Source organism: Neopsephotus bourkii, unplaced genomic scaffold (assembly GCF_033783945.1).
Source record: "Neopsephotus bourkii isolate Nb327-2 ecotype Australia unplaced genomic scaffold, CSIRO-AGI_Nbou_v1 NB_234, whole genome shotgun sequence".
Taxonomy (NCBI): Eukaryota; Metazoa; Chordata; class Aves; order Psittaciformes; family Psittacidae; genus Neopsephotus; species Neopsephotus bourkii.
The window spans coordinates 10427-283593 of record NW_026900744.1 but is presented as its reverse complement, the minus strand read 5'-3'; the positions used below and the strand labels follow the sequence as shown (position 1 = coordinate 283593).

General features: G+C 45.8%; 4 long non-coding RNA genes across 4 annotated transcripts; 3 read left to right on the top strand and 1 right to left on the bottom strand.

Moving 5' to 3' along the window:
- The first annotated feature begins 59820 nt into the window (after positions 1-59820).
- On the top strand, positions 59821-70723 carry LOC133207630 (uncharacterized). The gene is made up of 3 exons (XR_009724098.1): positions 59821-59910; positions 65808-65942; positions 70264-70723. It is a non-coding gene; the product is annotated as an uncharacterized LOC133207630 (long non-coding RNA).
- Positions 70724-122900: 52177 nt separating this feature from the next.
- LOC133207681 (uncharacterized) lies at positions 122901-222011 on the top strand. The gene is made up of 2 exons (XR_009724122.1): positions 122901-122992; positions 220534-222011. It is a non-coding gene; the product is annotated as an uncharacterized LOC133207681 (long non-coding RNA).
- LOC133207629 (uncharacterized) lies at positions 182638-185979 on the bottom strand. The gene is made up of 2 exons (XR_009724097.1): positions 185891-185979; positions 182638-184249 (listed from the first exon to the last, which is right to left on the bottom strand). It is a non-coding gene; the product is annotated as an uncharacterized LOC133207629 (long non-coding RNA).
- Positions 222012-232044: 10033 nt separating the features above from the next.
- On the top strand, positions 232045-245381 carry LOC133207628 (uncharacterized). The gene is made up of 2 exons (XR_009724096.1): positions 232045-232269; positions 244612-245381. It is a non-coding gene; the product is annotated as an uncharacterized LOC133207628 (long non-coding RNA).
- The last annotated feature ends 27786 nt before the right edge of the window (positions 245382-273167 follow it).

The following is a 273167-nucleotide window of genomic DNA, read 5'->3' as shown; positions in this document are numbered from 1 at the left end:
AGAACAAGCTGAAAGCACTAAGATGCAGAAATGTGGAGTGAAGCCATTCAATTGAATCAGTTTTGGAACAGAGCCCCGAAAAAACCTGCAGTTATGACTAATCCATTTTAAATGTGTGTGGTTGTAGGTAAAATCACTTCTTTTAAAGATCATTTCTCTTCCTATGTTGATTACAGTTCTTTACTGTCATTTTGGATGACTGATGTGTTGACATGTGAGTTCACTATCAGATGAACTGCACTGACAGAATTATTTCTGGTGCTGGAGTGGCTGAGCTGCTTGTGAAGGGGAGAAACAACACAAACAGGATATTCAGCACCCTGAGATCCACCCAGGGGCAAGCACGTGAATGCTTCCTTCAGCCAAGTTAGCTTAGGAAACTTGACTGCAAAGCTCAGTTTGTGTAGGGACATGCTCTTCCAGTGACATTTTTAGAAGTGAAACAACCTGAAATGGAAACTTCTGGTGTTCTTGTTGCACTTAACAAGTCTGTCAGGCACCACACAGTTTTACAGGGTAGTCTTTGGATGCTTTTATTTTGTCCTGAAATTGTCCCAGCCTCGCTTGCTGATCCCTTCTCAGGGAACCCTCTGATGCTGTGATACAGAGCCACCGATGTTAACACACTGCAGTAAGGAGGGGAGATGTTGTGTGTGACACGGTGTTTGAGTGTCAGAGCTGTGGGGATACCAATCCAACATTTACAGTCTTATCAGTAGAGCTGTCAATAGGTGCATGAGTTCAGTTCAAACAAGCAAGAGGCTATGGGGTGGGGAAACAACATGGAGACTGTTTGGCAGGTGGGAAACAGTACAGTGAATCCAGTGCTCTTTTAGTAACACGCAGCACTCTGAGGGTGAAGGCTGTTTTCTGTAGAGTGTGTGTATGTATCTGATATCCAGGAACAAAAGCAGTTGGTGTTTCCCTGGTGTGGGATGAAATGTGATGCAGTGTGATAGAGCAACAGGGAACTCCTGGCTGGCTTTTTGCACTGCGCAGATTTCTTTTGACTTGGGTTTTGACCTCTAAAGCAAGACCTGCTTCTTCGGTTTCTCATTGTCTAAATTATGTGTTAAAGCTTGAGAAACAAGTCTGTGAAGCTGGAGGATTTTTAAGCTCTAATTAGGAAAAAAAAAAAAGAAGAGCAGATAAGAGAGAGACTGCTGAGGGAGAGAACCAAATGGAAAACATTTTACAGATCAGGTGCCTTTTATTTCACTGTTCCACAGCGATGCAGTGGAAGCCTAGCCTGTGTGGTGCTGGGCTGAGATCAGCACAAACCCCTGGTTTCTATTAAAGACTAGTCTATAACTGTCCTGGTCTTAAGAGGCGCCTCTACCTCCTGATCAAAGCACCACCTTGTTTGCCCTCAGTGCTGTGCAAACCCAAGGTGGTGTTCTCGCTGCCAGGGTTTTGTACTAGGTACTGCAGAGTAGCTGGTTCGCACCAGCAGCCCCATGCAGAAGATTGGAGGTGGGAGAGGTGAAAACCACTATCCTGACTAAAAAAGTGAGTGTTTTTTACTACTGCTATTGCTTCAGGTGTATTTGCACAGGATTTCTTGATTTCTCAGTCAGTCAGATTCTTTTGTTTCATGCAGATTGTTAAGTGCAGGCTGAAACTGAAAGCCAGTGCTGGATGGGAGGGAGACAGCAGCTTTGGTGCACCTGAGGAAGGTCTTAGGACTGTGCCTAGGGATCTGCAGGTGGGACTACAGGGGAGGAGGAAGCACAGCATTATATTTGGTTCAAACACAAGGCTCAACTTTTCAGAAGTATCAAGAGGTCCTTCAAGGCTGTGAAAGCCCAAAGCCTCAGATTCCTCCTGCCTCATCTGCCTGCTGGCACAGCCCTGTTGTCCCTTTGTTGCATTTGATCTGCCAGTGACTCATTGGAAGGCTATCTTCACCAGCGAGGTGCTTCAGGGCTGAGTCGAACCCATGTAGCAGGCTCTGTTGCACTGTTATCAGCTACTCCTTTCACTCCTGTGGTGCTCCCAGCCTTTGATCTGTTACCATACTGCAGCAGCAACTTCCCTTGTTTCTTAATGCTGCATTACATTGTGCAAGGCCATCACCACTCCACAAATGCTGCAGTCTGCTGCCTCTGCACTGCTCTCACAAGTACATCCATGCTTTTTTCTAGAAAGCATGAAATAAACTCTTGTTCCCCTCAATCCTCAAATAATCACAGTGGAAACTACTATGAGATGGCAATTTTCATCAGACACTACCTGGAGGTATAATGATATAGTTAATTCTTCCCTTCCTTCTCCCTGTTGCATTTGTCTGACTGCTGCAGGGGCTATACTGCCATCCATCCAGCACCTGGTGCTGTGGGCTGACTGGTCTGTAAATCCTAATGGTACTGAGCAGTGATGAATCCTGACCTCCAGCAGGAAGTCCCCTTTTGCTAGCCAGGCTGGATTTTGTTTAAGTTCAGGTTGATTCTGTCAAAGCCAGAAAGACCTCAGTGGAAAGAAAGCTGCTCTGTGTGCAGCAGGAATGAAAACCTTGTGTTTTACAGGTTTTGTGTTTTTTTACAGTGATGTGGTCAAAAGCAGAGACAACACAGTAATTTAAATCCTATTTGCTTAAAATCAGCTAAATAGCAGTCTAAGTGACAGTCTTCCAATATCTAAAGGGGACCTTATCTGAAGAGGGATCTTTTGCAAGGGCATGTAGTGGTGGGACAAGGGGGAATGGTTTTAAACTGAAAGAGGGTAGATTGAGATGAGATTTTGGGAAGAAATTCTTCCCTGTGAGGGTGCTGAGGCGCTGGCACAGGGTGCCCAGAGAAGCTGTGGCTGCCCCATCCCTGGGCAGTGTTCAAGACCAGGTTGGATGGGGCTTGGAGCACCCTGCTCTAGTGGAAGGTGTCCCTGCCCATGGCAGGGGTTGGAATTGGATGAGCTTTAAGGTCCCTTCAACCCAAAACATTCTAGGATTCTGTGATAAATTCCTAGTAGTGTTGGAGGCAAGACCAGCATCAGCATCTGAGCAGGTTCTGCTGGAAATGGTGCTTATCAGATGACCCAGCAAAACCTTCCTGACTTGTAGGATTGGGGCAGAAACTCTGGTGTAACAAACACATACCATCTTGCAGCCTGCAGAGCAGTCAGCTCCTGCTGTGGTGCTGTAGGTCAGTGATCCAACTGGTTTCCTCTGGAGACTCCAGGGTGGGCCTTGGCTGGTGTGGAGGGGTGGAGGACATGTTTGCTGCACTAGATCATGCAGTACAGGGAAGGCTGGGCCTACCTGGGTGTTGGTCTCCTAATGGTGTCCAGCCTGTATCTCCCTAACACCGGGAGTCTTTGACCACAGGATGCTGATCCTAACGTGGTTTAATAGTGAGGAATCACGTTCCTTCTAGTGGCTGGGTTGGGCTTGTTTTATTTATGCCTTAAAACCTCTCTCACACTGTGATCTGTGTGAAACTGGTGAGTTAAAAGCTCAGGCTGCTGTGTGGGCAGAAGGCCACAACCTGGTGTGGAAAACCTTTGAGATGTGGTCCAGGCTTGTGGGAAGAATGAGGAACCAGAGGTGCCAGTTGTGTGCTCAGTTCTTGTGACTTGCTTAGCCTGTTTCACAGACTTGTAACTACTGAGCCTTGATTCTATTTCAGGCCTGGCCTATGGTCACTAATTGTCAGTGTCCTGGGGCTTCTTCCATGTTTTAATTATCCCTATTAGTATGATGAACGCTGGAAATAAAGACACACTGGAGAAAATGGTAATGTTTTTGCTGCTGCCATTGTCATGGCAGGGGCTGCCATTAAAGCTGCTTTCTGGCATTTGCCATCCTGTGAAATGTGTTGATGAGCTCTTCTCAGCTCAGGAGCTGAGAAACATCAGTTTCCCCATTAGCTCTGCCTCTTACAGTGTGACCTCCTATCTTCAGGATGCAGAGAGACACTTTTCCTGCTGCACAGCCCCCTCCCCTGTCTTTACCTCCCTGTACACAGCACATGCACTGGGCTGCATTCAGCCTCAGTGTTCACTTGCTTCTGCTCTTCCTGTCTGAAGTGGATTCAGCCTGATGTGCAGGGAAGGAATGGTTTTTTTCCTGGAGCAGTTCAGTCCCAGGGACACTGGAGTTAGTCTCTGTGCTTCTCAAATATTCTTCTAAAGTAGCTACAGCAACTTGCTTTCATTATTCCTCTCCTGTAAAGTGTAAATGACCTCACTTTTTAAAGCATGCAGTTTCTTGAACAGCAAGATTAATACAGCTGGATTTCTAGTGTACCTAATTGTCTTTTACCTTTCCACATGTGGATTTGCTGATGAACAGGCAACCTTCTCAGTCTGTCCTCAGTGAGAGCATGATTCTTCTGCCAGACTCCCAGTTTTTGTGAGCTCAGAGAAATTACTTGCCCTTGAGGCCTGTACCTCAGTTTCCAGCTTCGTTAAGGCTGAGTAACTACTGTAAGTAATGAAGCTACTGCAGTGTGGTTGCAATTAGACATGCTTCTTTCCCTCTACTCCTGGAGTGCTGGCTGTTATGTGCAGGACACACTGCCCTCTCATGGTCCTGCAAGCGGATTCTGCATCTGGGCTGAATGAGATGGATGCTCATCCATCAGACAGAAACCTGCCCTTCCTGCGGCTCTGAGTGGTTGAGGGGCTATTGCTGGTGTCTTGAGGGAGAATCTGATGTGTGCTGTGGACCTCATGAGAGGGTTTAGGTGGCACTGCATGAAATCAGCTGTGTGAAAAAGAGCTTCTGAGTGATTTTATCATTGCATGCAAGAAAGTGATGTTCAAACTGCAGAAGTCTGCTTGAGTGATTCTTGTATACACAGTGGAAGACTTTAATCTGATTTTTCTTGTAAATGAGAGTTTTATGTAAATGCTGAAAAATCATAATTATGACAGAAACATTTTAGAGAATTTATACTTCCAGATGTAACAGAGTTGTGGTAACAGTCTGGAAACAGACTTGTTTGAAAGAGGCATCTCTGACTTGATCCCATCAGTGTTACTGAGGCTCAGAGCCTGTCCCTGGCTGCTGCTGGAGTGATTTAGTGTGGAGCTGAGTACTGGACTGCTCAACACAGGAATTCTAGCAAGTGGAATATAATTGTTTCACATGGGCACATTTCTACTACATGTTGTGCTTGTCCCCCAGCCCTTATGTGTTCTGGCAGTGTCTGACATTGTGTTCAGCCTTTTATAAGGCCTGGAGAATCTCATTAATTTGCTCTATTTCCTTTTTGGATTACTGAAATTTTGTGTTACAGCAAGATGCTGGAGGAGGGGAGTTAGGAAAAGTTAACTGATTTTAAGAGCGATTTTCATAGGATCATAGAATCATAGAATAGCTAGGGCTGGAAAGGACCTTAAGATCATCAAGTTCCAACCCCCTGCCATTTGCAGGGACACCTCACACTAAACCATATCACCCAAGGCTTTGTCCAACCTGGCCTTGAACACTGCCAGGGATGGAGCATTCACAACCTCCCTGGACAACCCATTCCAGTGCCTCATCACCCTAACAGGAAAGAATTTCCTCCTTATATCCAATCTAAACTTCCCCTGTTTAAGTTTTAACCCATTACCCCTTGTCCTATCACTACAGTCCCTAATGAAGAGTCCATCCCCAGCATCCCTATAGGCCCCCTTCAGATACTGGAAGGCTGCTATGAGGTCTCCACGCAGCCTTCTCTTCTCCAGGCTGAACAGCCCCAACTTTCTCAGCCTGTCTTCATAGGGAAGGTACTCCAGTCCCCTGATCATCCTCGTGGCCTCCTCTGGACTTGTTCCAACAGATCCATGTCCTTTTTATGTTGAGGACACCAGATCTGCACACAGTACTCCAAGTGATTTTGTTCTTTTGTTTTGTCTTTTATCAAGATACTTCTTGTCAGCAAGAAAACCTGATGTGACTTGGAAGTGTGTGTACTCACTGCACCTACTTTTGAAGGAGCAGTACATGGAAATAGGCAGTACTTGTGTCAAAGCGTCCCAGAACAGTGAGTGTCTCAGGGCTGCACGAGTTGATGAGTATCTCCCCTTTCATCTAATTGCACATGGAGCCAAAGAGCTAGTTCTAAAAAAACCCCAATGAATTAGAAGATACTGTGGTCCCAAATATCTCACCTCTCTTACCTATGGAGACAGGCTGAGAGCTGGGCTTGTTCAGCCTGGAGAAAGGGAAGGCTCTGGGGGACCTTGCAGCAGCTCCCAGTGCCTGAAGAGGCTGGCAAGAAATCTGGAGAGGAACTTGAGACAAGGGCCTGTAGGGACAGGTCAAGGGATAATGGCGTTAAACTGAAAGAGAGGAGATTTAGATTGCTTATAAGGAAGAAGCTCTTCCCTGTGAGGGTGCTGAGGCGCTGGCACAGGGTGCCCAGAGAAGCTGTGGCTGCCCCATCCCTGGCACTGCTCAAGGCCAGGTTGGACACAGGGGCTTGGAGCAAGCTGCTCCAGTGGAAGGTGTCCCTGCCTGTGGCAGGGGTTGGAACTGGGTGAGCTTTAAGGTCCCTCCCAACCTCAACCAGTCTGGGATTCTATGATTCTTACTCAAGGAATCACCTCCTTTCACTGTGCACCTCCCATGTGGATTGCAAATTGCCCTGTGTGAGTATAGCTTTGGTCCTACACCAGTGCTGTCTGCTCTGCACAGCCACTCTCTGGCTCCCCACAGCTGGGAAGACCCTGGAGGCTGTGCCCACATTGTGAGTCAGGTCCAAGGCAAAGTCAAAGTTTAAACACCTACACAGGGAGTGGGAGTTTGGTTTCTGCACTGAAGGAGAGTTGGTACACACCTCCCAGGGGCTTCCTGAAACCACAGGCTGCCAGGGAAGGTCTGGGCTGGCTGATGGAGGGCTTGCAGCACTCTTGCTGGGAAGCAGATCGGAGAGTGGGGTAGAGTTACAGGAGGAAGCCTCAGGCTCTGGGCTCTGCTCTCAGGTTGGTTTTGCTAAGGTCCTGAGGAGACATTTCTGGTTTAGAAACCCACTGTCCTGGAGCACAGGGTGCCTGCTCTTTTAAAAGGGAAACCTGTACTTTTAAAAGGGAAAAAGTCCCTTCTGATCCATAGTTCCCCACAGCAGGGGGTGCTTGCCCTTGAAGAGCATTCATAGCTCCAGGTGTAAAGCCTGACAGCACTTAGTGTTCAGAGGAAGTGGCATCCAAATCATATCTCTGCTCTGTCTTGCCTTTGCCAGTTTCCACACCAACAAATATATCTTTTATTCCTAGTGTTTACCAGGCAGGGCCAAGGTGCCTGAATTGGGTTTCTGAATCCTGGGGGCCAGTAAGTGCAGAAGACATTGGGTTGACATGGAGCTGGTTACCTGACCAGCTTTTCTTCTCCTGTGATAGCTAAACCACAGCACTAGGTGGGAAAGCATGTGTTGGCTATCTGAGCTTGGCTGACATTTGCCCCCATAATGCTGGGGAGATGATCAGGTACATCCCAAAGAGGGTTTCTCTTCAGACTGATGACACATCTGCCATGGGTTTGGTGAGTAGGAGAGAAACCCCATCCACATTCTTGAGCTTGCCTTTTCCTTTGGCAGCCCATGGGTTTCCTCAAGCCTGTGGACCACCAGAAATCAGATGATGATGGGAGGAGCTGGGGTGCCAGGAAGGGGAACCTTACCATGAAATAAATTCAGCATGCATTTGCCCTCATGGGAAGAAATGGCTTCTCTCCCACTACATCTTCCCTGCCTCTGTTCCTGCATCCCTGCTTTCAGGGAGGTGTATGCGATGCTTCTGTGGCTTCTGAGTTTTGTGACATCTTCTTTTGGGAGTCTGCCTTGCAGTGAATGCTCACATGTATTGGTGGTCTTGCTGGCTGTGTTGTGATTTCCTTACTCCTGGTGAGAAACCAGCTATCTGGAAGTAGAAAGTTCCTGCCTCAGTTCCCAGCTCCCCATCTTCTTTCTGTGGCCTTGCAGGCTAATTGCTCCTGGAACCTGCTCAGTGATGGTACTGTCTGGCTGGGCTAGCTCAAGGAAAGGCATTCTCTGACCCCGAGTTCACTCCAAATCTCCACTTGGTGTTTTTATAGTGATTTACACCTTTCTGAGGTCGGGCCTTTGAGTCAGAATTTCCTTTCAAACCAAAACGCAAAGGGAAAGCTGGAAAAACAGCCAAAGGATTTTTTCCAATGCAGGAAGCCAGGTTTTGAAGACAGCCCCGGGTTCCTGCTGGCCAGGTGCACATGTGGCAGCCTCCTTGCTCAGTGATCAGCGTGTGCAGGTCGAGGTGTTGGTGACCAGCCTGGGCGAGCCCTTAGGTAGCCATGGGCAAGTCCAGAGCTGGAGCGTGTGCCTTCATGTACACAATTTGTTCTGCAGTTCTCACGCTTCAGCTTGACCAAAACCATACCCTGACCGTATAGCTACAGGCAAGATCAAAATGATTTAGCAACTGTTATTTATCCACTTACATTAGTCATGTAATTAGAGGATAGACGTGGCTGTTACTCGGCTGGCGGGCCTTTAGCTGCTGCCACCAGGGGACACTGTTGGATAGCCTATAGACCCGCTCCCGGCCTGGTGTGCCTGAGCTTGACCATCCCGCATTCCCAGGCTCAGCCTCCCTCTGCTGAGCTCGTTGTCCTTGGCACTCCTTGCTCTGTCACTGATTTTCTTTAGAGCTGCTCCCTCCAATCCCGACTCCTCATTTTCCTCGGGCAGTTTTATCACCCAAGGTCACCATGTTGCAGAATCTTGGGTTTTGTGCTGTGTCTCCTCCCCAGAGGCAGGTAGCCAATACATCAGTTTGCTGGGAGCGTGTCAAGGACCTCCATGGAGCTGCAGGGCTTGGCATACTCGCGACCAAGAGACATAAGCCAGACACAACCTGCCCTGAAGTTTGGAAGCACTTGGAATAGAGATTTGGGTTTGGGCCTGTTTAGAAGATGAAGTTCAGTCTGAGTTCAGACCACTCCAGTTCCCTGTGTTAAAAAAGGTCTTATAACTTGATTCCTTGTAATAAGCATGAAGTGTAAGGTTCATTGCTTTTGAAGCTGGTGCCTTGATGGTTTGTGCAATAAGAAAGACATGTCATTACTTGCTTGAAATAAATAAAGAGAAGTTGTCAGGTTGCTTTTTCAGATGGAAAGAGGCATTACGTAAGGAGCCTGAGCAGGTGGGCCTGTGAGTGATGTGGGTTCCTGCAGGTTTGCTCCCTAGGATAGCAAGCTGAGTAACCTGTGTGTGTGGAAAGGGCCTCTCCTTACGGCTGATCACCGTGCCTGGGCTCAAGGTAAGGCAGAGCCACAGTGCCCATTGCTGTGGGGAGAAGTTCCTTTTGGCACCTCACCCCAGGGAGAGCAGCTTGGCTGTGCTGGCTGTCACATAGACAGCCATGGGATGGGGGAATAGAGGAGCAACTCTGAGCTTTGTCTGGAGCTGTTCACTCATGGTTGCAAGAATGAATTTTGCTCACTGGGATTTAAACTGTCCTGCAGAGACCCAGGTTTCATGTGCATGTGGCAGCCTGGGAATTGATAGAAAGAAAAGGAAGGTGCTGAAACCTAAGAGAAAACTCCCTGCTCCCCTCCATCCCACATTGCTCCCTGAAGTGGCTGAGGAGTTTGCCAGGGCCACCTTGTTCTCATAGAGACACTGAAGGGTCTTTACGTCACCAAGGTTTAGGTGATGTGTTGGAAAGGTAGTTTCCTCAAATAGCTGAAGAAGAAAGAGATACCTTGACGTGAAGATGAGGGCTGACATTTCATTGCCATGTCATATCCAAGAGCAAATGGGATTTGTGGCAGCAGTGGATGTGCTTGCACTTGTGATGAGTTATCCAGAGCAGATGAGATGGCTTTCTCCTCTGACTTTTGCTTCAGGGAGACAGCAAAGTCCTGATCTAACATAGAGCCTGCAGCAGCAAAAGGTAAACAAGTGAATTTGTGTTGGGTCATCGCTTTTGCATCACATATAGCTCTGACTATTTTGACCCAGTATTAGGAATTCTCGAGTTGGGTTTAATGTTTCAGGGTACAATAGCTTGGACTGCTCCAGTTTTCAGGAGGATTCTTGTTTCCTGTTGGCAATTTGGCTGCATTACTGAGTATGAAAATTGGGGGTCAGAATTGGTCTGAATACACTCTCCTTACTCTGCCCCTGCAACCTATTTGGTATAACAGGGTAAACCAGGAACAAGGGTGGGCTTTTGCCACTGGAAGGCAAAATCCACTGATATCAGCAAATTTCCTTATGGATTGAAGCACTCCTTTATCCTGGTTAAATCATATAGCTGCTAAGAGGTCTGGTCTGGTGATAAACTTCTCTGGAGGCTCTGCTTGGAGTTAGCAGCTATGCTGTGGATGACACGCAGCCCTCACCCCTTTTACAAGTAATGCTTTTTGTCTGAATTTAGGTCTTGCAAATCTCTTTGTCAACATGCACTATATGTTTGCATGTGCAGGAGGAGAGACCAGGCCTCACAGCTAGGATCTGGTGCAGAAGTGCAGGAGGACACCAGTGACCTGCTTTCATGGAGCAAGCACATGGCAGTCACTGGCTCTTGTGCCTCAGTTTCTCCCTTTGCAAACAGGGGGACTCAGTGACAACTGCTTTGTGAGATGACTCCCACAGTGTGGCATCGGTGCCTCTCTGTAACGTGGGGAAAAAGAGCTCTTGCAGTGTATGACTTAAATTATTTAGGGTGTTGTCATGTGATCACAACTGATTGAGTTCCTGTGGCTTAACAAGTTGCCATCTGTTATCATCCCCATTATGAATTATGTATTAGCTTAAATCAAGGCTTAAACTAAAGGAGTTCAAGCAAAGTCCTCACCCCGATGATACTGTAAAACTGTCTTGAGGGCTGTTAGTAATGGATCCAAAACACTACAGCCATACGAGAGAGCATGCTGGTCCAGTACAAGCTCTCTCTGCTGATTTAAATCATGCTGGCAGCTTTCCTTGGTAGTGTCAGGCTTTATGCTTGTCCATGCCCTCCTCGTGTAGGCTTATGAGACCAGAGAACACTGCTGACTGAGTGGACAGAAATGAGACCATGGTCGCACAGCAGAGTCCCAAAGGTCTCAGGATGGTGTGGTCAGGGAGCTGCTGCTGCAGGAGGCACAGTGGCCACATACTGAAATCCTGGCTATCTTCACATAAGGCTTTGTGAATCTATCAGCTCTGGAAGTGCCATGAGCCCTGCTGTAAAACCTGACCACATGGATGTATGTGGTGGTCACTGGCAGTAAAACACTTCAAGCCCAACTGAGATGTTCATCTGAGTCCTCTGGCCATTTCTCAAGTTGATCTATGCAGTATGTCAGCTTGTCACTGCACTTTCCCTGTGAAAGAAGTGCCTTGAGCAGCTCCAGCTATGTGTACGGGCTACTTCCCTCTTAGGCCAAAGGGCTGTTGCTCCTTCATAGCTCAGGAACATCCCACTGTGAAGTGTCTCCTGTTTGGTTGTGTAGCTTATATTGGATCTGCAGTGGAAGCATTTAGGGCCTGCTGTCCTTTCAAGGGTGCAATTACATGATCATCATCACATTGTCAGGCCAGGCTTTCTCTGCCTGTGATACACCAGCCCAAGGCAGCTAGCTTGGCAGCCTGGGGTGACCGGGGCAGGCTTGGCTTTTACTGCAGTTCTGGAGTTGGCTGAGTTTATACACGTTTGCTGGGCAGCAGATTGGTCAGTGCCCATGTTCTGACGCAGTTTATTACCACCCATTTGAGATCAGAGCCTATAAAATAAACAGTTCTGTCTGTGGGAACGGGCAGCAGAGATTACTGTAGCTAAATCAAGACTTACTTGGCCAGTGTGTCTAGTAGGGAACGCAGAAAATTCATGGCATCCACAGAAGCCAAGTGCTTTAACATAGATGGGTGGCTGTCCTGAGGACGGCCGCTGGGATCTGGAAGCCAAACAGGATGGATAGGCAGGGAATGAATGTCTCTGGCATCAGCAGTGGTTGCAATGATAATTCCTGGTTGAATTTCGGGTCGTAAGTCTATTTGTGGCTGCAAGGGCACTTCCAGTGGCTCCAGCTTTATCCCAGTGTTCAGAGCTCTTTCCTTACAGCTGGAGGGTGCTTGTTCCATCAGCTGGCATAAAGGCTCACAGTTTCTGCCCTTGCATATCTGAGGGCAAAATTGTTTGGCTTCGGGAGTTACTCACACAATGTCCCTGCTAGAAATAGAACTATGTGTCTCCTCTTTAAAGCAGGGCCTGATTCTTTGTCTTCAGCTTGATGTGCAAAGCCTTTCACCTGGGAGAAAGCCAGCCTGATTTTTATCCCAGACTCACAAGTGTCCATACCCCTTGCAGTTTCCCAGAGGGCTGAGCAGTCTTTTCAACTGAGACAGCAGTTCAGAGTCTTTCTTAACCTCCTTTGGGAAGAGAGAGGTAGATAGGAAAGGAATAGTGTCACCATTAAGATTTATGTAAAGAGACTTGGTCAATACTGGAGATCTTCTTTCACATTTTGGCTTTGCAGTTTGAAGGTGAACCAAAAGAATGGTGAAACTGTGGATGCAGGATGCCAGGAAGGAAGGAATAAGAAAGCAGAGGAGAAAGAGCTGGAATTTAGTGCGGACCACCAAGATGGGAAAAAAGTGAGACAAATTCTTGAGCTAAGTTTTAAATTGCTCCAAACCACAGGGTATTGTGCTTGAGGGAAAGGCAGGGAGGGAAGAATTGGGCAATTTCATCCTCAATCATGCAAAGGCAAATTATTGGACAAAGGGACTGTGTTAGATATATTGCAGTTGGAGCCTAGTAGAGCATTTGATACAGGGTCTTACAAGATCCTGCCCTCCCTCCAAAGTTGTTTGGCTTGTTTTGGATAGGAACTCGAGTCATGTGGATCAGTAGAAATGACAAATGAGCCATGGCTCTGACCATGCAGATTTTCAGCTGATGGGACTAATGAAAGCTTTGGATTCATCCTTTTTACAGAGGGCTCCTCCTGTGCATCAGTATAAAGCAATAAAGAACATTTTCATGATGGTTTTAGGTGTGATATTTTGCAGATATTGCTGAGTACTTTCTCCATGAAGCAGAAACCAGGAAGTTTGTTAATTTTGGTGAGATAAAAATAATGAAAGCAATGAAACTTAAGAGGAAGAAAATAAATTTTTCTATCTGAGAACAACATCTGAAGCAAAATTCTTTAGGAAGGAGGAAGCCTGAAAGCTTTTATGTGAGAGTCAGCAAAGTGAGCAGCATGCTTGTGTGGTAGACCAACAAGGTAACTGAAGTCAGGTTACTGGGCCAGACTGCTAGCTGGGGAGAGCAGCATAGCTCCGTGGTAAGGGGGATAAGTTAAAAGAATCTACTTCTCCCAACATATTAAAGAGAATCTGCTTACCCCAGGTCAGAGGAGAAGGGGAAAGGTTGTACAGGAGCCTGCCAAGATTACAGAGGTGTGGGAGTGTTACTGAGCAGTATGGGAGGACTTGACATACTGGAAAGGAAATGGAATATGGCACTAAAGCCTGTTCTGTGGGAGCAGTTCCTACCTCTGTATAGTTGGACTCTGGATTATGGCTGAGATTTCACTACAGACAGGTCATGAGATTTCACCCAACAGTCCCACAGAAAGAATTACTCTGCTGTGGAGTAGAGGTGAATACTGTCTAAGGCAATCAGTTGTGGCTCAGTAGGAGATTTTCTTTCAGAAACCGGCCACTTGCAATCCAGGGAGTCCAGTTCTGCTGCCTTCACCATTAATGCATAGTACATACCCACATCCTATCCTTGGAGAGATGCGTGCATGCAGGTCATTTATGTACTGTGGCCAGTTCAGGAAGGAACCTGTGTGCCTCAACAGTGCATTTCTTCATCCAGCTTACAAGCTCTGACCACTTGGTTGGAGAATAGGAGTACTTGATTGTTTTCCCTCCTGCATCATCTGCAGCACTATCAAACCCAGTGAGCGTTGTGAGAATGGAAGGGCTAAACCTGAAACAATCCTGCATCAGTGTGCTTGGCTGTTTCTGAGACTGGAGAAGGATGCAGTGTTTCCTGGTCTGATTGCCACAGTTTGTATCCATTGCTGCCTGGGCCCTTTCAATAGGCACCAGTGAGGAAATTACAACTTGCTGCTACTCTTCAGTATGTTTGAGGTATGGCTTTTTATATCACTTTCCGTGACATTTGGGCAGTTTAGTCTTTTGGAGCATCTGCTGATAGCAGTGAGAAACAGTGACTTGGGCATTGCAGCATTTAAAATGTGGCTAGTCAAAGGTTGTACAAAGCTGGTCAACCTATAACCTTTGCATACAGTAATGCTAATAAGAAATGCTATCAGCGTGAAAGCCATTCAGCTGAAATCGTCTGATCCAAGCAATAGGTAGCTCATAGCGTGATCTTGTAGTGCAGCTTCAAACTTCTGTACTGATGGCATTGAATTTTAGCTACAGCCAGTTGTCTTCTGGCCTATCATGTGTTAACTGCAAGGGCTGAGTTCACATGGTGGAAAGCAGAGTTCCGTTCTTCCTCTCTTCGGTCTTTCTGCAGCTCCGTTACTTGTGGTGGCATTATTCCTGGGTCATGCCAAATCTGTGCTTGCTCTCTTTTGATCTGGTAAATCGGGGTGAAGAAGAGTGGCTGATGACTCTCCAATCCGCTTTGGGAGAGAACTGAGTGGTCAAAAGCTTCCTTTAAGACAAATTGCTTAGTTTTATATCTCCATTTCCACCTGTCTTTGTTATTCCATATCTTAAAAATAGCTCTGGGATTGTTAAAGGTTGTTCTTTAGACAGGGGCATACAGCAGAAAGGGCAGCATGTGGTCAGCACGGGGTAAGCAGTGAGTAAACACTCACTGAGCTTGGGCCTTCAGGCAATTCTTGAAGAGTTTTGCACCAGCAGAAAAGGAGAGAAAAAGGCGAAGGTGGAAGGGAGTGTTTATACTGAAATCTTTATTTAGTTCTAAAAGCCTAGAGCAAAGCATCAAACCCCAGAGTGCCTCATCCAAGCCAAGACAGGGAATAGAGTTTCCATTCTGTTCCAGATGAGAAGTAGGTCTCATTAGAAAGGCTTTGGGTGACAAAGCTAAATGTACTTTAAATTTCTCTTCCAATCCATCTCTAATTATTCATGTGTAGATTCTTTTGTAGGGTTAACAAGGAATTTGCCAGAAGCCAGCCCACAAAGGCTTGAGCTGCAGTTTGCCAGCAGACATCCTGAACCCCCCCTGTCACAGGCAATCATCCTCCTTGGGGAGGTGGCCTCTTAGCAGTGTGTTCACTAATTGGGATCATTCTGCAGTGGGTAATTGTTTGTGACACCCACACTGATTGGACCCACCAGATCTTCTCATCCTGCAAATGGTCCATGACACTTCTGATGAATTTGAAGTTTGGAATCTGAATAAATCTACAGAAAGACAAAAAAAAACCCCACTTCCATTGGAAATTATATGCAGAAGAGCAGAGCTGTGCCCTGGGTCAGCCTCCAAGAATGGAGCCACATGGGCATGCAGAAAGAGAGGCCACACTGTGGGGCTTGTCAGACTTCCTAGTTTTTCCTCTTATGTTTAATTAGGAGACCAGCCATGCCAAATTAAAAATGGGAGAGTTGGTTCAGCTTGCACAGGACGGAGATGGCCTAACCAAGGACTTGGGCTCACTGGGGAACTGCAGATGTACTGAAACATCCCTGGAATGAGTTCAGATGCAGGTCAGGCCTTCTTGCTGACAGACAACAGCCAAAGTGATACAGAGGTCTCCATCAAACTGTGCTCGGGAGCAGTATGTGAGGGTTGCAAGCATCATTTTGCAGAGGAGCTGGAGAGATTTTTTGGCTTCTAGGGACCGAACCAAACTGTATTTTATGCTTTATGGACAGAGTGAGGATCACATATCTCTAAGAGCATTTTTGTTCAGTTCCTTGCCCAAAGCTTGTCCTTGTGGACCAAGCATAAATTGTACAGTAGGATAAGCACCATGTTTGACCCACTTGACAGAAATTGTCATGCTTTATCTGGTTTGCATCTGTACTGCCCCTGGGTGAGCTGGAGATACAGCAGGTTTAGGCATTGCAGTTAAGAGATTGGAGCTTCAGTTGGGTGCTGTAAACTCCATGCAAGTGCTCAGCATCTGCCAGATTTCAGGCTGAGGAGGAAGCTGCAGGGCTGATCTTAGGCCATGGATCAATGAGATGATAATGTGGGCTTCCCTGCTCCTAAAAGGTCCTAAGCGGTCATATATTTCAGGAAGACTCCAGCAAAATTAGGACTGGACGTATATATCAGGTCTAAGAGTCACTGCTACAATTCCCATATCCACTGTCTGGATTTTTTGATTGGAAGTACAGATTTAAAAAAGCATTACTCTGTAGTAAGCTTGGCAAGACAGGGAAGTCATTAGTGCTTTTAGGATAAACCTATATTCATATCCTTATTCATAGGGCTAGTAATGACTAAAGCATAGGAGACAAGGATTCAAAGGTGTCCAAAGACAACAGAGTTCATCTTCCTGTCCGGAACAAAGGTCAGTCATCCTTCTGAGCCATAAACTATTTCTGGAGACAGAGGTCTCTCTGTGATAGCCATGCTCCATTCCACAAGCAAATGAAGTTCCAGATGCAAATTAACATGAAAAATTATGAGCAGTCATCTAGATTTGAGCTTTGGAAAAGGGGAACTCTTTATATCATCTCTCATTTCTTCCAGTTCATGCCTGCCTGGCCACAACAGGCCAGCTCAGTGGACTTTCAGTAGTGGTCCTTGTAGAATTCACTGTAGCAATCTGAGTGCTGGTATATGATATAAATGCAGATCTTTCCTCCCAGTGGACTTATGAAAATGCAAACAGCTCTCTGCAGGTCTGGCTGGATATTGAAGGATATTCTCAATAAACTCATCACCCTGGGGCCTGTGATTACACTGAATGTATTCAGTGCTAAGTGACTGAGTTAGATAGTGGGAGGGAAATCAGCATCTTGTCTTGGAGGCAAAGCTGAAGGTGCTTCTCAGGAGATCAATATTGTAACATAGAGTTCAGTGTCAGGGCACTGAGCTGTGTAGTTTCATCATTTATGCAGACATGTTCAGTTTATCCAGAATCACTAATGGAATGAGAACTCCACCTTGCACAGCGGAAGGCTGATGAATGAGTGAAAATGCACAGGACTTGCAGGAGGAGATCCATGGCTACAGAAAAGCAGGTAGTGCATATCACATACCAGCCATTCTAGAGGATCATAGAACCATAGAATGGCTTGGGTTGGAAGGGACCTTAAAGCTCATCCAGTTCCAACCTCCTGCCATGGGCAGGGACACCTTCCACTACAGCAGCTTGCTCCAAGCTCCTGCGTCCAGCCTTGAACACTGCCAGGGATGGGGCAGCCACAGCTTCTCTGGGCACCCTGTGCCAGGGCCTCAGCACCCTCACAGGGAAGAGCTTCTTATTATATACACATGTGTTATATAATATATATATTTTACACTCTTAAGATTTCTCCAGGGAAACCCTCTAATTACCCCCCCCATATTCCCTAAAATAAATTTCTCAAGTATTTCTCATCACCTTTGTTAGTCTTGTGTTATGTTGAGATGAAGTCAGAAGATGTGCCCAAAACCATACAGGGAATGAGGAAGTCCTGACTGGAGGTGTGCAGGTGCACTTTACAGTTGCCTCTTGTATGTAATGAGTGGGGTTAATTAACTGTTGAAGGTTTCTTCAGTAGTAAAAGCCAGGATATTCGTCTGGTCATGCTGAATTCACTGAAGCCAGCAGGATGCTACAGGAGTGGTGTGGTCCAGCTTTCTGGCTCCTATCAGAGGATTAGGACTTTACTGGGATCAAGGACTCAGTCTTTTGAGTCAGAGCGCTGGTTACAAGAGATGATAATTTTTATGACTCTTACCAGGAGCAACCCATCTCCTCAAAACCAGCATCCTGCACATTAGCTTAACTCTGATAAGCTTCTGGAGCTTTAGCAGATTCACAGGAAAGGGTGGATCTGGAAGGATTCCTGGAGGCTGTCAAACAAGTATCCCATGCTTCAATTGCAATGAGCTCCAGTGCATCTTCCCTAAATCTGTTTCAAGTTGGTCTTTTCAGGGTCAGTGGAATACAGTATAAATCCCGCCTTGCTCAGGTCCTTCAGGCAGAGAATTTGGGGAATACATATGGAAATACTTTTGCCTGGTGTTCTCTACTCTGCACCCCTCCCAAACAGAACATACATTTGTGTTGCTGTATAAAAGGGGAAAAACCTCCCAGCCTGGAGTAATGTATACAGTTCAATAATACACGAAATTCAAAGCCACACATTAATCACACTCATGTTTAACTTTCAGATTGAAACCCCTGCAGGTTGGCTGCCCTTTGTTCTGTTAAGTGGAAGGGGGCATTCCAGCCTCTCAGGAAGAGTTCAAATGCTGCCTCAGGTACCAAGTGCAATTGACTTTGTAGGCCTCATTGTATTCTCCCTTCCGGGCAAAGTGAGAAGCTACTGCACGGATTGGCCCCTTATCAGGCTGTTCAAAGGAAGACAAGTTTGGATAGCAAAGGTTTGGCAGGTCACTGCAAGGGGCTGCTGGCAGGTTCAGGAGGCCAAGACTGGAAAAGTGATGATGCTGCGAGTCAGAATCCAGCTGCATCGGCAGGTCTGGGCAGGAAGAACAAGATATACAACCTCTCCTTCCCTTCCACCACCATCAGGTTTCAACCCCCTTGTTTTCATTAGTCAGCTCGTTTGCATATTTTGTGAGCAGCATTTCATGTTGGAATGCTTGTCCCTGATGTGTGTTGGAGTATTAGCAACTGTTCTGGGTGGTTACTTTTGTCCAGGATTCATTCACTCATCTGAGTGCTGCAGCTTCCTTGCCTCTGGCTGTTCAGACCCCCATTCCCCTCTCCTCTTTCAAAATGCCATGACAGTACGCCTTTATCCTAGCTTTTCCCAGCCAGCCTGGCTTTCCAGGGCTCCACACAGGCAAATTAGGCCACAGACTTCTGCTGCCCTTCATCAGCTGGCTGCCATAGGAAACTGCCTACTTGCTAATATCTACAGTGGCCTTAGTTATAAATACCAGTAGGGTGCTGTGGCTAGCCAGAGAATGAATTTTATTTGCAGTAGCTGATTTGCATCAGGGTTATAGTCTTGAGTAATCCAATCATAGCAAGATGTGGCAGCAGTGACGGTTGTGCTGTGGCTGCAGATGGATTGGAAGTGACTTCAGGTAGACCAACTTGGTTATTCTGTTATGTATTACATGTAGAAAGAGGAAAGTTTCCAGCTGTGGTATGGTGGAGGTTAAGAAGGCAGCAAAATCCTTACCAGAACTGGGTAAATGGCAATTAGTCTGCAATATTTTGGGCATCAGGTAGTTTAAAGTGCATCTGCAGATCTGTTGTGACGTGGCTTCCAGCTCCCAAATCCCAGTGTGTCACCCGAGGTAAGACTTCAACTTAAGATGTTTTGTCTTAGTCGTGGAGATGCAATGAGCATCCCAAGAGTGTTTATAAACATCCCATAAAACAGGACATGGGACATACTCTCTATAAGTAAACACATGGGTGACTCAGTGAGACTTGCATCACCAGCAAGTGAGCCTGAACTTTGAAGTTAAATGGTCAGTTCCAGAGAATCCAAAGGTTTGTACACAATGGAGAGAAATGCCGAGTTCTACGTAGCAGAGATAGAGTGTTGGGGTAAGAGCTGTATATATAGTGATGAGCTCTTCCTGGTGGGTCATCCAAGGACACTGTGTGTGTTAAACTCAGCTTCTGATGGTGCAAATCATTAATAGCCATCAAAGTGGTGGAAGAATTTGATCAGGTCAGGTTGGACAGAGCCTTGGGTGACATGGCATTTCTGCCCATGGCAGGGGGGTTGGAACTGGATGATCTTGAGATCCTTTCCAACCCAAACCATTCTATGATGCTATGATCCTGTGAGATGCTCTCCAAAATTTAAGCAGGAGAATAAAGAGGTCTTTTTAACAAGAGGTGGAATTCAAATGCCTGTTGAGATCAAGTGGTAAATTCATCACTTCCACTTGCTGACAAACAGCCCACCACCCAGCCAGAAAGGCAGCATGGCCTGAAGGACTTCCATATAGAATACAAATAGAGAGGTGCAGCAGAGGGCATGATTTGCCTGTGCTGACAGTTGGAGAGAGGATCTTGTATGCAACAACACTGAACTTGCAGTTATAAAGTGTATTCTGTTCTTGTAAGGCCACACTGGGGTTTTACTGAAACAAATGGCAAAGCTCCCACTGACAGGGTTTGGCTTTCAGCAACTTCAGCTCCGGAAGTTGTTCTGTTATGTATTATGTGTAGAAAGAGGAAAGTTTCCAACCTATCCAGCTTTGATGCAAACAACTTTTCCTATTTATAGCAAAAGGATAAAATGTGTCCTGTAGGCAGCATGCAAACATTTCCAAAAGGCTGGATTATTGAATAGTGCCTTGGAATCTTCGTGAGACATCACACAAGTGACTTTCCAAACTTACTCCCTATGCTTCTGCACTTCTGCACTATGGCAAAGTGTGGAACAGGCTTCTCGAAGGCCTGTGTTATCTTGAAATCAGTATGAAGCCATGAGTCTTAACTTGGGCAAGTGCTGGTGTTTCATAGTTAAAGGTTGCCATAAGGAGCAGTGTTAGCTGGGACATAGTGAAAGATCTCAGAGTTCTGTTGACTTAAAAAGGAGCAGGCCTCAGGTCAGCTTCTGATCTACAGGGTTTGACACACAAGCAAGCATCTGTCAGCTGCCCAGTAATAACTTGCTGTTGGTATATCCTGACCCTGTCGCAATCCACAATAAATAAATTAGATTTAGTGTTGTGATTTGTGAGAAAAGCTTCCCCATATTAGATACAAGAAAAAGCCCCAGGGACCTGAGTGTGCATGTGGTCTGAGAAAAGCTGGTGTGTGGTAGTCTGTTACACTGCAGTCACGCATTTCTGTGTCAGAGCTTTGTGATACAGCAATTCCCATTTTTTTCTAACGTCTCTTTGCTGCTTCTTTTCAATTGTCATTTTCCCTAACAGAGAGGAGAGATTCCTGCCATGGCATTCATAGGCCAATACTGAATTCCTGAGTTGGATGCCCATATGCCATTTCTTCTTTCTGTTTTCCTGACTGATGGAGATAAGCTATATCCCATTGTCCTAAGGGAACAAGACTCATGGTCGTTCGCTGCTGATTCTCTCAGCTTAGAGTAACTAAATGCAAGCTTCAGCTTTTCTTTACATCTGTAAGGGTTAGGTGGGTGCTTACTCAGCCACTGGTGGCTCTGGTCCTTTAAGGTGAGTTGTAGTTGGAAGATGTCTTTATGATCAGCCAAACTGGTCCAACTTCTGAGAACCTGGCAGGCACCCTCTGGTTCAGCCTGTGGAAAACATTCATATACGAATGATGGAAACATCCATTTCTTTCCTAGAATCACAGAATGGTTTGTGTTGGAATGGACCTGAAAGCTCATCTAGTTCCAACCCCGCTTTGACCAGAGCAGGTTGCTCCAAGCCCTATCCAACCTGGTCTTTCATATCTGTTTGTATCGTTTATTCATATAAGGAAGGTACTAAGTCTGAAGTGACACCTGAGCAAATGAAATCACGTTTATGATGTTGCAGAAGCTGTGGTGGCTTCTGAGCAAGCCCTGGTGTTTCCAGAAGCCCGAGATCAGAGGTGTCTGGAATTCCTATGTGGAGAAAGGACTGGGTCTCAATGCCTCCAGTGCTGGACGTTGGAGTGCCTACTAAGTCTTCCAGTAGGTGGAATGCTACCTGCACATGTCCTTATGTCACACAAAGCCTAGTTAGGTGAGATCCTGGTAAGATCCATGGCAAGCTCTCCCAGCAGAGTGTCCTGAATGGAGGTATATCCAGGGTAGCTGAAGGCACCGGTCCCTGTGAGCATTAGCTCTCTGTCCTGGCAGTAACTAGCTCTGGGATGAAAAGGCATCAGGAGCTGGCAGATTCAGTTCAAAGTTTATAAGCAGTGGGCTATGAAGAGGTGCACAGTTCCCATCACACAAATGGAAAACTCATGAAAAGAACAGTCCACGTATGGGATGAAGAAACTCCTATGACATTCTAGAGAGGAGAAACCAGTGGCTCTTTGCTTTACAGCATGACAGAGGTGATTAAACCTTCTAGAAGGCTGTGTAGGCCTCGCTTGGGCTGGGCTCAGCTCCCTGAGCTTAATGACAGTGCTCTGGCAGAGTAGATTAGTTCCACTATCCCAAATTGTTAAAAACATAGCTAGGAATACTCTTTGGGAGAGCCTGAAGTTAATGTGAGGTACCAGGTCATATCTGAAAGGACTGTTTCTTAGAAAGCAGTGTCTGATGAAAGACCTACAGTCTCTCTTCAGTTCACATGGTGGTAAAAGAATACTTTAGCCACACTGCAGGCAGCCAGATCGTTCATAAATAGAGTCAGTAACTGAACGTGATCTTACGTGTACAGAACTTGCTGTTCTTTGACCCAACTAACTCGTTCCAGGAGGGCTTGAAAAGGAGAGAAATCAGTGTTTCTAATTAAAACTGAAAAAAGGTTTCAAGAACATCAGTTGTAGAATTACTTAATTCACAGAGTTTCCTAATTCTCCCCATGATTTGACATGAAAGGTGGGTCTGTGGCCAGCTTGTCAAGTGGAATCGCTTGGCTACTGGCCCGCACACATGGATTGCAAGCCAATATCTGCCCTACCTCCTCACCGTGCCGCTGATGTGCTGCAGCGTGGCAGGAGGAGGCAGATGGACGTGAGCAGGAGCACTGCAAAACTGGCAGAGTCAGCACTTGATTTGGATGCCATTTTTACAGCTGTTGGATGTTTGCATTTGGGAAAAGAAAGCCAACTCCTGATTTTAAGACAAGAATAATTCCAGTCCTTTAGTGCCTCAATGAGGGGAGTAACCGGGAGTGACAAAGTCTGAGATTTGGCAACTTCTGCACACGCTTCTCCTTATCAGCTTCTTAAGGTGACAGATTAGAAAGGCTTTGTTGTTGGTGTTGCTAAATCTTTGGGGGGGAACAGCATGTATGAGATTTCTGAAGTTGGTTTAGGTCAGGGCAAAACTCATTTGATCTCGAGTTTCACTGCAATTCTGATCATTCTCTCTGGCATCTGGTGCCTATTTATAAGGTATAAAATAAGGAATCACTTAAAAGCATGCTCAAACAAATGTGAAATTTGTGCTAAAACAATGCACTTGGGGATTTTAATACAGTAATTGACCCCTTCCTTGTTTGTCTGTCTAATGCTCACTTTGTTCTCTCTCGATCTCACAAGATATTGAATTCACTGGCTAGAGAAGGGCTGCAGACTAGAGAAAACAGAAAAATTTGCTGAGAAAGCAGAAGAAGAGGTTAGTGGAAAAATCTTATTTTCTCTGGGCAAACAGTACTTATTCTCCTTGTGATCAACACCAGATACTCCCCAACAATGATTTCTTGTTGTTCTCTCCACCCTGAAAGAGTTTTTCTAACCATAACTGTTGTGTGTTACTGGTTTTAACAGATCTGATCAAACACCTCAGAGCACCATCCAATCCATTCCAGATAACAGCAGCTCAGGGCTGAAAACCTTCCACCTCACAAATTCCCAGCTCCCAAAGAGGTTTGTACAGGCAGTGGTGACAGCCCTAAGTTATCTTGCTCTTGTTCTGCATGTTTGTCATGGAAAAGAAAGCTGAGGAGTGTTTGTGGCTGGCAGGCTGGGAGGGAGAAGCCATGTGCATCTGAGTGAATCACGCTCAGTACAAAGCCAATGGTTAGCACTGCACACCCCACTGTGCTTCTGTGTGACATGGACACTGTGAACCTGCATACTGTCACCATGGTTTGAAGTGCTTGTTCTGCCGGCCAGAATATGCAACTTTTTCTGGTAACTAAGAATTTAGAGTGCTGCCTGTCTGGTCCCATGCCTCAGTGCTGGGAGAGAGCTGCTGGTGGACTGTTCTGCAAGTGGAAATAGGGATAAGAGCCACGGTTTTAGTGGTATCTCCTCATCTGCATCCTTTGCTTGTGTCTAGTCATGCCAAACTCTTCTCTTTCAGCTGTATCTCTGTTCTCAGTGAGACTACTTCAGTCAATGAGTGCAATGATTTCAGTATTTCCTGTTCTTAACTCTTGGACTAATGCTTAGGTCTCCAGCCTCTGACTTAGTTTCTTGCTTCTCAGATGCCAAGCAGCTATTTGGATCCTTTAACCAGGCTTTTCTTCCACTGGCAGAACTTGTTACCAGCATGGCCCCGTTCCTATCAGTAGGCATGCTTCATGAAGCCTTGTTTCTCAGCCTGTTAGCTCTACCTGTCCCCTTGAGCAAGTGTTTGGCAGAGGAAGGATTACACATCCAGGCCCTGATGCAGGGCATCCATTTGTCTTGCTTGGAAATCCTGAGTTTTGAGGTCTGATAATTAAGTGTTTCATTAAGCCTGATGCTGCGGTGAAGCCTGGAAAAGTGTGTGCTGTGTGTTAGAGCACGGGCCTCTCTGCTCGAAACGGCCACTGGGGGAGAGCTGAGGCTGCTGTGTTGGATAAATCCTTGTCTGAAAGGATCCAGTGGGTCTCTGAGCCAGGCAGAGGCGCAGCTGACAGCAGCACGTCCTACTGACAGGGTGAGCCACGCACCACCACCAGTGGCCTCCACCAGGAGCCTCCCAGTGGAAGCAGGATGGGATGAGTGTCCTTGGAGGAGGAGGAGACAGAGGAAGATCCTGACAAGGGCCAGAAAGTCCCAGGGAGCTGGGAGACTGTCAGAAGGGAAAGACATGACTGGAAGGGTCCCAAAGACATTAAGTGTGGGGAGGAGATTTAGATGAACTGGAGATATTTGAGCATGGCTGGTTCCCTGGTCACCTCCTTATCACCATATTCAGGGCCTACTGGGAAAAAGAGATTTCTTGATGAATTATTTGCACTGAGTAGTTGTGCTGCACACACATAGATGCAAGGCACCCTTTGGTCCTGTGCTTAGATGCAGCTACATCACATCTCCACTCAAAATCTTTGTCCTGAGGCACTGCTCATCACGATCAGAACAGTCTTAGTTCTGAAAGCACAAAATGAGAATTAAATGGCAAATAGTTCCAGGAAAGGGAGTTAAATCCCAGAAAATACTTATGCTCCCAGAGTATCTCCCTGCTGTCAGGTTGTGCTGTATGTCAGTCACGTCAGCATTGCTTTGGCCAGTCTGATTTTCCCAAGTGCCAGCTGAGTTATACCTGCACAAGAAAGAAAAACCTTGTATGGTGCTGAGAACTCCCTGTGTAGGTGCCTGTGCACGGACAGATGATGTATGCAGTCGCAGTCAGCTAAAGGGTATTCTGTGGTTGGAAGAAAACACTGTATAGCATTTCTTCTCCACCAGTGGGAATGACCCGTGGTCTCTGCTTTTCTCTTCAGCCCGCTGTTTAGTGCTCCCAAACAATGGAAAGAGCTCACATTTAAAGCGTTTGCTCATCTTAAACCGAAGACCCAATCAAAAAGGACCTCTTTGAAAGAAGTTTTCAGCAATAATTTACTTCACTCTAATACGAACAAGCTTGAACTGAAACTTTTGTGACCTCTGACTCGTCAGATTTTTCTTCCCAGACCTTCCCCTTTAACACATTTTTCAGGATAACACAAACCAATCTGTTTATTATTTCCAATTTTAAAAAGTAAGGAAAAAAAAGATCGCATCCTCGTGAAAATTGCTTCATTGTTGGGCTGTTTGAGTGGTCAGTGTAATATATCATTGTTTGATCTGGCAGAACCATCTATTTATAAGCTAGTATGTGTCAAACTCTCTTTTTGGCAAAAGGGGGAAGACACCTGGTTTAGTTTAGATTCCTCGCTATGTAATTCCAAACATCGCTCCGTCCTCTTGGATTGAAAACACAGGCTGGGATCCAGGCTTAAGAGTGCTGCTGTCATTCACAGGATGCTCAAGGGCCTCTGCTCTCAAGGTTCATGAGATCATAAATTCTTTGTTAATTTTCCTTTTTTCACAGTTCAAGTCTAGGCACAAGCCCAAAGTAGGGTACATATTATATAGAAGTGAGGTGAGGGGCAGTCCGTCCCTGTTCAGAGAGAGTCGCCTGTATTGACCAGCAGCAGCAGCAGCAATAAATGCTGATAAGATCAAGAGGAGTGGGTCACTTCTGCAGAGCTCTCATAAAACTGGGCCATGTTTGGGCATAGGAATTAGGAACATTGTGTTTCTGCATTTAAGTAAGTGGAAGGGAACTGATGATGGACTTGCTGTTGAAAGGCACTATTCAATAACAGTGCAATAATGCCTTTACAGAGGTGTCTTTGTAGTTTACTAGTTCCCTCTTTTTAGGGTTTACATACAACATACTGTAGCAGGAGTCTTTTAATATAGTTCCCCTTCTGAGTCAGCTAGGTCATGCTATTAGATAAGATTCAGGGTGTGCATGTCAATGTTGCTTGGTTGTAAAGTTCAAGAGCTTATATTGATGGATTCATATTGATTTCAACTATAATAGTTTACAGATCTCATAAAGGGCACTGGGATTATAACTGCCAAATGGTTGGTATGGTGGGAGTAGTAATCAATGCTGGGTGCATGTTCAGCACTTCACAGAATCCTGGAATGGTTTGTGCTGGAAGGGGTCTTAAAGCTCATCCACCTCCAACCCCTGCCATGGGCAGGGACACCTTCCACTAGAGCAGCTTGCTCCAAGCCCCTGTGTCCAACCTGGCCTTGAACACTGCCAGGGATGGGGCAGCCACAGCTTCTCTGGGCACCCTGTGCCAGCACCTCAGCACCCTCACAGGGAAGAAATTACATAAATTACACTTAGATAAATGTAGTAATGACGAAAGAGAAGGCAAGGTGAGAGAAAAAGAGGATGAGATAGGAAAATGACTGGTGTCGATCCTGACTACACGCTGTGTCCCTGCTTAAACCAGTGAACCCAGTCCTTTGTGTCCATAACATCATAGCATTGCATCATTGCCACGTTCAGCCTTCAGCAGGCTTTGTTTTGTCTCTGTGGTGGATCTTCTCTCTTCTAACTGAGAAAGAGCCCTTTGCAAGGAGCTGGCCAGTTGTCTAAATAGGCTCAAGACCCCATGATTATTTTCTCTTCATCCTCCTGGTGAGGGAGATAGGTGGTCTGGAAAACAGAGTCCAAATGAAATGGTTCATGCCCGGAGCAGCACAACTATGCTTTGAGGCTAACTTACTTTTCATAATTTATCTTGTAATGTAAGCCAATGCAGTAGTTTAAGACAAATTTATTTTAAGCCTTAAAGGGCAAAGGACTTGTATATTTAACCACAGGTTAAGTTTGACTTAAGTACACTGAAGTCAGCAATGGCTGTTACCTCAGTGACCTTCCATCTCCTACTAGGCAAAGTCCTTCTGTTCCTGCAGCCCATGTTTAGCACTCTAGTAATACAGCTGTGACAGTGCTCTGGGAAGTAGAAATTGAGCTTGGTTGTGAGTGGATGAGTGGTTATTGGTGGCAACTGAACACTTACCAATGTAGTGAGAAACACTGTCACCGTTTCTGAGGTCCTGAGTTGGGCAGTGAATGGAGTTAGGCACCCAAAGCCAGCACTGCCATCAGATGTGTTGCTGAGGGGGCTGTGGGAGGCTGCAAGGAAGTATGTTTGTGTTTCCATCCATCCAGGTGTGGTCACAGCAGTGACAGCCTTCTTGATAACAGGCCTTGAGTTACAACACTTGGTGAGGTGGAAAAACTAAGGAACACTTTAGAGCTTATTTAGCCCAGAGGGCTTCCATTCCACCTCTTTCCATTTCATACTGGAAGATAACTTGCAGTGAGAGACAGGGATTCTCCAGCATTTCCACTGAATCCAGAGGGAGTATTATTCTAGCCACAGAATATGTTTTCTTGTTTTCCAGTGGTCCCAGTTCTTAAATCTCTGCGCATATTTCACTGGGTGGGACTTTAATGCAAAATTCAGAAGCTGTCTACTTACTTAAACATGGGGTTTGTGTCTTCTTTGATTCTGAAACCTGAAATCCCTCCAGCTTGCACTGTGGAGGTACCGAAGTAGTTCGCTGGATCTGGCCCTAAATACTTCTTCTACTCAAAATATAAAGTGTCATCTTCCTATTAATGGAGCATCTTCTCTGATAAAGCCATTCGTGTCTGTAGTTGTCTGTTACCAATTCCAGGCTACTTAAATGAGTGGAAGTTACATGGATGTGCATGACAAATACCTTCATTTAGCTCAGTCTCTGATGGCTTCTGGGTCTGAGAAGGTAGGTAAGCTAAGAACCAGGAGAAGTTAAAAGAAAACATTGTTAGGAGTCAGTTAAGGGGCCACATTCTCTGCTTTTGCATTCAGAGGTTCTTTCCTGTAACTCCTGCAGAAGCAGTGGGACAGACTACCCCCCACTATATCATTTCTTTGAGCACATATAGGGTTTGGGTTGTTATCCAGTGACAGAAAGACAGGATGTTGTGGATTGGAAGCATTCATACTGTGTGGACTGAGGATTTAGACCTGGCCATAGTGAGACATTCCACGTTTTTCCTGTGCTAGTAGATCACAGCAGAAGCAGCACTTGCCAGCTTCTTAAACGTAACAAAAAATGTGAACGTGGAAAAAGGATAACCGTGTCCTTCAGTTTCCTGTAAGGGATGTAACTTTATTTCTTGTTTTGCCAGTGTTCAGGCTCTTCTATTATCTGAACCTTGGGGTTGTGAAACAGTGTGTCACCTTTACACTGTTGGGCTTTGTTGAAAACAGTGTTTCTTGGACACAATGTGACTGCGTCTACCAAGCAGAGAGCAGGGGAGTGTGATGGCACCAGAGAGCAGAGGTAGTAATAGGAATATGAGTGAAAGAACTTACCTCAGGCTTAAGAAAATCTTTTTACCCTGAGTCAATTATACATCTTTGTTCTGCTTCCTTCATACTTCAGAGTTTTCTGCTTCCTATGGTACCTACTTATTACATGTGATGGGCTCAGTCCTTTACAATCATACACTCATAGAATGGTTTGGGCTGGAAGGGACTTAAAAGCTCATCCAGCTTCAACCCCCTGCCATGGGCAGGGACACCTTCCACTAGAGCAGGTTGCTCCAAGCCCTGTCCATCCTGGCCTTGAACACTGCCAGGAATGGGATTGTCCTGAAATCATAAGAGGGAAGAGCATGTAGGGCATTAGAACAACGATATTATTTTGTCTTCCTTATGCAGTATGGAGTTCAAATACAGGATCCTTGCTGCTCTGGGATGCTGAGCCCTGGCAATGAACACTACTTCCAGTTCTGTCCATATCATAGCAAAAAGCATGACCTGTTCCAGTGGTGGAGGCACAGATTTGTTTTACGAGTGTGTTACACCAAACACCACAAGCTAGTAGACTCTGAATTTTATTTGGTGGTAATCTTGATCAATAGCAGCTAAATCATTTACAGAACTAAGGTAAATGGGAAGAAAATTTCTCGTTTATATTCCAGCTGTGCAAAGGGATCTTGAGTTTTCCCCATCCTCTCCTCCCCAAGCTTGTCAGCAGTGGGAATTCCTAGTAATAGAAGCCAGACAATGCAGGTGTTTCTAGAGTGATTGTGATCTTTCTGATGAACTGCATCTGCAAGAGATCTCATCATCACAAGCAAAGCAGAGTTATGAAGGTGCCCCTCAAGCAGTAAACTGGCAATTAAAATAGTATTAGAGGCTCTGAGACATGGAATTGCATTGGAAGTTTGGAAATACAGTAAAGATAGATCTGAAGATGTCATTATACCACCAAAATCTTGGAAGCATAACGGACTGGCAGAAGAGCCCAGTGTGATTAGATAGTGCTGAAATCCAGCTTTTGGAGCTTTAGATGTATTACTAGATCAGGGGCCTTTATCAAACTCAGTCCCAACAGGCTGTCCTAAGTCATCTGCCCTAAGTCATCACGGAAACGGCTGCAGAAAAGTGCTGATCTTGGGAAAATAGCATTTTGCTGCTGTGAAAGGCCTTAGGATGACAGCCTTGGAGCCCGAGGTCTGGTTTCCTCACGCAGAGCAGCAACATAAGGTTTGGTACATTACAAACTGAGCAGTCTCACACTGTATTTGGAACAAGAAGATTTAATTGAGAGGGAAATGGATTAACAGTGGCTAATCAAGGCCACATTTTCTTCTAGCCTCTCAGCTGGGGCATGTGAAACATTTGCAAGTGGTTGTCATTCCAAGCTGAAGCTTTAGTGAGAGCAGGATACATTTACACATGGAAAATGCATATGCTGTAACCTGCCGTGAGCGTTTCATAGTGCTTGTGGCCACAGTCTGGTTTCCACTGGGAAAAGCAGAGTGGATCTCAGCTTCCTGATGGCAGCTCTGTTCCCTTCTGCTCACCCCTGCTGCTGGAAGATCTTATTTCTTATTATGCTTGGTTGCCTGGGATTGAGGTTTCTTTCCCCTAATACTCATCCCTACTCTGAGCTCTACAGTCCTAACAGGATACAGTATTGAGGTGAGGAGTTACTTCCATACAATCAGATGCAGAAATAGGCGATTATGCAGGACATGTATTAGGGCTTTAACCCTTGAGTGCCAGTCCAAAACCCTGTTCTTGAGATAATCCACCCTGATTTGTGAGGTAAAACCAGCTGACACATGGATGCGTCACACAAACAATTACACTGCCCCTTCTCAAACCAGAGGCATGGCAGTCCTTTGGTATTGCCATCATTACTTGGAAAGAGACAAATGAAAGGCATTCTTCAGTGTCATACAGCCATGATCTAAAGTCAAAAGGATGTCTAAGTTGTTACTGGAGGAGATCCAGTTGTAGAGACAAAAATTCATGCCAAATCAGCTAGAGAAAGTTGACTGAAATATGTTTGAACAGACAGATTGTTCAGCCATCTACACAGCTGGCTCAATAGAGGAAACAGCTATTCCTGGTAATTGGAAGCAACTATGTGTATATATGCATAAGAAAACATTGGACAATCTTTCTAGTTGTCACTGTTTCTCTCAGTGAGAAGTCTGAAACCCCATGGTAGCAGGGGGAGAACTCAAACCAAGACATTCAGTGTCAGTACCCTCCCATCGCACGGCCCCCAGTAATTCTCTGTTTTGTTATAGGAATATATGGCTCTGAATATCGCTGAGCACTTGTGTGCAGCAGGAGATGCTGTTTCACATCCACTAACCAGCTGTCCCCATTCATTCCTGCCTTCACAAACCATACCAGATTTCCTTTGCTTCATCATATGCCCTGAAACAGGGAAAAGCATGTGGTTTAGTCGCTAGATCCAGAGATGGGGTTTTGTAATATCAATGCAGAACCGTGGCATATACTTGTTAGCAAAACATTTAAAATGCCCCAATCTGCATTAATTTGCATTCTGGGACTTGGCAGCAGCACCAAAATTTATATTTGTTTTGGGATACCACTAGAAGAAAACCTGTTCCCTTCAAAGCATGTGGCTGCCTCATCCGTGGCAGTGTTCAAGGCCAGGTTGGACACAGGGGCTTGGAGCAAGCTGCTCTAGTGGAAGGTGTCCCTGCCCATGGCAGGGGTTGGAACTGGATGAGCTTCAAGGTCCCTTCCAACCCAAACCCATCTGTGATTCTATGATTCATTTACCCTTCCTTGCCAACCTGTCTCTGTTGGGCTAGCAGCAGGACACGGCTGCTCAGGACCTGGCCTTTCTAGTGGTAACTGAAGGGTTAAACTGAGCCCCAAGCACTTGTTCTTCCAACGTACCCTGCACTGCTCACTGTCTCCAGGATTTATGGTCACCTAGTCACATGTTAAAAAGATTATTGGAAAAATATGTAAATGAAAGTTAATAAGTGTAGCAGAGTGGTGTAAAAGCAGACTTACTAGCAACAGGATGCGAGGTCCCGCACATGCTACGTTGCTGTTGCTGGAAACATCATCAAAGAGCTTTCCAAGGCTGCAAGGCCCAGATGGATTTTCCATCTTTATGCACCAGCCCTGAGCCAAAGCTGAATTCACAGGTGAAGTTGACACCCCAGGACATGGGGAGGTGCCTGGGCTGGGTATCTGTCCCCCACGCAGGCTGCTTTGGTCTTTAGGCTGAAAATACACATCACAGCTATTCCCTTTCCAGGCCCATTGGAGCTTTTCTCCCTCTAGAGACTACACATCCATTCGCCAGCAGCCCACAGGGCAGTGCTTTAACCCTGTGCTTTCCTCCCATTGCTGGCAGGGAGGTTTTAGACTTAAGCAGCAAAACACCAGTGCCACAAAACACATCTGCTTTCAGCACCCACATGGCTTCTGGCTAGGATTTCTATGGCAGCTTGTGGCAGCCAGGCTGGGAAGCAGGACGCTGAGTAGAAAGAGCAGAACCCCATTTTCCCCAGGGTATCTGCCTTCTCTGATGCAGGCTCTGGTTTTCAGAGTGAGAAATTCTCCTACTGTGTAACTTATAGAGAGTTTTGACACAGCCAGTACCCCAAGGGGAGAACCAGATCCAGGTCTGTGGTATCCTCAAGTTGTCAGGAAAAGGTCTAGATTGCAAAACTTGGGAATTAATAATATTTAAGTATCAAACAGGTATACTTGAACTATACTCTGCAGAGCCCCTCTTGAATTCCATACCAGAGCTGTCAGCATACCAGGCTGGATCCCATTCTGTAGCCGGAATTCCCAGTAAATTCCCTGTCTGAAGTGGTGGTTGCTCTCTGATTGCCCAAACACCACAGATCCCTTTTGCATCAGGAGCAGAGCATTTGTGGCTGCAGCAGCTGTCAGCTCTGCACTGCTCCGGGTGCTGGGATGGTGATGCAGGAGCCAGCAGGCCCCATGCCCGGCCCCATGCTCTGCATGAGCAGACCAGGGATTCTGCTGTGCACATTCAACCACTAGATCAGGAACCAGATGGGTATATTCAAGTCACCTTCAATCTGGTCTTTGGAAACCTCAAACTGAGACAAAAATATAAGCCCTCAAACAATAACAACAAAACCAGCATGTGACTAAAAGCTGGAATGAGGCACTGCCAGGATTTCTCTTGGCAACCCATCATCCTAAGAATCTGCTTCTTGCCACACTTGTGCAAGGCACATTATTGAACATTTCCTGACTATTTGCCCAGGATGCTATAAATGCTGTCCAAATAGCAGGGTCTCGCTTGCCTCTTTGATACATCTGGCTAAATTGCATTAAGCAGCACGCCAGAGGCTGATGGAGTCCCCACAGGACGTGCTCTGGCTGTCAGGCTCTCCAAAGAGCCCGGGTGATGAATGACAGTGCTAACATTAAACAGCCTGCCTGTGATGTTGTTCAAGTGTCCCTCCCCAACAGCTCGCCTGCTGCCCCGTCTTCTAGGAGATAACCCAGCACAACAGAACATTACCTCATTAAGAAAGCTACCTCTAATTAAAACCAGACGGGGCATCACCTCCCTTACATTAGCTTGAAGGGTCCACCCTGCCATTTAAATTCCATTTGGGGAGATTAATATCCATACACACATTGTGAAGAGTGACGTTCTTAGGAGTAGGCAGTTTGGAGCAAATTTGAACGTGGTGAAACAATCACAATTGGAATCACAGGGCTTTCAGATGTTCGTGCAATACTCTGGAGGGGCTGTGTGGATGTGGGGGTTAGCATGTGAGAGATCTCTCCATCCCTGGCTTAGAAGAAATGGAGAGACATGATTTTGTCCAAACCTCCTGTTAATACCGTCCAGACGTATTGTTTAGGCCCAGGTCCTGTATCAGTACAATATACCTGTCTATACCCAAAGAAACAGCATACCAGCTGAGGGATGTCAGGGACAATTCACAGGATACCCACAGCAGAGCCATCTACAAACATCCCATCACATCAACAACTCTGTTCCTCCCATTACTTTGAGCTTCAGGGTAAAGAAAGGCCAGGTAAGAGATGGATTTGGCTGGCCCCTGAACGGATGGAAAGGAAAGGGGAAAATGAATCATATCCATGAACTCACAGCTCAGTTTTCATGGCACTCAGGTTTTTCTTCCCTGATGACTTTCTGGTTTATTTTAAACCGAAGGTTTTAAGTTCAAAAATGACTTAATTTGGAATAATTTAAAGCAAGCCAGTAGCATCACTTAAGTCACTTATTTTGCCTTTTATTCCTACAGAACGTTTGGCGCAGAGCACTGCCATGGTTTGTGCAGAATTCCCACTGCAGGAGCAGCCTGACACAATGGAAGCACTTTTTATCTCAGGATTTTACTGCCACCCCTGACTGATGAATCTAAGGCCCCTAGGCAAAGAGCACTGTCCATGGCAGCAGCACAGGTTGCCGCTCAGGTATGCCAATGCAAGCAGGTCTGTTATCTGCTGGCAAAACAGAATGTTTCTCATGTGGAACAGGTTCCTGGGATGGTTTGTCACCCCACCACCCCCACCAGCAGTTCTGGCCTAAATCTGGGAGGTGGGAAAGTGAGAAACTCCAGCCCAACCACCCCAGAAGTAGCAGTAAGCATAGCCTGCATCCAACCTGTGAGGCACTGTTTTCAGCAGGGCAGTAGAATCATGGAATAGAATGGTTTGGGTTGGAAGGGACCTTAAAGATCATCTAGTTCCAACCCCCTGCCATGGGTCTTGGCTGTTTACCTCGGGGCTTGCTGGTTTCCCTTCCAGAGGCCCCAAGTTCAACCTCTATTATTGGTGGCCAGCCTAGGAGCCCATATTCAGTTCATATTGAACTGGTCAGTAGCCAAGATACAAGAGTTCTTTCAGGGAGCTCAGAGGTCCAGAATATGGTTATATCTAATACACGTACAGCTGATAGTAGTCTATTTTAACAGTGTGTGCTAACCTTATCAGGTGCTGTCTGACTGAATGAGAGGTTCCCAGTTACTCAAGTGACAATTGTCTCAACTTATGATGATTTGTGTACAAAACACCCTTTTTTATAGGTGAAATGATTCTTGAAGCCATTAAAAGCCTGCACAGCAGCCTGCTATACTGGAAAACCTTTACAACACAAAAGATGCATTTTAAGTTGTAAAGCATCCTGTAAGCAGTCAAATGTAGTTGTCTCTGGGTGGAAAAGCTGAAGAGGTTTGTTTAGAGAAGGAAGGCATGACAGGAAAAAGAGTGTGTTTAGATCTCTATAGATACAGCCTAGACTTACAGCCTGCAGTGCATCATTTCAGTACAGACTTCTCCTGAGCTGCCTTCAGTATCCCTCTCGCATTTCAGACATCCTTTGAAGAAACTCCTCCAAAACACTTAACTAGACTTAGTCTGTGTGCTGAAAAAAATAGCTATCTGAAATGCAGGTGGCATGGGCAGTGATTTTAGTTTAAGAGTGCTAAACAAAAACCATCTACTTGGTCAAATTGGGGCTGCATTTTTGCTTAGTTAGCTGGTGTCTTGGATAAACCACTCAGTATAAATCTCTAATTTCACCACACATTCAGTAGAAACAGGTATCCTGGAAGAAGGCAACTCATCTGCTCTTCATATCTCTCCCCTAGCAAACGTTTGGCTCAGAAACCCAAGCAAGGGAATTGAGATTTAAGACTGAAACACTAGACTTAATGCTCACCTTAATGTGCATGTAGGGACAGGAGAATGGATTTCATGGGGAAGAGCCAATCTGGATCCTTGCCTGAATCTTAGTCCCCAGTATCAAGGCTCGAGAATGATCAGGTGCAGTAATAATAGGGGAAAAAAAGTGTTTCTTATTGCTGCATTCTCCAGTTTCTGGTTCCTGTCAGTGTTCAAAGTGAGATTATCAAGTGCTCCAGGAACATCTGCTTTCTGGTAAGACCCAAAGTATCAGGAAGATGTGGAAGTTCACCAAGAAAACCTGCTATCAGGAGATCTAGTTGGTCATCTGGAGAGGGCAGGAAGCCTTAGCAAAGCTGGCAGACCTTTGAGGTGTGTGTCAGTTACAGCACAGTTTCACTGGGTTCTCAGAACCATAACTGACCTTACAGTTCCACATAGACTCCTACCTCTCCATTTATGGCTGTGTTCAGCCTTGCAGGCTAATTCTTCTAACTCATTAATCATTCTCCTCGGTTTGAATGTGATCCAGAACTCCTCATGATGCTTTAAAGTGTTACAGGTTTAAAAACCCAAACAAACCCAGGCAATAAATGACTTTCTCAGTTTGCTGTCGAATAATCTGCAATAGTCATAAAATCAGAGGAAATAATAAAATCCAATATTCACACATGTTAATAACAAAGTGGAAATGGCTTTTAAAAACTCTCAACCTCAAGTCTATGCTGCATCCTTGGTAGTTCCTTAAGGGATCCCTTAAGGATATAAGTAGCACAAGTTCTGGTAGAGCAGAGTAGACTTCTCTACCTCAGTGGAAAGACCCACACCTTTGTGCTAAAACTGGCTAGTTCCGTATTCTCCCTTGCACACAAGGAGATAACTAAAAATGAAACTACTTGCAGCTGTGGGAGTTGCTAAATTAGAGGGTAAAACTTGCTGATCTGAGGGTGTTCAAGCACATCAACGTATTTGGCATTACAAATCCTACAGCATCACGTTACATGTCTGTTCCTCAGAAATATGCACGTTTACTTTCCAAATTCACCTTGGGTTACTTTTAAGCTGTTGCTCTTCTCTTCCTTTCTGCCCATCACAACCTTTGTAGACATAATGTGGCAATTCTTAAGATCCTACTTTCTCCCTTCATGGAACCAGATCACCTTCCATCATTCTGCTGTTTTACATGCCCCAAGTTGGATGAAAGCTTTACATCAAGATATTGTTTTTTCCTTGCTTCATCAATTCCTCCAGTAGATAAATTCCCTCAGTAATTTAATACAGTACCGCAGGACATTCCTTCAGTGTACCATTTTCCAAGCTGGTTGCTTGCAACTGGGTTTACTTACTGCTATACTTGCCCCAGAGCACTTGTAGCATAAGAAGTCTATAACCCCTGAATTCTGCCTCTGTTTAGACCTAGTGTAATGCATTGGATCATTCAACTGTTCTCCCCTCAAGGAAGACTGGCATGTGGTTCTGCACATACAGCATGCTAAAAGGTTGTGGAGTCTTTTGCAGTTAACCCAGACCCTGCTTTTATTTGCAGATAACTGCAGTAGTAGCCCCCATAACATCTCGCAAGAGCATATGATGGATTTGTAGTTTCAAAACAGCTTTCAGAAGGGCCAGGGCAGTCATAGCTCAGGGGTACATTACATGCAGATTACCTTCCTGCTGAAGATCACTTTACAGCCTCATCTTATCCCAGCGGTCTTCAAGAAGCTAGCACAGTATCTCAGCACATCCTTGCTGTGCACAAGGGGGTGTGCTGAGAACAGAAGAATGAAGTAAAGCAAATGTTTCCTGACAGCAGGATGAGGAGGATGTGCTATTCCTCAAAGAAGACTCTACCACATCAGAGCAGCTGGTAGGTCATCTCCTTTACATCTGCCCTGACAAATACAGATGTTGGGCATATCTAACTTTCCAGTGCACCAGGAGACAGTGTTTTTAAAGCTCTGGTTACTTCACTCATCAAGGTAATTACTTCCAGCTGAAAACAGCTCCACTCCCTCATGCCTGCCTCTTGGCACACCAAGCAGACACCTGCACTAACTAACCAGAGCTTCTGTTATAACATTGTGCTGCTAAGCAAAATCCAAAGTTTTAGGAATTCCATATTACCAAGACCTCCAGAAGTTCTGTTTTTCTGTAGATGTGTAAATTCTCACCTGAGCCTCTGGCACGTTGGGGCAGTGTGGGGTTGCATTGATGGGAGCATACAAACACCCATGCCTTGGCGTGCAGTGCTGCGTGGAGATGTGTCAGTAACAGCAGGCCTGCATATGACAGGAAAACTCCTGTACTTCCACATTACACTAACGCAGAAACTGCTCCACCCTGCTTGTTGAATGCAGTCAAGATATTTGTGTTCACTTCTTTTACTGCAAACTGAGGCCTTTAAATAAGACTTGCAAACAGAGCTGAGCAGGGAACGTTTCTCTTCTTCTTTAGAAACACTGAATCTCCTGCTGAGAGTCATTACAAAGCCAGAAGCAGCTCACAATAGACTAAACTTACTCCCTTGGGCAATGGTGAAGTCCATCTTCCATCCTGACCAGGTTGGGACATTCTGAGGTGTCTTGGCATTAAGTAGCAGAAGTATTTCTGAAGTGTTTTAACTAAGACATTTTCCAGCAGAAGATGTCAAAATGGTCCTAACCAGACCTTATAATAGAGTCAATCAGTTATATGCTTTGGGAGGTTCAATGGTTAATTCCAGCTTCTAGTTCTGTTGCAGGCAGGATTTGACACAGCTGGGACTGGTTAAATAAGAAACTTGAGATGACACTATTGCAGGCTTAAACGTTAGCCTGGGCTAATGACAACAGATCTCTCTCCTCTCAACACCAAAGATAACAACCCAAATAACCTTAGATATGTCTGGCTCATTTGCAGATCCAAGTTGTTTAGGGCTGTATTGCACAAATTCCATAGCACAGACTTAGTTGTGATCTTTACTTGCAGCAAGTAAACAGGCCGCCTCTTGACCTGTGTCTCACTGATGCTTAGACTCCTTATTTTAACAGTAACTCTTCAATTCCTACAATCCCCATCCAGAGAGGAAAGGACTCTAATTCCTCACAAGCCCTCCAGAACATAAACACAACACTGAACTTCAGATAGAAGAATTTATTTGCCTAAGAAAGTTTTTCCAGAGAATGAACTAGTTCCTGACTGTAGAATTAGAGTTTAGCCATATAAACTCGCTTTGGGGTCTGTAGTACAGGATATGAACATGAATGAAACATTAAAAATACGAGTTGAGAAGAAAAGCTCTCCCTAAATCTCCGTTATTGTATAAGCTGCTATGAATTAAAGCCCTTTCAGGCTGATTTTTAGTCATCAACATAATTATTTAGGAACATTTTCCAGACCAATGTTTTTTACAAGTATTTTAACAACCTGCGAATCAGGAAACTGTAAATCAGAGAAATGGACTGAAATCAGCAATCACAAGGCAGGGGGCCCCTGGCTTAGACTGTGACAGCATGTAGGGAATAGCAGCAGCTCTGTTCCCTTGCTTGCAAACACTGGGAGTGATTGCTAGAGGTAGGCCTGAGCTAAAAGCTGCTGCAGCCCTGGGACTTGAGAAGGAGAGTGTTTGACTCCAGTGCTGTGATCCAAAGGACATTCAGATTCTGTTCTCGCTGTGAAAGATGAGGTAGAGCAACACCCTGGGTTTGGATTCTCTCTTCCTCCTCTCCAAACAGGACAAACCTAGAACCAAAAGCCCATCTTCTTCCTTTCCCCAGAATCAATCAGTTCTGTTTCACTTTTTTACACTTCAGGTAATAGGTTTATAAGGCTTAGGAAGACCAAACCTTAAGTTTGGTGCCAAAAGTATATAGCTGCCTGCTTTCTAGAGGTGCACTCCATTATCAGCCTGGGTCAGCCTTATCTCAGAGCAGAATGCAGAGCCCTATTCCATGGTGTAAGTACGGCCTTAGTTTTTCTGGAAAGGATTTTTGTAGCCAAGAAAGTATTGAATCCAGTTCAGCCTTTGTCAATATGGCTGTGCAGCAGCCCTTAGATTCAGTGGTCAGCAACCTGTAAGGCAAATATATAGTCTTTGATAACGGATTCATGTGCCAGAAACCAAAATCATGCCTGTCCCATGCTTGTCCCGTGGCATGGCAGAGAAGTGAACCAGTGGAGTCCCTGCTCTGTTCTGGCTGGGAGTCAAGTGTCAGGACTAATGGCTTTCCTAGGAGCAAGTGACAGCACATGGAAGTTTAAAGGTGAAATGTCACATCTTGCTACAAGAGGCTGAGAGACCACATTGCGGACCTCTAAAATCTTCTGCCATTGAGAACATGACAATTACTGATGACTAGAAGATGTCACAGCTCTGAGATCTCTCCTTCAAGACATTCAATATTTCTTCCAACAAAAGCATGGATTTTCAGAGGTGTTTGTGCAGCTACCTGGAAGTTTGGGCCTTTTACTTTTACTGTCACCTCCTGAGATCCTGTATCCAGCTTCCTGGGTTTAGTTGCATCATCTGCAGAGAAGCTGGAGACTGCTTTGACCAAGCTTGAGAGGTGGCTAAAGAGCCACCTTAGATCATCTCTAACTTAGTGGAGCTTCTTTAGGGTAAGGCAACAATCACCACGTTAGCTGAGCCTGCAGGAACACAGTGAGGTTTAGTACAGGTGTTTAATGAAGAAAGAAGCAGTCTGCCTTCATACATCCAAGGGGTTTCAGAAAGTGAGACAAGAGAGGAACCCACACCCCTCCCCAATGGTACAACATGCACAGAACTAACAGTCCTCTAGGAAGAAAAAGCTCTCTGCAGTTGCAGTATCTCCCCTGGGCTAACCTCTTTCCTATGTGACAGAAACTTGTTTGTTCACAGGGTGGCCCATCTGAATGTAGACATCTAGTAGCTCTTCGGGCACCATTCAGGACACTCTTCCCAGAACAATCTACAGCAAAGCTTCAGTTTGAAGTCTTCATAGAGACGTACAACTGAAAGGCTTGATCAAAAATGAACAGTAGCAAAATAAAATCACTGCATTTTACTTCTTTACTAGCTACTACTTACCAAAAACATAAAAACAGGACAAAATAACATGAATTAAGCCCTGCAGGGCCAGATACTTGAGGCTGCATTAGTGATTACTCGTGCTTGGCTGTAACCACACCCAGGGAATGTATAAAAGGTGGATTTCAGGAGCTTCTCTCTTACAAAAGGACTGAGGAAGGGGAAAAGATGAGAGGAAGAGCAATAGGTTGTATGAGTTTCATTCTTTTCTGAGTACCAATGTTTCTTCTATGAGTCTGAGAAGAGGCTTTCTATTATTTCTGTTGGGTTTTTCTTTTCCTTATTCTATCTGCAGAGTTTTCCTTTTTCTATCTCCAGAGTTTTCCTTCAGGTTTCCAAGTTTCTGCTTAAGCGCAGAATAGGTTCTCTAGAGCCAAGTGGTGGCTCTGCTTTCTGAACTTCCTTCCATAAGGAAAAACGCTTTGGGGTTACCAGGAGGGCTGGCAGCAATTCCTGAAACAGTCTTTTGACAGTTTTGCTTTACAAATAAACCCCATAGCAGATAACACGCAGGAGGATGTTCAGTCCTCCCATCCATGCACAGGCTGTCAGAAACACTGGCAGCCGCTGCGAGGAGCTGAGAAACTCAGCCTTGTACTCCGGGCAGCTCGAAATCCAATCATATGTGCACACAAAAGGTTTTCATTTTGGAGCTATTGTGCCTGGCCTGGTTTGGAGGAGGGGGAGAAAGAGACCTATTGTCTCTTAGAAAGTAAAATAGTGGCCTGGTTTTAGTTGTGCAGCAATGGAGTGATCTGTGTGCTATTAGCTGACAGTAAAGACATCCTCTTTGCAGAGCTTGCTCGCTGCTCCACTTAGTTTGCAACTGGTAACTGCCAAATCCCCATAGGGTAAGAGGCCTTGCACTCCAGCTGTTGGAGAAGTAATATCCCCCACTACTCAGCATGATAGGAGAGTAATAAAAACATCATTTCTAATAGGAAAATGATGCTTGCAGAAGCAAATGGAGACTGGCTGGCTTAACAGAGAGGAGGCTTTGGGAAGGACAAAGCCATCCTCAGCAAGTCTGTGGATGAAACCTTGAAGAGAGTAAGAAGTGTCTTGGGATCCCTCACATCTAGGCAGACAGTGAAACTTTATAAGCATTTGTAATTGCTGTCTAAACTCCCGTTAAACCTTTAACAGACCCTACAATTCTTATGAAAAAGATGCTTAGGAGCTTTCTAGAAGAAAAAGACTCCTATTTTCAAGAAATTACTGCAACGTGTCTGAGAGCCTCTTTTGTTCCTCATTCTTCTCTCCCAAATAAAAACCATTACTAAACTACTGGCTGTGTGCACAAGGTATCACAGCACTTGCGTTCTGTCTTTGTCAAGGGCTTGACACTGATCACTACTGCAGATACAGAGCAGCTGAATGACACTTTTATAAGTCGATGTTTCATTATACAGTCTTGCTCAGGCACTCTTAAAAATATATGGGAAAGATTGTACCAACACTGTAAACTTAATCATTAGTTCATCATGGCCTGTCTTGCTCAAGCCTCTTCATAAAAGCTCTCCTCAGATTCCAAAGAAATGGATTTTAAAGGAAAAAGAACCTGAGTTTCTTGCTTACAAAGCTCGAGGTGCTGATTCTGAAGCAATGCACTCATGCACGGAGCTGGTCTCCAGGAGTTGCTCAACATCCATGTGTTTCACCCGTTAGGCTTTGGAATAACAACATACGCAGTAGGCTTCTTTACCCTTATCTATCCAGGAAGTCCCTTTGCAGAGAATTGCTTTTGGCAGGGAAAGTGTCAGCAGAGTTCATGTGGATGAGATCACTGCGAAGTAACCCTTGGCTTTGGTGGTATCCCATGCTGCCTTTTGGGGAGAGGGAGAGGAATTGCACCCACTGCCATTCCTGATGTTCTTATATGAGGAGGTGGGATAATACTGTGTTGATATCTTGATGAAAAGAAAGGAAGTATTCAAGGGGCTTTGCCAAGTCTCCTTTAGGTAGAGCACATAACTGAAAATCCTTCCTCTTGGGCTTTTCCAACGAATCTCAGAGAACTTCAGGTTTAAAGGAGTCTGGAGATTCTGAATGCGTTTTCCTCTTGCAGTGAGTACTGCCTTAAACCTCGTGAACTAGGAGGTGCCACCAGCTCTAAACAGAAGGGATTCAAACCAGTTTGTGAGTGTCTCTCTGTGTAGATGCATTTAGTGCTAAAAGCATTTTGTACATCTTAGACTGCCTTTTCCCTGCTTAAGTAATCGCATCTGTACATAGCTGTTGATCTAATCATAGAATGGTTAGGGTTGGAAAGGACCTTAAGATCTTCTAGTTACAACTCTAGGGAACAAAGATATGAATACCTTATATTTGTGTTTTTGTTGAAGAATATTAAGCACAGTATCAGTATCTGGACTCCCTAAACATATAACTCTTTCCAAACAAGGTTCACAGAAGCTGTCTCATTTGAAGCACCAGAACAGTAAAAAGCCCAATAATCCTATAAAGAAAAGGAATTCAACTGTAGGATTTTATATGGTTTTTATTGGTCAAAACATGGTCATACTAAGAAACTCAACAGGTTGAAAACTGATGTTTTGAACTTCTCAATGCCAAGATAGAACTTTTTTTCTCTGATTCTGTAGGGATTTATCCTCTGAAACAGAAACAACTACTTCAGCAATGAGCATTAAAGGATCTATTATGATACTGAAATGAACTGGTCTGCTTCCATTCAGCTGAGCACAATGGTATAGGCAAGCACTAGTTGTTCATTGTAATGTTGTTTCTAAACCCGGATTCATGTGTAAAGTGGTCTGAAACATCCCCCTCCTTTCCTTCTGGGATACTGACACAGAGCTGTGCCTTTTTCATTTGGGCAGAACAAAGGAATCTTAGTGTATCTCTGACATCTAAGGAGAATGATTTGCAAACACCATCATATCAAGCTTGTCACTTACTTGCTTCAGACTGTTTTGTATTCCGAAGTGTTGTGAATCTTGGATCAAATGTGTTGCATTTCAGACTGTATCTATGTTGGCTTTTGTAAACCCTCCACATCAAAATCCTTCAAGATGCATTACAGATCTCATATCCAGGTACTTTCTTGGTGATCCTGTGACTGCAAGAACAAGTGTGGTAGGAGAGATAGGGCAGGATTGTTTCATAAGTCATATATTCTGAAGGGTAAAGGACAAATAAAGCTTAGTTAAATTCTGAACCCCCCCCTCTCAAACAAACCACCCCCCAAACAGTCGGTTCTATGGAGGGAGGACTGGAATTTGGAAGTGTGGAACTTCTGAGTTGATGTGTCCAGAAAGCCTCCAAATGATATGAAATGAGTAAATTTCATGCATAGCCTTGATTGTCTGAAAAATGAATATCTCCAATTTATTTGTCTAATACAGGAAAGGAGCATTAAGTCAAAGGACTGGACCCCCATAGTATCATAGAATCATAGTATCCTAGCATTGCACAAACCCATAGTGCAGAGTTCTCTCCAGAAACATACTGAGTTGTGAATACTAAAGAGCATGAAGTAGGTGAAGTTTTGCAGTGAGTGACAGTGTTCAGAAGTTCTCTTTTTGAGGCTGTCAGTGAACAGCTCCTTTTTTCAGAATAGAAGGATAACACAGAGGTTGTTTTGATCACAGTGATGAGCTTGGGAGGATGCAGATGGTGCTCCTTCCTTAACCTGTAGCAAGGAAATGGCAGGGCTGAGCTCTCTGAGCTCTAAACTGGGAGTTACAATAAAGCTGAAGGACGAATTAAGTGATGCACCAGATAGTAGAACATGGTAGAGATGACAGAAGAGAAGTATTAATAATGTGAATCCATTTTACAAGAATATCCATGTGTGGAGGAGTGAGTGAGCACGATTAAGGACAAAAGTGGAAATTATAATGCAACTATAAAAAGACAGAGAAAAATACTGTGATCTCTTTAATAGCTGATGTGGAGAAAAAAGAGATCCTGGCTATAATCCAGACAGCTCAGCTGTTTTGGAGAAATACCACATTTTGAGGAGCTTTGAGAGACAATTACAATGCTCAGGAGCAATAAAGCACCAGGGGCTGATAGTGTTCCTGCAGCATTATTGAAAACAGGAGGGCCTACACGAAGTCAAACACTTTATAAACTGATGGGGTTTGGAAGCTGGAATGAATTCCAAGTGAATATGCCCAGTTCTGAAGAAGGGAGAAACCAGAATGGAAGAAATGTTGCAGCATTTTCCCTTCTCTGTACAGCCTGTGTCCAATCTGCTTTATGAAGAAAGGAATACTTTTCACAGAGGGGAGAGACTTGATCCATTGGCTGCTCAAGGGAGGGCAGGAATCAGAGGATCACAGGATGGTTTGGGTTAGAAGGGACCTTAAAGCTCATCCAGTCCCAACCCCTGCCATGGGCAGGGACCCCTTCCACTAGAGCAGCTTGCTCCAAGCCCCTGTGTCCAACCTGGCCTTGAACACTGCCAGGGATGGGGCAGCCACAGCTTCTCTGGGCACTCTGTGCCAGCGCCTCAGCACCCTCACAGGGAAGAGCTTCTGCCTAATGCATGATCTGTGACCAGGATATATGTATCGGTGTGTGTAGGTCCATCTGTTTGCTCTGTAGCTTCTAGGGAAGTTTAAGAAAGCTTCCGTGTTTGTCACAGATTAACTTGCAGCAAAAAAAAGCATCTAGATAGCTTGAAAAAATGCATTAGAAAGGTGTAAATGTGAACTGGTTGAAATGGCAAAGGTTACGCATTCTGCTCAGCTTGACCTCAGTGAAGGATTAAGCTAGAGAGATGCTTAAGTACCATTCCTGATGCTTTTAATGCGACTATGTAGAGATTAATACACTGACTGTGAAATTCTCAGAATGGTGTGAATTTAAGTGGTTTACATTTCCTTTCTAACCATGCCGGTGAGTTAACTATGATGAGAGAGAAGAAATATGGCTCAAAAGAGAGTTGGAGAGCAGAAGGTGCTGCAAATAAAGAAACAAACTCCAAACAGTGCTTGAATTTGAAGGAAATAAACCTCAGCTGTTAGCTTAAGATCATCTGGGGAAAGCTTTTGTGGGAGTTAATAAATACACTGGATTCTGTTGATGTTAAATGTTTTGAACACCTCAGAGGAAACTAAGGCTTTTTAAAAGCAAGAATGACATTACTTTCTCTTGCAGGTAACTCTTAGGTCCAAATTAGTGAGAGAAACCAAGCTGCAGAGATCCAAGTTGTTGGACCTCTCCTTAGCTGGAAAAATGATCACTAAATAACTTGAACAAAGCCCTGAAATAGATATTTTTTTTGGAGAATGTAAAGGAAAATGTGTGGAGAAGAGTTAATAAAGATGAGCTTGAAGTCTATAAAGAACCTCATATAGTAAAGGTAATGAAATCCCTAGCCATTTTGTTGGCAGAGCCTACCTTTAGGATGATGGAAGACAGAACAGCCAAGCATTTCTTGGAAGGCTGTTCTCCTGGTATTTGACCTGGGTGCTGATCAAAGATACAGCTATTATGAGCATGACCAAGGGCCCTTCATGTGAATTAGTAGCAATGGAGAAAAAATGCCCTTGACACTTCTTAGCAAATGATGAAAAGAGCCAGGGATTTTTTGGGTCTGTAGAGCTAGTAAATAAGGAGCTAGCACTGCATTAAAAGCTGGATGTCATAACAGTGTTTCTGTACTAGCAGATATGATGCAGTAAAAGTGCACTGAGCATTTTGCATGGAGCAAGTTGGAGGGAAGATCTGACCCAATTATTATCCATCAGTGGAGATTTGCAAATCAGGGCCAATATACTTGGATACTTGGGAGGATTTTAAAGAGTTAGAGCTGTTGGTCTCACAGCTGTGAGAGAAAGAAGTTTGGCTGGAGGTCTGGACAGTGATTACTGGAAGGGTTCTGATGGCTGCAGTTTTGGTTTTCATGTGAGTTCTTAGATAAAGTGTCCCTGCACATACATGAGACTTGGATAATTCTGATCTGTTTGGCCTTAATCTGTTTCTTCACTTACGTTTGTATTCTGCCCTTCTCAACTGCTAGCACAATATTTTTATGACTTGGACTTACTCTTTATGCTGTTCACTTGTAGGAGTACTCCTGTCCTTAGCTAGCCTGCATAGCTGTTCTGGGATAGGGGCCAAAGTCCTTTGAAGCTCATGGAAAGACTTGTGGATGGGGCTCTGTCACAGAGCCCATTCTCAGGACCAAAGGTTTTCATGATTCTCTGCCAGGCTCAAACTCTAGATGTTGACCTAGTTCAATAGAGCCAACCCCTTTATGTTTTCAATGTCTTAAAACTTTTTATTCCACACTGACACGTAGCTAAGTCAACATTAAGTGAGGAGCTGATGTTCTGAAAACATGTGTGATGACATCTTTTGGGAGCTGCTATGTAGATGTTTCCCAACTCCATAAATACTTTGGTTTCAATTCCGTGAGGTTTTGTGTTTATAGATCACTCTTCCTTCCTAGTATCCTTGCTTGGGAGAAAAAGTTATTATCATTTGTATGTATGTATGTATAGAATCATAGAATCATAGAATAGTTAGGGTTGGAAAGGACCTTAAGATCATCCAGTTCCAACCCCCCTGGACATATATGCACATATATGTACATGCACATACATATACGCACATAAGAGGCAGTCCATTACATTGCTCTCTTGCTCTCAGCTCACCCTGTCCCTTTATTCTCTGTCACAGTCCCTCTTGCAATGGGTTTTCAGCTCAGAGCTTTTCTCTGCATCCCACTTCCTCTTTACACATTTAAAGGACAAGTTGTTCTTCCTCCAATGCCTTTTGTTCCCATGACTCTTTCTCAGACTTTTGCATTAGCCATTAGTATCCTGTTGGCCCTGATAGCTCATTGAACTTGGTCTTGAGTCAATGGGCTTGTTTTGAACCGATTAGAAAAGATTTCCTTTCCTTTATCAAAGCTAAACAAAACCAAGGAAATTAAATTAAATACAAAACTGTGTTTAAATAACAGTAGGGTTGTGACATAAGGCAGGAAGCTCAAAGATAAGGCTGATGATCTGTCCAGAACCTTAGCGTGGAGGGGCAGTGTTGCAGGAATGAAGGCCAGAATGTCAGCTATGATATAGCATTTTTGTGGGGTTTAATCACTTGTCTATCAGAGTAGTGATTGTCTGCAGTAAGTCAGAAAATAGCGTCAATCAACTGGGCAGGGAGGAAGGGGACAAGTAGTCTTCCGTTGTGCTTAGCACCATCACTCTCTGCAGGCTGAGACCTGAATACCTTAATGTGGTGAGGATAGCAAAGGTACAGGAACCATAGTAATGAGGCTTTAAAAGGGCCTCTAAAGGACTGTCCTCACAGTGTTTCTCATTCATGAATGGATGAGATAATGTCTGTTGTGCATTTCAGACTGTTTCTAGGGTAAGAAACTTTGCTAACCCAGGCATCTTTTGCTGACCTTCCTCCACAGTTTTGTTGCTAATCCTTTTCACACATTTTTAAAGCCTTGTACGGGGAGAGAGGGAGATCATCAAAATATCAGTTTATTCTATCCTTCCCTGAGGTTCCTTGATGAGAATTAAAGATTGTGTCTGCACTTCATGGTAAAGAACTTGGAGTATCTGAAGGGGGCCTATAAGGATGCTGGGAAAGGGACTCTTCATTAGGGACTGTAGTGATAGGACAAGGGGTAACAGGTTAAAACTTAAACAGGGAAAGTTTAGATTGAGGAAGAAATTCTTTCCTGTTAGGGTGGTGAGGCACTGGAATGGGTTGCCCAAGGAAGCTGTGAATGCTCCATCCTTGGCGGTATTCAAGGCCAGGTTGGACAGAGCCTTGGGTGATGTGGTTTAGAGCGAGGTGTCCCTGCCCATGGCAGGGGGGTTGGAACTGAATGATCTTAAGTTCCTTTCCAACCCTAACTATTCTGTGATTCTATTGGTTATTGCTATGGCTGAAAACATCTTATGTTACTAACTCCAGTATATGGATTGTACATTAGATTAGAAATTAGAGTTATGAAGTGCCCATTCACCCTGGACCTCACAGACATGGCTCACACTTCCCCTCCATGCTGGTGTCTGCTAATTTGTGTCTGACTGCTTGCTAGAGAACTAGTTAAGTGTGCTGACTTTAGGTATACTGAACTGTCCTGTGGTTTCACTTGGCTACAACCTCTGGCCTAAGCAGAAGTTGTGATGCTCACATATTCACCAGTAGACTGAGAGCCAAGTTCAGAGTCAGAGAAGGCCAAAAGGAGACTGTTCTCTCTGCTAGCAAATCCTTGGGCATGGCAACAATGGGATGTGTTGCGGGTAGTAGTGCACAGTAAGAACTGCAGGTCTTTTGCCTTCCATCTACTTTTCTAAGGCAGATGGTAAATCTTCCTTTTTAAAACCCAAGTCCATTATCCTTACTTTATGTGAGTGCATTTGAATTGCACTGACTCTAAATATGTCCTTATTTTTAGAGTAATATGTTTAAAGTTCTCTCAAGAAGCATTAAAATTCATGGGATGGCCCTCAGTACTGCTGACAGACAGCTGTAAGGGCAAAAAAGCCATAGCTTTGGTATTAAAGATAGAAGGAACTCAAAACATGGACTAATTTCCTCACTTACTATAAATTCAGTGGGGTTATTTCTCTTAAGATTAGCTGGGCATTGGCAACTTGTAGTTGTTTCTCTTGGAGGTATTGCAGATATTGTGCCATCTAAAAGGTACGGACCTGAGGGAACTATGGAGAAATTCAAACCTCATATAGGAGATATATAATGGTTTAAGTATGTGAAATGTTGCTGGAATGCTGGCCAGTCAGGATGCACTGGGGCAGGTTTGGTGAAGAGATGTGCCTGGCACAGTGCAATGGCCTCTCATGTCCCCATCCAGCATAGCTGAAGACGGTGGGAGTGGGCATAGGAAGAAAACCTCCTGACAATGCCCAAAGGCAATCCTACTTGGAGCTCTAACTCCATCCTGTGCAAAGCAGGTGTTGTCAGGATCTAAAGGTTCTTTGCCCTTGTTATCTGTAGCTGTTATCAGGTGAGGCCACAGCCGGAAGGATGGGTAGTATAAAAGAATACATACCAGTGACCCTTAAATTATAACATGCCTAAAACTTGGGACCACCTGGAAGATGCTGTTAGGAGAGGAACAGCAATGATGGATGACTTTCTCCTTCTTTTTGTTCTCGCTGCTGTTGTCATTCCCAATGCCAATCCTTCCCAGCCTTATCCTGCTCCATCTTAGCATTAGTTTAACTGCATGGATGGTTTCCTTTGCCTGTGGCAATTTAGGGCTCATCCATCTGGAAAGGCCTGCCACAGTGTGTGTGAGAATTCATCTCGGCAGGAAGGAATGCCAGTTACTTTGCCTTAATGATTGACAGAGTCCCTGTAATTATAGTTACACAAGCTGATATCCTGTGTGCAGGATACATCCTGTGTGTTTGTATTTGCAGGTTTCCCCCTCACTGGAACAGAGAAGAGAGTTGTTAAAACCCTGTTTTGATTCACCCTTCTTCCTAGGCAAACAAGTGTCTTCTCCTTTATGGTATTTGTTCACAGAAGATCTTTTGAAGCTGAAGGATGGATGTGTTTTGTCGAAGATAAGGACACCTTGTTTTTCTTTGCTTAGCTGTTTCCCTCAACTCCAGTGCTGGAATAGGCATCCCTGAGCTCTCTCCCTGATCCTTCTGCTGGTATCAGGTTTTCTTTACCTGACTCGAAGTTCCCTCCTGCTATGCTTCTTTGAGTTTTTATTTCACTTAGGGCATACAACGCAAAGAAGGGACCAACCATGCAAAGAGGGGTCTGACAGCAGAACTAGCCAATGGAGGAGTGAAGGTGACACCAGTAGCAAGCCTGCTCCTTCCTCTGTCACAGGCAAAGCCAAAAAAAGGGATGAATGTGGGAAGTATCCCAAAGCAGAAAGCAGTGAATATTTATGATTTAGGTTCTCAGAACACTCTTGCTGTAGGGTGATGACCAAAAAAGCTCTTTAAAGAGCAGTGTCATGTGACAGGCCCAGAGTCTAAGATTGTTCCCCATTTGGTTTTGGTTACTTAATGGAAGTTAGATTGACAGCAAGCTCTTTAATGGAAGGCCTTAAGAAAGAACATACTGTTGATCTGGAAAAGCTGATAAACAACTGGCAGCCATGCATGGTATTTCATGCTAAACCAAGATAAAAAGATTCCCTCCCCTTTCTCCCCCATTCCCCCTTGTTTCTTTTTGGGATAAAATGAACATATGTTTTGTCCCCATGAACGGGACGTGATTTTGATCAAGGCTTTGGCTTGTCCAGTGAGCCTAAAGCAATTTTTGTGTTTGCAAATAACAAAAATGATCGTTTTAAGATTGGCAGCCTCCCACCCTCACATGGAACAAACCACCTCACAGCTCTGACTGTGACACACGGGCTGGCAGCCGGCTGCCCAGTGAGCTGGAGGGAGTCTGCATAGCACTGCTGAAACATGAGCGTCTCCTCAGAGTGGGGTCTGTAACCAAAGCATGGCTTGTTTCCTCAGCCAGTGTCTACACTCAGACACGGGGAGCTCTAATAGCATCACAGAATCATGGAATGGTTTGGGATGGAAGGGACCTTAAAGCTCATCCAGTTCCAACCCCTGCCACAGGCAAGGACACCTTCCACTAGAGCAGCTTGCTCCAAGCCCCTGTGTCCAACCTGGCCTTGAACACTGCCAGGGATGGGGCAGCCACAGCTTCTCTGGGCACCCTGTGCCAGCGCCTCAGCACCCTCACAGGGAAGAGCTTCTTCCTTGTATGCAACCTAAACCTCCCCTCTTTAAGTTGAACCCAAACTTGGTGTAATGCTTTACACCAAGTAATAATTAGCCTGCCGTGTCTCGTGACACTTAAAAATGTCTGTACCAGCTCCTAAAGACTCATCACTGAGTTTCTTTATTTCCAGTTAAAATAAATATACAGTAAGCAAATATTCATCAAGTTCCATCAAGCTCTAAATGCCTATTTTCATTGCACCATGCTGTTTGTCAGGCCTTGTTCTGGTGCATGTTGCTTATGATCTTCCCATGATTACACTTCCCTCTGTAAGAGTGTTTAGGATATTTCATCAATCATGCATGAAGTTCCTTTGTCATGAAAGAGTGATGTGGTTTAATTTATAAGAACCATGTTGAGAACATGTTTCCTTTTAAAAAGTGAAACCTCTTCTTACCAGTACTTCATTTGGAACTGACAGGGCCAGAAAACAACTTCAGCTGGTCTTAAGGACTTTGCTGTGCTCCAGAAGGCTCAGTTCCTCTTGTAGCCTGCAAAGGCAGCCTTCATGAAGGGCTTAGTATAGCAATCCACTGTATGTGGATGCCACATATTGTAACTCTGATAAAGTCCAGGTCTAAACATATGGTTGGAAGTTTTTCGCTATGCAGAGGTGGAAAGAAGCATTTTGGTGACCTAGAACATGCCCAAAGATACTTAAGGTGATTTAAAGGGAGACGTGAAGGAATTCCAGCATTAATGGGTCATCCCCACACAGTCTCAGGGTGCCTGCTTCTATTGTGGGTGCATTTTGTTCTGCTTTAAGCCTCAGACAGCTTATTCTAGTCTGTTACTTTGCAACACTGGGAGGTCAAACCCTGGAATCTTCTCAATCAAAGCTGTGCCATCATCTCACTGCATGTACTACACTCTCACAAGGAAGCTGCTTAACCAGTTGGTAATATTCCCTCATGCCCTTTCCATGCCCAGCATCAAGGGCCATGAACTGCTCATAAGACTGGGAATCTCCACACCTCAGTTGTAAGTCTGTATCAGTGTCTAACCCAATGGCAAACAGCTGGTCTGTGAAACCTCAAACAAATCTTCCTGACACTAGTTTTGCAGTTCCAGACCTGCATGCATGTTACCTGTTTGCTGAGTGGATTGTAAAGAATGGCTTATAGGGAAATTATTGATTAAGAAATGAACTAAGCAGATGCCTTCCCAAGCAACGACTGTGAAGCTTCTGCAATTGTCCCTCTACTTTGACTGATATTTCCATCCAGAATTGATGGAAATCTGGGCAGAACAGAGATGGAAAAGAAAAGGTCCTGTGAGATGCCATGTTTCTTGGCACGTGGCTTTTGATGTTGGCATCAAGACTGAGAGGCTGTGGCTCACATCAGTGGAGCTACATGAGCTCATGTCTGTGTTGCTCACATGCTCCCACTTCCCAGTAAAACAGGAGAGGGTGCATTGGCATCACATGAAGAAGCTTTTTTGTCTCTTTCAAATGTCAGTTTTTCCCTCTGGAGACTTGTTAAGCACAAAATGACAGTGTCCCCAGGTCATGCATTACTCAGCAGCAACATGAGGCCCCCAGATGTGCTGTGGTTCCAGTTCACAGGATGTTCTTTGTCCGGGGGACATTGTTCCCCTTTTTTCTGTTCTATTATTTTTGGTTTGTTTTAATCCATCTGGCTAGGAAAGGCAGGAGCCAATGTACTGATTTGGCTTGAACTTGAGGCATCAAAGATCCTCCCATTTCCCGTTGCGTCTTCAGCTCCTGAGAAGAACAGGGATTTTCCCTTCAAATGAGCATCATAGAATCACAGAATAGTTAGGGTTGGAAAAGACCTTAAGATCATGCATTTCCAACCCCCCTGCCATGGGCAGGGACACCTCACACTAAACCACCTCACCCAAGGCCTCATCCAACCAGGCCTTGAACACTGCCAGGGATGGAGCATTCACAACCTCCTTGGGCAACCCATTCCAGTGCCTCACCACCCTAACAGGAAAGAATTTCCTCCTTATATCCAATCTAAACTTGCCCCGTTTCAGTTTTAACCCATTACCCCTTGTCCTATCACTACAGTCCCTAATGAAGAGTCCATCCCCAGCATCCCTATAGGCCCCCTTCAGATACTGGAAGGCTGCTCTGAGGTCTCCACGCAGCCTTCTCTTCTCCAGGCTGAACAGTCCCAACTTTCTGAGCCTATCTTCATACAGGAGGTGCCATAGACATGGTCCTGCACTGCTGTCCTTCATGTCTGGAGTGTGCATAGGAGTCAGGATGTAGTCCATATCCGAAGTAGTCACTGGTGTCTTCTCAGGCTATAGCTGATCTTTTGAGCTATAACAGACCCAATATGTAAAAGCTAGAGTCACACTCCCTTCTGACAATACCATAGCAGTGTCCCATGTTGAGATGGCTTTAAGTTGTCCCGGTTTGGAAACAGAGTAAGTGAGGTTGAGAGGTGGCAGTTGCACAAAGATCTTCTTTCACTTCAGTTTGAAATGGGTGTAGCATATGGACATGCTTGGGGATTGCAAGAAGGATCACCGTGTTTTGTAACAACTGTAGATTTAAAAACTGAGTTTTCTTTCAGTTATACATGTGTGAAAGACTGCCTCACTCCCTAAAGATTTATCAGGCCTGAGAGCACACAAAGGGAGGTTTGTACTCCATCCAAACTCCTCATAAAGCAGTTTAGTTGCCCGGGTCTGACTCTTCACTGTGAGTCCCTATGCCCAGGGTGCTCTGCAGCTTCATTCACAGTCATGTATGCCAGTTGAACTCCACTGGTTTCAATAGAGCTTGGTTGCTGTTCCCCAAACCAGCAGAGCCATATGGCATACACATTTTTTTTTGCTGTTACATAGATATAAAATAGAGCAGTTAAAACTTAGGTGTATGGCAGAGAAAGCACAGTGCGCCTCACATGAACTCAAGACGTCAGCTGCCTTTATGGAAAAAAGGAAGATGGATTTTGACCCAGTTAAAAGTACTTTGTTAAGACACAAATGAGGGATGGTGCAGAATGACTCTGGGATACCATTGGCAGTAAGAAGAGAAATTTATGTCTTTACTAATGGAACTTTCCTATGAGAGAATGAGGCCTGAATTCCTAAAGACCTATGGATTGCTTAAGGCTCATAGGGAAGTGTTCCCATCAGCTAGTGGGATTCACTGGCTTCATGTGTGACACGTTTGCAGCATGGTCTATACATCTGTTGACACATGAATACTCTAGAAGGTGAGTAGTTGTTACTGTGTGAGCACCCTTGCAGAGCACGTCTGTCTGCAGAGGTCCTCAGACCCTTCTTCTGAGGTAGGTGCTATTGAATTGCCTGATTTGGGGCTCTCTATAGTCAGCTCCCATCACTCGTTTGAGAACCTCAAGCATTTGTATGTGCTGCTGCTGTCACAGAGTCTCAATAACTGTGCATGGGCAAGAAGAGAGGTGAAGGTTCCTGGTTTGTGGAAAAGACCGGGAAGGAGATCTAAAAGGAAGAGGAAAAGACTCAAAAATGGAGTTAAGTTTTCCAGGAATTTGGATAGCTTTAAAAAATTATTATTTTTAAAGATACAAGGATAGAGTATTTTTAGGAAACACTTTTAGGAGTTCAATAAAACTAGGACAGGATGGCACTAAAACTGAAAAAAAGTGCCATTTGAGCCCCCAAAACATTAAAATGGAGTGTGTTTCTATAGCAGCTAATAGAGCCAACAGGATTTGTATTAAATTCATGAAGAAATATGTTCCCAGTTCAGGTGAGCATTTTTTATCCTTTGGTAGAGAGAGATGTGGTGAGATCTTAATTAATGAAGATCCCTGATTTGGATGAAATGAACCATTAGGAGGGCTGCAGGCAGTAGAACCACTCTGCATATGAAACCTCATTGCAGTGTTGCCACAATGATCTTTGCAACAGATGCAGTTTTCAGGTACCCCATCATCAACAGGCTTCAATGTCCCAGGGTTTGAAGGTGTCCAGCTACCTCTTGACTGGGTGCCAGGCTTGACTCGTGTAAGTAGAAATCTGGAACACTTTTGAGAACCCTATGAGAAAATCCATACTTTTTTCTGGACATGGGTTTATAAGTAACATGGGCCGGGGATCATGTCTTTGTCTGCTATACTGTTGTTTTTATCTCTACAGAATGGTATTGTGAGACAGCTTTTCCTTCTCTTTACACATCCCAAATTTGGGGCTTAATGCCCAGATCACAGAATCATAGAATGATATGATAAATAAACCCTTCCAGTATCTGAAGGGGGCCTATAGGGATGCTGGGGAGGGACTCTTCATTAGGGACTGTAGTGATAGGACAAGGGGTAATGGGTTAAAACTGAAACAGGGGAAGTTTAGATTGGATATAAGGAGGAAATTCTTTCCTGTTAGGGTGGTGAGGCACTGGAATGGGTTGCCCAGGGAGGTTGTGAGTGCTCCATCCCTGGCAGTGTTCAAGGCCAGGTTGGACAAAGCCTTGGGTGGCATGGTTTAGTGTGAGGTGTCCCTGTCCATGGCAGGGGGATTGGAACTGGGTGATCTTAAGGTCCTTTCCAACACAAACCATTCTGTGAGTCTATGATTTTCTGTTGGAGAAACTGGCAGCAAGAACTCAGCACAAACTGATCATATAAATCCCAGAAGGTCGTGGTGCAGCCTCTAGGAACATTCAAATAGATGTCCTCCATGTGAAGGGTGGGTGAAAGAGAAGGGGCTGGCTCCCCTTCTTTAGCCTGGAGAAGAGAAGGCTGCGTGGAGACCTCATAGCAGCCTTCCAGTATCTGAAGGGGGCCTATAGGGATGCTGGGGAGGGACTCTTCATTAGGGACTGTAGTGATAGGACAAGGGGTAATGGGTTAAAACTTAAACAGGGGAAGTTTAGATTAGATATAAGGAGGAAATTCTTTCCTGTTAGGGTGGTGAGGCACTGGAATGGGTTGCCCAGGGAGGTTGTGAATGCTCCATCCCTGGCAGTGTTCAAGGCCAGGCTGGACAGAACCGTGGGTGGGATGTTTTAGATGTGAGGTGCTGCCCATGGCAGGGGGGTTGGAACTTGATGATCTTAAGGTCCTTTCCAACCCTAACTATTCTATGATTCTATGATTCTATAATGGGTGTAATTCTGTATTAAGCCTCACTTTGAATTTAACTAGTGTTGGGATATGCTTGTTTTTAAGGAAGTCCCATCCTTTCTCTAGATTTTGTTTCAAACTTTCTCATTAAATTCTATTTTCATCCTGGTAGGAGCTAGATTGGTATCATGGGAGCCTGCTGTAGATCCACGATTTCAGTGGTCCTAGAGAACGGTATTAGGGCTGGAAACTGAGAGTCAAGGATGAAGAGCAGTGGAATTCAGTATCCTTCTGATGCTGAGCTCTGGTCCTGGTAAAGTCATACACAGCAGTTGCTGTGAAGTAACTCCTCTCTGAGTGCTGCATGTGCAAGGAAACTGGCAGTATGTGCAAGGAGAGGCAGATTTGAGCCTCCTCAGGCCTGTGTAGACGCTGAAGTTTAGTCTGAAATCTCAACTGGTATTTTTTTTAAGCCCTCTCCAAAACCTACAGGAAAGTTATGTATTTTAACAAATATTTTAAAACATTTTAAAGGGAAGGAAAGAGCTTATAATTAACATCTCTCTCAATCTCCTGTTTTTTCTCTTAATTTAAAAACATCTGGCCTCTGGCGTTGACAGATAAACTCCTTAATCTCTTTACTTATGTTAAATGTGCTCTCCAAGTTGTATTTTTCACTTCTAATTTAGTGGCATCTGAGGGGTGTGCATGTGGGAAGGGAGCCAGAGGCTGAAGTATTTGCAAGAGAATTGCTGCAGTGACTTTATTGTTGGAAACACACCTGAACAACGGATGCCCACAGTCTCTTTTGGCTACCTCTGTCTGTCTTGGCAGCTGGTGCAGGATGAAGTCTCCACTCATAGAAGTCAGGCTGAGCGTGCAAGGACCTGCTGGGGCTGACATTGTTAAAGCACTGAATCCCCGACTGATGTGGTTTGCTGATGATTTCCTCCTGCGCCTATCCAGGGCTGGGTTAAGAGCTTTGTAACTGATAGTATGTTCAATTCATGGTCATAGAATCATAGAACCCCAGACTGGTTTGTGTTGGAAGGGACCTTAAAGCTCAATCCAGCTCCAGCCTCCTGCCACGGGCAGGGACACCTTCCACTGGAGCAGCTTGCTCCAAGCCCCTGTGTCCAACCTGGCCTTGAACACTGCCAGGGATGGGGCAGCCACAGCTTCTCTGGGCACCCTGTGCCAGTGCCTCATCACCTTTATAGTGAAGAGTTTCCTCCTATTCCTGGTCCTTCTGTAGACTCCTGTGCAAAACTAGTACTGTATGGACGATTCCTCAGGGGCCTTCAGGGAGCTTGAGCTGCAGTAGATGAACCCAAAGCAGCTCCATTCTCATGGGAATCACTTGTAATGTTGCCAGGAAAGGCAAACGGTTTAGTGGCACTCGCTTCCCAAGGGTGTGTGAAAGGCTATTTGGCATATGATGCTGTTAGTATCTGGGGGTTAATGGGGGTTTGGCTGAAAAAAATCTGGCATATAATTGTATTTAGAGCTGTGAAATCAAAGATTACTTGCTAAATATAAGCCTGTTCCCTGAAACGTTTCTCCCATGACAAGTGTGCCCTGTTAGGAACCTCCTGTATCTCTTCAGATGGATTGTATTTAATTGTGTTTGCTCTGTGGCAATCTGCTGTCAGAGGTGACTTTGTCCATATAAATCTGCTTTCTCACTTCAATGGAGAAAGGCACACAAAGTCCTGATGCTATGAAATGTGATGGACACACCTCAGTAAGGGTTGGGTCTCCTTACTGCTTCTGGAGGGTTTTTTTTTGTCCTGGAATCTGGTAATTCTGTGGTGCTTTTGGAATTAAAAGTTTGTTGTTCTCAAAGCTGCAGGAAAATGCTTAAAAATAGAAGCCCTCTGAGCCATATAAAATAAAAGGCAAGGATTAAGAATATGGTGATTATTGGGTTTGGTTGGTCTATAAACTGAATGATTTCCTTGGGACTTGTAGAAGTATAACGTGTCCTGACTCTTGAGTGCTTGGAGTTTCCAAGGCTGAGGAAGCAATTCTTCATGGAGGGGGGGTTAGCAAAAGCCTGTGCCTGGAATACGTGGTAGAGAATGAAGATTGTCAAGACACCTGCAGTGACATTTTTAAGGCAATCATCTCAGTTTTCCCTGTTCTGTCCCACACTTCATAAATGAGTAATTGCAAGACGTTTTAAAGAGTCCTCCTGTCTACTTCCAGTCAGATGGCATGTCAGTGAGAGCTGAGCAAGCAGGAAAACATCCTCATGGATATTGTTTCCAATTCCACAATGAATTCAGTTGGCCTGTGTTCAAGCGCCTTGCATGTTAGCTTTGTGGAAACATGGGTGCCAGTGTTTTCCTAGCAAATAAGGGTTTTAAAGCTCAAAGGTTTCAGTGGGTTTTTGGAAGTGAATTTGGGGATCTGGACTATCTAATTCAAGGTTTGCACCATGCTGAGCACCGCATTCATTCAGTGGCAGCATCATGAACCTGAGTTCTTTGCATTTCCTTTAGAGAATGGTTTAATGTTAGTAAACAGTCTCAGAGGAAAAAGACTTGGAACTCTACATTGAAACAGTGGGAGTTTCCAATAGTGAAGCTACTTCAGGTAGTAGTGAGCCACTGTGTTTGTAATACTGGAATTTAAAAGGATTAACAAGTGTCCTCTGGTGTATCTGAAGCTGTTACCAAGGAGCTGACAGTGACAGTGTCAGAGAAGCTGCAGGCAGTTCTCATTTTTCATAGCAATTTTATGTGTGCAAACATATATCCCTTGCTGGTATCCGCACAGCTAAGATGTGAAGAGCAAAGCCCTGCTCAGCCAAAGGCACCCTTCTCAAGTGTTTAGCTTTGGATAGCCCGAGATGCAATAAGGAAGTTGATGGTTCTGACAACTCCAGGTTTATCAAGCAGCTAACACTTAATCCATGCAGGCTGCCTGTGGTTTCCTTCCTACCACTGCCAAACCAGTGCTAAATATGGGTTTCATATGAGAAATAAATCTCTTAGTTTATTACACCATGGTTGTGTTTCTTGAAGTATGCAAATGGATGAGGGATCAGAGTAAACTTTGAGCATTGCGGGCAGTTTGCTTTCAGAGTAAAATGCTTGTTCTTCTGAATTTGGGCCTTTCTTATAGTTATTTGTCACCACTCACTACTTAATGGTATATAAACTAAGGATGAAGAAGACTGGAGTAGGATCTGTTATAGTGATAAGGATGTGTGTAGAAGGGAGGGATAAACCATAAGCAGCAGATATGTAATGATTAGATAGCTAGAAGTTTGCTGATAGAGTGGATGAACAAAGGTGGTTGTTGAGAGCTGAGACCACTCAAGAAGTATCCTCCTTCTCATTGCATTCACTTCCTTCCAGCCTGTGTGCTGGGTGGCCTAAGGAGTCCTTTTGTCTCTGCTTTACATGTAAAGTTTTCTCCCTTGCTGACATGGGCTGAGTAGAGCTAACTCTAGAGAGTCTGAAGCCAAGCACTCTTCCTAAAAGCTGCTACTCCATGCTGACCAGGAGGGCCATGTCGACATGAGATGAGGAGTTGGTAAAGGATGAGAACTGAGAGTGTGTGATCAGGAGAGCTGTTTCACTCTGGACTTGTTGGTTGGCTGAACTGTTGCACTGCCCTTTGTGCAAGGAATCAGAGTCTTCCTTTGTAATTTCAGGAACAACGCCACCTGCATTCAGGAGGGATGGAGCTCTGTGATGGCACACGTGGGGAGTGGGAGAGCCATGGAGACCACTGCCTTTTGTAAGTGTTTCTATGAAGCAGCATTAAGTGCAGGTTACATAATTGTTGTGAGCAATCCTGGTGTTTACACGATCCATTACAAAGTTCTTTGGCAAGTGCCCGCAGCTCAGCCAATGTAACCAGCCAAATCCTGACTTCACATCCTCACAGCCCCACCGAAACGGCTGTGGATTTATATAGATCTGGATGAGGTCAGGACCTGGCTCAGGATCCACAGGAATGGTCAAAGTTGGTGTGTGGAGCTGCACACAAATCCCTGCCTCTGTGCTGGTCATTGCAGGCTGTGAATCTTTTTGAGGTTGAATTGCCATAATTTTTTTAGGTTGATTTAGCAATTGAGAAATATTATTTCTAGCTGTCAAAACAGCAAAAAGGACAAGAAATATGGATTTCACATCCTTGTACAGAGCTTCTGGCAGCTAGTATTCTTTCTGCACTTGTAATGACAAATAGCATTAACCTTAGCCATTTTGCTTGGCACTTGGGGTTGTGTTTTCTTTTGCAGTCGTTATTCCTCCAAGAACAGGGAACAGTTTGTAATCACTGCTTCAGTTTTTCACCAGCCTCATGTCCAAAAACAAGGCTAAAGCCAAGGATTAAAGTGCTGTTTTGTGTGGGAACAAAAGCTGCATCAGCCACAGGACTGATCATGACACCTTGCTTTGGAAGACAGTAGGAATAGCTCTGCTGTCTCACTAGAATGCCCTGTACTGTGAGCCCAGGGCTTTTGGTCAGCCAAGCACAACCTTTGGTTTTCCCCAAAACTGACTTCTCTTATGTTGCTTCTTTTCTTCACGTTTGATGCCCCAAATATTGCCCCCCCCCCCCCCCGGAATTTGTTTAGCTAAGGGCTTGCAGCCTAATGAGAAGAGGGAATCAGAACAGAAAAGAGAAGTTCCTGAGTTCAGGATCTGCCTTGGTGTGATATCAGTGAGCCTACAAAGGTTTTAAACATAGGCCAGAGGGATGGTCATATTATGACAGGGGTATAAGACAGACTGTATTGTCTGCTGCTGTGTCATTTGTCACCTTCCCAAGAGGCCTGAAGAGGCCCTTCTATTTCAAAGCTCTTTTAGTGAGTCCTTTTCCACAGATGCAAACCAGACACAACAGTATTGGTTCCTGTTTTAGATGTGATCCTGTATGAACTCAGCATCCAGGTAATCACACAGCACTCGGGGGAACCTCCTTGGTCATTGTGTCCCTTCTCTGCATACTGCAGGATGAATGGTCATGTCCTACAGTTCCATTCATAAACTCATCAAGCCAGAGTCAGTGTGCACAGTATGATATCCTGTGTTTGCAGCACAGGGTGGTCTTTTTGGAAGGCTGTTCCAGAGAGCTTTTTACCAAAATGGATGTGATATAAGCAATATTTCATTGCTAGACTTGTAAATATGGAAACCCATCTGGTTGGATCATATTTTAAGAGAGTATGGATGCTGGTGTATGTTATTGCAAGGAATGAGAACATTTATGGCATGCTGTAAAGAGTGAAATCCTGCACGAAGGACTCCTCTTCCCCACCATGTTGTAGGTGATCTCTAGGAATAATTCTTCATACACCAAGGAGAAAATAATACCTAAACCTAGAAAGCCTTCACTTAAACTGACCTAGCTATCATCCCCAGCTCTCCCATTCTGCAATAAAGCAGAAGCTAATCTAATGCCATGGAGTTGTTCAGGGTGCAGGGAAGTCTCCCACGTACCCCAGCTATTTACTGAACAACCTTAGTATCTTGAACCAAAACAAATGGGGCAGCTTTATCAGTAGACTCTCTCTGCTTCTCTAATCCTGTTTCTCATGCAAGATCATTGTAATAATCCAGGCTGGATGTTATCCAGGCAGCTGGTGGATGTTGTCATTCTTCCATTGAGTTGACAATGGAGGTGTGGGCCAAGAGTGAGAACCTGGAAGAATAATTGCCTTGACCACAGAGGGGTGGGAAAAGGCATCGCTGGCAGTTTTGGAAGCAATAATTACTGAGAGTCATGCAAAATCCTCTCCATCTCTTGCTGGATGATTGGAAGGATTCAGCTCTGCATGCCATCACTGGGGTTTTTTGGCTTGGAGAAGTATTTAGAGGTTCATTCATTACTTGTTATAATCCCTCCCAGTTCAGCTGTGCTGAAAGTGAAATATTTACATTAGAAATAACATCATTGCTGCCAATAACTGAACTGCCCATTGTAGAACCTGTGAGGGAAACGAAGCCTTTATAGTGCACTTTGCTATGGCATCCTCTTGATCACTCAGATTTTGCTCCCTGGGTACCATAATGGATGTGTGACCTTCAAAAGAAACTGTGAGTGCAGCCAGCTTTTTACTATATAGAATTAGGTTTTCAAATACTTCCCTTTTGAACTACCTACCACTTGAATCTGTGGCCAGTTTCTGGGCCTTCTTGGCTTAGCTCTGCTCTCTTTAGACTTTGTCTTACTCTCTGCAGATTTATATTGCCCTGTTAACACGATTTGAGTCCAAACACTACATCACAACTGTGGGCTTTTGGGCAGCTCTCCAGCAGTGTGCTGAATCTTTCTCTTTTTGCCTTGCTTTTAATAATTCTATTATATGTGGACAGAGCTGCTGCTGCTTTTAATGCATGTCTTGTTGAAGCTTTGCAGGCTCCTTTAGATTTACACAGGACTCTCTTATAAAACAAGAAACCAAATTTCTCATCCATTCCAATCCCAAATCTGTGTGTTTCTCTTATTTCCAAACACTTCATTTAGAGAGCTGGCCAGAGAAGCCTGAGCTAATGCCACGTGCCTTATGCAGTTCAGTTGTTTAGTCCAGGCAAGCTTTGCTTTTGTAAACTTTTTGAGAGATCTAGAATTAAATGTGAAACATGAGTCAAACAGGTTTTGGATGTGTTTAACTTGGAACACTTGGTAGTTGTGATGTCCTGATTCAGTACAGGAGAATGTACTGCTTTGCCCTCCTACAGCTTTGGAAGATGGCTGCTGACCGGATAGATATGTACTTACTCATCTTGCTCCTGATTCATTTGCTGTGGTTACTCCATCTCCAGCAGGGCAAGCAGAGAAACTTCGCCAAAGAAACTCACGTTTCTGCTTCTGAGATTTCAAAATGAGAAGAAAGGCCAGACCTGCAGGAAATATTCCCATCCATCCTTGAAAGAATGTAGAGCAGGCAGGCACGGAATCTGCTTTGGGCTACCACTGTAGCAGAAATGCTTTATGCAGACCAGGTATGAGCGAATGGTTAGGTAATCCCTGAGCATATCCATGAAATGGATGTGCATGTGAAATGATGCATGTGAAATGGATGCATGTGAAACTCTTATCTAATCCATAAACCTGTAGGCAAATCCCATCCCTGTTTAATGTCTGAAGGGCCACCTGGGGATCTGAACAACCCTTTGGTCCAGGTTTGAGTCATTCTTTGCCTTGATTCTTTCACCTCAAGTGTCTCTTTGTACCAGACTACTCACAGTGTCTGCAGTAACTTTTTGCAGCCCTGTTGATAAATGCTGCTGTTTTCTCCCTCTGGCTTCCTTCATCTGAATGACCTTAGATTTACTCTTTCACTGCCAGGCCTGGCTTGCAGACCTAAATACGTGCAGCAGGTGAACACCAATAGAGTTTGCATATTGCTTCTGGTCAACCCTGCTTGGTATTTAGGGCAAGGGGACATCCTGACTGCTGGGGAGGTTGGTGTAGGCAAAACTGATTGGTACCCAGTTTGAGGAAAAGAGGCTGTCAATGAAGTTCAGACCATGGCATGCAAAGCAATCCCTGGCTTCATTTGGTTTCCAGAGATACTCCACATCTGTTTCCTGGGAGGGAAACAGACCTTCCCTTCTCGCCCTCTGTGTGTGCACCTCACTTGTTTCCAAGCTGAGTTCTCCACCTGCACCTTCACGCCACAGCCTCTTCCACCTTCTGTCTGGTGGGTTGAGGGCACTCTCTGTGGTTGATCACTTTGCCCCACCTGTGTGCTAGGGCAGGTATCCACAGGGAGCCTGCATTGCTGGGGTTTCTGCTGTGTCAAAGAGCACATTACACCCTTCCTGCCAAATGATCTTGGAATGGTTTAGCCCAGCATCTCTGGAGCTTGTCCCTGCTGGATCAGACAATGGTGCCAATCACTGGCTGTGCCCTCACACTGAAGGGCTTTGCACTGCATGTAAACACTGCTTATCAGTGACTTTCTCTCTTGAGAGCATGCATGAAGAAGGAGTTCTGGCATGGAAAAATAATCATGGTAATCTACAGCTGCTGTATCTGTCCTATATCAAGGTCAGAGCATTCCCAACTCAAGTTCTGGCTTGAATGGCTTGGAGCAATGTGTGTGCTACAGGGTGTAAAGGTTTTCTGCAGAAAAAAGCTATTCAAAACTGAATGAAAACACAGAAAAAGCAGTGCATGGGCTGTTATCTTAAGTCAGCTCGTGGAAACTTATTGCCAATTGAGCCAATATTTTCCACTCATCTCAGATAGTAATGGAGGTCAATGTGCAATTATTACCTCAGCTGGCCTAAAATGTCACCAGTGGTTGTTTATCTCAGCTATGTACCTCATCCAACTACAAGCTGTAGCCTTGGCTGCTTGACAGTGCAAAATCAAGAGGGACTCTGGCTGAAGTCATGTTTTATTCAGTTACCTCTGGCCAGATTCAGTACGGTCGTGTTCTTTATAACAGTTGGCCGAAGATGCACCCATGTACATCAGGAATGACTCAGAAAGGCACAGTGGAAGCGGGAGGATTAGCAGAGACCCAGTGTCTCTACCAGGAGAAGTTGTGTCCATAAGCATGGCTCTGTGTTACTTACAGGTGCTGGGTCTCTTCACAAACATTTGAGGTCTTACCATGAGTCTGCATTGTCTGTGTGATAGAACAGTGCTAATGTGATGAGCTTTGGCAAGCTATTGTCAGACCTCTTGTCATAATCCAGACTTCTGGTTCAATAGTCACTTGGCTCTCCATAAACCAGTCTCTTCTGGGGGAGCAGAGTCTATGTGCAAAAGATCCAATGAAAGCCTTCTTCTAAAAAAACTAACAAACAAAACTCTGATTTGTTGCTGCAGTAAATGATTAAAATGCAGGTTTCAGCCTAAAAGCAACCTTAAAAACATCACCTGTTGGAATTTCATATTTCTCCCACTGGCAAACATACAGATCCCATTCCCCCAGACATGTTTTCTGCTCATTTCTGGAGGTGTAGACACACTCCAGACTCGGAGCATCTCGTGTTTGTTCTACACTGGAAATCTTCAGACATGAAAGAAAGTGAAATCTATGGTTCCTCCAGGCTTTGTCTGAGTTTGGATTTATGTACAGGCAGGAGAGCTGGAATTTCTCTCTTGCAGATGGTGCTGGGCTGGGTTTGACGTGTCTATGGAAACAGATCTAAAATTGAGGCAAGCAGAAGCAGAGACTTCATAGGTTGGACTTCCCTGAGGATGTTGTTTGGAGTAGAGGGGTTCACTTGTTCTTGTGAAACGATTCAAGCATGCTTTCTGCTTATAAAGTCTTCACTCCTCAAGAAAGAGCCTGGCCTAGTTAATATATATTATATATGTAGTGTATGATATATAATATATATTGAAAGAAATTTGAACATACAGGAGCAGAATTCCCATTTCAGCTCAGAGAGCTCATGGTGTTCACTGCTATTCCTGTTGTTACCTCACTGAGTTCTTGCTCTTCATAATTCTTTCACATCATACTGCTGAGTTTTGACCCCCTGGGACTGGTAAGCAAGACCATTGCTTTGCATCTGTGACTGTTGCTCCCCAATATTCAGTTCTTTGTTGTAACAGCCCCTTACTCACCTGTAGTGTATTTCCATGTTCATTTTAATGTCTCTTCTGGTTGCTGTAGGTTTAATCCCTTCCAAGTTTATTCTTCCTTCCTTCCTTGCTATCAGTAATACATCAGTTTGTGATCAGCAGAAGAGCAGATCAAGCCACCATCACACCAGCCCATGGTCCTAGAGCTGTAATGTACCTTCACTATGGAAACTGATGAGCTGCTGCGCCAGCTGCTAAAGGGATTAGTGGTTGTTTATCAGCTCAGCCTCATCCAGTGATTGTGAAGGGATGTTTTTCTAACCTGCTACCTGGGGTTGGAGTTCTGCAGGGGTCACTGATGGGCTGTTTGTCATCCAAGGTTTTCCAAAGCACTGTGAGAATCTCTGTCACCAGAGCATTACAATGGTGTGTTTGTCACTCACATCTGCTGGCATCTATGGTATGAACAAGACAGGGCATTGGGGAGAGGGGTTAGGAGGTTCCTTGTAATTTTTGCTGTCTTAGTCTTGTGTGGTCTTTGCCAATGTGTGTTTATTTCCCTTTTGATAGCTGCTGTGGTTTTATTCTCCATTCAGGGGTATGTCTGGCAGTCTAAAAGAGTTACTTTTTCACCTGTATTAAGGCAGAGAAAAGAAAGTCAAGAAAGAACCAAAGTTTTGACTCCACTCCCTTTGCTTTCTTCCAGTGACCCTGAAAGTCTTTAATGGATTCTAACATAGTGGAAAGAAGACATGAGGCTTGAATTCACACACACACACAGACAGGCATAGCTATGATAGCTAAGTCACATAGGCTTTTATGGGCATCTCCTGTTTCTTGGCTAGGATCTCGGTTGCAGCCTTATTTTCTTAGCGACCCTGTTTCCTAGAGACCCCGTAGCACACAAACATGTGCTGTGGAGGGAAACGAAAGGCATTTTCCTATGCAGAGAGAGAAGGGTTCATCCAGTTTATACTGGGTATATATGCTAAGAGCTCAGTGTCAGAGGGACAGATCAATCCTCCAGCATCTTCAGCCCCTGCAAGACCATGGCATGCTGCGTTTGGAGCTTCCAGTGGATGGGTAGACATGTTTTAAGTAGAAAGAGCATCTTCCTTTCATTAGAACTGTAATGAATATTCATTCCAAATCATGAATGAGTGATTTGATATTTCTTTTTCTCAGGTTTTTTGGGATATAGAAGGGGGAAAATGGGAGAAAGAACCAGAACAGATCCCCCCTGCATTGTGTGGTGACCTGGGACAAAGCTCAAGATGTATGAACTCAGGAAGTTCCAGGTCAGGACTATAGTGCTCCATCCTTGTCTTTCCTCATCACTACCCATGTATCTGCCACCTTTAATTACAGTAACAGTCAGAATAGCTTCTTCTTGGTGACAGATTATTTTTCTCCCTTTTGGTTTTCACTTCTTCTTTCCCCTATGTATTTAGACAACCACAACTTGCAACCACATCCATAGGCAGCAAGCAAAGATGTAGAACACCGAGCTGTTTGAATGGTGGCTGTGCTTGGGTAACCATGGATTTGTCTCAGAGCCCCGTGTCCACACTTGTCCTCTAAGCTCAGGCCATGTAGAAATCTATCCTTCTTAAACCTGTACCTGTCTGGCTAATGCTTGGGGTGTGGGCGCACAATGAAATCATGTGTGGCTTCTGAGAAGCAGGGCTGTATCTGGTGGTCTAGTGGTAAATAAATGCGGGTACACTGACCCAAATTCAGTGTGGAGTAAACCCCATGTTTTCCTTCAGCTACACTGCTGGTATTGACATGTGGTCTGTCGCTGCTGTGGTCTTCTTACTGGTGAGGAACTGGGGAAGTAGGGAACTGTAAACCCATTTGGTTCAGATAATCTGCTACATGAACTCCGTTGTTGAGAAGGGGGAAAAAAGACCATGAAGTATTTATTTAGAAAGTGCAGCTTGTTCCCATTTGTGACCAAGCAAATTAAGAAGATTGAGCTTTGTGGGGGTATTTTTGAATGGGGGAAGGGGAAACCCTGTAATCATGAAAGCCTGTGAAATCAGATTATTTCTTCCGAAGGAACAGAGCCAGTTAAGAAATGTTAATGCATAAGCCACGTCGCACCATAAGACTGACCTTTCTTCTGTCAGCCTGTTCAACTCCCTTCTGCAGAGCTTTTTAACTCCATGTCCATCGCTCTTCTCCCACAGAGCCTCCTCCCTTTACCTCTCTCCTCTCCTCTCCTCTCCTCTCCTCTCCTCTCCTCTCCTCTCCTCTCCTCTCCTCTCCTCTCCTCTCCTCTCCTCTCCCCCCCCTCCTCTCCTCTCCTCTCCTCTCCTCTCCTCTCCTCTCCTCTCCTCTCCTCTCCTCTCCTCTCCTCTCCTCTCCTCTCCTCTCCTCTCCTCTCCTCTCCTCTCCTCTCCTCTCCTCTCCTCTCCTCTCCTCTCCTCTCCTCTCCTCTCTTTCCATTTAGGATACGAGGGAAATGGATTGAGGGACCCTCCTAAAACTCCATCTCCTTGTGAGCTCCCACAAGACTGAGGTAGGATCTCACCTCAGGCTGGAAGAGGCAGTCGGGTGCAGGGCACGATGGGCTGGAGCTCAGCACCACCAAGAGAGGTCCAAATCAACCCCAATGTTGAAAACCTGTGAGAGACTAACCAAAACCCTTGAGTTTACCGCAGGAAATGCTCGTAAAGATTTATGGTCTGGATTGTACAGTAAAGTAGAGCTTGACAGACAAAGTGTTTCCTTTGGTCTTAAAAGCTCCAAAGCTCTTCACTTACTGGGGGAGAGTTAACTTGAAGCAATATAAAATGTTAACTGCAGAGGCTTTCAGAGGGGCTTAAAAGAATTAGGGTCTTAACTGGCCAATAACCCATCACATCTAGTGCAGGCAAATGCTGTTGAGCAATTTATTTCCTAGCTGCTGAGCTGCACTACTGGGAGGGGGTCAACATTGGTTTAGGTGTTGCATATGAGAGAAGAAATGTATGGGTCTCATTCCTGGGAAATGTATTCCTCTGTGCCCTAAAATGAGGCAATTCATTCAGGCTGGAAGTGCATAGGTGTCCTTTGGTGACATACAAGCACCGTGAAACTCAGCAGAGACTTGGGATTGCAAGAAGTAAATGTCATCTTGAGTGATTACCACTGAAAGAGAGGGCTCTGTTTTTAACCTCGTCGGGGAAATTGATGGTCTGGTATAGAAGAGGGAAGAGGACATTTCATGAGATATATTCCCATCATAGTTTTGGGCTGGGATGGCCTTTCAAAGGAGCTGTTTTAACCGATTCCTTCATCCCCACAAACATTACATAAGAGCCATTGGCAAAACTAACAGACACACACACACACACACGCTTCTTGTACAAAGGGCTGAAAACCAGCCCAGATGTTTACAAAGCAACCACAAAAGACTGGAAGAAAAACAAACATACAGAGATGTTTTAAATGCAGAGGAACCAGCAAACACAGGAAAAAAATACCCATGTTCCTGGCAGTAGCTTTGGAACATAATGAAACCATTTGGGGCAACCCTCCCTTTAAACTTGCCCCATGGCAGGTTTGAATTATCAGTTATGTTTTCGTTCATCACTTCAGGTCAAAGACTTCATCTTTCAGTATAGGTCTGCCCTGCTCTAAAAAGGCAGATGGAAAAGGAAGGCAGACCTTCATTCCTAATTGTTTTACTGTGCTTTCTCCTACTTCTGCTGACAGAAGCTCTGTAGCAAGAACATAAAAGAGAGTTCTTTTGCCTCCCTTGCCTTTGAGCAGACAAGCACTGCTTGTGCTTCCCAGTTTTGGGCTTTTTTGCTGGGGACTCCTCAGTGCTTTGTAGTGTGAGATCAGGAGATCTGACTGGAAACACTTTCCTCCCAGGCTGAAATGCTTTTCTGTGACAGTGATGCAAGAAAGAGGACTGGTGTCTCAACACCATTCATCTTGCAGAGCTGGTCCTGAGAGCATGTATTGCATTGCAGTAAGGAGTATGGTTTTGGCACCAACTTCTTGGTCTTCTTTGACCAAAACCACTATCCCTGTCATTTTTAGGTCAGAAACAACAGCTTATTTCTAGGAGGTATTTCTCTTGTATCCTTTGTTTGCTAAGTAAGAGTAGCTTGGAAATGTATTGTTTTGGGACAGATGCTTGAATTCAAATAGTCACTCCTAAAAGGCAGCTTACATTTTCCAGATGGCTTAATAACAAAGCTGGTTTCATATTCTTTGCACATATATAAAAGTAGTAAAAGATCTCACAAGATCAGGTGCCTAGGTGAGGTGGTCCTGAGCCCAGGGCTAACAAATACAACACTAACGTGGTTCCATATGTGAACTTCACAACTCTGACCTGTTGCTATGTCAGCTTGTAGTAACGGAACCAGCAACAGAGCTGCTTTTTGTTGAAGAAGGCTGTGTACTTTGCTCCTAAGCACTATAAACACTGTAAAAGCTGTTTACTTTGGCTTCTGGTGTCTTGAATTCACTGAGGAAGGTCACGGCTTTTGTCCTCTTCTACCTAGAAGGCAAAATGTTTGAAGAGAAGAGGAAAAATGCTCCTTTCAGGCTGGAATGTTGAGGTTGCAATTTATCCTACAGGACTTGAAAGAGGAATTTTCAGTTCCAACTTGTTTGAAGAGGAATGAGCTGGTGAAAGAATTTAAGGGCACTTGTGAAACGCAAAATGTTGCCTGCCTATGGAATGGCCCAGAAAGGAAACATCCGTGAGGATCTGTGGCTCAGATATTCCACACTGCCTGAACAGAATAATGAAACACTTCTCCTGAGATTTACGAGCCTGGAAAATAGACTGCAGACTGCCATCAAGGCCTGAAAATACTACAGACTGTAGCTGGAGTCTCTAGTACATCTCTTTTTATACGAGCAATACGGGGTGGGAGTACTGGGAAGGAATCAGAGATGAAGTGTAAATGCAAACGCAGAATATAAACATATTCTTTACTGTCATGAGGCTCCCAAGCTGTGGTTGTGGAAGAGGTTTTATCTTTCTAGTGCAAATTCCCTGGTCCTTTTGTTTTGTTTTTATAACTGAATACTACCTCCAACTTCCTACCATTACACTGCAAGGCGAGGTGTGATGCGGGAAGCATGAACTCTGTTGGAAGCTCCTCTGTCTTTAGCAGACTCAAAGGCAATGGAGTTGGTGAGTTCAGGCTGCTCTGTGAAGGCCAGGGGCTGTCAGGAGTGTACTGTGGTCACCTAATGCTGATCCATCCCTGCTGTTGAGTAAAGGATGAGCAGTGACTTGTGCACTTCAGGATCGTTTTCTGTTAGAGAGTGGAAATCACAGCATCCTAACAAGCGGGATACCGTCTCTGCCCTAAAGCCATGTCAGCTCTTAGAGGCCTGTGGTGGTTGTTACTCTGTCCCATTCCTGAAAAATCACAGCACTTGAGATTCCCACCCCCAGTTTGCTGCACAGATGATTTTTTTTCCTTGGCTGTAATGCCAATCTCTCTTGCTGCAAGTGTTTTCTATCAAATGTATGTCATAAACCGTGAAGTAGATAAATGTTGCTTGGCAGTCACATCTGCTGGCAGGATTGTTGGTATTATTATTTTATCACGGCTGTGTTATTTAAGTGTTCAACCTACAGGTTTGAGAGTGATTCTGGATGTGAGAAAAGTCTTAGTTCCCTGATTAGATGTGTCAGCTCAAGGAGGGAAACATCCCCCATGAGTCCCAGTTCTAGGGGCAGGGACAAAACCCTCCTGCATACACACTTAAAGGAGTAGTTTGCTCTGTCACCTCTCAGCCCTCTTATTGCCAGACGCTGAGCTCTGCTGGAAGCCCAGTTAGAAACTTGGGTGTCACAGTGTGGAGCTGAGCTCCTTCAAAAACCTGGTGCTGAGCTTCACTATGAAAAGAAACCACTCTGCAAGGTTTCCTCAGATGCACCCCAAAGGAGCTTACAGATGGGTCTTTATGTAAGGGCACGTAGTGACAGGACAAGGGGGAATGGCCTTAAACTGAAAGAAGAGAGACTGAGCTGAGCTCTTAGGCAGAAGCTCTCCCCTGTGAGGGTGCTGAGGCACTGGCACAGGGTGCCCAGAGAAGCTGTGGCTGCCCCATCCCTGGCAGTGTTCAAGGCCAGGTTGGACACAGGGGCTTGGAGCAAGCTGCTCCAGTGGAAGGGGTCCCTGCCTGTGGCAGGGGTTGGGACTGGATGAGCTTTAATTTCCCTTCCAACACAGCCCATTCTGTGATTCTGTGATTCTGTGATTCTGTGATTCTGTGATTCTGTGATTCTATGATATGGTCTAAGCAAAGACATCCTGATCTATACCTATACAGCCAAACAGGACCTGGAATAAAACAGGAAAGAGCGTGCAAAAGTGTGAAGGGGAGTGCACACTCAGCACCATGAGGTTATAAATAAGGCTTTTATTTTTCATTCCTTGTTTTCCCAAGACATCTACAGAGGAAAAGAAATAGATTTCAGTGGCTGTTTGCAAGAAGAAAAGGACATGGATCTGTTGGAACAAGTCCAGAGGAGGCCACGAGGATGATCAGGGGACTGGAGCACCTCCCATATGAAGATAGGCTGAGAAAGTTGGGGCTGTTCAGCCTGGAGAAGAGAAGGCTGCGTGGAGACCTCATAGCAGCCTTCCAGTATCTGAAGCGGGCCTATAGGGATGCTGGGGAGGGACTCTTCATTAGGGACTGTAGTGATAGGACAAGGGGTAATGGGTTAAAACTTAAACAGGGGAAGTTTAGATTGGATATAAGGAGGAAAATCTTTCCTGTGAGGGTGGTGAGGCACTGGAATGGGTTGCCCAGGGAGATTGTGAATGCTTCATCCCTGGCAGTGTTCAAGGCCAGGTTGGACACAGAGCCTTGGGTGATAAGGTTTAGAGCGAGGTGTCCCTGCCCATGGCAGGGGGGTTGGAACTGGATGATCTTAAGGTCCTTTCCAACCCTAACTATTCTATGATTCTATTCTATGATTCTAAGTGCATGTTAAAGGTGAGGATCACTCCATGGTAATATCCACGAGTAATCCCTGTCTCTTACCCATCATGTCAGTCCATTGTTGTCAGCCTAATGCAAGGTGTTTAGCTATGGCTCTGCATTCCTGCTAGGAACTAAGTGTACAAACTCACCCTGTGGTGGCTTGACTGGTGATTTCCTAGTGAGGTGCCACGTGCAAGGACACCCCGAATTGCATTCACAAGGAACGTTTTTTGTGGGTAAGGCATTCGAACAAGTGCCTTGTGTGTGCTGATGGATACTGCCAGGCGGCCGATAATTCTGATTTACACTTGATTTCTTTCTTCTTGAGGGGAAATCCCAGTTGCCAACTATGTTAACGATGTATGTAATGGTGTGTTAACGGACACCATTAGTTTGCTGGACAAAACGGAGACCTCTGCCAAAACAAACCTTCTCCAGTGGTAACGTTTTATGGATCAGCAGATTCTGAAAATGCTTCAGAGTGGAACTGAATGTCAGGGCACATGCTTCAGGAACGGCGAGCACTTTCCTAACCACAAGTTTCAAGGTATCTGTTAGTAATTAACTGCACTCGAGCATTTTCTTAATTTCAGCATTGCACAATTTCTCGATGAGGTGCAATAATTGCAGGCCGGAAACAGTTTGTTTTAACATTATGACTAGATTAGTATGGAAAAGCAGTCCCAGCTTGGAGCAGCTCACGTTAACTTCCATCAGCAGGACCAAGCCGCTTGGAATGCGCTCATAGCCTAAGGCATGCAGGGAGCCATACCCCACATCCCTACCTCTGGGGTCAGGCAAGGTTTGTGGGAGACAACCCACAGCGAGGGGTCTGGCAGACCCTCTGGCTCAGGGTGAGTTGGTTCAGCTGCTTTCGGAAGCACTGACAGCAAAGCTGGTCTGCAGGAGCAGCTGAAGAGCCGTGCATGGATGGAGCCAGGATGGATCAGCACATTTGACAGGTTTGCCAACATCTGGGCAGGCCTTGGGCTGTGCCCGAGTGGAGTTAAAAGTGCTCGTGGATGCAGGTGCATGTTCTCAGTGGGAGCTGCCTGCTGCTTGGCAAGAAGGATTTGTCCTGCGGATGGATGCAGTATCGCATGCTGCTGACCTGCAGTGCTCTTCTGAAAAGGCTGATCTCAGTTTCCAGGTTGAGGTCTGTATAATCCAGGGTTCACGTAAAAATCGTGGAGTGGGATTTGTCTATGTCCGACAAAACTGCTTTAATTCAGGCTGTGGAGACTTCTACAGTGTGAGAAGTGTGGGGCAGCAGAAGACAGGAACATCCTGGAAGTGTTGTTGTACCGTCGTATTTACCCCAGGGTTTGAATCAATGGACAGATGTGAACTCCCTGCAATCCCAAGGTTTGAATCAATGGACAGAATTCCAACAGGGTTTGAATCAATGGACAGATATGAACTCCCCGCAATCCCAAGGTTTGAATCAATGGACAGATGTGAACTCCCTGCAATCCCAAGGTTTGAATCAATGGACAGAATCCCAACAGGGTTTGAATCAATGGACAGATATGAACTCCCTGCAATCCCAAGGTTTGAATCAATGGACAGAATCCCAACAGGGTTTGAATCAATGGACAGATATGAACTCCCTGCAATCCCAAGGTTTGAATCAATGGACAGAATCCCAACAGGGTTTGAATCAATGGACAGATATGAACTCCCTGCAATCCCAAGGTTTGAATCAATGGACAGAATCCCAACAGGGTTTGAATCAACGGACAGATGTGAACTCCCTGCAATCCCAAAGCACGTTTTATAGAGCTCAAACCATGTGACCCCTTTACTCCAGAGCAGAGCTTTGGGGCTCTCCCTGTACTTCTTGCTGCTCAGGAGTTCAGTATAGATGTACTCCATAAAGCCCATTAAAGCAGTTTATTGCCTTAGTTATGAACCTTCATGTATTAGTACAAGAACTTCAGAGTGCAAATATGGATTAAATAAATGGCTGACAAGGCTGGTTCTTCCTTTGAAAGGTTTCCATCCATCTCAGACATGATAGTCTAATCTTTGACCGAGGCAAGAGTTTTACCTGGAGAGTTTCCAGTCATGTTAATGGGAGCTGTGAAAACCCTGTGCATATCAGCAGCAGAAGTGGCCCCTTTTTCGAAGGGAATGGTTTTGGTTGTTTCCTAGTGCATTACAATAACCAGCCACCAGACTTAATTGCTTTTTGTCCCACTTTCCCTCCCCTCCTCATATCTTTATCTCTTCATGCCATAAAAATACTGCGTTTTAAAATGAAGTCAAGGAGACAGAAAACAGAAGAGACATGTTTTGCATAAAAGAAGAAACATGTGTTAGGAATAAAGGCTCAAAATGGGCAAACATATTGAAGACATATACATACTTGCTTTCCTTCTCCCCCTTTTGCACCCTCACAGGCAGGCAGGCAGGCATGAAGCTGCTCTTGTACAGTTACACCTGAACAAGCAACCAGGCATCATCCCAAGAGAAGGGCATGGAGCGAAGTGGGGATGTTCTTTCCACCTTGGGCTGTTTCATGTGGATGGAGCATGTTCTGGTACTTTTATTAGAGCCGAGCACAAGCTGGCACAAGCAGGTGAAATTCCTCTGGCAAAGCCAGAGATGACCCTGGATGGGTTTTAAAGGGAGTGAATGTTGCTTCTTGGAGCAAAGGGAGTTTTCATTGCTCCTGGAATGGACAGAGAGGCCTGGGTTAATGATGTTCATCCTCTGTGCTGATCCTCGTCAGGACATTCAGTGTGTGCTTGTACTGTAATCAGATGTGGGTCTCTGTTAACAGTTGGCACAGGTATTCCAGTATGGATTACACAACTCTCCCATGAAAATGCTCAGGTGACTCACTCACAAGAACCTTCACACTGCTACTGACCTATTCCCATCACCTGAGCTTGGGTCTCATTCTGTGCTGTCCTGCAGTGATGCCAGGGCTCAAGAATGAAGGGCTTTCAAGGAGCCTGACTCCACCTGGGCCTGCTCCTTCTTTTCTTCATTGCCAAGGAAAATAAAATACATTCCCCACATCAACTCCTTGAAAATGGGGGGGAACTCCAGAAATATTTTAAGTACTTGTTTTTCCTAGGGGAGAGGAGGGGGGGAATGCAATGTGGTTTCATTCTAGCCATACAGATATTTATGTGAGCAAGAGAGAAGCAAGATCAGAGAGAAAAACTGGGTTTGGTTGTGACACAGCCTTTGGTGCTTGAGATGTGGATTTACTCTTGGCTCTGCTAGAGATTGCCCTTGTCACCTTGGACCAGACACATTCACCTCTTCACCCACAGCTGCCCACATACTAGAGCCCATGAGAACCCTTTCTGTTTCTGCATGAGCTGCATGGGAATGGAACATCTAAAGCCACGTAGTCATACTAGAAGATTAAGGCAATTTTTGCCTGGGAGGGTACCACCAAGGTTTGTACAGCACCATGCACACTGTGCTTGGGTTGCTGGAGTCTTCTAAGTGCTACTGTAATGCAAACAATGGGCTGCATTCAGTAAGCAGCTCCTCAAATTTCCTGTGGCTATCCCCAGCAAATCTGTATTTAAATAAGCAATAGTTTCTTAATCCTGGGCTGCAAGTTGCTGGGGCAATTTGTACTCAAGGTGAATGCTGAGGTTAGGGAGATGTCGAGCTGTAGAAAAGAAGCTTGCCATCCAAATTGTTTCCATCTGGTTTCATTATGCCCCACTCCTGCAGAACAAACCAAACATTTTAGCTTTCAGCTATTTCCTTCTGGACTCTGTAAAGCTACCTGTTCTCCAAAGCATTATGTGGTGTCTTTAAGTGCTTTAGCCTCATGTTTTTACAGTTGTATTCAGCCAGGCAAGAAAACTGCCCTTAAACTGATAGGGAAGGCAGTTGATAAGAATGGAAAAGCAGTTTGATTAAATGAAAGAATCCCTTCAGTTTGAATTGGTTTGGTGACACATGGTGGACATGCTAGGATTTCTTGACACTTGCGTAGTTTTGCACTATCCTTTATTCCCTTTCCCCCCTGCCAAAGTTGCCAGGGCCATAGAATTTACTCACCTGTATAAATATCACTCTCAAAGGAACCAACATCTTCATGGAGAGGGCAAATGGTGTCAAAAGTATTCTAAAGAGGCTTTTTTGTGCTCCAGAACCTAAAGCAATAAGTATCTGCTGCAACCATTCTGTACCTTCCTCACATCTTCAAGTCCAGAAGGGTTCAGATCTTTCAACGAGAAAGACATCACTTTAGCAACTGAAAACACTTCTCATCAGTGAATATATTGCACCCTTTCTTCGTAGTTAATCTATTTGTGTTTAGCTCTGAAGAGTGTTTTTTTATGTGCTAGTTGCCTGGTTGCCCAGATATGTTACCTTACAAGAAAAGTAATTGATTTTTAGCCAAAAGGACAGAAGGAAGGTTAAGAATGTGCAGCCCAATTTCTCATAGCTTTGGAGGAGGCAGATGTTTCTCTTCTGCTTCCAACCTTCATTTTCTTTGCATGAAGAATGAGTTCTTTAAGACCAAATAAATATCCCTTTGAGAAGAGCGTGGTTCCCTCTGTTATTCTTTAACTGTTTTGTAGCTGAGGCAGAGCTTGGCTTGTTGATTTTTGATGCTAAAATGGCATGAAAGACAGACTATAGTGTATTTCTTTTCTATAAATTCAATTACTGTGCTCAAGAGCTGCTCAACAACAAACCCCCTGATATCTGACACAATATGAATTCTCATTACTCAGTCTAGGTAATGTAAATATGACTTACAAATACTTGTTTTCTTGCCATTAAGATTTCATTTAAACGGTCATAATTGCAAACATAGCAGCACATATTTCACATTCATGAAGACAGCAGAGAGGACAGTTGATATCTGCTAGCAGTAACCAACAGCAGACTTCTACCAAGGCAAGCAGAAAGGAAAGACAAGCAAAAGGCTGTTGTTATTCAGGGTAAAAGCGCATAGGGTGGATGCTGCCTGTCCCTGACTTGTCTGTGCACATAGGGCATAACATACTTGTGATGGAGGCAGTAGGATGCCGTTCGCCTCCTTGGGAATGGCAGATAGGCTGAAGTAAAACCTACAGCATATAGAAGAAGTGGGAAATGTCTGATTTCAGGTTAATATTGTCCCTCTGGGGATGCCCCTGACACTAGTGCAGCTAATTCCATGCTCCGCAGCCCCTGTTTCCCAGGGAAAAGGACTGAAATGTTTACCAGGGCAGAAAGCCTGGCAGGGGAGAGTATCTGTGTGTGGCTGGGAATGGACACTCCGAGATCTCTAGGGCCCACTGAAGCATGGCCAGAAGCTGGGGGTCACTGGTAAGGTAACCTTGTCCATAGCTGGGATTTAGTCATTTGTCTTCATAGAGTCTAAGTGATGGGAAATGCGGACAAAAGCCTTTGTGAAGCTCTGCTTGCCATATGTAGCTGTACAAGGCTGCTGGGGAGGCGTGTTTACCCACCAGGTCTGCAAGAGGCATTTGGTTCCGAAGTTTATAAATCAACATGGTGACCTCTTTCCAGAGGATGAGGAATGGCTGAGGGATTACAAGAAACCACTGAAGTGTATGTGTTTGACCACGGTGGGATCAATGTACTCCACTGTCTTCCTCTTGCCCCTGCTCTGTGCTGAGTGCTGGGCAACAAGGACTTCCAGAATCCCCACTGGGAAATCCTGGGAGGAAAGAGAAATGTGGACAGCAGAGACAGATAGGTAAAAAGTGCCAAGGAGGGGTGAGACAGCAGTTACCTCTAAGGAGGCCTGTTGTAGTCAGTGAATCAGAACTAATGTGTTGAAAGATGTGACATTCCTTGCCTGTAGTGAGTCGTGATGGGAATTTGGGCTAGCCAAAGCAAGAGCTAGTGGTGTAATAGACAAGAGACAAAGGGTATGCAGAGTTAAGACTAAAACCGCATCCAAGCAAGACCAGACTTGAGTTGGTTCAGCCAGTCATCTCACAGACCCACTGGCTGCCCTACCTACAGAGAGGTTAATGGGTTGAGAGCCTTCCCAGGAAACCTGTGCTGGGTTGAGATTAAGATGGAGGTTCAAACTGGAGGGTTTTCCAGGGGTCTTTTCACACTAAAAATACAGGTGTCTCTTCAGGGCAGCCCATGATTTATTGTTTCCACATTGTGTGAGTGGGGGGCTCACAGCCCACCCACAGCCAACCTTTCTTCCCTACAACAAATAGAACAACACAAAACGTGTCTGTATTCAGCTGGCTTCTCCCTCACCTCTGTGAGTACTGTCCTTGTCCTGCTCAGCTCCATTTCCAGCTGAAGGAGCGTAGGGTGGGAAAACAGTGAGTCTCCTGGGGACAGAGATGTGTGGCTTGGAGCAACCTGGTCTAGTGGAAGATGGCCTTACCCATGGCAGGGGCTGGAGCTGGATGAGCTTTAAAGTCTTTTCCAACCCCAACCATTCCGTGATCCTATGAAAGTGGTTTAGTTCCCCATCCAAATGCATTGTTATCTTTTCTTCTTACAGAAAGGGTTTTCATGCTGGTCATAGTTCTGGAGGTTTTAGGGTGAACATTTACAGGATTTTCCCCTGCCCTCTCACTTTTCCTTCTATACTCTCCTAAAAGGCCAGTATTTCATCCCTGTGGCAAGATCCTAGCAGTTGGGTATCAGCCCTGCTGATCAAGGGGATCCTGAAGCTCAGTTGCCCCCATACTGCTCAGTGTCAGTGTTCTGCATCGAGGGCTGTTGTGTGTTCTCACCTGAACTCCTGGCACACTGCAGCTGCAAACAGAGGCATTACAGCCACTTCTGGATGATATTTTTCACTGAGCCACTTGAGAGTGAAGAACTTGTTTCCTGTTTAGAGCTCAAGGGAGCTCAAAGAGCTCAGCCCAGCCATTTCCTTGTTACAGGTTTTGGAAGGGAGCACAGTGTACATCCTTCCAAGCACTCTGAAAGCATCTGAGTTCACATCTGACAAATTGGTACAGATGGAACTGCCTGTTCCTGCCTGCTTTCTGCCTCAGTAGGGCTGGGGATCCTGGCCAGATCCAGCGCTGTGTAAAAAAGGGTGGATTAGTGCACACATGATTTCACCCTATCAGTGTGGCTTCTGGCCTGAAGCTGCTGTGCATCTTTAGACATTAGGCCTAAGTGTGTTCTAGGTAAAGCCAGTTTGGAGTCCTTATATGCCAGTACATCATAGAATCGCAGAATGGTTTGTGTTGGAAAGGAACTTAAAGCTCATCCAGCTCCAACCCCTGCCATGGGCAGGGACCCCTTCCACTAGAGCAGCTTGCTCCAAGCCCCTGTGTCCAATCTGGCCTTGAACACTGCCAGGGATGGGGCAGCCACAGCTTCTCTGGGCACCCTGTGCCTCAGCACCCTCACAGGGAAGAGCTTCTGCCTAAGAGCTCAGCTCAGTCTCCCCTCTGTCAGGTTCAAGCCATTCCCCTTGGCCTGTCCCTACAGGCCCTTGTCCCAAGCCCCTCTCCAGGTTTCCTGTAGCCCCTTTAGGCACTGGAGCTGCTCTAAGGTCTCCCCTTAAGGAGCCTTCTCCAGGCTGAACAACCCCAGCTCTCTCAGCTTGCCTTCGTAGGATCATATGGGCATGATCAGCCCAGTATTAGCAATAAGGCAGTCACAAAGTATGAGTTCCTGCTCTTCTTGAAGGCAATTTTCTATGCACAAAGTTACTCTGCTCTAGCAGAAGAGAGAGGATGCTGCAGCTGAAACTTTTGCATATGGATGTGCCTGTGACTTTTTAAACCTGGATAATTTCTGGCAGACAGCAGTAATCCTGTACAACTTGTGTGAAGTGTCTGTGCATGTGTTAAACCAGAGATTGCTTTCATTTACCTAGGGAGTCTTGCGAGTGCTGTGTAATGTAACTGGCGAAACAGAACTGTGCAGGAACTCTGAAAAGGTCCTGGTTCCGGGTTTCTTTTGCACACTTGAGTCTTTCCAGGTAGCATATTTCTAAGGCCCAATAAGGTGCAATGTAGTGCAATGCCTTACATGACCTCTTGTGAACAAGGGGAGGTTGTCTGCTTTCTCAGAGGTGCTATCAAGAGGCAGTCCTCTCTAATCCTGCCGTCAAAAGCTCTCCATCTGCTGTTATATTGCCATCATATATATTTGATGCTGCTGTGAGGCAGTGACTGCTTCCATTCTCCTTCAGGCCTCAGGAAAATGTCTGTGGAATTTAGGAGAGCAGCTGACAAGCCCTTGGGTGTTGCTACAGCCCAACCAACAGTGAGCATCCTTCCTCTGGGACAGCAAGGAGGGGCATTTCAAGTACTTTCTAGAAGTCACTTCTATACCCTAATTCAGTCTGGTTTCATCCTAAAGGATACCTGTATTTGGTTTAGTGTGAGGTGTCCCTGCCCATGGCGGGGAGGTTGGAACTGGATGATCTTAAGGTCCTTTCCAACCCAAACCATTCTATGAGTCTATGATTTAAGAGAGTACTGCTGATGCTGAATAGGTTTAGGGTGTTGGAGAACTGAAGGAAGTTCTTTAGCATACAAATATCTTATTAAACCTTAGCACACATCTCTTTGCAGGCAGCAAGTCCATACCCCAAGATCTGAAAAAGCATTCTGTTGTAGGGGGAAGGATATTATATTCAATAAATCATATGGAACTATTTATCAGCAATCACTTCTTTAACTTTTCCACAGTCTTCAGTTTCAAAGCACATTTTGAAGTGAGTGAAGTTTGTACAGAGCAGTTTATTTAAAAAATTATTTTAGGAAAATGACCTCAGGGTTGATTGTGTATTTATGAAGGGTTTTCTCTTTTTTTTTTCTTGTGTGTTAAATATTAACATAATGTAAGAAAATGGCTTTATTAAGAACAGTGGAAAAATGTGCAGAGAAACAGAACAGATTTTGTAGCAGGCAGTCTGCAATGGGAAAAGCTTGACTTGTCATACAGTCACAAAGGACAAAATCAGGGGAAAGACCCTGATTCAATGGGCTTTGGATTAGCCTCTTTACCACTGTGGGATTGCTTGCTACAGAACCTCGAGGTGTTTCTGGTAATGCCTGCATCCTCCTCAGTGAATGTATTTAGATTTACCTCAAGCTCCTCGCTTGCTGCCTTCTCCTTGCCTTGAACCCTGTCCTGATCCTCAGGGGAAAAAAAGAAATGAAAATGCTCAGGATTCAACCAAACAGATGGGTTTTACCCTGCAACAAGCTCTTGCAGATCCACATTGGCCACTTTGTGTTCCTGACATTGCTCATTCCTGGGACAATAGGTCTGCTGCAGTTCAATTATGGTGTGTTTCAGTACACGACACAGCATGGCGCTTACAGTGATTACTTGGTAGTTCTCTAAAGCTGATTGTATTTGGTATGTGGTTTACAAGTTGGACTTGGTGATCTTAAAAGTCTTTTCTAACCTAGCTGATTCTAGGATTCATCCTAGTGAGCTCACACGTTGGAGTAGAATGAGCTTTTTGCTGTAGATTGTTGTGGGATTTATGGTTGCTCTTTATAAATGAAACTCAGTGACAGATACTTGCCATCTATCTGAAACCTGCTGGTACTCCAGGGCTTAACTTGGGTCCTCCAGAGATGAGCTCAAGTGTGAAGGCTCTATAAACTACACTGTCTGTGCTTCTAGAAGGTAAGCTTCATGTCCTGGCTTCCCCAAAGTCCTGTGTGATGGCTGCTGATTGCCCTTGGAGCTGGGAAGGTAACAGGGAAGAGGTGTGTGCTTAGGTCAATGCATGTGCCAGGCTGGAAGCGCATGTAGGAGCCCTGAACATGCTGGAACGTCAAGGTGCAGTTTGGATTCTGTATAGACAGGCAGAGCCTTTTCTGAAGCATCTACAACTGATGAAAGGGAATTTGTTTGCACTGGTTTGGAACGGATTAAGTAGACAAAATAAGAATGTTTGAATAAAGTAGTAGCCACAGCTCTTGTGTAGACAGTAAACAACCATTTATTGACAATAAACTTGTGCTCTTCTGGTAAAAAGTCTTAAATCCCTTATTTCCTGAAAGGCTCAGGCAGGGTGTCTTTGGTCACTCACACATGTTTTGTACTTCATCTCAAATCAAAACATCCTGATTTCCAGTCTCTGGAACATATTACTTGGCCATGCTTCCCCTGTTTGAATAGAGGGTGGCAATCCCTGGCTGTGCGCTCATCAAGGCTGTTTTAGGTAGCATCTATGAGATAAGAAAACTGTGGATAGATAAGATCCTAGGAATTGTGCAGCAGAAAACATCCTTGGTCTGGCCTTGAGTTGTGCTGTTGGAAAGCTCTTCTTAGTCCCCTTCTGCTTAAACTTTAATGTGATTGATGTGAAAGAAGAGAGTATTTTATCTCTCAAGCAGGAGCCTCCAGTCTCTTACATGGCCTGCCTAAGCTTCCATGGTTCCAAGAGTTTCTCTGAAGGTTTCCAATGTGGCACACCACTGGAAGGGGAACCAGTCTGAGACCCTTCACAGTAGATCTGTTTGGATGTGCTGTGGGTATTCACTTCTCTGTCAGCTTGGTGAGTACAGAAGGATTGGCTGGTGGGCCACAGTGTGCTGCTGGCTGGTGCTGAACCATCAAAAGAGAAGATTTGAGATTCAGTCTTTGCTTTGGTCTAGAAGTCTGCTTAGATTGAAGAAAGCCACTGTTGGCTCAAATAAGTCCTGACAAGGACTTCTTTGGTAGGATAATTTCCTGCCCCAGCATCAGTATCTGGAGAAAGGATAAGGGAGTTCAGATTAAAGCTGATTTCGACCAAGATTTCCTCGTATGTCAAATATTCTTTATTCCCTTGTAGTACATTGAACTAAATAACTTCTTTTCTAGATGGTCTGTTCGAAGATGTAAATCCATTCCCCACAATAAGGTGGGATGTCTGTAACTAGAGCATGTTTTTAGTGACATCTCATCCTCAGGTGTCTTGTTCTGCTTGAAGATGTGCTCACTGAAGAGGCTACTGGCTCCCGACCACTTCACTTCCATGATGATGTCTACCTGATCTCTACCTGTCCCAGCCTCAATCATACACATGAAGGTACTCACTTTCTACTCTGATACAGTCAACATGAGTCAGAAAAAGTCATTCTACCAGAAGTAGTTGAGGGACCTCAACAGCATTGACCAGAGTGGGGGCTGCCTCTGTAGAAAGGAATCCCTTCATCAAAGTCTCACCTGTGGCCCTCAATAGCCCAAAGCCTGGATTAGTCACTGCAAAACTCATTTTTGCATCCCCCAGTATTCAAAGGCCTCAGATCTGTGACACTTCCAGACTTGCTGTGGCCCTCTGTCTCGGGCCCTGGCCTCAGGAGGTGAAGGTTGCTGAGCGCTGTGTCAAGCTGCATCCGAAGTGGGTTTTGTTTAATGGTCTCCGCTGCTGTTTATGTTTTCTACTGCGCTGTGGCTGGTGTTTGTTGCCATTAAAACTTCATTTGTTTGGAGGATCTTTTCAACAAACCAAAATCCAATAAATCATGTGTAAAATATTTATTATTTCAAGTGGATCGGAAGGGGAAGGGGGGCAGTGGACAAATCTGTGTTCCTTCAGCAGCATGTTAAATGGGAGACCACGGGGGCATGTTAGCCACAGGACTTTGTGCCCCAGAAGAACAATTACTTGGCTGGGTAGGAGTGGTTGAGCGACGGCTTCACATTTGGAAGCAGAAGTGGAGCAGAAACGCTGTGAGTGCTCCAGCTTTATCCTGTCTACCCATGTAATCACATCCCCACATGATGGTAGTGAGCTAAGGGCTTCTGGATTAAAACTGTCAAATGTACAAGCCTCTAATGCCTGAGTTAGAAATCCTGGGCCAATAAACTGGTCCCGCTTATGCTGGTGGCAAAGCTGCTATTGTCTGAGGTCAGGATTTCACTCCAGGTCTGCTTCAGTTTGCAGACAGTAGCAGACTCTAAACTCTTCATCCTGCTGTAGGCTATGTTGTACTAGCTTGTGGTGGGACAAGTGACATGAAGATCTGGAGCAGGATGTGGAAAATGTCATCACAAGCACCAGTACATTAGAGCTGTGTGGCTTGCTTTATTTGTTAAATAATGAACTCGACTAAAAATAGTGTGGGGTTTAGGGCTGCCCATGTACTTTTGTGTTCAGCCAGTGGCTTTGGCTGAAAATACAGAGGGAAAGATGGGAAAGTCAGGCTGTGATTTCAACATCTCAAATACAGAATAGATGGAAGTGATGTTTAGCTTGTACTTGTGACATCTTTTCCAATGCCAGAAACACAAATATTTTGCTTTTGGACTGATCTGGTTGGAAAGACTGCTCAAATCTTTCTATGGGACTAAGGCAAAATCTCTGCATTGTCCAGTTAAGCTCAGAACAGGTATAAAGTGTGGATCCAAACGACAGGCGATGTAGCAGGATCTGTAAGAAACTTGATGCATAGGTCTTCTATGAAGAACTGGTATATGTGTCTAACTGTGACACAATCTTGTCTTTTCAGTGAGGAAGGTGCCCTTCCACACCTGTAAACCAGACCCAAAATATTTATACAAAGATTTGGCCTTAAAGTTATACATTAAATCCAATTCCCTCATCCTACATGATAGTTTCTACCCCACAGAGTCCCAGAAGCCATCGCCTTCACTATTAAGGCCTCTAGATGCTACCATAATACCATAAAACTGTAGGATCCTCTTACACTAACTTACACTACAGTAAGTTAATATCCCATCTGTCAAAAACAGGACGTGTGGCAAACCCTGCCCAGTGACTCATCTGTTCAGCATTCTCAAGTCTTTGAGACCTCTGCACTCACCAGGGAGCTCTGACATTTACCAATGTTATCTTTCTTATTTCAGTTTTGGCACCTTCTTCCTCTCCTCAGGGACCTTTACTGGGCACAAAAAACCACATGGAATGAGCAGCAGACATCATCTGTCATTCCTCTGAAAGGTTACTGGGTTTGAGTGTGTTGTTTGGCCACGGATGGTGGTCACTTCACCAGAAAAACAACAAAATCCCCCCCCATACAGTGAAGGAATTGGTCACCGGGCTGAGTTTTACATGAGGGGTCCATTCGTGGAATGGATACAGTAATCCTTATTCATAGTGATTTTTGGGATGACTAAACTGTCAAGCAGCAGATTAAAACCAGTTCTGAAATGCTTTTCTTGCTATCATTTACTGTGAATCAGCAATAAAGTAGTCACCCCGTTGGCAGCACTCCCGTGGAGGTCAATGGAGCCAGGGTTTCACCCCTGGAAGTCCTGCTCTGCAGGAGGGGCTCTCCATCAGGCTGTGTCCATCCGTTTTCACTTCTGTGAGCAGTTGTGGGTCGACTTACAGTGTTTCATAACACAGGAACAAAGGGGTTATTCAATGAAAACGAGGGAGGGAGAGATTTAAAGCAGATGAGAGTAAATACTTGCTGCACAATAATGTCAGCACCTGGCTTTTTATCACTGGTAGACGGCAAAGTACTTTACAAGAGTGGTCAGTACCAGTATCTCTGTTTAATAAGCAGACGAAGAAAGATAACACTACCTGCTCAAGGTCACCAAGCAGACAATGCCAAAGCCAGAGTGGAAAATATCCTCCTACATTATGCTGTGGTTTCTGGTTAAAATCAACTTGCTTTTATGGTGCAGAGCTCCAGGCCAGCATGACATCAAGGATTCAGTGGCATGGACTGTTTATGCGGAGAACAAGCATATAGCATGGGGAAGATGTAAAAGAATTCAGGTCAAGAAGCAGCTCCTGTTTTCGTAGTGATCTGTCTGAGGCCAGAGAACAGGAGACTCTATGGCTGGATGACATGTTTCTTTTTAATGATAATACCGAGTACAGAGCAGGCTTCTGGCAGTGAGTTTTCTGCTTGAAAACCCTGCTGAGCATCCCAAGTATTTGGTGGTCCATGTAGAAAGAGAGCTGTTGTTTTGGAAATCTACCCCGTCCAACATGAGCTAAGGTGACATTGGTTGTCAGCAGAGATACTCCCACATAAGGGTGAAAAATGACCCAGTTTTCCTGGAGAGATTCAGGAATACCCAAAAGACTGAGGCCTAAGCTAAGCATTCTTGTGAGGTTTCCAGGTTTACCCCCAAAACCAGGCAGGACTCATGGAACCTCTTCAGTGAGCACATCTTCAGCCAAAACAAGGTGCCTCAGCATCATCTCAGGATGAAACCCCCACAATCAGGTTTGATGCTGTCCTTTCAAATGCATTCCAGGAGGTTTTTGCCAAACCCATAGTGAGTGCAGTTGGCTCAGTGGAGAAGAGAGGGTTGTCCATCCTCCGTACCCATGGATGGTTACACAGTGTGTTCTCCTCCTCTTACCTCTCTTGGAGAAGCATAAGCTCTGGCAGCCCATTAACCCTTTCCAGGCCCACATGGGTTTGCACATGTGCTTTTTAGTGGCATAATTCTTGGCAAGAGAGGCAACCTTAATATTGCTGTTGGACCTCTGTGCATGTCTGTTGTTCATCATGTGTAAATTAAATGGACTACCCTGAACCGGAGAGAGCGAAACTAATGATTGCCATATTGTTTCCAGCAGTCATCAAGCAGAAGAAGCTGTTTGAACTTTCCCCCACAGACGCTTCTGCCTCTTGCAGTGATTTCAAAATCTTGGGGTTCTACCCTTTTCAAGGTGATTAATTTTGTAATGATGCCTTTGCTACCTTCCCCTCCCCAAGGGAGAGGGTGAGCGGGACAAGGAGAAGGAACTATCCAAAACTAACTCCGTGTGCAGCAGTAAATGCCTGAGAGCTGCTTCTCTTCCTCTTGTCTTTGGTTTCCAGCAAATTCCCATGTCCTTTCAGATATTTCCTCATGTTTTGTTTTTAATTCCTCTTCAATGCACGTATTGACATGTTTCTGTCTATTTGTGTTCTTCTTTACCCAGTGAAATGATTCCACTGGGAAGGTGGAGGTCCAAATGGAAGGTGAAAGGAAGGAAAGCATCTTTCCTCATTACAAGTAGTAGACTGATTGATAGTATGTGACTCTGAGGCAAAGTGTCTCTCTGGGGTGGAGATCGTGGCCTCATTCTTAGCATAAGGACAGGCAAGAGGCTGGAACTAAGAATGGGGACTGCGTTTGGCACGTGTGACTAATTGTGGTGCTTGCCTGGCCCTCTTCCCGAAAATCAGGGCAGAAATGCTGCAGCAGGCATTGTCTTCATCCCACAGGATATTTCAAGTGCCGTGCTTTGTGACTTAAGGAAAAGACTGCATCCAACTGTGACCAGAGCTGACCTTCTTCATACTGCTCTTGAAATCTCCTCCCGGGTGTATCTTGCTCCACAGCCATGAACAGACAGTAGGAAAAAGCAGCAGAAAAATGAGACAATCCCTCACATTGTTCAGATTGTCAGTAATAAATCAGAGGGAGGGGGAAAAGCCTTCCTTCTTGGCAGGGTGATCCCATCACCTTCATAGTCATTCTTTACAGTGAGAACTATCACTAGGATGATCAATCAAACCTTCCCGGGGATGTGGTAGAGTCCCATCATCGGAAGCTTTCAGGATGGGATTGGACAGGGTGCTAGATAATCTCATCTAGGCTCCCCTTCCCACCAAAGGTTGGACCAGATGATCTTTCAAGGTCCCTTCCAACCTGGGCTCTTCTGTGTTTCTATGACCATCAGCATGTTGGTTAGCTGAGTGTGTGATGTTTTCTAATCAGAAATGGTCAACCGCTGTCCTTCAGTTCTTGCCATAGGTGAATCCATGCTGTTTGCATCTCATTCCTTTATTATCTAGCTTCTTTACAATTTTACCCTGCAGTTTTTGGGGATAGCTGGGAATCCCCTTAAGATTATCTACCTGGCTGCTACCTGCTAGGCTTTTCTCTGAGCTGTCTCATTTGATCAAAGGTGGGGCTCTGGAACTTGTACTGAGTGGTAAACCTGCATTCTTGCATGTGGACGTATGTGTAGGCTCACTTTATGAAGGACTTGCCTTCTGATCAATAGTCTGGCTCAACCTGGTGGCTCCCTGGAGTTGGGCAAAGAACAGCAAGTATGGAGGTCTGAACTGTGCCTGCAGTGCTGCTGTGTTCTGTACCTCAGTTTAACCACATGTCGAACGTGGGCCTGTTGATCATTCTGTTGTCCTCAGTCTTATAATCCAGAATACTTCTGCAAGTATTCTAGGAGTTCCTAGGCCAGTTTGGTTCAAAATAGAAAATTGCAAACTAACACTCCCCCCACTTTGATTTGAATCAAATTACCAATGGGAGAGTCTTTTAGTTTGCTCAATATGGAAAGCACACTCGGGAGAGAAATGTTGGAGGACATCATGAAAGCTGAGACAAGATGTAAGGGTGCCATAAACATAGAGGAAGAAGTGGTAGGGGAGAGAAGAGAGAGCTGGCCAAGAAAACATCATCAGTGACCCTGGTGAACAATGTTCAGTTGGAATGGGGAGGGTGGAAATCAGCTTGGAGAGGATCCAGGATGCTGGAGGCAGAGAATACACCTGTCGTGCTTATCTTGTCCTTACCCACAGATGAATCCAGTTTGACCACAAGCTTCTGAAATAAAGTGGGTCCCAGAAGACCCACCACTGTGAATATTTGAGCAGGGACCTTTGTTCTCACATTGCAGGGGATTTTGAAATCCTGACACATGAGATGAGTCAGCTGTTCCAGATTTTTTTGGTATCATTTGATTCTGCTAAATATGCATTGTAAAGGTAAAACATTGGATTCCACACTGGGAATCCAAGTGGAGGCAAGGACGGCAGGGAGAGCTGACAAGCACTGTGGAAGAACCAGGTGAAGGGGAAAAGTGAACATAACTATAATACGATCTGATAGTGTAGGTGGGGCAAGTATGGGCTTGGAAGGGGTCATGAATTTCCTGGCTTCACAGCAGCCTTGTGAAGACAACATCACTCAAAGCCTTCTCTCCTCCAGGATGCAATTTCCTCCCCGTTCTACGGACGGATCCTTTTCTGCTTGTGTGTATTTTTCTTTCAGGCAACTCAGCAGAAGTCCTGAAAGCTGGCAAAGCAGCTCAGAGCTGTAAGAGATCTTGGACAAATTCCTCCTGCCTGCACAGGTTGTTGAGACGTGGTGGAACAGAAGATTACAGATAAAACTGCCATTTTCTGTCAAAGATAATAAAATGCTTCCAGAGCTGACCAACTGCAGTGCATTTGTCCTGGCAGGTCCTGAAACCAACATGTCTCCAGAGAAGCAATTAGCCTGAATTCTGGCTTAACTTGCCTGATAACGCTGACGTGCTTGCTGTTAGTGAAAGAAGGGCTGGAATAAAAGCAATGGGTTGGATTGCTCATCTTGATGGCTGTATCGTACAAACCTCCTGTTACTTAACAAAGTACCCAGACCTTCTGTGTATGGGTTCTTATTTACTCCACAGACAACACAGACCTTCAAAAGCCACTCATAAACTTCAGTGGGAATTTGCTATAACAGGCTGAGTTCCTAAATCCTCAGAGTAATTCTTCCCTGAATGCCTGCCCAGCAGGAATATCTGCTTTACCAACCATAATTAGTCTTGGGATCTTGTGGGCAATGGAGTCATCGTTATTCCATACTCCTCTGTGGACATGGGCATTTGTTCTTCAGCCACATTCCACATGCACATCTTGAATTTATGTTTGTTTTTAGGGTATGTTTAGGTGAAACCTTCAAGGCCAGCTTGGATGGAGCTAGGAGCAAGCTGCTCTAGTGGAAGGTGTCCCTCCCCATCACAGGGGGTTGGAACTGGATGAGCTTTAAGGTACCTTCCAACTCAAACCATTCAATGGACTGGGGCTCATTCCTCAACTCAGATTTACCCACTTTGCCCATTGCTTGATTTTGTAGAGAAACTGCCAAGATGGGCATGAAAACCAGGCTCAAGTATGGTACTTTTGGAAGGGGTGGCAGGGTGAGACTCAGAATGTCTTTAGGGGAGTGCTAGATTCTTTCAAACTGGACAGATGTAGCATAGGCAGGCAAGAATCATAGGCTCATAGTAGTGCACAGTTGTGGACAGGTGATTGCCTTGAGAACGAATCTGCTGGCAGAAGAAGTACCACAATTTTAGCTCTTTGGAGGGAGAAATCATTTGAATTCCCTCCTGAGAGCTGTACACATCTGTGGTTCGATGCAACCTTGCCAAGTGAGTCAGTCACATGTAACTACAGCGGATGCTGCACTCTAAAATCAATAAAGCTCCTTGTAGTGTGGGGTTCCTTTTAGCTCCTGACACTGTGGGCAGGTTGCTTACTGGTGAATACCCTTGAGCTCATCTGAAAGCTTTGGCCAGGTACAGTTCTGCCACCATCTCTTCTTTAGGCATCAGAGGGGCAATCTGCAGAGGGAGCCTGTGGCCATAAAGCAGTTGTAGGTCTTTCTCCCATCCTTGTGTAAGGCCTAACTGATGTTTGGAGTAGTGTGTCATCATGAGCTTATCTCAAACAATGCCAGGGTGTCCCTGCTTCCAGGGATGGATTGGGTGAGATGACCTCCAGGGGTCTCTCCTGACCTACATTTTCCTGTGATTCCAGGAGTGAATGGTAGCCAGCTCAGGACCTCTGCAGCACAGGCTCCTTTTATTTCTACCTAACATGAATAGGCACATTGTGTGGGTACCCAAAGGCTCTGACAGACAAGCCTGGCAGTGATCTGAGCTTTTACTGTCCTCAGCTCTTGGCCTGTGTCTCTGACAGAGGATGTCACACTCGCAGCAGCAGGAGGGAAGGTGTGAGCTGGAGCAGCTGGTGATGCTCAGATTGTTCTTACAAGCTGGGCCAGTCATGTTTCAGGCTATGGCAGCCAATTGCTCAGATAATGGGAGACAGAGCTCTTAACTTTACACAGCCAAGCTTGGAAAACGGTGCCAAATTGATCTGAGCTTGATTTGAGTATGGAAAAGGGATGCTGCAGTCCTCCATATACTGCCTGAATGCTAAACAAAGCATGACATGGCCCAGAACCCAAATGCTTACGCAGCCTCCCACCTCTGAATATTGCCTTTGAATTGGCTTTGATTTTTACTGCATATTTGTCCACAGCAGCTGTCAGAAAGTTTAAATGCTAGAGTTACTGCTGCAATAAATACATCCCTCCAAAGCCTTGCTAGGGTTCTACCCATTGGGAGTTTATGTAACACACTGAGTGGTACAAAAAGTATGCAGAGAGAACATTGTGCTTCCTGGAGGTTTCAGCTTGGTTTGACAGCTCAGTGCTGACTCACTGTCAGGACCTGGGTTTATGCCTTGGTGTTGCTCCGGAGTAAAGCATGAGCACTGCTCCTTGGGAACTACGGCCATCAGTGTTGCCACAAATGGATGTGAAACCAGACTGTTACCATCCTAGGTGACTCTTTTCCATGGCAGTGCAAAAGCCATGGCATTCCGCCAGAGGCTAGTTTAGAGCAAAGGCTGCTTTCCTGTGCCAGTAGGTAAAGAAGCAGAAAAGACCCTGAAGTGGTCTCAGAGTGCTCTAGTAAGGTGAAGATTTCTTTTAGTGCTATTTTAATCCAGTACTCTATTTTTATCTAACTTCCTTACATAACTTGCAGAGTTACAGCTGAATAAACTTCCAGCAAAGAGGTATTTTTCCAATAGAGCTCCAGCTTTCTCCAGATTGATTCTGTGAAATCATCCACAAGAGGCTTCCGGAGCCTGTATACTGCTTAAGTCCTTTGTCTACCAAGGAAAGGGTAGAAGGAGGTCCAAGCCCTGTAACAACTGAGTTTGTCCCTCATTCTGGAGATCGTAGAACCATAGAATGGTTTGGGTTGGAAAGGACCTTAAGATCACACAGTTCCAACCCTGTGCCATGGGCAGGGACACCTCACACTAGACCATGTCACCCAAGGCTCTGTCCAAGCAGGCCTTGAACACTGTCATCCTGCACATATGGATGTGTGCCTTGGGTGAGATGCCTCCTTGAGCTCTGAGCACATTAACAGTGCGTGGAAGTGCATTGTGGCTCCATCTGCCCACCCTCCAGTCAGTTCAAGCTCTGGCAGTGGGATGGTGGAGATCTGGTTCTCTTGCCTGCCCCAGGCAGCTGCCTCCTCTGCCTGTGCAAACCTTTGGTACCATGAGGCTTAGTGTGTAACTGAAGTTAGCTGTGTTTTGGCTCTTCTTTGCTGTCCAGAGGCTGTTTAAGGCAGATCACGATTGAGCAAACTGCTGAGGATTTCCTAATGCTCTCCAGGGACCAGGTGGGTCCCTGGCTGTGCAGGACATGCCCTGAGGAAGGCTACCTTTTCTTTTCCCAATTCCTGTATCTGCAGGAGGAAAATCACCCCAATCTAGGCTAGATGTATTCTCCAGCCCCTCCTTGCCTCTGAATAGGAAGCGTTCACTGTGGCATCCTAGAAAAAGCCAGTGTGCTGCCCAGCCGAGCATGAGGGATGGGGAAAACAAGGGTTTGAAGAAATGTGAACCAAACCAAACCAAAAGCAACTTTAAATAGGAGTAATGGCTGTAAAGGCAGTGCACCAGCATCCCTGCAGCTCTTCTTTTGCAGAACGGAGAGGAAACAGGCCTACAAGGAAGCAGGAGAGGGACATTTTACAAGGGCATGTAGGGACAGGGCAAGGGGGAATGGCTTTAACCTGACATGGGAAAGATTAAGATGAGCTCTTAGGCAGAAGCTCCTCCCTGTGAGGGTGCTGAGGCGCTGGCACAGGGAGCCCAGAGAAGCTGTGGCTGCCCCATCCCTGGCAGTGTCCAAGGCCAGGTTGGACACAGGGGCTTGGAGCAAGCTGCTCTAATGGAAGGTGTCCCTACCCATGGCAGGGGTTGGAACTGGGTGAGCTTTAAGGTACCTTCCAACCCAAACCAACCTGTGATTTTATGGTTTAGGGCTCTCCTATGCTAAGGGCATACCTTTGGCTAACATTCTTGAATAGCTAACGGTCAGATGCAAGGCCCAGTGGAGCCAGCGGGAGGTTTTCCACTGGCTCCTTTAGACCCTGGATAACTCTCAGCTATGTAGGCAAGATAACACGCAGGAGTCATCAGCATTTGCCCCTTCTTGGAAACGCAGCAGCCCAAAGGGGCTGTGGTCAGATACTTGTTACTGTGCCTGACACCCTATATGGAAAATCCAGATCATCAGAGAGATGAACATTTGAGATCTTGGATGTGGAATTGCTTATTGTGCCGTGACAGACTGCAGCCCATTGCTTTTACTAACGGTAAGGAAAGGTTTATGCAAGCGCACATCTGCACTTGGCTGGGGACAAAGTGTGTTAATAATGGCATGTTCTTCCTTAGCCATAAATTCTCAGAAGCACTTGCTCAAATAGCAGCGCCCATGGTGACTGACTTCTGCGGCACAGCTTGTATTGTTCCCACTGCCCAAACGTGGTGTGCAGCTAGGATATATTGCCCTCTAGAACTGCTGGTGCTTTTTCTTCTACTCTGGTTCTGTTACACAGTGTCGCTGCTGGGGCTGCTTGGACTCCACCATGAACTGGGATGTTTTAGTCCTTATTAAAGAGAAGTGGCTGAGATAGGTGTTTCTGCAGTCTTCTGATCTGGTGATGGGTGAAGGGCACAAGTGTGATGGGGAATGGATGAGGGACCTGGGTGGGTTCAGTCTGGAGAAGGCTCAGAGTGGACCTTATTGCTCCCTACAACTGCCTGACAGGAGGATGGAGCAAGGAGGGGCTGGGCTCTGCTGCTAAGGAACAAGGGATGGGACAAGAGGAAACAGCCTCAAGCTGCACCAGGGCAGGTTTAGATGGAGCTGAGGAACAATTCCTGCCCCAAAGGGTGCCCAGGCACTGGAACAGGCTGCCCAGGGTCATCATCCCTGCAAGTGTTCACACACCGTGTACAGGAGGCCCTAGTGCCATGGGTTAGTGGTGGCCTTGGCAGTGCTGGGGTAAGGGTTGGACTTGATGAGCTTAAAGGTCTTTTCCAACCTTACTGGTTCCATGATTCTATGATCTCTGCAATATAGGGCATTTTCCAGAGGCCCCTTCAGTGATGGGTATTAGAGCTGAGGATGGTGGGTGCTGGCAGATGCAACCTTGTGCTAACGTTGGGCTGGAGGTGCTGCAGAGCATGTTGTAAAGACATCCCAGCTTATGGCATGTGAAGTAGCACCCCTGTGGGCAGGGAAACCACCTCTATCCTAGTGCAGTCCCTGATGGAGCAATCCCTTCCCCAGGCCGTGCTGCACAGGGTTAATGCGGTGAGGTTTGCTCAGACACTGCTTCTGTTCACAAAGCCCTGGGTCTTCCTTATTCTGTCCCGACCTGTGACATCTGTGGCTATTGAAGTAGACTAACAATATTTAGCAGCAAACAAAGGCAGGTTTTTCTCACTGTCACTGGCCTAGTTCTCCCAGTGGTTGTGATGGAGATTTCGACAGCTCCAGTGACATATAATGCAAAGAGGGTTTTCTGTGTAATGTATCTCTCTGAAGACCAGCAGTGATTTCCTCAGGCCCAGAGGTAACAAAGGCTTCTTGCACTGCGAAAGCTGCCTTCTAAAATTAGAAGCAGGGCACTGGTATTAGATCTTGCACAGGGAATGTAATTGCAAAATACATCGAGCTGTTCCCTGGTGTGTCTTTAGAGCCAGATTGTTTCATTATTCACCAGGTTTTTTCATGGCCTTCAAGTCTCCTGTTACCTCCCAGGTTTTGCAGCATGCCCTACAAAGGGCCAGGTCTTAAGGCAGAAGGAAATGGGGAGCAAACAGCAGTGAGGGGTGAGAGTACTGTTTCCTTCCATAAAGCATGTGTACTTGCCCTGAATCCAGGGATAAGAGCTAGTCTGACATAACAATGCTATGAACTGGCTTTCTGCCCTTTCCAGGGTTCACTTTGGATCTCAAATATGAATCCTGCACAGTGAAATGAGGAAATCATCATATCTGTCCAAATGTGCTTTATCATTTCTTGAAGCTCACCCGATACAGCTACAGCTTATTCCAGCTTTCCCATCTGCAGAGTCCCCCAAAGAGTCCTTCTGAGTGGGAAATGCAGCACGAGCAGAACCAGCTTCCATCCATGGAGGGGAAACTGAGGTACCAGGACCCCGATGACTTGGAAGCAAGGGGTGAACTCGCATGTTGTATGTCAGTACCTTTATTCTTGCTCAGGAAACAGGCAGTGGTATGTGCAGCCTTTGAAAGGAAAACTGCGAGCTCCTCAGGGTGAATTAGAGCAGTCAGAGAGAAACTATCAGCTGAATCTGAGAGCGAGCAGGGGATCAGAGGGAGTCCCCCCACGGCTCCCGTTCAGCAGCGCTGTATATTATTTTAAAGGACCCTTATGCAAGAATTATGTTGCATTCTGAAAGAGGAGATTGTTTTACTTACTTGATGTGGGAAGGGCCTCAAATTACAGCCCTTCCTGCTTATATTATTACATTCTAGGGTTCATCCTGCTGCCGTTACCCTGTGCTGCATGGGAAGCGGGATCCATGGCAGATAAATCCACAGGCAAAGCCTGTTGTTACACCAGGAGTCTCTTGCCAGAGAGTCTGAACTGTTTCAGACTTCTCATTACAGCTGAATGCAATTAATAGCTACTTCTGCTCTGGAAAAGGTATGTGGGAGACAGGTCAGGGTGTCCTGGAGCACAAAGTGTTTGTATAGTTCCAGGGCAGGTACAGCATTGAGGGGAGGCTGCCCTGACAGGGGGTGGCTCCAAACTGACATTGCACAAAGCGCTCTTATCTGCATTAAACAGGGGAAGTTCAGGTTAGATACAAGGAAGAAGTTCTTTACTATGAGGGTGGTGAGGCCCTGGAATGGGTTGCCCAAGGAAGCTGTGAATGCTCCATCCCTGGCAGTGTTGAAGGCCAGGTTGGACAGAGCCTTGGGTGATATGGTTTAGTGTAAGGTGACCCTGCCTATGGCAGGGGGGTTGGAACTGAATGATCTTAAGGACCTTTCCAACCTTAACTATTCCATGATTCTGGTCAAAACACTGAGATTTGGCTTATTGCTCCATCACAAAGTGATTTACTTTCCAGGGAGATGAAGAGAAAGAAGTAAATTTTATGCAGAAAGTGGAATGACCCCAACCAAAACTGTGACTGTCATCTTGACCAAGGTGAAACATCTGTGTCCTGAAATTCCTGTTCATGGGTCATCTGGTCCTGACTGCACATGGGATCATAGAATAGTTAGGGTTGGAAAGGACCTTAAGATCATCCAGTTCCAACCCCGTGCCATGGGCAGGGACACCTCATACTAAACCATGCTGCCCAAGGCTCTGTCCAACCTGGCCTTGAGCTCTGCCAGGGGTGGAACAGTGGCCATGCTCCCTGGGTGAGCTCCCAGTCATTCGTGCCACTGGTGCATCACCTGCTTCACTGGCTGGGGAGACCACAGCATGTCATAGGAAATGTAGTCCACCACACTCATCCATTGGGAAAATGGGGGTGTGATGCAGTCACATCTCCTATGAGGCGTGAATAGCCCTTGGGGTTTGAAACATGATAGTTTTGCCTCAAAAACTTGTTATTTTGAGGAGCAGAGGGAGTTTCTCACCCACTTGGTAACCTGCTGTAGTTGAATGCTAAGGTTTATGAACTCAGCAAGGAATGGGGGAGATTCACACAGGGATAACATCTCAGCTCCAAGAAATAGCATAAAACTTATACATAAGGAACCTAGTGAGAGCAGCCTTGAGGAAGCATTTCATGGAGAATAAGGACTCCTGGGATTGTGTCCTGATTGTGAAGAGGTCAGAGAGAACCTGGTGGCCCTTGGGTGAGGAGCAGAGGGAGTGGGTGCTTCAAGTCCCAAGTCTGGTTTGAAGCTGGCAGGTGGCATCATTCAGTGGAGAAGGGCTTTTGCATTCCTCTTCTGAGAACAGCTGCTTTTGCTGCTCCAACAAGTAAGGCTGTGTGTGGAAATTAAACCATAGTAAAGCAGAACCAAACCTTTTGAAGCAGCCAAATCAAGTCACAGTTGCAGCACTTAGGCCTGGTTGCAGATGCTGGTAAGGGGCATGTGTCTGAAGCCTGGCACCCTCTGTCTTTGGTGAGAGAGCTGCTTCATAGAATCATAGAATAGTTAGGGTTGGAAAGGACCTTAAGGTCATCAAGTTCCAACCCCCCTGCCATGGGCAGGGACACCTCGCTGTAAACCATATTACCCAAGGCCTCGTCCAACCTAGCCTTGAACACTGTCAGGGATGGAGCATTCACAACCTCCTTGGGCAACCCATTCCAGTGCCTCACCACCATAACAGGAAAGAATTTCCTCCTTATATCCAATCTAAACTTCCCCTGTTTAAGTTTTAACCCATTACCCCTTGTCCTATCACTACAGTCCCTAATGAAGAGTCCCTCCCCAGCATCCCTATAGGCCCCCTTCAGATACTGGAAGGCTGCTATGAGGTCTCCATGCAGCCTTCTCTTCTCCAGGCTGCTTCTTTGCTGGGTGCATGGCATTTCTCAGGCTGTGCTCTGGGCAGGCCATGCTATATTTAAGTACATTTTGCTGGTGAGGGACTAAAGGGCCTCCAGAGTTGCAACTTCCTAAGGGCTATTCTGCAGATTCCTTCCTCCTGGCTTTTTCTTTGTTTCCCTTTAAAGGAAACCCTCAATCTTCTTAGGAAATAATCCTTTGTTTATGCCTTGAAAAAACCCATGTGGAAGAGCCCATAGGAAGAAGCATCACTTGTGCACTTGGATACAACCAAGCACGTCTTAAATAAACACTTGTTTATTTTTCTACCTTTCTGTGGACCTGCATCGTTGCCAGCATGGAAGGTAAAAGTATCCAGTTCAAAGACGACGACCGTAAGCGCAGGCTGACATCCTGTTGTAAATATAGAACTGGCCTCACGACAATGCCCTGCTCGGAAACAATGGGAGCAGGGCTGGGAGAAAGAAACTTGTGAATTAACACAGTGAGGCAAATGATTAACAGCTGATGGAGGAAAAGAGCTGTGGGCAATGCTGCCTGCTCTCAGGGGTGGTTCTGAGCCAGCCTTTTCCCTGTCAGAGAGCTCTGCCATCAGTGATGCCACCCTGGGATACCAAGGACATGGGGGACGCATCTGTGCCAAGCCACAGAATAGGTTTCTCTCTCCCCTTGCTCTGAGCAGTAGTTTTCATCTCCTTGTGCCCCCCATCATGACTTGCCAACAGGACAACCTTGCAGGGTTGGTAGGTTTCTGTGCTGCCCAGTGCTTAGATCAGCATTTGCTGCGTTTGGGCTTTGCACCAGCAGGACCAGCACTGGGGGAGCTGCTCAGGGCTGAATCCCTGCCCTCAGCTGACAAAATCCCTCTGGGCCAGTGATACCCACCATCCATCATGTTGCACTGGAATGGGCCAGTGATACCCACCCTCCATCGTGTTGCACTGGAATGGGCCAGTGATACCCACCCTCCATCGTGTTGCACTGGAATGGGCCAGTGATACCCACCCTCCATCGTGTTGCACTGGAATGGGCCAGTGGTACCCACCCTCCATCGTGTTGCACTGGAATGGGCCAGTGATACCCACCCTCCATCGTGTTGCACTGGAATGGGCAGTGGAGACCCATTTCCACAAGCAGGATGAGAGCCACAGGCACTGCCAAGACAGAAATGAGAAAGTTCATCTCAAGCAGGCTTGGCCATGAGGAAACAGTCCCAGCCTGATTAGGAACCTTACTGATGCTTATTGTGATACCTGAGAAAACCTCTTGTGACTCAGTAAGAACCAGTCTGTGGCTGGGGAGCTGGCAGAAGTCACCACCTCCAGTTCCCACTAAGGAGGAGCGGACTGGGAGCAGACAGGAGCCACAGGCATCTGTAAGCTGACCTTTGCATTTACAAGACTTTTTGTGAACTGATGGCTAAGTTGGGTGCAATTCCACGTGGCAAGGAAAGATCTGCAATTGGTGAATCCCTTGTATAAACTGGGTTGAGTCTTTAAGAGTTTGGGTGAGCTTCACACTTCTTTTTCTTTGATTACAGCTTTTGTGACTCTCATGTGGAAAATGATGGCTTGCACTGCAGTCAGTACTCGCTTTGCTTGTGTCCCAAGCCTCCTTCAGCTCCAGGGCTGAGCCAGCAGAGCAGCATCCACAGCGACAGCAAGTGGCTGTCACTTGTTTATCTTATCTAGCACACAGAATATGGCATCCAAGGGTTGAAGCACTGCGTTTTCTTCTTTTCCCTGTGTGTGAAGTGCAGGGTGTGCCCTGTTTGACCTAAATATTTGTGAAGTTACATCCTTGGGACAGGCTGACAAAAGGTTATAAACTCATTTGTTTTCATCTTTCCCTAAGCCGGGCAGGCTGCAGTGAGGCATGACATCTGCCTCACACGGGTCCCTCACACCTTCCTCTGACGCAGCTGGGGCTGGCCACCGTCTCAGACAGGATATAGGGCTAGAGAGGCCGTGGACATGATCCGCACTAACAATTCCTGCTTCCTTACCCTGGGATGCTGCCACCTCGTCACTTTAGAATCACAGAATCCCAGACTGGTTTGGGTTGGAAGGGACCTTAAAGCTCATCCAGTTCCAATCCCTGCCATGAGCAGGGACCCCTTCCACTAGAGCAGCTTGCTCCAAGCCCCTGTGTCCAACCTGGCCTTGAACACTGCCAGGGATGAGGCAGCCACAACCTTCTGTATGTTGAGAGCTCTGGAGGTACTATTTGGGTTAAGAAGTAGATAGCGTCATGGGAAATTACGTGTCATTAGGTGTTAAGAGGGGCTCTTGGGTTTAATCTTCAACTCAGTGAACCCTTGTGAAGCAGCACAGTGAGGTTGGGACCGGGATTCTCCTACTGATGTCAGTGCCATTAGGTTGCATTGTACCAGTAACTGTGCTCATTGTTGGATGAAGATGGGAAAAGTAAGTTTTGGGTGTTAGTGGAAGGAAACCAGGCAGTTTAATCCCAGAGGTAAGAACACCAGTTTTCACCATATCCCCAGCACTGTTTAATGACTGCATTTAATCATGGTTGCTTCTTTTAGGAACAGAGAGGAGTGAGGTGCAGTCTCAGTATTTAAGCATAAGACAGAATGGAAGACTCTGGTCCATTCCTCAGCCACTTCAAAAGACTTTCCTAATGTGGGTGCCAGCTGTGCCCACATCTGGGCTCCCCCAGGCCTGAGGCTGGTCCTGGCTGTGCATGTGGCAGTCTCTGTGTCACATGGGGAACACTGCTGTGTCTCAAGCCACTGCTGCATCACAAACCCATGGACTTGGGCAGAAAACAGCAAGTGCCTTGTCTTTCACAGTGTATTTCAGTATTCACACTGCAGCATCTTTGTGCTTGGCTGTAATCATGCACCACTCCCCATGGAGCTCACTCATTGCCCTATCAAGCAATCTCTCATCTCAAAAAGCTGAACAAATCTGCAGCCAAGTGTTTCAGTGTCAGTGCAGAGCTTATTAAAGCCTGACACAGCATGTTCCCCATTGTACGGTACCAGTGGGCAGAGGGTTGGGGTGCATTGGGGTGCATGTCTACATGGTGGGTGGAAGAAAGAGACCCCAAAGCCCTGTTGGGAGTGACAGGTGAGTTACTGCAGGAGTCAGTGCAGCCCAGAAGCAGAAACACTCTGCAGGGTATGAGGCTGGTACTGCCTGTGCTAAAGCTGGTCATTGCAATGTGTAACCAGCAGTTGTGAGCCTGATCCCACTGTTTGCCTATGCTCTGTTATCAGAGCCTCTCAGATGTTTTCCATCAGCTAATCCTTAACCCTGTGCACATACAGAGCAGCCCTGCCTTGGAACCAAGAGCTACATCACAAATAAATTCTTCCTATTCTTTCTTTGGGAGCTTTTTGCAGTGAGTGCCCCCCACCCCACTAAAAGCCATGTGGAAGGACAAAGTATCTCTAGAACGAAGTGATTTAAAAGAGCCTGTACCAGAGGCTCAGAACCTAAAATTAAAGGTGACCTTCTCTGAAAACAAAGTGATTCAGTGGCATGGGTGCCATTTGCAAACAGGAGCAGGTCTTCTGGAGCAGACCAGGCAAAGGCCTTCAGGTACCTGCATATTTTAGTCCCCAAGCAGGTCGAGGAGTTGAGTGCTTGCTGGGTATAGAGGCCTTTCCCTAACTGATTTATAAGGTCTCTGCGTGGATGTAATGTTTCTCAGTTATTGTTCAAGTGTTTCACCACTTTCAGGGCAAATTCTTTTTCCTTGTCACTGGTGTGAATCTCCCTCACTGCAACTTGTCCTTTTGCTATGCATCGTTGAGAAGCCAGGCTTCATCTCCTCTGTTACCACCCTCCATGTACTGGAAGCTGCTGTTCCCCATCACTGCCTGGACAAGCCCAGGTCCCTCCTCTCATACCATGTGCTTTGGCCCCCAGACCATCTCACTGGCTACCTCCCTTTAGTCAATGTTGTGAGCCCAAAGTTGGATGCAGCCTCCAGACATGGGCTCACAAGAGCTGAATACAGGGGAATATATATGATACTGTGATACTGGGAATAACCATTTCCCCAACCTGCTGGTTACACCACTGCTGATGCAGCCAATACAGAGTTGGACTTTGTCCCTGGAAGGGCACATTGCTGACTGAGGCTCAGCTTATTGCAGTGTAATCAATTTCCTTCTCTCCCACTGGCAGTCAGATCTACAAAATGTCCCTGGCTGGCCTCTCATGGGTTTATATAGGCAACAGGGCTGGATAAAGACCTGAGCAATCTTGTATAGCTTCTATTATCTGTACACTTCCACCTTGCGTCTAGTTTCTGAGTGACCCTGTCTGTCAAAGCCTTGCTTTTTAGTGTTTGTAAGTTCACAGCAAAAGCAGCAATGTGTCTGTTCCCTGAAACTGCTTTCCCAGAATCTTCTGTTCTTGTTCATCTACCTGAGCAACACAAAGATCTGGGGGAGCTTTCAAGGGAAACAGTGTTCTTCATGTGTAGTCTCATTTTACTGACCTCAGAAGATGAACTGTTCTTGACTACTTTGATCCTACTGCTCACTCTAGTTATAAATGAGTGAACAGGTATGTAGCCAGAGCAGGAAGTGAATAGGTGAGAAAAACTCCTCTGTGTGAGAGCTTCCCACCCCAAATCCCTGCATATTGATAGCTGTTTGAAAAATCCAGTTGTTTTTCTGGGGGCTGGAAAGCTGAATTGCTGGGCACCAAAGGGGAGTCAATGGGGACTGCCAAAGCATTATTGTTAAGTCATAGAATCACAGAACCATAGACTCTCGGGATGGTTTGGGATGGAAGGGACCTTAAAGCTCATCCAGTTCCACCCCCTGCCACGGACAGGGACACCTTCCACTAGAGCAGCTTCCTCCAAGCCCCTGTGTCCAACCTGGCCTTGAACACTGCCAGGGATGGGGCAGCCACAGCTTCTCTGGGCACCCTGTGCCAGCGCCTCAGCACCCTCACAGGGAAGAACTTCTGTCTAATATCTAATCTAGATCTTCCCTCTGTCAGTCTAAAGCCATTCCCCCTTGTCCTGTCAATACATTCCTTTGTAGAGTCCCAAACCAAGCAAGATCCCCAGCTTCTGAGCATCAGTGTGACCCCACTGACTTACTGGAGAGAATTTCTGGGGTCCAGCAATGTATGAAGGGCAGAAGCACAGCTAGATATTTTGCTCTGTGTTTAGGAGGGTCTTTTTTGGTTGTCTCAAAGCCATTCACGTCATTCCTTCTGCTTCTGTCCTAATTCTAGGTCTTGGGCATGCAAGACTCTTCCTTTGCTATTTGTTCTCAGCCCTGTGCCTGCTTCCAGCTGTGCTTTACTACCACATCTGGTGGTACTGCAAATGGAAGTCCCACCACCCATCCCTACCAACACCATGGAGCCCACGGTCTATCCAGGGCCACGCTGTGAGCTCAGGTCACCCGTGCCGGTGGCAGGGTGATGTAGTGTATGAAACAGGGTGATGTAGTGTATGAAACAGGGTGATGTAGTGTATGAAACCAACCAAGGTGGCACTTGGCCTCAGCCCTGAACTTTTGCACTGTGCAAAGGGGAAGGTGGATAATTTGGGGGTGGTGAGAAGCCTGAGAATGCAGCAGCATTCCTGTATCCAGACTAGGTGGGGCAGCAACAAGGGGATATTAGCTCTCCCTAGCAGTCAGTGTCTGAAACTTCCTTGTATTGTTTGTCCAATGCTAAGAGTTTCCCCCCAACGCTAAAAATAGCTTTTTGTTTGGAAGTTCACTTTGCATTCAAGCTTCCTCTCTTGCTTTTCTCAAGAGGTTCCTTGGTATCTTTAAATTGGCTTCAACCACAAGAACAAAAGGCAGCAAAAGTCTCCCTGGGTAAAGATGGGGGGGGTTTCACCTCAGAAAGAGAGAGGGGGAGGCTGGTTTTAATATCCTTTTATATTCAGCGCAGGTTTGACTGGTGAGAGCGAGCGTTGCGTTCAGCCTTTATTCCGTTTACCCAGTAAGAGCAGAAAGGGAACGTGTTGTCCTGCTGGGATCCCAGGGAAGAGCTGGCAGTGGTACCACGCAGCTCAAATATGTTGTTCACAGAAATACTCAGAGCAAGCACCAAGCAACAGCAATCACTGTGCCTTTTAGCTTTAGCACTTGGCAGCTCATATCTGGACCAGATGTTGTCTTAAGTAAAAGGGAGATGCTGTTTTCCGGGGTAGGGGATATCTATTATTTTTCTGACATTAATGCTTGATGGATTCCTTATAAAAATAATGCCTTGTAGAATGTTAATAAATAGCTGTTTATTTTGACAGCGGTGTCAAGAGCATGCTAATGTGTTATTGTTTGTACTGTGGACACTTAAGACATATAAAGGCAGTTTGTATTGCTGGTTCCAGGGAAGCAGGAGGGTTTTGCTAGTGGTGGAGCCGGTCCAGAGAATGTGCTTTACATATGGGTGTTTATATCTTGCTCTGTCTGTAAGAGTTCATTTGGTTGATGAAAGCTTGTTTGCTAGCACCCTAGGAGCTGGCAGGATGGTATTTATACCATTGTCAGTGCTGATAAAGGTTTCAGATGTTACAAAAGCTCTTAGATCAGAAGAAATGAAGAATTAATTACATCTAAATATCTTCTAAATTTGTTTGTGCTCAAAAGGGATCTGCCCTGTGGGCATTTGAAACTGAACTGGTCTCCTTGGTTTCTATGGCAGTGAATTTGATTGGAAACCAGGCAGTTCAATGGTAGATGCCAGTCTAACCACAGCAGTGCAGAACTTAACACGACGTGGAAAACTGGATGGTACCTTGGGTAAGGCAGCTCATGCAGTAGTTGCTGTTGGTATACAGCCACGTAGGCGTGCCTGATAACTCAAGCTTCCTGCAGGTAGATCCCAAAACTCAAGTCCTGGGTGTAAAGTGTAAAATCACTGGGCTAGAAAATGCTTCCTAAGAAGTCACCTCCTCTTTCATAGAATCACAGGATCCCAGACTGGTTTGGGTTGGAAGGGACCTTAAAGCTCATCCAGTCCCAACCCCTGCCACGGGCAGGGACCCCTTCCACTGGAGCAGCTTGCTCCAAGCCCCTGTGTCCAACCTGGCCTTGAACACTGCCAGGGATGGGGCAGCCACAGCTTCTCTGGGCACCCTGTGCCAGTGCCTCAGCACCCTCATAGTTGTCATCTGTGGAGCTGGAGCAGCTCTACCCACATCATTCCTGCCTGTCAACTGGTGATGGAGACGCTGCAGCCTACCCAAGCTGTCAGATGCACTCCTGTACTATCCTTACTGCCTGGGAAGCTTCCTCCAAGGTACATTCACAGTCTCTCTGGCTTCAGTTTGCTTTGTATTGAAACTACAATGGATGTGATTGTACCACAGCTTGAATACTCATATTCTTCTTCTGGAAATACACATCTTCTGACTGCCTTAGCTAGCATATAACGCAGTGCAGCCACTTCTAGTGTGCAGTGCTATTTCAGCATCTATAATACACATGCAAAGCAAAATTAAATCTATGAAACAGACCCCTTTATTCATGCAAGAAAAAGCCCTGAAGACATGTGAATACCAGCTCCTTGATGAAGGAATATCTTCTCAAATCAACACTCCTGCTGCAGCAAGTGCACAGTGTGTGGTGGAGCCATCAGCACTATAAGGATGCGCCCCAGAGATACCATGTGTTACATGGAAATGTTGCCTTTCTTTGCCTTTGTGATGCATTGAAACAATACTTCCTCTGGCAAGGTCACGGCACCCAGTCACACAGCAAGCCTTATCAACAAGTAGGCATATTAAATATGAAATGTTAGCTCTCATACGTGTGAGAACGGTTCTTAAGACAGCATCGGAATTTATGTCCTGTTAGTAATAGGTGGATACGTTTTCCACTAGCAACAGCTATAATAAAATCAGATTGCAGCTGAAACTAAATGCTAAATTGAATCATAAAAATTCAATCAAAATGAAGGGCTGGTGGACTCCCATCTAAGTCAGATTCAATTAAAGAAACTGTTGAGGCCTAAGGCTTGAAGCAATTGTGAAGGACAGGCCCATAATGTCATCTCTGGAGTCAACATGTGAATGAGTTACTAGCCCTCGGAGGGAATGATTTCCCCTTAAATTCACACTAAAGAACAGCCTTTTCAGCTGGTGTTTCTGCATTATTCAGCCTGTCTGCATGCACAGTCTCAGCTTGTTTTCATAGAATCACAGAATAGTTAGGGTTGGGAAGGACCTTAACATCATCCAGTCCCAACCCCCTGTTATTTTGCCTGTTTGGCACCAGTGCAAGGCTGCGGACAGGGGGAGTGTAAGCAATGAGTGCTGAGATCCCTCAGGTCCTTCCAGCACTGGGTGCTCTGCTCACTTCAGGACAAAGCTCAGCACAGCAGGGTGGGAACAGAGGTTTTCTGCCACAGAAAAAAAAAGGGTACTGAGAAAATCCTAGAATCCCAGCCTGGTTTGGGATGGAAGGGACCTTAAGGCTCATCCAGCTCCAACCCCTGCCACGGGCAGGGACCCCTTCCACTAGAGCAGCTTGCTCCAAGCCCCTGTGTCCAACCTGGCCTTGAACACTGCCAGGGGTGGGGCAGCCACAGCTTCTCTGGGCACCCTGTGCCAGTGCCTCAGCACCCTCACAGGGAAGAGCTTCTGCCTAAGAGCTCAGCTCAATCTCCCCTCTGTCAGTAAATGATCTTAATCCCATCTGAAGATGACACACGTGCCTTAGGGATGGGGCATCTTTGCACAGGGTGCTGTTCCCACTGAGCACTGTTTTGCCTCGGCTCCTACCAGTGCCTTGTAAGGAGTGATCTCTGGGTTCCATAGGAGCAGTGTCTTAATGTATTAGTGATTTAAACCTGTCATTTTTATTCCAGTGGGAATCTGATGGGATTTCTTCTGTATGCTCCAATTGGGGATTTTCTTGCAGTTGTAAAATGTCTGGTCCAGGCACTTTCTGACTGGGTTTTTGCAATCAGAAGCTGGTGACCTGCAGCGACCTGTCTGCGTTTGCATGTACGAGGGTCAGTTCAGTAAATCTCCCAGTCCTGGAAACGTTTCCAAGTGGTTGCAGAAATGGAAAGCATGAGCTCTAAATGGGGTTTTTTTACAGTGTTATCTTTCTTTGCTGTTGCCTGTAGCATTAAATACAGAAGGAACATTTCAGTTGATCCGTGCCATTTCCCCTCCAGAGATGATCCCTTTGCAAGGATTCTGGAGCTCTGATTTTCCATTCCATGGCAGGGCAGTAAAGCCCTCCCCTGGCTCTGCTCTTACATGAGTACGAAGATTTACTGGAGCTTTCTGACAACTCAATCTCAGTCCCAGTTAGGTGGAGGAGGGCTTCACTATAGGGAGGTCTCAGTTGGCTCCGCTGCCATTTACCACTGTGTTTTTCCTGCTTTTCTGGTTGTCAGTCAGTTCTGCACACTTTCAGACACCTTTCACCCCTGGAATAGAGCTGTGGCCCCTCTTTCTGGTAGAAAACCCACCCTTTTCCTTTTAACCAGGCTCTTTGACATGAAGCCTAAAGCTGGTTTTGATGGACCTGATCTGGTGGGAGGCCATGGGAGCAAAACCAGAAGAAATGAAAAGGCTGAAACGTGATGTACTGGGGTATCCTGGCTTTACCTGTCCATGGAACCAACTGCTCACAAACCAAAGAAGAGACACAGATGTATAGAAAGTAGCAGAGCATTTACAAGTAACAGTGGAGTTGAGGGCATGGGGGTAGAAAGAAGTGGAAAGAGGAGGGGGATGAAACCATCCACAAAAAGGACTTTGCTAACCAGACATGTTTGAATTAAGCCAGATGTTTCCTTGGAGGCAGGTTTTTCCAGAGCCACAACTCCTCTGTGTAACCCTAGTGACAGATGCCAGTTAACGTGAGTGTTTCCTCTGGAGGAAATGGCTTACTTTCTGTAAAGGCCTGGCTATGTTCTTCCCTGCTCTATATGCCAATCATAATGATTAAAGCAGTGGATGATCACAGAATCCCAGCCTGGTTTAGGTTGGAAGGGACCTTAAAGCTCATCCAGTTCCAACCCCTGCCACGGGCAGGGACCCCTTCCACTAGAGCAGCTTGCTCCAAGCCCCTGTGTCCAACCTGGCCTTGAACACTGCCAGGGATGGGGCAGCCACAGCTTCTCTGGGCACCCTGTGCCAGCGCCTCAGCACCCTCACAGGGAAGAGCTTCTGCCTAAGAGCTCAGCTCAGTCTCCCCTCGGGCAGGTTCAAGCCATTCCCCTTGTCCTGTCCCTACAGGCCCTTGTCCCAAGCCCCTCTCCAGGTTTCCTGCAGCCCCTTTAGGCACTGGAGCTGCTCTCAGGTCTCCCCTTCAGGAGCCTTCTCTTCTCCAGGCTGACCCAGCCCAGCTCTCTCAGCCTGGCTCCAGAGCAGAGCTGCTCCAGCCCTCGCAGCATCTCCATGGCCTCCTCTGCACTTGCTCCAACAGCTCCACGTCCCTCTTGTGCTGCTGCCCCAGAGCTGAATGCAGGACTGCGGGGGGGGGGGTGTCTCCCCAGAGCAGAGTAGAGGGGGGAGAATCCCCTCCCTTGACCTGCTGGCCACACTGATGCAAAGACTTCCTGGGCAGAAATCCTCCCCTGTCTCCACAGAGCCCGTGCCCTGTCCTGGGTGATGGTACAACTCAGCACAAGGCGGTCAGCACCTCTGTGTGCTCAATCAGGCACCACCCGAGAAGAAAAACATCACTGTTGGACTTGTATCTTACACAGGGAATTCAGCATTGGGAGCTTTCTGGATTGCATCTGCACCCTGTTGAAGTCGGTGGCCACGAGGTCAAACACATCTGCGTGCGCTTGATGCCTGCACCGTAGTCCCAGAGCTCTGTGTGGAGCGGGAAGGACACCACTGCGGTGTCCAGCAGTGCTAATGATTCAGGTCATAGGGAGCATCCCGGGGAAGAAAGATGAAGTTGCATTTTTCTCCAGTGATGGTGGTGATGTCATGATATGGTAAACAAAGTACTGCTTCTTTTCTTCTATTCCTTGCTCCATTCCAGGAGCTAGGCAGGGGCTCCTGCCAGAAAGCTGACTCTTCTCCTGGCTGAGGCTCGAGGGCCCATCAGTGCTGAAACATCACTGGAATGTTCTGTCCTGCAGACACGAGGGAACAGAAACCTCTCTGGAGGAGGAAACGCTAACCCAAGAACTTCAGGGTTGTTCTTTCTGTACCTGTCACTGTTATTTGTTATTTCAGGCAACTTCTGAATTTATATAGTGCTTCTGAAAGGAGGTGCTGAGCGCCGGGTAAGTGGACAAACAGACTCTCAGCACCTCACTCTTCAATGGAAAGCGCTGTGATGGAGTGGAAGGGATAGCACTGAAATTACCAGGTCATGTAGCAGCAGCTAGTGATGCTTTCAGTTCCTCCTGGTACCACTCGGAAAGCAGCTGTTTTGGGAAGTGAATATAAAGGCAGTTTGTTTACAATTAGTTTTTGTTGACTTTGCCAAAATGCCTTGTCCAAACAAAAGCATTTGCATGCACACACGATGCTCATCCACATGTGCACACATGAACACGTGCATAGTCTGGCATGAGCCTGCTCCAAAACACAGTTCTTCCTCTCAGCTTGGTACAACACTGCTGCTCCCCAGGTATCCTGCTTGGGGTTTGGGTGCCATGGTCCTTGTCTGTCCTGAGCCTGACCCTCACAAAAGCTGTTTGCAGAGTACTTTTCCCACCAGTAATACCAACGTCAGAAGAGCTGGGATGAAGTCCAGCCTGGTGCCCTCTGCTCCTGCCACACACCCTCTCCTGGCTGTGCTCCCTCACTCCTTCCTCCTCCTCCTTGCTCTTTGCTTGCAGCCCATGCTTTGGGATGAAGTGACTCAGCAGAGAATGGCAGAGAGTTAGGCTGACTCAGACACAGCCGTCAGTGCTCAGGAAAGGGCTCAGACTTCTTGGAACCTCCATTTAGTGTCCTCTAACTATGCCTAATATGGCCTTGAATCTGCTTCTTGGTTTTATGGAAACTCTGTGTGGCATTGGGCTGGGTGAAGCAGGAGGATCAGGACAACAGTGGAGTTCATTTTGGGACAGACTGTGAACCCCTGAGACTTCTGCACTGCAGGGTTCCAGAGGCCTCCAGATCCATACATCAGGGAACGTGGGTCACTATCCCATCTATAGAGCCAGCCTATCTTCGTCTTCCCAGCAGTTCCCAGTGAAAAGGGGCATTTGTAAGCAGGGGATGAGGCACTGAGACGCCAGTGGTGTTTCTTGTGAGGCTGTGAGGTGCAGGAGGAATCCGGGAGACAAATAGGGATGAATCCCACATACGTGTGCATTTCCTCACTGTGTTTGCTGGCAGCCGTGGATGTGCTGCTATCCACCAGGGAGGTGTAAGCACACCAGAAACCAACCCCGCTTCTGAGTTGGATGATTTTGGGATGGGGAATCTTGCTTTCATAGAATTCTCTGCAACTGGCCCCTGACAAGTGCAGTGCCAAGAAAACTCTGTTTACTCACCCATCTTCACGTCTTCAGCTTCTGAACGTGGAACAGGCATGTTAAAGAGGAGGGTTTTGGTCCAAGCCTCTGTGTGTTTGTGCTAAGGGTGGAGAAGCTGAAGCTGATTCCTCGCAGTGTTTTTTCATGTTATATAGCTGCAGAGTAGCAAAATGAAATGTGTTTCTCTGTCAGTATACATGACAGCACTAATTCATCCCTGGGTACCTCCTCAGCCTTGTGCTGGGTCAGTGGCTGGATTTGTACTGTCAGATTCAGACATAGCTTAGATAGAAAAAGTTAATTCAACTTCCTGTCCTGCAGCTAGACAAGTGATGTGTTCGCATCCTAATTCCCCCAGGTAGGTCCTAATGCCCTCCAGGCCTCAGGCATTGCCCAGCCTGGCCTGTGTGGGGTCCTGCCTGCTGCCTGCTCTGTCTGGCAAGGGTTGGGGGGCAGCAGATGATGCTCTTGGACCATTACTGGGTTTCTTCTGCCCGTGCGAGCTATGGGCACTGTTGGGGAGAAATGAAGGCTTGGGCACACTGCGCTGTGGTTTATTGTGGAGGAGGCTCCTGCGAGCAGCAAAGGGGTATCTCCTCTGCCTAAACCTCAGTGGTTAATAACTGGGTCTGGAGCATGCTGTTACCTGTCTTCCAGTGCATAAAGGGGCCTACAAGGAAGATGGAGAGGACTTTTTACAAGGGCCTGTAGGGACAGGACAAGGGGAATGGCTTGAACCTGCCAGAGGGGAGACTGAGCTGAGCTCTTAGGCAGAAGCTCTTCCCTGTGAGGGTGCTGAGGCGCTGGCACAGGGTGCCCAGAGAAGCTGTGGCTGCCCCATCCCTGGCAGTGCTCAAGGCCAGGTTGGACTGGGGGGGCTTGGAGCAAGCTGCTCTAGTGGAAGGGGTCCCTGCCCGTGGCAGGGGTTGGAACTGAATGAGCTTTAAGGTGCCTTCAACCTAAACCAGTCTGGGATTCTATGATTCCAGAGAGCCTTGATAGCCGGCACACAGACAGCGACCTTCTCCCTTTGAGCACTTGTGTCTGTGGCTTGAGATCTATGTCACCAGAGCTATAGGGCTCACTCTGCTGAAAAGCAGCGATTTATTGTATGATATGGGAAACTGTGTGTTAAGAAAGGAGAGCTATTTCTTGGCATAATGTCATATTAAAAGTCAAGGAGAGTGACAAAACCCTCTAGAAGATATTTTGGGTGGGTTGGGCCTTTCAGATTCAAGCTGAGACAGGGCCAGGGTGGGAAGTCTGAAAAACTCAGAATGAAAAATACCCCTGGAATTTATTAATCAAACCCATTTTCTTTTCTCCTAGGAAAAACACAGCTAAAACCATTTATCTGTATCAAATAAGAGCTTCTCAGTCAGCCAAAAGCATGAAATGAACCCGGGGATGCTATTTGAAGTATGTAGGTGGCATGCTTAGATACTTGTATTTACCTTCCTACTCTAGTGAGTATATAAAACAACTTAGAGGTGTGCTAGAAATAGTGAGATGGAGAATGGTCAACATATGAAAAAGCTGAAATTGGTTTAAAAGCAAGAAAGAAAAGGAAAGCTCTGTCAGGAAAGGAATGGCTCCCTGTTGAAAACTGATGGAAGCTCCATCATTTGGATCATTTGAAACCAGGCTACACACTTCACTAAAATATATGCTAAGGGAAACAGCTGTAGGTTTGTTCCCCCAAGGAGGGGCAAGACGACCTAATATATCTTCTTCATTTCATTTCTCATTTCTAGGCTTCAAATCATGTAGACAAACCTTGAAATATAACCTCCAGTCTGCTAATTCCTTCCTTGCTTCCTGTCTAGGGAGAGATGTTGAGTTGAAGGCAATTGCCCAACATTTTGGACTATTATTTTTAGCTTGGTTTCCTAAGGAAATGAAGCTTATGTGAACATTAAGTGTCACTGTGTCTGCCTGCCAGGCCCTTCTCTTTCCTCTTCCCCCAGGAAGGTCTTGGCCAAATTTCAACAGAACTTCAGATAGGGCAGGGGACTAGGAAGATGTTAACAGTTCTTCAAGATGTAAAGGCAGAGGAAGCTGTAGGGAGAAGGAAGTGCGTGTAGCATCATTAGATGCGTTGAAGGTTGACCTGGACTTGGCATCTGAGAGTTCAAAGTGAGCTCAGCCCAGAGGCACAAGCTCCAAAGAACTGGTGTCCTTCTTGGCAAGGCAGGTCCGTGGGTTAGCTCAGAGATGGGACAGTGTTGGGACCATTTACTGGAGTAACTGGAAGGCAAAGCTGCCTTTGCGTGGCTGCCCCTGCTGCGCTAGCGCTTTCCTTCCCGTTTGCATTGTCTCCCTGGGGCGTGCTGGGGGGAGCCCTGACAACGGGGCTCTGCCACACGGCCCGCAGAACCTTCTCCCTTCTCACAGGAGGGCTTTTTCCCCTCATCCTCCTTTGAAGTGCCCTCTCCCCCCACCCGAGGAAGCTGATGTCATCAGAGGATGGGAGGCTGAGGCTGCTCCCGGGCAGTTCCCACCTTCGGAGGAAGGAAATTCCTTGGGGCAGTGCTGTTTATCTGTTGGCCCCCAGAGAGCCGGAGCGAGAAATGATGTGGCTTTCTAAAAGCCATGGGGTTTAGATTTCCCCCTCTCCTCCCCGTGCTCACTGTGCTTTCATTGTGCAGGTGGCTGCCTGGGGACAGCCCATTGATTGCGGTGTCAGAAAGCTGAAGCCTGGCGCCTTAATGACTTTTACACCTTGCTGGTGGAATTCGATGAGCTGAAACACAAAGCCTCATGCAAGCTGGTTTCTGTGGCTTGATTAAGGAAGAAAAGCCCAACAAACAACCCCCTCCCCCGGATTAGTGAGGGCAATGAGCCAATGCAGCTCTGCAAGAAGGAAAAGGTGGGACTTGCTGCTCCAGAGGATGCAAAGGAAGGGGCCCTGGCCACAGCCTTGAAGCCCTGTTAAGCAGAGCACTGGAATCACCCGTTATGTTGGAGAGGAGCTAATTGATCAGACCAGAAAGGATGGAGAGGATCTCAAACTGTCCTGCCTGAGGATGCTTACAGGTTATTTACACAAGGCTGCAAAAGAGGGCTGGGGAGAGGAACTCATCTTGCCCCATCACGTGCCCATTTGCAGTGAGTGGTGGTGTATACCTGGCATGGGGTCATTCAGAGCAGCCTTCCCTGTAAGCCACATGATTACTGTATTGGAAGCCAGCCTGTGAGCAGACATCAGGCTCACAATAGGCAATCATTAATCTAAGTAGCAGCGGGAGGCACAGATGAATTGCACATCCTCAACATGTCCAGTGCACCTTGTCTGCAGTCTCCAAATAGAATCATAGAATCAACCAGGCTGGAAAAGACCTTTAAGATCATCAAGTCCAACCCTCACCTCAGGACTAGCAAGGCTACCACTAACCCATGGCACTGAGGGCCTCATCTACACGGTTTGTGAACACTTGCAGGGATGGTGACTCCAGCCTGTTCCAATGCCTGAGCACCCTTTGGGGAAGGAATTACTCCTAACAACCAGTCTAAACTTCCCCTGATGCAGCTTGAGGCTGTTTCCTCTCGTCCTATGACTTGTTCCTTGGGAGCAGAGACCAGCCCCCTCCTTGATCCATCCTCCTTTCATCCTCAACCCAGATCTGAGTCTAGGTTAGAAGAAACACTTTCTGCCCTCACGTTCCCAGAGCCTGGTGTATCTATGACCTTGGGGAGCCATCTTACAGCCCGTTCTGCCCTCAACAGGCAGGACCAAAGCCCTTGAAGTCCAATTCTAAGCCCCCACACGAAGCAGAAGCTTGCCACTGATGTGCCCAGAAGCCCAGGAGTGACTGCATGTCATCACAGAGGATGGGGATTGTCTCCAGCAAGAAACTCACTTTGCAGCCGAGAGGACGCCCGTCAGTCAGGAATGCGCTGTGTGACGGGCCAGCCTCTGCCAATGCTTCCCCCTCACCACACTGTGTCTCGGTGTCCTTTTAGATGTTGAATGCTCTGATCCTTCTTTAGCCTTCCTCTATCCCAGGTAAAGACTTCAGAGAATTCAGCACTAGCCTCTCCTCTCCAGCAGGAGGAATGTGCTGACACACAGATAGCACCGGACCGGCAACCTACGCTGGAAACAGTTACTCGAGCCAAGATGTTTCTTTTGCTGGTGCAGTTTATCAGAGCTACCCAAATGAAATTAGATATACTGCAGCATCCACACCAGGGCTTTTTATTGGCGTAGCTCTCTTATAGGGATGATGTGTTTGTCTTTTCACACTCTGAGCTGACATAATGAGGCTTGCAAAACTTCCTCATGTAGACTAGCCCTAGCAGAAAAGGGGTCAGCTTGCTTCAGGAGCACTTCCACGCACCAGTGAGAATTGCTGTTGTCTTGAGGCAGTACGTTACACGTGTTTTCCACCCTTGTAAAAGATTTCCCACAGTGCAGAGAAAAAAATCAATCCTAAAAGTCCTGTTTCATCCATTCGTTTGTGTTGATCTATTACACCTTGAGGGGGGTGTGTAGACCTTGTTCACAGATTGCCATAACACGAATTTGGGGGTTGGTGAGACATGTACATGGGATTTATTTGTGGTTATTGAGGTGGATGAAGAAGTGTGGAAAGAGAGCATCATCTGATGATTGTGCTTGTGTCGATCTGTTAACTGGCTGTGCTGTGTAAAAAGAATCAGGAGCGATTTGTTGTTTAAAGGAGCTCTGAATCACTGTGTTTAAATTATCCACTGTGTTCAAATTACCCACTGTGTTCATCCTGAGCAGGTTGTACAAGAGGGTTCTTCAGTCCTTTTGCTGAAGTGTGCAGGTACTACTGAGGAGAAACACAGCAGTGGCTGATGAAGACACGTAATGGTCCACATCAGCAAAGGAAGAACATGTCCAGGACTAGTGTGATTGGGAAAGGGGTTGTCACATTGTGTAAGGGGCAAAAGGTGCTCCAGGAGGATGCCAGTAATGGTGACAGGCAGACATCGTGCCTCCTGGGTGAAAGCCAGCGTATCAGCTGCAGTGTTTCTGGTCTGTGGATAAAGAGAGCATCCTTGCTGACAAAGGCGCTAAGAAGTCACTTGCCCCATAAGCTGGAGCCCTGGCTCCACAGTTGCACAATTGGGAGATGAGGTTTTCTGGCTCCAGTCAGAACCCTCCTAACATCTCACAGGAAGGCCCAGGTCATTATTCCCATCCCTTTAGTCCTTCTTTCTTTTCATGTGACCAAGCAGCTCCATGAAGGCCACCAGCAAGGGCTCTGAGGACCACAACTGGCACTCCATGGTGAACAGCATCAAGCCTAGAAGCTATTGCCTGGCTTTGAAGCCAAGTGGGCAGCCTTTGTATTCTGAGATAAAGTGGTTATTTAGATAACATGCTACTGGATGGAAAAAGTTTATCTCCCCCTCTGCAGACATAGTTTCAGGCTAACTAAATTATACTCAGCATGGGTATTTAGGCTCAGTTCTGCAATATAACATTGCACCCTGAGGAATGGTACCTCCCAGTTTGTTGTGATATTAATCTTGGAAGCAAAACAAAATCCTTGAGAAAAGATCAATTTAGTGCATCTCCTTTGTCTTGGCAGAAGACAAATAGGAGCTGCAACATCTGGTTTTGTGAAGGGATAGTACTTTTCCACTCTTGGTTTTCTCTGGCAGCTGCGCGCCGCCTGAAAGCTGAAGTCAAGTACTCGTCGGTGGTACCTCTGACACTGAGCAGGGTAATGGGCCTTAGAGATGAGCTTAGTATTTCAAAGCACTGTGCAGATTTTAATCATCTTTGCCATTATTGCCCTTAGCCCACCAACGAGTGTGGATAAGCCATGGGGAGGAATACAGAATCCTGCAAACACTTTCATTTGGCAGGAAAAAAAAAACCCTGTTAGAAGTAGTGGCTGAAAGAAGAATCCCCCCAAATACGAATGGGAAATGAAACTTGAATGCTCAGTAGGGATGGGAATTAATCACAGGGGGGAAAATACCAAGGGAAGTGCTGGCTTTTCGCCATCTCTTGATGTCTTAGATGAAAAAAAGTTGTTCTTCTGTATGAGATGGAGAGATATGGATTGGTCAAACATAAGCAATTGGCCTTGATTCAGGCACAACTGAGTGAAATTAAAGCTTTTTTTTGATACAGAGAAGCCAGACCAGACTCTTCTTTGTAGAACTTTAAGCTCTATAAATCCACAACGTTAACTATTTTCCCTACTTTATCTGAGGAAAATCCCAAACTGGCAGGTGATATAAGTTGCCCAAGGCCATAGAAGAAATTAATGGCAGCATCAAGAGCATAACTCAAGATTTCCTGGCTTTCTGCCTGGTTCTCTAGTGCAGCCCTGCGAGAGATGCTGATGCTACAGGGGAGAGCATGAACCTCTCACTGTGCTGCTCCTTGGTGCTGCCAACGTGGCCCAGCACCTGAAGGGGAGTTTGCCACCAGCATTCAAGCACTGGGCATCCTTGTGCAGCTATCTTGGCTCTGAAGGTTGGAGCAGGGACCTCGGACTCTTCTATGTGCAGACCTCTGCTCCCCATGAGGTCACTGCCCAGCATCCTTAGGGCACTCCTGTGTTTGCCTACAGGAACTGCAGGAACAAGCAGAGGTCACAGCCAGGATGAGGGGTTGCTGCTGGGGAAAGTGTGAAGGGTGAAGGAAGGTCTCCCCATGCAGGTTCAGATACTGGAGTCATGATGCAAAAGAGGAAGAAGGGTCTGAGAGGGGCAGTGGTAAGAGCCCTGACCCTGTGTCAGCAAATGGGTTGAGTATATCCTTAAAAATACATCCTGCTGAATCCCATTAAACACACTTCGTGCCACACAGGGCTGTGCTGAACCAAGGCTTGCGTAATTGTGCATCACTCAAGATGTCACCTAGAATAGAGGAGATAAGATCAGCTATTTCCTTGGTACATCTAGAAATAAAATGTTGGGATTTTTTTTCCAAGAGAAATAATATTCCAAACATCAGAAAAAACCCCACCAGGAAACAGCACCTCAGGAAATTAGACAGACAGGGTATTTTTGTGAGCTGATGTGACCCGTTCATAACAATACACCAGCACCAAAGGCATCTTGGTTCTGTCAGGCCTGGTGACTCTCATGTGATGATGCTACTGCCAAAAGGGTGCTTAGTGGGGATGAGTAAGGACTAGACCCTACCAAAGAGATAAGCTGTGCCCAAGGTTTGATCATGGTTGGGCTTCAGTTCAGCGTGGCCATCTGATTTAGCTGCTGGTGCTGGCTGGGAAGTGACTACCATGGCTTAATCCTGGGGTGGAAACATTCCAGCAGTAAGAGATGTAAATGTTGACCGTGGTTTTTCACTGGGATACCTGATATACAGCCCTGCAAACATTCAGCTCTCTTTAGACTACCTAAAAGCTTCAGGGAGCGAGTTCATGTCTCTTTACAGAAGTTCCTCATGCATATGTGAGAGTAGGCCTTACCTTAATATGTTACCTTTGGATTTTTTAGGTTGAAAGTAATAGAAGATGTTATCAGATGAATCTCATCTCCTGTGTTGTGCTGGGACTGTGCTCCTACAAAGAAGGCAGCTTTTCTGTCCTGCTGGGGTGAGAGCCAATCCCAAATCCAAACAGGAATTTATGTCTTTCTAAAATGGTTATATCAAGTCAGGAACCTTTGAATAGGGTCCTTCAAAGGTTTCTTTCAAGGCACTTTCTTTGAAATGCAATTCTCCCTTTTTCCTTGAAGTTTCTATTCCAAGGTCCCTCTAATCCTCAGCAGCTGATAAGAGCAGGAATTGCTGGAGGGGATGTCCCGGCACACAGGCACCTGTGAGAGCAGGAGGTGAGACAAACTGGAGTCACAGTGGGGATGGAAAGACCTCATCCATTCCCATTGCCCAAGGAGAAAAACAGGCTTGCAGCTCATAGATGCTTACAGCAGGCTCCTGGTGCTCTCTCCTGCTCACTCATCCCTATTGCCCATCCCAAAACAGTCAAATCCCTGGCAGAGGCTCCAAGATGATGACATTTTAATAAAAGATACTGTTCTTTCCAGGATTCTTTAGATGTGAATGATGGAACAGATAAGGAGAGGTGTTAGGGTCTATTGTGTGGTGGTGAAGGGGCTCAGCATTCCAAACTGGGCGGGAGAGAGGGCAGATGTGGGATGTGAGGTCAAGAGCCATATAATCCCAGACTGATTTGTATTCGAAGAGACCTTAAAGCTCATCCAGCTCCAACCCCTGCCATGGGCAGGGACCTCTTCCACTAGAGCAGCTTGCTCCAAGCCCCTGTGTCCAACCTGGCCTTGAACACTGCCAGGGATGGGGCAGCCACAGCTTCTCTGAGCACCCTGTGCCAGCGCCTCAGCACCCTCACAGGGAAGAGCTTCTGCCTAAGAGCTCAGCTCAGTCTCCCTTCTTTTACTTTAAAGCCATTCCCCCTTGTCCTGTCCCTACAGGCCCTTGTCCCAAGCCCCTCTCCAGGTTTCCTGCAGCCCCTTTAGGCACTGGAGCTGCTCTCAGGTCTCCCCTTCAGGAGCCTTCTCTTCTCCAGGCTGATCCAGCCCAGCTCTCTCAGCCTGGCTCCAGAGCAGAGCTGCTCCAGCCCTTGCAGCATCTTTGTGGCCTCGTCTGGACTCACTTCAACAGCCTCACATCCTTGTGGATGCAGGACTGCAGGAAGAGCCTGCTTGAACACAATCCTAGTCCCTAATGCTTTTAATGGATTCTGTCTAACCCATTACCTAGCTGCTAAGAGACACTAGACCTGTGGAAGTGGAGGATTACTGATTCTTTTGGTTAATCCTGTAGATCCATGGAGATGTGTCTCAATGGCACTGTTGAGCTGCAGTGTCCAAGGCTGGAAGAGGGCAGCATATCCTCACAGGTCAGGAAATGCTATCTTGGGCTGGAAGCTGCAAAATCAAATTGCACAAAGAAGATATTGAAGGCCCCTGTTTCTCAGTCCTTTAGGAGAAAAAGCAACAGTTTTCTGTAAGCCAGTTATTCAGTGAGAGGGTGGTCAGGCTCCTTTTTATGCATTTTAAACTCAAAGATCAGGCAGGAAAAGTCAGTGAGATGCTGTCTGAAAGTGCTGCAGTGAAAACGTGGAGCTGTTTGCTTGTGGTGTGGTGTGTTCTCCCTGTAACCTCTGTCAAGTCACACAGAATCACCTTAAAGCTCATCCAGTTCCAACCCCTGCCACTGGCAGGGACCCCTTCCCCTAGAGCAGCTTGCTCCAGGCCCCTGTGTCCAACCTGGCCTTGAACACTGCCAGGGATGGGGCAGCCACAGCTTCTCTGGGCACCCTGTGCCAGCGCCTCAGCACCCTCACAGGGAAGAGCTTCTGCCTAAGAGCTCATCTCAGTCTCCCTTCTTTTACTTTAAAGCCATTCCCCCATGTCCTGTCCCTTGTAAAAAGCCCCTCTCCCATTTCCCATCCTTGGGTGCCACTGGAGCTTGAAATGAATTGTATTATTTTATGGCAAAATAGCTTATTATCCTTTACCCATCCCCAGCCCCACTTCCGCACTGCTTGGTGGAATAACCAGGCATGTCATGGGCCAAAGCAGGGTCAAAGCATTACCTTTCCTTTCAAACAACGTTGCCTCGACCCTGTTGTGTTCAGTGTTTTCATTTATTGCTCTTGAAGCCGAAACACATTCCAGATGTGATTTGCAAGGGCTCCCGCAAGGTCACAGCCAAGTGGAGGTGCTGCGGCTGGCCTGTGGTGACCCCGAGGTGTCCAAGATGGGGGGCCCTGCTCCCTGCTGCTGCATGACCGGGGGGCTGTCACTGTAGATAAATCCTGACTTCTCCTGTGCTGAGGGGGGCTTCTCCATCCTTTGGGAAGAGAGGAATGTGGGGATTGCAGGCGGCTCTGCCATCACCTGCTTCATGTTGTGATGGGGGCGCTGAAGGCAGAGGGTGCACAAAAGGTGCCTGTCCCCTTGAAGAGGGAAGTTTGTGCCTTGGGGAAGGGACAGCAGAGAAGATGAGTGAGGTCTGCAGGGCTGAGGGGAAGCGTTCCCAAACCATAGCATGGGTCTTGTATTCCTGTGTGGGATCTTTTTAGAATAGAATCATAGAATAGTTAGGGTTGGAAAGGACCCCAAGATCATCAAGTTCCAACCCCCTGCCATGGGCAGGGACACCTCACACTAAACCATATCACCCAAGGCCTCGTCCAACCTGGCCTTGAACACTGCCAGGGATGGAGCATTCACAACCTCCCAGGACAACCCATTCCAGTGCCTCACCACCCTCACAGGAAAGAATTTCCTCCTTATATCCAATCTAAACTTCCCCTGTTTAAGTTTTAACCCATTACCCCTTGTCCTATCACTACAGTCCCTAATGAAGAGTCCATCCCCAGCATCCCTATAGGCCCCCTTCAGATACTGGAAGGCTGCTATGAGGTCTCCACGCAGCCTTCTCTTCTCCAGGCTGAACAGCCCCAACTTTCTCATCCTGTCTTCATACAGGAGGTGCTCCAGTCCCCTGATCATCCTCATGGCCTCCTCTGGACTTGTTCCAACAGTTCCATGTCCTTCTTATGTTGAGGACACCAGAACTGCACACAATGCTCCAGGTGAGGTCTCACGAGAACAGAATAGAGGGGCAGGATCACCTCCTTTTGATGCAGCCCAGGAAAGAAGAAGTAAAGAAAGAAATGACTTCCTTGATGATCTCATTCACCTCTCAATCCTTTGAACTCGCCAAACCTAAGTAACGACGCTGGTGTCTATTAAAAAGAAATGGTTGTTTTTTTCTGCTACTGTTCCCTCAGGACAAATTCAGGCTTAAAGCATAAAGACAACACAAATTCCCTTCTTCAGAGTGAGCCAAAAGCCTGATTTGCAAAGGTCCAAGTACAAACAGGAGCGGGTACCACAGAAAGCAAATTCCTGTTTCTAGAAACACTTCCTCAGGTGTCACTTCAGCACCGAGCTGCCACATCCCTGTTTGTGGGACTGAAACCCAGGCACAGCGTGGTTTGGTACTTAGGATACCTAGAAGGATTTTTGCTTCCAAGAACTTGTTTACTTGCCCTTTGAATGCATGGAAATGTATCTTGCATCTGGGGAAGAACAACCCCATGTACCAGTACAGGTTGGGGGTTGACCTGATGGAAAGTAGTGAAGGGGAAAGGGACCTGGGGGTCCTGGTGGATAGGAGGATGACCATGAGCCAGCAATGTGCCCTTGTGGCCAAGAAGGCCAATGGCATCCTGGGGTGCATTAGAAAGGGGGTGGTTAGAAGGTCAAGAGAGGTTCTCCTCCCCCTCTACTCTGCCTTGGTGTGGCCGCATCTGGAATATTGTGTCCAGTTCTGGACCCCTCAGTTCAAGAAGGACAGGGACCTGCTGGAGAGAGTCCAGCTCAGGGCAACTAAGATGATTAAGGGAGTGGAGCATCTCCCTTATGAGGAGAGGCTAAAGGAGCTGGGTCTCTTCAGCTTGCAGAAGAGGAGACTGAGGGGTGACCTCATCAGTGTTTACAACTGTGTAAAGGGTGAGTGTCAGGATGATGGAGCTAGGCTTTTTTCAGTGATATCCAGTGACAGGACAAGGGGCAATGGGTGTAAACTGGAGCATAGAAGGTTCCACGTTAACATCAGGAAGAACTTCTTACTGTGAGAGTGACAGAGCACTGGAACAGGTTGCCCAGGGAGGTCGCGGAGACTCCCATATTGGAGTTATTCAAGGCCCGACTGGACAAGTTCCTGTGTGATGTACTCTAGGTTACCCTGCTCTTGCAGGGGGGTTGGACTAGATGATCTTTTGAGGTCCCTTCCAACCCTTGGGATTCTGTGATTCTGTGATTCTGTATTGTTTCCTACTACATCTTGTGGCAAGAAGTCCCACTGCTTCCCTGTATGCTGTGTGCATAGGTGTCTCCTTCTGTCTGATTTGGAAGCTAGACAAGTCTCCTTTTGCCATGTGGAAGCCCCCTTCAATATAACCCCAGACTGGTTTGGGTTGGAAGGGACCTTAAAGCTCATCCATTTCCAACCCCTGCCACAGGCAGGGACACCTTCCACTAGAGCAGCTTGCTCCAAGCCCCTGTGTCCAACCTGGCCTTGAACACTGCCAGGGATGGGGCAGCCACAGCTTCTCTGGGCACCCTGTGCCAGCGCCTCAGCACCCTCACAGGGAAGAACCTCTTCCTTATATCTAATCTCAATCTACCCTCTTTCAGCTGGTTTTGACCTATTTTCACTGTTTTGAACAGGTAGGTAGTCATAAGTTTCCAAGTTTTGGGTTAGTTCACAAAACCTGGGGTAAATTCTGCTCTTTCAAGCCATATCTGGAGTTTTTTTCTGATGGCCATGCTGCACCACCAGTTTTGTGGGCTGAATAGAGGAATCCTTGAGTCACTTCTGTGACCTAGCAGTGTTCATGCTCCCCATTTCTTTAGTGTCACAGTGATCTCCAGCTGAAGAAAACCCTACAGCCCAAGAAGTAGCTCTGGTTGCTCTGAGTAACTCAAGTCTGTGGTCAGAAGAACATCTCACCACAGCTGATGTCTGCAGACAAATCCTATCCAGATATCTGCCCATTCAAATCCTTTACCTCTGAATTGTGCCTTCATTCCCTTAAAACTGCTTTTTTCTTCTCTTTTCCCAAACCAGTCCTGACTTCGGTGATACAGAAATACAGCACTTCTGGCATCAGAGGAGGTTCTGCAGATGATTCCCCTACCAGCAATGGTCAGCGATGTGGCCACCAGGTACGTGCTGCATGGCTGAGGACTGTGGGCTGGCTCCTTGGGCCACTCCTGGGCACTGATGGGTTTTAACCTCCTGGGTGTTTCCCATCTCTGCCTCACCTCTCCCCTGCCATTGCTCCCTGCAGCACATTTGTGAGTTCATGGCACAGTTAAAGGGTTGAAATGACCCCAAGTGATGGGGAGTGGGGAACTGCTGCGGCCTCTCAGGAGTGAAATATGGCTTTGTGTCTGCAAAGAGGTTAAAGCTGCTCCCCTGCAAGAGCAACGGAAGGAAATGCCCTGTAGCTAAGTTTCATTTCGGTGTACAGTATGAGAACATGTGCAACCCATTACAATAAAGCTCTCGCTGGAAAATGCCTAACCTATGCACTGTAAAACCTAATTAAGGGATTCCTTCAAAACAAAGTTCCCAACCAGTATCAAGGAGTGGATAATGAGAAGCTGCTTTGTGTAATCCAACCCTTTATCTTTAGGCCTTCGGGGTGTCCATGGCCAGGGTTTGTCCCTTGTTGTTGCTGAGGCCTTTATTGTGATAGCGGGCCCCTCTGGTGCAAGAACAATTCAACCATCTCTTGTAAAGTTGACTGGCTCCACTTAGGTTTCCTAATGGATACAGCTGCCTGTTCCTCAGAGAGATATGTGACCCTAGGGAGGGACAGTGTGCAGGGATCTGTGCCCAGCGCAGCCAAGCACTGAAGGCAGCACCCAGCATACATGTGATGGAAACATTGGAAGGCAATGGAGATAGCATCACTTCCAAGGAAGGGGTTTCCCCAGCAGAAGGAAGGAGGACAGGAGGAAATGGGAATGCTGGAGGTTGTCCTTCTCTGAGCTCTCCCCCAGCCTGCTGCCTTCCACTTTGCCAGCTGACATTAGCTTCTGCAGCATGGGTGGAAAGGATGCAAGGGTCTTCCTTACTACTTGCAATGGAGCAGCTCCCAGGGGACAGTAGCTTTCAGGTTGTTTCCCAGTTTAGCAGGCAATAGCTGTGCAGAGCCCTTCCACAACATGACAGCATGTGCACCATCCCTGCAATCATGCAGAAACTATTGTTCACAGTGACTAGCCTTCTCCACATGGGCAGCCAAATGACCTTCCCCCTGCTGACGCCTGGTGCTCAGTGTTATCAAGTCTCCATTTAGTTTTGGCCTCTTTTGTTTTAGTAGGGCCAATCCCAGTGCAATAACCACCTAATTCCTGTGTGTCCCTCTGCGGACAGACTCCATCCAGCAGCTCTCAGCTCCTCACTTTGTCCTTCTGTCCTTGCTCTTCAGAGCCTTTGAGGAACTCCCTTCCTCTTCACTTAGAAGAATCTGGGGGTTTGCTGTATGGTCTAAGACATCCTCAAGCCCATCTGAAGTAGAAAGGCGAGGTTTAATAAGCTGAAACTTGCTTGGGACTTTATGGGTGGACATATGCCAGACACTTGTTGCAGGCAGTGAATAAGTGCAGGGTTTTTTCAGGCCAGTTAACCTGCAAACACCTTTCTTGCCACTAAGGTCACAACATTAGAAGAAGTGTTTCCTGTTGTGGTTATGACCACTAATGAAGGGTCAAAACTTGAAGCTCCTGTCTATGTAGGCAAAGCCAACAGGAGCAGAGGCTGAGCCCTCTGTTATCACTGTCTGCATCTCCCCCCTCCAGCCCAGAAGCTGAGCCCGAGAGCTAAGCTGGGCTTTACAGTATCTGTAATTAGTCATTTTTATGGTACGCTCATTTGCAGTATTCTAGGTAAGGATCTGTCAGTATTTCCATTCTATCCCCTTCTGTTTCCAGGGCTTTATAACCAGGCTATAAAAACACTGAGAGGCAAAGCGTGCCACATAAATTCTCAGCAGAGAACCTCTTTTTGGTTTGGTTTTGCTTTGTTTTGCTCTGTCACCTATAAACGTGACTTGGAAATGTGCAGCCAATAGAGAAAAATGCAGGTGGCTTCTCCAAGTCTGTGTTTAAGTAGGGTTCACTTTAGCAGAGGAATAGTGCAAAAGGGGATTCATTTCTGTGGCTTTTGGGTAGCCTAAAACAATGAGAAGTTTGCTGTAAATGAACTGAAAGCCTATCTGTAACCTAGCATCTGGGTTTAGAGCTCTCTTTCCTGCACAAAGCCGTGCTGGAATCACTGCTACAGGGCAGTTACATTGCTCTGCATTCAGCTCTGGTTGTGCAGTACAGACTTAGATGCAAAGTCTATATCCAATGCTCAGCTTTTATACCTGCACATCCAAGGAAGGGGTAAAGAGAAGGAAGGGGTAAATTTCAGGCAAAATTAGGTTAGAAACACATGGTTTGGTGAAGAAACAGAACGGGGTTTCAGTAGGGACTTGGGGTGGATGAGGGCTTGGCCACATTGACGTGGCTACGGGCTGATGATCTTCCCTTATTTTTGGTGTGGCTGGAAACAAAAATTGATGTTGAGGCTGAAGTTTTCATGTAAAAAACAGGATATGGCACCCTGCTTGTACTCTGTGAGAAATATAGTGCAAGGAGTTTTATGACATTAAAGCATTAAACTGTACCCATCACGCAATGTAAGCAATTCTCTCACTTGGTGCTTTGTAAAAGGCTTTCTTCTCTGCTTCCAGGATTGGAGGTGGATGAGCTGCAGCATCTGCCTGTTTGTTACTGTGCTGGTGCTGTGCTTAAAGTCACCCTGACACATCCAGCCAACTGACAAGAAAGCCTCTCTCCTGTCAGAGACTCCTTGTAGGGAAACACCAAAGGACTAATTGGCTTCAGGGGCTCAAGATCAGCTAAGAACATGTTCTGTGCAGCAAAGGCCAAGCTTTGCAACCCCTTCCCTCCATAAAACAGAAAGTACTGATTTATCTCCCTCAAGAGCAAGGGCTACAAAATCTGCTCCTCATCTTCTTTTGATGATTTTGCGGTATGTTCCTCTGATCCTCAGTCTGATCCTTTTAATTTCAAAAGCTTTAATCAAAACCTCCTAACAATATATCCACTTGCTGGTTTTGCGGTTTACATTGGATTCTCATTGCTTTTTTTGTTTTAAAGGATGCTTGCATTAAGATGCTACGGCTTCTGTTGGAGTGATTCATTAATATATGCCTGGGGATGGCACAACCCCACTCAGATTGAAGCTTTGTGTTGACAGACCACTAAAATAATACCCTGTGTGTGACTTCCCAGGGAGTAAATAGAGCTTTTACTAGCGAGACCTTAAACCCTTACAGTGTTGTGCTTAGTTCAGGCCTGGAAGCTCATAGGTATAACACAAGAGTTGTGTGTCAAACGGGGCTGTTGAACGCTGTGTTTCTGCTGACAGCTTTGGGATGAGGTTTGGGTTCCCTTTCTCATATCAACTTGTAGGGGTGTGCAATTAAAGCAGGGTGAGCTGCTGCCAGGTGAATTAAAACAATGGGATCTGGTTTTCAGGTTTAATGATGGGATTAAGTGAGGGAGAACCACTTTAGCAGGAATGCTGCACGGAGACAGAGGGGAGCTGCCGCATGTGATTGGGTTCAACTGGGCTTTACTAGAGGCAGTTGGCTGGTGTCTCCGAGAGCTGGTCTGCTTGCTGCCCTGAATATAAAACCTCTTGAGTAACTGCCTTCGTTTTATTAACTGGAGCACAGATTTGATTGCAAAAGTCCGAACAATGCAAAAGATCAACAGTTTATGCAGTTTGAAATCACAGCTTCTTCCTTTCACCGGGGCTCTGCAGGGTCACAGCATCTCCACAAACACATGAGTCAGTTGAAGCTGTATTACCTTTGCAAAATTGACTTTTGGCATTTGTTTCTCTGGGATGAAAAATATCATTCATTTCCTCCAAGCTCCCCTCTTAAGCCCCTTTGCCAAGAGCCATGGCCAGCATGGAGAGGGAAGCAGATTTATTTAGGAATACGAAGTCTGTCTTAGTTGATCTGAGTGCAGCAATTCAATGACAAAAGGAGGGGTTAGGTGAGCCTGGGTCCAAATGAATGTCACGTTTTAACATGGAAATGAAACAGGTGGTAAACAGTTCTTAAACGGGATAATAAAAATGGTCATGAAAGTTTATTTTCTTTTCAGCCTCATAATGATAGGAAAGGCTGTTTCAGGAACTGCAGGAGAAGATTTAGGGACTCGGTACAGGGCTCCTGCAGAGGCATATGCGAAACTGCAGGTGCCTGCCTGCAACCTAACGTAATGGCTGGACTTGATGACCTTAAAGGTCTTTTCTTGATTCTATGGTCCTATGAGTCTATGCTCTGCACCAGGTGTGTGCTCAGGTGCGAGGTGCTGTCCTGCAGGAGATCACTCACAGGGATTTAGGGCAGCTGCTGAGTTGTGAGATAGGGATTAAAGTGTGACGAGAGCTGCCACGTTCCCTGAATGGGGCTGCTGTGCACGGACGGGTCATAAGTAATGTGCTTATGAAGGGCCAGGTTTGTGCACCTGTGATATGAACCAGCACAGGGACATATTCCACTCTGTGATAGAAACGGAGCCTGGCAATAGGAGGGAGAGGCTGTATGCTCAAAGCAATGTCTGTGCCTTTTGTTTTCCTGACCATCCCAGGTAGCAGTGTGTCCTACATGGGGAGCCCTGTGCACCACAGAACACAGAATCACAGGATGGTTTCGGTTGGAAGGGAACTTAATCCTCATCCAGCTCCAACCCCTGCCACAGGCAGGGACACCTTCCACTAGAGCAGCTTGTTCCAAGCCCCTGTGTCCAACCTGGCCTTGAACACTGCCAGGGATGGGGCAGCCACAGCTTCTCTGAGCACCCTGTGCCTCAGCACCCTCACAGGGAAGAGCTTCTGCCTAAGAGCTCAGCTTGATCTCCCCTCTTTTGGTTTAAAGCCATTCCCCCTTGTCCTGTCCCTACAGGCCCTTGTAAAAAGCCCCTCTCCAGATTCCTTGTAGGCCCCCTTAAGTTATTAGAAATCTGCTCTAAGGTCTGCCCGGAGCTTTCTTGATGCAGGGAAGAGCAGTGATAGGCTGCACAAAGCCATCATCATTCCATTTACAGATCTGTGCAGCGTGCTGGGCCAATATAACAAATATCTGTCACCCACGGTGCAACTGTTGTCTTTACACAAACACTCAGCTGTGGCCTCTTATCTCCGTTGGCTGGCTCTAGGGCTCTTCACAACTCTTCTGCAAAGCAGAGTGCTGTTTAAATCTGTCTCTGGGATAATGAGGGAGGAGGAGGAGTTTGGACTAAAGGTTCTCCAGTGATTTTGGAAGGGAAGAAACCCTTGAGTTATTCAGGAAGGTTTCATTTTGTGTTTTCTTTCTGTTTCTTGATCCAAATGCTTTACAGGTCTCTCAGCACCTTCACACCTGAGTGCCCCTAACATTCCTACACCAGGGCTGCTTGGGCAAGTGAACACTGTCTTAAGAGGGCTCCAGTCATTAAAACCCCATGGTGTTTATGAGGAACTGTCTTGTTTCTGCCAAATGGAAGGAGGTTTTTAGAAGAAAAAAAAAACTATTTTATTAAAAAAACAATCATTTTACTTTGAAGAGAGATCTGAACGTTTCTTACAAAAGGGTTAGAAACTTGGGAGGAGGAGATGTTGCCTTGCAGTCATAGCCGAATGACAAACAGTTCTTAAACCCCATGCCTGAATAGCTGTTCTTCTTTCCCAAATGCATTACTGCCATAAGTTCATGTGAGAAAGGATTTGGCTGGCTTGGAGTGGGACAGATTTGGAAGCTGTCTTCTCCAGGTGACCACTTTGAAGCCTCTTAAAAGCCCTGTAAAAGGAGCCGGTCTCAGCTCCAATCCCAGAATAACTTTTTCCACAGCAGAAGAAAGTGATCAAAATCAGTGCTCTTGCTGGCTGTCCCTGAAGAGAAGTCCCAGGCTAAATGAGCCATGAAGCCTGAGCTCTTTCACCATGCTTCATCCAGCCAAGCATTGCACCATATTTTATAGCAAAGCACTAGGGAAGTTTGTTCAGGGTATATACAGAGGGCTTACATCTTCATAACTGTCCAGCCAGCCCCTTTCAGGGGGCCTAAGCTCCCTGTATGGAACAAAACAGTTCCCTCCTGTACCATACCTAATGCCATGGACCTGAAAGATTGAGGGAGCATTGCACACTGGAAGGAAGCAGAAGGATGAAAAAGGTCTGAAAAGGCATTTGTGTAGGATCTTCTCAGGTATTTCTGGCTTCATCACATATATTCATGACGTCACTGTGAAATTATTCATCATGCCCCTGCTAAAATGCTTCAGATTCCCTTTATCCCAAAGGGGTTTTCGTCTCTTCTAACTCAAATACTTGAATTTGCATTGAGATCATATATCTATTAACTAGAATGGGCTTGCTTTCTTCTCCATCACTTTTAATGAAGTTCACTCCTGCTCCTTTGACTGACCAAGTTGCTGCGTTAGTGGAGTCGAAGGAAGCCTGAACTTCCTTGCTAAGCTCAGACAGGGACACGTGGACTCAAAGCTGACGGCAGTTTGCATCCTCTTTCTTCCTAACCCATGGAACTGCTTTCAACTGGGGCTGCCCTGCTGATTGCCTACAGCCACCCAAGGAAAAGCATAAACACACAACTCAAGTGGTACCTCTCCCAGTGCTCAGATGCACCCTGGGATCAGGCCCCATAGGCAGCCCTTGCAGCCCGCAGAGCTGCCAGGTGGATAACGGGAAAGCTTCAGGTGTAATAAAGGATTAGTCTGGGAAAATGTCACACTGGAGCTGTTTTCCATGAAAAAGTCCTTCCGAGGCTCTGGGAGAGGCAGCGGGCGCAGGAGGTGAGAACTGATGTCCTGTTATCCCGGTGACAGAGACGCGCCGGGTAGCACCAGGCAGCTGGAGCGGCAATCGCGTGCTCCTGGTAGGAACAAGACAATGAAACTTCCTCCCATCTCCCAGGCTCCGCAGCTTTCTGATGTCAACAACAGCAGCAGGAGGCTTCAGGCACGTTCCCGGCAGCTGATCGTATTTATCAAGTTCTTGTTCCTTGCTTTTGCTGTCTTCTTCCTTTCTTTTTTTTGCCTTAAATATCAAGGTCCGGGAGCCACAGGATGGCTGCGTTCCAACTCCGGCCCCTTTGAGCATAGAGAAATGTGTGCTGGGGGCTGGAGCAGGGACATGCTTTCTCCATGTGAGCCAAAGAACAAACAGCAGAGCCCTCCACGGGGACTGATTGTTGACATGTTTATGATGATGAAGTGGGGTAGAGCTCTCAAAGGGGGATGCTAGAAATGAAGAAGTAAAGTGTGGCACTGCTGAGGGCCTATATAATGCTAAATATTGTAGGAAACTGCAGTTTCTTCCTATTTGTGACTGCTTCGCTGAGCACTTGGAGAAGTCCCTTTCCAGCCATACATCACCAGCTCCCCATTTAGAGCTGTAGCTGTAACAACAACAACAACAACCCAGCAGGCGCCAGGAGTACGGAGTGCTGGGGCTCAAGTGACAGGGACTCTTGCTGTAATTTATAGCCCCGCTCAGAAGGTGTGAAAGATACGACTCTGTGCGCCTGGAAATCCTACCCAGAGGACAGCTTACAAACACTAAGTGGCCATTGGAATACCCTGCACGATTGGGGCTTGCCATTTCGCTTGGGGTCAGGGGCAAAAACACTTCATCTTCTTCTGCATGTGCACATGTGTGTCTGCGCCATGGGACAGGCCCTGGATCTGCTGCCCAAGGTCAAATCTCCCAATGGCATTTGAAGGGTGAGGGAGCTGGGTTAAAGTCTCCCTCGTGGTGGTGATGCACATTCTTCTGTCTGCAGCAACCCCGGTGGGATGCTCTTCGTGGGTTGCTCTTTGGGTTGTAGGGCACATGGCTTTGGTGGGAGCATCCATGCACATCATGTGGGTCAGCACCGGGGCCTGCAGTGCTGGCTCCTCATTGCAGAGCTTGTTTCAGTCACTGCTGGTCTCCACCTTGCACCATGCAAGGTCTTCAGCTCCACCTTGTCTGGGGACAGAACAGCTTTTCCCCTGAAGAAAGAAACAGAAAGCATCTCTTTCAGGCAGTGGGATTGAGTGCGCCCTCAGCAAGTTTGCCGATGACACCAAGCTGTGTGGTTCGGTTGATACACTGGAGGGAAGGAATGCCATCCAGAGGGACCTTGACACGCTTCTGAGGTGGGCTGATGCCAACCTCATGAAGTTTAACCATGCCAAGTGCAAGGTCCTACACCTGGGTCGGAGCAATCCCAGGCACAGCTACAGGCTGGGCAGAGAAGAGATTCAGAGCAGCCCTGAGGAGAAGGACTTGGGGGTGCTGCTCGATGAGAAAATGAACATGAGCCGGCTTCAGTGTGTGCTTGCAGCCCAGAAAGCAACCGTATCCTGGGCTGTATCAAAAGGAGCGTGACCAGCAGGCCGAAGGAGGTGATCCTGCCCCTTTATTCTGCTCCTGTGAGACCTCACCTGGAGCATTGTGTGCAGTTCTGGTGTCCTCAGCATAAAAAGGACATGGAACTGTTGGAACAAGTCCAGAGGAGGCCACGAGGATGATCACGGGACTGGAGCACCTCCCATATGAAGACAGGCTGAGAAAGTTGGGGGTGTTCAGCCTGGAGAACAGAAGGCTGCGTGGAGACCTCATAGCAGCCTTCCAGTATCTGAAGGGGGCCTATAGGGGTGCTGGGGAGGGACTCTTCATTAGGGACTGTGTTGATAGGACAAGGGGTAATGGGTTAAAACTTAAACAGGGGAAGTTTAGATTGGATATAAGGAGGAAATTCTTTCCTGTGAGGGTGGTGAGGCACTGGAATGGGTTGTCCAGGGAGGTTGTGAATGCTCCATCCCTGGCAGTGTTCAAGGCCAGGTTGGACACAGAGCCTTGGGTAATATGGTTTAGAGGGAGGTGTCCCTGCCCATGGCAGGGGGTTGGAACTGGATGATCTTAAGGTCCTTTCCAACCCTAACTGTTCCATGTTTCTATGTATTTCAGTGTCTTAACCTGCTGTGGGTTTTCCTCTGGGCCTCTTGAATGTATGAGCTGGGAGCTGATCCTTTGCCTCTGTCTGAATTGTGCTGCTACTGTGCTGGGGGTCGTGTGTCCCTTGCTGCGATGACAGGCATTGGGTAGATGATTTGCTTCAAAAGACAGTGGGTTTTTCTCTTCAGAATACATGTTTTTGGGCTTTTTCTGCCTGGTTGAAAGTTTATCTTCTCAGCAATTACATGGGATTGTCTGTGGGAAAGGGATTGTCGGTGGTGTCTCTCAAAACAACCACAATTTGTAATTCTAATACAGCATGGGAAAAAACAGATGTTTTTCCCCAGAATGCAGAATGAGCTTTAGCATTTTATCCTTGCTGTAGTGTGGTAGCACCTGTGTCTCTGTATCTGTCCATCGGCCCACTGATGTGCTATTCTTCATTGCTAAGAGCACGTCTGCCTTGCCGAAGGCCACTGTGTTTGCACTGCCACTTCATATCTACCAGCTTCTGACCCCACTGTAGGGCTCCTGATTTTCCCGTATCTGGCTTATTTTGTGTCTTGTATATTCCTGAGCTATACTGACTCAAGGCTAAACCTCATGTTCCAACCCTCTGTCTGATACCAGCAGCCATCACATTGTGTCATAGAATCATAGAATGGTTTGGGTTGGAAGGGACCTTAAGATCATCCAGTTCCAACCTCCTGCCATGGGCAGGGACACCTCACACTAAACCATCGTACCCAAGGCTCTGTCCAGCCTGACCTCGAACACTGCCAGGGATGGAGCACTTACCACTTCTTTGTCCAGCTCTTTCCAGACCTGTGCATGGGAAGCATCACCGGAAAAGCCATAACAAGATCAGTTTTCCTCCTTTCCTGGGCTTTTTGCAGCATCTCCATTTTTAATACCCTGTGTGAACTGTAGGCATTGTTCTAGATCTTTTCTGTAGATGGTAAAGGATTTACGTCTGGATTATTTCAGTGAGTCCCTCCCCTTTTTAAGAAGCACAGCTACTGAGAACTCTGCACCTTCTGCCTCTAGTCCTGTCAATCTGAAATCCTCACACACCTGCCTGGATGAATGCCAGTGGATACCTCTCTTATTCCCAGACATAGAACCATAGAATCATAGAAAGGTCAGGGTTGGAAAGGACCTGAAGTTCATACAGAAGTGTCATTTGCCACATGTCTAACATCTTGAGGGGAGTGCAATGCCAAGGGGGATGTGGACCTCCAATGAGGCAGCAAAGGCTGTTCTGGCATATCCATGAATTAGGCCAGGAGTCTGTCAATCCAGGAGAAGTGGGGCTGTGGGTTGTCTGTCTGGCTTTGTTTCTTCTCTGAACCTTCTGGTGCTGGTGGCTCCATGCTACTCTCTGCATGTTTTACATTTCAGACCCGATTTGCTAGAAGAAAGTCACCCAACAGAAAACCTGACAAACAAACCACAGAGAACATCTGATCTGATCAGAAAGTACGTAAGCCTGTTAGTGAATGTAGGCACAGCAAGGCTAGCATTAATGGAGAACATATTTGTTATTAAATCCCATCCACAGAAACCAATCCAAAACAGATGTGAATGTTAACGGTATTAATAAGTGGGCAAACTCCAGGGATCCTAAAGGTACTGCTACATGGGGGGAGGGAAGGGCAAAGACACATCTCTGCTATCACATGGGATTTATAAGGAAGGGCTGTCTACCCTGCGCCTTGTTTTGCATTCCTTGTTGGGATTGGAAAATGCAGCATGTGGAATATGGAGATGGGGTGCTGGGTTGGAGCAAAGACAGCCACCTTTGGGAAGGGAAGGATGATGGTGATAGTAGAGCTGGGTTGAAAGGAAACCATGCTCTCTGTCCCTCTCTGAGTGCAGATGGGCTGTCATAGAGTGATCCCAAATAGTTCTTCCAATGCCATGAGAGCAAAAGGCTAGAAGTGGGCCCACAAAACATGGAGTCGCAGAGATGTAAGATGTATTGCTTGACTATAAAAAGAGTTTTCAGGCCAGTTTTTCTCTGCAAATTTGATGAAATTCATCACTACTTGCAGATTTCTAGCCCCTTCTCTAAAGCTGGAGGGATATAGACCTTTGCAAGACAAGGTTGGTGGGGTTCTTTTGCATTACAAGCCCCAGTATTTTCCCTACCTATCTTGTCTGAAACAACTGAACCTCTTTTTGGCTGGTGGCTGAACAGAAAAAGAAGGCATAACAAAAAAATTCATCCCAAGGCAGACACTTGGCATGGAAAATTGAAGCCCAAGTGGTTTAAGTTTAATAAAGTTATTAGCAATAGAAAACAGGCCTTTCTAATTGGAAATGTTTGGCAAGCTTAATAATAGGTTGTGCTACCAGCCCTGCCTCTTAGATATGTTCGTGTACAGGGATGTGCATGTACCTGACACCAAGACATGTGCTTGTGTTAAGATGCTTCCTGCTGGAAACACGCACAAATGCAATGGCACACCGATGTCCTGTGCTTCCAAGACACCACTTTTTATTCACCTCTTTGTTCTCAACCTTAATTCTTCAAGTTTTTGGTTGTCCTTCCTCCTCTAGCTGTAATTCGAACCAGGCTGGAAATGCTTCTTGTCCTCATTGGAACAAAACACTGACTCGTCTCATGCTCTGAGAATTATTATTAAGAGGAGAATTCACAATGGATTAGGGGTGGCGCAAGGCCAACTTCCAGGGTAGTAGCACAGATGCTTCATCCCTCTACTTTCTTCTCGCACATTGCAATGGGAGTGGGGTTGGCTTCTTTTTGGTCTCTGTGCACGGCCCTTTGAACAGGTGGTGACAGCTTTTTGGGTGCTTACCTGGCCAGATGGCACCTACCTGGTGTAAGAAGTGTCCTTGCTGGGCTGAGGTGGGCAGCCTGTCCACTGCTGGCCTTCATTAGGGCTCTCTGTGGTGTTTGCTGCTGCTCCATCAGGCGCCCCAATAAAGTTTAAGCTCTCGATTACCACCAGCGCCAGTGCAGCCAGGAAACGACGTCAAATTGAGTCATCATATTGTTTGAATTACACCAATATGAACATACATGAAAGCCACGGGGAGCCAGCATTTTCCCTTCTATATAAAATACAGTTATGACCATATTAAAGAACACAACAAAATCTACCAGCTTTTAACAGGAGATGGTGGAACTGAGGCCTTAAGTGATGCTGAAAAAGCCAAACATGAAAATAATTGCATTTGAAAGAAGGCCCTGCTCTTTATTCTGCTCAGCTTTATTATGACCCCTGCTCCTGCCCCCTCTACATCTCCTTTTTGGAGAAGGGAGAAGAGCAGCTTTGGGCTGGGGCTGCTGAGTGGCAATCATTGCCCTTCAGGTTGATAGGCAGGGGAAGGGGGTCTCAGCACTGCAAGGCATGAAGTGATCTTAAGGTCCTTTCCAACCCTAACCATTCTATAGTTCTATGATCGTGTGGCAGCTGACTGGGTCAGAGATCCTGTTTCTTTTAGTAGTTATGCATTTGTCATCAGCTGATGTTGGTCTTGATGACCTGGCTAAAGGCTGCGTAAAACCTCAAGTCTGAGCAGTGCTGTTTTTGGGGGTGTTTGCAACTGGTTTTCAACCCAAATGCAATGAGGCCTTTTTCTGCACATAATCTAGGTGAGCCATTTCAAGGGCTGGTGGCTGGAGGCGCCTGGGTGTGATGCGTGGTGTCTCCCTGGGATGCAGTGAATAGCCCCACTCTATTCAGAAAGCATCTTTGCCTTGACCCAGGATCAGCCACAAGAGGGAAACAAACCTGGGGTTCTGGTAGCAAAACGGAGGCTGTTCTCCAGTCCTCCTCCTGTTCACAAAGGAGGAAACATGACCATTTTACCAAAGTCTGCAGATCCATTTCTCTGACCAAAAAACGAATCTTTCCAAACCAGCACAGGGCAGATCTCTGGCACTTTACACCTGGGAAGCACAAACCCTCTTTCTTTCCCCTGGTATAAAGCAATGGAATGAAAAAGAAGCCTCCATCCTGCTCTGTTGAGACCATCAGACCCTGGCTTGTGCTGGAGGAGACCATCCCTGCCTGGGTGAACTTCCCCTGAGGCCAAGGGGAAGAAAGCTTGATTGTCTTCCTCATCTACAAGCAAAGAGGAAGCTGGGCTATGCTGATGCTCACATCTTCTCTCAGGACCATGAAGGGTGCCACTGCAAGGCTGGACTTCACCATCCCCTGTGTGAGTGAAGTTCACTGGAGGACAAGCATCGTGTCCTTCTCTCTTTGCCAGTTCTCAGTTGACTTCCAGTTAGATGCTAAATCTGACCTGACTCATGCTTTCAGATGCTGCTGAAATCCCCTGAGCGCCTTCCCACGTCTTCTTCAGGAGCAGAGCAGCACTGACACATACCGAATAGCAATCATTTGTTTTTAACTCTGTCTGCAAGGCTGTGATGCGCTCGCAGCTCCAGATCCGAGGCAAACAAGCCTTACTGAAAAGCAAAGCCTTCATCCCTTTCATGCTTCTTGTTTGTTTCAGTGTTATGAATGGTGTTTGTACGCTTTTTAATCATCTCAGCTCAAGGAGTTTGAGCCCTTTGCTGTTAGCAATTTTGATATATTGCTACCATGCTACGCACCAAAAGGATTTCTACTTTCTTACCTCCACATATGTGTGCAGTCAGGAACAATTACTAATGTCAATCGTGTCTGCTCGCGAGCTCGCTTTTCTTTCCCCTGTTGGTTGTGCTGTAAATCATTTTCACATTTACAACATTAAGAAGGCGCTCAGAGCAATCGTTCTTGTGGTCAACAAACTGTTACTGCTTCTCCAGTGTCATGGGTCACTACTTAATTACTGGATTTCACTCCCAGCTGAAACCATTAATCTTGTCTCCACCACCTTTCTCTGGGCCTCTCAGGCCACTGTGGTTTATGTTAGGCACCTACGACTCAAAGGACTGGAGTGGGTTTTTACAGCAGCAGAGGTTCCGTAGCTGGGATTTCTGGGCTTGATAAGGAAAATCGTGCACCAGAGGCTTTCTTTGGACTGAGTCGTTATAAGCTGAGCATTTCTGCAGAGAGATGGGTTGTCAGACAGATGCAGATATAGTGAATGCAGCAGAAATAGGAATAAGGTTGTTCAATGGGAGCACTGAGCTTGCATGGGGTGAAGCCACCTGAGTCCCAGGAGTTCATAAAACCATAGAATGGTTTGGGCTGGAAGGGACCTTAAAGCTCATCCATTTCCACCCCCCTGCCACGGACAGGGACACCTTCCACTAGAGCAGCTTGCTCCAACCTGGCCTTGAACAATTCCAGCATCCCCAAGCTTCATCCCACTGGAGGGTTATCACTGCCCCCTGCACTCTTGGCAGATGCTGCCTGTGACCAGGATGGGTATGAGCACAACAGGGAAAGACAGGGTAGCCTGGGAAAGCAGACATTAATTTAGAGCCCAGAAGGTTCATCAGGATTTGAACTCTCCTGTGAAAGATTATACATGTGTTAAGAGGGTTGGCTCCTGCTCTCACTTACTCTGCCCTCGAGCAGGATGGAAGCGCACGGCTGTGTGGATGGCGGGGCAGCATCCGACTCCTCCCCATCTGTTAGTTGCATTGATAGGGATTCAGAGGTGTTACAGGAGACAGAGAAAGGCTCCCCTGTTGTTCCTTACATGGAATTGCAGCAGAAACAGATTGAGAATTGTAAGCATGAAACTGGAACATAAGGGCTACAGAATTCTAACAAAGCTTGTTTCATAGGCCACATCCACAGTGTGTTCATACAACGTGCCATGTGAATCACAGTTAATTTACTACAGAATATATTTTGCTATTTCAGAAAAAAAAAAAGAATAAAAAAAAAAAGGTAAAGAAAGCCTATGGAGGACAAGAGCTTTGCTGCATGTTAGCTGTAAAAGTTCCACAAATGTGGAATCTATTAAAACCATTATTTGTTTATGATGTGAAAGTGATTAGTCTGTTCCAGAACCAAAACCATGAAAAACTCGAAGTGCTGGGACTTTTCAGAAGAGCCACTGATTCTTGATTGTAATAATGTCTATAATATGACCATCTTTTCTATTTTATATATATATAATTGTACTTCTGTTACATGTATAACTGTAGCACTCAATTATCCTAGCCAAAACCAGGGTCCTCTTGCACATTCATCTAGAAGACACATTCTCCACGCTGATGAGATGAGAGGTGGATGATGACCCCAGTTTTGCAGATTGGGACCTCAGATAAGGAGTCTGCAGGAGCTCGGGTACCTCAGCTCAGCTCTCACCTGGAGCCTGGCTGGGCTGGTGAAGCCAGAACATTTCAGCACGAGCGTGGGGATGTCCATGTGGCCTCAATTATGGACCCAGGGCCTTGGTTTCACTTCCTGGACTGAATACAACAACAGGATGCTGGGATATTTAGGCTGTGTTCACTACAGGGAATATTTCTTCTTTACAAGCAGAAAAAAAAGTCTGTTTCCCTCTAAGAAGTCAAAGCATGGAAAGATGGGGATTTGGACTTCTTCCGTATGTAGAAACCTCACCCTGTTTTGGCTTCTTACCACCTCCTTTCACAATGCTGCTCACTTTTGATTTGAACATCTTGCTAGTGTTACTGTACTCTATGGCTTTTGAGGGGCACCTTATGTTTGCTGTCACTTACTGATGCTCACCTGGCTGTTTGGACAGCTGCCTGCCTGCAGACATGGAGCCTCAATATGTTCCTGGTGTTGGCACCTCTCATGAGCCATTTTGGACACGAGGGCATTTTAGAAACCAGGTCTGCAACACCTTCCACTTCCCAGCCTGCTCATCCTGTCCACATGCTGCATGTCCTACCCAGAGCTGCTTCTCACCTGTGAAGCATGGGGCATCTCTTACAGAGAGTATACAGGTGATGCCTGGGTTCAGGTGACCATCATACAGCTGGTATCAGTGAGAGGAGATTCTGCTCCTTCACTGATGGGCTGATGACCAAAATATCGAGTTTAGCAGCCTGTTAGACCTTTTGCCTTATTATTTGAGTGCTGAGGCGCTGACACAGGGTGCCCAGAGAAGCTGTGGCTGCCCCATCCCTGGCAGTGTTCAAGGCCAGGCTGGACACAGGGGCTTGGAGCAAGCTGCTCTAGTGGAAGGTGTCCCTGCCTATGGCAGGGGTTTGGAATTGGATGAACTTTAAGCTCCCTTGCAACCCAAAACAGTCTGAGATTCCAAAGCAGAGCATGAGGCTCTGCAAGGTTTTCTAGCCAATGTATTTTAAGCCTATTGTTTCATTTAAACCACATTTGATTGGGGGCACAAAAATCAGTCATCTCTCATTATGCAGGAAGAACAATTGTGGCTTACTACTGTTTCCTCTGCCTCAGCGACTTGCCTGTTTGTTTTAATGTCCTGGTCATTACGGGCATGGGACTCAAGAAGTGCAATATTCAGTTGGTTTCACACATGGAGAGGGGCCTTTCCTCTCTTATGGAGGTCTGTCTAGAAGAAGAGACAATTAAGAAAGCAAAGGCAAAACACTTAATTTGGAGTCATGTTCATACTGAAGTTAGATTGAGTCCTGAGCTGTTGCAGAGCAGTCAGCAGCCCAGGCCGCTGCTCTCTTAGACAATGAAATCCCACACACGTCCACTAACCATGCAAGCTCCATCCTGAAATCAGGATTTTTGCCTGTGTGTGCATTGAGTGAAGCTGCTGCTGAGCCTTCTAATTTCTAGCCCAGATTTCCTCTCGGCCCATTCATATCCCTGTGCTCCAGTACTGGTTTTTAGCTTATTCTCTCTTTTCCTGTCACTGGAGAAGCATGATGAGTGTAGCCAAGGGGTGTCCTCACTCTCCTTGTAAGTAGGCAATTCTCTGCCTGTTTCTGCTCCTGACAGTGCTTCCCTCTTCTACTAATCCCAGTCTTTCCTATGGTGCCTTGTGAATTTACCTTCCTTATGTACAAGTGGGCACAACACTCCAGCACTGTTATCACTTCCCTCTGTCTACTGGAAGTGTTATTCAGTGCTCCCAGGTCTTTCCGCTTCAGTGAGGTTACAGTGATACATTGCCTCATACCTTGCACCACAAATTCTGTGCATTCTCTGTGACTTCTTATCCAGTTCCTGGTTCTCCCTGTTTCGAGGATCTCTGAAATTGGGCTCATCAGCAAGACTCATCAGTGCATTTCTTACATTACGTGCCATGGTCATTAATGAGAAGACAGGACAGGATTCCTAAGACCCAACACTGAAGAGCTCCATGAGTAATTCCCTTTAGCCAAAGAATTTCCTTTTCACATAATGCACTTCCTGTCATTCACTTTATGCACTTTTTAGATCTTGTACAAATTCCCATTTTTTTCCTATAAAGAGCCATTTTCCATGTGGCCCTGTATGACATACTTTACTGAAGTCCAGATCAATTGGATTCACTGCGTGTCCTCTAGGAAATCTCTAGCAAAGAAGCCAGATGAAATGAATATCTGTCTTTGGCAAATCCCACAGTTGTATTCTATCCCAGTTCCCATATATACTGATGTCTTTAATTACTCTTTCCTGTGACTGCTGTTTTAAAGCCTTGTGTGCTGTTCAAAATGATGAATGACAACTGATTTTACCTGCTGATTTAAAGCAAACTGTTTGTAACTCTGTCCAAAAGTGAATCTTGGTGCTTAGGATGGGGTTTGCAAGCTGGTTGGAGAGCAAATTACCTGCCTCATTGGGTCCTGTCCCCAGTGAGGAGGACCAAGAGGTCTCCAAAGGCACCTGGACACTGCAGGGTCAGGTCCAAGCATTCACGGTGGGATCTTGGGCCACAGGAAGGCATTAGGAAAGCTGTCATTCACCTCAGTGGTTCTCAGTCAAAGTTGGTGTGTGGGTCACGTTTCTCCATGGCATTTTGTGCCCAAATGAGGAAGGGAGGAATTGTATTTCCTCATTTTGCTCATCACATGAGAAGAAGAATGAGTTGGTTTATGCATTTTCTCCCTAAATTATTACTCTTTAAGTGGAGTCACTGTTGAGTGGATGTGAAAGGGGGAAATTTATCATCATGCTTTTGCTGTGGCTTGGAAGCACACGTTTTGGCTTGTTACTACATCTCTGTTCATACAAACACAAGCACATGCACACAGCTTTATGTAAAACATGTGAAACACCTGCCTGTGTTTGCTATGAAGGAGATCGGTGGTTTGTCAAATCCAAAAATACCAGCCAAAAGAGAAGAGGAAGGATAATATGGGTAAAGAGTAAAACAAGTCTAAATAAACTTGTCAGAAATGGGAATCTGGCAGGCAGAAACCTGGATGCAACAGAAGGGAAATGGGAACCTACACGGAGTGTGGCAACAGGAGGATAATTCACAGATCCGACAGGAAGGTGTGGGCTTGATCTGGGAAAGCAAAGCAGGGAGAAGAGAGAAATCCAGGTTTTTACTAAGAGAAGAAAATTCTTCCCAAAGAGTCTGGCATGGAAAGAGGCCTGGAACGGATGAGAGGTTGGGTTTCCAAGTGGAGGAATGTATGAGATGAGTCAAGAGGGAGAGAGATTTAAGGAAGAGGAAGATTTACTTCTACATCACGGATGGCGGAAGAGATAGCAGAAGAAGTTCATAATACTTTCAAGATTTCGGGCCAGCAGGAGGAAATTCTCTTGGTTTAAGAAAGGGATTTAAATGTAAAGTGTTTTGTTTTTACCTTGCCCACGGGAGGATCTTTCTCTACTCCTTTTAGCTGGAAGTTTCTATAAAGATGAGTCGGTGACCGGGCCTGTTGGTAATGTAGGTCCTGGACATCAGAACACCTGGGTGGATGTCTCCTTCTCCCCTCAGACAAGGATCTCTTTGCCCTCCTAGCCTTACAAAAATGTTAATGATGGAAGTTTAGATTGGATATAAGGAGGAAATTCTTTCCTGTTAGGGTGGTGAGGCACTGGAATGGGTTGCCCAGGGAGGTTGTGAATGCTCCATCCCTGTCAGGGTTCAAGGCCAGGTTGGACAGAGCCTTGGGTGACATGGTTTAGTGCGAGGTGTCCCTGCCCATGGCAGGGGGGTTGGAACTGGATGATCTTAAGTCCTTTCCAAGCCTAACTATTCTATGATTCTATGACCTGCTATTGATTTTAGGGGTGGCAGATTCAAGGACCTAACTCCTGGACTGACTTGGCTCCCCAGGAACGCATGTGGCCATCTCTTAGGCACCACCAGCTGTGGAGCTAATTCCAGCCTTTGTATATATATATGCTTTTCTGTAGGTGGAAGTGTAATGATTTCAGTGTAGACAGTGCTCTAGGAACACTTCACGTGGGAAGGAAAGCAGCGTTTCTTAGGGATGACGTGAGCTGGTGGCTGAAAGCAGTGAAGCTTTACTCAGAACACCCACATTCAGGTCTGGATTTACTCACAGAAACACAAATCCACCCCAGGTTGGGCTGTGAAGCAAAAAGTTCCTAAGTGCCTGGAAAGCAGCTCTTAGGTCCCCTCCCAGCCCTTGCCAGCTTTATCCTTCATTACAGGTATTAAAGGCAATCAGTGTTCCTGTACAGCACTGTGCACTGGTTATCCAGGTTTTCTACCACATACAGCGTGCAGTTAAATTGCACCCAGATCCCTACAGCATAACACAGTTCATATCAGAGTAAAAAGATGCACAGTGCTATTTACTGTGTGGCCTCTGTGTGAGGTTTCTGTGGTGGGCCCAAAATGCAGCTATAGGGACCAGGCCCTTAAAGCATTACTCACTTTGCTCTCTGCTCTTCGTCTTGCTGACACAGGGTTTATGGAAGCAGGGCTGATGCAGTGACCAGAGCTGAATGTACCATGCATACATGGGATCTCCATTTTCCATGTAATTTTAGTTCATCTGTCCCCATTTGGGGTTAACTTTCTAATACCCAAGTGCTAATTTCACTGCTTTGGAAGCCTGATCAATGTTAATTTCAAGGTTGTGTAGCTACATTTGGAACCCAAGTTTAAAAGCTGTCGGGGCATATATATAATTTGGAAGCAATTTGGCAGCTTCCCCAAACCAGGCCAGACCCAAACACAACGTGGATGCTTTGGCTGGACTCAACTACGTGGTAAAGCTCTCTGAGGCGAAAGGTGAAATTGCACGTGTTGCATTCAGACTGATCTTCATGAACGTAAGTGGGAAGAAGGATGAAATGAGGGCCATAAATCACATAGTGTGCAGTACTCAGCACCACTGCAGAGGAAGGTGAGAGCTTGTTTTGGGGCTCAGCCTGCAGCTATGGTGGGATGGGGTTTGCAGATTGCCCCTCAATCTGTGTGTAACATCCCTGGGGACCTGACATGGGTGAGCGCCTAACCAAATAGCATTGGCTGGGATTGGACAGGACGGTGATGCTTCATTCACACAGGGGAGATGATAGTGAAAAAAAGCTTTCTGCTCAGTCTACTCCAAGCTTGTGTTATAAAAGAGGAAGCTGAGCCAGACCTTAGCACAGGGAAAACTTCAAGACTCAGTCTCAGTCTCCTCCCTGGGGACAAACATCCCCCTTGACCTTGGGTCAGGTGCTTCGTCCCATCCCATGCCTCAGTTTCTCCAAGTGCAATGAGACAACCACCTTGTCTCCCAGCACTTCTGACCAACAGGGGCTGGATATGGTGACAAGGATCTTAACAAATGGATGATGCTATGTTTTCTTCCCATTATGTTCAAGGAATCATAGAATGGTTTGGGTTGGAAGGGACCTTAAAGCTCATTCAATTCCACACCCCTGCCATGGGCAGGGACACCTTCCACTAGAGCAGCTTGCTCCAAGCCCTGTCCAACCTGGCCTTGAACACTGCCAGGAATGGAGCATCCTCCCTTGCCTCCTGTGCAGGAGCACAAAATGCAGGATTCAGGAAAACTCCCTCGGTGCAGTTGTGCAGCATCAAGCTGGATGAAGGATGTGTACCTGTGTCTGTGGTGCTATTGTGGGATTAAAGCAGGTTCCCTGGGCTGAGTCCTGTTTTGTTCCAAACAGTTCATAAATCGAGTAATAAGTAACAAAGACTATTCTGTTAAATGCCAAAGATACCTGAAATATCATCTCTATAAATGAGGTTCGTTTAGCCATTAATTTTATAGATGGTTGAAGTAATTAACAGTGCATAAAGAGGACTTCCTGCAGCGCAAGTGTGATCTCTGGCTGAATGGCCCTTTGTAGTGATCTCTAAGACAATGTTGCAGAGTGGAACTGGAATTCCATCTTGCCTTTATGTCCTTATTTCCTATTTCAGAGTCTTTCTAAAATGAATTTCAATGTGCTGCCTCTTATTAGTTTAACTTCTTTGCTTTTGTGCAAAATCCTACTGAAATTCATACATTACTCCTTCTTTAGGTGAATTGTTTAAATGCTCAAATAAATGAACAAACACTGTCTTGCACAGAAAGGCTGTCCTGTTATCTATAGCTGTACAGACTCTGGAGTGTGATCAGGGTATGTTTTGAGGTGATTTCCTCTTCATTTGGCTTGTTACCGCCACTCAAACACACCTTTTTCCTTTGGTTGTCTGCATGCCCAGGCAGTAGCTAGAAGCAGTTTAGCACTGCAGCAGACATAAAGATCCCCATTCATTTTTGCCGTCTAAAAGTTATGTTCTCCCCACGGGAATCCATCCAAAGAACAGAACATCCTCTCCTACACTGCTGCTGTTTGATCTCTCTCCTTCACCTGTAGGCTCTCCTACCATTTGTATTTACACAGGTCTTTTGCAGTTTCATACCTGTCTGTGGATGAAAACCCTTTCTGCCTTTCTTCCTGGTCCTTCTGCTGCCAAGAGAAAGGTTTTACACTGAGAGGGAGGGGAAGATGACAACTACAGAAAAGGCAGCACAAGCAAACAAGGTGAACGCAGCCACTTCACTGGGCATCACCTTGCTCTGCCCTGTTGGTGTATGGAGAAAGAGATGCTCTAAACAGGGCAGAGACGGGCAGCACTGCAGACTTTATTGTATTTCCCTCCTGTTGATGGAGGAATAAGGACAAAGGACAAAGTTAGATTCATGTTTCCACTCTCTCAAAACAGCATGAACCCCTTCAGAAGACAGAGCAGCCTCTAGCTGTGGATTTTATATGGTCATCACTGGCTTTTCTTGCAGTGTAGATGTTGCTGCTCTGATGTGTCCATCCAAGAAGCACACACTTAATACCAGTCAGCGAGGCAAGGAGTTGTGTGGGTAAATGTGCATATCAGGGGTGTCATTTGATTTTGCTGGGAGGTTCAAAAAAGAGTTAAAACCCCAGTTCCCTCTGCCATAAAGGGTCTGGCAGGATGAGCTCTTTTCATCTGCTCTATTTGGATTCCTTTTGCAAAGAGTTCTTCAGAAACACAACAGGTTTTCAGACATGCTTTTCTTCTGATTAAGCTTATCCAAATAAGTTTGCATCCTTTAGTTCCTGGGATATCCTTGCAGTGTCAACATCTGTTTTGGGAAAGATCTGTTTAATAGGTAGCTACAGCTCCAAGTCTCTGCTGTCACAATAGCCTTGCTCCTAAAGAAATGAAGGGGTGCCCATTTGGCATTTATTACGACAACTCTTCCTTCCTCGTGTGAAGGAAATGATGTCTTATTTCTCTCATTAGAGTAAAATATATCCCTTTTAATGTGTTGGTGTATCGTTGCATAAATTATGAGGGCTTCTCCCTGTTTATATGGAATGCAGGCTTTTCAGAAAGGAGCACAGAGATGCTTGGCTGTGAAAATAGAAAGCAGATGTCTTTCTCCCTCTGTCTCAGGAGGTTAAAGCTTATCAGGGCATTTTAACTCTTGAGGTCCTGTGATAGGCACCATCTACTGAACAAAGGGAACTGGCACTGTCAGGCACAAGATGGGGGGGGCATCCAGTTGATCCTGGTTTGCCCTTGGGATTTGTCATGAAACTGAGTGTGGCAACTGAGTGTGGCAAAAATAGAAGGGAAGTTGTGCCATTGTTAGGGTTTCTCGCATGTAAATGAAGGGAAAATGTGGCCTATCAATACCTGTGTGGATGGGTCCTTGTCCCTTTCTGAAGCCCCCATGGCAGATGTTCTCATGGAATTGCTTGCTTAGTTTGCTTGTCAATGTGAAGTGTGTTTTCCCCTCTGCGCCCATCATCGTGGGGCTTTTTTATATCACCCACTGCATCTAAGCAAGGAGCAGAAGTCTGTCCATGTGACTGCTGAAACACTTGGGCTGTACAGGGAGGCTGAATGTGGAAAGAAAGAAGTCAAACCAATCTTTACCTTTCCCATAACCTCTGTGCAGAGGAGCAGGTAACATAAAGCCATCTGTGCCACATTTGAGGGATCTCCTAGGCAGGGGGAATCCTAACGTGTTCCTTTAGGTACTATTTCCATACATCTGGAGGCACTGGTACTGCACGTGCAGCCTTCAACAGGGATGTAGTGGATACAAAGGGTAGCAATTTTACCATGAGAAAATGAACTTAGGGAATGGCTATGCCTCCTCAAGTTGGCAAAAAACATCCACAGAGAACAGATATTCCTCATGATATATTGATTTAAACAAACTGCGAGAGCCAGGCAGATGACTCTAAAATGTGGGGCTGGCCTCTACTTTGTGGTGTTGCCACAGCGGTTTATAGTGTTTGGAGGGAGAGTTATGACGCAGAACAAATGAGATAAAAAGCTTGTTTAAGTGTGATTAAACGGGTCTAAAAGCTGCCCATTTTATGGGAAGGAGCTGCAGGCGTGATGCCAAGCTGTAGCATGCTGTATGCTTCACCAGCTTGTCATATCCATATGGGCTGATTCAGAAGAATCCATTTAAAAGTCATCCAAACAATTTATGGCCATTCTCATCACCGGGCCTAAGTGCATGAAGGGAAGATACACCCAACGAGGTCATAAAACAGTACCAGGATCTTCTGCTTTTAAAGAGCAACAGTTTCAATGTTCCAAATTGTCATCCACTGACATCACCCCAGCGACCATTAGCACTGGTGGGGTGGTCGTTGTCTTGACATTTCCATATGGAGTCGTGTTTGTTGGCAGCCAGCTTAAATGGAAAGGATCCCTGCAACTGGACGCTCATGCGAGGCGAATCACGTTGCAGATGGATCAGATATCCTCACAGTGAAAATGCTCTTTCAGCCAAAGAGTTCCTTCTTTGATGCTTTATCCCAGAGAACTGAGCTGGTCAGAAATGTTCCCATGAAACATCGTTCCTTGAGCATGGCTTCTTATGCTGAGAACCGCGCTAAGCCCAATTGACTTTCCCTATGCCTGAGGAAGAGAGCTTGAGGAAACCCACCTGTACTCCTGGCAGATCTCCTCCAGGACAGGAGAAACAGAGTGTGTACAAGTCCCTGGCTCCCGAGCGGATGCACCTGGTGGATTTGCCCCAAGGCCAGGGATGCTGGAGCTCCGCAGCTGCCCACTGAGGCTGACAAGCTTTGACGTGCATTTCGCTGGGAGGCTGCAGCAGGGTCTGGGGAGCTTCTGGCTTCCTGGAAATTGTTCTCCTTTCAAAAACACACAGCTGAACAAAGGTTCTGTTCCATTTGGATCCACCCCAAATTTTTATACATATAAATATATATATATATTTAAACCCTTACATTTTCAAGGCACTGGAAACACTGCTTTTCAGCCAGCTCTACTTGATAGTTTTATAGGGCTTTGCCATAATAAAAGCGAAGTGAGACGAAACAGAAAAGCCCTGCTTAGTAACAACAGGGGGTGGGGGAGTGGGAAGGGAGGCCTTAAGCAGAGGCAGCCTTGCTGAGTGACAGCTCTGCCAGCGGAGGACAGAGTACATGTGCCAAAACGTGATTGCAATCACGTGGGTACGAGGTTTTGCACCTCAGTAGCCCCACAATCGGGACCAAATCAAAGTGACTCTTTGGAAATTGGGGTGCTCTGTCCTGACCCATCACTGGTCACAAGCGAACACCAAATTATTCCTCAGGCATATCTGAACAGATGCTTTTAGCCTCTTGCAGCTCTCTTCCTACATATGGAGCTTAGCTTTGTCACCAGACTCTGCCAAAGATCCAGTCCTTTTGACAACAAAGAACTGTTTTTATTTACTATGAAAGCTACTCTGGCCTTGCTTCTCTCTTCTGTGATTTATTCATCTCATGGCAGTAGTAGTGGAGCTCCTCTCACATGTTAAGAAGTTTCTTTCCAGCAAGCTATCAAGTCCAGGTTTGGGGAGTGGAAGGGGGGAGAAGTAAGGCAGAAGGGACTTCATAGCTCACTGTTTTCATTAATATTAACCAGCCAGGTGACCATGTCCCCTTTAGATAATGTCCCGTCCACCCCTTGCACTGGGGCTAGCTGTGTCCTGTCCTGTTTCTGTATGGGAGACTTAGTGATAGATGAGCCAGGATATGTCCTAGCGTGCTTTTGTCTTACTTCCTAGCTCAGTTCCTTCCTCAATGGAGGTACCTTTTGAATCACACAATTACAGAAAAATGGGTTGGAGAGGACCTCTCAGTTGGATCAGGATTATCATCAAAACTAGATCAGATCAGCCATGGCTTGAAAACAACCATGGATGCAGATGCAGCATCATCTCTAGATGACTTTTTCCAGAGCTGCACTACCTTGTTAAATAAAAGTTTTGTAATGTTCAAGCTTAGCTTCCATATAGAATCCTAGAATAGTTTGGTTGGAAGGAAGCTTAAGAGCATCTAGTTCTAACCCCACTGCCATGGACAGAGACGTCTTCCATCCTTAAGGCTATGTCCAGCCTGGCCTTGATCACTTCCAGGGATGGAGCATTCACAGCTTCCTTTGGCAGCCTGTTCCAGTGCCTCATCACTCTCACAGTAAAGAACTTCTTCCTTAATATTGCAATTTGTGTTGCACCTATTAGCTTTCTCTCCTTACCTAGAAGCATTTGGCTCTGTTACCTTTGTCACCCTCCTCCATGTAGTTGCAGGTGGCTGTTAGATTCCTGCTCAACCTCCTCATCTCCAGACTGTACCAGCCTTGTTCCTCTACCCCATCTTTTTCCCCAGCTGGGAATGAATGCCTGGATCATTTTGATTGCCATGCTTGAAATCCAGCTGTCCAGCCCATTTCGACCCATACAATGATCTGATTGTCCAGTCAATACTTCCTCAGCTTACATGGGAAATAGGGTCAAAATCCATACTAAAAGCAAAGGATCTTGACGGCACTACTTTCACCTTGTCTATAAAGCCCGTTATTTCATCACATAAGGCAATCAGATTGGTCAAGTGTGATCTGCCCTAGGTAAATCCGTGTTGATTATTCCCTATTTATATTCTAGTTCTTCCCATGGAATGTGGAAATTGATATGTTCCACTGTCTTTCCACGGATGGAAAGAACCCAGCTGCCAGAGATCCTTCTCTCATCTTTCTTGTAGATGGGTGTAATGTCAGCCTTTTCCTGGCCATTAAGGACTTCCCTCAGTCACTGTGATCTTTTGCAGGTAATAAACAGTGGTCTAACAGTCACATCATCCATTTCCTCTAGTACCCTGAGATGAAAACCAGCCATCTCCATGGGTTGGACAGGGCTTTGAGCAACCTGGTCCAGTGGAAGGTGTCCCTGCCCGTGGCAGAGGGTTGGAACTGGGTGAGCTTTAAGGTCCCTTCCAACACAAACCAGGCTGGGATTCTGTGATTCTATTATTTGAATGTTTACACCTACCCTGAGTTGTCTCTTGACTTCTTGCTCCTCCACTGTTGGCTGTCCCTTTCTTTCCCAGGCAAATCTGGTTTGTGCGGTGGTCTAGGAGGAAGATTTACCGGTGAAGACAGAGGGAAAAAGGCTGTTTTGTACTTTGGCCTTTTCCAAACTGAAGGCCTGTCCAGAGTCTGTCTTCTCTATAAATTACATTGTTTTCAATGACCTTTTCCCTTTTAAACTGCAAGGAACAGGACTGCAGGGTAACAAGTTGTAATCATTCGGAGCCGAGTATGAGACAGGGATTTACTCTGCTCTATATCTGAGTTCCGGCACATCAGTCCCATATAATGTGACTCTTCGCACAATATAAGCCTGTGTAAGGTTCTTTCAAAGACACAATTCCCCAACTGTGTACGTATATTACATTCACCAAGAATGCTGTAAAATTGTTTCCTCTAAGACAAATGTCCATGGGAGGATGAATTATCTACACAACTTGGTTACGCTTGTATCTCTCTTTATTTTCATGGACATTCAGGGTAGTAAATCCCTTATCTCCAGCTATGTGAACAGTTTACTAAACATCTGTCAGTAGCACCCGTGCCCAGTTTGCTAATCTGGAATGCCAACATGCCTCCAAGCCCTAAAAAAGGCTTCACAATCTGTATCTGAGTACTAAAAGCACAGTGCAATTTAACTCCTAAATTGCGGAGTGTCTGCGCTTTGTCCCTGTTTTCAAGGCAATCTTTAGGCAGGGAAAGAAACCCATTTCCAGAAGGAAAACATTAGTGATGGGTGCAGTTGTGAAGGTTGGTTGTGACTGACCTGGGCCTTGGGGGTCAGATGGTTATCAGAACCAGATGAACTTGAAAAACCAAGCAAGGCAACACGAGCAAATGGGTCTATATTAAATAGGATTTGTGGTACTTGCTGCTTCAAGCTGTGCCAAGAATAGCATGAGTAGCCTTTCTTGTTGAAAACTGGCACATCTGGTCTCAGTCCTAGTTGGAACCAGTGGGGCATGAAAGAATATGGTGGATTGCTAGTATTTGTTTTAGAAGCTTTTACTGGAGGATTCAACCCAGCCTGGACATTCACACTGTTACGTGATCTTTCTTTCTCAAGCTCTGCATTCAGCAACAGAGCAGCTCACATATCAGAAACCATTGATCATCTATCAAAACTAGGCTCTGCTTCTGTGTAATTCTCTGCCCTGTTCCCCCTGGGTCACCACACTCCCTCCAGCACCATCTTTCTAAAGTAACACAACAACCTTGCACAGAGGAAGAGTTAGTTTAGCCAACCTGAAGAGGAAGAAATGAAGGAAAAATGAATGTATTTGGTGGGGCAGGCAGATGCCAGCAGTGACATGGGTTTGTACTGGCCCTTTTTGGGTCCTTTCTGCCAGGCCAGCTTCCCTCTTTACTGGCTTGTACTGCCCATCCTACTGGGAGGGAAGGCGGAAACAAAAGAGGTGGGTGGATTTAATACAGCATTTCAAAGATGTTGCTGCTGGGTTTGCAGATGGTGGCAGCAGATGACAGAAATGAGCTCATTTCCCTCTGAACATTTTTCATCTCTAATGAAAAAAGCTTAAACTGAAGAGCTCCTGCAAGAAATGTGGGGGTTTGTCCCTCTCCATCTTTTTTGTATTGGAACAAGGTAACCAGGGCAAAAGAGAGTAGATTCTTGCACTAATTCATGAAGTGCGTTTTCCAGGTATCCCAGTGTTGGTCCTTTTTACACATTTAGCTCCCTTGTAGGCCCAGAACTGTGATGCCGTCTGTGCATCTTGGCCTAGCTCATCCTCTTGTGATAGAACTGCCCTTGACATTGACTGTTTTCCATTCTCTAAGTCCCTGTCATCAATTCTTGTCATTTATCTTGTCTGTGGGAGGGAATTTCCACATGGAAATCTTTTTGCTGGGCTTGAAAGACCCATAGTTCCTCCTTTTACAGGCTGATGCATGGCAGGACAAGGAGTGATGACTTTTCTCATCACTGACCACAACTGTTCTCCTCCTGATAGCTGTTTCTGAGCTTGGGTTTGCAGTGGCTCTTGTCCCTTTCTTCCATGGGGACAGAGCTTGAATGCAAGTTGTGTGGTTTCCCCACCCCACAGTCAACTGGTTGATCCAGACAACATCCAGACAGCAAGCCAAAATACGACATTGGACCCAAGGGTAGTTTCCAGCCCAGAGGTAACATGACAACGTACATAAACTGAGCCCATAGTGTCAAGTGAAGCATGCACTGATTTGGAAGAGCTCTGATTTTTCACTCCAGACCTGTTCAGCAAGACATCTTTGGAGCAGAGAAAAGGGACTTCAGGACCTGCTTCTGTGCATTTCCACATGACACTTATTTTCCCTTGCTCTGCCCAAACAGTGAACAGGCAAAGGGAAGTTTAGGCCCCAGCTGCATTCCTGCCATGATGCTCTCTGATCTCAGTTTGCTTTTAGATTCTGCATGCCTGAATTTAATATAGAATCATGGAATGAGTTGGGTTGGAAAGGACCTCAAGATCAGCCAGTTCCAACCCCCTGCCACGGGCAGGGACACCTCACACTAAACCATCTCACCCAAGGCTATGTCCAGCCTGACACTAAACACTGCCAGGGATGGAGCATTCACAGCCTCCCTGGGCAACCCATTCCAGTGCCTCACCACCCTTACAGTAAAGAACTTCTTCCTTATATCCAGTCTAAACTTACCCTGTTTAAGTTTGAATCCATCACCCCTTGTCCTATCACTACAGTCCCTGATGAAGAGTCCTTCTCCACCTTCCCATTTTTAGGAAGGATGCAGCAAAGGGTGTTTTTCCCAGAGGTAGCTCTCCTTGCACAATTCGTTCTCTTCAGCAACACCTTTTCTTCCTGCCATCTCAGTTTTCCAGTGCGTGTTTCTGGTGGGATGATCTGTGCTGATCTTAGCTCAGCAGTCTTTACAGGTCTCCTGATTACAGCCTAGTAAGTGAGGCAAAGCTATTAAAGGCAGAAACCAAACCAAACCCATCATGACATTTGTTAAACTAATGTGAATTGCCCATTCAGCTGTTCACACACTGCAAAGTAGAACCTGGACCCCTTCTCAAGCTGAAATCCTTCTTGAAGCCAGGATCCCATTGAGGATTTGGGACTGGGTTCCCATTTATACTGAGGTCTCTTGAGCCAGCAAGCACAGGATGGAAATTATTTCTACTCTCACTTTCACATGAGAGTTAGGCCTTTAGAGTCAACTTCAGTTACTCTGTGCTGGCTGCACACCAGCACATGGTCACAGATGACCACCTGCTGTTTCTGGGTTAAACTTAACTGTATTTAGGTTTTTGGCAGGAGTGTGCTCTTTGCTCTGTGCTTTCATAGCCCTGGCCACTAGGTGCTACTGCAACACAAATACAGTTGATGGTTAAATGGAGACAGCCCTCAAGCTCAGCATGGAAGGGTCTTTCTGCACCCCTGGTTCTTCTTGCCAGTGTGATGCCCATGCCTGAGCTGCTGTGGAGCTGGCATGATGAGCCTTGGACAGGCACACGGCTGGTACAGAGGTGTAACACACTGGGTGAGGCTAAAACAACCTCTCCCGGAACTGAGCCCCAGCCCATAAGGGAAAGGTATAGAGGATGGACTCCGTGGTGTGCATGCACCTCAGGGTGAAATATGAGACAGGACTGCACAGGGGAGTTATGCTCTTTGTCAATGGAGGACCTGTTACTGAAGGCAAGAAGTGAAGTTCTGCTGTATTCCTCTCACATGGTTCATTTATAGATCTGGGTCATAGAGTTTAGGACTAAAAAGAATGCTTGGATCTTTAGGCTGACATCCTCAAGCCAGTAGATACTGGATTTCACTGATTAAGCTGGTACGGCGACCAGCTGATTGTGTCTTAATGAAAAGATAACCTCCAACAAAGCATTTTCTCAACCTCAAGACATCAAACCCACCCATTTTCCATGGTTATTCATGCTCCATGTCTAACCCAGCTTGTTCCATCCGACTGCTTTGAATTCACCTGCCTCAGAATATGGAATAGGTTCTCCCAGAGTAGGTACAACCAGGAACCAAACAAAGATCTGCTCTGTATTTTTCCACTGCTGTTTCTTTCTGGTTTATATTTTGGGCTTTTTTTTCTTCCTGGAAGAAAAGGAATTCTGAGTAAAATGGAATTTTAAATAAGCAACCAAACAAAACTTGTTCCTATTGAAAACCTCAAAATCTGGCTTTAGGAAAATCCTGTTTCTTAGGCTGCCTTCACTTGATACCTTATATCCTCAGCATGATGCTGTCTTTCATAAGACTTAATTTGTGTAATAGAAGCCAGCAATAAAGCCAGAAAATGTTCCCTTTGCCCTCTTACTAGCTTTAGTTTATCTGGGCTGGCTTCAGCACCTCCAAGGAGGCAGCAGAGGGACAGTTTGTACAACTCTGCCTTAGAACAAACATATTTAACGGACACAGGCTCATTCTCATGGGCTCTTGTTTGTCCTTCTGAGCAGTTTGCTTGCTGCAATATGGCCTAAGGACCCATAAGGTCTTATGAGTTCCTACCCCTGCTTGGTCCCTGGTGCTTCTCCGGTTCACACCATCACAGTCTGGGGCTCTGTACACTGAGATCTTTGTGTGGGTTTTTTTCATGGTGAATGGGCCATCTGCCAACGAGGCCAGGACAGAGTGCTGTATATTTGGTAGGTCTGAATAATTCTGCTGCTGTCTTGTGTAAACTAAGGGAGAATGCTGAGATTTTTGTTGGTGTCCTCTAGTGCTCTGATAGCTTTACTTTTAGTTTCCAGGAAAACCCCAATCTTTATCTATTGAGCTTGTTAATTTTGATTACTCTTGACACGGTCGACTGTTTTATGCTGCTTTAATTACTCCCCTGCCTCGTATCCAGTTGGAGCAGGAATTCAGGGCTCATTCAGTTTATCATGCATGTAATACAACTTACAGAAAAGCATTTCGCTGGAGAGCTTTGACATTGTTCACTTGTGTTTAGCCCTTGTTTCACTGCTAAGCTTTGCTTTTCCTCTTGGTTGAATACAAGATACAGACCAGAGCAGACCTTTGTGAAAGGTCTTACTTAGCACTTGTTACTAGTTTTTCATCTGCTTGACTGTATTGTGTTGAACCCATGCAGAATGGGAGCAGGTTGCAGCAGCTTGCACCCTCCTCTAACAATAGTCATTCCAGGGAAGATGAAATTACCAGTTAGGTGACCGTAGCAGACTCACACAATGGGATCTGTCCTGCAACTTGAAAGGTAAGTCCCAAAATCAACTCACACCTTCTCCAAACCTGGTGTGCTGAATAGTGCGTGCTGAATGTAGATAGTGCTGGGCCGTGGTGCATATCTGGCACTTAGTTGCTATTATTTGGTCCACTTTAAGGCAGAGGAGTTGTGTTGTCTTTCAGGGAGTTGCAGAGTTTCCAGGTCACTGGATGACCATTAGTGTTGGCAATCGCTCAAGGAAAGAAATAACTTTTTGGGCAGAAATCTAAAGTTTTTTTCTCAGTAGTGTATGTTCAAGTAAGAGTTTGCTAAGGAACAAACTCTCTGTCCCACCAATAAATACCTGAGATGCTGATTTGTTTGCTTCTTTGTCAAATGCTGAATCTCAAACCCCATCCCACCCTGAAGGCCTTTAAAACAGCTCCCAGAACCTGGCATTTCCATACCAGTGGGGAAGAACTATTAAGAGACCTCAAAGAAAGAGGTCTTTGGAAGCTCTTCTAATGGAGTTTGAGGGAGGAGAGAAGTTTGGCAATGCAAGATAAAGCAGTAATATTACACAATTGTAATGCTATCTCTTACTAAAACCATGCTAAATGATTTGTAACACTCTGAAAGAAGAAATATGCACCATCAGCATTAATGACCTTGGGAAAGAGAGTTTGGCCAACATCAAAAATTTCAGATTTGCATTTGGATTGAGGCTTATTTGCCTTCAAATTTTGCATGTTTTCCTTGTACTCAAATTGCACTTCTTTTTGAAGCCACTCAAGCAGACCAGTTAATTCCTGCTTGGACACTTGCCTACAGCAAAATGCCCTATTTGTTGTGCAGTGTCACTTCTCAGCCACAGTGTGATTCTGTGGTAAGTATCAGGATATAGTTTGACAAAGTAAGTGCCATGTTGCGTTTGTCGCTTGAATGCTACTTTGGGAGAAAACACTTTAGAAGAACCATTCAGTTGGTGCACTTTCAGGCTTGGAAACTTGAAAACAAGCAAGACTTAAAATACTCTCTCAGACTGTTTGTTATATTGTAGTAGCGTGGCTGGTGAGTATGTGTGTCACCATCTTCTCTGAGACAGGATATGTGTCATGAACCTCATGGTGCCAAACCTTAGAAGATAGTTTTCTTCAACTCAAGTGATGGATCATGCTTTTAGAATTTGACTGGAGGGCTTCGTGTAGTGACAACATGACATTTTTCATGGTCATAAAATGGTTACAATAGATCTTAAGTGTTATGAACCGCAAATAGTTAGGAGCAAATTTTATCTCCTACTCAAAAGTTTCATGTAGATTGCTACATCTTTCCTTTAAACAATTGTTATTGTGCTTTTTGTGCAAACATTTGCTTACTAGCTGAGCCTGGAGGTTGCAAGTTCAGGGTTTTCCCTGGGAAGGAAAATGGTCTTTGTTGCTGATTGACAGTTGACCCATTAGGTCCCCCAAATGGGTTTTTTCTTTAAGAATGTTGATCTTCACCAACTCCTTCTTTACATGGTCATATTCTTTCCATCTCCTTGTCTTTACGTTGTCTCATAGCACCCTGTTTTGCTTCTGCAGTGGTCGTGTACTCCTTCACACTCTCATTGTAGGCCAGATTAGCTCTTCACATTGACTTCTTAGTACATGCTTGCAGCGTTGAGACCTTCTGTCATGAAGATGGCCAAGATGACGCCCTGTGGGGATTACACGCTCTTTTATTTTTACTTTCCTGGTTTGAGAATGGCCAAGTGCTTGTCTTAGGTTGTTGGTAGCAACACAGACACACAGGGAGTCATGTGTGGGCAGTGGTGTGAGAGGCAGGACCATTATGAGCACCCCACCAGAAGATGCCAAACCTAAACAAATATATCAAATATATTCATTGGCAGGCAGGCACATAGACTTCTTTAAAGCATACTTATTGAGGTAACTGCTTAAAAGTACATTCAGCCACAGGCAACAAAGGAAATGCCCTACTGAGGCTGTGATCTTATATCTATAGAATCTATTAGCCCAGGAGCAGAATTGCCCAGCTGCAACCCCACTGCTTCCAGAGGTAGCCTGGGTCCAGCAGCACCCAGGTGCACCTCCACATGTGTGCATTCTTGTGGTAAAGTTAATAAACCTTCCTTTAAAAGATTGGATGGGGCTTTGAGCAACCTGGTCTAGGGGAAGGTATCCCTACCATGACAGCAGGTTGGAACTAGATGGTCTTTAATGTCCCTTCCAACATAAACCATTCTATAATTCTATAATTCCTGGAACCACAAGAACTGAGTTGCAGAGTCAGTTGGCTCTGTAATATACCAGAGTGGTCCAGAAATAATATGTATCATTTGCATTTTTAGATTGTCTGGATAATCCTTAATTCTCATTGTCTGAAACTGAGAAGGACTGTGCTTCAAACTACCTACTGCAACAGTAGGTACTTGTGTTTGGCCTTTGACACGTAGCAGTATGCCTAACAACACCAATGCATATGCACTGGCTTTGCATCCACTGCTTTGAGGTAGATCAGGCTTGGCTTTTGGTCACAATGCTCTTTTGTTTTCCTTTCTTTTCTTCTCTGCGTTGACATCTTTATTTTTGTCGGCTGGTTTGTTGTATTTCTGGCAGTGAATACCTCTCTGGACCAGTACCTCTTAAGATCAGGACTCCTTAAAAGAGCCAAAGCTAGAGAAAGACTTGGAAGACATACACAGTAGAGCACACAGGTGGAGCAATGGATAAGGACTGGTCCAAAGGAGTAGGAGCCGGCTTTCATCCTGAAGGCAATCCAGCTGTCTGCACTCACTACCTCTGCTGCTGACAGAGTAATTCCAGTTTCAGATTGGGAAGGCTGATGGCAGTTGGGCTGTGGGAACTGTGCTGGGTGGTGGCTACAGTCTGCTCCTCCCCACCACCAGACACCTGAATGTTGATATGATGGTAGGTATTCTTCTTAAGAGTCAACAAACTGTGTAGGTTGCCCAGGAAGTTGCTTAAGTTCAATCTCTTTCCCTTCCTCCCATCCATGAAATATGGAAATACGTGGTGTTTTAAACCTCATTCACCATGTCTCAATGTGCTTAGGCGGTCCCTTCTCCTCCTTAGGGCCAAACTGGCAGATCAACAGATAGTTCTGCAGGCGTTGGGATGTGATGGTTTCAGAGGTAGCCTAGGACTGTGCTATTTCAGCCAGTGTTAAGAATATGCCCAGTTCATTTGCATTCTCTACCCAGCTTTTGGGCTTAATCCTACTGCTGCCTACTCTGTACAGAGCTCCAACACAGTACTTGCAGCCTCTTCTTTTTCTGTGATGACCCAATTTGCTCTTGAACTAGGAACGAAGGACCCTGATTACTATGGTAAGCACCAAACTACCCAGCCTTCTTGCAATGACAGCATTCAGGTATGTCCATTCCTTGCTTCACTGCCCAGTGTAGGAACATCCATTTACCAGAAAGGGTTAAAGATGTTCAGCATTTAGCATTAGGTACACATTAGCAGTGTTAAAATTCACATATCCTCCTCCTTCAGTGAGGACAGCTCTGAAATGACCGCATGGAAAACCCTCTGGAGTTTTTGTATGATTTCACATGGGCTTATCCCTATCCTGGACACAAAGGGCTCAAGTAGCTGTATTCCTTGTAGCCTTGTAGACGGCTCGTGCCTTATATGAGTCCTCCACAGATGAATGAATCTGGTACTTAAGTAAGAGAAGGGATTATTTGTTCTACCCCCACGTTTCAGAGATTTGGATCATGCACCGCATAACTTTGTCCATGTCTTGTTCTCCATCCAAAGCTGCTTTCCAAGCATTCTGTATAGCTCAATATTACTCATCTGGGAGAAGCAAAGAAACCTGAGTAAGACTTTTACAGGGTAGGACAGAGTGATGAAAAACTATAATGTGACAATGTTATATCAGCTCAATTTGAAATGATTCAAAGGTCCTTCTCTCCTTAGGAACCCACAGAGAGCTTGGACAGGTCACCACCACTACATGGCACACTAGCTGTGCACCCAGGAGGCCTCTGGATGTTTGCTGGCTGAATATATAGGCATGTCTCTGAACCCCAAAGTGATGAGGTGTCCATGCAACATGGCAAGAGCCCATTGGTTTGTCCTGTGCATGGGGTTAATCTACAAGTTCCTTGACATCCATTGACCTGTGCCTATCCATCAGGGCAATAGTACAAAATGCAGTTTGTGCCTGGATCCAAAAACCTGGTTTTAAACTTCTTCTAATTTAAGGTCAAATTCTGTAATCTTTTCAATCACTTCCATTGCACAAACCCATGCACTGAGAAAAGTGAACAAGTTAGAAAACTTAGTCCTTGTATAGGAGCAGAAAGAAACCTGAATGCAATTTAGGAGCTGAACGTTCTTGTCGTGCACATAGCCAAATAGGCAGGAAGTATCTTCTTTTGTGTGTTTCATTGTTAGAAGAGAGTTTCCCAATCACAGTAACTTTATCTTCCAAGTTGCAAATATTCCAGTTTTTACTCAATCAAGAGTTGGGTAAATCTCAGCCGTGCAGCATCTTCAGTGGGAAATGTGAACATCACATTTCTGCTCTTCCTCTGCAGTTGTGATGCCATATAAATGATACCAATACTGTAAAATTGCTCTCCCCTTTCCCTCCTGCTTTCACCCACCTGCCCACACCTTGACACATGCAACATTTGCTCTGCACACACGTAGCCAGGTGGCTGGAACTCCAATAGCAGGCAGTGGGATAACAAGGCAAAGGCTCCAAAATCAAAGATGCTTGGGCATCATGGAACTGAAATGAGCAATTGCCTTCAGCCTGTGTGCAAAAGCACAGAGTGTAGTGGGGGTAGGGTGAGTAGCCCTTTATTTATTGACAAAAGTAATGAGTCTTCATTTTCTCTTTGGTAGGGAAGGCAGCGACTGCAGCAGCGTTTCTCCTCCTTGTTATGAAAAGTGAAGGTTCAAATGTGATGGGGAAACAAATTAATTGTGAGGGTCTTAATTACAATCACAGGGAGCGGCATTGCGTTACAGTGCAAAGCAGCAGGCGAATATGACCTTTCTGCGAACTTCTCAACCCTACTAGAAGCATAAATTTGACGTCTCCTAGTGGAAAAGTGTTCTGGCACTGAACTGGTGTCTACAATCAGGATTTTGTCTGCAGGTATCAATGCACAAAATCTCTGCCTCGTGGAGCTCCGACTCCCCTGAGGCCTCTTATGTTTTGCCTTCGTTTGCTATAGGCCGTGTCAGAGGGTTTCTGTGGCCTGGCTCGGCTCTGGCTGCTCCTTCTCCTCCCAGCCTGGAGCACTTTCTTGATACGCAGGGAAAATCTCTCACAAGGAGGTGGTGAGAAAGACCACAGGAACTGGAGCAGAAAGGAGAGCTGTGTGCTGCAGAAACGCTTGCTGGAGATACGTAACTTTTGTCTGCTACCAATTGTCACAAACAGTTAGGGCAAGCAATTTATAGCTGTGTAGCTCACACTTACCCTGCTAGATTTCCATCTCTGGCATGTAATACTGATTCCTTCTGATTTTTAACCTAGGGCAGAGCAATATTAACATTATGAAAGAGTGAAACTCGCCTTCTTTAAGGAAGGTTTAGGGTTTTTTGGCTTCTTTGTCATTAAGCAAACGCTTTTGCTGAGTGACAGCTGTTTCTGCTCAGAAACGGGACACACAGTTTGGCTTTGTTTTAATCCTGGGATGTTTATCACAGGCCGTTGAAGCATGCACCCTTCATTTTCCCCTTCTCTATCTCTCTAAAGCTTTGGGGTTGAGAAGGAGCAGGAAGAAGAAGGGTTTTCAAAGGGATATTTCACTGCTAAAAGTTCACCATTGCTCTCATATGGGATTTTCCTGGTTGGCAGCTTTATGGCTAAAACCTCTGTTTTAAAACTGGCGCACACGGGTGATATCATGGACATGCCACATGGTGTCTGATGGCCTTCAGTGACAGCAGATTTATAGCATTTTCCCTCATAAAAATCCTCTCTGTTTCCAAAAGAGGTCTAGCTGGAGTTATGAAATCACCAGAGACCTTGCTGCAGTGAGGGAGTTTGGCCTTTTCAGTTCCCTTGATCAGTTGCATGCAGTGCACACCATAACCTTGCACACTGAAAATCACGCAGCATCCATGTGGTACCCATGGAAAGGCTCCTTTATTCCTGTGGAGAAGTGGGACATGACAGCACTTGTGGGCCTTGAGTGCTTCTTAGCAATTAATAGGAAGTTCATCTTATTCAATTATTATCAAGTTTTATTAGATACATGCATACAATGTGGTCAAAAGCCTGTGGGCCAAAGGCCCCCACTGTAACTGTGAGATATAACACCCTGAAGTTTAAATGCCTCCAAATAGACACAATCCCTTCTTGAGAGCTTGGGAAACGGTTAGTGGAGCTTAGATGTCACCATGGACAAATCTTAGTTAATAATTCTTCCCTTTGGAAATGTGTTCTGAATCTGTTGTAACTGACCACTAATGGCTTTCGTGTTGCTCACTGTGACATTCATAGGCAATTAGGGCAATGGTGACAGATCTGAGAGCTAATTGCTGCAAAACTCATCCTCCAAATGGTGGAAAACCAGAATTACTCAGCTGAAGATCCACAAATGTCTTCATGCACACTAAAGAGGTTCCCCCGTGGCGCCTGTGTGGTGAGGGTTTCGAGATGCTGGGGCAGTCAGTACAGGGTGGGTTGGAAGGAACTGTGCTGAGGCAAGCAGAGTCTGCATGGCTTTCCCAGCACTCAAAGACCTTCAGCTGCATCTCCAAAGGCACCACTGGCTCTCCTGGCCATGGGGCATTTGCAGAGTTTGTTGGGGGGCTATCCTCAACCCTGTTGCCTTTGAGAAACAATTGTGCCATGAAGAGTGTGAAGGCCATAATCGCCAGGAACTAGGGTGCAACTTCAGCTTCAGCTCCCTTTCCCACCTGAATAAGGCATTCTGTATATCAGTTTTCTAGCCTAGTCTTAGGTGTGAGCCGTATCTCAGTATCACTTGAATGACTAGGAAGGTTTGGGCAGCCCAAATTGAAAAGCTTGGTCCGACTCCTTGTCGAATAACGTGTCAAGGCTCTGGCTGTCTCCAGTGAACAAGGAGGTCTGAACTAAAGAGGTCTTTAGAGAGCACCCTTGGGCTGTAAGGTTCAGGTGGTAGATCCAGCATCTCCAGTGGGCACAGACCTGCTCCTTTGTGGTGTTCGGTGTTGTGCTGACACTCTTATTTGAAGACCTGTATAGCAGCTGGTTCTTACTGGGTACAAGTTACTCCTGGGGAGATTCCAATTGGACACAAGAGGAAAATTTTTCCCAATGAGAACAATCAGCCATTGGAATCATCTCTGTGGGGAAGCAGTGGATTCCCCAACACTGGGCACTTTTAAGATTCAGCTAGACAGGGTGCTGGAACATCTAGTTTAGGTCATGCTTTGCTAAGAAGAGTTGGACCAGATGATTCTTGAGATCCCTTCCAACCTGTGTTCTCCGATTCTGTGATTCTATTGCTTGAGTTTCTTAGTCAAAATGTAATATGCAAAAATCTGTCCACCCTCGTCAGTGAGAGAGGCTTGAGTTTGATTCAACACACACACACAAGCAAATCAGAAATAACTTCTCATGTCAGTGTCATCAAAATGGGTTGCGTTATATGGATCAGGGAAGGGTCTGGTGTGGTCTAGTTGCTCACTTGCTTTAGTTCTTTGGAGGACAGTTAGTTCTGCTTGGAAGGCTGGTACGTGAAAGGCATTTCTGTAAAGATATGTATAGAGATCCTTATAGATATGTATATAGATATATAGATAACTATTAGATATCTATAGGTATAAGATATAGCTATGAACAGAGACAGAGATAGAGATAAAATCTGCAGCTGACACCCTGGCTTGGAGTCAAGGGAGAGAAAGGAAAAATGGAAAAGAACCCCAAAAAAGAACAGGGAAGAAATAAACATGTCGGTGAATATGGGATAAGAAACCCAGCGAAATCACTGCGTGTCTTATAATCTGGGGTACAAAATCAGGACGAGAGAGTCAGCATTTCTCGTTACAACTTTACCAACGCGTTGGACTGTCCTAGTTGGCTTTGTTTCTGCACCAACTCATCACACCTGGCTCTGAGCTGTCCTCTGTCAGCTCTGTAAAGTGAGAATTTAGGGACCAGATTTGTGTAAAAGGGGGGAAAAAAGCCCAAGAAAATAAGAGCACGTTTGCGTTTCAGCTTTGACTGCAGCAGCCTGGCGCTGAGCTGAGACGGGGCGGGCTCCTGCGCCAAGGCCCCTCCAGCGAGGACACAGAGGAGGCTGTGTTAGTTTCCATGCTGCTTAACATTTGTATTTATTTATGCACCACATTTAATTCTTTATTTATTCTGCATGTGAGCGTGGATTTAATGCTTGGCTCCGGGCAGTCCTGTGTTTATCCACAGGGCTGCGAATGTTCAGACTGACAATAGGTTTTAACCCCAAGTGGAAAAGCCACCTCTAAATCCGCTGCTCTAGTGCCTGTCTAGCCGTTTGGACGCAGAGGAGCTGCCGGTGGCTTGGCTGATGGGATATGTACTCTTAGAAGCAGTATCCAGTCACTAAGTCCATGTTCAGGGGCCAGGACCATCCTCTGGTCGGTTGTGGCTCCTGGAGCATGAGGTATGAAGACCAAGGTGCTTCAGGAACACACTGTGCTGCTGTTTGCCACTAAAAGGGAGTTGACCGTAACAGATGGAGTTAATGGGACATTTGTACATTGATGTCTTCCTTGGCCTTTGTTTAATGCTCTTACTATTCTCAGCGACAAAACAGCCCCTGAGGGGCAGATGCCACCAAGTGTAGCAAGGGAATACCCCTGTGGATGCTCTGGCTTCAGCTATGTGATGGACAAAAAAGGCAGGAAACCAAAATACCCTGTCCCAGAGCCATGTCCATGCCCTTGGCCTCATTCGCACACCACATGGAGCGCAAAAGCAACAGGGAGTCAGTGTGTTACCATTGTTCATTGTTAGGAGACTCAAATCTGAAGCAGGGAGTGGAGGGCCAACATCCCACTCCAACTTGCAGAAGCCATCCAGTTCCCTCTTTGTTCGTCGGCAAACGGGGGCATAACAAAGAGCGCTGCTGAAATCCAGCAGTGTTGCAAGATCCGTGCGCGGTAGTTGCAGAGCCAGTTGAAAAGGAGGAAAACAAGGGGTTTATGAAGAAAAATTGCAGCCCTTCATGTTGTTTCTGTTTGCCAGGGTGGTACCACAGCTGAAGGTGGGTCCTGCAGGGCTTCACGCCTCTGCCCTGTGTATTGCAGAAGTTGGAGGCATAGCGTGAAGATGTCAAAGGAAAGGGAAGAAAGCCAGTGCCACCAGCCAAAAGCCTGTTAGTGTGTTCAGTGGGGAAAGGAAGGTGGGGCAGGGATGGAAGAGGAGCAGCATCAATTAAAGATGGGAGGACGAAAGCTTGTAACACTTCAGTTTTCTAAAAACCCAAACCTTTAGAGCCTAATTAGGTTTTGGTTTAAAATCCTTTTCTGTGAAAGAAAAGGTCTTCTGATTGAAATGATGCTTTTGGACTGAATCTTTTGGTTTCAGGAAAACAAAACACATAAAATATTCCAAAAGGGTGGAGGTGTTTGTTTGTGTGCAGAGCTGTAACCAGTGAGGGTGACTCTCAGAGTAGATGCTTGCTGTGGTTTTCTCTATTGGATGTTTTCTGCATGCTTTCACCTGCTCTGGGGACAGTCGGATGCCTCCTTTCCTTACAAACTCAGTCCTGTGAATGGCTGTCACATTTTGCTGTGATGGCCACTAAACCCAAGCTCTTTCACAGTAGTAGGTGACAGCTGAATTCTGTTACTTATGCTCATATGGTACCACATCTTTCAGTGTTATGAGCCAGGGACTCCAGCTGTGGCTCAGAGCAGTGCTTTCTGGAGGACACACCATGCACATGGAAGTCCCCATTCCTTCTCCATTGAGAGCTGGAGCCACAACCAAATGTGAATGTCACATTTCCCTCTCTGGTATTGATCAACAGGACATAAACACTACCTGTGGGCATGAAGATATCTGCCAAGCCATGCAGCCAATGTCATGTTGCTTTCATTTCACTGCACACTTGTCCCCCCTCATCCTTTTGATCCAGATGTTACTCTTCATGCTGCTGTGAGAGGGCAATATTTCTGACGTGAATCAATAACGTTGGATGTGGAGCTCATTTCTTGGCAAATCAGTGCAAAGGAAGTAAACAGAGCCTGTTTGTTTTGACTTTCTTTCCTCATTAAGTCTGGTTTATTTTAGTAGATGGTCTTTTGATTTCATTAATTAAAATATGGCTGTACAGGCAATGAGAAGGAATACAAAGGACTTATGATTGATGTATAAAAGAGGGGAGGAATATCCTTTGGATTCCTGTTGCCAGTAAGGAAGTTGTAAGAGGTGAAGTAGATCTGCATCTCGACTCTGTAGCTGAAGGGAGGAGAGGCTGGTAATTTTAGCTCTCCATGGTGCTTTGCTAAAATTCAGGGTTGAGATTCAAGGTCTTTGACGATACTGGGTTAATTAATGATAAATAAAACATGGTGAAGATAAGATACAGCAAAAGAAAGCCAAGCAAAGCAAAAATACGTATATTACAAATCAATTATTGCAAAAGCACCCAGTATGTTTTAGTATGTCTCCATTTTGTTAGCAAAACATTGGGGAATAGGGTTCTTTGTCTATTTATATTTCAGCAAATATTAATAAGCAATTAGACTGTCAGCTTGTGGACTCTTTTCAGACCTTTTCAGATTGGATGCACTGGTTTTGTTTAATTCTTTCACCAAAAGTGCTGCACTGTGCTTTTGTGTTGTCAAGACATGTCAAGCTCATACCCCACTTGGTATGAGAAACAAGTAGCTGTGACCAGCAAGCAGCTGGAATAGTGAATGTATTAAAAATTACAGCTCGGGAATGGCAAATTGCACTTCAAAATAAAGTTTGGGATGTCAAAACCACGGGTGGTGGCCGTGGAAGGAATGTAAAAGTCAAGATGCAATATTTCAGAGTTTTGAAAAGTTAAGCACTTACTTTGGAAGTGTCCAAATGTATTATTAGAAATTATTTTAACTTTCATTGACTTGTTTAGTCTCACAACTCATGTATCAGGGAACCGCAGCGTGGTTTGGGTTGGAAGGGACCTTAAAGCTCACCCAGTCCCAACCCCTGCCACAGACAGGGACACCTTCCACTAGAGCAGCTTGCTCCAAGCCCCTGTGTCCAACCTGGCCTTGAACACTGCCAGGGATGGGGCAGCCACAGCTTCTCTGGGCACCCTGTGCCAGCACCTCAGCACCCTCACAGGGAAGAGCTTCTGACTAATGTCTAATCTAAATCTCCTTATTCTCTCGTATTAAATCTTTTATTGTTGGGTTACTGGTGATGGACCTGGGAGGTCTCAGGTGTCCATTGGCAAAAGGAAAGTAGTTTCTGTTTTGGTTTGACCTGAACCAAATTTTTTCTTTGGGTTTTTTCTTGTTTTGCTGATGACAAGGAAAGCACCCGATTCACCCCAGCCTGAGGCCTTTGATCCCAAAAAGCAGTTAAGTCATTCAGAGTAATTGGGTAGGGAAGGAATAGAGCTGGTGGCTGCCAGGCTATGGCCTCCATGTAGGCAGCTCAGGGAGGGTACAGCACCTCAATAGGGGATTTCCCCAGGTAGAGTGGGGTGAAGACCAAACCCGTTGCTTCTGGCTTGAGCATTGGAAACATTTGATTTTCTCCCTATATTCTCTGTTTCGCACAATCTGTAGGAAAGTTTTATTTTTGCTCTGGAAAGGAAATTGTTTCCTGCCCTCCCCAAATTTCCTGCAAAATACTAATTCTGCTTTTTACTGGCTTTCCTCGTGTGCTGTCCTGAACAGGGCGTCTATGGGCTTTCCTGAACTTGAGAAGGAACACTGTCAAGTGCTTACGTGCACCATGCAGGTCACTACTGCATGTTTCCATGACAAAAAAGAGGTTTTATGACCTCCACTTACTTGGGAGCCAACTGAAATCCCCTTTTTTCCCCTCCTTACATGAGATTGCTAGGCAATCAGGCAGGCTTTTTGAGTTGGAAACCTTTCCAGCTCAAGGTTTCCTACTGGGTAGCATGTAATGGCAGGTAAGATGTGATGATGAGTGGACAATGCACAGCACGGTGTTTCGGTTGCTACCTCACTGTGCTAATTTATGCTTTGCTGGGAAGCTCTGCAGAGCCCTGCATAACTGAAGGTCTTAACCATGTGTTATAAATTGCTTGAAAACGAGAGGAAACTGAACTTTCCTTATAAAAAGACCAAGGGCTGTAATTTATTACTGTAAACAAGAATGAAAAGACAAAAAAAAAAGTAATTAAAAAAGAAAATGTCAAGCTCTTTTTCTTCAGCGTTTGAAAGGACCTGAAGTCAATTGTTTCCTCCCGTCGAAGGTCTGGTTTCTATCAAGCAGGCAGCGAGGCTTTTGTTTCGAGCAGTCAAATCAACAGGCCAGTAAGAGGAGCTTTGAACTGCAATTTGTCTCTATGTGTTTCGAAAATGTCCTTTCGACGTGTTTACATGTTGGCTGGGGCACTTGTGCTGGAGTCAGCTCTTTCTGGGACGATTAATCAAGCGATCAAGTCTCTGATTAATCAAAGTCCCTCCTGACAACGCAGTCCTTTCTTTCAATCACCTGCTGAGTCGCTGCTAAAACCCAAACAAGCAAATGATTCAGCTGTTGTGTTTTTTTACTAACTAGGAAAGAATGAAAGAAAGAAATCACACACACACACAAAAAAGGCAGCGTGTCTTGCAGATTTGGCACTTCCCGAGGTACATACCTCAAGGAGAGAGAGATCTTGGACTACATTTGTGATGCAAACTGGAACCTTTGGCTACCAAATGCAGGATGTGGTGTATCCTGTTCAAAGAGGCACATATTTTGCATGTTTGTGTTGGCTCCTCTCAATCAAAGCATGCTGCGATTCAGCTACACTAAAAATTAACAATCTATGTTATAGGCATGTATTACATTACGCCCCATTTTTTCTGAAGAATCTTTTCCAGAAAGACATCTTCTAAAGAGAAGGGGAGGTAGGTAACGAATCCCATGCAAATGTTTTCATAATAATTATTCATAGGCAATCAAATCATGCCACTTGAAAAGATCAGCTGAACTATCTGTAAATATTTTCTCATCTCTGCAGAGCGGTACAAACTCCTAATACAATGCATCTGTCTCCGTTTCGGCGTTAAATTGGAGGTGGATTTTCATGTCAGTGACTCTTCAACGTCACTGCAAATAGCAAAGAAAGAAGAAAAAGAGTTACAATAGGAGATGCTGTCCCACAGCAACTTGGGATTTTCATGCAACTTGTTTTGTGGTTTCTCTTAAAGAGAGAACAGAGGCTGCATAAGTTGAGTTGATTGTAAATAGTGATGTCAGAATCAGAGGCTGAATCTCCTCCATGATGAGCAACATCATCTGAATCTGATGGTAGCCTTATTGAGGCTATGATTGCTCCCTTCTTTTTGGCTTCTAGGATTTTAGACTCTTTGTTGATAACCATTCTTAACCTCTTTCCTTCAGAAGCATTTTATAAACCAATGAATGAGGTGCTACAGAGGTGATAACTAAATATAATTCACTTTGTTTAGATGTAAAAGCAAATTGAGCTGTAAAGGAACTAAATAACGCAATAATGTCTAAGATCCAAGGACAAAGAGGTGCTTGGGCTCTGCCAACATGGCCACAATCCCAGACTGCTCCTCTGACCAAGGAATCACATTGATTTCTTCAATTCAATCCCCCCTGCTTCTGCAGATTGGATTAGAGGGCTGTCCCACTGCCTGTACACATAAATCACCTCTGGGTTAACTGACCGAGTAGGAACACAGTTATTTTTGCATACTGTGTTTCAACATTGTTGGTGAATCTCCAGATTTCCTCCAACTTTTCCCATATTCTTGATGTGTGATTCCTTTTGTCAGTCCCATTTCGTTACCACACCTATTTCTAAATCACCAATTACTCTTGTTACATGCTGATGAGCCAAATACATTTGGTTTTCTCTTCCCCAGAGTGGCTATTAAAATCCACAGTTGCCTTTATTTGCTGAAGTGGCCTTAGGAAAAGACCTTGCCCAACACATTCAATGACATGTCCTTCGTATTTCATTTTCAGCAGGCGTTTCAGAAGAAATCCCGATTTTGTTCCAGGCAGAGCCCTTTATTTCAGATAGTGTTTCTTCCTTTGTAGCCTTCAGAGCAAAGTGAACCAATGTTCGGTCTTCCAGTTGTAAAACTCCCCCTAAAAAACAAACCCCACAGAACGTGGGGGTTTTTTCCCCTGGTTGTATTTATCTTGCTCTGTTTTCAATAACCTGGGCCTGTCACACGCTTGTGAGGTGGGCTGATGCCAACCTCATGAAGTTTAACCATGCCAAGTGCAAGGTCCTACACCTGGGTCGGAGCAATCCCAGGCACAGCTACAGGCTGGGCAGAGAAGAGATTCAGAGCAGCCCTGCAGAGAAGGACTTAGGGGTGCTGGTCGATGAGAAAATGAACATGAGCCAGCTTCAGTGTGTGCTTGCAGCCTAGAAAGCAACCATATCCTGGGCTGCATCAAAAGGAGCGTGACCAGCAGGTCGAAGGAGGTGATCCTGCCCCTCTACTCTGCTCTTGTGAGACCTCACTTGGAGTATTGTGTGCAGTTCTGGTGTCCTCAACATAAAAAGGACATGGAACTGTTGGAACAAGTCCAGAGGAGGCCACGAGGATGATCAGAGACTGGAGCACCTCCCATATGAAGATCGGCTGAGAAAGTTGGGGCTGTTCAGCCTGGAGAAGAGAAGGCTGCCTGGAGACCTCATAGCAGCCTTCCAGTATCTGAAGGGAGCCTATAGGGATGCTGGGGAGGGACTCTTCATTAGGGACTGTAGTGACAGGACAAGGGGTAATGGGTTCAAACTTAAACAGGGGAAGTTTAGATTGGATATAAGGAGGAAGTTCTTTACTGTAAGGGTGGTGAGGCACTGGAATGGGTTGCCCAGGGAGGTTGTGAATGCTCCATCCCTGGCAGTGTTCAAGGCCAGGCTGGACGAAGCCTTGGGTGGCATGATTTAGTGTGAGGTGTCCCTACCGAAGGCAGGGGGATTAGAACTGGATGATCTTAAGGTCCTTTCCAACCCTAACTATTCTATGATTCTATTCTATGATTCTTGAGTTGAGGATGACGGGAGTGAACAACATCTAATGTCATATAAATAACAAGTCTACTCTGAATACTTGATCATGGAACTTCTGCTCGTTGGCAGATTCATGAAATCAGTTGAAAGGGTCTCCTACGTGGCTGTTTCTGGCTGCACACCCAAACCTTGATTTCAGCAGATGAGGTCTCATCTACCTGCACTTGAATGTAGAGGGAAAAACTGCGGAGAAATAGGTAGATGTATAAACCAATACCACTAAAAATCTGCCACATTAAAATATTGAGCAGAACTTTCTCATTCTTGTAGTTCAAATATTCAAACAATGGGGAAAATTAATCTTATTCTTGGCACAGATCTTATCCATTTTATTACTCAGTATCTCAAAATAGTCTGAGATGCCAAGTAATTTCCAGTTTTTATCAAATTTTAACGTTGGAGTATGACTTTGGGATATTATGTTCAGAAATGTGTGGAGCTTTTGAAGCAGAATTTCCCTGGATTTAATACATCCCTTTCAGAGCTTTGCCTTTAGATGGAAATTCATTCTGAGCCAGTAATATTATATGTTATTTCTAAACCTCTTAAGTTTATAAAGCGTATAATGAAATTTAAGTCTTCAGCCCAGGTGGAATCATGAATTAGCACCGAGTTCTCTGCGAGCAGCAGGGCTGGCTGCCTTTTGTGTGCCTGTGCACGTGGTCTGGATAGACCATGAACTATGGCATAAAACATCTACAAAGAGTCATGATGGTCACTGAGGAAGTCACCCCTTTCCTGTTAAAGCAGTCCTTCCTTGGCAGGGTGAAGATGCTTGTGCTAAAATAGGGGGGAAAACTGACCATGAACTGGACAAGTTTTCTCAGGAGTCTCTGAGAAGGCCAGGTTGGACAGAGTCTTGGGCAACATGGACTAATGTGGGATGTCCCTGCCCATGGCAGGGGGTTGGAACTGGATGATCTTAAGGTCCTTTCCAACCCAAACCATTCTGGGATTCTATGACTATAAGACAGATCTATCTGTAAATGAATACAGGAGCTCCTTCTGATGTGGTTATTACCTGGATCATAGCAATGGCACAACATTAATCACAACATGTGAAAAAGAGAAAACATAAAAGTACATCGGAGGTTTTTATAACCCATTAAGATCACCATTCCTTATTTAGGGGGTTCACCTTCTCAAATCCTTAGGCCAGTTCTCCTCCAAATTTATCTGTTTACAAATACCAAATAGTTAAATTAAACTCGACATACTAAAACTGCACTGCTGCTGTTGTTTTCGTGGATGCAGGACAACATGAGATTTCCTGTATTTTCTTTTGCAATGTATTTATTCTACGGGATATCATTCTTACTATCTCGGAGCTTGATAAGGCTGCTGAACACAAGAACCTAAATCAAACTAACTCCTTCCTGGGTGATAGGGACAGTGAGGGAAAAAAAGACACTGTGGGAAGAATTAAGCTGTGAACATCATCTGAACTTCCAGGATGGGGACCTGCTCGAGCAAGTCCCAAGGAACCTATGGTGATGGTGCGAGGGCTGGAGCAGCTCTGCTCTGGAGCCAGGTTGAGAGAGCTGGGCTGGGTCAGTCTGAAGAAGGCTCCTTAAGGGGAAACCTTAGAGCACCTTCAAGTGCATCCCAGCAATAAGGGAAATTTAATAAGAGAGAATAAGGGAGATTTAGATTAGACATTAGACAGAAGCTCTTCCCTGTGAGGGTGCTGAGGCGCTGGTACAGGGTGCCCAGAGAAGCTGTGGGTGCCCCATCCCTGGCAGTGTTCAAGGCCAGGTTGGACACAGGGGCTTGGAGAAAGCTGCTCTAGTGGAAGGGGTCCCTGCCTGTGGCAGGGGTTGGAACTGGATGAGCTTTAAGGTCCCTTCCAACCTAAACCATTCTATGATTATGGGAATTAGAACACAGCCACATCTTGGGCCATTGCATACCTATCCACACTGACTTTTCTGGTTGTTAAAGCAGACAAGGGAGCTGCTGGAGGGCAGGCGTTGCTGACTGGGCAGCCCTCAGTAGCTCTATCACACCTCTAAGTGTGTTTACTCAGCACTGTTCCTCTGTATTTCAGGTGGGTCTTGCTTGCCAGAAGGGAAACTGTTTATGTAGCATGTTATGGAGGTGACACGCTCTTTGCCCCTGTTAGGAAAAGTTTGCTTTTCTCCCTGAATCTAAACCAAAAGTCACACTGGTTGAAGGAATACAAATGCTCTTTTTATATGGGAAAATACATAACAGGAGTCAGTCACTTACCCTGGCCAGGCGCAGGTAACCCCAGGGTCCAAATTGGCACAGTGAGGAAGCCAGCAGGAATTTCAGCTAAACTGTGACTAATGGACACTCTGTGCCCCAGGACATCTCAGCTGCTGAGCCCCGGAGTGTATTTTGATCAAGGAGTTGAATTGCAGAGAAGCAAAGGTTCAGGTGTAACGGCTCAGGAGCAGGAAGCTTTTCAATAGTCAATGCTTTATGACTTGTATCAATCTGACAGTCAGACATTTGGCCTTAGCACTTACTGGTACACAAGCAAAGTGTATTTCATACCTATTAGCCACTTTTCCTTCCAGGAACTGACTTGTCCTGGAAGCTCTGCCAAGTGGTTTGTATGCAAACCCATCACTGGTGTGTGGCTCATGCTGCCCGCTAAGCCCCAGCTGAGTCCGACCTGCTTTATAGTCAGTTTTCACACTTGAGAGAGCAGAGCACCAGGCTTTTGTGAGCCCAGAGCAAAAGACTTTAAACAATGGAAGTGTTCAGAGCTGTTTCCTTTGGAGATGGTCTGCGCTGATTAGATGGAGCTGCACAGCAGGTAGCCACCTAGCAAAGTGCTTAGCAAGAGCTGCCTCGTAGCGCCAGGGCGTCCATGCAACACGAAGGGATTTTGAATTCCATCTGTCACACACGAGTTTCTGCAAGGCTTCCAAAAATCACATAACCCCATGCCCAGCCCCAGCTCTGAGAGCAAAGTCCTTTTGTTTATTGTCTTTGGGCCTGGTGTGTCTGCAGCTGTGCTGGTGGCAGCATCAGCCCCTCCAACAGACCCCCTCAGTGACTAGGGTGAGTGGTGACTGGGAGCTTCCCACGTCCAGCCTTCGTTTCTTGGGGTGCTGGTGGCAGAAGGTCATGGGCGTCTCTTCTCTTCGCCTGACCCGTCCTCTTGGAGCCTGGTGATGGCCACCCACTGTGGAATGTCCCCCTGGGTGTAGGGCTGGATGTGTTTTTCCCACACTGCCATCACCAGAGGGCCTACTTGCCCTTCATGCTTGGACTGTCAACTGTGATGACATCCCTCATGGTCAAGGTCTTTCCCAAATCCCATAAACCCTGTGGGTTCTGGGCATCTGGGAAGATTCCATACCCATTGTGAGAGGGTTTTTTTCATGTCTTGGTACTGTTATTTTTTTTGTGCCTGTTGCACGTAGAGTCCCAGACTGGTTTGGGTTGGAAGTGACCTCAAAACTCATCCATTTCCAATCCCCTGCTGTGGGCAGGGACACCTTTACCAGACCAGGTAGCTCCAAGCCCCGTCCAACCTGGCCTTGAACACTGCCAGGGATGGAACAATCTGTGGCTCCTTATGCCATAACATCTACATTGAATCAGCGTGCGTGCAGGAGGAGTGAGAAGGAGGTAGGAAGGTGTTCATGGCACTTGTGGGCCTCCACTCAGCCTCTTATTGAAGCAACTAGACAAATTAAACATTCATTCCGTAAAATAATAGCATAAATCCATTTGGGGTCACATCTTGAAAGAAAATCTGAAGTAGCTGTGAAGCCCATGTGTGCTGCTAAGCATGTGAAAACAGCTGAAGGGGAAAGAGCTTCCATCCTTCCTGATGGAGCAGGCTCGGGTTTGCTGGCTTTCCAGCACACGTCCCCGCAAGCAAGCAGCTGGCACGCAGCAGTGGCACGCGTACAGTGGAATGTGTCTGGCACAGGGGGCTTTTTCAGCTTGTGTTTTCCTAGCTGGCCATGCCAGGAGACGTATTTGTGTTTATTGCAGGGGCTGGGAGCTGCCTACAGGTGCTAATTATCGCCTGTTCCTCCTCCACAAGGGAGCCAGTGTGTGAGCCACCCTTCACCCCGCCTGGGAGTCACTATCCCATTGCTGGCCCTTCCCTGCAGCTGGGAATGAGCTGTTTGGGTTGGCCTTGGTGGTGCAGATGGTGCCACCTGCGGCATGCTCTGCCAGCAAGAGCGGTCCCAGGCAGCTGCCACTGCCTCTTAGGAGGTCATTCATGGGAGAGGGAAGTCAAAATGCATTTGTGCTTGGACAAGGCTCCCCAGGCTGACAAAGACCTTTGCACATCAAATGGCTGCTCCAACACCCTACCTGGGGGCTACAGACTACTGAGGGGGCCTGTTCAGCCCTGGTTATGATATGGTCTTGTAAGTTTGGGAGCAGAAAGCATTGGGCGTGCTCCCAAAGAACAAAGGCAGTCTGATTTCCAAGGTTTCACAGTGTCTGAACAGCCCCTTGCCTTGCATATAACATTATCTCCTGCACCATGAGAGGGTCATCAGAGAGGCTGGTCCCTTCCCAGGTGGCTATTTCCTAGCCCAGGATGGATGGGGCCTGGAGCAAGCTGCTCTAGTGGAAGGTGTGCCTGCCTGTGGCAGGGGGTTGGAACTGGATGAGCTTTAATGTCCCTTCCAACCCAAACCGTTTTGTGATTCCATGATCTGGAGGACACTTCTCTGGCATCACCGAGTGTGCCAGCCTCACTGAGGACAGGTTGGTCTTACACAACATGCAGAGTTTGCAGAAGTGGTAAAATCCAGACTATAAACTGAGATTTTTCTTCTGATGGCTACTGGACAAAGAAAAACAACTTCTGGCTTTCTTCTGCCCTTTCTGGTCCCATTTTTAATTAAGATTTAGGCTGATATAGCAAAATTGCTGCCTCTCCCTCTACTGCCTTTGTTGAAAAGACAGCTGAATGCAATTACTAAAGGAAAACTTTTGCACTGATGATATACTATTCATTTTCTAACTGTGGTCTTTCCTGATGTACAATAAAATAATAGAGTCTAAATCACAGCAGCCTGAAGGCTCAGGGTATGATCCTCTGACAGGTGGCCTTGGAGAAGGCAGAGATTTGAGAAGATTCCCGCAGTGGAGCTAAAAATGTCACATTTTAGCTTTGTCAGATATGTGTGAAAAAGGATGTCACAGAGTCTTTGCACCTGAAGCTATAGGAGTGGCCCTTGCTCCCTTGAGCACAACCAAGACTTGTTTGAAATTTGGTCCACCTCAGGGACCATCGTTTGAACTGAATAATAAAAGCTAAGTTGAGGCAAGTTCACTTCATGTCATAGAACCATAGAATGGTTTGAGTTGGAAGGGACCTTAAAGCTCATCCAGCTCCAACCCCAGCCACAGGCAGGGACCCCTTCCACTAGAGTAGCTTGCTCCAAGCCCCTGTGTCCAACCTGGCCTTGAACACTGCCAGGGATGAGGCAGCCACAGCTTCTCTGGGCACCCTGTGCCAGCGCCTCAGCACCCTCACAGGGAAGAGCTTCTGCCTAAGAGCTCAGCTCAGTCTCCCCTCGGGCAGGTTCAAGCCATTCCCCTTGGCCTGTCCCTACATCCCTTGTCCCAAGCCCCTCTCCAGGTTTCCTGCAGCCCCTTTAGGCACTGGAGCTGCTCTCAGGTCTCCCCTTCAGGAGCCTTCTCTTCTCCAGGCTGACCCAGCCCAGCTCTCTCAGCCTGGCTTCAGAGCAGAGCTGCTTCAGCCCTCACAGCATCTTTGTGCTCTTCCTTCGGACTTGCTCAAGCAGACTCACATCCCTCTTGTGTTGGGGCCCCAAGAGCTGAATGGGAGTCTCATGGGAGCAGAGTAGAGGGGTAGAACCACCTCCCTGGACCATGCTGTTGGTGTCGGGAGTAGATGTGAATGGTTCACATTGAGTTTTTTGTATGTATGGTGTGGTGTAGTTGTTTCGACCATTCAGAAGAGATATCTTTGTACAACCCTGAACCTTGCCAGAAGATCCACAGCCATATGTTTGCCTTTAAAAGAAATGGCAAACCCAGGCATTTTCCAGGAAAACCCTCCAATGTGCTGGATCTTTTTCTACGTTCCTTTGGGAAGAGGAGTTGAGTTTAATAGGAATTTTAAATTTGAAAGTTTCTTTAATAAATATTGAAGTGCTTTTTAGTTTTAAGCAATAATTTTCCCAAGAAATCTTAAAAAGAAATATGTATCTTTCATCATTGCTTATTTTTCATCATTTTTAGACCAACACCACTCATTTTCACTAGTGCTCTATGACCCGTTTTAGTACTAACATGCTGAAAATTAAACATACACTAAAGTACTTCACTAAATCAGGGATCAGAGCTCCTTAACGACATGTCCATGTATACTCTACCAGCCAGCCATAAGATTTTTTTGCATCTATTTATGTCCCTTTTTCCTCCAGTGCAGAAAATGATGCCAAGATGCGTTTCGCACCGGTTTACCACACACTGAGATTTCCCCTCCTTCCAGCCCCCTTACAGAGAGTGCTTTTGCTTGCCTTTATTACTTTAATATATCATTTTTCCTCCTGTGTTTCACAACATTGAGCAACTTCACCCTGGCTGCAATCACAGAATCATAGAATAGTTAGGGTTGGAAAGGACCTTAAGATCATCCAGTTCCAATTGCCTGTTTGGCATCCTGGTGAAGGAATCCCAGGCATGCTCCAGCAGTGTGCAGCCCCTCATGACCCACAGGTGGGCTTCAGGCAGCCGCTGTCACCTCTTCCCTTAGGTGTTTTTTGGAGCAGAGCTGGGTAAACCCCAGTTTTTCCATCTCACAGCAGCGCTTTGTGATTGCAGGGCTGTTTTTCCCTCTCCATCTCACTGTGAACCAACAGGTCTCGCTTGAAATGAATGAGTGGGAGAGAGAAAGAAGGAGAACAAATACCTTACAGTCCCCTGGTGAGGGAAGTATTAGGGCTGCCAGCACTCTAGGCTCAATTCCCAGCTCTGAAGCCTTTCACATCCCAGCTGGCCTCCCCACCCGAGGCCGCAGGATGCCCTGGACCAGGGTGAGCACATACTCCCTTTCTGTGCACAACCAGAAACTCCTCTTTGCAAAAGGAGTGAGAGCAAACCCACCGTGCTCCTCCAGACAGTTTCCATCTCCATGCACTGGTATTTTTCCACCTCCAAAAACATATTGTAAGAGCTTTCCAGCCCTTTCCCTTCTGTGGCCTTTAAAAGCATGTCAGTCACTGTAGTTGTTTCAGTAGCCGGTCCCATCAGAGCGGGTTCACCTCTATCAATTCCAATGGCACCTAATTTGTATGAATGAGTGTTTTCATGTGCACAGATATATGTAATGGTTTGGAAGACATTTATATGACTGATATAATTAAATCCAGTGGTCTTGTATTCCTTCAGATTTGGATAGCAGAGATATGAGAATACCAGCTCTTTCTTTATGCAGAAGTCTTACAGAATTTAATCAGAAAACAATAACCATTCTTAGGCTTTGGAGCTTTTGACTAGGATTTAAGAGCGAATTACATCATAGCAATTCTATAGAATGTCTTAAAAAGTCTTTGTGAGAGGGAATCATTCTCCATCAAGCCTTAAAGATTACACAGCCATTTCTATCGATTATTTCATTTCTCTCCAGCCCTACTGGTTGCACTTGTATTAATTTCTGCAGGGCTTTTCCATATGGCACATATTATTTTGGCCATAAAAACGCTCCCTGCAGTAAAACAGGCTCTGAAAGATGTACAGCCCCAGTTCAGCCCACTGAAATTGCATTAGCTCCCATCAAGGCTGAGTCAGGTTTGCAAACCTGTTCTGCACTCCTCTTCCTTACATCTATTCAACTTGCACAAGTTTGTGCAGTGATGCAAGAGTAGTTTCCTGCCCTGTGGAGATCTTCAGCTCCATATGTGAGATGATTGAGGCCCTCAGTGACATGGTTTAGTGGTGGACTTGGCAGTCCTGTAGTAATGGTTGGTCTTGATGATCTCAAAGGTCTTTTCCAACAGAGCTGATTCTATGATTCTCTGATGGAACTCCCATGTGTGGTCTAACAAGCTTGCTAGACCCCATCACACTTGGAGGAATATCAAAGAGATGAAGGTTGTGATCAATTAAAGCATTTTCAATTCTAATCAGCCTTTTCTTCCAAGTCTCCCCTCCTTTGTACCTTTGCCCTGCCTGTCCCTCCCTGTGAGCTGCAGCCAGCAGTGTTTATGATGTGTTATGAGCCACCACACGCCCCCCTCCTCCTGTGCTGGTGCAGCCATGAGGGTCTGTTGTTATTGCCATTTCTTCTCCTTGGGGCTTCACCCGTGTTCCTATTGATGTGCTCACCCATGTTCAGTGACCCTCTGTGGTGGTTCTCCATCCAGCTCCAGTGCCCCATGGAAGCACATGAGGTTAAATAGCATCACTTGACCATTACCCTTGGCCAGGAGCAGTCTGACCTATTTACTTATCAGAAGCTGATCTCCAAAGAGCTGTAATCAGCAATTGCAGCCAAAGGGACTAAACCTTGCAGGCTCATATGTCTCACTCGGCCTTTGGGATGCCAAGAGTGCACTTTTCTTGCTTGCTGCTGCTGTACTGTGGTGGGTGGGATGCCTTTCTATTTTCACCTTACCATTGACCTTATGATTTATTTTGTTTAACCTAAGCCTACTGAATTCCAGCCCTTCTTGTTCAGTCCAGTACAACCTGCAATATAACCTTACACCTAATTAGGTAAGCACACCGTGAGGCTTTGCTTACGTTCATTTTGCAGTGATTTATTTTTCTTCTCATACCCTTATGAAAGTGGACACCACCAGTGGTTGGTGGGGTCAGACTTCACCTTCTCTTGCATGAGCTTAAGTAAGCAAATGTCTTTGAGGAAACTTCAAAGGAGGGATTGAGAGAGGGGCAGCCTTTTAGCCCGGTAACGAGCAGCTTGGCATGTTGAGATCGAGCCCCAGCACGCTGCTGTATGTGTGGGCCACTTGGGTAAACCAGTAGTATTAGCCCAGAAGAAAGCGTGATTTGGGCATGATCTGATACAGCTGCATTTATGCCAATGACCTGATTTTGATTTCCAGAGATGGTGATCTAGTCCTTAATTTGTCGCTTACTGGATGTGGACAGTAGTAGTAGATTTTGATGAAGCTGTGCCATTATCTTCTAGAAGAGCATCTGGTCCCCTGCACAGACCTTTTGAAACGTGGCTAGAAATCACGTAATAGTGGGAACTTACTTCTATAACAGCAGAAATCATTTACAGCAAGGCCTTTGCCATTATTCCGCTGCATTTCTTTGACATATAAAAAGATTTTATATTGCATATTTTCCCATGCCCTTTCCCTGCTTACACTGTCTGCTTCGACTCGTTGCTAATGACGTTCGTTGACAAGCTCAGCGCATTTTGATAAGTCTTCTGCCAAAGTGTCTCTAATAAAAATAAGAAGAATGACAAGTGGAACAGTGCAAAAAAAGGATTCCAACAGCAACAATCGAAGGTTAAAGCAGCATAAAACAGGGGGGAAACATAACAAAAACAGAATGCAGTGAGCCCAGATCGCGCCTTTGTTAAGAATGTGTAATGCTTAGGTTTGTTTTATAGCCCTGGCTCTCAAGCTACCCGTGCATCTTAGATTCCCATCTTTTGCAGTTGTATGAATCTGCCTTCAATTCCTGGTGGAGCAGGGGCAACTCTGTGTTTTTACACATCTTTTTTACACCTTTAGTCGCATCGTTTTCCAAGAGCCAGAGTGAGGACATGTCTCCTGTCCATGGAAATACGACCACAGAAGGCTGGTGGTTCACAGCCCCTCTGCACAACTTGCTTCTCTGCTGCCAGAGGGCACAGATGCCGCAGCGGTGAGGTAGGGCAGATATAATGGAGAGCATGCAGCCAAGCATTTGGGACATTTCCTGGTTTGGCACTGGCCGGGGGTCCTTATGTGGACCTCAGCACAGCTGGGGAGAGCTGGTAAGAAGCTGCTCCAAGGGTGAAATTCCCAAACATGGCACCAGCTGTTGCCAGCGCTGCGTTGAAGCAGGGATTAAGAGCAGCCCTTAGACCTTATTCCTCAATCCATGTACCCGTTCCCTGCCTCCTCCACCATCACTGCTGCTTTTTGAAAGACACTTGTGATTTCTCAGCTCTGTGCCTTTCCCTCCTCCAAATGAAAGAAGAAACTCAGTCCGTAGAGCGTGCCTTTGCCTCTATTTGGGCTTCACCAAACCATGATGATGCTATTGTTAAATGATGATCTCATAAGACAGCTGGAGTATGTGTTTTAGGACGACGATCAAGGGGGAATAGATGTAAAACTGAATCGGCCCAGTGCGTGATTCCGGTTCACACAGTAAGCACATCTCCTCATGTCAGGGCTTAGTGGTGTGAGCTGGGATCGAGTGCAGGGGAAGTCAGTGACAATACCATTTAATACACACTGAATGACCTGTGTGAGATTCTGGAGCTTTCTGCAGAATTTAATAAAGCTTTTCAGCTGTTTCACAGATTGCCTTGACAACCTTTTCAAAGACGTGGGAAGGCCAAAGTATCTAAAACAGCTTTAAAGCCCTTGGCCCCAAATCTGGTCTGAGCACAGCTGTGTCTAACCCCACCGTGAGAACCAGAAAGCATCGGAGTTCACTGTTAGTGCTGCGAAGGTCTTGGTTTGGCACTTCTCCACTGTGAAAGTCCCTCTTTGAAGGGATCCCCCATTTCAGTTACAGGTGTGCCCAGAGCAGAGAGCAGGCGGCCTGGATCAGGGGACAGCAGCAGCTGCAGGGAAGGGTGACCCCACTGCTGTGTCCCTCATGTTGGCTATGGACCCTTGCTAACCCTGTTATCCGAGTCTATTTTAGCACCCCAAGGGGGAGCCACCATTTGAATACATAATGTAATGCCTTTTAGTCAGGATTAGGGGAAGATCATATCTGGGTTCCTCTCCTTGTGCCACAAATGGTATTTTTAGTGCCCTCAGCTGGAGTTTCTGAAGAGGAGAAGACTCTGCTTACCCCTGTAGGGGTTTTTCCAGTGGTATAAGTAACTCCTTCTGCTTGTTCCGTAATGCACCAATGGGACTTTTTGAACTTGTTCAGGCAAGTTCTGTTTTTGAAGGGAGTTTAGGTACCACCAGTTTTCATTGGAATTAAGCTCTCAAACACCTTCATCTGTTTGACACCAACTTACCAGTTCCTGTGGGGTCTGTCTATGAAGGTCCCTCAGGACATAAAGGAGTCCTAGGCCTCCTGTAAGGTACAGGTGATTGGGTTCCTCTGGGGCAGCTAGAAGTGCAGACCCACATGGAACAGCTTTTGGCTATGTGCAGGACCAGCACGGTGGGCTGGAGATGTGGGCTTGCTCATGGACACCAGATTTGGGATCTCTGAGAATTTGTTTTGTAAAGCTGGAGAGTGGTGAGGGCTTGGTTCTATCACCTGGGCCTGAGAAAGCTATATCCTGCATCCTTAAAAACCCCAGCAGTTGAAATAAGAAATAAAAAGGGCTCAGCATGCAGTAATGCCACTGAGGCACATGGGCATCATCTTGGGGGATGCTGTAAAAGCCCTCTAGGGTGAAATGGGCATGGCGAACCCCTGCTGTTCCCCTAACCTCACATGGCAGTGCAGCCCTGTGCTATGCTGAGCTCCCAAGGGATGAGAGCATCAAGGACTCGGACTGTAAGTCCTTCTCAACTGGACCCTACTCATGGACATTGATTGCAACTAGTCTAGATCAAACACTGAAAGCTAAATGGTACCCACTGCAGGTCTCCATCCTGGGAAATCTCTCTTGACCAGATCCATCAACTCAACACTCTCCATCTACTATGTCTTTTGGACAAAAGGAAAATCCTATCCTATAGGAAGCCAATACTAGAAACATAGAGCACACCCCAAACAACTTTTGAGTAATACCCTTAGAGCCCCAGTGGTCTGGGAGGGTTTTATAGTCTAAATATCATACCTGGGCCCCTGGAACAGGAGTGCAGGCATCCAGAAACTTGGCAGGTAACAAATCTCCATGCTTCAAAAGGCAGATGTCGTCATTGCTTGGCTTTGTGGCACCAGCACCTGGTTTGCTGGAATTGGTTTATGTCTGCCTTTCCTCTCCTGGCTCTTTAGAGGGATGTGATGACTGATTTCACTCAGGTCTCATCCCTACCCTGCAAACCCTACATTTCTCTTCACCTGCAGCACCCCATGGATGTTGTCTTGCTTCTGCCCTGGGCTGGTGTCATCGTGCTCCTCCTGGCACAGGGGCTTCACAGACCTTAGATCCCACATTTGCAGGTGGAAGAGGGGTCTCTGTGCCATAGTGCTGGTCCCATCTCCAGAGAAGATCTGCCCTGGAGCAGGACCCATGCTGAGCTCTGCCATAATGTGCTGGGGCTCAGGTCCCACCATCCACCCCAGGCGAGGTACAGTGCCTTCTTCTTTCTTCCCTCCAGAAAAGATTAATTTGGTTGCTTTGCAAGCTTATGTCAAATACCTTATTTTTTTTCCCTATGAAAAACAGAATTGCCACCAAAAGAAGTCATAAAAAAAGCAATATTTCAACAAGTTTGAATTAGAAAACTTGATTCTTTTTCTTATTTGGAACATTCCTTTTTAAACTCCTCTGAAAAATTCTACTTTGCAATCTAAACTATTTCTTTTCTTTCCTGGAATGTCCTTCAATTTTGCTTATACATCTCAAAACACCTCTCCCACCTCCCCTCTAAAAACAGTCTGTAAAGAAAATAAGTAATCTACTTTTGGGGCTGAGCAGAGCCATTGATCCATCCCAACAGGAAACACTGCACGCTTCCTCGTTCTCCAAAGAAAATCTTTCTCCTTTTTTCCCCCTTTTTGTCCCACAGTTTTTCCCCTTTGTTCCATGAGGTCGACTTGGGACAATTCCTCCCCTCCCCAGTTTTCAGTATTACACAAGTGGATCAGAAAAAATAGCCATTCAGCTGCTGTAACCGCAATCTAAATAAGAATGAGAAGATATTCCAGCTGTTTCTCTTGGTTTCCATTTTTCTCAGTTTCTGGCTCAATAGCTCCCAGAACCTATTACACTAATTGTTCTTTCCCAAAATCTGACTGCCAACAGAAGGCAGGGAACCAGTCTAACATTTTCAACTGGAATTTCTACTACTTTGGTTTGTTCCTGACTGTGGTTTCCAAGAACTTGTTTGCCCTCCGAGATGTTGGACATTTTGTGCTATTTCCCAAACTTCAACTTAGACTCCTGAAGTCTTCATCTGATAAACATGAAATTCATTATCACAAGTGATGTTCTGTGGTGGGGCAGATACAAATATCTCCTTCGTTATATGGTTTCCAGCCTGTGATGAGATAATTAAGATGTTTATATGAAGCTAGGAGGGAATCAGTACGAGGTCAAGCCCACTGTGTGAACTCTTCAGTGCAAAACCACCTTCTCAGGTTTCCACAGGCATTTCTCTTTGAGCAAATATGCTTAATACCTGGCCAAAATGTTCCTTCTCCAGCCAAAATGCATCTTCTAAATGCAGTGCACATTGTCAAAGGGAATGCTTGGGCTCCATTCAAGCCAGTTGTTTGTCAATGTTTTCCCAGCGTTCTCCTAATTGGAAGGGTCTATCTCAGCAGCACTTTAACCACTTGGTTGTGTCCAGGACACCAAACACGTTACATGTGGTAGAAGCAATAAACGAGGGTAACGATATCTTTATATTATGGGCCCTGAATTATCTGCGAGTTATTGAATAAAATTAAATCAGTGTTATCTACATTGTGCATCACCCACTGGCAGTCTAGGCTTGCAGTCGATAGAATAAATCAGGTGCTTAAAATTAGGCACATATTTAAGGGCTCTGTTAAAATACAGCCTAAATGCTCCGCAGATTGAGGAGGGACTTAAAATTTCTCTACTATAGAGAAATGGGAGTGGGATATGGGATCCTCTTCTTGCGTTTAACCCAGTCAAGACCAAACTAAACCCAAGCAAAGCCCTTGTCCACCTTGTCTGCTATTTTGTTCCTATTTCCCTTCACATTTCTCTTTTCTCCAGCCTAAGACCTTTGATAACATGGAACAAATAAAAACCCGCTGTAATTGTTTGCAGCACTGGGGAGCTTTTCTTGACGTGTCCCAGAGCTTCTGCTGCGAGGGAGCCAGGCGCTGGCAGCTGGTTCCACTTTAGAGCCATGTACGAGACTCGCAGCTCATGCAGTTGTCGTACATTTATAAACCCCTATCACGCTGGAGCTCTGTCTCTGCACCCGCCTTCACGCCAGTCTGGTTTTGCTCCTACTCTGTTGAGTTCTGGTTTGGTTTTCTTTCGTCTCCCCCTTTTTTCCCCCTTTTGTTGTTTGCAGAATGAGTAAACATCTTTTCACAAGCAGGAATAAGGCTGTGGACACTTTTGGCTGCTGCTCTCCCTTTGCTACCACTCCTTCATGTGTATAAGTTTAGCAGGGGGTCCAGGAGCTAAAATGGGAAGCACATGGTTTTGTGACTTTACAATTGAAATAAAGAAATCTAATATGACAGAAGCATGTCATATTAGAAGCAGCATGTTGTTTATGGAACTACAGATTTCAGTGAAGGACATCCCTACCAAATCATAATTAAAACTACCATAATGACCTCCAAATTTCATTTGTTGGGCTGAGAGGAAGGAAAATACAGATATTTTCAGCGGGTTCTGCTGAAACAATTTATGGAGACCCACAGCTGGTTTTAATGTGCTGATGAGCTGGGAAAACAGTCAAAATTGTACTCCAGTCAAGTGACTGTATAATATCTGAGGGCAGAAAGAGACCAAAATCTCTGTCATTTTATTTGATCTAATGAATAGTGTTTTGTAACTGAAAAACGTAATTGCTCTGCATGTCTGTTACGTGCACACTTCAGTCGTAAAATCCACAGTGCCACCAGTGGAACCAATGAAAACACTTTTAATGTGATTTCTTTAACTCTTTTAATTCTTCTTAAAAGCCTTTTTGGAATCAACCAAATGTTTGGCATGAAAATCTTCTGCAGCATTTATGCTGGGGAAGAAATCTGTGCTCCTTAAAATAAAAAGAACGGGATTTTTTTTTCTTTTGCAAGAAAAGACATTTCAACAGAATAATTTTCTACCTTTTGAAACGGATTTGAGGTTTTTTCACTGGAGTTGCCTTTGAAGTCAAAGACACAAAAACAATCAACTTTAAAATTAGCACATAAAATTAATGATTGCTGGAGTTGGCAGGCAGACTGGAAAACCAGGACTCTTCTGGCATTTGCATTTGGAAAAGCTTCAAAGCTACTGCCTGTGTTTGACATTAGAAGGGAGGACTGAAGAGTGAGGGAGAAAAGAGGAAAATGCCTCCTAAATATCAGGTGCAGGGCTGTGTTTGCAGACTCAGTCTTAGGGACATCACTTAAAGCAAATCTTGCTAACCTTTGTGCATGAGAGATGGGTGGTTGTCCATTTGATGGGGTTTGGGTTGCGTGGGGGTTTTTTGGGGGGGTTTGGTTCATTTGTTGGGGTTGGGTTTGGGTTTTTTTGTTTGCTGTTGGTTTGGTTTTATCTTTAGCATTTATAGGTGAAAATAAGCAAGGGTTTGGTTTTGGGGGAGAAATGGAAGAAGTCGCTAATACGATCATTCATTACAAATCAATAGCTGTCCCTAACCTCGAAGAAATACACATATAAAGGAATATATGTGTATATATGATATAAATACATATAATACATATATGATATATATGATATATATATCATATGTATATCATATATATATCATATATATATCATATATGCAGTGAGGTGTCCCTGCCCATGGCAGGGGGGTTGGAAGTAGATGATCTTAAGGTCCTTTCCAACCCTAACTATTCTATGATTCTATGATATAAATACATATAAATATCTATTATATAAATACATATATATATAAATGACCAGGTTGTGTTAAGAAGACACTGTTGGAATTAGCTAAACTTAAGAACCTGAAAGCTGTTCCTTCTCTGGAGAAGCTCATATTTGATCACCTACCCAAAGAGCAAAACTAGCAGCCCAAGTATATTTGTTTTCCCAGTAAAATGAAGCATAATCTTTCTGGGGAGCAAAGGACTCAGAACTACCTGCTTTATGCCTTCATTAATGGAAAATTAAGCTTTCCCTCTCCTCTGAGAAGCCAGCCGGGTGTGGGGTTGGTGATGGAAGACAGCTGCAAACAAATGTGTTGAGTGAATTAATGGACTGTGTGGCGGTGGAAAAAGAGGCCAGCTCTGCAGGAAGGATTTGGTTATCACATGGAGTGAGCAAGACTGAGAGAAGGACAGTAGGGACCGTCTGCAAGTTCAGCTACAAACTGTTTGAAAGAGCAGGAAAGGGTGTCATGAGAGAGAGGAAAAAAAGAAACTGCATTTCGAGGAGCAAGAAATGGCAAAAACTGAGCTGCTGTAAGTTAGATTCCTGTTTTCTCGAGTGGATTTGGCTTCAAAAGTAATTAGCTTCTTGTCACATGCTCGGGCAGTCATGCCAAGCAGTTCAACAACACAGTATTTTTGTCATTGCACAAAAGGTGATATTGAGCCCAGAATAACTGTTTCCATTTATGACTTTGGCTTTTGGCCTAAGCTCAAAGGAAGAGGGAAAAAAAAAAGGAATGATATCCTTTTCTGAAGGTCTTGGGGCACTTGAGTTTCAGATGTTAGTGTACAAGAAAGTTGACCAGGGTTTCAGTGTCCATAGTAAAGCCGGCTCCCCAGTAGCTTTATTTGGGTTGTTCTGCTGTTCACTGGTGAGAAAACCCAGTGGAGAAACCATGTGGGATCAGGAACTGAGGCTGCAGCGATTCCTTAACCCTCTGTTTACCAAAGCCTTTTCTAAGGTGTCAGCAACTTCAGGAGGAAGAGGAAGACTCAGTAGCCAAGACTTTGTGCATGATACAACCGCTCTAGCACTAAGAGCTATTCTAGTCCCCATTGAGCCACTGTCTTGGGAATGTTCCTTTAACACCCCAGGAAAACATTTTGGTCCCTTGATGTGTTGGCACGATACACCGAGAAGGGTGACAGAGTTCCTCCCTGCTAAAAGAAATGATTGTTTAGCCTGAATATTGATTAAGCCAACAAATCATGCTGTAATAACCACAGAGGTACCCACAGGGGTAGACACTAGGTGAAAGAGGGCTTTTGCTTGCAGGGAAACGGATAGCACACCAAGGGTGGATGTATATGTGGAAATGGATTTAATAAACACCTACTGAGCCTCCCTCCTACTTCCCTGCCTGTAAATGCCCACCATGGTATTTTAATCTTGATGGTTTTAATAATACAAGAAAATCTGATTAATAATTACATTTGGGAATGTTTCTGCTTAGCTAACTCCAGGGCATTGGTTTAACTTGACACAACCAGTGTTTGCTTTAAACTGTGTGGACCATGCCAGTCCAGGGGGGTGATTCATTTGCTGGCTAATTAACAAATGGCTAATGTAAATGTAACATTCACTTCGACTTACATTCCTGCAACCCAAACTTCTTTTTGATTAGGGTAGCTGCAAGTGGAAGCCAAATATTTTCCTTGCTGGAGCCAAGGGGATGGCATATGCTACTCGTTTAGGTTTCCATTTCCTTTGCATCTTTTCAGGGGCTGGAAGTCAGGCATTAACATTTCCGAATACAGTCATTTCTGTATGAACGTTTGCAAATACACCACCTCTCCCCCCGATTTTCTAATACAACTAAAACTAAATGCCAAGTTCTTTCATTTGCAAAAAGAATGTGCTCTATGAGGTCCCCCATTCATTCTCCTTGTATTTCCTGGTAAATAAATACATACCCAATATAGCTTTAATAAGCTTTTATATCTCTCCTGTGCTGAGCATCCTTCAGCTGACTGGTGAGCATAGGTTTGAATAGGGGGTGGCTGGAGGTGACCAATGCAGCCACATGCACAGCCCATGTGATGCCACATGTGGGAATAGTGCACCTCTGCTATAGACTACAATCCACTTCTCTAATACCTCTTCCATATAGAACCATAGAATGGTTTGGGTTGGAAAGGACCTTAAGATCATTCAGTTCCAACCTCCTGCCATGGGCAGGGATGCCTCACACTAGACCGTGTTGCCCAAGGCTCTGTCCAGCCTGGCCTTGAACACTGCCAGGGATGGAGCATTTGGGCAGCCTGTTCCAGTGCCTCACAATCCTCACAGTAAAGAACTTCTTCCTTAAATCTAACCTGATCTTCCCCTGTTTCAGTTTAAACCCATTCCTCCTTGTCCTATCGCTATATTGTGTCCTTGTCCTATATCATTAGGTTGGATTCCCGGGGCTGAATGAGATGGTTCCTGGCCTGGGCACCCACCTCATATGTTGCTGCAAGAGCTTCTTTGGTTTAAATGCTGGGAAAGTTCATGGTGAGAATCTATCATTGCAATTAAGTGAAGGCTTGTGATCTTATGGAACATGTTAGCATGAATGTCCTACTCCAACTGGCTAGCTCTTTTAGTTTCCTTTGTGGGGAACTACCTTCTTAAGAGAGCTGGATTTTGGAAAGCCTGTCCCAGGAAGCATGAGACAAAGAGCTCAGGTCTCTCAGTGGTAATTTTGCCACTTCTGCTTTGCAAGCTTGGAAAGGTGACATAGATCCTTTTCCTCAGTTTCCAGCTCAGCAAGGCAGAGCAAAGACTGCTGAAACCCATCAGGGGCTGCTGTGAAGTACAATGAAGGCACGTTCCTAAAGAGCTGGGAAATCATCTGATGAAAGCCATATGCTGATACTGGGCTCATCTAACACCGGGTTGATTTGGGGATTATTTGGAAATGACCCAACAGAGAAAGGGCTTGTGATGACTCCTGAGAAATGCCTGCACAGGATCAAGCATCAGCCTGTTTCTCCCAGAGAGAGATCCAGGCACATCCAAGGGGATTTATGTTAGAAATTGCACTGTAAGCTATCACTAGCATCATTCCGATGCGATTTCCAGCACCTCCTCACTACAGCTCTGTTTCAATGAGATGCAGAGATACTTGGGGGTTTTTCACCCTATTTTGATGCCTTCTGGTGATGTAAATGCACTTTTCACTTCATTTTGTTGAAGGTTTGGGCCAGGACTGTGGGTTGAGATTGGGAAATCCAGGTTTGGCTCTGAATTATGCCGCTCTGTTCTGTTGTTGAAACTAGAGGAAGGGCATGAAACGTTCATGGGGCTTGCACTCATGAGGGATACAGATCCATAAACCACCACCTTCTCTTGGTAGCTGGCAAAGGGAGCTGTGCTCTACCTCTGTGTATTTATTTTGCTGCTCTATGGACTGCCTGAATACATAAAGTATCATTGCCCCTGTTTCATGTGCATCCACCTTAGTGAGGCTGGAGCTGAGCAAACACAAGCATTATACATCATTAGTGCTGACTGGTGTCTTCTTGACTCTCCTGTGTTCCCTTATGGCACAGGGAAACCTATATAAGGAAAATTGGCTGGCTCTTGAAAAGCATAAATGAGAGGAACTTGCTGCAGGGAAAGGTTTCTCAGTCCCGTTAGGGTTCGAGAAGGAGTTCAAACACTTCGTTCTTCAGCTGCTGGAGATAAAAGTCCTGGTACATTCAATTCCCACTTTCTGCTGCTGCCAATAAGCAGGGGGGCTTCTTCCTCAGCCTCTTACCACTGCAGAAATAACAAGAGATAAAGCAAGCAAAATAAATAAATGCTTTGTGGCTAGAATAGATAATAATTTCACCAGCTGAATATTAAAATATCAAAGCTGAAGGAAAGGATATGTAATTGTGGGTCTTTGAAGTTCAATAAAGGTCTGTTTCATCAGCATGGTAGCTAGTATTTCAAATGCAAAGACAGAATGATAATACTGCGCTGGCATTTCTGACCCGCAGAGGATACGTTAGGAGAAGAAGGAAGTCCTTTAAGACAGAAGCCATTTAGACTGTGGCTGATTAATTATAGAGTCATAGAATGGTTTGGGTTGGAAGGGACCTTAAAGCTCACCCAGCTCCAACCCCCTGCCACGGGCAGGGACACCTTCCACTAGAGCAGCTTGCTCCAAGCCCCTGTGTCCAACCTGGCCTTGAACACTGCCAGGAATGGGGCAGCCACAGCTTCTCTGGGCACCCTGTGCCAGTGCCCCAACAGCCCAAAATGATCTGTCCCTGGCAGGAAAATGTTGCTCGGCATCATTCATCTCCAATTTACTCATGCTGTATTTCTGGGGTGTTTTTAAAGAAGGATGGTTTGCCCAGGTACAGGGGACACACTTGGAAATGGACCTCTCTGTGCTTAGTTATGCTGGCATTATCCCCAGATTAAAAAGAAGATCCAGTAAACTGTGACTGAACTTGATTTGCTTGGTCACTATTCCTAAACTAGGGCCAGTGTTAAAAAGCTTAGCAACATTTCTAGAATGGTGAAAGTTTGTACTCCACTCTGTATAGCAGGTAAAGAAAAGTCATCCTTGAGACATCTTACACAGGACATAATGACCTGAAAAAGATAACAACAAGGGATTCACGCTGATGTTATTTTATGTTGTTTCGTGGTTTTAGTTTTGGTGACATTGTTAAAGAAAGATGTTTCCTTGTGATCACTATGGCATAAAAGATGTCCTTCACTTATGCTATGCTAGGCTGCAAGAAAAGCTATTAAAGCCAACTGAAGCTTTATGAGTACCAGCAGTGTTTATACCATGCAGTTCTTGTACTTAAGAAGAGTTTAGTACATTAAGGTTACTATAATTTTTAGAACACTACCATCACATTTGGATACGTTTTCTGTTTCACATTAACATCCAGTCCTGTTTTGTGGTTGAGGAAACACAAGCAAGAGCCCCCAGCTACATGCCAGTGGAAGAGGAGCTTTTATTGGAGGGTAGGGATGCTGAATAACCCCGCAGCTTCCTGTTAGTGTTTTAATAGCAGGACTTTCCCACCTGGTCTTGGCTAGAAAGTCAAACTTGAATGCTTGTGTGGAGACCTAGTAAAAGTGTGAGAAGAGTATACCATATCTGATTTCCTAAGTAAAGCGTGTTACATGCTTTTTGGTTCAAAGTAGGAATCAGCCTGTGGGAAAAATACGGTCTTTTTCAGCATGCTTTGTATGCACGGGAGGTCTTGACCAGGGTGTTTAAAACATCACGGTGCAATATAAAAGAAATCAAAGTTTCCAAATGAGGCAGCTCATTTTGGTGTTCAACGCTCACATGCAGTGGCTGCACAGTAGATGGAAGGCTTAAGCGGTGATTGGAAGAGGCCAGTTAAGGAGTCACCTTGGTTGACTCCTCTTTGCTTGACTACTTAGAGCAAGAGAGCTTTACAGCACATCCCATGCCTGATCATTTGTCTAAGCCCAGCTTGAGCATCAGTGCAAGGGGGTGAAAGCGTTCCCTTAGGCTGTGGCAGCCGAACTGCTCAGCATCAGTGAGGCTGGAGGAGCTGGAGGTTGAGGGCAGCCAAGTGGTTTACAGTGGTGAAACATAATCCTTCAGATTAGTTCCACTTTTCATTTAGCCTAGTTTCATATCAGTGCCCTGGGGGCAAGGGGAGAAGTGTTGTCTCAGCATGAAGGGAGAGCTTTGGAGAAAGGCACAAATGGGTTTCTCCCAGTACAGTGTCCATGGGGATATGTCCCTTGTTTGTTGCTGGTCCAGGTGTGTTTATGTTGCACAGTGTGGATATCCTTTCTGTCCTGCAGGTTTGAAAACTGGTGTCTGCTGTTACTCTGTGCAGTGCAGGTCCTGGATGTGACTGAGCCTTTGGGTGCCACGCTAAAGGAGTTGTGACAACTTTCACCTTGACTCCAGTGAACATTTCCATTGATGTGGGCATACTCCGGTCATCAAACCATCAGCTGTTTGAGGCTGGGAAACTCTGCTGCTCCTAACACAGCAGGGCTCTGCTCTTTACTGGCATTTCTCACATTGGCTTCTGAAGAATTCACAGGATCTAAAAGGGCTCTGCAAAGCCCTTCCTGCCACCTAAATTCAGTGATGGTTTGAAGGTTATGAATAACTTGTTTTATGTCAGAGCAAACTTCCAGGGTTCAGAAAAAGGTTAAACTTGAGATTGGGTTTCTTTTGCAGGTTGGGGTTTTTCTCTGCAGGAGAGTTGGGAGTATGTGAATGAGCCTTAGTCCTTGCTTGGGTGCTCCTGTGCTGCATGGCTGAGGGGTCTTTCTTATCATTCTCTTGAGATATGCTGCTCTGGTCCCTTCCTGCTTTCTGATGTTGCTGGATTCGAGGAGTCCTCTGGCGTGCCCCTTCGAGCTGGCCAGATGGGGCTGAGAAATGGGGTCACCCCAATTTTGAGGCTGGCATGGGCTGACCCTTGCAGCCTCCTCTCTGAGCATCCCTCTGCACAAGCCATGTCTGTCCATCAGGGATTCAACACGCAGGGGGATGCAGGTCCCTGTGGGAGAGCCTCTTGATCCCTGAGCTTGTCAGCTCTGACCGTCCTCTCGGGGTTTAAACAGAAGACAAAGAAGACATTCAGGAAGTACCACAAATCAAAACCAAATGAAATCTAAATGAAACCATAATATATAAGAGAAACAGCAAACAAGGATTTCCTCTCTTCGAAGGTAGAGCTGGCAATTTAAATTAAACCAGGCAAAATCAGTGTGTGATACACAGTTCAATGGAGAGTCGGAGTGTCCTGGTTCTGCTTGAAAGTCAGATTCAGCCCTGTAGGGTTTCCTCTGTGCGTAGACCTGTTTTTGTCTGTCAGCTGCTTCTAGTAAACCACTTTAATGAAGTCTTGGTCAATGTCAGAGTCAAGATCTGTTTTATAGGGATGTATTTGTGGCAGAGCATCCAAATACCTGCCTCTGAATTTGTCAGTTATAACTACATTCTCAGCAGATGTTGAAAGCCATAAACCTCATGCTGAGGGCTTTCAGTATCACTTAAGTGCTTGAGCCATGTTCTTGGAATGGGTTTATGAGGAAAACTCGGCACAGGGAACCGGATCTCTATTTTGTTTTAGCTAGTGATAATGAATGCCCATGGATAGAAATGGCAAAGCCATTCTAAACAAGCACTTTTCCAAACGGAACAGCACTTACCTTGCAGGAAAATACCAGAAGATACTGGAAAGCCAAATGCTGTCTCAAGCTAAGCTCAACCTGATGGAGTGAGAGGCGGGGTGGGTTGGTCAGAGCAATGGGGGAAGCACTTTCGGCATGTTAAAGCAGCTCATTAAAATCAAACTAATTGCTTGGCCCTCAAATTATCTAATAGCTGGTTGTCCTTCCTTCAGCTGGCTCTGTTCCCTTTCTGACACCAGAGCCAAGAGCCAGCATGTAACTCTGATTTAGAAACGTCAACGTGGTTTAGGTTAGGGAGTGTTTATAATAATTATGAATTGCCTTTATGGTTTGTTTGCTTTCCATAGCAATTGCAAGAAGACAGCAGCTGACAGCTGTGGAAATTCCTTGTGTTGTTCCCCTACTAGAGACCAACATGGATTTAATTAGTGCGGACCAGCAGCACCGTATTATTACATTAATAAGAATTAGAAAGCTATTTGCACCTGTGCTAATGTAACACTATTTATCCCATAGTGTGCTAAAGCATTAAGTGCTTCAGGTCTCTAATGACACTGGCTTTACAAAGGGGAAGACTGCGGTGAGAGTCAGAGCCTTTCCCAAACACACAAAGCTACCAGGCAAAGGGGAAATTCCTCCCCATGCAAAGCCATAGGGGTTGCCTAATGCATGCAGGCTGTTGAGGAAGAGGCACCATATATATGTATATATGTGTATGCATGTACTTACAACAAATACCCAAGATCACTATACGAAATCATTTCTATTTACACAAAAGGTGCATGGGGAGGGAAGCAGAGTTGCTGAAAAGCAAAGCAGAGGCTGCCAGGGCTATTAACAGATTCTGCTTGTGCTGTGCAAAGCAAACAGTGATTTTTAACAGATCAGCCAAGAGGTTTGCTGTCAAAAAATCCTTTACCAACCTTCTAGGATCCCTTCCGCCCCTAAGCAATAGCGGAATAGAGCTGTTTGCTGAGCTGATACGCTCTCTTAGGTTTGGCTGTTGTAGAGTGAGTATAGTTGATACTGATTGAGGAAGTAGATAGACCATGAGGAAACACGTTGGAGTCTAAACTATACCTCATCCCCACAAAATATTTGCTGTGGTTGAATTTGTGCTGCTTGAAACTTGACTCTTTCATTTAATTTCTATTTATTTTTGGCGTTGTTGGTGGTAGGAGATGGCGATGTCCCTCCTTGAAGCTTGTGTACCCTTCTTGGAAACACAAAGGAAATCAACTTCTCCCGGGGTGACAGCATTTATTGTTATTACTCCTAGTTATTTGTTTTTATTTTAGTGGGGTAGAGGAGGCCAATCAGGGTCAAACTGTGTGAGGCATCATATAGGAAGAGATGGTCCCCACCTCAGCAACAATTGCAGTTCAGTGAACGCCTGGCTTCAGTGAAGTGCTAAAGCAGGGATTTAATTGTAACCACATGCACAAATCCCTTTGATGCTGCATCATATCGGAAGCTGTGCTACAAGACAATAATTAGGAATAGTGAGCAATCATCTGGACCATGGATAGAGAGGAAAGCAAAGTGCTGAGAGGACACGCATTCACACAGGCCAAATAGATAAAAGGTGGTGGCCTTTTCCTTGTTGCTCTGCATGGATCCCTGCTTTGTCTGCGAGGAGGCAGGAGGTCGCTAGATCAAAAGTAGCCCATGTAATCTCATTAGACCTCTTGCTCAACCCATAAGCATCTTAACTACTATCCCATTGAAGCCAAAGGAAGCTGACATGCAGATGTGGGTGGCAGTGTGATTGGGACTGCAGGCTGTGAAAGCACCTTGGGCATGCGTGGAGACCTCATAGCAGTCTTCCAGTATCTGAAGGGGGCCTATAGGGATGCTGGGGAGGGACTCTTCAATAGGGACTGTAGTGATAGGACAAGGGGTAATGGGTTAAAACTTAAACAGGGGAAGTTTAGATTGGATATAAGGAGGAAATTCTTTCCTGTTAGGGTGGTGAGGCACTGGAATGGGTTGCCCAAGGAGGTTGTGAATGCTCCATCCCTGGCAGCGTTCAAGGCCAGGCTGGACAGAGCCTTGGGTGATACGGTTTAGTGTGAGGTGTCCCTGCCCATGGCAGGGGGGTTGGAACTTGATGTTCTTAAGGTCCTTTCCAACCCTAACTATTCTATGATTCTATAAGTGTTGGCATAGTGGAGTTGTCATTCTTAACCCCCCAAAAGCATGAGGTTGGGTGCCTCATGCTGAAGCTGCATCTGATTCTCCAGCAGAAGTGCAATTATTCCACAGGTCAGCATCTCTAGCTAGCTTTGACCTGGACCTGGTGAGTTTGTGACAGTGTCAGCAAGTTGCTGGTACTTCCTTGTCCACCAGCTTCAACTATATTTTGTTAAAAGGGACAACTTGCGTACATGAACCTCTTCCTCCTCTTCCATTTAAACTGAAAGAAGGGAGACTGAGCTGAGCTCTTAGGCAGAAGCTCTTCCCTGTGAGGGTGCTGAGGCGCTGGCACAGGGTGCCCAGAGAAGCTGTGGCTGCCCCATCCCTGGCAGTGTTCAAGGCCAGGTTGGACCCAGGGGCTTGGAGCAAGCTGCTCTAGTGGAAGGTGTCCCTGCCTGTGGCAGGGGTTGGAACTGGATGAGCTTTAAGGTCCCTTCCAACCCCAACCATTCTGTGATTCTGTGATCCACTTCTGGATGTGGTGAACAGCAGAGTAGCCATCTGGCATTTTCGTGCATCAAGCTGAACTAGAACAGATTGCTAACATCTTCCACTTGTGGATCTGAATTCTGCAACTGTCTGCATTTGTTTGTGATGTAACATTTTGCTGGGAGAAAGTTATTCCAATCCTGTGTTTTTTGTAACAGATATTGCTGTGCTCATAAATCACTGTGGATGACTGCCTGCTCACGTTAAATGGAATTGCTATTACTGCACACACTGAATGCAGTAGTACCTGATCGGTGCTTAAGGTTGGCTGAAGCCTCTGTGAACATCTGCCCATCATTAACTGAAGGCTTTTGAATCCCTTTTTCCTGCCTTTCTCATTGTATGAAGACCAGAGGAAATGGTGATTTTTGCAGAAGCTTTGTCCTTTGTGAACCCTCTTTGAATGAACTCACGTGCTTTGCTACATGTGCAATAAAACATCAACACGGTGCCATCAAAGGGACAAACTCTGCCCACAAATGAGTGAGTGGGCAAGAAACTATGAGCTCTGCACATGTATCTGATAGGCGTATGTGTCTCATCTGCGAGACATTGAACTTGGAGGCAGAATGTAGAGGTTCAGTGCTGAGAATCTGTCCTGCAGTATTTATGGCTGTTGTTTAACTTTAATCTCAGCCGTTCATTTGCTTCCTGGTTCTCATATAATTAGGACATATTAAACAGGAGCCAACCACAAGAAATATAAAAGGTTAACGCAGTTAGGAAATGTCAGTGGAATGAATACAGCTCACTAATTCACGGGTTCTTTCCATAAATATTTCCACCAGCCAAAATATTGACTTTAACCTTTTCCATCTCCTGCATGTAAAGCTTTGTATTCCCTTGTTGCAGTAACAAATACCTCAGAGTGTGCGGATGCTGCTCAGCACAGGGCACGCGGTTCCAGTGTGCAGTTATGGTATTAATTAAGTGGCAGACTCAGATTTCACCATGGTAAGGCACACCCAGAGATGGAAAACTCATACACAACAGCAAGAAAAAAGCAATATCTTACAGTGGGGATCACAGAAATTGGTTAGGACAACAGTTTGGAGCTGGTCCAGCAAATGTCTAACCCCAAAAAGTTTTGCTGTGAGTATTTGGCCATTTGTATTGGGAGATGTCCTGGGTCACTGTCCTGAGCTGCTCGAGGAGTCCACATCTTGGATCTTTTATATATAAATTGGTCATAACCATCTTAAAAGCTGTTTTTATCCTCTCAACCCCATTTCCTATAGTGGAAGGTGGTTCCATCACCTCCTGGCTCTAATGATCCGAAATCTTTGGTTTTGGTGCCTGCTGCCAGCTCAGGGTTCCTGAGCACCCTGGCTGGGCTTGTCTCCCCATGTTGTGGTGGGATGACAAGCATGAGTTACTACTGACCTCCCATGGTCTAAGCTTCATTAAGGAATTAGCATCTCCTATGTGTAGCTGCTTCATGGGGAAGTTTCTATCCAGGCTTGCTCAGGATGCTAAATGAAAGGGGTCGCACTCCTGTTTTCCTTGAATCCCTACCAAACTCCTGCCTGTTTGAGCATTAGAGATAAATCTTTCATTGGGTCTGTAGTACTAAACCCTAGCAGCTGTACTCACGGTTAACTGTCCCCTGGGCTTTTCATGTGTGCATAGGGCATGGCTGCCTGTGCAAAATATGTTATTCCCTTAATCTGCTTCCCTGTGTGCTACCTAGGGTTTCAGCTGATAAGTGTCCTGGGTGTTTTCCTCTGGGCTATCTCATAAAGCCAGCATGTGCTATTTTAAAGCTATTTAAAGGGCTGCATCTCAGGAATGAAATCTGTCCTTCATACCACTGAGGGCTGGAATGCAGTATCTCCATACAGTATTCACTGATAGGTTTTTGTGTCTAAACAGCCTGATGGGATGCCTGCCCATCCTGAAAGCAGGTACTGGCTGTGTTTGTGTCAGAAGATAGAAACAATAAATCATAAACAATAAATCTTCATTAGGGACTGCAGTGACAGGACAAGGGGTAATGGGTTCAAACTTAAACAGGGGAAGTTTAGATTGGATATAAGGAGGAAATTCTTTCCTGTTAGGGTGGTGAGGCACTGGAATGGGTTGCCCAGGGAAGTTGTGAATGCTTCATCCCTGGCAGTGTTCAAGGCCAGGTTGGACAAAGCCTTGGGTGAGATGGTTTAGTGTGAGGTGTCCCTGCCCATGGCAGGGGGATTAGAACTGGATGATCTTAAGGTCCTTTCCAACCATAACTGTTCTATGATTCTGTAGAATCACAGAATGGTTTGGGTTGGAAGGGACCTTAAAACAGGTGGGTAGTGCCTGGAAGGATGCTGAATATGTACCACTGCCACCCTGCTTACGCCAGAGGCAGCATGTCATGCTGGGGTAGGAGTCTACAATACATAACTAGCTTTGAGATGGAAGATAGGTATCTCTATGTCTTTAACTCAAATACAATACCAGGCTATTGTGGCTTTGTGTGTGCTGTTAACTCACTTGGAGCTGGCTGGGGGACCTGTGCAGTGTGCTAATAGGCTGTGTAGATTTTGGAGCTCCTACCCACCGCTTCTACTCTTTCACCAGTGTTAGATGGGATTAATGTTCTGGGAATTTTATCCTGTAGTTTGGCTTTATAAAGTAAATGAGATTAAATATTGCTTAAAGCTAAGCCTTTGCCTAAGCACTGCCCTGAATGCAGAGAACCGAGGAGGACTCACTCTGTGGTGCTCTCACTGCTGATCTTTTGTCCTGTTGCCCAAGCACTGGTATTTATGTTATGTTTCCTGAGCAGGAACACTGATTGGAGCAGGGTGTATAACTGGAGAATACAAAGTGAAGGAAACCAAAATGAAATGCATCACTTGGGAGTCACTGTGCAGGGAGCAGCCAGCACAAGGGCTTGGGAAGGGGATTCCATCAAAATGGCGCATCCATGCAGTGACAAAGGATTAAGGCTGGATCTGCAAGTGAAATCTAACCTGTACCAACACTGCTGAGAGGCAGCACTCCTGTAATAATGCTGATTTTAGGCATTGCTAGGAAAGAGAGAGAAAGAAAATGCTGCCTTTTGCCCCAGCTACAATGGATCTAAACAGAGCTAATGTATGCAGCAGTGGTGTCATGCTGCAGTGCAGTCAGCACCTTGCTGTTAGTCTCACTGCACTTTATGCTGCTGATGCACTGAATTCAGCATTTATTTAATATAAAGAGTGCCTAGTTTCCTGTAGCTGTATAAATCTGGGTTCAATATACATGTGGGTGTATATAGACTTACTGTATCTTTAACACTAGTTCACAACACTTGTGTAATAATGGGCTCATGACAGAAATCAAGATCTGCCTTTGAATGAATATATCTTTTATAAAAGGAACCACAGTGAAGCAGCCCTATGAGACATGCAGTTGGTTTTTCATAAGGTTTTATAGTGCTTTCATCCTCCTGGGATGTGTGTGCTTCCCATTAGTGCATTCCCCACCACCCCTGCCATCTGTCACAAGTGATTTGCTCTTTCTCATCTTATCTCCCCCAGAGGAGAACTGTTTCTGGATAGGATTTTTTGCTTGGGTTTCTAATTTTCCTTGCAAGTTTTTCCTTCCCTACTCACTGCTTGTGCTGGGGAAAGCAGGGCTAAGGGTTCATCCCTTGCTCTGACTACGGGGGTAGGTGGCATCGGTGCTCTGATGAGATGCCAGATAGCATTGGCATCTGGGGCTTTTTGCACATAACAAAAGCGTTCCCAGATCTTGCCAAGACCTTTTAAAGCTTCTGGTTCCTGCTGTTCTTTACCAGTTTAATGAGTCAGAGGCAATCAAGGCATTTAGTGGAAATCATAGAATCACAGAATGGATTGGGTTGGAAAGGACCTTATGATCACCCAGTTCCAACCCCCTGCCACGGACAGGGAAGCCTCATACTACACCATGTCACCCAAGACTCTGTCCAGCCTGGCCTTGAACACTGCCAGGGATGGAGCATCATCATTCTCCTGCCCCATATCTTGGATCATAGCTTGAAATGATTGGTGCTGAGGGAGCTCTGGCTTCCCAGCCTCGAAGCCTTTGAGAAATAGCAGCAGTGAGGTTTTAAGTCCGAGGCAGGGACTTTTGAGGTAATCATCTCCCCAGTATTGCTTGGCAGCGCTGTTGTTGAAACCCTCACCTGTCCTCTTGTAGGTGCCAGTAGCAGAATTCCAGTCAACCCCTACAAATTATCCGTATGGAAGATTTTATTCCTGTGATGGCTTTTCCATTAACAAGAGCCAGTTCAGGCCTGCGGATGAGGGTAGGCGCATGGAAAGTTACCTGGGAGTTAAACCTGCATCTGCTTCGAGTTTCGTTACCACATCTATTCACTGTCACATTCACTAAGAATATACTTTCTTTTTCCTCCAGTTCTTCCTGTGAAGTCGTTTCCACAAGGGCCGAGTCACTGTGGGGAGTCTTGTAGCACATAATCACCTGGGGGATTACTTCCTTGGTGGAACAGCTAGAAAATCAAGTATGGCTGGCCACTGGGAAGAAGAAGAAATTCCTGCCTGTATCCAAAACCATGGAGAGGTAAGGCATGGCTGATGGCCAGATGCAGCAGATGAGCCAGGAAGGCCAGGTGGTTTGTTTCTATGACCACCACCCCTGTGGTGCATTGCACCACTCAGGGCTTTGTCATCATCTGCTCCTCCGAACCAGTTTCCTTCTAAGCCAGCTTAGGCTTTAGCTCTGAGCTAAATCATGTCAAAAAGGTGTTTCTTATTGTGCTAATTATCATCAAGAAGCAGGGATTAGCTGCCTTTCTTGTATTGCATGGGGATAATTTGGCATTGGCATGACTTCTGAGTCTTTCTGATTGAAGTGTTTGAAAAGCTGAGGTCATGGCAGGGCTCCCTGCAAACATCCCCTTCAGCAGCGCTTGCTGGGCTGCATTTCCAAGGCATCTCAGAGCTTTTTTGACTTTTCTCAGGCAAAAAATGGGGGGGAAAAAAAAAGGGAAAAGGCCCCAGCTGAGCTTGGAAACCTTCATTCTTGGTCGAGAGCAGGTTATTTACTGTTGTTCTTGGCACAGGAGCAGTTCCAAGGCTGTGAGTTGGCTGTGTTAATCGTGGGTCCTCGGCACCATGAAGGCTCTTGCTACACCAGAGGGGACAGAACCTCCCAGTCCCAATTCTCCTGTGTTGGAGAGGTGATTTAATCATCTGTGCTACCTGGGGAACCAACCAGGTAGATGCTCTTAAGCAATCAAATCTTCCTCCATGTGCTCAGAAGAACTCATGTGTCTGCTACCTCTGGAGGCAATTAGTCAGAGAGCAGTAAGAGTGGGCTGCAAAGCATCTAGTTGTTGCTGCAATGGATAACGGAGAGGCCAAATCAAGACTAAAGATGTTGAAGTGCATGTTGAGGGATGGAAGCCCTATTTCTAGCTGAGCTGCCAGCACGGGGAAGGTTGCTTTGATGTGTGAAGTAGGGAAAAAGTCCTTACATAGAGATTTTAGATTCGATGTGGGTGGGAAATCTGGGAAATCTTCTGATGGAATAATGCTAGTCTTGGTATCTTTCATAATAACATGAAATAACTCAAATATGAACACTTCTACTTTTGCTACAACTGGCATAATATTTCCTTAAATCACGATCCTCTGGATCTGGTTATTGTAAAGGCCTTTTCATCTTCGAATGGCTTTGCAAATTTTATCTGACTGAATTGCCTTAGAAACACAGTAAAATTGAAGGCTAAATATTACCTTTCTTTGTGTCCTCCTAGGTAATATGTTACTCTTTCATCCTCATGTTAAATGAATGGCTCTAGTTCTCCATAAAATTTCTTTTCGCATCCTGGTAAGAATCCCCTCTGGAATAGTTTATCATGAGCTGTAACATGAATACGAGAATAAGTTTGTCTTCCTTTCAAATTTTAACCTCAAAGTTTTCGTCTGTCTTGAAGACTTCCCTTGGCAGCCGTCGTAAAAGACGCCGTTAGTGCCTCTGTCGAGCTATAGGGAAGGGTTTCATTACAACAGGCTTGGCCTAGGAGCCGATGTTAATCTTTCAGCTTCCCTTTAAAACAGGATCTGAATGTGTGCTAGTGTTATGAAGTTAAAGCTGTGTAACACATTATGGATCCTGGTCTATTTTCTATCACCCGATCGTCTCTTTCCAAGGAATGCAGAGGCTTTACTTGCCTCCAAGACGAGACAGCTCTTAAAAATACTGCCGGCACTCAGCTTGCTTGCTCATTTATCAGGGCAAATAGGCAGCAAAAGGAACTGTGTCTCCCTTTTCTCCTTTGCATTGCCTGGAGGAATACAGGAACTGTGAGGTATATAATATAGTAGCTGTAGCACATTGGGAGTGCGTCTGGTGCTGGTTCAAGTAGAAGTCACAGGGCTTGATACAGAAATTATCAGCTGAGATTGTTTGGTTTGTGTTTCACAGGAAGCTCGATGGGATTTAATAACAGTCCCTTCTGGTTCTAAAAGTCTACCAAAGTTATAAGTGTGCAGTTTAGGCCGAGCATCCCTAGTATTTGTGGGCAGCAATTCTGGGTGCTGGAGATTGTGGCTGCATAGAAGTCTGATGGGTGGAGAGATGCACTGGCGTTATGATGCATGGAGATCATGCATAAATCCTGGCTTATGAGATTTTTTTCTTCCATGGCATATGAACTTGCAAAATATTTTGGCTTAGATTTACATGGTAACAAGAAGTCTGTTTTGTACTGGGAGATGTTTCCTTCTCTGGGAGTCCTTAAAAACAAGTGTGCTCTGTTGTATGTAGGTGCTCAGTACTGCATGCCATGGGCAGAGGAAGGGTATTGTGAACCAGCACCTGAAGCTGGAATGCAAGGCAATAGAATTTAGTAGTCATGTCTGCAGGGACTGAATTGGTCATGGGTTAGTACCTGTTACATCTACTGTCATTGTGAGCAAAATTCCCAGCACTGCTGTTGGATGAATTAGAAGTCCTGAGCAACTGCAAACATGGCTCTCGGCATCTTTCTGAAGATGCAGGCTGCAGTCCTGTGTTGTCCTGTAGTGACAGGACAAGGAGTGATGGGTTTAAACTTAAACAGGGGAAGTTAAAGTTAGATATATGGAAGAAGTTCTTTCCTGTAAGGGTGGTGAGGCACTGGAATGGGTTGCCCAAAGAAGTGGTAAATGCTCCATCCCTGGCCGTGTTCAAGGCCAGGTTGGACAGAGCCTTGAGTAACATCGTGTAGCGTGAGGTGACCCTGCCCATGGCAGGGGGTTGGAACTGGATGATCTTAAGGTCCTTTCCAACCCTAACTATTCTATGATTCCATGATTCCATGCCATGGAATGAATATGAATCCTCTGGCAATGGGACAGGTAGTGCAGGCTTAAATGGTGGAGCTAAATGCAACACCCAGGAGGAAGTCTGGGTGTATAAAGTTGTGTGAGGTGTGCATGTGTGTGGTTGTGCAAGCGTGGGCCCATAGGAAGGATGTTTCTGCACTGCTGGACAGCCCAGATGTCCATGGGAAGAGTGTGCACATGTGAACTGTGTGGGTGTTGTTTGTATAGCATCACAGTGGAGTGAGCAAATCTGTAACCTAAGCTCCTCACCGGCTGGGCCAAGCTATGAGAAAATGGGTAAAGCCATGGAGAAAGAGGATACACAGTCCTCCTTAGAGGTGAAGTTTTTCCATCTGACTTCAACTGCAGTTTGAACCATGTCCTAAGTTAATAATATTTACACCCATCTAAGGGAGGAGGCCTTTGGTTCTGTAATGAGTCTGCACTTTGCCATACCTTTTTACTTTCTGAGTTTCTCATGCTCTGGACAACCTTGGATGGGTATTTATAGAGCAAGAACGTGTGAATCCTTCACCCTTCAAACATGTGCTCGGCCTTAGGAGCTGTAATGATTCATATCCTTGTCTAATCACCATTGATTATATGCGGAAAACTTGGATAAATCTTCTGAGAGGCTTAAAAGGAGATGTATATCTAGATTCCAAAATAGCCATATGGGTTGTGACTCATTCCTTCAGATGCTGTTCATAAAAAATCAATTATATGGTCACTTTGGCTACCAGGAGGGATCTTTTCCGTTGGCCATTTATTTCCTAATTCTAGACTTTATAACTCTTAGAAAATCATAAAATGCTTGCAAATTAAATAGTATTTTTGGCAAGAAGCATCTTCCATAAAGACAGGCCTGTGGTAGTTTGTTTAGAAACAGGCTGGGATCCTAGAACATGCTGAAATTTTTAACATTGATGTGCTAAAAACACCTGGCAGAGGAAAGGGGAAATGCAAAGCATCTGGAGGAGAAAAGTGAGGCTGCAAAATGAGGGGGCAGTTGTTTGTCTGGTGGTTGGAGCATGATTGCATGCTTGACTCCCTCATTCCTTGCCCAAGTCATGTTTTCAGATCTGATGGCTGCAATTAGAAAGCTCAAGTCCTTGCACTGTGGTTGCGTACCACTTTGTGCTGTCCGTGTGTGGTTTCAATGCCGGGTGATAGGGAAGGGTTGAGTGGTCTCACTCCCAGTGTGAAGATGGGGTCAGGAATCCAACCAACTTCTCAAAGTCACATATAACCTCCTTTTCTCAACATATTACCATCCATGGCAGCGTTCAAGGCCAGACTGGATGGGGATTGGAGCAAGCTGCTCTAGTGGAAGCTGTCCCTGCCCATAGCAGGGGTTTGGAACTGAGTGAGCTTTAAGGTCCCTTCCAATTCAAACCATTTTAGGATTCTACCTATATAGGTGGCTGTAGCAGAAGAAACCATGGTGACTGCTGGAGGTTAACATGCTAGGCAAAATGATTAAGAGATGCTGAGAATCTGGTTCCTGATGCAAAATGCAGCTGACGGGTACAAAGTCTTTATCAAATGATGTAGTTCTTTTTTAGACATATGATACTGCAGTTTGCTCATGCCTGGGAAATGGGAATATCTTTATGAAAAGCTGAGAGTTGCTATTCATTTTCTGGCCTAAACCAGTTGAAAGACTGGCACTGACTGCTTCCTACCTATAAAATAGGCAGACTTTTTTTTCTGCCTTCTCTGTAAATAGGTTCTGCTTTTGTGTTGAAGCATCACAGGTCAGCACTAGCAGCGTTACCCTGCTGAGGGTGACACGGTGGTGTGGCACTTATGGCACTTCTCCATGCCTCCAGTTCAGGATGGTTTGTGATGGTGTTGACTTTGGGCTATAAGTATTAATAAAAAAACATGAATTTAAAAGGAGGAAATATGGAATGTATCCTTGTTAGAAAGCATTGCAGCTACTTCAGCTATCTAACTTTGTCTCCTGAATATGAAGAGATTGATTATCTCATCGCAGATAATTCTCATAGCAGCCTTCCAGTATATGAAGGGGGCCTATAGGGATGCTGGGGAGGGACTCTTCATTAGGGACTGCAGTGATAGGACAAGGGGTAAGGGGTTAAAACTTAAACAGGGGAAGTTTAGATTGGATATAAGGAAGAAATTCTTTCCTGTCAGGGTGGTGAGGCACTGGAATGGGTTGCCCAGGGAGGTTGTGAATGCTCCATCCCTGGCAGTGTTCAAGACCAGGTTGGACAGAGCCTTGGGTGACATGGTTTAGTGTGAGGTGTCCCTGCCCATGGCAGGGGGGTTGGAACTGGATGTTCTTAAGGTCCTTTTCAACACTAACTATTCTATGATTCTATCTCAGAGATGCTCACCGTGTGTTTGCTCTGAATAAAATACAACTTAGCAACCAGCTGCCTGTGCCTCCATATGTCAACTTGACAGGTCCACCAACCTTTCCTGAAAGCCTTTTGATGTTGTGTGGCTGGTGGATGGCTTGATTAGGAGTCCCTCATGAGATTCAGGTCTGATCTTCAGATAAATCTCTTTGCATGCCTTGCCCTTGTATTTGCTCTGCCTGCTCCATGTGTAGGACATCCATTGACAGAAACCCGCTCCAGAGCAAATGTTACCTTAACATAAACACACTGCTAGATTTCCTGATTTTATTTTTCTCAGGCAGTATATATAATCTGTTTTTTTGTCCTTGCTCAGCCCTTTGAAATATTGCGAGGCTGCTCACCGATCTTATCTTACACAAATATTTACACGCAGTTGTACTTTGTGATGCATGATTTAAATTGCCTTTGCTGGATGACTGTGATCCAGCCCTCTGGTCCTGGGGTTGTGAGGAGGCCAGCCCATGATACATGCCCCATGGAGAATTCTTGCTGACTCAGCCAGAAGGCTGCCAGTATCTCCCAGAAACAACCCATATTGCCATAAAAGCTTCTGGCCATCTTCTGCCACCTTTCTTGAGTAGCTTGATCTACTGTCTGATGGATGAACACAGTGTTGCTCTTGCCTAGAGGAAGCTGTAGGTGGTATGAATCAGTGGCTTTGTTAACCGGTGAACTTACTCCAGTATCCTGCTGTTTGCAAGTGCCTGTGGGGTATGGCTGGTGGGGCTGCCTGTGGCAGTGCTGAAGGGGTGCTATAGATTGGGAGCTTCCAGTGTTGCCCCAGAGCCCTGTGATGCACAGCGCTGAATATGGAAACAGCATCTCACTAAGGGATCCTGATTTATAATAATAATAATAATAATCATCATCATCATCATCATCATCATAGAATAGTTAGGGTTGGAAAGGACCTTAAGATCATCCAGTTCCAACCCCCCTGCTGTGGGCAGGGACACCTCACACTAAACCATGTCTCCCAAGGCCTCACCCAACCTGGCCTTGAACACTGCCAGGGATGGAGCATTCACAACCTCCCTGGGCAACCCATTCCAGTGCCTCACCACCCTAACAGGAAAGAATTTCCTCCTTATATCCAATCTAAACCTCCCCTGTTTAAGTTTTAACCCATTACCCCTTGTCCTATCACTACAGTCCCTAATGAAGAGTCCATCCCCAGCATCCCTATTGCCCCTCTTCAGATACTGGAAAGCTGCTATGAGGTCTCCATGCAGCCTTCTCTTCTCCATGCTGAACAGCCCCAACTTTCTCAGCCTCTCTTCTTGTCATCCCTACCCTGACTTAGACTTTCTGAAGCAGCAGGAAGAGGGGGATTCTGTTTTTACAACATCCCTTCTGACAGCTATTAGAGGAAAGTACTTTAAAGCATTCCACTGTCGTATTTGGATGCTTTCACTCAAACAGAAGCCATGCGTTTCAAGCAGAAGTTGCTGGGTGAGGCTGCAGTCTCCAGAGTGTCAGAGTGAACATTTGTGACTGCTCCCCTGCCCTTAAAATGTATGAATTTGTGCATTTCTGTATTTATGAATACATTTTTCTGTGCGTAAATCACTGGGCACCATTTAAAGTGAGTCATCTGAAGGGAAAGACGCATCACTCCTGTGAGCTTTTACTGGAGGCTCAGAACTAACACTTGGTCAGGAACGGTGGGGAGGTCACTGGCTTTGACTTTCTACTGTTTAACCCTTTCTTAGGTGTCCAAAATTCAACCCTGTTGCTCTAATACAGTAATCAGCAATCTGGCCTGAGCCATGATGCTGCTTATGCTACTGGTTTTTAGATCCCAAAGCATAGAAGGAGTTAGGGGGAAAGAGGTGGATCCAACGAATGGTAAAACAGCTCAAAGTCACTCTAGTGATGAGTGTTTATGTTTTTATAGTGGCCAGCAAAGTTCACCAAAGCCCGTTAAGGTTTCTGAGCCAGGTCAGTGGGCTTTGGATCAGGCGCTTCGTCAGGATGGCTGCGTGGTGAATTGTGCACCTAATACACTTTTAATGAAAATGTTATCCTCTGGAGCGAGGCCAGGTACAACCAGAGCGGGAGCAAAGACCCTCCATTCCCTCGCAATCACGGGGAAAGGTATTACAGCTATTTCATAAGCCTGTGTGTTTTAAAAGTCTAAGAAAACCAGCCCACATCAACAGCGGAATGAGCAGGCTTCGCCGTGGACACGTCATTTAATCACAGTTTAATAAGGCTCCTGTATCAGACTTTCGTAATGAAACTTTCGGGTAGAACCAAACAAAGGGGTCACTGTGGGAGAGAAGAATGCAGCCTTTGAGTCATGGTTTCTTTTTAGGGTTCCCCGTGTTTCGTTTGCAGTGAGCTGCTGGTGAAATGAAATGCTTTCCGCATGCCAACTGTTACCTCATAAATGGTCCTTATGAAAAGTGATTTGTGATCACGAGATGATTATCAGCCTTCTTGGCCGAGCTCCTGTGAGAAGCGTGAGTTCTTCTTCCCCCAAAGAAACCTTCAGGTATTCAGGCCTTTAGCAAGTGCTCCCGAGAGGTGTTTAGGGCCTGGATGACAAAAAGGGTCTTACTTTAATAAGACAGCAAGCTGTTGGGAGCTAGTAAATTGGCCTGGGACAAATATGCTCAATCTGGTGGTCTTGGTTGCTTTGAGAGGACATGGGAGCAATGGCATATCAGGCAGGGATGACTGCACTGAGGACCAAAACCTGCTGTGCCTAATGATGCCAGAGGATGTTCACTCCCGTTGCAGTTAACGGTCTCCCAGGTCTCCATGTTTTGGGAGGTTGGTGTGTGAGCTGGTAGCTCACTGAGAGATGAAGATGGCAGTGAATGATCTGGAGAGCATCAGTGGTGATGGTGTGCAGAGGACAAAGGTGTCTTTGCTGTCGGCCTGAGCCTCTTGATGGTGCTGTTCCTTTTGCTTAACACATTTCTGATTACATTGTGGTCCATCCTCTCTCCTTATTCTGCAGAGCTGAGGTGGGGGCCCAAGACCCATGGGGTAGGGACATCCACCACCCCATAACATCTCTGATGGGTAGCACTGGATGAAGAAGCATCTGACTGTCAAAAAAGTAAACCCAGCCCCTGAGGCTTTCCAAGGTATGAATTTAGTTGGTTCATGCAGCACCTGGAAAGCTTTGGCCCAAAAGGACAAGCTGGAAAATAGAGAATTTGGGGTTTGTTTGTTGCTATATTTTTACCCATGCCCTGTTGACTCTCCCCAGATCTGTTTTCTCAAAAGAGTCTTGTTTGCCTGATTTGGAGTGATAATAGCTTTTTTTTTACCCTGCACTTGAGCTCTGGTGTGTACTGACTGCGTCTCCGATGCTGGAGAGGTGGAGTCTTGACATCAGCACTTTGCCATGGAGGGGCTCATTGTTTCTGAATTAGCAGAACTCTCCTGGTGTGCTGTGCATGGCAGCATGTTGTTCCCAAGGATTCCTTCAGCCCATTCCTGGGGGACTCCAGCTTTGAGTTTGTCCTTTGTTTGTTTTGCTCTTGCTTGATATTGCACAGGCATCGGGCCCCACGGCTGCTTTTTGTGCGTTGGAACAAATAACTGAACTCTCCAGTGATTCTCGCCACGAGTGAAAACTGATTGGAGGAGAAAGGAGTTTAGAGCTGTTTTGGCTTGTAAGGCTCTTAGAGGCTGAGCTTTGCATTGTTGTCATCTCTGGCGTGGTGCTGGGAAGCCGAGAGCAGCCTCTGCTCTCAAGGGTGTGGATCACCACTGCCATGCGTGGCCACATCACTTGCCAAGCTGCTTTCGGCAGCCGCCTGCCCCCAGAGCTTGCTCAGTGTGGACATGGCCGTAAGACCCTCCTTAAAGCTCTTTGCTCATGTGATACAGGCATAAAACCATTGATGGAGCTGCTGTGACCTGGGCAAAGTTCATCCAGTGTGTGCTGTGTGCTCCTGTTGGCCTTGAGCTCCCCATCCAGCTGGGCTGGCCTGGGCTTGCTTGCAGGCACTGTTGAGACAGGACCTGCCTTTGCTGTACGCTCTTGTCGTGCTTCTGAGCCTGAGGCTTGTAGCTGTGTAATGTTTGCCTTCAGTTCTTTATTGCATTGCTTCTGCATATTTGTATGTATGTTTAAATATACATATAAAATATATATAGGCAATATCTATACTTGCACACAAACCTATTCATAACACAATATTGTCAATAGACAAAGTATTATGGTACATAGATCCTAATAAATCCTACTTGTCTCACAGTGGCTGGGCAGTTGGCAATTAAATTACAGCACCATGGCAGACCAAGCAAATGCTGTGTGTTCTCTGGTTTGCCCTGCTGCTGAGGGCATGGTGCCCCTGGGTAGAATGGAGTCAGTGTTGCTTCAGCTCAGCTTTCCTCAGCTCCAAATGCAAGGATTAAACGGGAGGAGTCCTCTGCACCCAGCTGTCTCTTCTGAGCAATGGTCTTTGCATGTTTGGCAGCCTTAAGCAGTGTACACTGAAATTACAGGATGGACACTGCGCACACAGGTGTCCTGGCTCTTACAGCATCACAGCAAAGTCTCCATAGGTGTTATCTTATAAGTACTAAACAAGGACAACTTTGATTTGCTTTATCCTGCTCTAATTCTGCAGAAATTAGAATTACAAAACCACTACTTTGCTATTTCTTGTTCTGTTCATCAGTTTTTACAGTGGTGGAAGGTGGATTGAAATCCTGCCCCAAAAGAACACTGTGGGATGATTTCTTTGTCCTTTCCCTTTAAGGAAAAGCAACAGGGTAAAGCACAAATGAAATGGACAGGATTTTTTCAGCATCCCAGAGCTCTCACAGCTTTAATCTCCTCTCAGCAATGTGCTTTACCTGTAATAATATACCCAGAGCTGCTTTAACTAAAGCTGTCAGGTTTCCTTTGCTACCTTTCCTATGTTATGTGGACACTCAGAGAAGCTGCTGCCTCCCTGCTTTCAAATCAGAAGTGGCTAACAAGCAAAGGATGCTCTCAGCTTCTAACCCAATTTGTTAAAAAAGAAATAGCCCTAGATGCAGTCAAATGCTATCTAATGATGAGAATCCCTTTTGAATTGCAGGGTGGAAAAAATACAGCTGCTTGAGGGGGGAGGCTGTGTGTGATGGGTATAATGGGACAGGTATTTTGTGCATGTCAGCATCATCTTCCCCATCACTCCCTCATCTTCTGTAGTCATCCTTTCTAGCAAAGCTCTGCATGTTATCTTTGGCCACTCCAAGGGAGGGTAGTATATCCCTGGCTGCATCCAACACTAAGAAAGCCAGGCTGAAACAAAATATAACAGTTCTCAAACTGATCCTCGCTTTCTCATTTTTACATCAGAAGCAGGGCATTTGTCCACCAGTGGCTCCAACACGATTGTGGTGAATTAAGAGGGCCCATTTACAGGGTGTCCATAAATACACATTGCTGCTCCTCAGCCTAGTTTTCCTGGCACACACTTTTGCTTTCTCATGTGTCAGAAGATGTTCACAAAGCTGCTGCTGAACCGCACCAGCCAAATGCCTCTGTAAAGACTTTTGCAGAAGCTGAGGTTACACGGCCTCTCCTTAAATCAGAGCTGCATTGTTTGGAGTGCATCGCCCTTCTGATGTGATGCTAGTTCCAAAAATCAGCCCCTTTCTGGATGCTGCAGATCCTACTACGATGCTACTAAAGCTCAGGCATCCAAATGCTGAGTCACTTACTACACCTTTATGTACCACCATAGCCCTGGCATTAGGCTGGCTTCCAGCCTGGTTGAATATGGTTGTTCCAGCTTCATTTGGTGCTCATCAGCCAAACAAAATGGGTCCTGGGTGTTCATGTGGTGGAGGACATGCCTCTTGTTTGCTAGGGCTGGGCACACTCATGGCTCCAATGAGACCTGTACATGGTTGGAGCTTTGGGGAGTTCATGTGTTGAACAAGTTGAAGAAGAGCTATAAAATAAGGCATGGTCAGTCCCCACCAGTGGGTAAAGCTCTCCATAGGAGGAAGCGACAGCACAAAGGTGGCACCTTACCTGCCGGACAGCAGCATGGCTCCTGAGGAAGTATCTCTCTGTCCGTCAGCTTTCCAGGACACTCTTCTTCTAGGAAGCCTTGTCCAAGGCTGCCAAGGTCAACACAAACATCTCTTGCCTTCAGCTGGCCTTGCCTTGAGCTCTGGGAATCCCCCAGCAGAGGAGGAGGAGGTGATCCGAGGACAGTGACGTGTGGCTTGGAGGGAGGGAGTGCTCCTCGTGGAGACCAGGCTGCCTGTGACCTTCCGCCTTCCAGCAGTGGACAGTCCCATTCCTCGTGTGCCTTCACTGATGTGGTCTGAAAGGGTCCTTGCAGCGCAGAATCAAGCTCCAGCACCACGTCAGCTCCTTTTGGGTGTGATGCTCCTCCCATCCTTGATTTGGGAGCAGTAAGTCCTTCCACCACCGTTGCTGCCTCTTGCAAAGCAGGCTGTTGGCTAACCCAGGCATGAAATAACCTCACCACTCAGCTGAGGGGTGAGGAATGAATAAATGCCAAAAGCATGCCAGTACCAAGCACAGGAAAGGTCGGTCTTTATTTATTGTTGAGATATCAAAGATAGGGGAAACATGGGAGCAGCTCTAGAAGAGCTGGGCGGAAGGCCTTGCAGCATAGGAAGTGTTGGTCAAATAAAAGTGGAGGATGTTTATGGTGTGAAATCGGGAAGTGTTTTCAGGAAGCTGGTAGGAAAATTCAGCTGAGATACGAGAAGGGAAAACAAGAATCCAGAGTGGGAGAGGAGTTCCTTGTTTAGCTGTATTTATAGACAACTGGACCATCCTCAAACCTGATGTTCAGTCAGCCGCTGCCACAGGTCTCCCTGCCTGCCTCGTCCCTGTGATTCATGCTCAGGAAATGATGCTATGGTGTGTGCAGGGCTGTTGTGGGCCTGGAGGCTGTTTCAATAAGCATCAGCGAGGCCAAGCTCATCAGTGCTGTCACAGATGGACTTTGTGGGGGTGAACTTGGCTCACAGGTTTAAGTTGTTTAGGCCATCTAACAGCAAAGAGCAGCAGAGGAAAACGTGTTTTACAGATCTGCCGCTGAAGGTCTCAATACATTGCATGAGGTGTCTCTATTTAATGTAGCTTAAACAAAAGATCCATTTCTTCTTTTAGCAGGGCTAAATCACCCTGAGGATGGTGAATGGTATCACTTAAAACTGAAGGTAGAGCACTGACTTGCAAGCTGCCTTGCATAGAGTGGTTGGCACTGGAAGTTCTCAGGGTTTTTTCTCTATCTCATCCCACACTTCTGCTGTGGCACAGGTTAGTAAAAATAGTCTTGTTAAACACCAACAAATTCCTGGAATGCAATTCCTAGGCCGAGCTCAAAGGCTCCAAATGATTGAATACCCAGTACAAATGAAAGGAAATAATCCTTCATGTACACTGTGGTCCCTCTATAATTCACCGCTGTGCGAGATCATCTACGTCAAATGTCCTGGCTGCTGTAACCTTGTTTTTTAAGGAATGTTTTAATTTCACACTCATCCATAGCCTCTTTAGGTTAGCCAGGCAGTGCAAGAAGTACCTTTATTCACATTTCAAGGCATTGAGTGGCTCATGGGGAGGAATTGGTCCATGTCTATGAGCAATAATGACTGAATGTGGGCATTGCTGGAGGGGAAGGAATCACTTTCTTCATCACTGCATTTCACCTACAATGAGGGAAAGATGCTCAACAGGATAGATGTAAGATCTGATTGCAAGCAAAGCTGCTATTTCCATATATTTGATTTAACTTTTAAGTCAAACTAAATTGGTTTTCAAATGCAGATAACGCAGCAAATGGCTCCAAAACTAAAACATGAAAAAGCAATCTATCAGGCATGTCTGTCAGCAAAACAGACGCCATCCCATAAACCTGCCAAAACAGCCCTTCGCTTCAAACAATCAAAACTGGAAGGAATGAAAAGGCTCGGCTTTAAAAACCTCTCTTTGGATGTTTAAGGAAAAAAAACCCAACCCAGCTCTCAATTGGTGTAATTTGGAGTAGGTTAATGTAAAAATGAAAGCCATTCCATAAATCTTTTAGTGGAGATCAAAAGCAATGAGTGCAGGAAACCAGAAAATTGATGATACGACATTTTCCGACACTCTATAACATTCATATTATTCAGAGAACTGCCAACTGCAATTGTTCAAATAGTCTTTTAACTGGTGTTGTTGCTTGAACTCATAAGCCAGCCACTGATCTCCCCAGGGGAAAGCATATGGGAAGACAGTAGCTCAATTAAGAGTAATACGGTGTGTGGCTCTTAATCCTTGGTCGAGCCCTTGTGCCAGAAAGCTCTACAATATGGGCTTAAATTTAAGCCTGTGCTCAAATGTTATCTTTTATGTGCATTTCTTGAGTCAAATGCCCCAAATACTCTTGAATCCCTGTTTGGAAGTGGACTGCTCAGACTGCAGCTGGACATGCTCAGAGGTGGCACCTACTTTCTCCTGGGTACATTGGGCTCTGCAAGCAAATCTGGATGCTTTCCATCATTGATAAATCTTGGTTTCTCATTGCAAAACCTGATTTGAAACCTGTCTCCCTCTAGTGTTGCAAACACAATATGAAGGAGGTAAACTGGGTGTCAGAGATTTAATGTCAAAAGCGCTCTCCTAGTTCAGTGAGCAGAAACCAGATGTCAGCGAGCTCTCCCCATAGCTGTGCACCTCCACTGATGACTAGAAGACAGGGTTTGGATGGATTTTGGATGGGGAGGGTCGTGCTGTGAGCCGAGCTGCTGCTGGCTGATGAACCAGGCACATTTTGGCTGGGTTGTGTTCTATCTTGTGCTCCACTGCAGGAATAGTTTCTCCATTGCGTGCCGGCGTCTGTGCTGAGTGCGAGTCTGGCATCCTCTTGCCTGCCCTGAAAATTAGTGACATCTGAAGACAATGAGCATTGAAAACAGTGTTATGAAAAGCTCACTTGCATGGAAAGAAACACATGGGAATTGGAGCCTTCCCGGGTGGATCACACAGGTTGGGTTGTGCCCTGTGACACGGCCAGTGAAAGGTGGTAACACGGCATCGCTGCCCGCTGCTTGGGCTCCTATAGCTGATCTCAGCAGATGGGAACAGTGTGTGGAGCAGAGCTGAAAATGTGCTTATTTAGCACATATTCTTTTCCTTCCCATTTGATGGGGCAGTGGTGCCTGCACCTTGGCTGTGGGCTCCCAATGGACAAGATGTGCCAGCCTTGGGTTGTTTTGACCGTGGCATTTTACCGCTCATTAATCCTTTTGATTTTAGCCTCTTTGAAGCCCGGAGTTCTGATATTTTTCAGTGTTAAACACTAAAATCAGACATGAAAACACCTCAACCAGTGCAGAAGTTTAAACCCCTTATTCACACACCCTGGAAAGGCTTCGACTTGATATGCTGACAAGGACTGACTTTATAATGTTTATCTTCTGGCAATTATCTCCTTCTGCAGTTGATAGCGGCTCACATTTTCCTGGTGCCAGGTTCCATTCCCAACCTCAGCAAATGAAGTGGGCTGTCGTGTTTCCCTGCCACACTGCGGCATGCTCTGGGGCAGCCTGTGATTTTGATGGTAAATATACAGAGGAATAAAATAAACATGCACCAGAACAGCGCACACAGACACGCACACATATGATAAAAAGTCTGGTCTTTCACCTAATTTAGACCAGAAAATTGGCATCCGATTTTATTGTTCAGACCGACTCCAAGAACACAAACATATTTTTTCCTTCAAAACAAGAACTGCCAAAATATAAAGAATGATATCTGCTGGTTTGAACTAATTGGGATTAACTGTTTCCTAGCTGCTCTCTGTGGAACAAGTGCTATTTTACTCAGCTGATAACAGAAGCAGTACCATGGCTGACTTAAGGAAATGGGTGGTGCAGCGTGTGACTGTACCCCAGTAATGGGATCTATGGAAGAAGGACCTGCACCTTTGGGTGTTTGAAACAGGATGCTCGCCCATCTCCCCTTGCAGTGTGGAGAGACGAGTTTAGAGCTGCCAATGCAGACAGGGGAGCCTGACAGGGAAAATGCTGAGCTTTCAGCTCGTTTTAATTAGCATTTTCTGTGCACTTTCTGATTGCCCATATTCCCGCCCAGCTGGTGAGACTATTTGTATGTCTGGAAGTGTTTCTGAAAGGCAGGGAAAAAAGCCCAATCCTATTGAGAACCCAAGTACTTCACTGAAATTGTTGGGATTAGAAGAACAGCGAAATGAAGAGTTGTGTCTGTTTGTCTTCCGGGGTTTAGGATCCGTGTTTCCAAGCCTTTTTGCTGTAAACACAAGCCCTGGAAATTTATCTTAAGGTTTCAAAATAGCCAAATGTTGCAAAACTTGCCAGAAGGACTGAGGGAGCTGGGAGCACTGGTCTCGCAAGAGGATGCAATGGGGGAGCAACCCACCCGTTGCCTGTGGCTCGGCTCGGGATGTTGAAATAGGTGTAGGAAAAACAACCCCAGGAGCATGTTCTGTAAAGGGCTGCTCTGAAGAACCACACTAAAAAAGCCACGTGTAAGGCATGGCATGTTGTATGGAGGAGCCACGCAGCTTATTTTTAGCACCATTTCCTGGCACCTTCTGTATTAACTACTTCCAGACCGAGCGCATCGGACAGGGATGGTCGGAGTCGCTGGAATTCGTGTGCTGATTGTGCACAGCATGTGTGTGACAGGGGGGATGATACAACTGCAGAGCAGAAGTGAAGAAGGAAGAGGAGCATTTTTGATGCAGCTCCCAGGGGACCTCTCGAGGCAGAGATGCCTGAGCGCTGCGGTATGCCACTTGCCCAGATGTGTACACCAAAGCGAACCTGGAGACAAGCTGTTCCTGGGACCGGCACGCGAGAGCATCCCCAGGGATGCTGCATGGGGCCACCAGCTCTACCAGCCTTCTGTCCCCATCAGCTGGTGTGCTGCAGAGGCTGTCTCCAGGGAGTCATGGTAGACAAGGCCACTGGGTTGGAGAGGTCCTTTGTGTGCAGGGCATCACATCAGTGGATAATGCTTTCTGTCTGAATTGTTAATCTCTTTGGCAGGATGTCCCTCAGGTTAGATATATGCCAAGGACATGAGCTGGCCCCCAAGAAAATAGATAAGGCAGATGCCAAACAGTAGTGGGGATCTGGTGGCTTTGCTTATTCTCATGTTTCATTAAAGCTTTCAGCAGTGCTGTAAAGGGCTGATGCTCTCCCTCCTTCTCACAGGCAGAGCATGCGTGAGGGCCTCAGACCATCATTTCCTCACAGAATTGGTTATATTTGATTTAGTCAATGTTATGCCAAGCTGTGTAAAGTTTGTGAGAGGAGATGTAAAGTGCTGGGGGAGGAGGAATCTTCTAGGAATAATGTTTCCTTGGATGACCTTTAGGAATACATTGAAGAAGTGGTGCAAGCAGTGGAGGGAAGGATAGGGGAACCCTCTTCTTTAAGGAAAACTGACATTTTCCTGGAGCTGTGGGTATTTGTCTTTCCCAACAGATCCCACTTTGGTGGGTACCACAGGGAGAGATCTTCCTTCCCCTGCCAGTCTGCTTTTGCTGCTGGGTCATCGAGGAAACCACTAAACCAGCTGAGAGAACATTGATTTTGGGTTGCTGGTTTGTTTGTTTAATGATACAGTCTGCTATGAAAACCTGGGGCAAATTAAGGGAAAACAAAGCAAAGATTTTTTTCCTGGGAAATAGAAAAGAAAACCAACCTCAGAAACCCACGATTGTGTTTCCTAACTTGATGGAGAGAAAGAAGCAAGCACATGGTCAGCCCTCCCCGCCACCTGCATGAGACTCCTTAATACCTGGGTCTAGAAAAGAAGTGATCCCACTAAAAGCCCCATGGCAAGGTGTCAGGAGCTCCCAAACCATGAAGAGAGGTTATGCATTTTCCCCTCCTTCACTAATTTTGCCTCCCTTAAGGCTTCCCTGGATTCACCCTCCTGGCTGTGATTTTCCCCTCTGATTACAGAGGCCATGAGGGAGATTCCCGTTCCCCAGCATCCTCACACCTGGCTCTGATTTCTCTGCAATTGATGATGTGCCAAGTGTCGAGGGTCTGACTCCAATTTGGGTGTCAAATGGGGAGAGGTGGCTCATGAAAGATGGTCAGCTCCAGGGCAGGGTTCAGCTGCCACTTTACAGGCGCTTAAAGCTTGTACAAGTAGTAGGTTAGGGAGCTGCCAATGTGGACCATGGGCAAGTGGAAGGCTGGGCTTGCAGGGGATGCCTGGGCTGAAGGGACGGAGGCAGTGGGTGAGAGCTGGGGAAGCCTCCCTGCATGGTTGCATGGCTTTGGTGGCTGTAGGACCCCATCTCCAAAGAGAAATAGAAAGCCTTTGCTATCCTGCATCAGTCCTGGGAGCCAGGCATGTGGTTCAGAAGCAGCTTTCCTTCTGATTTCTATCCCTGCTTCTGATTTGCTCTGTCACCTCGGGCAAATCATTTAACCCCAGCTTCAACCTATTTTACGGGGATGTTGCAAGGCTTAATTAAGGCTTGTAAAAGGTCTTGAGTTCCTGAGAGGTGCCTGCTGGATTAGGGTGATTAATCACATGTTGATGGGAGAGATACTGTGGGGGTAAATCCCAGCAGTCAACAGTAGGGCAGATGATATTTTTCCCTGGGGGAATAAGACAAGGGGGTTGTAAAAGCATGCACAGATCAGATTTATTCATTCTGGATATCAAGTTGTTGAAGCTGGAGGGAGGCTCTGTGGCCAAACCCGCAGAAATCTGACTGCATGGCTGCGATAAAGACACTCTGAATTCCCACAGATATCAATCAAAGGTGCATAAATTGGGGTGTTTCCCCCCAAACTTCAGTCATAAAGGCAGACAAACCTGATGGTTTAGGGGTAAATGTATGGTGCTGCCTTTGAACACCATCCTAACACTCTGAAAGCATCCCCCTTTTAGTGTTCATTGCTGTAGAACAAAAGGGAAGATTATTTCGAGGAGGAGGAGGAAAAAATCCCTGCACCTTGTGCTGAGCTTTATGCATTTCTTCACATGATTGCCCAATTGCCCTTCCATATAGAAAAGGGGAGGAGGGGGAAAAATCTGGGCTCTGTGCTGTTATTTGCAAGATGACCCAGTTCTCCTTTGTGGAAGAAATAGGGAAGGAAACTCGCCTGCTGAACTCTGTGCAGTGGTTTTTGGCTTCTTTGGGTTTTGACCCAGTTCTTTTCTCCTATAGCTCCATCTCCTTCAACAGACTGGCCCCTAATTTACACCAGCATCCTGAAAAGGAGCTGGCTCTTGGAAAGCAAACCAGGCAAAGGCTGAACAGGCTTTGATCTGCTTTGGATTCAGCAGGCTTTGCCCCAGCAGTTGATGGTTACAAAGGGACTGGCCCTGTGCTGGGATGGATCTGCAGGGATTTGCCTTTGAATACCAAGGAGGGCTCTCCACAGCCCCGGTGACTGGAAGGAATGCAGCGAGCCCTTGCACATGCAAACAAGGGTGATTTCATCCCCTTTTCAGAGGCAGAGCATAAATCAATATTGTTTTGTAGATCGCTTGGCTTGCCACATTTTTTTCCTTGGGGAACATCCAGTATCCATGTACTTACGGGGAAGGACACTGCAGGGGAGCGGGGATGGCTGTGCCCTCTGTTTTCACCTCAATATCCAGCTCAGTGAAAACTGGATTTTATTCTTCCAGGGAACTAAACAGAGCCAGCCAAAACCAGAGATTATCATCACTAAGGAATCCTGCCTGGGGAGCTTCCACCAACCAGGAGAGCAGTGCGTTTGAGATGTTTTTAAGCATTTTTTTATGGCATGGCAGTTTTAGTTGAGCTAAATGAAGCCTAGTGCAGTGGGGAATTCAGCATCCACATGTTTAAAAATCTTTTAAGGTTGGATATTTAACTCCAGCAAATAATCAAGTCCCAGGAACAATTTAGATGAGTAATATATTAAAACCAGGCTTATAAAGATCCAAGAAAAACGTTGGAGGATCCATAGGGGTCATTGTTATGCACTGCAGGCTTAAATATATTGACTTTTACAACTGCAAATGGATGGTTGCATAGTGGTTTCCACTGAAGAGCAGTTTCAGTTGTGATAACTCATGCAAAGTGAAATCCAGCCTCGTGCTCGGAGCCGGCATGGGGTCTAAGAACGGAGTGAACTTAATCTTTATCTCTCTACAAACATTACATCTCTTTAATCCTTGAGGCATGCCATTCCTGGGAGGACCCTGCAGAAAGGATGCAACAGAGCAGGGCAGGAATCGGACTTGTTATTTATGGAAAAAATCTGGAATCAGAGAAAACACATTCTGGAATGACAGGAAAAAAATAAAAGTTTCCAAAGGGGAAGAAAATCTCAAAAACAAAAATAAACTGGGGTGGTTTTTTTTTCACTGATGAAAGTGTTTTTCCCTTCTCAGAAATTGTATCATTGTATTGCAAGTGAAAGGGAAAGTTGCGGTGTTCCAGTCGGGGTGGCGTCAACCCTTCCGTTTCAGGAAAATGGGAATACTTTTTGCAGCACAATTACGCATCTTACAGATTTTGATAGAAAAATGTTTCTTTTCCAGTGTGGGGGGAAACCCAAACAACTTTCTTCTGGAAAACCTCTCTGTTAAACCCAAAGTACCTCCAGGAGTTTAAGATTTAAAGTCCACAGATAGGAGATATAGAAGGGGTTTGAGTAGGTAGGATGAGGCCATAAATCCACAAGCATCTCTGTGACACTGTGATGTGTTCTTCTGTACCCTTTGAAGAGATGCAATAATGAAATCAACTGTCATGGGGCAATGCCTTGGAGCCACTGGAATTTCTCCTAGGGATTGTTGCCTGCACGAAGGCCTGCTGCTTGCATGTAACCACAGAATAGTTAGGGTTGGAAAGGACCTTAAGATCCTAGAATCATAGGATCATAGAATAGTTAGGGTTGGAAAGGACCTTAAGATCATCCAGTTCCAACCCCCCTGCCATGGGCAGGGACACCTCACACTAAACCATGCCACCCAAGGCTCTGTCCAACCTGGCCGTGAACACTGCCAGGGATGGAGCATTCACAACCTCCCTGGGCAACCCATTCCAGAGCCTCACCACCCTAAGAGGAAAGAATTTCCTCCTTATATCCAATCTAAACTTCCCCTGTTTAAGTTTTAACCCATTACCCCTTGTCCTGTTGCTACAGCCCCTGATGAAGAGTCTGTCTCTGGCATCCTTGCAGGCCCATGTCAGCTACTGGAAGCTGCTCTGAGGTCTTTATGCAGCCTTCTCTTCTCCAGGCTGAACAGCCTCAATGTATGCAAAAAAGCTGTGTCATCTACAGCGCAGTGTTGGTTTTCACTTGTTGGACTTACACAAAGTTCTAAGATTTTACTAAGGTGATTTGAATTAATTTTTAATCAATTTTATGTTCTCTTGCCAGAAAACACTGTTGATGAAACTGGCTTCCATTGGCACCAGGACCGAAACGCTCAGCAAATAAAGCAGCATGGGAGCCTTAAGCAGCATGTGAAGAACAGCCCCCGGCACAGCCAGATCCCCTGAAGACTGCTGAATAGTTACATTTCTGTAATGCTTCCTCCTATGACGTGGTGTGACAGCAGATATTTCCTCCCTCAAGATGAATTTGTCATTAACAAAGCCAGGAGAGGTGACAGTGGCAGAAGCAGGGCTTGTAATCACCTTCAGTAGCAAGGTATTTTGCAGGAACACAAACATCTAAAGGAAAATATTTTGCTTTATTCCCCAATATTCATTTCTGGTCCATTGGAAGAGCTATATAGCTTACTAATGAGGGAATTGGGAGCCATGAGCTGTAATCCTTGGCTGAGTGAAGCAATGTGCTCGTTACAGCTGTCAATCATCTCCCTCCTGCCTCCTATTTCTGATCTGTAAATTGAGGTTAATACCCTCTATACACCAAAGGTGCAGGGAGGATTAATTAGACAGCATCTGTAGCACTGCAGTCTTCTCTTTGGGTGATGGTTGGAGCTCCTGAAGACACACAAATGTCTCATTAGAAAGCTGTTTTCTACTGCAAACCTGAACAGGGGTGCTTCAGTTCTGAATCACTGAGATACTCTTGTTTTCATCTGAAACTTACCAGTATGAAACAAATGATTCTGACACAAGGGGAACACAAAGGAAAGCTGACCTTTGAAAGGTGTGTAGAGATTTACCTGTGAAGGGGATCAGGGAGATTTTTCTTAGTGAAGGAAAACTCCTAACTCCAGCATCCCAAATACTTGGCGGCAGCGTAATCATGACTTTAATAGAGCGCTTGGTTTTCCTGTTCCAATAAATGAGGTCTGCTCTCTGTTAAAAACAAAGCAAAGGGGAAGCAAACAACTCGCAACCCCAACCCTTGTAGGTGTCCAGGGAAATGGCTTCACTATTGGGCATATCTCAAAACCTATCCAGGAACTGTGTGTTCTCCAGCGGATTAAATTCACCCACCAGTCACCTGTTGGGCTACATTAGCAAACAAAACAAACCAGCTGACAGTTTGTGCTGTACTGCACAGCAAAATAACACCACTCCCAATGGCTTTTCCAATTCCAGGCATGGAGCAGGAGACTTAACTACTTACTGACTCGGCTATGCTCACCCAGAAAGGACCCAACCTGATGGACGGCTCCTGACCTCTCCCCCTACGTATGGCCACCAGCCAGACTGCCACTTGGGTGTCTTCTGCATGGGGAGATACAAACCTCCCATCTGGCAAGAGTCCAGCCCTATTTTTGTTCCATACCATGGTAAGAAATACTACACTTCCCTGAATGGATGACCTCGAAGTCACATGTGGGTTAAATAGAAGCATAAGTTATCTGGACTTGCAGCCATGAAGCCATTCTCTGGGAGGAAAGGGTAAATAAACAAATCATTTATTAGCAAGTAAAATTGTTTTTTCTTTGAAATGCAAAACTGTGCTCACTGGTGGGTGATGTTTTTAGCTTCACCCTTCGCTCTCGCCAAGCAAGAGTCCAAGCGCATCATGAGCAAAACTGCTTTCAAGTCACCCGTCCAGCTGGTCTGCCGTGGGGTGGTGTTTGTCTGGTTAATCACTTAGGGCAGCACTCAAATGAGGGGAATTCAGCCACTGACACTGCGGGTAGCAGGGCCAAAGTGACTGTGGATATGGGGCAGCACCAGCTGAGACACCCCAGTGCCCTGCAGCTGGGGCTGGAGGGAGGGAGGATGAACTTGGGTACCACCAAGGTCGATGTGGAGGCTGTCCATACAGAGCTAATGGTGGAGCAAGCCAACAGGTCTGTGGCATTTGGTAGACATGAGATGTACCTGAAGAACATTGGATATTAGGGAGAAATTCTCCCCTGTGAGGGTGCTGAGGCGCTGGCACAGGGTGCCCAGAGAAGCTGTGGCTGCCCCATCCCTGGCAGTGTTCAAGGCCAGGTTGGACACCGGGGCTTGGAGCAAGCTGCTCTAGTGGAAGGGGTCCCTGCCCATGGCAGGGGTTGGAACTGGATGAGCTTTAAGGTCCCTTCCAACCCAAACCATTCTATGTTTCTATGAACATGTTTTTTTCCTGTGAAGCCATGATTTTCTGGGCATGGGAATCTGTCTACTGCCATCATCAGCCTCTGCTCCCTGCCCTGTTACAGGGTTACACACAGGCACTGAGGAGGGGAAGGTGGCTGAGCTGTGCTGTGATGCTGTTCCTGCACAGACCATCCATGATGACGACGTCTCCCAACACCCAGCCTTGTTCAGTTGCTCTCTTGATGCCACGTCATCTTCCTTGTCTGGGAAAAGTGGTAAGACCTTCAATAATCCTCAGCTTCATGGCCAGGAAATCACCTCCTCCAGGAAGGAGATGGGCTGTAAGGGTGGCCTCCTCACAGGGTACCTGGCAGTGCTGGCATCCTGGTGCAGACACCATCCCAGTTTACTTTAAATCCTCCCTCAACCTTCCCTGAAATGATCCTTCGGTTTCCAAAGCTTTCATCATTTTTCCACCCAAAAGATTGCTACTGCAGCCTGTCAAAGAAGCACACAGACTCCCTGCCTGCCCATCAAGCCTCCATCCTTTAAGCCAGCTCCTTCCAAGCAGCTACACAGAGACAGCCAGTGTGTTAACTAGCCCATCCATCCTCAGGAAGCTCCTGTGTCACATCTCTGCTCTGTGTCACAGGCACGCAAGGAACAGAGCTTTACATCCAGCAGGTCTGGAGATTCACTCTGGATGTCTCCTTTGATACCTTGCTGATGCAGTGAGTGTAGACACACAGCTGATCCCATGACCTGGGGGGTTCTGGTGGGCAGTAGATGCCTTTGCATCTCTGCTGCTTGTCACTGCCAATTAGGCAATGCCATGGGGAAAACTGGGATGAGTTCTTGTAGTTTCTGTCCTTTGCTTGCTGTCAGCCATGCTGGTGAAGCTGCCACTGTGCTCGCTGCTGTCTCACAAGAGGATGGAGAGGAGTCAGTGAGGAAACGCGGCTATTTTGTGTGCTGAGGAGGTGATTAAAACATGAAACAGAAAAATATGATAATGAAAGAGGGCAGGTTTAGATCAGACCTTGGGCAGAAGCTCTCCCCTGTGAGGGTGCTGAGGCGCTGGCACAGGGTGCCCAGAGAAGCTGTGGCTGCCCCATCCCTGGCAGTGCTCAAGGCCAGGTTGGACACAGGGGCTTGGAGCAAGCTGCTCCAGTGGAAGGGGTCCCTGCCCGTGGCAGGGGTTGGAACTGGATGAGCTTTATGGTTCCTCCCAACCCCAACCAGTCTGGGATTCTATGGTTCTAAGAAGATACGTGCAAAGCACTTAGGTCTTGGAATAAACTGTCCTGAAAGAAACACAGACCAAAAGTAATAGATATGTGCACGTCTCTTGCCATGGTTGCTGGAGCTCCAAAATAGCTGTTTCGGGGCTGAATCAGCTGTGATTTATAGAATTGTTTTCAGGATCGTATCATCAGGTATTTCTTAAAAACTGCCTTTTCCCCAAAGAATGGACTCGAGAAATAAGATTCCTGACATTCCTTGTATTGTCCAGCTGAGACCTGTGGTACAAACAGCATTTTTGCAAGGCTGTTTTGAAAAGCAAGCTGTGTTTGTTATTGAACCCTCTCTCCCCATCTGATTTAGGCTTTTCTTCTTTCTCTACTGTTGTTATTTATGAGCCTGAAACTGGTGCTTCTGTTGGGAGAGGGATTGCTCCATGAGTAAAATTGTGGGTTTCGGTGGTCTGCAGCTTCTGAATGAATGCTTGGAGTCAATAAATGTGCTACCACCATTTCATAACTTAGCCATGGGAGGATCAAAGTAAGCTGAGGAAAACAACAAAACCGTTCCGTTCTTTTAGCTGCTCCTGCTCAGACCTGCAGGACTGAAGGAAAAGTACATCTTGCTCTCTGATTTACATAGCTCTCATTTATTTTTAGCCTTGTGGCCAGTGTGGGAGCTTGTGGTTGAAGCAGAGACAGGGATGCCATGCCTGGGTCTTCTGGGCTGTTAAATCCTTTCTCTAGTGGTTGCTTCAGACAGCAGCTCTGAGCTGCAGCATGGGATAGAGGGAAAAAATGGGAAGAAGTAGCATTGGTATCAACAGCCCCAGGTGCAGCCTCTAGACTGGAAAACAGTGAAATGCATGCAGCCTATTTTCCAGTAGGTTTTGGGGGAATAGGAAGGAACCTTTCTCTGGCATCTTCCTGTATTTCCACTCTGACCCTATTGCTCCCTGACAGAACCCATGTGAGGACACATTTCACTTTGCAGTGTTTGTCTTCCCTTACCAGTGACCTGACTGGGACAAAAGAAGCTCCAGCAAATACAGCGGTTGTACCATGGAGCAATTATAGAATGGTTTGGGTTGAAGGGGACCTTAAACCTCATCCAATTCCAGCCCCTGCCATGGGCAGGGACACCTTCCACTAGAGCAGCTTGCTCCAAGCCCCTGTGTCCAACCTGGCCTTGAGCACTGCCAGGGATGGGGCAGCCACAGCTTCTCTGGGCAGCAGATGGCCTTTTTCTCTCCAATACTTGGCTCCAGCCTCTCTTGCTTTTTAATGTAGTTTATCTCATCCAGGCAGAGGTGAGGGCATCTGCCCCACCAAACGTGTGGTCCTGAATCCTAGGCTTGCCTGGGGCATGGCTGAAATGGCGCAGAGGCCAAACGTCAGATCTGGGGAACGTTCATTCATCCAAATGAACTTCTAAGAAAGCTTCTGGATTTCAAGCACTCCAACCCATGGAGCTCTGCTTGAACCTCGGAGCCACCCTTAGCATGAGACTCCGAACCTCCCCAGAAGAGCCAGCCCTGCAGCCAGGGCTTTCTGGGCTGTGTCTTTACACTGTGTGTTTCTCAATGTCAACTAAAACGAAAAGGCCATGAAGACATTACCTCTGTTTACAGAGAGATAGAAACAAACACTTGCATTTGCGAAAGCAAATGTCAACACCATTGATCTGGAGCTGGGTTGTTTATGATGAAGAAAGGTTAATAGTTAATGGGCGGTTAACTCCCTTGTTTTGAAGGTGCCTAAAATCACTAGACTTCACAAAACAATATGTTTTTGGTTAAGAGACATCTGATGTCACAAAAGCAAAGTCAGAGTTAATACGTGCATAGTTCTGTATTAGCCTGCCTTTAATTTTGAAGGAAAACTCCAATGATTACAGTAAATTTGTTCATTTATGAAACAGAGGAAATGTGATATGCAGGAGAGATTAGGAGCAAGGGAAATAACCCTTCTACTGAAACTGAGACTAGCCTGAATACTGCCCCATCACCCCGAACTGCTTCCTCAGAAACACAGATGTGGACTTGTCAAGGATACAGAAACTTCCACATCACAGGAGGAAACGAATCAGGATGGAAAGAGAGAATTGAGGGCTTTTCTATGCAGATTACACAGGTTCAGACTGAGTGAAATCAGGCCTTGCTGCTGGTCTGAAGTTACCAAAATGAGAAAGCAAGGTGTATGTGGGGGGGAGAAACAGAAGTTTTGCAGCTTCTTGAAGAAAGAGTGAGCCACATCCAGCCTGCAGGTTTGAGTCCACTGAGTCCTTTCTTGTGCCTCCAAGAGTGGACCACAGAGCAACTTCTTGTCCTGCAGGAGCATAGAGCAGCTTGTAGGGTGAAGGATGATGAGCGGGAGCAGCTTTGCTGGAGGAATCAGGAGGAGAAAAGGAGGGCTATAACGTGGTTAGCTTGGGTCTCAGTGACAGCAAACAGAGCGGACTCTTCTCTCTGTCCTCCCTTGCATTGCATGGGGTCCAGTGGCTGTGGGACTCTGCTTGAAGCCCAGGACAGTGCTTCAGACACACTTGCAACCCAAACACCTTCTGCTGCCTGTGTGTATTGCACCCCAGGCTGCTCTTGTGAGACCTCACCTGCTCTTGTGAGACCTCACCTGGAGTACTGTGTGCAGTTCTGGTTTCCTCAACATAGAAAGGACATGGAACTGTTGGAACAAGTCCAGAGGAGGCCACGAGGATGATAAGGGGACTGGAGCACCTCCCATATGAAGACAGGATGAGAAAGTTGGGGCTGTTCAGCCTGGAGAAGAGAAGGCTGCGTGGAGACCTCATAGCAGCCTTCCAGTACCTGAAGGGGGCCTATAGGGATGCTGGGGAGGGACTCTTCATTGGGGACTGTAGTGATAGGACAAGGGGTAAGCTGGGGAGGGACTCTTCATTAGGGACTGTTGTGATAGGACAAGGGGTGATGGGTTAAAACTTAAACAGGGGAAGTTTAGATTGGATAGAAGGAGGAACTTTTTTCCTGTTAGGGTGGTGAGGCACTGGAATGGGTTGCCCAGGGAGGTTGTGAATGCTCCATCCCTGGCCGTGTTCAAGGCCAGGTTGGACGAAGCCTTGGGTGATATGGTTTAGAGCGAGGTGTCCCTGGCCATGGCAGGGGGGTTGGAACTTGATGATCTTAAGGTCCTTTCCAACCCTAACTATTCTATGATTCTATTCTGTGAAAATGTATGTTAAAATGAAAAGTTATGCAAATGACTCTCAAAAGGACACTGACCTCCCTTTATTAACCCTTTTACGACTGCAAAATGAACATCCCAATGGGATATTCTCATGCTGAGGTAGGCAGGGGATGGGCCTTGTGCTGGGCATTGCCCTGCAAGAGCTCAGCACTGGGTGGGATCCGCAGCATCACCATCTGCCTGCACTTGGTGTCCCTCGGGACTCGTAGAGAGGGGAAAGCCACTTTGTTTTCCAGCCAGGTTTTTGTTTGCAGGCAGGAGGGACTGTTTGATCTCGCAGCGATGGGAAAAGCTGCTGCGTTCGGATGCGCTTGGAAAGCGCCTGCTTTGGCGGTGGCCCTGATAAGGAGAGCGGTGGCTTTGAAGGCAAAAGGAAGGCTCCAGGGGGGACTCCCCGGGTGTTTGAAGGAGGGGGAACACCTCAGCGGACAACAGCCTGGGCACGGAGCTCAGAATACGCTCTCCAGGTTATCTAAATAGCATATAAATCACTGTCGGGGCTCCATTTCCTCTGACGGGGACCCGTGTAAGTGATTAATAACACGCAAACAGTGGTACTTTGTGGAACTGCAGTAAATTTTATTATGACTTCCTTCCACTTGATAAGCACTTCCATGGAGACAGAGGCGCCCGCTCCCCTCCCATCCGCTGCCCGCACTAGACCCCGAGGTTAGGGAGGGCTCTGGTGCTCCGGCCTGTTTGTGACCAGCTGTAAACCATAGAAAAGAGCATTTTTGCTTTGTTTTGTTGCACTGGATGGAGCCTCTCATCCCCACCGTCTGACCCAGGGTTGCATCTTGCACACCTGCTGGTTTTAAAGTCCCATTAAATGTCAAGCAGTGTGTCAAGCACATAGCGATGTGATGCACAGGGGCTACAGCAAGAAGAAACATTCCTTATGATAGACAGATGGAGAAAGGCATTAATTGTCAGTGTTTGGGAAGCAATAAGAGTGATTGCTGACCACTCACCACTTTGCCCCATTGTCTTGAGGATTCACCCTTAACATTTACAAATAAACATGGGTTTGCATGTGGGATGCTATGATCTTTTCATGTTACTCTATTTATTTCAAGTGCGAGTGGAGGTTTCTGGCAGGTGAATGCATAGGGAGCAGTAAGCCCAGAACAGGATAGGGTAGATGCTCACTGGTCTGCAACATGGTGCTTGGTTTTTGTTGCAGTGGGGTTTTAATTTCCTATTGCTTTATATCACTAATAAAGGATTTTCAATGCTAAGTACAGGAAGGTAGAAATCTCTGCCTGGCTCACCCCCAGTCTGAATGAAGGGTTTCTCCCCAGTGAGGTCTGTACAGGCATATTTAAATACATGTGGGGAGATGCACAATGGGTCTAAAGATGTAAACTGTTGGGAAAATCACACAATCCCAAACTGGTTTGGGTTGGAAGGGACCTTAAAGCTCATCCAATTCCAACCCCTGCCATGGGCAGGGACACCTTCCACTAGAGCAGCTTGCTCCAAGCCCCTGTGTCCAACCTGGCCTTGAGCACTGCCAGGGATGGGGCAGCCACAGCTTCTCTGGGCACCCTGTGCCAGCGCCTCAGCACCCTCACAGGGAAGAGCTTCTGCCTAAGAGCTCATCTCGGTCTCCCCTCTGGCAGGTTCAAGCCATTCCCCTTGTCCCATCACTGCAGGCCCTTGTAAAAAGCCCCTCTGCAGATTTCTTGTTGGCCCCTTTAGGCACTGGAGTTGCTCTAATGTCTCCCCTTAAGGAACCTACTCTTCTCCAGGCTGAACAAGCCCAGCTCTCTCAGCCTCTCTTCGCTGAGCAACCCGTGGATTGGATATGTCATGTGAGTTCTGGGCTTTGATTTTGGTCCTCGCACACATTGTTTATAAAATGATGCTGGTTTTGTTTCCTAGGTTTTACTGCACTACACGCGGGAAAGGAGCAAGATGCAAACTGTGCGACAGGAGAAGGCTGCAGGGAAGAGCTGAGCCCCATTTAGTCTCTCTGTTGAGACCCAAACCCAAAAGTATGGTTGAATGCCACTGGAAGAGGCATTCATGTGTGGAGCTGGGGGGTTGCTTTGCCTTTTGGGATAGCTGGGGGAACTCACAGCAGAGTTTAGGAAAGATTCAAGTGAAGGATGGCCCAGATGCTGCTGAGGTTTGGAGGTGACCCTGAGCAGGCATCCAGGACAGATACAGCCCCTGTACCCCAACTTAACGCTGTGTGGTCCATGAATGAACTTTTTCCCCCCTTTTCTTCTTGGCTAAGCACAAGTGAGCTGCTTGCTCTGGTGTGTGCAGATGGCTGCTCTTGCCTGGCATGGTGCCATGGGGATGCATTGCAATAACGTCTATTTTATAGGAAGGGAAAAAGCCTCTGGAGAAACAAAGCTTTGAAGCATTCAATTTGTAATGGTGCAACGCTGGCAGCGAAAGCTGTGAATGAAAACTTGTGGGATGCTGAATGAGCCAGTTAATCTCGATGGGTTTCCTTATGTTTTTTTCCTTGTAGGCATTGAGTGTAGGTTGAATTTTCTCCTGACAGCCAAATGCTGGGCTGACTGCAGAGCAGCATCTGTGTGCCCACACTTCGGAGCTCTTGGAAATCCTGGCTGTGAATGAATAAAATGCAAACAAAGCAGCAAGGCATTTTTGTTATTCCTAGAGCAAATCCAAGTGGTTTATACGAGATAGAATAGCAAAGCAAACAGCACCTTCTTTTGGATCCTATTCTGAGCGTGGCTCCTGGCTGCAATGGGAACACGTCTGCTGGAGGTTGTGCTTGGGCATCCTTGTCCTTCAGGAAGCCAGGTACCTGCTCAAGGACCACACTGCAATGAGCTCTGTCACTGTGGGGCCCGTGTGGAACCAGAGCTGTCACCAGCAGTGAGTTGGTGGCACTGTTCACTGTCAGTTTATCAGTGAGTGTGAGGCCTTCAAGGGGTTGTGATTGATGTTTTCCAAGCTGAGCTTCCCAAGAATCCTGCTTTTTCCTTCTTTTTTCTTTCTTTTTTTTCCTGAGGCTGATTAAGTGTGAAAGAAGTTTGGAATAAAAATCTTTCCACCCCAACATCAGAGATCTTATATATCAAAGCAGCACGGGTGGAATAGAAATAGGGGAGGTTGGGAGGATGCAGCCATGGTCAGGGAAATGGCATACTGGCACGGGTGGGATTCCCATCTCAGATACGGTGTCAAGGAAAAATGAAAAGCTTCAGAGGAAGAAAATGATTTGAAATAAAAAGTAGGGAATAAATGGGGCTTAACTGGAGGTTCAAAGGAAGCCCCAGGTTTCTTACAGCATGCAGCAATTGTAAGGGATGATATGGTCTTTCTTCCTGTTGCCTCTATGTACATGGAATTATGAGTGCTCGGACTAATAAAGCTCTGGCAAGAGCGATTCCTACCGCAGTCCAAGCCACAAATACATTTCAGGGAAAAGGTAGAATAGATATTTTTAACCAAAAAAAAAAAAGATATTCCCAGAAAATACTGGGGAATTTTCAGTAAGTTTCCTAAATGCTTTTGTGAAGCCTTCAAAGGTTTTGTGGGCTTTTATCCTCCCATGCCAACCTTCACCCGGCTGAAGAGACAGCAGCGTTTCTGATAGAGCTCTCACTCAAGTGCGTTCTCGGGAAGTCAACCACAAAGAGCTGTTACAGAGCAGATTTCCTTGGATGGTTTTACACTGAATTACTCAACCCCCCCACCACAAAATATTGAAGAATCTGCTGAAACCAGAAGAGAAGAAGGAGTCTGAAGGATCACGAAGAAACAAGTATCTGCCGTCCCACAAAAAAGGCTTTCCTGTCTGCGAGCCAGAAAGGTTTGTGTCCTAATATATTCTGACACAGAACAAAGCAAGGGAGTGAAAAGCAAGTGGCTGCCAGATCTGTCTGTTGCTTGTCCACGTGGAAATTCAGCCCTCCTTTTGGGGTTAGTTTTTATTCCCTATGTTCAACGGTGGGACTTTAGTCAGCATGGCCAGGGGACAACCCGCTTCTCCATGGGCCTCTACTGCAGCCCCTACCTGGCCATGGGGATGGAGAAGGGAAAGGATTGGGTTGTTTTCCAGGCAGGGGTGGGATTGGAAAACATTGATGTGTGAGGAATGCATGACCTCTCCCCAACTCCTGCTTAATATATCCACCACACTTTGGGGTTTAAAATCAAACCTCTTCACGCTTTCGCTGTTACTGTGGGCTTTCTGTAGATGCTCTTTTATATTGCATCGCATCACTTATATCAAAACCAGATCAGAAAGAGTTCTCCTTGGCCCTTTTTTCCTGGTTTTATGACTGTTTGTGAATTTCAAAGCACTTCAGGATTACACAGGGAGGGGGGAAATGGTACTTGAGGCCTTCATCTAAACTGGATTCATTTCTGTCACCAAAATGCATTAAGCAAATAATAAATAAAGCACAAACTAACTCCAGGCAAGACAGCTGGATGTGATAGTTGAGCTTTGGATGGTGCTGGCCATGCTGAGGCTTTGCAGTGTATCTTGAGTGGGTAAAATGTAGATGGTGATGAATAAAATCTGCTTTTCACACAAGCACCATGTTTGCTTGCTTACATGGACCTTGTGAAACACTTCAGTCTCTCCTCTAAGGGAAAGTGCTCATGCATCCAGTTGTGTCTTCAGAAAGGCCTGTGTTTACTGGAGAGGGAAGTTGATAGCTCAGTGTTAGCTTGGTAGAAGAAGAGGTGTGAGAAGACAGACAACCATTTATATTTGCTCTATGAAGTCCCCTTCTGTGGGATAAATGAGAATAAAATGAATTAAAACCCTTGCAAAGGCTGAGCCATCTCTATCCCTTCGGATTTGCACTCCTACCTGGAAGCATCAGAGCTTTGTGTGCCTTAAACCATGACAACCCTTAACTGAACCAAGGGTTTTAGGTAATGTGTAAGCAACTCCCAATATACAATTTTACCCTAGAAATGCCAAAAGAATTTTGAAAACCTCGAAGAAAAATGTGATTTTTCCCCAAATTGTTTTTTCCCCAAATCTCTGCAATCTGAGCAGTGACTCACCCCCCAGCTGGTGTGAATCAGCACTGGGCTAACGAGCACAGAGCAACCATGCTCATTTATGTCTCTGCCAGCACAGCCTACCTTTCTGGTGCCCCAGTACCAGAGCCACCAGTAGCTCCAGCTCATGCATTCTCCCTGAAGGCCACCAAGGATGGGTTTGCTCAGGATACAGCAGGGACTTCCAGGTAATGCAGTTTCTCCATTTCTTCATTTGGCTTAGAGGCAGCTTATATCTGATCACAATACCTAATAGAGTGTTTTGGGTCTTCCATGGCAGGGGGGTTGCAACAAGATGTTCTTTAAGATCCTTTCCAGACCATTCTGTGGTGATTCTGTGGTTGGGATGTTTTGATGCTGGTGCTTATTGGGATGTTTTGATGCTGTTTTCTGCCTTTGCAATTTGTTTCGTGTTACCTGTTGTATACATGGTTGCTCTATAATGATTTGGGGGTTTCTTTGCTGATCGTGGCAGTCACATGGGCTTTGTGACTGTGAATCATTATGAAGCACTGACCTCTTGTTTCTTCAGTCCCTTTGGAGCGATGTCTGGAGATAGTAACTCAGTAATAAGCAACATGTGCAAAGTGAGGCTCAGGTGCTAGGAAGGGAGCCTTGGGTTTGAAAAGCCCTGGCATAGCTTGGTCTGTTTGGATAAACCTAGCGGTTTGGACAGTCCAACAACATCCATATGCAATGGTTTTTCTTGATTCACAATGTTGAAACTAAAAACCGCTTGGCTTTAAACTTTAAGCCTCTGCATGCATTCCCCTGAGAATGAGCATTTCTGGCAAACTCTAAGTTCTTAAATATCACTTCTCCAATTACATTCTCACAGGTTAGTATTTATGCAGGCCTGGCTTTTCAAATCCACGGAGTTGGTACTGGGCTGAGGCTTAATGCATTACAGGTGGCTTTTGGTGCTTTGGGCTCTCTGACCAAACTGGTTCCAGATGGCCACACAGTATGAGTAATAACATCAGCTCATTAAGTTGCAAGGTTTCAACTACAATCACAGAATTATCAATGAAATAAAAGCTAACGGCGTATCAGCTGCACCCTAAGCCATAAATAGGATTTACAGTGAAACAAAAACCTTGTTTTGAACTCGGGTCTCTCATCATTTCGATACTGGGTATCCACAGAGTAGGTTTATTCACTAGCAAAAGGGCAAAAATCTGCCCTCATGCTCTCCAAAATATACTCCTGAAGGCTACTGCACCATGGGCCTGTGATTTCCCTGATTTTGGGAAAGCTTTTGATTGGGGTCATGGAAAATGCATGGCAGTATTTATCTGTGATGACTTAGAAAATAACTGCAATGAGCCTAGGTCTCGGATCAAAGGGATAAGTGTCAGAAGGCCTCATTACCTTGTGTTTCATGTTATGGTTGCTAATGTTGTTCTTTGTACAAGTTGTTATCTGTCTGTAGTGTGTATATCATGTCCAGCAGGATGGCTCTTGTAGGGTGCACAGGTGGCTTCTGCTACTTCAGAGCCTGTATTGAGTGTTTTGTTGGTGTAGGTGTCTCTTCTGTTCAGAATCACCATGGGGAAACATGCCCCCAAGCTTCTAGGGTAGCTGGGGTGATGGAGATCCGGGGTCTTGGCTGTCAAGGGGTGACTTCTGCATATAGAATGTAAGCAGAATGGAAAAACATACACAAACTAAGTGATGCCTCTTTGAATTCGCATGGTCTTTGAGCCAAGCAGGAGGTGTTAGTACACAAATACAGCAGCTGAAGTAGATCATTCTTTAAGTTCTTGACTCTAACACCTCTGACTTCTGGGTGACTTGGTAAAACCGCTTTCTTCAATCCCCAAAACATGAGTGCAGCAAACAGCACCAGGTGCCCCATCAGCCTCACTGGTTTCAGTGGGGCTCCTCATGCATGTGAAGTGATGTGGGTGGGTGAGTGTCTGCAAAATGCTGGCCAGGCTGGAGCTGCAATGTGTGGTGTGGTAGTGAGCTGAGACCCTCTGCCATGGCATGGGCTGGGTGATGCTGATGGGGGAATAGAGGAGAGGTCTTTATGGTCCTTCTTGCCCTGTCTTGAAATCAGGACTTCATTAGTGGTAAAAACCTAACTGACTTGAAGAAAATGCATTAAAGATACCTTGCTCCAAAGCATGTGACACTGTATCTTGTATGTTGTGGTATAAATTGTACCAGAATTATGAATAAGGAATGTTTGCAACCCAGCTAAAACCACAAGCCATTCTTCTGTGCCCTTCCATACCAGGACCCAGAAAACCAATGTACTAGAAGCATGAAGCTATTTTGCTTCTAGCCATGTTTTGTGAAACCTAAGTGAGGAAAATGGGTTTCCCAAGTTTGTGGGAAGCCAGGAGAAGCTTTATATGACCCTAGTCTGATCCTAAAGGTCCTGGTTGTGGTTAAAGCCTGGATCTAGTGTGCTGAGTCATGCTGATAACCAGTGCAATGATGTGCTTTGTTACTACTCCATGTGAATAAGAGACTCTCGGCATCAGTCCCTTGATAATTAGGCATGTCTTGTTTAGATTTATCCTACCTGCTTAGCCTCCCTAGCTGCAATTCTGTTGTAAGGGCAAGCAAAGTTTACATCTATTTCTACCCCAAGGGTTGTTTATGGCAGCAGCATCGCGTTTGGGTCATGTGGTAGTTCAAGCATTACGGTGTTAGGGAAGGTGAGTACATCTATAGTGTCCTCCTAGTTGGGATTTAATTATCTACATAAGTCATCCTGTAGGTAGTTCTCTCTCCATCCTGTAATTCCAAGGGTCTCACAGATGTGCAGTATCACTGTTTCCAGATGTTGACGGCCTTTTCAGAGTACTGGGCACTGGCCCAAGGAGGGATTTGGTATTGGGGAATTCTGGCACCAGCTGTTTCTCCAGCAATGTGTACACCGAGGAAATTATTGTGTGCGAGTGTAATGCAGAGACACCACTGGAGGCTGAGCTTAAATCCCCAGGCAGGCACAGTATTGATCAAAAGCCAGGGCTGGGGGCAAGCACAGACAAAGGTAATGCTGTGATTTAGTGGGCTGGGGTGATTTCTGTTTCAGGCCACCACTGTCCTTTGTGCTTTTTGGGTTATAGTGCCTCCAGTATCACTCTTCCACAAGGAACAGGTTTTCAGTAAGCTGCTTGGTGTTACTGTGAGTTTTGAGGGCCATACCCAGGCCTTCCGCTTTGGACACATAACCTGGATGATGCAATGTGTAAATCACAGGCTTCTGTCTTATCAGGGTGATCCTGCCCAGGTTAAGACCTGTCTTCCCTGTGCACACACATCACAGATGGAAAGAGAAGAGAGCAACCCAGGAGACCTAACCCACGATGAGCTTCTTGCCCGCCTTTCCATGGGGTGATGAGTCAGGGATGGATGTGCTGAGCTGGGAACTGCCTTCTACCAGGCACTGTAAAACTGGGGCAAAGTCCATAACGGGACCCTCCATCCTTGGGTTTTGGGTTGGTTTGGGGTTTTTTTTAAGGTAGGATATGCCCTGACAAAGGAAGAACAACATGTGAATGCAGCTTGCCCACTGACCCGACACTCTGCTGGCCATGTGTCAGCAGTAAATCCCCAGCTTTTGTGGGGAGAGATTGCTACCCACCTCTACCATTGTGTGCCATGGGGTCCTGTGAGGGAGCCCTAGACAGGGTGACTGCCTCTCCTCCAGGGTCAGCATCCTACTTGGGGTCTTTGCTCTATATAACCAAGGTTTGGGGCCTGAGTGGATGGTCTCCAGCCCATCCTTCTCTTAGATGGTTGCTATAAGCAGTGGGCACATGAGCATGGGTCTCGGCACCAGGAGCCAGTGCTGAGACCCAAGCTCACGTGCCAAGCAGAGCATCGCTAGAGGAAGCCTGTGTGCAGCATGAGGAATGCCAGACCTACCCGCTGTCTCCAGATCTGTCTCCCCAGCCAGGCTCTGGATCTTATTTGGATGCAGGGAGATTTATAAGGCATTCTCTTAATTAGGGGCCCCTGTTTTGACTAAGAAAGATGGGGAATGAGGAGACCTAACAGCAAGGCAATGGCAAACAGCGGACTGAAAGCAAAGGCTAGGGAGACCAGTGGCATGTGCTGTACAGAAGTAGAGGCAATAAAATACACCCATAAAAATGATGTGTACGCCTGTAGCCTCATCTAAGAAGGAGGAACAACAGCGTGTCCCTTCTAAGGGCAAACGAGAAACCCTTCCATATGTAAGCAATTATCAGGAACACATGGGAGAGGTGGACAGGGCAGAGAAATCCAAAAGCCATATGATATTGCACAGAAGAGTGAGGCTCGTGTAAAGCCTGGGAGTCCATATATTTCACAGCTCACCATGTACGGAGACTTTGGCCTGCTCCAAAGGCTGCAACTGGGAAGGCTCCTCTTGTTTTGGCCTTGAGGCCTGTGCACAGATGGCAAAAGCTCAGGAAGGAGTGCTGGGTTGAAGGGGTTGGCATGAAGAGGAGAGTCAGAGCCCTGCTTGGCTTTCTTGTGTGCTTTGCTTTATGAACACTTTGCAGCTGGTCTATGCCACAGCAGCACTTAGCTGTGGTACTGGGTGCTGCTGGTTCTGTACTTTGGGGCATCTGTGCTTTAGTCTCAGTTTTGAAGTGTGGACTTGTTCTTATCGCCTTTAAACTTGCTATCAATGTAGTGGCAGGATGATGCTCACTGCAAGGATGGGAGTCCCAGAGGCATTGCATCCAACTTTCTACTTTTGTGCAAAGAACAAAGAGCATCTCGGTGTGTTCACATCACTGCAAGGACTGTGGTGTGGTCTAGATCTTCCTGAGCTGCTTTCATGCTACCTGGCCATGTACTGCTGCTCTGAAGGCTACAGCAGCCTGGAGCTCAAGGTGTTATCCAGCTTCTGTGCAGAACTTCTATGCTGTGGACTTCATGGTGCTTGGAAGTATGAGAAAGATCCTTTTTGCTGGGGCCAAGCCCTGTGGTGTGTGAGATTAGCTCAGTTGAGCACATTTGGTATCTGCAACTCATCTGAACCCATTCTTTGACCTGCTTTGTGTCCACTGGTAAAGAAGATGCTGTGAACTCAATGCCTGTCATCAGCTTACTGATTTGGGTGCATTTAACTTGTCTCCAAAGCAGCAGTTAACCACTTGGCACACATGCCCAAACTCCAGTCTGTCTCATGTGCCCCAGATGAGGCTAATATGTGGGTTGCTGCTTTCCAAATGTCTTGTGTTGCAAATGCAGGGACGTTCTCCTCAGGGTGTGGAGAACAGCCTTACAGAAGTCAAAATTATTCCTGTTGCTATTCCCATTGGAGACCAGGCTGTAGTCCCTAGGGATAATAACATTTACTTGGTTTCCAGAGCAGTAATTGAGCAATCTTCTGCTCTTCAGTCTTAATAATAGGAGCAAAGATGTGGAGAAATTGAGTACCCAACTCTGCCCATCTCCTGTAAAGCCTTGGACATTGCTGCACCAGGCTATGACAGAGTCTTGCTTTGCATCCAACTGTAATGCAAGTGCTGTGCTTGTCTGTAGCCTTGGTGGGAGAAGGAAAGAATTGATTCCAAATGTGGGTTTAAGCCTTACATGAAGGCTTCCTCGTTTTCAACTGTTTCTGCAGGTTGGGCTGTGAAAGGAGCTGATCAGATTGTGAAACGCATCGTTCATATATGTGCTTTTGTCTATAAAACATTATTCTGCCTTGTGAGAAAGGAAAGTTCCCTTAATGCCTGAACGTGCCACGCTCCTTTATGTCCATGTGGTTGTGGGGTTGTTTTGTTACTGAGCAAGCAGATGTTTTAGTGCTCTGAGGATCACCTTTGCTGCTAAGGGTGGTGCTTACACCTCTGAGGGCAATGGTATGTTCAGCCTCAGTAAGCATGTTCTGCTCCATCTCACTGAGCACTGAAAGCAGAAACTGCTCTTGGGTTTCATTGCAGAAGGGGCAGCTTTGCCAATATAAAGAAGAACTTGTTCAGGGTCTGCTTTCATCTCTGTGCATTATCAGAACTATTAAAATGAGGAAAGGGCTCTTTAAGCCTCATTGGACGGTGACACTAAAAATACCCCAACAGCCCCCTCGATCCCAAGCCCCAAACAACTGAAAACCAAAAACCAGCCCTAAACCCTAAGCCCCTGGAAACCCTGTGGTATCCATCACTGCCATGTATAATCACAGTTAGAAATCCAAATGAAGTCTGCAGCCTGTCAGCTCTGCAGACAGATTTGGTGGTGATATGAGCAAAGCCAACATTTAAAAATGACTGAATTCTCATTATAAAGATACATGATCCTCCTTCTCATTGAGAACAGTTGGGCTTTGCTTCCAGTGGAGAGCCAAGCCATTTATTTTATAGCTCCATTGTATGCTGTGCTGGGAATTGTTCCTGCAGATAGAGCTTTCTAGCATGTTTTCCCTATGTACTTTGTTCCACATGCACTGTGCCCTTTGCACATGCTGAGGGCTCTCCCATGAATTACACTTTGCCTGATTTGGTTGGATGGATTTCCTACGTTTTTGTCCTATAAATTGGCATGGCCATGTATTTATTTTGGTAATCAACCAGTTCTTTGTAAATCTGTGAGCTTAATCCTCCAAGAGAGGGAAATAAAAGGCTCAGGCTCTGTTTCTAACAATGAAGATAAATACCTTTATTTTCATAACTTTTGGACATCTCTTTTCATGGCCCCCAGCCAAATCATGAGGTCCTTGCTCAGGCAAGAGCACGCAGATGTCATTAAGTTCCCCACCAGGCTTGTTAGGGCATGGAAAAACTCTTCTAAGAGGAAGGATGGTCTCATGGTTTTGCCATTGAGCGAGGGTTTAGCTCAACTGGGCGAAGTTCTTGCTTCTGCCATGTAGTTCCAATATGACCTTGCATGACTCCCTCTCCATCTGCTCCCCTACAGTCTCCTGCTGTTGAGCATATAAATCTCCTTGGTGCAGAGGCCCTCTTGCTGTGGGTTGGTTCGTGCAGGAATTCTGGCTGGGGCTGTGAGGTGTTGCAGAGGCAATGCAGACACCAGCAATAGGATTGCAGCTCTGCCTGTGGATCAGGAATGGCTCCACCTTGCTCCAAGGCGATGGGATGTAAGCCAGAAGCTACCTGAGCCTGTTAACGCACAGCTGTGTCCATAATAATGAATGCTGGATCGCACGTTGTTTGTTCAGGGGCTGTGGATGTCCAATTTGGATGCATCGGTTATGGCAGTTCCCAGAATAGGGATATGCCCCATCCCTTGCGCTGTTCAAGGCCAGGTTGGACGGGGATTGGAGCAACCTGCTCTAGTGGAAGGTGTGGAACTGAATGAGCTTTAAGGTCCCTTCCAACCCAAACCATTCTATGATCTCAGGTTTCACCAGATAGCTAGACAGTAACAAACCCTTTGACATGTGAACTGTGGCCATCATCTCTTTGGCTGCAGCTTATGTGCTTGTTCTTTAGGGTTAAAGTTTACACACCACTAAAACCCCATCTATTTCTCTATGCCTCTCACAATATCTTCTTCTCCTAAAATACCTTTGTGGCATTTCTTTAAAGAATATGAATAAAATTAATATGTGCTTCTATAGAAAAAACAGGTTTCCTAAGTGACTCTGTTTCCATTGTCAAAAACCCCTTTACAATAAGTAATCATGATGCCTCTTTTCATTTATACCAGCCTTTACAGTGAAAGCAATATGTTGGCCATAAATCTTTAGGCTGGTTAATTCCTATAAAATCCTACTTGCAGAATCAAATGATTTTACTACCTCATGTCAAATTAATGGCTGGGTGTCAACCAGTGACACTTCCTGCTTGAAAAATGACAGTGACATTAAGTGGGATTTATTTATGCTTTCCGGACAGATGATCATAAACAGTGAAACTGAACAGTGAGGGTGGGGGAAACTCAGTGCTTGTTTCTTAAATAGCATCACCATGACATCTCTTTGGAGCAATCCCATGCTGGGACTTGGGTGTGCTCCCTGGATGCATGCTGACTCTGTTTCTCCTTGATGGCTGGTTGCTATGGGAAGGGAATTTGGACTCCTGGCCCTAAACTCAGCTCTGGTCCTGCTTCAGTTGATGGCCTGGTTTGATGAGAAGGGTGGTACTGTGGGGTGTGCCCTAAAACACAGTGTCCCTTTGTAATGAGCCTGAAATTCCTCTTGCTAACCTGTCTTTAGATATGGTGAAGGCCAGAAGGAAAAGAGCTGCTGGTGGTCTGACTGATGGTCTGGAGTGAATGCTCACAAGTGGAAGGAATAAGTCCTGTAGTTTCATGCCACTGGACTTACATGTGTTGATGTTGATTTGAGGAGGAGTTTTGCCTTCCTTGGTGCCTTGGTGGGAGTTGGGGGCACTTGATGGGATGCCAGTTATAATCTGTTTCTTAGTTTAACTGGAGTAAAATTGTGATTATTAGTAGATCATCATTTTATGGCGACAACCTGAAATAGGCTCAGCAGAGGTGCATCATCAATAGTCATGTTCAGCTTGGAAGCAGTCCACTGTCCGTAGTTGAAGGTTTTGGACAATACACGAAGAAACTCCATATGATGGTTTGGGTGGAACAGAATAAGCAAACAGGGAAAGTGAAGCAGTTCTGTTCTCCGATTCCTGATGCTGTGATGTCCTTGAGAAATCCTTCATCAGGAAATAGTGACCTCTTGTGCAAAGGGACAGCAAACCAGGACAGACTGTCCCACTGGGACGTTTACCTATTCATAAGGCAACTATCCTTGACAGGCCCATGGGCAGCTGGGAGACGGTGGCCTGGATGAGTTCTCTTTGGCTTTCCCCATCCAGCCATGCAGGCAGATGGAAACAGCAGCTGCCAAGCACACCATGCCTCCCAGCCTGCAATAACAATCACACATCAGCTCACCTCTGGCCCACAGTAAGTGTCTGGAGAAGTTTTTCTGTTGCCAGTCACCCCACGTTCAAGCCTATTCTCTTTGGCTTGACCCATAGCTGGGGATTTGGCCTTCAGAGCACTAGTGAAATGCATTGACAAAGGCCAGGCGAGGACGTTGGGATCGGCAGCACGGAAGATAATGTCTGAGTCAGCTCTCAACTTCCCTAGCACTGCCAGCACTGCTGCTGCTTCTCCTGTTGCCCTGGCTATAGTAATCCTCTCTGAGCCCAAGTATTTCCACTGTATATTTTGGGAAGAACTGGAACGTTCCACTCCGTCTTCCAAAATCTAAGTATCATTCCTTATGGTGCTCCCTAACACCTAAGAGTCAGCCCTGGACACGCTGCAGATTATTTTTATCCACCTGAAGTTGTCATGGTTCACCCAGCTTTGCCCAGCCTCCTGCAACTGGGTTAGCAGTGTTGTGTCCACCCTTTAAGTTGTCCCTAGGAATGATCCTTACCCTTGTAGTCCCTTCTGTCTCAGATTCATTGGGGGCTGAATCAAGAAGGGATACAGCCAATGCGTAGCACAGGATGTCATCCAGAAGCTGAGGCATAATGGAGCCTCTTGTAGCTCTTCTTTGACCAGCTTCTTGGGTCTCCTTACAAAGACAACCATAGCCTATGGGGGAGCAGTATGGAGTCAGCACACATACAAGGTTTTAGCTGGGACCTAGGACTGGGGCTCCCAGGCCCCACAGTCAGATGTTTTTAGTCTCTTCCTTATCTGGGCAGGGCAGCACCACCTTTCTGTTCCTTTCTCCACTTCTTACCTTTGGTTTCCAGGTCAACCTCATGGCCCATACAGTCCATGAGAGTTCAAAACCTGATTTCATCACAATTATAGATCACAAGTTGTGAGATGCAGCTGTACTCTGCTTGGATATTCCATCCCATAGATCCAGGCAGAAAGAACAAATAGGGAGGACAGGGTGTCCTTATGGTGCAGAATGATCTAATCCATACTCCAAACATCCCCTATGCTCCTTTAGGTAAGCCATATGCTCATAACTGGAGAGATTTTGACAGGCAAGACTGTGGCTTAACCCCAGACAGCAAATGAGCCCCACACAACCTCTTGCTCAATTGCCTTGGTGTGATGGGGGAGAGAATTAGAAGGGTAAAAGGGAGAGAACTTATGGGTTGAGATAAAGACAGCTTAATAGGTAAAGCAAAAGTTGTGCATACAAGCAGAGCAATACAAGTAATTCATTCGCCATGTCCCAATTGCAAGTGGATGTTCAGCCATCTCCAGATGAAGCAGGCTCCATTAGGCATAATGATTACTTGGAAAGATAAATGCCATCACTCCCCCTTGTCTTTCTTTCCCCATCTTTACGTGCTGAGCATGATGCCATATGGTATTGAATATCCCTTGGGTCAGCTGTCCTGCCTGTGTCCCCTCCCAGCTCCTCACGCACCCCCAGCCTGCTTGCTGGTGAGGCAGCATGAGAAGCAAAGACCCTGACTCTGTGTAAGCTCTGCTCAGCAATAGCTAAAACTTCCCTGTTGCCAATGCTGTATCCATCACTGATCCAAAAGGCAGCCCCATACCAGCTACCCCGAAGAAAATTAACCCTCTCCCAACCAAAACCAGCACAATACCTCTTGCAACCTGTTAATGGATCACCCAGCCAAAGAATCTTCGTGTCTAGAATTTCCTGTAATTATCAGGAGATGGATTTGTCTGGATTTACCTTAACCTCTTCAGCCCTCATGTTCAAAGATGTGCAAGCCTTTGATCCAAAGAACAGCCAAGTGGCCATGAGGTGCTAATACTGCTTTGCCATAGGACTGGCAGCATGGACCATGCTTATGTGGGAAATGGAGATGCAGGATATGAGCATATGTAATATGTAATTAAAGAATACATATGTTAACACTGTTCCTATCTGATAAATAACACATTTAGGCCTTGGTTAAACTGAACTCCCTAATCCATTGCTTAGAGCTGTTGCATCTTCCTACACATGGGTTTATGTTGTCACCAGGCTGCATTAAGTCATGTAGTTGGAAGCCTTTGGCACATTTGCATCTGAGAAGAGAATAGTTGTGTCCCCTCTGTCTTTCACTCTATGCAGGGAGTTTATAGAGAAAAGCTACCCCTAGGGTTCTCTTCTCATACGTGCTTTTGGACTAATCTATTTCCAAGCCACCAAGTGTTGGGATGGTTGGAGAGAGCAGAGCCTGGTTGGTTGCTTCTGATGGTAGTCTGCAAAACTTGAAGCACTGAAGGGGGATGCTTAATTGTATTACAAGGTGTGAGGAACTTGGAACCATAATATGGAGACCGCTATGGAGAAGATGATTGTGCCTCACATTTTCCAGTGTGGCCAGCTTATAAAACATAAGCTTTTTATTTTATAACATTTTTATATTGTAATTATATTTTAACTCGTGCTTTTAAATATATAAAAAGCCCCAATGTTCTATAAGCTTGCTGAACTGGAAAATCTGAGGCATGCACATTTGGTGATGATGACAGCTTGATGCATGGATTTGTTGGGTCAGTCAAATGCCCCTGTCAAAATTCCTTACTTGCATCTCACCCATGTGTAGGTTTTTACACTCAGTCCCATCAAAGTCTTATTCAAGACCTTAAAATAGAGTTTAACTGATTCACAGAGGTTGTGTTGGTCTCACCGAGTTGATTCACCCAGGCTTTGTAACAGTACTAATAGTAAATGATTCTTAACAACATCAATGTGTTATTTTTGATCACCCCCCCGGGACTCATGCGTGTTACAAAGGAAGCTGGTGTCACTCTGTGTTAAAGATAAAACACACCCAGCTTTCCAGTAGGGATGTTAATTACACTCTGGACATCCATGTTTAATCTTCTTGCTTTTATCATTTTCCTACATGTGAAATGTTTAAAAACATGTGGAAGCAAATGAGATAAACATCTGCTCCAAGCTGGACTCATCCATCCAGCCCGGAATTCAGCATCTGGGAGGATTTCAGTGGTGAACGTGGCTGTGAAAAGGGCAGACCAAAATAGCACCAGTTTCCCAGGGTGTAAGGCCAGGCTGCCAGGTGGTGTAAATCAGGGTGTCTTCTCTCCTGTGCTGCTTTTGGGGTGTCATCCTCACCAAACCTTACTGGTTGGGTTTGAGATGTTCCAGGCTGATTTTCCAGATAGTTTCCTCTATCCAAATAGGTTTCACTGTGAGGTTTGTCCTGGAGGAATGAGGCAATTGATGAAGAAAGCTTCTTGTCTCTCTGAACTGGGTTCTGTGACGTACCAGGGGTACACACAAGCCATCAAAACGGGATGCTGAGCTCCAGTATGCTCAGAGTGCAACCCTGGTTGGTGCTAATCATAGAATGGTTTGGGTTAGAAGGGACCTTAGAGCTCATCCAATTCCAACCCCCTGCCATGGGCAGGGACACCTTCCACTAGAGCAGATTGCTTCTAGCCCTGTCCAGCCTGGCTAATAGAGAAGTTTGTGTTCTCATACTGTCCTCCTGGGTGGTAAACCCATTTCCAAGTGTCTTCTATGCAACCCTTTTCTATACTGGGTTTTAAAGGTATCAGTGAGCATGAGTCTTCCCATGGATGCTCCAATGAGCTCTGCAGGTAACTAATGAGCAGGGGCAATGCTGTGGTGATAGTCAACCAAATATGCTTAACCAGAAAAAGGAATGGGCTCTCTTGTGTAGGAAGCTCACAATGATCCCTTCTGGATTTGAAATCTGAGAGGAACCCGCATTTGGAGAGTCTGGAATGGAAAAGCAGCCCCCTCCTGCCTGGCCCAGGCTTCTGAAGCTGGAGCATCAGGCCAGGTGGGATTTACCACTTGCCAATGTGTAACCTGGCAGGGCTGAGCCACTTGGATACGAATTCCTCCTCTTCTGATGAAGACAGGGAGCCAGGCGGAGCACCGCAGCTTTCCCAGCAGCACTCAATGGCATGCCGTACCCCAGGGCGACTTGCGTTCCCTGCTGTGAAAAGCTGTAAATTACACACCAATAACTGCATGGAAATGGCTGGGCAAATATTTGGAGAGGGTGAGAAACTCTGTAGAAATCACTGCTCTCGAGTCACTTATGGATGGGAAAAGGTGAACCGAAAACATCGCCCTGGCACGTGATCTGCTGGGCGTTATTCATCTTAACAGCACTGCTCCCTCTCTTCTTCCCCATCCTTTCTTATCTGCTTGCCCTCTTCACTCTTGCTATGCAGTGGCTGATGAAACCATGGTTTCCAAATGGATTTATTTTTTACCCTTCCAAATTTCTAATGGCAATAAAATACTTCAAAGGCAGAGGCAACTCAGATGCCAGCTTCTAGCCTAGAGCTTACTTTTACAGCTCTGTAATAAACCCCTCTAAGAGAAATGTTTATAATGGCCTTGACCGTGGTGCTTGACTATTGCAGTGCTTTCTGTCACCCTCATAATGTGAAGTGCCAATAAATCACCTGAACTGTTGTGGTGCCCTGTATTTATGTACTAAGCTATTATAAGAGTGTTTTTCAGTTTTATTGCCCAAGTGGAGCAAAAGCTGGGGATCTGTTGTGGCTTTGGGGGTTTTGTTTGGGTTATTTTGCCCAGAAGAGTAGATTAAATGCCATCTAAACCTCAAGCTGGCCTCTTGTACCTGAGCTCTGTAATGCTGCTGGTTTCGGAGGTACTTCGCAGGGGATCAAACCTGGTTTGGAAGCAAAGCAGAGCAATACTGAGTGTTCCCAAAACTTCATCTACTGAGAAGAAGATGATATAAAACCATGAAATAAAACTTATCCTTCCCCCTAGTTTCCTGCACGCTGTCATCTCTGCACTAGAGGTTTTGGAAGACACCTCCATACTAAGCATGGGTGTGTAGTCCAAAGCCTAGTGAAGAGCAGGATCAGAGCTCGCAGTATGAGCATGGACACGGTTTGACATTATTGCATGAAAAATAAACCATTTTCTCCCAAATGAAGTAAACACAGAAAGTTTTCCAACTGTGTCAATGACCCCAGGGCAAAATGGATTTTGTGGCAGCGTGGATCATATGGGAACAACAATGTTTAGCTGTTGGTAATGAAAAGTCAATATTAGAAGTAAAGCAAATCAGCCCTCCAAAGCACCTGCCTGCTCTTGGAGTGCGTTTTGAAGAGCCTTGCCACATCCTGCGTTAGGACCTGCTGCCTCTGTGTGTATCACCTGGTTGGGATTTTTCACGGAGCTTGAATGCATTAGAGAGCAGCCTCAGTGAAGCAGAACTGTGCAAATTGAATTGGATTTACATGACAAGGTGGAGCCCGAGCGCAGCAGCTAGGAAATGCCTTGAGAAGCAAAAGACAAAGCAGAGGGGATGAGGGAGGGAGGCTGCTCTGTGTAAACAGGGTTTGAAGACAAGGAGAAAGATTGACTAATAGAGCAATGAGATTAAAGCTCCCACTTCAGGTGCCCTGGGGGTTTCAGAATGAGACACTGAGAATTGGGTATTAGAGGAAATAAACAGATTCCAGGTTAGAGTAAGCGGGAGGCTGGAATATTATTGTAGGATAAAGTGTTCTGGGATGGAGTGAGCTGACCCAGAACATGTCCGTGTTCCAAGAAAGTGTGAAGACTTGATTATCAACCCCAGCAAAGCCTGAAGGACTCAACCTATTGGCTTCCATGAGCTCCGGGTGAAGCCTGGCTCCCTAGCAGATGTTAAGAGCTTCATGTTTTCTTCCCTTTAAGAAATACATCTATCAGCTTGCTGCCTGTTATCTTATCAAAACATGGTTTCTTCAGCAGTAATATGTAGGTTTCATCGGAATCTGTAAATACCCAATTGCTTCCATATGCCAGCTATTTCACTGGAGAGACCCTCCGCTTCGGGAATGTCATTACTGCCCAAGATAATCTGCTGTGAGTCATAATGTAAACTCAAAGTTATTGCAGTTTATTAGCAATCACAATTTGCCAGGAAAATAGAATCAAGGGTGTATCAGAGAAAGTAACTCGATTGCAAAGTGAACATGCCCTCTATTGCAGTCTGAACCCATTAATACCTGCTTTCCAAATCCAAAGAGTGATTTCCTCTTGTGCCTGTGTAATAACATGGTGCAGCGTGTTTTCTTCTGAAGGAACCAACAGGATTTGATTGAATATATGGAATTGTAGGTTTTTTTCTGGTTTGTTGCTTAAAGCTGATCCTTACTGTCAACATTTGTGATGAGGAAACCTTGGGAAATAACACAGCTAAAGGCTTGATCTGGTGCCACTGTGATTTGTAGAGCTAAGATGGAGAGACACTACTGTGGCCATGTCTAAGGACCAGCCAAGCAGAAAGTATGTATTGGCACCCTGGGTCCGGGTGCTTTGGTGCAAGTGTAAGGTGCTGCTCTTAAAGATGAAGGGATCTGGCAGGGATACTGGGCTGCTGTCACCATCAGTAGCGCTTGGGAGAGGGCACAAAAGGAATGTGGTGAAAAGTCAGTCATGAAAGAAGTGCTAAATGTGCCATTTCCTGCTGGAGCTGCTCAGCTTAAGAGAAATCCTCCCTCTTGCATCCTACTGTTGGGAGAGTGGATTTGGGAGGGTAAGAAATGGCTCTTTATTAGTAACACTTTGATTCCCCTGATTCCAGTGGGCTCGTGGCTGGGATTTCCTCCAGCTGAATGTTGATGTGAGCAGCTTCCAAGTCTATCTGTGTAGGAATATCAATGCATAGCAGATCCAACAACTGGATGTGTAGGGACAACTTGTTACCTCAGAGTCCTCACCCTGATGTGTCTCCTCACACAGTTGGCAATGCCATATCCCTTCACATGAAGCTAATCTAGCTGCTAAGGTCCTTCAGCATTGGCTAGAGGTGGCCTCAGGATTGTCCCTATGTAATGGGTAGAGTTTGCTTGGCCTTGCTCTGGTGCACCGTCATGCTGGGCATCCTCATGGGCTTTAGACATTAGTTAGTCCTAGGTGATTAATGAGGAACTTCAGAAGCTCCAATATGTGGGATCATGTCAGACATTTGGAGGTGATTGCACAGCTGGACTTAGATGTGGCAGCAGAACTGTTAGGTTGGATTCACCTGAAACCCACCCATCCATGCTGGTGGAAAGAACAATCTTGTAGGCTGGTATAAGCAGATATCACTCCAAAGGGGGGCCGTAAAGTGCTGCTTATTCATAGCACTTGCTTACTTGGCAGGGATGCTCCTTCTCATGTGCTGTTTGTGTTTCTGGTTCGTTTGCCAGGTGTGGGGCTCTGGTTATGGGTAAGAGAATAGGAGAGAGGGAGAACAGAGCAAACAGGTCTCTAACAGGGGCTTGCTTCTATAGAAGCACAAAAATCTTCATTCCCCAAGAGCCTGGGCAGTCTTCTGGTGATAGACTGGTGATAATGAATGCAGACTGGGTGCAGAACAGGGCATCCCCTAGTCCTCATCAAACCAAATGAGGATATAGCATAACCTTACCCTGTGAAGCTCACTCTGAGATGTCAGTGACTGAATTACTTTGGTAGGAGAGTAAAGGTCTATAAACACCCCACCTCTTGAGAATTTGCTTGCTAGATGATGCTTGGTAGATGCTGCACCTACCTGCCCTATGCATTGCAGATGCTATACAAATCCATCCTTCCTTCCTTAAATGGGTGTAAACCCCATTCCAGTCTCCTGGAATTCAATAGCACTTTTTACCATTCATTTCAGTGAGGTTGCAGGTATTTGTGTGTGTTTCCACCAGCTCACACTCAAGAGTAACAGCTGAGCTGGTATGAAAAGGGGGTTTCTTACAGAGAAAAGAAGACTTGAACTCTGCTGGAAATGCTTTTGTTTGGCAGTGGCTGGGGAAGGTTGTTCTGGGACTGATTTAGAGATCACTGGGTAATCTTATGCACATTCCCTCAGGGCAGCCATAAGTTAAGTGATGAAAATGTCTGCGTGTTTTACACAGGGACTGAGGGAGAGGCAGCAGTGCTGGAACAGCACACAGAGCCCCATATGGACAGTGCCATTGCTGAGGGGACATGATGCTCTCCCAAGGGAGCGCGCACAAGCCCGGTACTTGAAGCAAGCAAAAAGAAGCATCAGTGTCATGGAGCTGAGCATATGCAGCACTTTTGTAGTAGCTTTTCTGCAATGGACAAGGCTAAAACCATCCCAATGCCCCAGAGAGCTTCCTCATGGGAGACGTTGGTCCTTCTCCAGCTTCCTGCACGAATCTGCCTGCCCCAAGCTGGACTCATGCGATGCTTAGAATGCCTGTTTGGTGTTTTGGGGCTGTGGAGAGGAATGGCTCTTGTTCCTTGCTTATCTGCAGAGATCCCCACGTGTTGGTTCAGGAGCTGCTGTGACAGATGCAGTGCTTCACTAGGAGACATCCGTGGTCATGCCGCTGCTCTGAAGCCTGCAGTGCTTTACACAGGGCTCACTGCCAGTGCCAGGGAAAACAGCTTCCCCCCTGCACGTGCTTCTGGTTTACATAATTTACATACGAATGTACAGCACACAGACAGCCTCCATCTCTTCCAAGCCCTCATTCCTCCTCTGCCTATTTGTAATGATGTGCTTGATGTGGCTGCCTCTTCGTGCATGTGTGTGTGTGACATAAATGGTCTTAAATACAAGGGACTGGGTGGGAGGAAAAGAAGAATGGAAACTGCAAGTATTTTACTAAGCTTAGATGCCATAATAATCCTGACAATTAACGATGGGAAAGCTCCAGAGCTGGGTTTTTTTTCTGCCATACATTTGTTTTCAGTGTAATTGAGGAGAGACCTTCCTACTTGTTGCACAGCAGCCATGCCCAAGGGGACTTGGTTATAACCAGTTCCAGAGCAGGGTGTCCCTTCTGGGGTATCTGTGTGCTTTGTCCATAAAACTTGCAATGCACCCCCTCTAAGATTAACATTAAAAGGCAGCAAATGAGCTCCAAAGGCTTGTCTGATGAATGGGGCTTTTTGTTCTGAAACATTGTCACCCAAGGGTGAGCCTATGGGGAGATTTATAGCGAGATTTCAAGCTACTAAGGAAGGAAGGCTGCTTTGATTAGCCAGGTGGCAAAGCACTACAGCACATCAGATAAGGATGGCCGTACAAGCAAGCCTATGGGGACGTGCACAGGACTTGCAGTATTGCTGTGTGGTTTGCACTGCTTAGTGCTGCTGTGGCTGGAGAAGGTGGTTTGCCAAAGCCCAGTATATCTTCGGGTTTGGCTATTGCAATTCCAGGTTTTCTGGAGGTGGTTCTAGTTTGTGTTGGCTTGTTGAGGTCCCTGAAGAGCCGCTGTGTCACTGAGGGCTGTTGGAGCAGCACCATACGGCTCTGCTCTCTTTGCTTTCATGGTCATGATCTACAAAATCTCTGCTGCTTTCATCCCTAAAGCACCTGGGTATTTTGCTCGTGTCCAAAGCTGCCTGGATTAAAGAGGGTGCATCTCATGGTGCCAGCAGGATGTTGGTGTGAGGAGGGACCATTGACTCTGCAGAAGCACGGTTTGCAGAGCCTGCTGGATGGAGTCAAAGTAATAAAGGACAGTGTTGGTGAGGCAGGTGAGATAAAGCCAAGGGCTTTGGCCAGGCTTCTCTGTGTACTGACCGGATCCAGTTAGCCTTTGCAAGTAGGTCGGGATGGGATCTCTGCTTGCTCTTCTGCTCAGTCTGGCTGTAAATAGCTAAATTGGAGTGAGAATGGATCTTTGTTGCAGAGATTGGGAGCTGAGGCAGAGATTTCTGATCTTTGAGAAATCAAGGCTGATTTCTCAATGAAGAAAGAGTTTTGTGCTGCTCAAGACCAAGCAGGAAGGCTGTAATGGTGCTGGGATATGAGACTGTTCTTGCTTCAGTCTAGTCCCAAACAGGGTTTGCCCTATGGAAGAGTTTCCTTACATTTTACTATTTCTGCCATGCAGGAAGGCAGGTTTGTGGCACGTGTTCACTCTAGACTGCTTCCAGTGCTAATGAGTTGAGTAATCAATATTGTGTGAGTTCTTCTCACTTGAAAATGGTAATATATCAGACCATGCCATTTGTGCTTGCTCTTTGCAGAACGTTTTCTGTTCTGTCAGCCTAAACACCGGGAAGTATTTTAAACAGATGTAGGCCATCAGTTTCTATAAACATTGTAATTGTTTGGCACCACCAGTGCTTACATTTCAAGATGCAATTTGCAAGGATCTGCACAGACACCAGGCACACACTTTGTGCCGTACACAGGAACACAGTTTACATCCCATTAGAGGCCTGTAACCTTCCTCCTGTAAAACTTGCTTTAGCTTCAAGCCTGGCACCAAACAATGGCTATTATCCTTGCAGCTTTATATAGCTTCATGCTGCATGCTCAGCCATTTTAGCGTGCTTGCTCGGTGGGGTTTGATAGGAGGATGTGGTTTGGATTCCACCCCAAAAACTCTTTGTTCTCATTACCCTGCTGCAAACTAGAGGCAGTGTTATTGGCACCTTGAGCTCCTCCGGGTTTATTAGGAGAAAATGATACAACCGGCTTCTCAGACCTCAGTTCACTCTGTGATTCTATGATCTACCCACAGCTTTCTATGAACTCCAGTCAATGGGCGATGATGATGCTGATGTTCGTAGTGCCATCCCCTGGAAGCAGAGGAGGTGTGGTCCTCAACTCGCCCTCTCATAAAAATGATGGATTGAGCTGCAGAGAGGGAGGGGTGAAAGGAAAAGATGGGTAATATCCATGCTAATAAATCTCGTATGGCAATTAACATTGCCTTAAAAATGTGTCTTATCAGCACAAATGGAAATGCAGACGAGAGCAGCGGCCAAGTGCTGCTCTGTGTTTATAACCAAACAGGATGGACTCGGCATTAGTCAGGGATTGCTGGCCAAGCCCATGGCTCCCCTGGACTGGGGTGAACTGCTCTCCCTAAGCCATCTTTCATCTTGAGTTCATCTGCAGCTTAGTTGTTCTTATTCCATGTAAGCCTGCAATGTGTTGGTGAGGTGGTTGCCAACACCTCAGGTCCTGTTGAAGTGTTTTTGTTATGATGATTCCTTCCATTAGCCTTCTCTGGTGGGTCAAAACTGGACACCTTTGTGCTGCAGACCAGTCACAGCAAGTGTCCTGAAGGCTTAAAGCAATTCGGGGCTTTGCCCTGCATCGTTGCTGTCTCAAGCCGGCCCCATGTGCATTCTCCTCCTGTTAGGAAATAGTAAGTGGCAACAATAAAACGAGGCTTTGCTGATAGCATATGTTCAACTCACAGGCTCATTTCTTAATATGCTTTGGCTCCAGCCTCTAGCTGAGAAACCAGATTGCTAAAGCATCAGAAGTGTGGCTAAATGTATGATCAGGGCATTGTGTAATTTTTGCCTCAGTGTGAGATACAGGGAAAGCTGTGAATACCACCACAGATCAGAGAAAGCAACTGCTGCTGTCCTCTCTGACCCCCTGGAATAAGAGCTTCAGGTCACCTTTCTATCCAGTATCAATCCTTGCTCAGTTTAGTGTTGAGAAAGCTGTTGTCTAGATTGTGAAGCACAGATGAAGCATTGCCCTCTGTGATGGAGACACAAAGGGAAGAGCCCCAGAGAAGTGGTCATCTTGCCCATTTCCAGGTGTCTAATGTAGCTTAGGCTGGTTATCAGCCCCTCTATGCAGGGGAGAGAGAAAGGTTACTCTGTAAGGCTCTTGCCTGCACATGAGGCTAATTCCTGCTCTGAATTGCTCACTGGAAGGAAGATCACTCTCTACAGAGATTAAAGAGAGATTAAAGGAAGATCAGACACCTACTATAGTTGCTTAGACAACATGATTAAAGTTGTCTGGGGCAAACGTTCTTTTTCCTTTGCCCCCGGTGATGAAGGTCCTCAGTGACAAAGGTTTCCAGGGAATCTGGTGGGCACCTCCATGGCGCAAGGGACAGGTCCCTGCAACAATAAAGGGATCCTTTTTTTCCCAGAGAGCACTGAACTTCACCCAGAAGAAAGCTTCCAAGCATCTACAAGGAAAGCTAAAGCTGGAGCAGAAGGCTGGAGTGGGTTGTGGTTGTGGTTGCTCAGTGGTCAAAAGTTTGCTCTTCCATCTGTGCACAAGGGTCTTATTCTAGGAATTCCTGCTCATGTCACTGGGAACTCAGCCTGAAATAGGCTCCCTTGGTCAGAGGAGAAGAGAGAGCCTGGCTCAGGAGTCAGAAGTGCACAGAACTTGGCCTCAGACAGATTTGCACTCTCTGACCGGGGCAGAATCTGATGTCAAGCTTTCCTCAAGAGTCACACTTGTAAATGGGAAGGAGTCCAAACTGATCACATGTTGACTGCCTGCTCAAAGACAACTGGGTCTCACTGCCAAGTGCATGTTTGGGGAGGTCTGCTCCTGGAAAGCTCATGGCTGCCCACGTGCTCATCTTCCTCTGGAGAGCAGGCATTTCTCAATCCTGGCTGCGCCAACAGCCCTTTCCAAACTTGGGGTCAAAGGAGTCATTGAGCCTTATCTCCATCTGCACCAGGGTCAGGAGCTGATGCTCTGCCATTCAGCTGTCCCTTGCCTTTTAACCAAGGTTGGTGGCTCTTTCTGAAGGTGTAAGAGTTTCCTTGTGGTGGCTTCTGGCTTTCTCTGGTCCCTAGAGGGGGGAAAAGTCTTTGACTGTGACCTGAGCATGCCTCTGGCTTTGTGTTTTGGGGTAACATAACAGGCATAAACATGGGAAAATAGTATGTCCCTTCTGTTGGTTTACTGCACTGATGGATTGGGTTCAAACTTAAACAGGGGAAGTTCAAGTTAGATACAGGGAAGAAGTGCTTTACTGTTAGGGTGGTGAGGCACTGGAATGGGTTTCCCAAGGAAGTTGTGAATACTCCGTCCCTGGCAGTGTTCAAGGCCAGGTTGGATGGATCTTGGGTGACATGGTCTAGTGTGAGGCACCCTTGCCCAGGACAGGGGGTTGGAACTGGATGATCTTAAGGTCCTTTCCAACCCTAACTGTTCTATGAGTCTATATTGGATTTCCTCTCTCTGATGAAGCATACCTGGAATTTCTCACTCTAGAGGTTAAACTGAATTCTTGGTCAAATAAAATTTCTGAAAATAGTGCTGTAGGGTTTTAGGCATCTCCATGCTTGCCAGCACTTGAGGTTTTCTTAATTATATTGGGGTCCTTGCCTAGGTTTCTCAAGTGATGTTCACCTTTCTAAAGACACACAAGTTTTCTCCTTTACAGAGCATGCAAAGGTGAATTCTGGAAGCTGCTGTTATTCAGTTCAGACAAGCACATCAACAGGCAGTGAGTGACCCATCCAGAGCAGATCTGCATTTCTTGGATGAGTCGGATTTGGCTGCAAAATTGCAGCAGAAATAACCGAGCAGGTCTACTGATATGTGAGAACCATCTGACCACTATCTCAACAGTTGTATAAACATCTTAAGATCAAGAAAACAAGGCAATCCACCCCTTCTGGCTTATTTTGAAGGGAGGATTCATGGTTTTGTGAACATATGCCCTGAATTTCTTCTGAACTGATTTGCCTATTTCTCCTGGTGAGAGTGGTCCATGAGGCAGAGCAGCAATGACCCCTAGTCCCAGCATTGTCTGAGCTTCTGATGGTCCACATCAGTCCCACAACTGGCCTCTGCCAGACTGCAGGCTGTGTTCCAAACATCAATAGCAGTTATTTAGGGAACACTTATTCCAAGATATGGCTCAGCCATGCCTGCAGTGTTTCCATGCTGGTAGACAGGGATGAGAGCACAGTCCCAGCTGTTGTTTTTCAGCACAATCCCAGTTTCTTACAGGCCAAATGCTGACCCCTCCTTGGGCTGCCCAGTTGGGCTGGGTTTGAGGCCTTTCTAGAGCTGTCTGCAGATCCCACTTCCAACTCTTGTACAGCAAACCAGTGCCTCTTCCCTGCTGCCAAAATTGCCTCTGATGGTAATGCAGAAATCAAGCCCTGGCAGCAATCCCCTCTGGACCTTAACGCTTCCACCTAAAGAAGAAAACAAAGCAGCAGACGTAGCTATTTGTGTGGATTTCAGGGTTGCAAAGTCACTTGCCTGGTGGATGGAAGGCACACGCCTTAGGAAGAATGGCCTCTTTTCAGCCCCTGGCATTTCATTGCAAGTGGATGGGGCAGTGGCAAAGCCCTTGTGTTCAGTGCAAGCTCTCAATCCATGATGCTTTCACCATTCCTAGTAACTCATGATCCAGCAAGGGCTCCTTTGACATCATTTGGGATTGAGCTGCATCAGGGCTGGGCGAAGTCTTCCCCTTGGAACGGGAGGAGGAAAGGTGTTTATGTGAACCCCTGGGCACTGGTGGGCATCTTGGGTCTGTGGGGAAGTCAATTATGTTTAATGAACTGGGCCAAAGCAGACTGTGTGATTTTGTAACCTATTACTTTAGAAAGCAGGGAAAGTATTTGGCATCCCTCCCTGGCCATCACAGGGACCCCTTTGTGCTTTCCTTTTCCCCACTTCTCTTGTGTGTATAGCTGGCTCCCAGATCTCCACTTGCTGACGCTGATTGATTGCATTAATATCACTGTAAATATTACATAACCTCCGCTTACAATGCTAGAAGGGACTGATGAGTTTTACTTTGCCAAGGGTTTTTAGGCTGGGGAAATAATAATAAAAACATAATTTAGGGAAAAATCTTTATTTCCCTCCATTTTGGAGTTCTTTTCCTTTTTGTGTTTGCCGTTGACTGTTGGCTGCAGACCATGGAGAGGATGTATCCACCGTTTGTCTCCACTATGTCCAAGGGATGGTGAAAAAGAGGTGGGGAAAAGGTGATAGCAGCATGGCAGCAAACTGTGCCTGGCCTCTGTAGAGGCATGGTAATGGGAAGAGGGGATGTTAAAGCATGTCAGACCACTTATGGAGTAAAAGTAGTCATCAGAAAACACAGTACAAGTAAGCTGAGGAGAGTGTGGATATGCAGGGAGGTCTAAAGTCCATCTTAGCACTGCAGGCCAGCGGAAATATGGTTACTGGAGTGTGGTACCCTGCTCTCTCCCTAGTGGCTGATTTTAACTCAGTGTACTGGGTATTTGAGCTCGCCTCACTTAGGATTTGAAGACTTTGGTTTCACTTCCCTGCAGAAGTGACAGGTATCCCAGGGTCATTCCAAGATCATTCCCTCGGCTGGGAGGCTGCAGGGAGGGACCAAGGGGATGCTCCCCTTCGCTCCAAAGAGCCCCTCTTTAGGGCAGGCAGGAGGGGAGATGTGACTCCTCCTCCAGTACCAGTCCAGGGTCATTTGACCTCATACATATAACACATCCTCCATCCAGACCCTCGTTCAGGCCAATTCTGTTTCTTATCTCTGTCTCCCTGCCCGAGACAAGTGTGTATCAGGTTACGTTCTGAAGCAAGCGCGCTGTTTTCAGACTCCGTAGAAAATCCATTTATCATATCAGCCTTTGCATTAGCCAAAGTATCGGAGATAAAAATTATCTTGGAAATCTAAACATAGATTCTAATCGAAGGTACGGCAGCATCTGTTTCCCATTACTTTTTATGACTCGCAAGACTTGAGCGCTATTACTCCTGCAGTGAGATGTTTCTGAAAGCAGAGGTCTGCTCTTCCCAGAACCGCAAGTCCCAGTGCTGATTACTGCTCATCTCCCAGGGCTCATCTGCATGGGAATAGCTGATTACTCAGCGTGCGGCGCTGGGAAGTGTGTGTCCTGCACACAGGCAGGCTCCACGGGCAGCAGGCTCAACTGACATCAGGGTTATGCTGACCCCAGTGGCGTCAATGTTGCGGTTGGACTTATTTCAGATGTCTGCTCAGGGACCTGCTTTAGAGGTATTGGCATTACTGGTCTGCAAGGCTTCACTGGTCCAAACTGGCCGCGGAGAAGCAGTGATGTGGATATGTGGACACAAAGCCATGGCTTCAGGCTCCCCTTTTCTAATGGAGCTCCTTCTAGAGCTGTGCTTTGGGGATGATGAACTCCTCAAAGGCTGCTGCCAGAAGTGACTCAAAGCTACCACTACGTCTCCTCTCACAAGGCCAGATCCTGCACAGCATGGAGCACGGTGCACCTTTCAGCTTAGCCACAGAGCAGACCACTTGTCTGACATAACACAGCCTGTACCCTGAGGACTGTCTTCAGGGCTTGCAATGCTTGAAGCCCCAAGTGCCCACATCCTGGGGACATCCATGCACCAGGTTGGGCCCCTGAGGGTGCTAACTGACCTTGATTCCTCTGACCAGCCCCACCTTGGACCTTTGCCAGTCCTCAATTGAGCTCAGCCCAACCTGAGTTACATTGGAGCCTGCCCCTTGCCATGTTCTTGAGTTATTGCTTGGTTTTCCTGGATTTTCCTTTAGGGAGCAGCCCTGCTCTTGCTTCTCCCTGCCACCAGCAAGCTTGTCCTTCTTTGCAGTGCATTGGGCATAGCGAAGGGGGTGTGCTGTGAACTCAGCCTTGCCCTGCTGCTCCGAGACAAGTATGCAGCTCTGCAAACTACTGTTTGCCTCTGGAGACAAATTACGGTGTACTGCAATAGTTGAGGAATAGCATAAGAGGAGTATGCAATGAATCATGATGCATATGCACACGAGGGGAAAAGTTCAACCTTCTGTTTGCCATTATCTGACTCTTGAAAGCTGAACTGTTCAATTCTTGCATTTTCTTAGCAGAGTTTATTTCTGTGGCATTTCCTAAGTCTTTGTATCTGTCTCAAGGCAGGAGAATGTAAGTGCATCCCTCCTCAGAACTCTGCAATTGTGCTGGCTTGCAAATAAATATGAAAACATAATAAAAAAGGGTAAGAGAGCAGAAATATGTAGTGTGTAACTCTAGATCTCAGCATCTGCAGGGTTGAGTGTGCATCTTTAACTTAACCCAGCTGGGTGTGCCTGAAGCCCGTCACTGATGCACATTCTACCTGGGATAGAGGTGGGTGCACGCACTGGGACTTTGGACACTGCCTCGGCTGCAGGAGGCCATGTACCCTGCAATACCTGTGTTTAAAACATCATATATTATAGTTAATGGCAGAGATGTCAAGTTATATTCCCTCATTGCATCAATGAGATGGTATTTCTCTGATTTGGAGAGGAAAAGTGGAGAGAAGAGAAAATTCCTCCCCATCACCTAACTCAAAGTTGACTTTACCTCTCAAGGTACCTATTTTTCCCCAGTAATGATAATGAGAGCACTTGCTGACCCATCTCCTAAATCAGCTCCCTTGGGGTGACTTTAGGATTTTCAGGATTGTGTGAAATGAAATTGCTCTTGCCAATACAAGAAAATTAGCCTTTATTTCATGGTCACTATGCATAGGTTGTCCTAAAGAAGCATGGTACCCAGGGCTAGATACAAATCAGGGATCTATCAATCCCTGCTGAATATAGCAGATCTTGTCAAGCTTCCAAACTGTAGAGTGGATATTTGCCCTTCCTGAGGCAAAGGTTTCACATGTAAAGAGCAGGCCAAGAGGATTCCAGTCATGTCTTAATCATCTATGAACACTCACAGGGAGGGGGAAGCATCTCCTCAATCTAGCGGAAAAATGAGATCCCAAAATAACAAGGAAACAGAAGCTAAACACATTTAGAGTGGTGACAAGACATGGGTTTTCAAGAAGGACACTAATTACACATTGAAACCCATTAACTTGGTGGCTGGAGGAGTCTACATTCCTTCCTTCCTCCCTTTCACTGCCAAAACTCATCTGCGGAGCGCAGGCTGAGCATGCAGAAGGTCAGTGTTGGGAATGCTGAGACTCCTCTCTGGGGCAGGAAAAGGAAGCATGGTAATGCAGCCCACCACTGCACCAGCTCATAGGTGTAAACTGTGCCCCACTCAACACCCTGGAGCGTTAACTCTGAAGCCTAAGGATACCTGTTGCTATTTGAGGAGTACTTCAGGGCCAGTTCCTAGGGCAACAGCACATGCTTTTGCTGGGGTTAGGACCATTAGGAGTAAAACTGCCTCATTTCACCCCAGATCCCCTTCCATGCTCTGTTCTCCACTTGCTTGTGTGAGCTGCTTTTGTCACAGCTCTGCATATATCCTGGAGAAGCACATGTGGTTCATATACTTGAAACTACAAATTGGCATACGTGGCAATGAAAGCAACTAAAGGAACCATTTCATTTAAACCTGACCAGCCAAATGAACCTGACAAAAACACAATGGCATTTGCAGTGTTTGCACTAATCTGTATTTTTCTGGATATTCTCCCAGAGGAAAAGAAGGCACCCTCCTTCCCCTTTAATTTCACAGTAATATTTGCTTGCTTGCTCTGTATTCAAACTGGTAGTGCAGTTACCAAGCTTAGAATCCTGTTTGTGCCACATCTTACCTTTCTGTTAAAGAAAACCAACCTAATTCTGACTTTCTGAACTGGTTGAATGCAACAAGGAAACATCGTTCTGGAGAACAGGGACTGAAACAGAGCACTTTGGATGCTAATGGACCGCAAGCAGTTTGGGATCAGAGGTTTTGGATAGGATTTTGCAACCTATCCAATCCAAAGGAGCCTAGACCCCAAAATGCTCCTGAACAACAGTGGATGAGGGTTGCCTGTATGGGTTAATCCTGTCTGCCCCTGCGCCGGAGGAAATCCTGCAGTGTTCCTCCTGTGTCCACCCCCTCGGGAGCCGGAGGAGAATTTAGGTCAAAGTACAGAGGACTGTATTACCGGTATTAGCACTTATTAACCAGTTTGATTCTATTAAGGGAAACCTGCAGTGAATAATGAGAATTGAGTTGGCCCTTTCCACAAGTGCTTTAACAGCTGGTGGCCTCTGAGCTGTTTTGATGAAATAAATCGCCCTGATGGAAAAATCTCCAAAGCCACAGACTGTGGAAAGTTGACCAGATCTTTACTGGCAATATTTAGGGATGCTCGAAACAATGAGACAGTTGTTTTCCTGTTGCTTTCAATACCCTGCCTGGAAAAACATGATACTCCTGAAGCCTCCCTGCCCTGCAAGGTTTGGGATGCTGTACCTGACTGCAGGACTCCTGGAGAGACTTCTGCTCTTGTAATGAATTTAATGCATGCAGTAATCAGTAGGATTGCCTTGACCTCAGTTGGAGATGGCAGGACAGGCAGAGGTGGAGGGATTTTCCCTGGAACCTGGCTTTGTGAGCATCCTCCATGATCCTTCACCTGCTGGGAGTTCCTCAGGCAAAAAAGGTTGTTGCAATGCACATAAAACCTGTGAGAAGTAAGCACAGAGGCAGGGCTGAATGAGCCCCTAAGATCCCTGTGCAGTAGCTGTTATCAGCTCTCTGCATGTCAGGATCTTCCCTTGGAGCTCTCTGGCCTCTGGATGGCATCACTGCGAGGCAAATCCAGTGTTTCCATCTGCTAACTCTATTTTGGCTTGTATCTTAAAGGAGATGCACTGGGAGAAACATCTCTCTTGGCCTCTGTGCTCTGCAAATGCAAGCAGGCGAGGCTGTGCCTCAAGGCCCCTGGACCATGGAGATGGGGGAAAAGTGTTTAAACCATTTTTCCTCATCAGTCTCAGCTGGCTAAAAGGGTTTGGTTGGGTTTGTTTTTCCTGGAGCAAAGCGCTACAGGGACTTCGAGTTTTACAACACAAAGGGAGAGCTGAGGTGACTGGCTGAAGTACAGATAACGTGGATAATTCAGCAGATAGCAGGAGTTTCTTTCCACCGCTTCACCTTGACCTCCTCCTTTTTAGCCCTCAATTGAACTGCTTCCCCAGCACCCTGCCTATGCAGAAACAAACCATGGGGAATGAAGGAGGAGATAAGGGTAAATCAAAGGTCATCTCATCAAGAAGAGATCTAATTTCCACTTTCAGTGCTTGGGAAGGTCTTCATTTCCGCCCACAGGACTAGGTGTCCTTTCAAAGGCTGGGGGGTAAGGGTAGGCAGGGAAGTAATCTGCTCTAAGCTTCTCAGCTTAGAAATCCTTGTGCAGCAGGTTATTGAGCAGCAATAAAGGAGGTTAAGGGCACAAGAAAACCCTTCTTGTCTGGTGGTTGGTGGTAGCAGTTTCTGAGCTAGGTTTGACCTTTCCATAGATGCCTGCGTGCTGCAGAGGAGCTTAACACTGGCGTTAAGCGGAGAGGAAGTAACATAGGAGTGATCTGCCAGATTCTGTCTAATGAGGTCTTTGCCTTTAATTGGGTGTTTGTGGAAGTGGAAATGGTAGTTTAAATACCGCGGAAGACATCAAACCAAAGAGAAGGTGCATGGGTGGTTGGCTGGGCTCCTCTTTTCCAGCTCTCACGAAGCCGGTTGGGTTGCCCTCAGTGAAACACCCTCTGCTGTGCCTCCTTGCTGATGTTTCTATCGGTGCCTTTCATAAAGCTCCAGTAAGAGTGAGTGTCACCAGCTGTCCCACTCGACTACTTGCTTGTGCTCCTAAAATTGAAGGCTAATGCCCTCCCTGAATGGAATTACTGGCACTGTAATCATCAGAACACTGAATTTTGCATACATTGTCTTTTCCTACCCTGTTGAGCTGCCTCTCTCCTATTTGCATTCGCATCCCATTTACACCTTTTAATGATACAAAGGGTGAATCTACCGTGTTTATACAACAAATACAGCTTCTGCCATGTTCCAATCATCATGGGCAAACCAGAGAGCATTTACCAAGATTCACTCCACCTTATGGAGCAAGACCAGGGAAATAAGTTATTGCGGTCAGAAAGTCCTGTTTACAGAGGGGGGGAAATAGATCAAGCCCAGCATGTCATACAGTAACTGTGGGCTGTGGGAGAAAAGATGTAATTGTTGTCTGTGCTAAACAAAAATGTAAACAGGATCACAAGTAATTAGCTTTTTAAGAGGTGACTAAAGTAAATACTGCAATTAAAAAGCCTATTAAAAGTAATACTGGAACAAGAAACCTCACAAGAAACCGGGCTTTGTGCTGCGCTGCCAGTCAACAGAATCAACAAACCATTAAGCAAGAAAATGTCCATGCATGCCCAAATCAGTAAAACACATAGTAATTACTTGGCACATTTTATCTTCAAAGCCCTCTGCACACGCTAAGTAATTAATCCTCCCAACACCTCTGTGCGGTATGCGCAGCAGGCATGGGTGAAAAGCAAGCTTGTCTTGCAGCCAGGTATAAATACCTTGTTGTGGGACTCATTCTTGATAGAGGAAATGCCACTCTAAAGTCAATAAGAGGGAGTGGAGTGTGGTTATCTCTTCAATGGCGCTCATTGTAAGCCATGGCTGTCTTTGTTTGAGGGAAGGGGAAACTGAGGCACGTGTCAAAGGAATTAGTTGGGGGTGTGGGAAGCTGCCCTTGGTTTCCCCACTAGACTGACGAAAAGAGTGGCTTTAGCAAAATCCCATGAGCTTATGCAGCTCTTTGGCCTTCAAACCTCTGTTTGAACATCAGGTGTCAGCAGGGGTCAGGTTAATTCGCCAAACTTGAAAGTGCATTGCAGTGTAAGCTTTGGGTCAGCTGAATTGAAGTTAATGAATTTCAGTTTAATTAGTTGTTGCAGGGCAGACTGCAGTGTGCCCACTGTGGCACATGTGCTCCACTAGCAGCTGGGGGAGGACCAATAAGATGCAAATATAGAATCATAGAATGGTTTGGGTTGGAAAGGACCTTAAAGCTCATCCAGTTCCAACCCCCTGCCATGGGCAGGGACACCTTCCACTAGAGCAGGTTGCTCCAAGCCCCATCCAACCTGGCCTTGAACATGTCCAGCAATGGAGCATTCATAACCTCCTTGGGCAGCCCTTTCCAGATGATACAGCCTTGTGTGCCGGTGGTCTTCTAAGACCGTTTTTTGTGCTCTGTGCCAAGCAGAAGACTGTTTTCTGCTCTGATCTTCCCATCTGTTGCTCTGTGTGATGACTTTTTTTGCCATAAACTCAAAAGGTGGGGAAAAGATAAATACAAGTGGTAGGTTAGAGCAGAACACATGGGGGACTCAGGAGTAAGAATGTAATGGTGGAGCATGGAAAACGTGCATTAACATCAAGCCGTGTCATAAACACATCCAAGCCTGAGCTCTGGGAGTGCCAGCAGAAATAAAACACCTTACAGAGAGAAATCAAAGATGATACCACCAGATCCCATCCATTTCCTGTTAATTGCAGCAAGGGGCTGTGTGGAGCTTGGCAGGTGACGCATGGAGCAAACCTTCCCACCCGGGAATGACTAATCCCACCCTGGCTGCTGTTAAAAGACCATTTGCAGCAGTGGCTAATTGGGCTGAGCGTTTATACCGCTGTCCAAAAATAAGCTTTCCCACAAGGAAGGTTGAGCTTCAAATGGAAAACTACCTGTGCTGAGATTAATTCTGGTGTGGGAAGGAAGGCTCTTCTGCAAAATGAAAGGCTGTATTCAAGACAGGGCTTGTTTTCCCTTTGATCAGAGGGGCACCTGTGCCGCAAGGAGGAAAATGGAGGTTTATGGATTTGTAGCCTGCAGAGACCAGAATTTTCACCAAAACTGAGCTTTTAGTAGGTCCCTTTGCAGGTGTGCCAGTGTGGATGTGGAAGATGAATGTTGCTGTACATCTGGTACAGGTCAGCAGGGTTTGAGTCATAGAGTCAACCAGATGGGAAGCAACCTCTGGGATCATGAAGTCCAACCATTACCCAAGGACTGCCAAGGCCACCCATGTCAATGAGGACCTCACCTGGTTGTGAACACTTCCAGAAGTGGTGACTCCAGCACTGCCCTGGGCAGCCTGTTCCAGTGCCTGATCACCCTTTGGGGAAGGAATTGTTCCTTATCTTCAGTCTAAACTTCCACTGGTGCAGCTTGAGGCAGTTTCCTGTGGCCCTACCTCTTGTTACGTAGGAGTAGAGACCAACCCCACTCCTGGCTCCATCCTCACACTAAATGACACCAGAAGTGGCTCCTCTGGGCAGATGTTGAGCTTTATAAGCTCATCCCCTTGTGCTGCTGCGTGACCCTGGGTCACCCCTCTGTCACTCCTAGGGAAAGCCTGTGGATTGCCTCCTCTTTCTACAGCCACAAATGCCCACAAAATGACTGCCTAAACTAGCTATTAGCTCTTCCTTGCCTCAGACCCTTTGGTAATCCAGATTCCTCAGTGGGATTCGGAACCGTGTTGTCTACATCCATTCTTTTCCGGTCCTCAAGTGACATCTTGTGTCAACCACAAAGCTTTTCTCCATCTCCTCCTTGCTACAGTGCTCAAGGAAGGTCCTGTCCTTTCCTTTACTCCAGACTCCATGCTTGTTGCTATCCTCCAGCTTGCTTTTACTCATTCTTTGGGCTAATGAGTTGGGGGAAACGCTGTTCATGAGGATGAATATCTATGACCATCGGTGTTATTAGCCTGGTCATTTCCCTGTGGATTTTAGTTTCATCTAGGAATTAAAATCACAACAGAGAAGTTGCCATAATTTCATACGGGTTTAATAACATGTGCAGCATTTCCCAAGCCATCACATTGTGCAGGCATAAGTCACACAGTGTTTTCACGTGCTCACAAGTCCTATCTTAAATCCAGGGTAAACTGCCAAGTTATTTCCCCACAGGACATGCTCCGTGACGTATATCAGATGGATCATCAGGACAGTCCATCCCTGCAAACAGCATCTAAATGCATGCTGCGGCTTAAACAAGGGACTTAAGCGAGTGCTTTCAGATTATGTTCTATCCTGGTTTGTAAACAATACATGTAACTCTGTTTAGGACCATGGCATCAGGCTCATCTCTATCCTAAGATATAATGACCTGTCTATTTGGAGGTTTCCAGGGAACGTCACCTTCTTGATTCCCTCATTTGTGCTCTTGGGATTTTAGGCTTGGCTGAAAAAGGTGTAAGCAGGTTTACATGAGATGACTCTTCTTTCAGGAGTGATCCGACAGCACTAGATGGAAGAACTTCCACTAACACTGAGTGAAGTGCAAACTATTACTGCAGTGATATTTGATTAATATCAAATACCTACTGATACCTGCTCTTCCCAAATAGTGCAGTGTTTGGAGGGGGTTTCATTTTGTTATCTTTCAGTGTCTCTCTTTCATGAGGATGTGTGCTTTGCCACACCAGTTGGTTCTGAAAGAGTACTGGGGACAAAAAGTGTGCAGAAAGGCCACTTAAGGTCCATCCTTTCTGCAGGATGATGGATTGCCCATTGCTCATCCAGGAGCTGCTGGCAGCACAGAGCCCAGCATGCCATGAAGGGAAAGGCATCCATAATGGAACCATGTTCCTAAAAGCAGAACCAGAGAGCACAGGAAAAAAAGCACAGGTGAAGAATTGGAAATGACACCTAGTATCCAAGTAGAGAAATATCAGTGGTGGGCAGCATAGAGCTATGGCATGGGATGTGTGAGCTGGGATGCCATGGTGGGAAGACAGCTCTGTTCCCTACACCCATGCACCATGGTTCTTGGATTTGCGTCCTCTGCAGCTCTGCTGTCAGGTTGGGTCCAGCTGGGACTCAGGAGCAGTCTCAGCTCATTGTACTGTGCTATGGGATGGACACGTAAGTGCAGCCTTCCTTGATGTCCACCACAGAAAGAGAGCCCTGAGACCTGGGTGTCAGGGGGCACATCGTATGTTGATATTTCTTAGTATTGGGCAGGGGTTGACCTCGTTTCTGCAGCTCCCATTAATGATAAATAATAGCTTTTCTGGTATTTTAGCATCTCTGCTTTTCCTGCCTTCCATGCTCAAAGCATGGCCTCGAGATGTGCAATATGTACTGTTAGCATGGTCCATGTACAATCCAACCTTCACTAGATTACACGCTGCAGTAACCCATTAGCCCTCTGTTCCCATCACTGGATGCTTTCAGTATTCTGATACGTGTTCTGGCACCTGTGTGCCACCGACATCCGTAAATAACCTTGTGCTTCTTAGCATGTTTCAGAGCAAATGACCCAAGCATAAGACATCATTTTCTTCTGCCTTGAAGGGAATGGGAAGCAGTGTTCCCAGCCTCTGCACATGGCTTTCCCCTGTTTATCCCACAGGGTCTCTCTTGGATTAGACCCTCTGCCATCCATCATCCATTCAGAGATAGAGATTTCACTAATAGCCACAGTGTAAATATTTACAGTAAACAGTTTTAACAGCTGACTTTTAGTAGCCACTGTGCATATGGAATTGCATAAACAGGAAGGACAATTATAGAGATGGAAAAATTGGCACAGGAAGCAAGGAAAAGTAAGAAACTAAAATCCCGAATTCCTCCAGCAGACAATTAACACAATAATTTATTAGCAATGACCCTTTTCTGAAGACCCACAATACACAGGCATGAAAGGAACACCTAGAATTATTTGGCCCTACAAAATAATATATAGCTCTGAAATTCGCATTATGTTACTTTTTCGACCCAAGTGATTAGCCGGGATGTGGGGTCTCATGGCTTGCTTCCACTAGAAGTAGAAATTAATGATGGTCTCAAGTATTTCTTTAACACAATCCTGTTTATTTCAAAGGCTGTGCAAGATCCTTGTTCCCTGAACTCATTAGGAATTAAATAGCGGGAGGCAGTTTCCTTGGGCAGCAGTCCAAGCCCCCTTTTCCAGCCAGCACTCAACCCAAAAAGCTCACTTCATCAGTCTCATTTCAAGGTCATGCTTCATGTGCTTCTTTAGTTATCCTTGACTTTTTCAGCTGCCTTCTCTCCTTGCTACTGTGATATTTCTCATTATGTTTTCCCTACTTTTCCTCCCCTTTTCCCTTACCTCCTTCCCTTTACCACCTTCCCCTCAAGAAAACCCTGCATGAATTGCTTTGCTCCTTTAAAAGAAACTCAAGTCCTTAGCCCTTAACACCTGGCTAACTCATGCTATGCAGTTTAGACAGCGGTTCCTACTGCTTTAGACACTAATTTTCCTCTCACCCCCCCAAAAACATAGCTTTTTCTTACATTTATCACCATCAAAAGTGGCTATTAGGCATCATCCCCTCTCCCACCTGACAATGGCTTTGTGTCTTCAGCCGTCATTGCTTGATCGTGCCAGATGCCTGTGATTCTTATTACCTTTTTGTGTCCTAAAGAATGTTCTTGAGGGAAAGACGCAATTTGTTCTGCTCTTTTAGCCAGGCTTTGCCCCTGAATGAGGTTCTGGTTTTACTTTCCAGCTGGTAAACCTCTGTCACCATGTAAAACACAAAACGATGTACAACTCCTGCGGGCGCCTTGTCTGTATGTACACAGGCAGACGCTTTGGACCTCAGCAAGAAGATATATTAGCTTTTATTCCCTCCCTCTGCCAGACTAACTCTTCCTTTCTCTCTGTTTGTTTAACTAATCGGCACTACGGCCACCTGCTCTTTGAAAGGCAGGAGCTGTATATAAGGCAATAACAAAATGATTCAGTATTTCAGTGGAAACCTGAGTTCCGTAGCTGGGGTTTTTTTTGGGCACAGTGAGCTGGGTATTTACAAGGCTAATTTCGGCTATGCGAAGTATTTCAGCAGGTTTTTAAAGGGATGACCTACAAACTAGAACTGAGAGCGAGGCTTAAGCTTGGGTTTATACATCCCAAGTGCCAAGATTGCTCAGATACGCACTTTGTATTCCCTTGCTTGGGTCTGTTTTATCCTGCAGAAGGCAGGAGGAGGAAGGTTATTTGACTTGGAGCTGGGCAGACGTCTGACAAAATAACGTGAACGAATTAAGACAGATGAAAAGCGGGGACACAGGGGGAGAGAAAAGTGAATTTCTTTTCCTCTCCTGGAAAACCCAAACAGTTTAATATCTGCTGCAGTCCAGGTGGCATTAATTTCCCTCCTTTAACTAATTGGGGAGACTGGGATTTTTGTTTCATTTATTTTCTTTTTACAATTTTCCTGAAGTTTTTTTAGTTTTTTGCCTCGGTCTATATTTTCATTTGCTTTGGAACCACGTGTCTTCCTGCTCTATGGAAAAGAATCAGTAAGCCATCACCTCCACTTCCTAAAGCACTTTTACTGCTGATTTTCTTTCTTTTATTAATATTAAATGGATTTTTGAGAAGCTGTGGTTGCCTTTAAAGATTGTCAGACAAAAAGTGTAGTAAAAGAATAAAGAATTCTTCTAATAACTTTAGGGGAAAGATGTAGCTTATGGTGGGAAAATCCTGCTAGGTCCCATTAGGTTTTACTTGGAGGACTACCACAGGTTAATCACAGCAACAGCGGGGAATAAGTATGTCCTCCTTCAGGACCATTTGTTGCTGGGGATACAGGCCCACAGCTCAGTTTGGGGCTAGCAGGGCAAATCAACTCCTACTTCAGGGGCAACCTCAGGCAATGAGTGACTTCAGGCTGTATTATAGGCTCTCTGCACCAGCCTTGTGTAGGTGCATGTGAGAATAGGGCAGTGGGACTAAACTTGCCCGATTTCCTTGGAAAGATGTTTATACAAACCTAGATGCCATGTGAAATCTGTACAAAGCAGCACCACAATGACACCAGCCTGCTGGATTTCACTATTTCTTAGTAATTTGGCTCTTGATCCTAGAAAAGGATGGATGTCTCCGGCTCTGTTGGGTTCATATTCAGGGGGAGACCCAAGTGCACACAACCACAAACCTTAATCTTCAATTACTGCTCAGATCACTAAATAATTTCAGTCCAAGGCATGCTGCCAAGGAAAACACAATGAAGATTGTGTTATCATAAACTGATTAACAAACTGTGAAAGAGAGACTTTTCCTGACACAGAGGATAGATGGAAATATCTGAAGAGAGCAGGAGGGGTAATGTAATTATGAAGAATTTGAAGCTACAACATAAATACAAGACTATATCCCCTGAGTCAGCAGTGCTCTTAAATAGATGTAATTTTAAACTCACAAAATGCACCCATTAAATCACATACATGAATTGTGTGTTTAAAATTAGGCCTATACGTAAGTCCCTTGCTGAGCTTGAAGCCAGGTGAGGCACAGGTCTAAATGCTGTTGACATTTTATTCTCAACAAATTAGGTCCCAAACTGCTTTAACTTTCCTTTAACAAGTCTGACACGGTTTGGGTTATTCTTGTCGTTGCTATTGGTGTTCCCCTTTTATGATTGTTCATAATAATAATAATAATAATGTAATTCCCACTCACATCCTGAGGCTTTAGGAAAGTCAGAAGAGCACTGGTAGAGACTGGCAGATCTCTTGTGTTGTCATTACCCACGCTCAGTATTAAAGTGTACCCTTGATACAAATAAATGGCCAAATCCCAAAGACCACATCTCAGTAACACATGGTTTCCCAGAGATCCTCAGCACATGCTTATTCACATATGTGTAATCTTTTTGGTATGCATCTGAAGAGAGGATTTTAGCATGCTACTCATTTGTTTTACAGCTGGTCAATGATGATAATTGGACCTGTACCTGCTCATTCAAAGGGTTTGTTTAAATGAGCAGCCTGAATCTATGCACAGAAATGGGGGGGATGTGTCTTTAGCTGATGTTAGTCCACTGACACTGGCCAAGCATCCCGTAAAGAGCCTCTCTCCTCCCAGGATTAAGCAGTCAGCATCATACCTTTTTGCAGTGGTACTCCATAAACTGAGTATTTTGGGGAATCATTTAAAGAAAAGATGCTGTTGTACTTCAGAGGTATTAACAGCAAAACTGAGTGCTCTCTCAGCACTTTACCTCTGTCCTTCTCAGGTGCTTAACCCTCCATCCATCATTCACACTCAATTGTCTTTAACAGCAATGTTCCTTACACACTGGACTGGGATCTGCTGGCCCCAGCAGCTGCCCTGTGCACTGCTGGCTTAGACAACCTCTTTCCCACCTTGCTGCTCACCTTGTCCCCATGTGCTGGCTTCAGCCCACCAGTCCTTACAATGAGGCATAGGGTGGCAATGTAACCAAACTGGTGTCCCCAGCTCCCTCTGCAAGTGGTAGATGTGAGGGCCAGCAAGCAGATTGGGGGTTTTAAATGAATATTATAAAATTTTGTTCATATTTTATTGTAGGCTGGGAAAAAAACCCGGTAGCTAAACCCAGCCCAAATTAGCAGAGCCAGTATTGCACACATGGTATGGGTATGGAAAAGAAAAACAGAGGTGAGGTGGTGTGTAATAAGGAGGTGAATTCCTGCCTTGAGAACTAAATGTGGAATGATGAAGCTAGAAATACCACAGCAGAGGATGGACAGGAATACCTTTGGAATGGACCTGCACTGGGTAATGAGTTTGAGGAAGGACCCAGCAAAGATGAGTCTGCTGTCTTGGTGAAACAAAACCTGCTGTTCCCAAAAGATGGCTGGGCTTGAGACAGTGCTTTTCATTTTCATAGCAGGGTTCCCTTCATTTCTTCCTTTTCCAGAAGAAGATACATCTTCTGCCTTTACTTGGGAAGAACTACTGGAGTCCCATCCCCTCTCCTCTGCCAATAGCATTCTGCACCGTAGGTGGCAGCTTAATGGTCTCTAGAGTATAACTGGAATGAACCATACCATCTGGTTGGAATTGAACAAATACTTCGGCTTCCTGCAATCTTATCAATAGTTTTGGTCACAAAGACTGATTGCCAGTAGAAAAAGACTTTTATGGTTCCGATCCAAAGTTCAGGTGAAGTCAGTGAAAAGATACCTGTTCATTTTAAAGGGGATTGGCACAGACACCATCCGTGTGAAGCCCTATTTCATCCTGTCTTTGTAAAGTTTGCAGGAGAAGAAAAGGAAAACTGTTCCACTTGTCCGGTTACTCTTTAACAAATGGGTTGAGGGCTTTAAAAACTCTGCCTTTGGGATGTTCATGCATCACTGAACACTGTTAAAATAGAATTTGACATTGGTATTCACGGCAGTGCTAATAAAACTGCCTTTCTTTATAAGAAGAAAAACCCCTAAGCCTAAAAGGAGCATTAAACACATAAATAACACAAAACATGGCTGTTTCCACAATAATTTGAATGATTCATTTATTTGTTTTTAGTCCACAGATTTTAAGATAAAGATTCATCATACGGATTATTTTTTTTAGGTAATGCACACTATAAACATTTTATTCCCCCTTCCCCCCAAGATCCGATCCCTCCTTTTTTCCTGCAGAAAGCAAGGTTTTTCCAAACTTTTTGTGGATAAGTGATGACGACAGGAAGTTCTCTAATCTCCTGCCATTTACAAGTGAGTCCACGTGGAGTTTTTGGATGGAAAGTTGCAGCAGAAGGTTCCAAGAGCTGCAGGGCTTGCTAGCTCTGAGCCGGGCTGAGTGTATGGAGATGTATCCCAGGCAGCAAAATCCAGCCTTCCAGAGTAAGCCTATTTAAAAGCCGTGTAGATGTGGCACTTGGTGACATGGTTTAATGGTGGACTTGGCAGTGCTGGATTAATGGTTAGACTCGATGATCTTAAAGGTCTTTTCCAACCTAAGCAATTCTGTGATATTTTCTCACTTTCATCCTCACCCTCTCATGAGCAACAGCAGCCTTTTCTCGCACATTCCTTACTACCTATGTAGCCAGATCCCTCTGGGGTACATAGGGGAGGATTTGGCTGCCAAGGGATGGTCACAGGATCAGGGTGGCTCATTATGGTCTGGCCCTGAGGACTGAGCTCTGATTCTCCCTTTTTGCATGTTCAGAGGTGTTTGGAGGGAGGGAGGGAGTGTAATTTGCATTTTCAGCAGCCCAGTCTTTAGTCGTGGGATTAACTCCTCTTGTACCTCCCTTAAAGAGAAGCGGTATCATCTGGACAGGGGCTTAGGGTTGAGCAACGAGTCTGTCCATGACTTGTGATGATTTAACAGGGCGGTTTATTCCATTAATACATTATGTGTTGAGGCATGGCCCTTTGCAATCAGTGGGAATCTTTCCAGTTGGTTTCCATTAACTAAATATAAAACGGAGTTACAGCTTCAGAGGTACTTAGTGATGGAGAAACACCAGTACACAAGACCTTGCAGATCACGTCCCTGGGTGGCGGGTGACTATTAGCTGCTTTGGCTGTAGCTCTCAGCTTCACGTCATGCAGCAGGCCTGGGTGGACTGCCAGCTCCACAGTCTGTACTGACGTTAAAGGATGCTCGTGTGTCTTCTCATTGTGCCTTACACGGTGTTTTATGTACCAAAACAGGTCCACTGCACCAGGGGTGTGAAGGTAGCGTGGAAAAAAAGCTTGCATCACATCCTTAGTGCAGATATATTTGTGAAATACTAGGTTTTGCCACTTTTGGGATAGGCTGTCTCCTCTCTTAGGGTTAAGAGCAAGCCTTGGAGTGACCAACTCTATTTAGAGAGTAAAGGGTCAACAATAAAACTCTTCAGCCTTGCTAGAGTTCCCTCACCAAAACCACCAAGAAACATGGCATTTCTTCAGAGGTTAAAACATTGCCCTATAGTAGGACATCAGATATCTCAATAGGAACACTCTCTGTAGGCTTATGCTTGTGATGGTCCTCTCCATTCTGATACATGCTTCCTGCGATGGGACATTGTCTCAGTTCTTGTGCTCCAGGTCTCCAGCTCTGTGGTGGTGACAGCTGCTTCTGTTTCTTTAGTTTGTAAACTTCTCAGGACTGGAACTCCTTTATCAATATGGGAATGTAGGGAAGTGGTTTTTTATAGCCCATAGAGCACCGAGAGGTTCCAAAAAGGTCAGACAAGTTGAGGTCTAAGATTCACTGTAATAAAAATGATACAGAGACAAAAGTGATTGATGAATATTGAATATCAAATGTGGGCTCACTTCTAGAACATTTTGAGCATTTTTGTTTTGGGAAGAATACTCCACTTAGGCTAAAATGTGAAAGACAGTGATTTTTTTTCTGCAGAAAAGGTTGCTGTCTCACTATGTGGAAATACTGTCTGTTATGCCACATAGTAAAGCACATTTTTTTCCTCTGTTGCAAAAAGTGGTCAGAAGCCAGCTTTCTTATTTATCCAACTGCTGTCATCCCACAGGGAAAGGGCTGGAGATTTAGTAATATCTTTAAAAAAGGATTGCCAATACAAATGCAATTGTTTCTTACGAAGGCACATGAAGGAGACAACATGCAATGCTTCCAAAAAGGACAAGCAAAGCTGAATGCAAAATCATTTTAAGAGGCATTTGAGGAATGTAACCAGGACTGAGTCTAAGCCTGCTGAAATGATAGATCATTGAAATTCAATGAGACTTCTTTCTCTAGAAGTCAGATATTCAGTGTAACATAACCCATGATGTGCTGATGGAGCAGCTGTAGGTGGGGAATGGACTCGGGTGATGTGTTTGTGGCACAGGCTCAACAGGAATCAAAGCCTTTCCAAATCAAGAGCTGTTTGTGTGATTGAGACATCATCTAGTGTTGCCCAGCTGGGCTGGAGGGACACTCTAGGTACAGCCAAGAACACTGGGATGTCAACCCATAAACAAAAGAAGGATCCAGGACACCTGTACATGAGGTTTGGCAACTTCAGCTCTTTGGTGACAGCAAAAGAGGGA